Source organism: Bombina bombina, chromosome 1 (genome assembly GCF_027579735.1).
Source record: "Bombina bombina isolate aBomBom1 chromosome 1, aBomBom1.pri, whole genome shotgun sequence".
Classification (NCBI taxonomy): domain Eukaryota; kingdom Metazoa; phylum Chordata; class Amphibia; order Anura; family Bombinatoridae; genus Bombina; species Bombina bombina.
The window spans coordinates 618,777,270-619,065,627 of record NC_069499.1 but is presented as its reverse complement, the minus strand read 5'-3'; the positions used below and the strand labels follow the sequence as shown (position 1 = coordinate 619,065,627).

Here is a 288,358-nt window from a genome sequence, read left to right as displayed (position 1 = left end):
AATGGCACTACTAGACTGCAGATTCACAGTCAAAAAAGTGATGATTTACAATTTTTTCAAAACTGTTTAAACAACTATGATTGGTGGCACTAATTGGCTAGTTGGGCCCTGGCACACAGGCTGGCAGGCAGGAGGGAACTGCAATTCAATGGCACTACTAGACTGCAGGATTCACATGTCAAAAAAGTGATGATTTACAATTTTTTCAAAACTGTTTGAACAACTATGATTGGTGGCACTAATTGGCTAGTTGGGCCTGGCACACAGGCTGGCAGGCAGGAGGGAACTGCAATTCAATGGCACTACTAGACTGTAGATTCACAGTAAAAAAAGTGATGATTTACAATTTTTTCTATACTGTTATAACAACTATGATTGGTGGCACTAATTGGCTAGTTGGGCCTGGCACACAGGCTGGCAGGCAGGAGGAAAGTGCAATCCAATGGCACGAGCAAACTGATGATTCAGAATAACAATCAAACAATTTTTAATTGTAAATATTAACAATACTGTAACAACAAATATGATTGGTGTAACTAGTTGGCAAGTCAGACTGGCACACAGGCTGGCAGGCAGGAGGAAAATGCAATTCAATGGCTATAGTAGACTGCAGATTCACAGTCAAAACAGTGATGATTTACATTTTTTTCTATATTGTTAAAAGAACTATGATTGGTGGCACTAATTGGATAGTTGGGCCTGGCACACAGGCTGGCAGGAAGGAGGAAAGTGCAATTCAATGGCACGAGCAAACTGATAACTCAGAACAACAATCAAACAATTTTTAATTTTAAATATTAACAATACTGTGACAGCAAATATGATTGGTGTAACTAGTTGGCAAGTCGGCCTGGCACACAGGCTGGCAGGCAGGAGGGAACTGCATTTCAATGGACCTACTAGACTACAGATTCACAGTCAAAAAAGTGATGATTTACAATTTTTTAAATACTGTTATAACAACTATGATTGGTGGAACTAATTGGCTAGTTGGGCCTGGCACACAGGCTGGCAGGCAGGAGGAAACTGCATTTCAATGGCACTAGGAGACTGAAGATTTGCAGTCAAAAAACTTATGATTTAAAAAAATTTCTATACTGTTACAAGAAATATGATTGGTAGCACTAATTGGCTAGTTGGGCCTGGCACACAGGCTGGCAGGAAGGAGGAAAGTGCAATTCAATGGCACGAGCAAACTGATGATTCACAAGCAAACAATTTGTAATTTTAAAGATTAACAATACTGTTACAACAACTATGATTGGTGTAACTACTAGGCAAGTCGGCCTGGCACACAGGCTGGCAGGCAGGAGGGAAACTGCAATTCATTGGCACTACTAGACTGCAGATTCACAGTCAAAAAAGTGATGATTTACAATTTTTTCTATACTGTTATAACAACTAGTGCAATTCAATGGCACAAGCAAACTGATGATTCACAATCGAACAATGTTTAATTTTAAATATTAACAATACTGTTATAACAACTATGATTGGTGGCACTAATTGGCTAGTTGAGCCTGGCAGCCAGGCTGGCAGGCAGGAGGGAACTACAATTCAATGGCACTACTAGACTGCAGATTCACAGTAAAAAAGTGATGATTTACAATTTTTCAATACTGTTAAAACAACTATGATTGGTGGCACTAATTGGCTAGTTGGGCCTGGCACACAGGCTTGCAGGCAGGAGGAAAGTGCGATTCAATGGCACAAGCAAACTGATGATTCACAATCGATCAATGTTTAATTTTAAATATTAACAATACTGTTATAACAACTATGATTGGTGGCACTATTGGCTAGTTGGGCCTGGCACACAGGCTGGCAGGCAGGAGGAAACTGTATTCAATGGCACTAGGAGACTGAAGATTTGCAGTAAAAAAAACTTATGATTTAAAAAAAATTCTATACTGTTACAAGAAATATGATTGGTGGCATTAATTGGCTAGTTGTGCCTGGCACACAGGCTGGCAGGCAGGAGGAAAGTGAATTTCAATGGCACAAGCAAACTGATGATTCACAAGCGAACAATTTGTAATTTTAAAGATTAACAATACTGTTACAACAACTATGATTGGTGTAACTACTAGGCAAGTCGGCCTGGCACACAGGCTGGCAGGCAAGAGGGAACTGCAATTCAATGGCACTACTAGACTGCAGATTCACAGTCAAAAAAGTGATGATTTACAATTTTTTCTATACTGTTATAACAACTATGATTGGTGACACTAATTGGCTAGTTGGGCCTGGCACAAAGGCTGGCAGGCAGGGAACTGCAATTCAATGGCACGAGCAAACTGATGATTCACAAGCAAACAATTTGTAATTTTAAAGATTAACAATACTGTTACAACAACTATGATTGGTGTAACTAGTTGGCAAGTCGGCCTGGCACACAGGCTGGCAGGCAGGAAGGAACTGCAATTCAATGGCACTACTAGACTGCAGATTCACAGTCAAAATAGAGATGATTTACAATTTTTTCAATACTGTTAAAAGAAATATGATCGGTGGCCACTAATTGGCTAGTTGGGCCTGGCACACAGGCTGACAGGAAGGAGGAAAGTGCAATTCAATGGCACGAGCAAACTGATGATTCACAAGCGAACAATTTGTAATTTTAAAGATTAACAATACTGTTACAACAACTATGATTGGTGTAACTGCTAGGCAAGTCGGCCTGGCACACAGACTGGCAGGCAGGAGGGAACTGCAATTCAATGGCACTACTAGACTGCAGATTCACAGTCAAAAAAGTGATGATTACAATTTTTTCAAAACTGTTTAAACAACTATGATTGGTGGCACTAATTGGCTAGTTGGGCCTGGCACACAGGCTGGCAGGCAGGAGGGAACTGCAATTCAATGGCACTACTAGACTGCAGATTCACAGTCAAAAAAGTGATGATTTACAATTTTTTCTATACTGTTATAACAACTATGATTGGTGGCACTAATTAGCTAGTTGGGCCTGGCACACAGGCTGGCAGGCAGGAGGAAACTGCAATTCAATGGCACTAGGAGACTGAAGATGTGCAGTAAAAAAAACTTATGATTTTAAACGTTTTCTATACTGTTACAAGAAATATGATTGGTGGCACTAATTGGCTAGTTGGGCCTGGCACACAGGCTGGCAGGCAGGAGGAAAGTGCAATTCAATGGCACGAGCAAACTGATGATTCACAAGTGAACAATTTGTAATTTTAAATATTAACAATACTGTTACAACAACTATGATTGGTGTAACTAGTTGGCAAGTCGGCCTGGCACACAAGCTGGCAAGCAGGAGGGAACTGCAATTCAATGGCACTACTAAACTGCAGATTCACAGTCAAAAAAGTGATGATTTACAATTTTTTCTATACTGTTATAACAACTATGATTGGTGAAACTAATTGGCTAGTTGGGCCTGGCACACAGGCTGGCAGGCAGGAGGGAACTGCAATTCAATGGCACGAGCAAACTGATCATTTACAAGTGAGCAATTTGTAATTTTAAAGATTAACAATACTGTTACAACAACTATGATTGGTGTAACTAGTTGGCAAGTCGGCCTGGCACACAGGCTGGCAGGCAGGAGGGAACTGCAATTAAATGGCACTACTAGACTGCAGATTCACAGTTAGTGATGATTTACAATTTTTTCTATACTGTTATAACAACTATGATTGGTGGCACTAATTGGCTAGTTGGGCCTGGCACACAGGCTGGCAGGCAGGAGGGAACTGCAATTCAATGGCACTACTAGACTGCATATTCACAGTCAAAAAAGTGATGATTTACATTATTTTCAATACTGTTAAAACAACTATGATTGGTGGCACTAATTGGCTAGTTGGGCCTGGCACACAGGCTGGCAGGCAGGAGGAAACTGCAATTCAATGGCACTAGGAGACTGAAGATTTGCAGTCAAAAAACTTATGATTTAAATTTTTTTATATACTGTTACAAGAAATATGATTGGTGGCACTAATTGGCTAGTTGGGCCTGGCACACAGGCTGGCAGGCAGGAGGAAAGTGAAATTCAATGGCACTAGTAGACTGCAGATTCACAGTCGAAAAAAGTGATGATTTACAATGTTTTCAATACTGTTACAACAACTATGATTGGTGGCACTAATTGGCTAGTTGGGCCTGGCACACAGCCTGGCAGATATGAGTCGTGGCTTGTAGGTAGGGAAGCAATTTAACACAGTATGCTGTGTAAGTGAGAAAAACACAGGCCTGATAGAAAATTAAGTTAGATTACACTAGCAAAATAATTTAAAAGTTTATATTTTAATATTAAAATAATGTTAAGCAGTGCACATATGAGTGGTGGCACTGGCTGGCTGCTACGTAGGGCAGCAATTAACAACAGTATGCTCTGTAAGTCAGATAGACAGTTAAACACATGCCTGATAGAAATTAAAATTAGATTACACTAGCATAATGATTTAAAGATTTTTTTGGGGAATTTAAAGATAAAGGTTAAGCACATATGAGTCGTGGCTGATAACCTTGGAAGGGCAGCAATTAAAAACAGTAGGCTCTGTAAGTCTAATACACACACGCCTGATAGAAAATACAATTAGATTACACTAGAAAAATGATTTAAAGTTTTTTTTGGGGGGAAATTTAAAAAAATGTTAAACACATATGAGTCATGGCTCATAGACTAGGGAGGGCAGCAATTAAACACAGTATGCTCTGTAAGTCAGCAAAACACACAGGCCTGATAGAAAATGATATTAGTTTACACTAACAAAAAAAATTTAAAGTTTTTTTTTAATTTAAAATAAGGTGAAGCAGATATGAGTAGTGGCTGCCTGACACAGAGCAATTAATCAAAAGACTGAAAAAACTGAAGTATAAAATGAGTGAGCCTGACAGACACAGGCCTGATAGAAAATTAAATTAGATTACACTAGCAAAATGATTTAAAAGTTTTTTTTTTTAAATTTAAAATAATGTTATAAGCGGATATGACCACTGGTGGCTGGCACAGAGCAATGAACCAGAGTATATGCTGTGTGACACAGGCCTGATAGAAAATGAAAATAAATTACACTAGCAAAATAATTACAAAGTTTTGTTGGTTAAATTTAAACTAATGTTGTTAGGCAGATATCAGTGGTGGCAGTAATCACAGCATATGCTGTGAGCCTTACACACAGGCTGAAAGCCAGGCAAATGCTAATAAAAATACGAAAAAAAACATAAAAATGGCTCGAGTTATAGCCCTAGTGCTAGTTTGACTACAGAGAAAAAAATATGCAAGAAAGAAACCAAAGATAGAATAGAGCTGCCTCTTGTATACATATCAGACACTCAGTTTAGCACATATATGAAATCCCTTTTCCCAATTGGTTTAGAAAATGATAGAAGTTGTGACTTCTACCTCAGTTAACACACAGTCTCAATTTACCAGTAGAATCCAATCAAAATTTAGTGAAATGTAAGTTTATATATTTATATATAGTGATGTCGCGAACTTAAAAATTTCGGTTCGCGAACGGCGGACTCGAACTTCCGGCATTGACTTCAATAGGCAGGCGAACTTTAAAACCTACAAGGACTCTTTCTGGCCACAATAGGGATGGAAAAGATGTTTCAAGGGGACTAACACCTGGACTGTGGCATGCTGGGGGGGGGGATCCATGTCAAAACTCCCATGGAAAATTACATAGTTGATGCAGAGTCTGCTTTTAACCCATAAAGGGCCTAAATCACCTAACATTCCCAAATTGTTTGCAATAACGTGCTTTAAAACATCAGTTATGATGTCATATCTATCAGGCAGTGTAAGGGTTACGGCCGCTTCACAGTGACAGAGCAAACTCCAAGTGTAACGCATCGCAAACAGCCGCAAACAGTCCATTTGCACAACCACGAGATAGATTTGATAGATGGATACATAGATTACATAGCTCAATCGATGCAATATACATATGATCGATACAAATTACATAGATCAATAGATGCAATATACATTTGATAGATACGAATTACATCGATCAATAGATGCAATATTCATTTGATAGATACGAATGTTATCGATCCAAAGATGCAATATACATTTGATAGATACGAATTACATCAACCAAAAGATGTAATATACATTCTATAGATACGAATTACATTGATCAATAGATGCATTATACATTTGATAGATACGTTTGATAGTTAGATCGATTTGATAGATAAATAGATAGATTTGAAATATATATAATTTCCCTGACAGAGTATAACAATAAGACATGCGGTCTGTGACCCGTGGTGTGTTAAGTAGTACTATTCTTAGCAGTTTACTACAACCTAATACTCCCCCTATCGGAGGAGGTCTATATGGCCTGTATTTTTGGAACCGGGAGATGGAAGAAGATGATTGGTCTGTCCTCCTACTTCAAATTTGTCAAAAACACAAGTGGCTGTCTCAAAACAGTCCGGACACAAGATAGATAGATAGATAGGATAGATAGATATACATAGATTGATAGTTAGATAGAATCGATAGAAGATACATAGATTTGTTAGATATATAATTACCCTGACAAAGTATAATAATTAAACATGCGGTCTTGGACCCATGGTAACTAGGTTGTGTTAAGTAGTACTATTCTTAGCACTTTCAGCCCTGTAACTCCTCCTATCGGTGGAGGTCTATGTGGCCTGCAGGATTACCATTACAAAGTATAACAACAAGACACGCGGTCTGGGACCCATGGTAACTAGGTTGTGTTAAGTAAAACTTTTCTTAGCACTTTAATCCCTCTTACTCCCCCCTTTCGGTGGAGTTCTATATGGCCTGCATGATTACCCTGACAAAGTATAACAACAAAACATGCGGTGTGGGACCCATGGTAACTAGGTTGTGTTAAGTAGTACTATTCTTAGAACTGTAATCCCTGTTACTCCCCCTATCAAGGGAGGTCTATATGGCCTGCATGATTACCCTGACAAAGTATAATAACAAATCATGCAATTATGGACCCATGGTAACTAGATTGTGTTAAGTAGTACTATTCTTAGCACTTTAATCCCCTGTTACTCCCCCTATCGGGGGAGGTCTATACGGCGTGCCTGATTATCCTGGTACAATATAACAAGACAATGCGGTCTGGGAACCACTGTTAACTAGGTTGTGTTAATTTTTACTACTCTTAGCACTTTAATCCCTGTTACTCCCCCTATCAGGGGCGGTCTATATGGCCAGGCTGATTATCCTGGCAAAATCTAATAACAAGACATGCGGTCTGGGAACCACTGTTAATGTTAACTAGGTTATGTTAAGTTGTACTATTCTTTGCACTTTAATCCCTGTTACTTCCCCTATCAAGGGAGGTCTATATGGCCTGCATGATTACCCTGACAAAGTATAACAACAAAACATGCGGTGTGGGACCCATGGTGGTACTGGTATAACTAGGTTTTCTTAAGTATTACTATTCTTCGCAGTTTAATCCCTGTGATTGGTCTGTCCTCCTACTTCAAATTTGTCCAAAATACAAGTGGCTGTCTCAAAACAGTCTGGACAGAAGATAGAGAGATAGGATAGATAGATATACATAGATTGATAGTTAGATAGAATCAATAGAAGAGAAATAGATAGATTTGTTAGATATATAATGACCCTGACAAAGTATAATAATTAAACATGCGGTCGGGGACCCATGGTAACTAGGTTGTGTTAAGTAGTACTATTCTTAGCACTTTCATCCCTGTAACTCCCCCTAACGGGGGAGGTCTATATGGCCTGCATGATTACCCTGACAAAGTTTAACAACCAAACATGCGGTCTGGGACCCATGGTGGTTCTGGTATAACTAGGTTTTCTTAAGTATTACTATTCTTCCCAGTTTAATCACTGTGATTGGTCTGTCCTCCTACTTCAAATTTGTCCAAAACACAAGTTGCTGTCTCAAAACAGTCCGGACAGAAGATAGATAGATAGGATAAATAGATATACATAGATTGATAGTTAGATAGAATCGATAGAAGAGAAATAGAATGATTTGTTAAATATATAACTACCCTGACAAAGTATAATAATTAAACATGTGGGCTGGGAACCATGGTAACTAGGTTGTGTTAAGTAGTACTATTCTTAGCACTTTCATCCCTGTAACTCCCCCTAACGGGGGAGGTCTATATGGCCTGCATGATTACCCTGACAAGTTTAACAACCAAACATGTGGTCTGGGACCCATGGTGGTTCTGGTATAACTAGGTTTTCTTAAGTATTACTATTCTTCCTAGTTTAATCCCTGTGATTGGTCTGTCCTCCTACTTCAAATTTGTCCAAAACACAAGTTGCTGTCTCAAAACAGTCCGGACAGAAGATAGATAGATAGATAGATAGATAGATAGATAGATAGGATAGATAGATATACATAGATTGATAGTTAGATAGAATCAATAGAAGAGAAATAGATAGATTTGTTAGATATATAATGACCCTGACAAAGTATAATAATTAAACATGCGGTCTTGGACCCATGGTAACTAGGTTGTGTTAAGTAGTACTGTCTTAGCATTTTAATACCTGTTACTCACCCTATCGGGGGAGGTCTATATGGCCTGCATGATTACCCTTACAAAATATAATAACAAGACATGCGGTCTGGGACCCATGGTAACTAGGTTGTGTTAAGTAGTACTGTTCTTAGCATTTTAATACCTGTTACTCACCCTATCGGGGGAGCTCTATATGGCCTGCATGATTACCCTAACAAAATATAATAATAAGACATATGCTCTAGGACCCATGGTAAGTTTGTGTTAAGTAGTACTGTTCTTAGCATTTTAATACCTGTTACTCACCCTATCGGGGGAGGTCTATATGGAATTCATGATTACCCGAAATAAATATAATAACAAGACATGCGGTCTGGGATCCATGGTAACTAGGTTGCGTTAAGTAGCACTGTTCTAATTAGTTTAATACCTGTTACAACACCGAATGTTCGGAGGTCTACAGGGAGTGCAGAATTATTAGGCAAGTTGTATTTTTGAGGATTAATTTTATTATTGAACAACAACCATGTTCTCAATGAACCCAAAAAACTCATTAATATCAAAGCTGAATATTTTTGGAAGTAGTTTTTAGTTTGTTTTTAGTTTTAGCTATTTTAGGAGGATATCTGTGTGTGCAGGTGACTATTACTGTGCTTAATTATTAGGGCAACTTAACAAAAAACAAATATATACCCATTTCAATTATTTATTTTTACCAGTGAAACCAATATAACATCTCAACATTCACAAATATACATTTCTGACATTCAAAAACAAAACAAAAACAAATCAGTGACCAATATAGCACCTTTCTTTGCAAGGACACTCAAAAGCCTGCCATCCATGGATTCTGTCAGGTGTTTTGATCTGTTCACCATCAACATTGCGTGCAAGCAGCAACCACAGCCTCCCAGACACTGTTCAGAGAGGTGTACTGTTTTCCCTCCTTGTAAATCTCACATTTGATGATGGACCACAGGTTCTCAATGGGGTTCAGATCAGGTGAACAAGGAGGCCATGTCATTAGATTTTCTTCTTTTATACCCTTTCTTGCCAGCCACGCTGTGGAGTACTTGGACGCGTGTGATGGAGCATTGTCCTGCATGAAAATCATGTTTTTCTTTAAGGATGCAGACTTCTTCCTGTACCACTGCTTGAAGAAGGTGTCTTCCAGAAACTGTCAGTAGGACTGGGAGTTGAGCTTGACTCCATCCTCAACCCGAAAAGGCCCCACAAGCTCATCTTTGATGATACCAGCCCAAACCAGTACTCCACCTCCACCTTGCTGGCGTCTGAGTCGGACTGGAGCTCTCTGCCCTTTACCAATCAAGCCACGGGCCCATCCATCTGGCCCATCAAGACTCACTCTCATTTCATCAGTCCATAAAACCTTAGAAAAATCAGTCTTGAGATATTTCTTGGCCCAGTCTTGATGTTTCAGCTTGTGTGTCTTGTTCAGTGGTGGTCGTCTTTCAGCCTTTCTTACCTTGGCCATGTCTCTGAGTATTGCACACCTAGTGCTTTTGGGCACTCCAGTGATGTTGCAGCTCTGAAATATGGCCAAACTGGTGGCAAGTGGCATCTTGGCAGCTGCACGCTTGACTTTTCTCAGTTCATGGGCAGTTATTTTGCGCCTTGGTTTTTCCACACGCTTCTTGCGACCCTGTTGACTATTTTGAATGAAACGCTTGATTGTTCGATGATCACGCTTCAGAAGCTTTGCAATTTTAAGAGTGCTGCATCCCTCTGCAAGATATCTCACTATTTTTGACTTTTCTGAGCCTGTCAAGTCCTTTTTTTGACCCATTTTGCCAAAGGAAAGAAAGTTGCCTAATAATTATGCACACCCTGATATAGGGTGTTGATGTCATTAGACCACACCCCTTCTCATTACAGAGATGCACATCACCTAATATGCTTAATTGGTAGTAGGCTTTCGAGCCTATACAGCTTGGAGTAAGGACAACATGCATAAAGAGGATGATGTGGTCAAAATACTCATTTGCCTAATAATTCTGAACTCCCTGTATGTATATATATATATATATATATATATATATATATATATATATATATATATATATATATATATATATATATATATATATATATATATATATATATATAAATATATATATATACATATGCATACAGAATAGTTTTCCAATGTGAAAGGCACACTGGTCTAAAAGAGGCTGCTCCAGGTGGTAAATCGCCAGAGAACTAGCTGATGAGCTGTTGTTCGTTCCTGTTAGAGCGCTTCTCTCTTCTGTATGCAAATTAATTATGACCCTGGGGAAGTCTCCCTATGGGTGTTAGGGGCAACCAGATATGGACCCCTTGGCCAGTGCTTGCTTAGAGGAATGTGGCTGCACCTCACCGATGAGGCCCAATAAGCCGAAATGATCGTCTGGGGTTGTCATGTTCCTTGTTCAAAGGAGAATTGCCTGGTATTTCGGGGCTGGACTGACCTTAACTGGTGGGATCAGACTGATATGCTTCAGGATAGTTTTCCAATGTGAAAGGCACACTGGTCTAAAAGAGGCTGCTCCAGGTGGTAAATCGCCAGAGAACTCGCTGATGAGCTGTTGTTCGTTCCTGTTAGAGCGCTTCTCTCTTCTGTATGCAAATTAATTATGACCCTGGGGAAGTCTCCCTATGGGTGTTAGGGGCAACCAGATATGGACCCCTTGGCTAGTGCTTGCTTAGAGGAATGTGGCTGCACCTCACCGGTGAGGCCCAATAGGCCGAAACGATCGTCTGGGGTTGTCATGTTCCTTGTTCAAAGGAGAATTGCCTGGTATTTCGGGGCTGGACTGACCTTAACTGGCGGGATCAGACTTGATAAGCTTCAGGATAGTTTTCCAATGTGAAAGGCACACTGGTCTAAAAGAGGCTGCTCCAGGTGGTAAATTGCCAGAGAACTAGCTGATGAGCTGTTGTTCGTTCCTGTTAGAGCGCTTCTCTCTTCTGTATGCAAATTAATTATGACCCTGGGGAATTCTAACTATGGGTGTTAGGGGCAACCAGATATGGACCCCTTGGCCAGTGCTTGCTTAGAGGAATGTGGCTGCACCTCACCGATAAGGCCCAATAGGCCGAAACGATCGTCTGGGGTTGTCATGTTCCTTGTTCAAAGGAGAATTGCCTGGTATTTCGGGGCAGGACTGACCTTAACTGGCAGGATCAGACTGATATGCTTCAGGATAGTTTTCCAATGTGAAAGCACACTGGTCTAAAAGAGGCTGCTCCAGGTGGTAAATCGCCAGAGAACTAGCTGATGAGTTGTTGTTCGTTCCTGTTAGAGCGCTTCTCTCTTCTGTATGCAAATTAATTATGACCCTGGGGAAGTCTCCCTATGGTTGTTAGGGGCAACCAGATATGGGCCCCTTGGCCAGTGCTTGCTTAGAGGAATGTGGCTGCACCTCACCGATGAGGGCCCAATAGGCCGAAACGATCGTCTGGGGTTGTCATGTTCCTTGTTCAAAGGAGAATTGCCTGGTATTTCGGGGCTGGACTGACCTTAACTGGCAGGATCAGACTGATATGCTTCAGGATAGTTTTCCAATGTGAAAGGCACACTGGTCTAAAAGAGGCTGCTCCAGGTGGTAAATCGCCAGAGAACTAGCTGATGAGCTGTTGTTCGTTCCTGTTAAAGCGCTTCTCTCTTCTGTATGCAAATTAATTATGACCCTGGGGAAGTCTCCCTATGGGTGTTAGGGGCAACCAGATATGGACCCCTTGGCCAGTGCTTGCTTAGAGGAATGTGGCTGCACCTCACCGATGAGGCCCAATAGGCCGAAACGATCGTCTTGGGGTTGTCATGTTCCTTGTTCAAAGGAGAATTGCCTGGTATTTTGGGGCTGGACTGACCTTAACTGGCGGGATAAGACTGATATGCTTCAGGATAGTTTTCCAATGTGAAACGGCACACTGGTCTAAAAGAGGCTGCTCCAGGTGGTAAATCGCCAGAGAACTAGCTGATGAGCTGTTGTTCATTCCTGTTAGAGCGCTTCTCTCTTCTGTATGCAAATTAATTATGACCCTGGGGAAGTCTCCCTATGGGTGTTAGGGGGCAACCAGATATGGACCCCTTGGCCAGTGCCTTGCTTAGAGGAATGTGGCTGCACCTCACGATGAGGCCCAATAGGCCGAAACGATCGTCTGGGGTTGTCATGTTCCTTGTTCAAAGGAGAATTGCCTGGTATTTCGGGGCTGGACTGACCTTAACTGGCGGGATAAGACTGATATGCTTCAGGATAGTTTTCCAATGTGAAAGCACACTGGTCTAAAAGAGGCTGCTCCAGGTGGTAAATCGCCAGAGAACTAGCTGATGAGCTGTTGTTCATTCCTGTTAGAGCGCTTCTCTCTTCTGTATGCAAATTAATTATGACCCTGGGGAAGTCTCCCTATGGGTGTTAGGGGCAACCAGATATGGACCCCTTGGCCAGTGCTTGATTAGAGGAATGTGGCTGCACCTCACCGATGAGGCCCAATAGGCCAAAACGATCGTCTGGGGTTGTCATGTTCCTTGTTCAAAGGAGAATTGCCTGGTATTTTGGGGCTGGACTGACCTTAACTGGCGGGATCAGACTGATATGCTTCAGGATAGTTTTCCAATTTGAAAGGCACACTGGTCTAAAAGAGGCTGCTCCAGGTGGTAAATCGCCAGAGAACTAGCTGATGAGCTGTTGTTCGTTCCTGTTAGAGCGCTTCTCTCTTCTGTATGCAAATTAATTATGACCCTGGGGAAGTCTCCCTATGGGTGTTAGGGGCAACCAGATATGGACCCCTTGGCCAGTGCTTGATTAGAGGAATGTGGCTGCACTTCACCGATGAGGCCCAATAAGCCGAAATGATCATCTGGGGTTGTCATGTTCCTTGTTCAAAGGAGAATTGCCTGGTATTTCGGGGCTGGACTGACCTTAACTGGTGGGATCAGACTGATATGCTTCAGGATAGTTTTCCAATGTGAAAGGCACACTGGTCTAAAAGAGGCTGCTCCAGGTGGTAAATCGCTAGAGAACTCGCTGATGAGCTGTTGTTCGTTCCTGTTAGAGCGCTTCTCTCTTCTGTATGCAAATTAATTATGACCCTGGGGAAGTCTCCCTATGGGTGTTAGGGGCAACCAGATATGGACCCCTTGGCTAATGCTTGCTTAGAGGAATGTGGCTGCACCTCACCGATGAGGCCCAATAGGCCGAAACGATCGTCTGGGGTTGTCATGTTCCTTGTTCAAAGGAGAATTGCCTGATATTTCGGGGCTGGACTGACCTTAACTGGCGGGATCAGACTGATATGCTTCAGGATAGTTTTCCAATGTGAAAGGCACACTGGTCTAAAAGAAGCTGCTCCAGGTGGTAAATTGCCAGAGAACTAGCTGATGAGCTGTTGTTCGTTCCTGTTAGAGCGCTTCTCTCTTCTGTATGCAAATTAATTATGACCCTGGGGAATTCTAACTATGGGTGTTAGGGGCAACCAGATATGGACCCCTTGGCCAGTGCTTGCTTAGAGGAATGTGGCTGCACCTCACCGATAAGGCCCAATAGGCCGAAACGATCGTCTGGGGTTGTCATGTTCCTTGTTCAAAGGAGAATTGCCTGGTATTTCGGGGCTGGACTGACCTTAACTGGCAGGATCAGACTGATATGCTTCAGGATAGTTTTCCAATGTGAAAGGCACACTGGTCTAAAAGAGGCTGCTCCAGGTGGTAAATCGCCAGAGAACTAGCTGATGAGCTGTTGTTCGTTCCTGTTAGAGCGCTTCTCTCTTCTGTATGCAAATTAATTATGACCCTGGGGAAGTCTCCTATGGGTGTTAGGGGCAACCAGATATGGACCCCCTTGGCCAGTGCTTGCTTAGAGGAATGTGGCTGCACATCACCAATGAGGCCCAATAGGCCGAAACGATCGTCTGGGGTTGTCATGTTCCTTGTTCAAAGGAGAATTGCCTGGTATTTCGGGGTTGGACTGACCTTAACTGGCGGGATAAGACTGATATGCTTCAGGATAGTTTTCCAATGTGAAAGGCACACTGGTCTAAAAGAGGCTGCTCCAGGTGGTAAATCGCCAGAGAACTAGCTGATGAGCTGTTGTTCGTTCCTGTTAGAGTGCTTCTCTCTTCTGTATGCAAATTAATTATGACCCTGGGGAAGTCTCCCTATGGGTGTTAGGGGCAACCAGATATGGACCCCCTTGGCCAGTGCTTGCTTAGAGGAATGTGGCTGCACCTCACCGATGAGGCCCAATAGGCCGAAACGATCGTCTGGGGTTGTCATGTTCCTTGTTCAAAGGAGAATTGCCTGGTATTTCGGGGCTGGACTGACCTTAACTGGCGGGATAAGACTGATATGCTTCAGGATAGTTTTCCAATGTGAAAGGCACACTGGTCTAAAAGAGGCTGCTCCAGGTGGTAAATCGCCAGAGAACTAGCTGATGAGCTGTTGTTCATTCCTGTTAGGGCGCTTCTCTCTTCTGTATGCAAATTAATTATGACCCTGGGGAAGTCTCCCTATGGGTGTTAGGGGCAACCAGATATGGACCCCTTGGCCAGTGCTTGCTTAGAGGAATGTGGCTGCACCTCACCGATGAGGCCCAATAGGCCAAAACGATCGTCTGGGGTTGTCATGTTCCTTGTTCAAAGGAGAATTGCCTGGTATTTTGGGGCTGGACTGACCTTAACTGGCGGGATCAGACTGATATGCTTCAGGATAGTTTTCCAATGTGAAAGGCACACTGGTCTAAAAGAGGCTGCTCCAGGTGGTAAATTGCCAGAGAACTAGCTGATGAGCTGTTGTTCGTTCCTGTTAGAGCGCTTCTCTCTTCTGTATGCAAATTAATTATGACCCTGGGGAAGTCTCCCTATGGGTGTTAGGGGCAACCAGATATGGACCCCTTGGCCAGTGCTTGCTTAGAGGAATGTGGCTGCACCTCACCGATGAGGCCCAATAGGCCGAAACGATCGTCTGGGGTTATCATGTTCCTTGTTCAAAGGAGAATTGCCTGGTATTTCGGGGCTGGACTGACCTTAACTGGCAGGATCAGACTGATATGCTTCAGGATAGTTTTCCAATGTGAAAGGCACACTGGTCTAAAAGAGGCTGCTCCAGGTGGTAAATCGCCAGAGAACTAGCTGATGAGCTGTTGTTCGTTCCTGTTAGAGCGCTTCTCTCTTCTGTATGCAAATTAATTATGACCCTGGGGAAGTCTCCCTATGGGTGTTAGGGGCAACCAGATATGGACCCCTTGGCCAGTGCTTGCTTAGCGGAATGTGGCTGCACCTCACCGATGAGGCCCAATAGGCCGAAACGATCGTCTGGGGTTGTCATGTTCCTTGTTCAAAGGAGAATTGCCTGGTATTTCGGGGCTGGACTGACCTTAACTGGCGGGATAAGACTGATATGCTTCAGGATAGTTTTCCAATGTGAAAGGCACACTGGTCTAAAAGAGGCTGCTCCAGGTGGTAAATCGCCAGAGAACTAGCTGATGAGCTGTTGTTCATTCCTGTTAGAGCGCTTCTCTCTTCTGTATGCAAATTAATTATGACCCTGGGGAAGTCTCCCTATGGGTGTTAGGGGCAACCAGATATGGACCCCTTGGCCAGTGCTTGATTAGAGGAATGTGGCTGCACCTCACCGATGAGGCCCAATAGGCCAAAACGATCGTCTGGGGTTGTCATGTTCCTTGTTCAAAGGAGAATTGTCTGGTATTTTGGGGCTGGACTGACCTTAACTGGCGGGATCAGACTGATATGCTTCAGGATAGTTTTCCAATTTGAAAGGCACACTGGTCTAAAAGAGGCTGCTCCAGGTGGTAAATCGCCAGAGAACTAGCTGATGAGCTGTTGTTCGTTCCTGTTAGAGCGCTTCTCTCTTCTACATGCAAATTAATTATGACCCTGGGGAAGTCTCCCTATGGGTGTTAGGGGCAACCAGATATGGACCCCTTGGCCAGTGTTTGCTTAGAGGAATATGGCTGCACCTCACCGATGAGGCCCAACAGGCCGAAACGATCGTCTGGGGTTGTCATGTTCCTTGTTCAAAGGAGAATTGCCTGGTATTTCGGGGCTGGACTGACCTTAACTGGCGGGATCAGACTGATATGCTTCAGGATAGTTTTCCAATGTGAAAGGCACACTGGTCTAAAAGAGGCTGCTCCAGGTGGTAAATTGCCAGAGAACTAGCTGATGAGCTGTTGTTCGTTCCTGTTAGAGCGCTTCTCTCTTCTGTATGCAAATTAATTATGACCCTGGGGAAGTCTCCCTATAGGTGTTAGGGGCAACCAGATATGGACCCCTTGGCCAGTGCTTGCTTAGAGGAATGTGGCTGCACCTCACCGATGAGGCCCAATAGACCGAAATGATCGTCTGGGGTTGTCATGTTCCTTGTTCAAAGGAGAATTGCCTGGTATTTCGGGGCTGGACTGACCTTAACTGGTGGGATCAGACTGATATGCTTCAGGATAGTTTTCCAATGTGAAAGGCACACTGGTCTAAAAGAGGCTGCTCCAGGTGGTAAATCGCCAGAGAACTAGCTGATGAGCTGTTGTTCGTTCCTGTTAGAGCGCTTCTCTCTTCTACATGCAAATTAATTATGACCCTGGGGAAGTCTCCCTATGGGTGTTAGGGGCAACCAGATATGGACCCCTTGGCCAGTGCTTGCTTAGAGGAATGTGGCTGCACCTCACCGATGAGGCCCAATAGGCCGAAACGATCGTCTGGGGTTGTCATGTTCCTTGTTCAAAGGAGAATTGCCTGGTATTTTGGGGCTGGACTGACCTTAACTGGCGGGATCAGACTGATATGCTTCAGGATAGTTTTCCAATGTGAAAGGCACACTGGTCTAAAAGAGGCTGCTCCAGGTGGTAAATTGCCAGAGAACTAGCTGATGAGCTGTTGTTCGTTCCTGTTAGAGCGCTTCTCTCTTCTGTATGCAAATTAATTATGACCCTGGGGAAGTCTCCCTATGGGTGTTAGGGGCAACCAGATATGGACCCCTTGGCCAGTGCTTGCTTAGAGGAATGTGGCTGCACCTCACCGATGAGGCCCAATAGGCCGAAACGATCGTCTGGGGTTGTCATGTTCCTTGTTCAAAGGAGAATTGCCTGGTATTTCGGGGCTGGACTGACCTTAACTGGCGGGATAAGTCTGATATGCTTCAGGATAGTTTTCCAATGTGAAAGGCACACTGGTCTAAAAGAGGCTGCTCCAGGTGGTAAATCGCCAGAGAACTAGCTGATGAGCTGTTGTTCATTCCTGTTAGAGCGCTTCTCTCTTCTGTATGCAAATTAATTATGACCCTGGGGAAGTCTCCCTATGGGTGTTAGGGGCAACCAGATATGGACCCCTTGGCCAGTGCTTGCTTAGAGGAATGTGGCTGCACCTCACCGATGAGGCCCAATAGGCCGAAACGATCGTCTGGGGTTGTCATGTTCCTTGTTCAAAGGAGAATTGCCTGGTATTTCGGGGGTGGACTGACCTTAACTGGCAGGATCAGACTGATATGCTTCAGGATAGTTTTCCAATGTGAAAGGCACACTGGTTTAAAAGAGGCTGCTCCAGGTGGTAAATCGCCAGAGAACTAGCTGATGAGCTGTTGTTCGTTCCTGTTAGAGCGCTTCTCTCTTCTGTATGCAAATTAATTATGACCCTGGGGAAGTCTCCCTATGAGTGTTAGGGGCAACCAGATATGGACCCCTTGGCCAGTGCTTGCTTAGAGGAATGTGGCTGCACCTCACCGATGAGGCCCAATAGGCCGAAACGATCGTCTGGGGTTGTCATGTTCCTTGTTCAAAGGAGAATTGCCTGGTATTTCAGGGCTGGACTGACCTTAACTGGCGGGATAAGACTGATATGCTTCAGGATAGTTTTCCAATGTGAAAGGCACACTGGTCTAAAAGAGGCTGCTCCAGGTGGTAAATCGCCAGAAAACTAGCTGATGAGCTGTTGTTCATTCCTGTTAGAGCGCTTCTCTCTTCTGTATGCAAATTAATTATGACCCTGGGGAAGTCTCCCTATGGGTGTTAGGGGCAACCAGATATGGACCCCTTGGCCAGTGCTTGCTTAGAGGAATGTGGCTGCACCTCACCGATGAGGCCCAATAGGCCAAAACGATCGTCTGGGGTTGTCATGTTCCTTGTTCAAAGGAGAATTGCCTGGTATTTCGGGGCTGGACTGACCTTAACTGGCGGGATCAGACTGATATGCTTCAGGATAGTTTTCCAATGTGAAAGGCACACTGGTCTAAAAGAGGCTGCTCCAGGTGGTAAATCGCCAGAGAACTAGCTGATGAGCTGTTGTTCGTTCCTGTTAGAGCGCTTCTCTCTTCTGTATGCAAATTAATTATGACCCTGGGGAAGTCTCCCTATGGGTGTTAGGGGCAACCAGATATTGACCCCCTTGGCCAGTGCTTGCTTAGAAGAATATGGCTGCACCTCACCGATGAGGCCCAATAGGCCGAAACGATCGTCTGGGGTTGTCATGTTCCTTGTTCAAAGGAGAATTGCCTGGTATTTCGGGGCTGGACTGACCTTAACTGGCGGGATCAGACTGATATGCTTCAGGATAGTTTTCCAATGTGAAAGGCACACTGGTCTAAAAGAGGCTGCTCCAGGTGGTAAATTGCCAGAGAACTAGCTGATGAGCTGTTGTTCGTTCCTGTTAGAGCGCTTCTCTCTTCTGTATGCAAATTAATTATGACCCTGGGGAAGTCTCCCTATAGGTGTTAGGGGCAACCAGATATGGACCCCTTGGCCAGTGCTTGCTTAGAGGAATGTGGCTGCACCTCACCGATGAGGCCCAATAGGCCGAAATGATCGTCTGGGGTTGTCATGTTCCTTGTTCAAAGGAGAATTGCCTGGTATTTCGGGGCTGGACTGACCTTAACTGGTGGGATCAGACTGATATGCTTCAGGATAGTTTTCCAATGTGAAAGGCACACTGGTCTAAAAGAGGCTGCTCCAGGTGGTAAATCGCCAGAGAACTAGCTGATGAGCTGTTGTTCGTTCCTGTTAGAGCGCTTCTCTCTTCTGTATGCAAATTAATTATGACCCTGGGGAAGTCTCCCTATGGGTGTTAGGGGCAACCAGATATGGACCCCTTGGCCAGTGCTTGCTTAGAGGAATGTGGCTGCACCTCACCGATGAGGCCCAATAGGCCGAAACGATCGTCTGGGGTTGTCATGTTCCTTGTTCAAAGGAGAATTGCCTGGTATTTCGGGGCTGGACTGACCTTAACTGGCGGGATCAGACTGATATGCTTCAGGATAGTTTTCCAATGTGAAAGGCACACTGGTCTAAAAGAGGCTGCTCCAGGTGGTAAATCGCCAGAGAACTAGCTGATGAGCTGTTGTTCGTTCCTGTTAGAGCGCTTCTCTCTTCTACATGCAAATTAATTATGACCCTGGGGAAGTCTCCCTATGGGTGTTAGGGGCAACCAGATATGGACCCCTTGGCCAGTGCTTGCTTAGAGGAATGTGGCTGCACCTCACCGATGAGGCCCAATAGGCCGAAACGATCGTCTGGGGTTGTCATGTTCCTTGTTCAAAGGAGAATTGCCTGGTATTTTGGGGCTGGACTGACCTTAACTGGCGGGATCAGACTGATATGCTTCAGGATAGTTTTCCAATGTGAAAGGCACACTGGTCTAAAAGAGGCTGCTCCAGGTGGTAAATTGCCAGAGAACTAGCTGATGAGCTGTTGTTCGTTCCTGTTAGAGCGCTTCTCTCTTCTGTATGCAAATTAATTATGACCCTGGGGAAGTCTCCCTATGGGTGTTAGGGGCAACCAGATATGGACCCCTTGGCCAGTGCTTGCTTAGAGGAATGTGGCTGCACCTCACCGATGAGGCCCAATAGGCCGAAACGATCGTCTGGGGTTGTCATGTTCCTTGTTCAAAGGAGAATTGCCTGGTATTTCGGGGCTGGACTGACCTTAACTGGCGGGATTAGTCTGATATGCTTCAGGATAGTTTTCCAATGTGAAAGGCACACTGGTCTAAAAGAGCTGCTCCAGGTGGTAAATCGCCAGAGAACTAGCTGATGAGCTGTTGTTCATTCCTGTTAGAGCGCTTCTCTCTTCTGTATGCAAATTAATTATGACCCTGGGGAAGTCTCCCTATGGGTGTTAGGGGCAACCAGATATGGACCCCTTGGCCAGTGCTTGCTTAGAGGAATGTGGCTGCACCTCACCGATGAGGCCCAATAGGCCGAAACGATCGTCTGGGGTTGTCATGTTCCTTGTTCAAAGGAGAATTGCCTGGTATTTCGGGGCTGGACTGACCTTAACTGGCGGGATCAGACTGATATGCTTCAGGATAGTTTTCCAATGTGAAAGGCACACTGGTCTAAAAGAGGCTGCTCCAGGTGGTAAATTGCCAGAGAACTAGCTGATGAGCTGTTGTTCATTTCTGTTAGAGCGCTTCTCTCTTCTGTATGCAAATTAATTATGACCCTGGGGAAGTCTCCCTATGGTTGTTAGGGGCAACCAGATATGGACCCCTTGGCCAGTGCTTGCTTAGAGGAATGTGGCTGCACCTCACCAATGAGGCCCAATAGGCCGAAACGATCGTCTGGGGTTGTCATGTTCCTTGTTCAAAGGAGAATTGCCTGGTATTTCGGGGGTGGACTGACCTTAACTGGCAGGATCAGACTGATATGCTTCAGGATAGTTTTCCAATGTGAAAGGCACACTGGTTTAAAAGAGGCTGCTCCAGGTGGTAAATCGCCAGAGAACTAGCTGATGAGCTGTTGTTCGTTCCTGTTAGAGCGCTTCTCTCTTCTGTATGCAAATTAATTATGACCCTGGGGAAGTCTCCCTATGGGTGTTAGGGGCAACCAGATATGGACCCCTTGGCCAGTGCTTGCTTAGAGGAATGTGGCTGCACCTCACCGATGAGGCCCAATAGGCCGAAACGATCGTCTGGGGTTGTCATGTTCCTTGTTCAAAGGAGAATTGCCTGGTATTTCGGTGCTGGACTGACCTTAACTGGCGGGATCAGACTGATATGCTTCAGGATAGTTTTCCAATGTGAAAGGCACACTGGTCTAAAAGAGGCTGCTCCAGGTGGTAAATTGCCAGAGAACTAGCTGATGAGCTGTTGTTCATTCCTGTTAGAGCGCTTCTCTCTTCTGTATGCAAATTAATTATGACCCTGGGGAAGTCTCCCTATAGGTGTTAGGGGCAACCAGATATGGACCCCTTGGCCAGTGCTTGCTTAGAGGAATGTGGCTGCACCTCACCGATGAGGCCCAATAGGCCGAAATGATCGTCTGGGGTTGTCATGTTCCTTGTTCAAAGGAGAATTGCCTGGTATTTCGGGGCTGGACTGACCTTAACTGGTGGGATCAGACTGATATGCTTCAGGATAGTTTTCCAATGTGAAAGGCACACTGGTCTAAAAGAGGCTGCTCCAGGTGGTAAATCGCCAGAGAACTAGCTGATGAGCTGTTGTTCGTTCCTGTTAGAGCGCTTCTCTCTTCTACATGCAAATTAATTATGACCCTGGGGAAGTCTCCCTATGGGTGTTAGGGGCAACCAGATATGGACCCCTTGGCCAGTGCTTGCTTAGAGGAATGTGGCTGCACCTCACCGATGAGGCCCAATAGGCCGAAACGATCGTCTGGGGTTGTCATGTTCCTTGTTCAAAGGAGAATTGCCTGGTATTTTGGGGCTGGACTGACCTTAACTGGCGGGATCAGACTGATATGCTTCAGGATAGTTTTCCAATGTGAAAGGCACACTGGTCTAAAAGAGGCTGCTCCAGGTGGTAAATTGCCAGAGAACTAGCTGATGAGCTGTTGTTCGTTCCTGTTAGAGCGCTTCTCTCTTCTGTATGCAAATTAATTATGACCCTGGGGAAGTCTCCCTATGGGTGTTAGGGGCAACCAGATATGGACCCCTTGGCCAGTGCTTGCTTAGAGGAATGTGGCTGCACCTCACCGATGAGGCCCAATAGGCCGAAACGATCGTCTGGGGTTGTCATGTTCCTTGTTCAAAGGAGAATTGCCTGGTATTTCGGGGCTGGACTGACCTTAACTGGCGGGATAAGTCTGATATGCTTCAGGATAGTTTTCCAATGTGAAAGGCACACTGGTCTAAAAGAGGCTGCTCCAGGTGGTAAATCGCCAGAGAACTAGCTGATGAGCTGTTGTTCATTCCTGTTAGAGCGCTTCTCTCTTCTGTATGCAAATTAATTATGACCCTGGGGAAGTCTCCCTATGGGTGTTAGGGGCAACCAGATATGGACCCCTTGGCCAGTGCTTGCTTAGAGGAATGTGGCTGCACCTCACCGATGAGGCCCAATAGGCCGAAACGATCGTCTGGGGTTGTCATGTTCCTTGTTCAAAGGAGAATTGCCTGGTATTTCGGGGCTGGACTGACCTTAACTGGCGGGATCAGACTGATATGCTTCAGGATAGTTTTCTAATGTGAAAGGCACACTGGTCTAAAAGAGGCTGCTCCAGGTGGTAAATTGCCAGAGAACTAGCTGATGAGCTGTTGTTCATTTCTGTTAGAGCGCTTCTCTCTTCTGTATGCAAATTAATTATGACCCTGGGGAAGTCTCCCTATGGGTGTTAGGGGCAACCAGATATGGACCCCTTGGCCAGTGCTTGCTTAGAGGAATGTGGCTGCACCTCACCAATGAGGCCCAATAGGCCGAAACGATCGTCTGGGGTTGTCATGTTCCTTGTTCAAAGGAGAATTGCCTGGTATTTCGGGGGTGGACTGACCTTAACTGGCAGGATCAGACTGATATGCTTCAGGATAGTTTTCCAATGTGAAAGCCACACTGGTTTAAAAGAGGCTGCTCCAGGTGGTAAATCGCCAGAGAACTAGCTGATGAGCTGTTGTTCGTTCCTGTTAGAGCGCTTCTCTCTTCTGTATGCAAATTAATTATGACCCTGGGGAAGTCTCCCTATGAGTGTTAGGGGCAACCAGATATGGACCCCTTGGCCAGTGCTTGCTTAGAGGAATGTGGCTGCACCTCACCGATGAGGCCCAATAGGCCAAAACGATCGTCTGGGGTTGTCATGTTCCTTGTTCAAAGGAGAATTGCCTGGTATTTCGGGGCTGGACTGACCTTAACTGGCGGGATAAGACTGATATGCTTCAGGATAGTTTTCCAATGTGAAAGGCACACTGGTCTAAAAGAGGCTGCTCCAGGTGGTAAATCGCCAGAAAACTAGCTGATGAGCTGTTGTTCATTCCTGTTAGAGCGCTTCTCTCTTCTGTATGCAAATTAATTATGACCCTGGGGAAGTCTCCCTATGGGTGTTAGGGGCAACCAGATATGGACCCCTTGGCCAGTGCTTGCTTAGAGGAATGTGGCTGCACCTCACCGATGAGGCCCAATAGGCCAAAACGATCGTCTGGGGTTGTCATGTTCCTTGTTCAAAGGAGAATTGCCTGGTATTTCGGGGCTGGACTGACCTTAACTGGCGGGATCAGACTGATATGCTTCAGGATAGTTTTCCAATGTGAAAGGCACACTGGTCTAAAAGAGGCTGCTCCAGGTGGTAAATCGCCAGAGAACTAGCTGATGAGCTGTTGTTCGTTCCTGTTAGAGCGCTTCTCTCTTCTGTATGCAAATTAATTATGACCCTGGGGAAGTCTCCCTATGGGTGTTAGGGGCAACCAGATATTGACCCCTTGGCCAGTGCTTGCTTAGAAGAATATGGCTGCACCTCACCGATGAGGCCCAATAGGCCGAAACGATCGTCTGGGGTTGTCATGTTCCTTGTTCAAAGGAGAATTGCCTGGTATTTCGGGGCTGGACTGACCTTAACTGGCGGGATCAGACTGATATGCTTCAGGATAGTTTTCCAATGTGAAAGGCACACTGGTCTAAAAGAGGCTGCTCCAGGTGGTAAATTGCCAGAGAACTAGCTGATGAGCTGTTGTTCGTTCCTGTTAGAGCGCTTCTCTCTTCTGTATGCAAATTAATTATGACCCTGGGGAAGTCTCCCTATAGGTGTTAGGGGCAACCAGATATGGACCCCTTGGCCAGTGCTTGCTTAGAGGAATGTGGCTGCACCTCACCGATGAGGCCCAATAGGCCGAAATGATCGTCTGGGGTTGTCATGTTCCTTGTTCAAAGGAGAATTGCCTGGTATTTCGGGGCTGGACTGACCTTAACTGGTGGGATCAGACTGATATGCTTCAGGATAGTTTTCCAATGTGAAAGGCACACTGGTCTAAAAGAGGCTGCTCCAGGTGGTAAATCGCCAGAGAACTAGCTGATGAGCTGTTGTTCGTTCCTGTTAGAGCGCTTCTCTCTTCTGTATGCAAATTAATTATGACCCTGGGGAAGTCTCCCTATGGGTGTTAGGGGCAACCAGATATGGACCCCCTTGGCCAGTGCTTGCTTAGAGGAATGTGGCTGCACCTCACCGATGAGGCCCAATAGGCCGAAACGATCGTCTGGGGTTGTCATGTTCCTTGTTCAAAGGAGAATTGCCTGGTATTTCGGGGCTGGACTGACCTTAACTGGCGGGATCAGACTGATATGCTTCAGGATAGTTTTCCAATGTGAAAGGCACACTGGTCTAAAAGAGGCTGCTCCAGGTGGTAAATTGCCAGAGAACTAGCTGATGAGCTTTTGTTCGTTCCTGTTAGAGCGCTTCTCTCTTCTGTATGCAAATTAATTATGACCCTGGGGAAGTCTCCCTATGGGTGTTAGGGGCAACCAGATATGGACCCCTTGGCCAGTGCTTGCTTAGAGGAATGTGGCTGCACCTCACCGATGAGGCCCAATAGGCCGAAACGATCGTCAGGGGTTGTCATGTTCCTTGTTCAAAGGAGAATTGCCTGGTATTTCGGGGCTGGACTGACCTTAACTGGCGGGATAAGACTGATATGCTTCAGGATAGTTTTCCAATGTGAAAGGCACACTGGTCTAAAAGAGGCTGCTCCAGGTGGTAAATCGCCAGAGAACTAGCTGATGAGCTGTTGTTCATTCCTGTTAGAGCGCTTCTCTCTTCTGTATGCAAATTAATTATGACCCTGGGGAAGTCTCCCTATGGGTGTTAGGGGCAACCAGATATGGACCCCTTGGCCAGTGCTTGCTTAGAGGAATGTGGCTGCACCTCACCGATGAGGCCCAATAGGCTGAAACGATTGTCTGGGGTTGTCATGTTCCTTGTTCAAAGGAGAATTGCCTGGTATTTCGGGGCTGGACTGACCTTAACTGGCAGGATCAGACTGATATGCTTCAGGATAGTTTTCCAATGTGAAAGGCACACTGGTCTAAAAGAAGCTGCTCCAGGTGGTAAATCGCCAGAGAACTAGCTGATGAGCTGTTGTTTGTTCCTGTTAGAGCGCTTCTCTCTTCTGTATGCAAATTAATTATGACCCTGGCGAAGTCTCCCTATGGGTGTTAGGGGCAACCAGATATGGACCCCTTGGCCAGTGCTTGCTTAGAGGAATGTGGCTGCACCTCACCGATGAGGCCCAATAGGCCGAAACGATCGTCTGGGGTTGTCATGTTCCTTGTTCAAAGGAGAATTGCCTGGTATTTCGGGGCTGGACTGACCTTAACTGGCGGGATAAGACTGATATGCTTCAGGATAGTTTTCCAATGTGAAAGGCACACTGGTCTAAAAGAGGCTGCTCCAGGTGGTAAATCGCCAGAGAACTAGCTGATGAGCTGTTGTTCATTCCTGTTAGAGCGCTTCTCTCTTCTGTATGCAAATTAATTATGACCCTGGGGAAGTCTCCCTATGGGTGTTAGGGGCAACCAGATATGGACCCCTTGGCCAGTGCTTGCTTAGAGGAATGTGGCTGCACCTCACCGTAGGCCCAATAGGCCAAAACGATCGTCTGGGGTTGTCATGTTCCTTGTTCAAAGGAGAATTGCCTGGTATTTTGGGGCTGGACTGACCTTAACTGGCGGGATCAGACTGATATGCTTCAGGATAGTTTTCCAATGTGAAAGGCACACTGGTCTAAAAGAGGCTGCTCCAGGTGGTAAATCGCCAGAGAACTAGCTGATGAGCTGTTGTTCGTTCCTGTTAGAGCGCTTCTCTCTTCTGTATGCAAATTAATTATGACCCTGGGGAAGTATCCCTATGGGTGTTAGGGGCAACCAGATATGGACCCCTTGGCCAGTGCTTGCTTAGAGGAATGTGGCTGCACCTCACCGATGAGGCCCAATAGGCCGAAACGATCGTCTGGGGTTGTCATGTTCCTTGTTCAAAGGAGAATTGCCTGGTATTTCGGGGCTGGACTGACCTTAACTGGCGGGATCAGACTGATATGCTTCAGGATAGTTTTCCAATGTGAAAGGCACACTGGTCTAAAAGAGGCTGCTCCAGGTGGTAAATCGCCAGAGAACTAGCTGATGAGCTGTTGTTCGTTCCTGTTATAGCGCTTCTCTCTTCTGTATGCAAATTAATTATGACCCTGGGGAAGTCTCCCTATAGGTGTTAGGGGCAACCAGATATGGACCCCTTGGCCAGTGCTTGCTTAGAGGAATGTGGCTGCACCTCACTGATGAGGCCCAATAGGCCGAAATGATCGTCTGGGGTTGTCATGTTCCTTGTTCAAAGCAGAATTGCCTGGTATTTCGGGGCTGGACTGACCTTAACTGGCGGGATCAGACTGATATGCTTCAGGATAGTTTTCCAATGTGAAAGGCACACTGGTCTAAAAGAGGCTCCTCCAGGTGGTAAATCGCCAGAGAACTAGCTGATGAGCTGTTGTTCGTTCCTGTTAGAGTGCTTCTCTCTTCTGTATGCAAATTAAATATGACCCTGGGGAAGTCTCCCTATGGGTGCTAGGGGCAACCAGATATGGACCTCTTGGCCAGTGCTTGCTTAGAGGAATGTGGCTGCACCTCACCGATGAGGCCCAATAGGCCAAAACGATCGTCTGGGGTTAAACTTGTCATGTTCCTTGTTCAAAGGAGAATTGCCTGGTATTTCGGTGCTGGACTGACCTTAACTGGCAGGATCAGACTGATATGCTTCAGGGTAGTTTTCCAATGTGAAAGGCACACTGGTCTAAAAGAGGCTGCTCCAGGTGGTAAATCGCCAGAGAACTAGCTGATGAGCTGTTGTTCGTTCCTGTTAGAGCGCTTCTCTCTTCTGTATGCAAATTAATTATGACCCTGGGGAAGTCTCCCTATGGGTGTTAGGGGCAACCAGATATGGACCCCTTGGCCAGTGCTTGCTTAGAGGAATGTGGCTGCACCTCACCGATGAGGCCCAATAGGCCGAAACGATCGTCTGGGGTTGTCATGTTCCTTGTTCAAAGGAGAATTGCCTGGTATTTCGGGGCTGGACTGACCTTAACTGGCGGGATCAGACTGATATGTTTCAGGATAGTTTTCCAATGTGAAAGGCACACTGGTCTAAAAGAGGCCTGCTCCAGGTGGTAAATCGCCAGAGAACTAGCTGATGAGCTGTTGTTCGTTCCTGTTAGAGCGCTTCTCTCTTCTGTATGCAAATTAATTATGACCCTGGGGAAGTCTCCCTATAGGTGTTAGGGGCAACCAGATATGGACCCCTTGGCCAGTGCTTGCTTAGAGGAATGTGGCTGCACCTCACCGATAAGGCCCAATAGGCCGAAATGATCGTCTGGGGTTGTCATGTTCCTTGTTCAAAGCAGAATTGCCTGGTATTTCGGGGCTGGACTGACCTTAACTGGCGGGATCAGACTGATATGCTTCAGGATAGTTTTCCAATGTGAAAGGCACACTGGTCTAAAAGAGGCTGCTCCAGGTGGTAAATCGCCAGAGAACTAGCTGATGAGCTGTTGTTCGTTCCTGTTAGAGCGCTTCTCTCTTCTGTATGCAAATATATATATATATATATATATATATATATAGTTATATATACAGTATATATGTGTGTGTGCCCTGCAGATCCAACTATATCTGTTTCATTCACAAGAACCCGTAAAACATTTTTTCTTTTTTGCAGAATAAATTATGTTAAAAATATAAATCATACATTTTTTTAGCTCATTTTTTAGTAAGATCCCTTTGCTACTAATTAAAATATATGTGATAAACAAAGAAGGAAAAGCTGCTGATCTTTCTTCCTATAAACAGGTTTTTATGTCACCGTTTATCCATTATTGCTAGAAAACTTCTGAGTAATAAATATAAAGAATACTAAGTGTTATTATTTACACTGGGCTAGATTACAAGCTCATGCTAACGTTTACACACAAGTGATACTAGAAAATAATGGGTAGTAAAAACGTTAGCTGGAGTGCAATTGAATTTAATGTGCGTTGGGTTAGTGCGACTTAACACCTCGCATAGAGGGTTGGGTTAAAATAGAAGTTGCACCAAAAACAACATAAATACATTAAAATAAACTGTAAGGGGTCAATTTATCAATGCCCCGCTGCTCCATAACCTGTCCGCCTGCTCTGAGGCAGTGAACAGAAATCAACCCGATCGAATACAATCGGGTTGATTGATACCCCTGCTAGCGGCCGATTGGCCACAAATCTACAGGGGCGGCATTGCACCAGCAGTTCACAAGAACTGCTGGTGCAATGATAAGTGCCGACAGCGTATGCTGTCAGCATTTATTGATGTGCAGCGGACATGATCCACTACATTGTATCATGTCTGATCGCACAAAAATAGACATATATATATATATATATATATATATATATATATATATATATATATATATATATATATATATATATATAGCAAATGTAGAAAAGGAAAATCCAGGGTCAAATAAAATTCAAAGCTTTATTGTAATCCCATGGGGGTCTAAAACATAGCGACACTCAGCACTTGTTGCTTCCAGCTGACATGTTTCGGTGTGATACCATAATCATAGCTGATGGAATGCACAAGTGCTGCTTCATTTAAAAGCAGAGGAACATCCTGATTGGTTAATAACATCAACAAAACTGCGTGTGAGTGTGCAAGCTAATAGTTGTTAGAAGCATTAACCATTTACATACCTTGGTGAATCAAATCATATGTTACAACAAAAAAAGAAGAAAAGAGAACAATAGGACATTTGATTAGAGCAAAAAAGCTTGAACTTAGTCTAAGATTAGACCTGTAATTGCAAGACACATATTGCATATATGAGCAGGTTTCTCAAGTCCCGTAATATTGAACAAAGGACAAATGAGAACAAAGACTATTGGGATTTACGCTCAACATAATTTTAGCGAATTAGCCCTTAGTGTGAATTATTTTAAAATACAATATAATATATGTCATGTCAGTATCCTAAATTAATCTAAAGCTAATCAGGATAGTAGATATTCCGATACATATTCTACTGATCATAAACTGATTGGAACACATATAAATACAATCAACCTTCGTGGGATACAGTAAAAATTAGTGTGTAAAGCTAACAGAATATATCAATAGTATTGACATATTACATCTGAGAAATTGCTCTGCATTACTAAAATACGGCTAGCAAAAGCAGAACCACTAAAAGCAGAAAAGTGGCAAGACTAAGTATGTAGTTGTCAAGTGTATAGTGCCTTTGAATACTCTGCAAACTACTATTGCCAGTAATTGATCAGATCATATTCTGAATTAAGGTCCTTGGGGACACGGGTCTGTAGCTTAAAGATCCAGAACATCTCTCTTTTACCTAAGATCTGAGCTCTGTCATCTCCATGCAAGGGAGTGGTGACCCTTTCAATGGCCTGCCACCTGAGTGTGGCACTACTCTTGTTATGCACAAATTTAAAGTGTTTGACTAGTGGGGTACTAGCTTCTCCAATTTTAATGGTAGAAAGATGATTGCGAATTCTGGTATTTACCTCAGTGCTAGTGAGCCCCACGTATTGTAAATGACATTCTATGCATGTAAGTAAGTAAATGACATAGGAAGATGTACAGTTAAGGTATGCCTGGATTTTAAACACTTCGCTTGTGATAGTCGAATGGAACGCATCCGAAATAATGGCAGAATCACACGGTTTGCACCTGGATTTGCAAGTTTGCAAGTGAGAGTTGTCATTCATCCCTATATAGGGTGCTTTCTAATAATGCACTTAGCTAACTCTCTCTAGTCAATTGAATATATATATATATATATATATATATATATATATATATATATATATATATATATATACACACACACACACACACACACAAGAGGCTGGTTATTGCTACCACAAGCTTGCGGTAGCAATTAGCGCTTCAAAAATTAACAAGAGATTAGATTTCTGGTTAATTTTCTAAAAGTGCCCTGAATGCCCTCAAAATAGAGTGGATTATGTTTTTTATGAAAAGAAAAAAAAATTCTGCACTAGGCAGTTTCTGGGCTTTAAAGTTGATGGGGGTGGGGTGTTAGAAAAAAATGGCACTGAAAAGTGCCTTTACGTTTCGGTCTATGGGAACTGCGTGTTCCCATAGACCACAGTGTAAATATGTATTTATAATGCTTATATACACATATATATATATATATATATATATATTTTTTTTTTTTTTATTTATATATATATATATATATATATACTAGCCAAAAAGAAGTGCACTCTCAGGTCTTTCACAGCAAAGGTTACTTTATTAATGTAACGTTTTCGGAGGGCTTGCCTCCTTCATCAGCATGGTAAATTAAACATAAAACACAAAATAAATAGTGTCATACTCACATCTATCATTCAAAAACCTGCCCCTTTCCCTTGGCGCCAAACTGCTGATATTGGAACGCATACTGCGTTCCACCAGTGGTAAGTGCCGGAAGTGGTGCGCTACATCACTTCGGGAAACAAATATTGCTCAATAAATCTGTGTGGTATATATTGGAGCTTTGTGGAATCCGTCCCCAGTATAACATTAGGGTGCAATCTAGCAGTCTTTAAGGGTACACATTTCCTAAAAGTATTAGGGATGGTATTTTAAATGCAGCATTGTATAGCTTTAAATTTGCAGCATAATACGCAATTACATGCTACCAAGGTAGGCAATGCATTTTTTTCAGCTATTTTTAATACATATGCATATGATTAAGTATTGCACTTTTTAAGTTTACAGATTACCACACAGATTTATTGAGCACATTGTCTTTTTGCATACTTCTTTTCCCAGTATATGAGTGGGGCACGATTAGTGTACATAGGTTGCTATGACAACAGGCACCCGTTGTGGAATAGCACTTATTTTCTTTACATGCTCTGTTTTTCAGATTGTAGTATCTGCACTATACTAAGTTGTTTTTGTGATCACATCCATTAAGCATTTTTCTTATTTTTTGTTCGTGCTTCACGCAATTGCATTATTGAAGCTTGTAAGCAATATTTGTTTTCCGGAAGTGATGTAGCGCACCACTTCCGGCACATACCACTGGTGGATCGCAGTATGCGTTCCAATATCGGCAGTTTGGTGCCAAGGGAAAGGGGCAGGTTTTTGAATGATAGATGTGAGTATGACACTATTTATTTTGTGTTTTATGTTTAATTTACCATGCTGATGAAGGAGGCAAGCCCTCCGAAAACGTTACATTAATAAAGTAACCTTTGCTGTGAAAGACCTGAGAGTGCACTTCTTTTTGGCTAGTATTTGTTGTTCAAAGTTGCACCCAGGCAGTTCTCCACTTGTGGGCAAGATCTGGAATTTTGGATATATATATATATATATATATATATATATATATATATATATATATATATATATATATATATATATATATATGTGTTAATATGTTTTCGAAAATTAACTAGAGATCTAATCTCTGGTATATTTTCAGAGTGCTAATTGCAACCGCAAGCTCACGGTAGCAATAACCAGCCATGCTGTCTGTTTGCAGGCATGCGATAATTTAGTGCTCCACTTGTAATCTAGCTCTTATTCTATAATAATGTGTTTTACATTGTATTTACTGTAAATATATCACATTCCAGTGTTATTCACATAAAGGAAAATGTCCTTTTTATTTGAAATAGATATGTGTTATATATCTGTATATTCCTATAACTATATATTTATTTCTATATTCCTGTATATCTATTCCTATATATATTTTAATAATAAAAATGTAAAAAAATTCTACGTGAAGAACATTAGGTTTAACGCAATGTCAGGTTAGCGCACATGAAGAATAAGGCACCTTAAGGTGCAAAATGTAAATATTTAATATTAAAAAATAATTTATATTTAATAAATACATAACTCCTGTCGGGTTAGCGCACATAAAGAATTAGGAGCATATGTATCAAGCTCCGAATGGAGCTTGATGCCCTGTGTTTCTGGCGAGCCTGCAGGCTCACAAAGACCGCTGCTCCATAACCCTGTCCGCCTGCTCTGAGCAGGCGGACAGACATCGCCGGAAATCAACCCGATCGAGTACGATCGGGTTGATTGACACCCCCCTGCTGGTCGCCTATTGGCCGCGAGTCTGCAGGGGGCGGCGTTGCACCAGCAGCTCTTGTGAGCTGCTGGTGCAATGCTGAATACGGTGAGTGTATTGCTCTCCGTATTCAGCGAGGTCTGTCGGACCAGGTCCGACAGACCTTAATAACTAGATGCTTTAGCGTACTCCTGTCACACAGCGTTAGACCTATAGCATGAAACCCAAAGCAAATTATTATATTTCAATGCTCTTCAATCTTCAAAAATTAAATTTTTATTATTAAATATAGATTTCTGTCAAATATATATATCTATACTTTATCTATCTATCTATCTATCTATCTATCTATCTATCTATCTATCTAGGAATAGATCTATAGGTATTAGTATTTGTAGATATATATATATATATATATATATATATATATATATATATATATATATATATATATATATATAAATATGTATTTAAAATAAAAATACAATTTTCCTGTATGTGAAGAACATTGGAGTGGGAAATATAAATAACTCCTGTCGGGTTAGCGTGCGAGTTGTAATTGTTAGGTGTTTTTTTGTTAACAAAGTCTATGGGAGGAATAAGTTAGCACACTTGTACAATTTGTAATATACACACTAACACACGCACAAAAATTATTTCTCGCTTGAGCAAAAGTGGTAAATAGCGCACCATTTGTAATGTAGCCCACTATGGGCCCCATTTACCAGAATTTCAACATTTAGAAAATCAGTGGTTTCAATACGTCAGCTGAACCTCACTTCAGCAATTACAATAAGGCTTAATAAGCTTGCGTCACCAAAGCAGCAAGGATTAGTGGTCTGTTGATAACTTTAAACATGTATGGCCCGAATACTTCAATTAATCATTTCTCCAACACAAAAAAACTAAATATGAATTATATATTCTTCTATGTGAAGAACATTGAAATGTGAAATATTAATATTTTATGTTGGTTTAGCGCACTTGATTAAACATGATCGCGTTTGCATGCTAGTAAGGGTGATTCCCCCCACCACCACTTTTCACACTCCATTGAAGTCTATGGGGGAATACATTAATGTAGTCAAAGTTCGGCTTTTTGTGCGTGCCGAGTTATCGCTCATGCAAAAACCTTTTACTTTTAACTTGTAATACGCAGGCTTACACAAAGCACCAAAAAACTTACTTCTAGCAAAGTTAACGTGAAACAGGAGCACTAAATAGCGTGCCACTAGTAATCTATACCTCAAACACAAAGGTTACTTGTGCTAACTGTAATTTCCTAAGATGAATCTTTTTAGATCAAATATGTTTTCCTCTGTTAACACTTACTTTAGCGCAATAACCCACACTTTCTCCAAAACTGAAGAGTGATTTTAAAAAGTAATGCATAATGGGCAGATACATTTCTTTCTAATTGAAAAGATTATCAAATATTGTTTCTACAAAAATCCCAATACTCCTTAATCGGAATTCTGTAGAAAAAAATGCTAAGCTTTTCAAATGGATTATAATGTGATTGCAATATGTTTCTGTTGCTCATTCAAAAATAAAAATTTCAGAACCAATTATCCCCTCGTTTGCTGCAGCTATTTTTCAATAGACAATCTCTGCCCTTAGAACTAATAATGACTTGTAAGAGTAGCCAAGACTTGTTATTGTCATTTTGTTTGAAAAATCTGCATTATTTGTAATCCTTTATCTGATAATATTTTCTGAGCTTCGTTAGGGACATATACAGTAATAGCAGGATTAGGCATGTGAAATATGCAGTGTGCACTAGTAGACCTTAGATTTGGAAAACTAAGATATGCCATAGTTAAAAACATTTAATACTCATTTTAATAACCCATAATTAAAACGTTTAGGGCCAAATCACGAGTGGAGCGCACAATTGCGCTTTGGCAAGCACAATATTTGTGGTCCACTAGTAATACCAGAGCACACAATTGTGCGCTGGTATTTCAAGTGGCCTGCAATGTGAACACGGGCTTGCATTCACATTGCATGGAAGCTTTGCATTCAATAGAGCGCACTTCCATAGGCTCCAGTGGGAGCCTCATTCTCATGCCGTGAGATACGGCATGAGAATCTAGCAAAGCAAAGGGGGTAAGCGATGGCAGCAGATTGTTAATATTTATATATACAGTTTATATGAATATATACGTATATATTTATGTGTTAATATGTGTATATTCACATATTAACACATAAATATATATGTATATAAACATATATACTGTATTTTGGGGGCAATTGGGGCACTTTTAGAAAATTAACCAGAGATCTGATCTCTGGTTAATCTTCTGAGCACTAATTGCTCCAGCAGGCTTGTGGTAGCAATAACCAGCCACTCATAATGGCTGGTTATTTATTGAGCGCCCGTAAACAGATACATTAATGCTCCACTTGTAATCTAGTTCTTCATGGTTAAATTGATGGTGTTTAATGTCCCTTTAATTCACTGAATTTAAGTTACATTCTACTGTGATAAAAAAAGTTTGTTAAAACATTTTGCCCTAGATTACAAGTGGAGCACAATCAATAGTGCACGGTGAGTTATCTTGCTCTCTGCCGTGCACAAGGAGTAGCCCACAACCTGATATAAAACAAGCTTGCCATACATTTTTAATGAATAGTACAGAGAGTACATTTAGTGACCTCATATTACAAGTGGCAAGTTAAGTGCTGGACTTGAGCACAATCCAAAACAACAATTTAAGATGCATCGCTTTTTGAGACCTAATAAAAAAAAATGAAAAAAAGGATTAGTGGAAGAATTAAAATGATATGGTATATGACAGGGACGGGACTTTGAAGATCTCAAAGAAGTATGTGTGTGTGAATATATATATGTACTAAGCTAAAAAAATGGAAGCAGTATGGACTGCGCTCAAGCGATATTAACACACCATAACTCTAACAATGTGCTCCACTTGTAATCTAGGCCTTTATTGTTATATAAATGTTTGTAGCTAAATATGGCCTCCACTTCAATCGATCAGAATTCCCAAACAAGAAAAAAACATTTGTTGCATGAGCCAACCCCTATACCTTGTATAGGCACTATTTAACATCAGTATTCCAATCCATTAGAAAAAAAAGAAAATGTATGCTTACCTGATACATTTATTTATTTCTGGATATGGTGAGTCCACAACTTCATCAATTACTGTTGGGAATACCACTCCTGGCCAGCAGCAGGAGGCAAAGAGCACCATAGTCAAACTGTTAAGTATAGGCTGACCATATTTTCTTGAGACAAAAACGGGACGTTGAGATGTCAAAAACGGGACGGGGTTAATATTCTTTATTCATAGGAAAAAAGTACAATTTGAACAAAAGTTAACTTTTATTACATAAATATAAACTATTGAGCCAACAATTATTCTTCTGTTATTGGTCTCACTATCTCCACTATCATAAAGTATTCAAATTTATCATACAATTTTACATTTGCCAAACACAAACATGCTTTAAAAAAGTCTAAATACCAATCCCCAGTGTTTTCACAATGTCCCCATGATCTAAATTGGGAATGTGTATATTTTTTAATCACATGCCCTTTAGCTAACTCAACGCCTAGATTTAGAGTTTTGCGGCCAAAGGGGTGCGTTAGCTACGCGTGCTTTTTTCTGGCCGCACCTTTAAAATACTGCTGGTATTTAGAGTTCACAGAATGGCTGCGTTAGGCTCCAAAAAAGGAGCGTATAGCATATTTACCGCAACTTCAACCCTAGATACCAGCGGTGCTTACGGACGCGGCCAGCCTTAAAAAACGTGCTCGTGCACGATTCCCCATAGAAAACGATGGGGCTGTTTGAGCTCCTAATGCAGCCCATTGTTTTCTATGGGGAAACACTTCCTACGTCTGCACCTAATACTCTAACATGTACCCCAAGTCTAAACAGCCCTAACCTTACACTTATTAACCCCTAATCTGCCGCCCCTGCTATCGCTGACCCCTGCATATTATTTTTAACCCCTAATCTGCTGCTCCGTACACCCCCGCCACCTACATTATCCCTATGTACCACTAATCTGCTGCCCTAACATCGCCGATCCCTATATTATATTTATTAACCCCTAATCTGCCGCCCCCAACGTCGTCTCCACCTAACTACACTTATTACCCCTAATCTGCCGACCGGACCTCAGCGCTACTATAATAAATGTATTAACCCCTAATCCGCCTCACTCCCACCTCAATAACCCTATAATAAATAGTTTTAACCCCTAATCTGCCCTCCCTAACATTGCCGACACCTAACTTCAAGTATTAACCCCTAATCTGCCGACAGGAGCTCACCGCTACTCTAATAAATTTATTAACCCCTAAAGCTAAGTCTAACTTTAACCCTAACACCCCCCTAAATTAAATATAATTTAAATCTAACGAAATAAATTAACTCTTATTAAATAAATTATTCCTATTTAAAGCTAAATACTTACCTGTAAAATAAACCCTAATATAGCTACAATATAAATTATATTATATTGTAGCTATTTTAGGATTAATATTTATTTTACAGGTAACTTTGTAATTATTTTAAACAGGTACAATAGCTATTAAATAGTTAAGAACTATTTAATAGTTACCTAGTTAAAAAAATTACAAAATTACCTGTAAAATAAATCCTAACCTAAGTTACAATTAAACCTAACACTACACTATAAATAAATAAATTAAATACAATACCTACAATTATCTACAATTAAACCTAACACTACACTATCAATAAATAAATCAAATACAATTCCTACAAATAAATACAATTAAATAAACTAAACTAAAGTACAAAAAATAAAAAAGAACTAAGTTACAAAAAATAAAAAATATTTACAAACATAAGAAAAATATTACAACAATTTAAACTAATTACACCTACTCTAAGCCCCCTAATAAAATAACAAAGACCCCCAAATAAAAAATGCCCTACCCTATTTTAAATTTCAAAAGTTCAAGCTCTTTTACCTTACCAGCCCTTAAAAGGGCCCTTTGCGGGGCATGCCCCAAGAATTCAGCTCTTTTGCCTGTAAAAAAAAAACATCCAATACCCCCCCAACATTACAACCCACCACCCACATACCCCTAATCTAACCCAAACCCCCTCTTAAATAAACCTAACACTAAGCCCCTGAAGATCTTCCTACCTTGTCTTCACCATGCCAGGTATCACAGATCGTTCCAGGCTCCCAAAATCTTCATCCAAGCCCAAGCGGGGGCTGGCGATCCATAATCCGGCGCTGAAGAGGTCCAGAAGAGGCTCCGAAGTCTTCATCCTATCCGGGAAGAAGAGGCGATCCGGACCGGCAACCATCTTGATCCAAGCGGCATCTTCTATCTTCATCCGATGACGACCGGCTCCATCTTGAAGACCTCCACCGTGGACCCATCTTCTTCTTCCGACGACTTCCCGACGAATGACGGTTCCTTTAAGGGACGTCATCCAAGATGGCGTCCCTCGAATTCCGATTGGCTGATAGGATTCTATCAGCCCAATCGGAATTAAGGTAGGAAAATTCTGATTCGCTGATGGAATCAGCCAATCAGAATCAAGTTCAATCCGATTTGCTGATTCAATCAGCCAATCAGATTGAGCTCGCATTCTATTGGCTGTTTCCGATCAGCCAATAGAATGCAAGCTCAATCTGATTGGCTGATCGGATCAGCCAATCGGATTGAACTTGATTCTAATTGGCTGATTCCATCAGCCAATCAGAATTTTCCTACCTTAATTCCGATTGGCTGATAGAATCCTGTCAGCCAATCGGAATTCGAGGGACGCCCATCTTGGATGACGTCCCTTAAAGGAACCCGTCATTCGTCGGGAAGTCGTTGGAAGAAGATGGGTCCGCGGTGGAGGTCTTCAAGATGGAGCCGGTCATCATCGGATGAAGATAGAAGATGCCGCTTGGATCAAGATGGTTGCCGGTCCGGATCGCCTCTTCTTCCCAGATAGGATGAAGACTTCGGAGCCTCTTCTGGACCTCTTCAGCCGCCGGATTATGGATCGCCAGCCCCCGCTTGGGCTTGGATGAAGATTTTGGAGCCTGGAACGATCAGTGATACCTGGCATGGTGAAGACAAGGTAGGAAGATCTTCAGGGGCTTAGTGTTAGGTTTATTTAAGGGGGGTTTGGGTTAGATTAGGGGTATGTGGGTGGTGGGTTGTAATGTTGGGGGGGTATTGTATGTTTTTTTTTACAGGCAAAAGAGCTGAATTCTTTGGGGGCATGCCCCGCAAAGGGCCCTTTTAAGGGCTTGTAAGGTAAAAGAGCTTTGAACTTTTGTAATTTAGAATAGGGTAGGGCATTTTTTTTATTTTGGGGGTCTTTGTTATTATTTATTATTTTTCTTATGTTTGTAAATATTTTTTTATTTTTTTGTAACTTAGTTCTTTTTTATTTTTTGTACTTTAGTTAGTTTATTTCATTGTATTTATTTGTAGGAATTTTATTTAATTTATTTATTGATAGTGTAGTGTTAGGTTTAATTGTAGATAATTGTAGGTAGTTTATTTAATTTATTTATTGATAGTGTAGTGTTAGGTTTAATTGTAACTTAGGTTAGGATTTACTTTACAGGTAATTTTGCAATTATTTTAACTAGGTAACTATTAAATAGTTATTAACTATTTAATAGCTATTGTACCTGGTTAAAATAAATACAAAGTTGCCTGTAAAATAAATATAAATCCTAAAATAGCTATAATATAATTATAATTTATATTGTAGCTATATTAGGGTTCATTTTACAGGTAAGTATTTAGCTTTAAATAGGAATAATTTATTTAATAAGAGTTAATTTATTTCGTTAGATTTAAATTATATTTAACTTAGGGGGGTGTTAGTGTTAGGGTTAGACTTAGCTTTAGGGGTTAATCCATTTATTACAGTAGCGGCGAGATTCGGTCGGCAGATTAGGGGTTAATAATTGAAGTTAGGTGTCGGCGATGTTAGGGAGGGCAGATTAGGGGTTAATACTATTTATTATAGGGTTATTGAGGCGGGAGTGAGGCGGATTAGGGGTTAATAACTTTATTATAGTAGCGGTGCGTTCCGCTCGGCAGATTAAGGGTTAATAAATATAATATAGGGGTCGGCGGTGTTAGGGGCAGCAGTTTAGGGGTACATAAGGATAACGTAGGTGGCGGCGCTTTGCGGTCGGAAGATTAGGGGTTAATTATTGTAGGTAGCTGGCGGCGACGTTGTGGGGGGCAGGTTAGGGGTTAATAAATATAATATAGGGGTCGGCGGTGTTAGGGGCAGCAGATTAGGGGTACATAAGTATAACGTAGGTGGCGGTCGGCAGATTAGGGGTTAAAAAATGTAATTGAGTGGCGGTGATGTGGGGGGACCTCGGTTTAGGAGTGCATAGGTAGTTTATGGGTGTTAGTGTACTTTAGAGCACAGTAGTTAAGAGCTTTATAAACCGGTGTTAGCCCAGAAAGCTCTTAACTACTGACTTTTTTCTGCGGCTCACTTCAGCCACGACTCTAAATACCGGCGTTAGAAAGATCCCATTGAAAAGATAGGATACGCAAATGACGTAAGGGGATCTGCGGTATGGAAAAGTCGCAGCTGGAAAGTGAGCGTTAGACCCTTTCCTGACTGACTCCAAACACCGGCGGTAGCCCAAAACCAGCGTTAGGAGCCTCTAACGCTGGTTTTCACGGCTACTGCCCATCTCTAAATCTAGGCCTCAATGTTTCCAAATTATCCTCTATGTTGTCAAGCCAAATTTCTTCAAAATATTAACTGATTTTTGGTAAAGGCAGGTAAAAGTGTAGCCTCTGAACAGGGGTTTGGAAGATCTGGATTGATTAGTATAATAGTAGTTGAAGATTTTAGCTGAGTTGGCCAAAAATGTTACATGGAAGAACTGAGAAAAATGTGGAAATAGTTAATCGATTGATAATGTTAACTGTACAACATAATTAGCATGCTGTTGCCACTGAAGCAGGCATAATTTTATAATGTTAAATTTATTGACAGGCACACAGGTGCACATCTCTTGCAGAAGTTGATCTATTGAATTATCTCTCTGATGGTCAGAATTGATGATGGCAGAGGCTGATGATCTTTAGATCAATGAAAGATCTAGTTCGACTCCTTACTCCTAGAAGACCTATGTGTGTGTGGTGGACATGATCCACTTGCACATTGATAAATAGGCCCCCTAGACTTCTTTAGTCTAGATAGTAGTTTTAACTATCTTCCCTCTCGTGACCTCATCTCGAAGTCTCTCTCCTCAGCACAGTCTGACAGCTCTCAACTGACCTGTCACTTTTTATCACACCATAATTTTGAGTGCGGGTGGCATAAAAGTGGTGTGGATCATGTGGGCATGGCCACCCAACCCCAACCCTGCAGTGAAAAACAAACTGCCCTCCCTGCTGGCAGGGACTTTAACATTTTTTAGTAGTGGTGTATGCTAAAAAATGAGACTGGCGCTGGCCACAATCGGGTAAACTAAAAAAACGGGACAAAATGTACATTATTAAAAAAACGACGGGACGGGGGAGAAAACATAAAATAACGGTACTGTCCCTTTTAAAACGGTACGTATTAAGTATCACTTCCCTTCCCCCAACCCCCAGTCATACGACTGGAGGGAAATGGAGAAAAAAGGAGTAACACAAGGTGTAGAGGTGCCTGATATTTAGTAAAAAATATCTGTCTTGAAATAAAGGGTGGGGCCCTGGACCATATCTGGAAATAAATAAATTTATCAGGTAACCATACATTTTCTTTTCTTTCCTAAGATATGATGAGTCCCACGGCTTCATCAAGTTCTGTTGGGAACCAATACCCAAGCTAGAGGACAAAGATGAATAGGGAGGACAAGACAGGCAGACCTAAACAGAAGGCACCACCGCTTGAATAACCTTACTCCTAAAAGGTGCTTCGTCCGAGGCAAAAAGGTAAAAATTTGGAAAGAGTATGCAAAGAGAACCAAGTTGATGCCTTGCAAAACTGTTCCACAGAAGCTTCATTCTTGAAAGCCCAAGAAGAGGAGGACAGCCCTAGCGGAAAGAGCTGTTATTCTCTCAGGAGGCTGCAGTCCAGCAGTCTCATAAGCAAAATAAATTATAATTCTCAACCAGCCAGAGAGAAATAGTAGTAGCAGTAGCTTTCTGACCTTTATGTTTCCCAGAGAGACAAACAAACAGGGCAGAAGACTGGCGAAAATCCTTAGTCGCCTGCAAAAAAAATAACAAAGCACCCACATTATTTAAGTTGTGCAACAACGTTCTTTATGAGAAGGATGAGGACATAGAGAAGGATCAAGAAATTCCTGATTAATATACCTGTCCAAAACCACTATAGGAAGGAAACCTAACTTAGTACAAAGAACCGTCTTATTGACAAGAAAGATAAGACAAGGCGAATCACACTGCAAGGCTGAGAATTCTGAAACTTTCTGAGCAGAAGAGACAGCAATAAGAAACAAAATCTTCCAAGATAACAATTAAATATCTATGTATTGCAATGGCTCAAACAAAGCCTGATATAAAACTTTAAGAACAAAGTTAAGGCTACAAGAAAGCACAACATACTTAACACAGGCCTGATTCTGAACAAGGCCTGACAACAAGATTGCACATCTGGAACGTCCACGAGACGCTTATGTAGCAAAATAGAAAATGCAGAATCTGACCATTTAGTGTACTGACTAACAAACCCTTCTCCAGGACTATCCTGGAGAAAAGACAAAATCCTGGGAATCCTGACCCTAATACAAGAGTAGACCTTGGATTTATACCAATAAAGATATTTGGTGTACATTTGGAAAATCTTACTAGTAACAGGCTTGCAAGCCTGAATCATGGTCTCAATGATCGACTCAGAAAAATCACGCTTAGACAGAACTTAGTGTTCAATCCCCAAGCAGAAAGCTTCAGAGAAATGAAGAATGGACCCTGAAATAGAAGTTCCCTCCTCAGAGACAACCACCAAGGTGGAGGAAATACATCCCTGCTAGGTCTGTATCCAGATCCTGCAAGACTATGCAGGAACTGTTAAAAATACAGATAAAGGACAGGGCTGTCAGACTGAAAACTCAAGGAACTGCCAGGGATTTTAACAGAGCAGCCTGCTGATCTCTATACCCTTAAACATAATGGAAAATTTGGGCGTACTGCCATCTCCAACTACAGCACCCCCCAGTTAAGAATTTAACCTGGAGAATACCTCCCAGAGGAAGCATCCACTCCACGAAATGATCTGACTCTCAAGAAGTCCACTCCTGAAATGTGAATAGTGGATAAACAACAAATGTGAACATCCGCCCACCGAACAATCCACGCAAATCATGGCAATGGAACTCCAGCTCCCTCCCAGGTGAAATTGTTTCAACTAGCCCTGAAAAAAATGGATAAGACAACTGAGGCTAAGCCATTTGAGCATTGTAGATTGCTCTGAACTCCAAGATGGATATGGGGAGAACAGACTCCTCCTAATCCATAGTCACCAACCCAACAGGCTAGCGACCGAGGTCACTAATACTCAGGAAGGTCTCAGGCAGCATGTGCCCCAAGACAGATGCTCCTGAGAAAATAAAAAGATTCTGGAGAATGCGGGCAACAATCCTGCTACCTCTCGCAAGCTAAGCGAGCGCTCTACCACTGATTCCCCTCTCTGATCCAGAGGGAAAAATCTCATGTCAACAGATCTAGATCTATCCTCTGAGACAGAGCCACAAGATCCCTGGTCCACTATTTGAACATGCATAACAGCAGACTCTCAGATGGAATCAAGCAAAGGGATGATGTCCACTGAAGCAACTATCAGACCAATTACCTACATATATTGATCCACTAAAGGGCCAAACAGTAGAGTGCTGAAAGAGACAAAAGGAAAGAATCCTCTATTTTCTGACCTAAGCCAAAAATATTTTCAGAGATAGGGAAACTAATACGTTCCCTAAGAAACTACTCCTGTAGATGGAACAAAGGAACTCATTTTCAGATTCACTTCCAATCGTGGGATGAAAAACAACAAGATCTCTGTATGAGAGTTTGCTTGTTGAAAAGATGGCACCTGAACAATTATGACATCCAGGAAGGGCACCACAGCAATTCCCTGAAATCTGATCACTGCCAATATAGCTCCCTCTGAGAGCCATGGCAAGGCTAAAGGGAAGAGCCACAAATTGAAAGTGTTTGACAGAAGGGCAAAACTCAGGAACTTGAACATATGTGTCCTCCAGGTCTATGGTCAACATAAACTGTCTCTCCTAGACCAAAGGAAGTATGGAACCACTGGTTTCCATTTAAAGAATGGTACCCTGAGACAACTTGTGGAGACACTGTATTTCTACCATAGGACAAAAATTTCCTCTTTTTCGGGAACCACAAAGAGGAATGAATAAAATCCTAGACCCTGTTCCCTTACAGAAACTGGAACTATCACTCACAGGGAAGAGAAGTCCCAAGCGCTCTACAAAAATGCCTCACTGTTATCTGACATGCAGATAAAATTTAGAAGTGGAACCTGCCTTAGGGAGGAAGGAATGACTATGGTACTATATCTACAGCCTATCTGGGATATCTTGAATCCATGTTTGAAGACAAACAGAGAGATTAAACCCCCCACTTGGACTGATCCCGGATTGGGGGCAAACTCCCTTAGGTCTATTTATCTTGTCTTGTGGTAGAAATAACCCTTTTCCACCCATAATATCAGAACTATTCCTGTCAGATCAGGACCAAACAATGGCTTACCCTTCTATGGATGCACCAGAAAGTTGGACTCAGAGGAAAAATCCACTGTCTACCATGCCCCGCGGGCTAGCACAGCATAGCCAGATATCTTGGCTCCCGGCTGAAAAACTTGCAAGGTAGCATCAGAAACAAAAGAATTGACTAGCTTAAGAGCCTTAATCCTGTACTGGATCTCCTCCAATGGAGTCTCTATAAAATTGGAATCAGACAAGGCATCACACCAATAAGATGCCGCACTAGACACAGTGGCAATACAAACTTCCATGTAAGCCACTGGCTTAATCCATTGATCCTGAAAAGAACAGCTATCCTCCCTAGGAACCGTAGTTCTCTTAGCCAAAGTAGAAATGCCCTACTACTTAAGGCACCGTGCGTCCTGATATTCAAATGAAACAGAAACAGGAAACATATTTTTAAAGACAGGAGATGGGGAAAAATAAACCCTGACTTCTCCCATTCCAGTGTAAAATCTCCTAGCATGGTCTGGAACAGGAAAAACTTCCACAGAGGAACCATAGTATTTATAAAGTTTACTAGATTCTTAGGGTTGACAACGACATACGTATCGGAGTCGCTCCAAAGTATCCAAAACATCCCTTAACCATACACGAAGGTGTTCAAGCTTAAATCTGAAGGATACTACTTCAGCATCAGATGAAGGGATTATACTGTCCAAATCTGAGATTTCACCCTCAGAGGCTACTGACATATCCTCCTCATCAGACCTATGAGGAAGGCGGCCAGTATAGCAGTAGGAGGTACATAAACCGGAATCTCTAATATTCCACTTGCGATTTCCCTTTAGTAAAGGAAAAGCAGATAATGCCACAGAGAACACAGAAGATACCTGGGCAGCAAATTATGCAGGCAAATAACTCCTCCAGGAGATTGAGAGGAACCACAGGGCACTGCATGTGACGCCATAAAGGTTTGGGACGATTGAGGAGAAAGCTGTGGCATTGCCTAAACAGCATCATCCTGAGAGACATGAGGCTATAAAATTATATTTGCTATAATTATTAAAATACTTGAAAATGAACACTGTCACTTTAAGTATAGAGGCTTGTAAAATTGCAGAAACAGAAAAAACACTTAAAATTGAGCACTGCCACTTTATGTGCATAGATGTTTGCCTTCAAACAGAATTTGCCTAAATATATAGGATGTTTGTATCATAAGATTAACTATACATCAGTAAAAGACTTTATTGGGACAATATTGTAATAGATATATCAAGAGTTTTAGCCCTCTACTGTTGGGCTTACTTTCCTCTTACACTTATACTTTTGTGTAGATAAAAGGTATCGATCATATAGGCGAATACAGCCTCTAAACACTACGACTGTCACGTGCGTGCTACCAAAAACAGTCCCCAAAATGGCGCTGCTCCGTTCTTTACTCGGAAAGATGGAGGCGGAGCCAGGAGAAAAGAGTGCAACAATTTCTGCTAACAATATACATGGTGTGCTCAATCCAGACTGTGATTAACCCAAGGCTGCCTGTGAAAACAAATTGATCGAGTAAGCAAGCAAACCTGAGAAGAAAAACTAAGTCCCATGTAAGAGATATCAGAACTGCAATGTCGCTGCAGGATGGTTAAAAAAGCCCATTGTACAAACAAACTCTACTCCAGTAGCCCACTGAGCTTAAACTAAGGTTAAAGCACAATTAAAATACCAGCCTGACTAATGATTAACCCCTTCAACACTAATAAAGGGGTAATACAGTCTCTCTTTCACATTAAGTGCCTGCTCACTGCCATACGTAATATCACAACTATGATATATTGAGTCCCAAATTAAAGCTTTGCTTTAAAGTGCACATTCTCCCATACCCAGAAGACAAAAGTCACTCACCTGCAGTCTGGCCGTCCGGCAGGGGGACTGCTGTACAGTGTGAGAGGACGCCACTCCTCACAGAGACTTGTAGTCTTGCTTTCTGTACCATGGGCAGCAAAAAGGGTTAGGAAAACGCAGCAAGGCCAACCTCACAAATTCCTAACTGCTTTAAAGCCACCACTACTCTACTGAAGAGATTAACATGGACTACGGCTAGACCCAATCCTTAAACAAGGGAAAGACCAGAGCAAAATAATAAAATCTTGCTTGAAGTGAAGGAACTCCAATGTTTTCTTTAGATACCAAAACTTCACCTCCTCCATGCACCAAGGTAAAGAGAATGACTAGGGGTTGTGGGAAGGGAAGTGATACCTAACAGTCTGACTGTGGTGCTCTTTGCCTCCTCCAGCTGGCCAGGAGTGTTATTCCCAACAGTAATTGATGAAGCCAAGGACTCACCATATCTTGGGAAAGAAACTATACCAGCAGATTTTTTTCCACTTGTTAAATGTTTGTCATGAACTTGTTTAAAAATTAAAAAGCAAATCCCTTTTTTTTTTAATAGCATCTTTTGCCTGTTCATATAGTATTTTTCCCATGATCAGTACCCAACCAAAACATAGCTTAACTCATATCTTAAATCTTTGGCATACAAATTAATTCTGATAATGAGAATATTCACTTTTATGTTTTACTTTTGACTTGACCAAGTTTCTTTTACTTCTGTGATGGTCTTAACATTCTTATAAAAAATCCACTTTAAAAACATTTGATAATATTTAACTAGATTTTCTAAATAAATATTTGTTAAATGCAAATAGCAGCTCATAATGTACATCAGTATGGTTTAGAAAACCATGCAAAAAAATCACCAGATCTGTCATACAACATTTTCACACGGAAATTCAAATGAATTTAATTTTGCCTGTTTGATCTCTTGAAATGGGATTAAACGGGTTGTTAAGAGCCGCAACACTTTCTGGATCAGAATATCGACCGTGAACCAATCAAGAGTGACATATGCATGTAGCTGCCTATCACCATGGGAGCATGTCTGAGTTTAACTATGTGTTTATGTCCTTTGGCAGGGGTTAAACTCGTAGTTACCAACAACATTATAAAAAAAAACTATAGCATGTTATTATTACATTTAAATGTACCTTTAATATAATTTTATTTTAGTAATTAACCCATTTTATAAATCTCACAGGTTAATGACTATACATTTTCACTGTTTTCCATGATTACACTGGTAAGTAGAAAAAAGGAAGGTAAACATTATATATTAAAATAATCTCTAAATATCACAGATTGTGTTAATTGCACTTTTACAACTACCTGATTGATTCTGTTTGTATGAAAGGACAGTACAATTTTGAACAATGCTCTGAAACATCAACTGGATCTCTTTATACCTAGCCATAATAAATCAAGTATTAGAATCTCACTTCCTTGACAATAACGGATGGTGTCTAGAAATGTAGAACTGTTTCTCACAACTTTATGGTAGACAAAAGCAGTTCTTATGATTGTCCGTTCTGTTCCCACTTAAAAAGATATCACACAGAGATTTTATTAAAAACATTTTACATAGAGCATTTCAAAACTGATGACAGCACATTTTTATAGGCATTTCCTTAGCCACATGGTTTCCTCTTATTGTAAGAACCCATATGACTGATCTTAATTTACCAGAAATATAAAAGGTTAACTGTCTGTTCATTTATACATTTGGTACCGGGGGACCTGTAATACAATGCAGCCTCCCTGGCATCAAATACATTAAGCAAACCCTGCAGGGCATCTTCAGCTCACTGCAACAATGGGTTCCACACTGGAGATATCAGTCCTCCCTGAGTTAACGTTGGTGGCAGAATGAGCACTCTGTGAACTGTTACCTTGTTTAAAGTTACAGTTTTCAGTCCAGGCATGTCGGAATGTGGGTGAGACTGCTTGCAGAGCATGGTTCTGAGCTGTTGTCCTCCTTCTGCACACACAAAGCAGGGCTTTGAGTTCTGATCGGAAGCTCTCATTCAGCCAGCAGTAAATGAAAGGGTTGTAACATGTACTGCTCATAGCAAACCAGTGGAAAGCAAAGTACAAGGCATTGTTACTGCTAATGACTTTACTGGACATCAGGACCAGGTAGCAGTTTAATGGAAACCAACAAACAGCAAAAACAACGACGACCAGCATTAGCATCTTGAGGGTCATCATTTTTTTCCGCCGATGGGCATAGTATTGCTCCATGGTAATATCGCCAATAGCATTCCTCAGCCATAGTTTTTTTGCCACCATTGTGTAAGTAATAGAAATGACAATGAGAGGCAAGACATACAGAAGTACCAATGTGGCTAAGTCCAGATACTTCCAAAACAGGTCAGCTGGATGGGGGAAGCTAGGAAGACAGACCATTCGTACAGTGTTCCTAGATGAGAGAGAACAATGTTAGGGAGCAAGAAAGTCCATAAAGCTTTTTTCTTTTTTTTAAAATAATACATGAAATGAAATTGTATAATAACAAAGGGGAAATATTGATTGATAAACGTTATTAAATATTTTACTCTAATTTCCAAGGGCTTTAAACAGTAATAGAAGTTACAAGTTTAAAATAATGAATTTAAAAATGTAAAATATTAATAATCAGAAACCATTTTACTAACAAAAGCGCTAATCGCCCAAAAAAAACTTTATTATTATTCTTTATTTATTAAGCGCCGACAGATTCCACAGCGCTGCCCATGGGTACAAGGATAACAGTACAGTGGAGAAACAATATGATAAGACACAAAATTTTACAGACAAATACAGGGAGAATTAAGGGCCCTGTTCCCGTGGGAACTTACAATCTAGATATAGATTTATATCTGTAGCAATTGTTTTTTTTTCATGTGAAAATAAATGTGATATGTGGCTTGTTTGATGGACAGAAAACATTTTAAAGTAGGTCCAGATTTACTTTTCTTTAGTGTAGTTAGAACAATATGATTTACCTAAATAATGATGGATAAAATATTTTTTTCTTATAGCTAGATTATAAATTTTTTGTTCATATGGAAAGCTAGAATTCAAATATTTGACTAGTTTCATTACATTATTTCCCATCATTCTTCTTACTCCAGTAGAAGTTCTACCAATGTTTAAAAAAATAATTATATTACTTTTTGTACATTAGGTGATAGCTTCAGGTCTTGATATGTGATTTCACTGACCAATTAAGGACTTATTTCTACTGAGCTATAGATGGTTTTGAGCAAGGTTGACAAACAAAAAAAATTCTGATGGAAGCCATTGTGCTTATCAACAGTTTCTGATGGCACGTTTTACACACAGAAAGTAATAGAAGCTGAAGTACGCAAAATTACATCCGGTTTCCACTGAATGTGCAAACAGGTTAAGCACTGTCGGAAGCTGTTAATAAGGTCTCAAACATTATGACATGTTAAACTAGGTGTAAAAACTTATCTTCTGAAAGCTTAGTTCCCATTGAGATATTAAAGTTTACTGACAATGCTAGTGTTTCATTTTATTATTATTATTATTCTTTATTTATAAAGCGCCAACAGATTCCGCAGCGCTGTCCATGGGTACAAAGATAAAAGTACAGTACTGAGGGCCCAATCTAGATGGTAGGAGGGTGAGAAACAGGAGGTGGGGACTGCAAAGGTGAGAATGATGTTAGTGTGGAGTTAGATGGGGCAGCAGTTTGGCAGGTAGAATTCATTTTTTACTGATTTAGAGATAGGCTTCCATGAACAGAAAGGTCTTTAGGGAGCATTTAAAGGAGGAAAGGTTAGGGGAAAGTCTAACAGCTCCGGGAAGTGCATTCCAGATGGTTGGTGCCACACAAGAGAAGTCCTGTAGCCTGGCATGGGAGGAGGTGATGGTAGAAGATGCAAGGAGCAGGTCATTGTTGGATCTTAGGGGGCGGGCTGGAGTATATTTCTTGATGAGTGAGGACAGGTAGGAGGGGGGCTACGTTGGTAAGGGCTTTGTAGGTCAGGATGAGAATTTTGAATTTAATTCTGCTGTGGAAGGGTAGCCAGTGAAGGGACTCGCAGAGAAGTGAAGCAGATAAAGAGCGTCGGGAGAGTTGGATTAGCCTGGCAGAGGCATTTAGGATGGATTGAAGAGGGGAGAGGCGGGGTAGAGAGGGAGGCCAGTTAGTAGGTTATTACAGTAGTCAAGTCGGGAGATTACCAGGGAGTGGATTAGCTGTTTAGTAGTTTCAGCACTTAGAAATGGACGGATTTTGTAGATATTGCGTAGATGGTTGCAACAGGAGGAAGAGAGCAATTGGATGTGGGGTATGAAGGACAGATTGGAGTAAAGTGTAACTCCTAGGATGCAGACTTGGGGTGATGGGGAGATAGTGGTGTCACCAACAGTGATTGAAAAGTTAGGAACCGGGGTAGAATTAGAGGGGGGATTAGAAGGAGCTCAGTCTTGGACATATTGATTTTTAGGTGGTGAGAAGCCATCCAAGAAGAAATGCCAGATAAGCAGACACTGATGTGAGCAAGGACAGAAGGAGAGAGTGAAGGGGTGGATAGGTAGATCTGGGTATCATCATACATTTATTGTTATATGTCATATTTATTGCCAGGTATAGGACTAGTTGGAGTTATATTCCTATATAAATATCAATATATATTTACATATAAAAATATAATCAAGCACATATCTCGGTAATTCCAAACAGGCCTATGTCTAGGGCAGCAATAAATTGTATGTATAATAATGCATTTAAAAGCTGAATAAAACAAAAAAAATGTGTTTTCTTAAATAAAAGATTTTTTCATATCTTGTATCTTTGTTTTGTTATCTACATAACTCCTGTGTCTTTCTCTCTAGAGGCAATCACAGGTAAGAAGTACAGGCGTTAAACATATGTTTTATAATGTTAGGTCAGGTAACATTTTTGGGAAATCTGACGTCAGATGGAAGCGTTTACACAATGTTAACTTATGCATAAAGGAAAAGACTGACTGCACACATTGTGAAAAAAAAATATTTAAACAGAAACCTGGCACTAACATAGAGCCGTAAACTACTTTTAACTGTTGGGAACTTTGGTAGCTTAGGGCTCAATTTTTATGACTCAACAAGCCCTAAATTGGTAACCTGATATCTCCATGCTTATCTCCAAGCTTTAATCAGTATTGCCCAAATTGCAGTCATGCAGACAAGTTTACTAGGTCTGTTTTCAAGAACCAATAGGCTCACTTTCAGATCATACTAGGTCCATGGAATTGTATCCACACACTTTAGCCTTTCACAGAGGGGAAATTTTATGCAGTATAAGTCTGTCCTGTTCGAAATTAACAGGCAACTCTCCTACCTTTATAAAACATGTGTACAGCTAACTTTAGACATTTCAGCCTATATGGATGCAAAATTCCCCAAGTTAATTTGCATACAGAACTAGGAAAGAGAAGCATTCAACTGACGATGGATTATTTATTTATAAAATATTTTACCAGGAAGGATACTTAGGGGCATATGTATCAATCTCCGAATGGAGCTTGATGCCTCGTGTTTCTGGCGAGCCTGCAGGCTACAGAAACAGCAGTTATGAAGCAGCAGTAACAAAGACCGCTGCTCCATAACCCTATCTGCCTGCTCTGAACAGGCGGACAGACATCGCCGGAAATCAGCCCGATCGTGTACGATCGGGTTGATTGACACCCCCCTGCTGGCAGCCGATTGGCCACGAGTCTTCAGGGGGCGGCGTTGTACCAGCTGCTCTTGTGAGCTGCTGGTGCAATGCTGAATACAACGAGCATATTGCTCGGCGTATTCAGCGAGGTCTGGCGGACCTGATCCGCAGTGTCAGATCAGGTCCACCAGACCTTGATAAATATGGGCCATTGAGATTTCTCTCATTTTCAAGTATGTCCTGGGACCACAAAACATTGCATTGATACGATAGGGTACAATAAAATACAAAAACAATAATAATACACAATATATGCAAACATTTAAGATAGAACTGGTAGGAAATATTTATCAACCATGACAGGTGCATTCTGTTTTGAGATATGTAGAGAGGGATCTCTTAAAGGATATTAGGCTTGGGGAAGTTTTGAAAGTGTGAGGGAGGTCATTCCATAATTTTGGTGCTCTGTAGGAGAAGGAGGATCAAGCTGCTTTCTTTTTGTATTGAGGCAAGCTAAATAATGTGCTGTTATTGGATCAGAGTTTATAGGAGGTGGGAATAGAAGGGTAGAGCATTCTGCTCAGGTAGGGTGGGAGCTTCCCAGAAAGGCTCTTAAACACAGGGCAGGAAAGATCGAGGGTGCGTCTGGATTCCAGCCACAGCCAGATAAGTTCTTTTAGCATGTCACAATGGTGGGTCCTGTAGTTACATTGTAGCACAAAGTGGCAGAACGAGTTATACAATGTATTAAGTTTATTAAGGTGAGTTTGCGGTGCAGGTGCATATACTATGTCCCCGTAATCCATGATAGGCATCAGTATCTGATGTACAATCTTTTCCTTTACTTTAGGGCTGAGGCAGGATTTTTTTCTGTACAGGGCACCTAGTTTTGGATAAAGTTTAGATGCAAGCATTTCTATGTGGAGGCCAAAAGATAGATTGGGGTCTAAAAACATACCTAAGTATTTAAAAGAGTGTACTGCGGTCAGCGTACAATTGGATTTTGTTTTGATGCAAAGATTGGAATTTTGTAATTTGTGTAATTTAGGTCCCGTTCCAAAGATCATTGTGACAGTTTTGTCAGTGTTTAGGAAGAGTTTGTTTTTTGAGATAAACTTTTCTACCTCTGTGATCTGGTCTTGGAGCACTGCTTCAAGCTGCGGCAGATCGGAATTGTTTGCATAGATTACCGTGTCATCTGCGTACATGTGTACAGTTGAGGCTTTGCAGACATTAGGCAGATCATTTATAAATAATGTGAATAGTAGGGAGCCGAGAATGGAACCTTAGGGTACACCACACGTGACTGGGAGAGGGAGGGAGTTGCTGTCAGAAATGGAGACATATTGTGATGCATATGATCGAAACCAGGTTAACGAACGATCAGCAATACCAGAGTTTTTTTAGCAGTTTTTGAGCAGTAGTATGTTGTGGTCTACTGTGTCAAAGGCCTTTTCAAAATCAAGGAAAATTGCTCCAGTTAGGTCTCTTTGTTCCATGCCAGTTTGGATGTCGTTGCAAACTTTTAGGAGGGCAGTTGTAGTGGAGTGATTCGGGAAAAAACCTGATTGATCAGGGGTCAGATAGTTAGATTGTTGGTAATACTCACATAATTGCATATGGACACATTTTTCTAAGATTTTTGACAATATTGGGAGCAAAGATATAGGGCGATAATTAGAAACCAAGGTTAACTCCCCACTTTTATGGATAGGCACTACTCTTGCAGTTTGTATCCAGACACCAAGGATTTGTTAATTAGGGTTGTGACTGGTTTAGCAATTGCCAGAGCACTGAGCTTCAACAGCATTGCTGGGATTTGATCAGGTCCAGACTGTTTTTTATTTTTAGGTTATTAAGGTGTTTCTTAATGACATTGATGGGTATAGGTTTAAAATTGAACTTCTCTATATTGGGTCTTTGCTGATTTAGTGGGGCCTGATACACATTTTTAGTTTCAGGATGCGTGTCATTTATTAGTTTGTCAATCAGGGTGGTGGAGCATCTGACAAAATAACTATTAAAGGCATTTGCTACTTCTAAGGGGAGTTGCAGGGTATGGTTGTCCACATTGACAGTGGGGGTTGGGAGTGGATTGGAGGATTTTGTAAGTTATTTATGAGTTTTCAAAACTTTCTAGGGTTTGATATGTTGTTGTTCAGATTTTCACAGAAATATTGGGCTTTGGCCAATTTTGTTTGTTTAGAGCATATATTTCGCCATTGTCTATATACACAGTGATCGTTCATAGAGCCTGTATGCTTGAACTTTGACCACAATGAATCCCGAAACTGGTACATTTGAATGAGGTCAGCTGTGATCCAATTCAAGTGTGCTCCATTTACTCTAACCTTACACAGCGGGGCATGTAAATTCCAAACTTGTAGCAGTTCAGATTGAAAGAATTCAACTGCAGAGTCTAGATCAGGCATTAGGTTTAATCTGTGCCAGGGGAGGTTATGGATGTTAATTAGAAAAGATTAAAGATTACATTTTTTGAAGGATCTGGGGATTTTAACCTTGGGAGAGGATTTAGTTGCCTTTATTTTGCGCACACAGTACACTAAGCAGTGGTCACTGAAATTGTTAGGGAGAACACCTGCCTCCTGGATTCGGTCGGGAGAAGTGGAGAGAATCTAGTCAGGCAGGGTGTGATTATGGATTTTGATGTTTATGAGAGTTGGGGAGGAGATTAATTGCGTTAGCTGCAAAGATTTAAACAGCGAGCGACAACTATTATTTTTTGGATTCAGCCAATCAATATTAAAATCTCCAAATACCAAAATTTGACTTTTTGGGTTTTGAGCTATGGTTTCACTAAGGAGATGTGCAATAGAAACATAGAAACATAGATATTGACGGCAGATAAGAGCCATAGGCCCAGCAAGTCTGCCCGACCTTACCTAACAGTATAAACTTATCTAGTTCGTAGGATAGCCTTATGCTTGTCCCATGCATTTTTAAAGTCCCCCATAGTGTTTGTTGCTACTACCTCTTGAGGAAGTTTATTCCATAAATCAATCACTCTTTCTGTAAAGAAGTGCTTCCTCAAATTACTCCTCAATCTACTACCCTTTAGCTTGAGCTCATGACCCCTTGTTCTTGAATTTTCCATTTTATGTAAAATACCCACAGCCTCAGTTTTACTAAACCCTTTAATGTACTTGAAAGTTGCTATCATATCACCTCTTTCCCTTCTCTCCTCTAAGCTATACATATTTAGGTCATTGAGCCTATCCTGGTAAGTTTTATTTTTTAGACCATGTACCATTTTGGTAGCCCTCCTTTGCACAGATTCAAGTTTGTTAATATCCTTCTGAAGATATGGCCTCCAGAACTGCACACAATACTCAAGATGAGGCCTAACTAATGATCTATAAAGTGGCATAAGAACCTTACTATTTCTGCTGCAAATACCTCTACCAATACATCCAAGCATTCTGCTAGCCTTACTCGCTGCATTACTACATTGTTTACTAAGTTTTAAATCATCTGAAATAATAATTCCCAAGTCCTGTTCCTCATCTGTAACAGTCAGTAAAGTGTCATTGAGTCTGTAATTAACATTTGGATTTTTCTTCCCTAAATGCATTATTTTACACTTTGCTGTGTTAAACTTTAGATCCCAGTCGTTTGTCCAATCCTCCAATTGTTGTATATCACTTCTCATTTTGTCTAACCCCCCCCCTGGAACATCCACTCTGTTGCAAATTTTTGTATCATCAGCAAAGAGACATACTTTCCCCTGTAGCCCTTTGCTGATATCGCAGATAAATATGTTAAACAAAACAGGCCCCAGAACTGACCCCTGAGGAACACCACTAGTAACAGCCCCCTCTGCTGAATGAACTCCATTTACTAAGACACTTTGTTTTCTGTCCTTAAGCCAGCATTCCACCCAGTTCACAATTTTTTAATCTAGACCAAGGAGATATAGTTTGTGAATAAGTTTATTGTGTGGGACGGTGTCAAATGCTTTGCTGAAATGCTGCAATGTCAGAAATGGAATGCACAGGGGAGCTAGGTGGGTGGTAGATTCCTGCAACAATGATTAATTTACTGCACAGGATCTCAATTGTGCCAGAAAGGAAATCAAAGGTGGCAGGAGAGCTATATTTTTTTAAGGGGGTGTACTTTGTGGAATTGTCAACATAAATTACAATGCCGCCTCCTCTCTTTGCTCTATCATTTCTATGGCAAGAATACCCATGTATTGCAATTGCAGGATAAGGTATTTTTGCGGTTAGCCACGATTCAGAGATCACAATGATTTTGGGCTTTTAATGTGAACACCAAGCTTGCAGTGCATCGATTTTTGGTAGTAAGCTGTGGATATTACAGTGCACAAAGGAGAGGCCTTCTTTAGCTGAAAGGCTAGGAATGGAATTTGTTGCTGGACCAGGGTTGGACTCTACATCATTTGCAAGGACAAGTAACATAAGGAATAGGAATTTGGAAATCATTTTTGTTTGGACATATAGTGAATGTGATAATTTTGTGAGGTGGGGGTAGGAGGGTTATTTTTAATAACCCTCCACCAGCACTCAGCAGATAAGTTACAGCAACAGAGCAGGCCATGGTGTATGATAATGTGTTTTCCAGTTTGAGGAGTGTGTTTATGGCGGTAATGATAGGAACTAAATTGGAGTGAGAAAAGAGTTATCATGAATAACAGTATGGTAATATTTGGATTCATGTTAGTGGTATGAGGTGTATATACTATTGATTTGTGATATGTAGCTGTTTGCAGGAAGAGATGTTATGTATTATATAGGGTTAAGAAAAAGGAAGGATGTGTTGATCAGTGTTTGCAGCTGCCATTTAAGGAGAATGAAAGTAGTGTGGGACTATCTATAAATGAAGAAATGAACCTTAGTTGGGAGGGAATCTATCTTCCATAGGCTACCTGTTGTTTGCATAGCAGTGGAACAGCTGAGATGAATGTCTGTATTTTCTTTTAAAACTGGGGTAGATATACTTTAAAATCAGGCTGTTGTTTGCATAGCAGTGGAACAGTTGAGATGAATGTCTGTATTTTCTGTATGGATATAGCTTAATAGCTGAGACAACATCTAAGGATGATTGGGACAACCAGATGGGGACCATTAGCCTTAATCATCTGGTGTCACGCTCGGCCGCCGGGAAGCTCCAGGGGGTCCTCCTTGCGTGCTTGATTGACAGGTTGTTCTGAGCCATCCCCTCCTGCTGACGTCACGACTCAGATTTTTATTCCGGGCTTCTGTTCCTTCGGTGCGCGTTTGTTTGTTCCTCTTTGTGGCTCCTGTGAGTACTACACTGTGTTAACTCTCAAATTGCCTGATAACCTGTTGTGAAACTCTGCAAGTACTGACTACTCTGTGTTAACTCTCAAACTGCCTGATAACCTGTTGCCAAACTCTGCAAGTACTGACTACTCTGTGTTAACTCTCAAACTGCCTGATAACCTGTTGCCAAACTCTGCAAGTACTGACTACGCTGTGTTAACTCTCAAACTGCCTGATAACCTGTTGCCAAACTCTGCAAGTACTGACTACGCTGTGTTAACTCTCAAACTGCCTGATAACCTGTTGCCAAACTCTGCAAGTACTGCCTATGCAGTGTTAACCCTCAAACTACCTGATAACCTGTTGCCAAACTCTGCAAGTACTGACCACTCTGTGTTAACTCTCAAACTGCCTGATAAACCTGTTGCCAAACTCTGCAAGTACTGACTACGCTGTGTTAACTCTCAAACTGCCTGATAAACCTGTTGCCAAACTCTGCAAGTACTGACTACGCTGTGTTAACTCTCAAACTGCCTGATAACCTGTTGCCAAACTCTGCAAGTACTGACTACTCTGTGTTAACTCTCAAACTGCCTGATAAACCTGTTGCCAAACTCTGCAAGTACTGACTACGCTGTGTTAACTCTCAAACTGCCTGATAAACATGTTGCCAAACTCTGCAAGTACTGCCTATGCAGTGTTAACCCTCAAACTACCTGATGACCTTTTGCCAAACTCTGCAAGTACTGACTACTCTGTGTTAACTCTCAAACTGCCTGATAACCTGTTGCCAAACTCTGCAAGTACTGACTACGCTGTGTTAACTCTCAAACTGCCTGATAACCTGTTGCCAAACTCTGCAAGTACTGACTACGCTGTGTTAACTCTCAAACTGCCTGATAAACCTGTTGCCAAACTCTGCAAGTACTGCCTATGCAGTGTTAACCCTCAAACTACCTGATAACCTGTTGCCAAACTCTGCAAGTACTGACTACTCTGTGTTAACTCTCAAACTGCCTGATAAACCTGTTGCCAAACTCTGCAAGTACTGCCTATGCAGTGTTAACCCTCAAACTACCTGATAACCTGTTGCCAAACTCTGCAAGTACTGACTACTCTGTGTTAACTCTCAAACTGCCTGATAAACCTGTTGCCAAACTCTGCAAGTACTGCCTATGCAGTGTTAACCCTCAAACTACCTGATAACCTGTTGCCAAACTCTGCATTACTGACTTTGCTGTGTTTAACCCTCAGACTGCCTGATAACAAGTGGCCAGATTCTGCATTACTGACTTTGCTGTGCTTAACCCTCTAATCGCTTGATTTCAAGTTGCCAACTGAATGTTTCACTGATTCTTGTTTAACCCTCCTTCTGTCTGAGTATAAATTGTCTATCCCTGCATTCCTGGTTCTTTGGAGGACTATTCCTGAATTGCCTGAATACAGTTCCCTATTCAGAAGTTTATCCAGCTGATATCTAGAATTCCATTTCTCTTCCCAGAGGACTCAGACAAACACTGCTCCATATCGTGAGTACCTTGTTTTATAGAAGTTGTCGTGGGGTCACGTCCTGGATTAAACTCAGAGTGCAAGGGTGTTGTTTTAGTTCGCCCTAGCATTTGGGTCTTCTTCTGGACATTTCCTAACCTGACATCTGGCTTCATAGACAGTTGTGTGAGAGCAGGGGTTGGTGCTGCACAAGAATTTCCTTGTGCAATATTTAATGAAATATGAGATTATTTTAAGATTAGTGCCAAATTATTTTCCTCAAGATCCCTCACAGGCAATCTTCCCTAAGATTAACCAAAAAAGTACAAATAGATAACACCAAAGGATATAGTTTGGAGCGCTAAAAAAAGCTATAAGGATGATATGGAGACTGATATACAATTCTAATATAAAATACAATTTATTAGCTTAAAACAGATGGAGGGACGTCCCCCTACAATGATTAATTTAAATTAGATACATATATATACACACCAAAAAATGTTCTGATCAAATTCCTCCTTAATTCTGAAACATACAGCAATTAAAAGAAAAATGCACTTCTCAATATATACACACAATTTAAAAATGCTCTGATCAATATTCCACCTTATTCTAAAACTTTAGCAGATTAAAAAAGAAAATACACTTCACAGTGTTTCCAACTTTGTTATATCAATAAAATGTTCCACCTTTTATATTTTAATAAAAAGTTCCAGTTTGTGTCAAAACCTGAAGTGCATGATATTTATGCAGTCTGATACAATGTTATTAGTTGTTACCTCTGGTCTATTATTTTTAGATAAATACAGTCTTGTTGCACTTTAGTATCTTTCAATTTTGCAAGTTGTGATTTGCAGTAGTGATAAAAATGCGATTTTTTTAATGTGTTCCAATTTAGAAGAGGGCTTACCGGATCTTCTGACACTTTCAGTGTCTAGCAGTGTTTCAATCTACCTTATGGAAAGTTATTGGACCTCTTGTTAGCCTTCCAGACTTGTACGATACAAGATTCACCTGGAACTGGAACCCTAGAAAAATGTAAAGATACTAAAGTGCAACAAGACTGTGTTTATCTAAAAATAATAGACCAGAGGTAACAACTAATAACATTGTATCGGACTGCATAAATATCATGCACTTCAAGTTTTGACACAAACTGGAACATTTTATTGAAATATAAAAGGTGGAACATTTAATTGATATAACAAAGGTGGAAACACTGTGAAGTGTATTTTCTTTTTTAATCTGCTAAAGTTTTAGAATAAGGTGGAATATTGATCAGAGCATTTTTAAATTGTGTGTATATATTGAGAAGTGCATTTTTCTTTTAATTGCTGAATGTTTCAGAATTAAGGTGGAATTTTTTGGTGTGTATATATATATATATATATATATATATATCTAATTTAAATTAATCATTGTAGGGAGACGTCCCTCCATCTATTTTAAGCTAATAAATTGTATTTTATATTAGAATTGTATATCAGTCTCCATATCATCCTTATAGCTTTTTTAGCGCTCCAAACTATATCCTTTGTTGTTATCAATATTCAAGGACATTTAGGATTGACTGTACAATAGTTTTTATATGAACAGTGTCATAATGTTTATATTCATATATGCATGCATTTTGGCATGTGGTTATTATTGTATATATTTTACTAATGTTAAATATCTATGCATTTATACTTAGTATAATAATATTATTCTTGCATGAGTATAACTATTACCTCAGTTATAATAATTATGAGATTTGAATTGACATAAATACATATTTGTTTTTTGTTTCTTTCAAGGACACACACATTAAAATCCCAAGCTAATTAAAATAATAGTCTCACATGGTAATTTACATATGTTAGAGAATCAGTACATTATTATTGAGGAGTAAATTGGTTTTACATTATTATCTTCATTCTATCTCTATATCTAAATTATCTTTTTAATGCCATGTGTAAGGTCATTAATTATTATGAAATGTTGATTTTGCATTTATATATACTAATTAATCTTAATTATAGAGAAAAATGCTCCATTAAAAGGGGTGAAAGGAACAGAGGAGACAAGACTTATGGAGGTGACGTTCCCTATAAAAACCTATTCACAAGGGCACAATCTTGTTTAAGGGTGTCTTAGAAAGAAGTGTTTTGGATAGAAACTCAATTTTGTTTTCAGTTTATGCCAAAATGGAAACAGGCCTTTAAAAACAATAGAAATAAATCTTATTTAAAACAATACTTGTGAAAGTTGCAAAGCGACCATATATTACAGAAGAAAGAGAGTTCATGTCCATCCTGACAACCTTAAAGATGCATTTCAATGGTTATCACTGGTGTTGATAGAAATGTATTGCAATAGCTAACATACTTCTAGATTGCGAGTTTTGCGCTAAACAGGGTGCGAAACTAATGCCAAAAAAGTTGCGTTATTTCACCCTCCATAGCGCTGCCATTACGAGTTACTGAAAAGCCTCCTTGTGCATGCGATATGGTGGCGATAAGCTCCATACCACACAAAAGCCAAGGGCTGCTTTGACGTGCTTGTGCACGCTTTCCCCCATAGGCATCAATGGGGAGAGAGTGTTGGAAAAAATACCTGAAGTGCAGAATGAAAAATCTCTGTAATGCAACCCATATAATGTCTATGGGGAAAAAAAAGTTAAGTTTAAACCTAACACCCTAACATAAACCTCAAGTCTAAACACCCCTAATCCGCTGCCCCTGACATCGCCGACACCTAAATAAAGCTATTAATCCCTATACCACCGCCCCCGGCATCGCCGACACCTAAATAAAGTTATAAACACCTATTCCAAAGCTCCCTGACATCACAGCCACTATAATAAAGTTATTAACCCCTATTCTGCCGCTCCCCAACATTGCCAACACTATAATAAAGTTATTAATCCCAAACCTCGGGCCTCCCAAATCTCCGCAACTAAATAATCCTATTAACACCTAGACCTCCGGCCTCCCACATCTCAACAATTAAATAAACCTATTTACCCCTAAAGCGCCTGCACCGCAAAACACTAAATTAAACTATTACCCCTAAACCAAACAACCCCCTTACTTTAAATTAAAATTACAATATAACTATATTTAAATAAATAAAAACCTGTGAAATAAAAATAAACCTAACATTAAACTATAAATTAACCTAACATAACTATTCTAATAAAATAAAAAATACTACCAATTAAAAAAATCTAAATTTCAAAGTTAAAAAAACCTTATACTACGAGAACATTACAAAAATTAATAAACACTAAATTAGGAAGAATAAAAAACTCTAAGCTTACAAAAAATAAACAAAATTATCAAAAATAAAAGCAATTACACCTAATCTATAAGACCTATAAAAATAAAAAAGCCTGCCCTAAATTAAAAAACACCCCCCTAGCCTTCAATAAACTACCAATAGCCTTTCGTGTAATTGGCCATGAGCTAGTGATGTATGGGATATACAATCCTACCAGTAGGGGCAATGTTTCCCAAACCTAAAATGCCTATAAATACACCCCTCACCACACCCACAATTCATTTTTACAAACTTTGCCTCCTATGGAGGCGGTGAAGTAAGTTTGTGCTTGATTTTCTTCTGTGATATGTGCTTATCAGCATTTTGAAGCCTGATTCCTCTCAAAGTACAGTGAATGTCAGAGGGATGTGAAGGGAGCATCACCTATTGAATTCTATGGTTTTCCTTGCGGGAAATCTTTTCATAGGTTCTCTGTTATCGGTCGTAGAGATTCATCTCCTACCTCCCTTTTCAGATTGACGATATCCTATTATATAAAAGGCCAAGAGTGTTTTTCCGAAGCTGTCATGCACAGTAGAGACAGCACAAGGACAAACACACCTGGCCTTACCAGACATGCTGTTGCAGCGAAAGTGGGCATGACCGGGTGGGAGCGTGGGCGTGGCTGGACATGAATGCGGGCGTGGCCGTGCGGGAACATGGGCGTGGTCGGGGCAAGAGTGAGGAGAGAGAAATAGAAAGAGAGGGGGAGAGACAAAAAGAGATAGCAAAGAGCTAAAGAGAGGGGGAAGAGCAGAAGAGATGGGAAAGTGCAGAAGAGAGGGGGGAGAGAGAGCAAAATAGAGGAGAAAGAGCAAAAGAGAGGGGAAAGAACAAAATAGAGGGAAGAGAGAGTAAAAGAGAGGGGAAGAGAGAGCAAAAGAGAGGGGAGAGAGAGAGCAATAGAGAGAGGGAGAGAGATAAAAAGAGAGGGGTAAGAGAGAGCGCGCAAAAGAGGGGAGGAGAGAGAGAGCGCAAAATGAGAACACAAAAGAGAGGGGGGAGAGAGAGAGTGTAAAAGAGAGGAGGGAGAGAGAGCACAAAAGAGAGGGGGAGAGAAAGCAAAAGAGAGGGGGAGAGAGGGAGCAAAAGAGAGGGGGAGAGAGGGAGCAAAAGAGAAGTGGAGCGAGAGAGAGCGCAAAAGAGAGGGGGGACAGTGCAAAAGAGAGGAAGAGAGAGAGCAAAAGAGAGGGGGGAGAGAGAGCAAAAGAGAGGGGGGAGAGAGAGAGAGCAAAAGAGAGGGGAGAGAGAGCAAAAGAGAGGGGGAGAGAGCACAAAAGAGAGGGGGAGAGAGCGCAAAAGAGAGGAGGAGCGAGATCAAAAGAGAGGGGGAGAGAGAGAGAAAGGGGTGGGACCGCTGTACTGCAAAAAATGGCCTGTGTGAACCGGCTTTGGGACTAGTACTCTCATATTCCATTACCTACTGATAACTGTTTCAGTACTGGTTTAGCTATCTGATATATGTGGATGGGTGTCTTTTGGTAAGTATGGTTTGGCACTTTATGTATAAATGTAAAGTTTTAAATATATGTATTGTACTTATATTTGTCATGAGTCAAGTTTATGTATATTTCCTTTTGCAGACTATCAGTATATTTAGGAAGTTATCTTTCTTACCTGGGGTATATTCTTTTCTTCAAAATTGACTGTTCTCATTCATTTTCGTGGACAAAATTTAGGCTCGTGAGGCCGCAACATGCTGATATTTATTTTGTCATTCTTGGTGCGATAATTTTTTTGGCGCAAAGGTACATTCGATGGCGCAAATTCGTAATTTCCTGCATCTTAGTTGTCTGCCATTTCACCTTCTAATAAACGTAAAAGGTCTTTTAAACTTCTCATAAAGATGATGAATTTTCAAATGACTGAAAACATATTGAATTATCCTCCTCTTATGAGGATCTATCTGATTTAGAAAATCCTACCTCAGATATTGATACTGACAAAGCTACTTATCTCTTTAAGATGGAGTATATTCGTTCCTTGTTGAAAGAAGTGACTTTGGATACTGAGGAAACTAGTCCTCTTGATATTAAAACTAGTAAACATTGAAATTCTGTTTATAAACCTCCTGTGGTTACTCCAGAGGTTTTTCCAGTTCCTGATGCCATTTCTGATATGATTTCAAAGGAATGGAATAGGCCTGGCACTTCTTTTATTCCTTCTTCTAGGTTTAAAAAGTTGTATCCTTTGTAAGGCAGCCAGATTGGAGATTTGGGAAAAAATCCCCAAAGTTGATGGGGCTATTTCTACTCTTGCCAAACGTACTACTATCCCTATGGAAGATAGTACTTCCTTTAAGGATCCTTTATATAGGAAACTTGAATCTTATCTAAGGAAAGCTTATATATTTTCTGGCTATCTTCTCAGGCCTGCAATTTCTATAGCTGATGTTGCAGCTGCATAAACCTTCTGGTTGGAAAGCTTAGCGCAACAGGAAACAGATTCTGATTTTTCTAGTATTGTTCGCTTGCTTCAACATGCTAATCATTTTATCTGTGATGCTATTTTTGATATAATCAAAATTTATGTTAAATCTATGTCTTTAGCTATTTAAGCTAGAAGAGCTTTGTGGCTCAAATATTGGAATGCTGACATGTAATCTAAGTCTAGATTACTATCTCTTTCTTTACAAGGTAACAATTTATTTGGTTCTCAGTTGGATTCCATTATTTAAACTGTCACTGGGGGAAGGGAGTTTTTATACTTTAGCATAAAAGTTTTAAAGGTAAATCTAAAGCTTCTAATAATTTTCATTCCTTTCGACAGAATAAGGAACAGAAACCAAAACTTTGCCCCAAGGAATCTGGTTCTAATTGGAAGCTTTCTTCATGTTGGAATAAATCCAATCTTTTTAAGAAAGCAAAGCCAGCCCCCAAATCTGCATGTTGGTGTAGCTCTCATTCCAGTTCAGCTGGTTGGGGGCAGATTAAAATTTTTCAAGAACATTTGGGCAGATTCTGTCCAAAATCATTGGATTCAGAGCATTGTCTCTCGAGGGTATCGAATAGGATTCAGAATGAGACCACTTGTGAGAAGATTTTTTTTCTCACGTGTTCCAGCAAATTCAGTGAAGGCTCAGGCTTTTCTGAAGTATGTTTCAGATCTAGAGCTTTTAGGGGTAATTATAACAGTTCCGTTTCTGAGTCTGGGGTTTTATTCAAATCTATTCATTGTCCCAAAGAAAGAAAATTCACTCAGGTTAGTTCTGGATCTGAAAAATTTGAACCGTTTTGTAAGAGTGCCAACTTTCCAAATGGTGACTTTAAGGACTATTCTGCCTTTTGTTCAGCAAGGTCATTCTATGTCCACAATAGACTTACAGGATCCATATCTTCACATTCCTATTCATCCAGATCACTATCGGTTTCTGAGATTCTCTTTTCTAGACAAGCATTACAAATTTGTCGCTCTTCCATTTGGCCTAGTGACAGCTCCAATATTTTTTTCAAAGGTTCTCTGTGCCCTACTCTCTGTAATCAGAGAGCAGGGTATTGAAGTGTTTCCTTATTTGGACGATATCTTGGTACTAGCTCAGTCTTTACATTCTGCAGAATCTCACACAAATCAACTAATGTTGTTTCTTCAGAGACATGGTTGGAGGATCAATTTACCAAAAAGTTCCTTGATTCCTCAGGCAAGGGTCACCTTTTAAGGTTTCCAGATAGATTCAGTGTCCATGACTCTGTCTCTAACAGACAAGAGACGGATAAAATTGGTTTCAGCTTGTCGGAACCTTCAGGCTCAGTCATTCCCTTCAGTGGCTTTGTGCATGGAAGTTTTAGGTCTCATGACTGCAGCATCAGACATGATCCCCTTTGCTCGTTTTCATATTAGACCTCTCCAGCTTTGTATGCTGAATCAATGGTGCAGGGATTATACAAAGATATCACAATTAATATCCTTAAATCCCAATGTTCGACTCACTCTGACTTGGTGGTTAGACCACCAATGTATAGTTCAAGTGGCCTACTTTGTTTGTCCAACCTGGACAGTAATTACAACAGATGCAAGTCTTTCAGGTTGGGGAGCTGTCTGGGGATATCTGACAGCACAAGGCATTTGGAAATCTCAAGAGGGGATGTTACCAATCAATATTTTAGAACTCCATGCTATTTTCAGAGCTCTTCATGTTTGGCCTCTATTAAAGAGAGAACCATTCAACTGTTTTCAGACAGACAATGTCACAACTTTGGCATATGTCAATCATCAGGGTGGGACTCGCAGTCCCCTAGCTATGAAAGAAGTATCTCGGATACTTGCTTGGGTGGAATCCAGTTATTGTCTAATTTCTGCGGTACATATCTCAGGTGTAGACAATTGGGAAGCGAATTATCTCAGCCGTCAGATTTTACATCCGGGGGAGTGGTCACTCCATCCAGATATGTTTTTCCAGATTGTTCAGATGTGGGGTCTTCCAGAAATAGATCTAATGGCTTCCCATCTGAACAAGAAACTTCCCAGGTACCTGTCGACAGAATAAGGAACAGAAACCAAAACTTTGCCCCAAGGAATCTGGTTCTAATTGGAAGCCTTCTTCATGTTGGAATAAATCCAATCTTTTTAAAAAAGCAAAGCCAGCCCCCAAATCTGCATGTTGGTGTAGCTCTCATTCCAGTTCAGCAGGTTGGGGGCAGATTAAAATTTTTCAAGTACATTTGGGCAGATTCTGTCCAAAATCATTGGATTCAGAGCATTGTCTCTCAAGGGTATCGAATAGGATTCAGAATGAGACCACCTGTGAGAAGATTTTTTTTCTCACGAGTTCCAGCAAATTCAGTTAAGGCTCAGCCTTTTCTGAAGTATGTTTCAGATCTAGAGCTTTCAGGGGTAATTATAACAGTTCCGTTTCTGAGTCTTGGCTGTTATTCAAATCTATTCATTGTCCCAAAGAAAGAAAAATCATTCAGGCTAGTTCTGGATCTGAAAAATTTGAACCGTTTTGTAAGAGTGCCAACTTTCCAAATGGTGACTTTAAGGACTATTTTGCCTTTTGTTCAGCAAGGTCATTCTATGTCCACAATAGACTTACAGGATCCATATCTTCACATTCCTATTCATTCAGATCACTATCGGTTTCTGAGATTCTCTTTTCTAGGCAAGCATTACCAATTTGTCGCTCTTCCATTTGGCCTAGTGACAGCTCCAATATTTTTTTCAAAGGTTCTCGGTGCCCTACTCTCTGTAATCAGAGAGCAGGGTATTGCAGTGTTTCCTTATTTGGATGATATCTTGGTACTAGCTCAGTCTTTACATTCTGCAGAATCTCACACAAATCAACTAATGTTGTTTCTTCAGAGACATGGTTGGAGGATCAATTTACCAAAAAGTTCCTTGATTCCTCAGGCAAGGGTCACCTTTTAAGGTTTCCAGATAGATTCAGTGTCCATGACTCTGTCTCTAACAGACAAGAGACGGATAAAATTGGTTTCAGCTTGTCGGAACCTTCAGGCTCAGTCATTCCCTTCAGTGGCTTTGTGCATGGAAGTTTTAGGTCTTATGACTGCAGCATCAGACACGATCCCCTTTGCTCGTTTTAATATTAGACTTCTCCAGCTTTGTATGCTGAATCAATGGTGCAGGGATTATACAAAGATATCACAATTAATATCCTTAAATCCCAATGTTCCCAAGGCATTTGGAAATCTCAAGAGGGGATGTTACCAATCAATATTTTTGAACTCCATGCTATTTTCAGGGCTCTTCGTGTTTGGCCTCTATTAAAGAGAGAACCATTCAATTGTTTTCAGACAGACAATGTCACAACTTTGGCATATGTCAATCATCAGGGTGGGGCTCGCAGTCCCCTAGCTATGAAAGAAGTATCTCGGATACTTGATTGGGTGGAATCAAGTTCTTGTCTAATTTCTGCGGTACATATCTCAGGTGTAGACAATTGGGAAGCGAATTATCTCAGCCGTCAGATTTTACATCCGGGGGAGTGGTCACTCCATCCAGATGTGTTTTTCCAGATTGATCAGATGTGGGGTCTTCCAGAAATAGATCTGATGGCTTCCCATCTGAACAAGAAACTTCCCAGGTACCTGTCCAGGTCCAGGGATCTTCAGACGGAGTCGGTGGAAGTTCCTTGGTTTTACCAACCTGCTTATATCTTCCCGCCTCTATTTCTTCTTCCAAAAGTGATCTCCAAGATCATCATGGAACATTCGTTTGTGTTTCTGTGTTTCTGTTAGCACCAACATGGCCTCACAGGTTGTGGTATGCGGACCTGGTCCGGATGTCCAGTTGTCAACCATGGCCACTTCCTTTAAGACCAGATCTTCTGTCTCAAGGACCGTTTTTCCATCAGGATCTCAAATCATTAAATTTGAAGCTATGGAAATTGAATGCTTAGTGCTTTGTCATAAAGTTTTATCTGACTCAGTGATTGATACTATGTTACAGGCTCGTAAATCTGTTTCTAGGAAGATGTATTATCGAGTTTGAAAGACTTATATTTCATGGTGTTCTTTTCCTTAATTCTCCTGGCATTCTTTTAGAATTCCTAGAATTTTACAGTTTCTTCAGGATGGTTTGGACAAAGGTTTGTCTGCAAGTTCCTTGAAGGGACAAATCACAGAAAGATTGCTAAGATTCCTGATATTCACTGTTTTGTTCAGGCTTTGGTCCATATCAAGCCTGTCATTAAATTATTCTCTCCTCCTTGGAGTCTTAATTTGGTCCTGAGAGTTTTACAGGCTCCTCCTTTTAAACCCATGCATTCTTTGGATATTAAACTACTTTCTTAGAAAGTGTTGTTCCTTTTGGCTATCTCTTCTTCTAGAAGAGTTTCTGAATTATCTGCTCTTTCTTGTGAGTCACCTTTTATGATTTTTAATCAAGATAAGGCAGCTTTGCAGACTTCATTTAAATTTTTACCTAAAGTTGTGAATTCTAACAACATTAACAGGGAAATTGTAGTCCCCTCTTTGTGTCCTAATCCTAAGAAATCTTTGGAGAGATCATTACATTCTCTGGATGTTGTAACAACTTTGAAATATTATGTTGAAGCTAATTTTTCAGGAAGACTTCTAGTCTATTTGTTGTCTTTTCTGGTTCTAGGAAAGGTCAGAAAGCTTCTGCCATTTCCTTGGCATCTTGGTCAAAGCTTTTGATTCATAATGCTTATGTGGAGTCGGGTCAGGCCCCACCTCAGAGAATCACAGCTCATTCTACTAGATCAGTCTTCACTTTGTGGGCTTTTAAGAATGAAGCTTCAGTTGATCAGATTTGCAAAGCAGTGACTTGGTCTTCTTTGCATACATTTACTAAATTCTACTGTTTTGATGTATTTGCCTCTTTGGGAACAGTTTTTGGTAGAAATGTTCTTCAGGCAGCTGTTTCAGTTTGATTCCTCAGCTTATGTTTTAAGTTTTCTTCTTTTCAATTATAAGAAAAACGTATTCTTTTGGTTGTGGATTAAATTTTTCAGCGGAAAATGGCTGTTTTATTTTATCCCTCCCTCTCTAGTGACTCTTTTGTGGAGTTCCACATCTTGGGTATTACTATCCCATACATCACTAGCTCATGGACTCTTGTCAATTACATGAAAGAAAACATAATTTATGTAAGAACTTATCTGATAAATTAATTTCTTTCATATTGGCAAGAGTCCATGAGACCCACCCTTTTTATGGTGGCTATGTTTTTTTTTTGTATAAAGCACAATTATATTTCCAGTTCCTTTTTTGATGCTTTTTACTCATTTTTCTATCACCCCACTACTTGGCTATTCATTAAACTGTATTGTAGGTGTGGTGAGGGGTGTATTTATAGGCATTTTGAGGTTTGGGAAACTTTGCTTCTCCTGGTAGGATTGTATATCCCATACATCACTAGCTCATGGACTCTTGCCATTATGAAAGAAATGATTTTATCAGTTCTTACATATGCATACGAAGAGAGAAGCGCTCTACCAGGAACGAACAACAGCTCATCAGCAAGTTCTATGGCGATTTACCATCCAGGAGCAGCCTCTTTTAGACCAGTGTGCTTTTCACAGAGGAAAACTTTCCTGTAGTATATAAGTCTTATCCCACCAAGTAAGGTCAGTCCAGCCCTGAAATACCAGGCAATTCTCCTCTGAACATGGAACATAACAACCCCAGACAATGGTTTCGGCCTCCTATGGGCCTCGTCAGGGAGGTGCAGTCATATTCCTCTAAGCACACTGGGCAAGGAGTCCACGTCTGGTTTCCCCCATCACCCATAGGGAGACTTCCCTAGGGTCATTTTAATTTGCATACGAAGAGAGAAGCACTCTACCAGGAATGAACAACAGCTCATCAGCTAGTTCTATGGTGATTTACCACCCAGGAGCAGCCTCTTTTAGACCAGTGTGCTTTTCACAGAGGAAAACTTTCCTTTAGTATATCAGTCTGATCCTGCCAATTAAGGTCAGTCCAGCCCCGAAATACCAGGCAATTCTTCTCTGAACAAGGAATATGACAACCCCAGATGATTGTTTTGGCCTCCTATGCGCCTCATCAGTGAGGTGCAGTCACATTCCTCTAAGCACACTGGGCAAGGAGTCAACGCTTGGTTTCCACCATCAACCCATAGGGAGACTTCCCTAGGGTTATATTAATTTGCATACGAAGAGTGACTGATATACTTCAGGAAAGTTTTCCTTTGTGAAAAGCACACTGGTCTAAAAGAGGCTGCTTCCGGGTGGTAAATCGCCATAGAATTAGCTGATTAGCTGTTGTTTTTCATTGCTCTTAAAAGGGCATTTAGCTCTTTTTTAAAAGCCCAAATCCTAATCTGAAAAAACCACCCCAAAAAATAAAAAAACCTAACACTAACCCCAGAATATCTACTCACAGTTGCTGAAGTCCAGACATTCAGGCAGCGAAAAGTTGCCATCCAGGCAGCGACATCTTCATCCATCATGAGGGCATCTTCTATCTTCATCCAGGCGGCGTGGAGAGGCGAAGACATCCAGCACGGAGCGTCCTCTTCATACGGTCCCCACCGTACATTGAAGCTTCAATGCAATGTAGTCATTTCAAAATGGCGTACCTTGCATTCCTATTGGCTGAAAGCTACTGAAATCCTATTGGCTGATTTGACCAGCCAATAGGATTTTAGTAGGTCTCATCCTATTGGCTGTTTTGATAGCGCCGGAAATTTGGCACCTTAATTTTCTGTGCCTATGTCCTCTTTGAGACATTATAGCAGCCCAGGAATGAAAATTACCCCATCATGTCATACCATTTTCAAAAGAAGACACCCCAGGGTATTCCAAAAGGGCCATGTCACATCTTTTTGTGAAGCCCCTTAGGCATAACATCTGGCCAAATGTAGTGCTCATTTATTTTTAATGTGTTTTTTGCACTTTGGCTGTTTCTTTCATCAAGCTTTTATATTTTACTGCTATAAAACACACATATAAGTGTTTGTCAATGTCCTACAAGTACAACAGTACCCCCCATGTACAGGTTTTATGGGGTTTACAGAAGTTACAGGGCCAAATATGGGGTCTGCCCATTTACATGAAAATTTGGCACATTCATCTTCTGGGCCTATGTCCTCTTTGAGACATTATAGAAGCCCAGGAATGAAAATAACCCCATCATGGCATACAATTTACAAAAGTAGACAACCAAGAGTATTCCAAAAGGGCCATGTCACATCTTTTTATGAAGCCCCTTAGTCACAACACCTGGCCAAATGTAGTGGTCATTTTTTTGTATGCATTTTTTGCACAAACACTGCACTTTGGCTGTTTCTGTCATCAACCTTTTATGTTTTGCTGCTATAAAACACACATATTAGTGTTTGTCAAGGTCCTACGAGTAAAACGGTACCCCCCATGTACATGTTTTATGGGGTTTACAGAAGTTACAGGGCCAAATATGGGGTCTGCCCATTTCAGTCTTTATGCATGGAAATTTTGAACCTTAATTTTCTGTGCCTATGTCCTCTTTGAGACATTATAGCAGCCCAGGAATGAAAATTACCCCATCATGGCATACCATTTTCAAAATAAGACACCCTAGGGTATTCCAAAAGTGCCATGTCACATCTTTTTGTGAAGCCCCTTAGTCACAACACCTGGCCAAATGTAATAGTCATTTTTTGCACAAACGCTGCACTTTGGCTGTCTCTGTCATCAACCTTTTATGTTTTTTTTTTTTTGTTTTTTTTTAAATAATTTTTATTGAGGTAAATACATAGACATCACTACAATCATAAGGTAAAGTACACTTCGAGCAAACATTACATATTTTTCAGGGTTGTACATTCTCAATATGCATCTGACATGAAAGCAGAGTATCACAGTATCAACAACTTAGTACAACCCCCTTGGTATCACAGGCACATTATACAGTGTTTAGGTAAATCTACCAAGTGAGATACATTATACTATACCAAGTTGAAATACAACTCTCTAATGACAATATAGGGCAGGAGCCCTTGAAATGTAAGTAGCAATGCCTATTATACACACAAGATAACATATAACATAGTACCTCAGTTTTTCCTATTTCAACCGGTTTAATCTGACGTACATCCTCCATAAAGTACGAAGTCACTTATGGACTTCCCTGTAATAATATTCAGTCGGAGGAAGACTCCATAGGCCCCTATTTGACCTTCAATTAAATAAATCAATAACATATACTCTCCACAGGTAAGCCGCACTAGAGGGAGTAAAAGGTATGAGCTTCAGGGGAAAGCGCCCTTTAACAGGCTAAAAAAAGCTCTATAGGAAGTATTGCGCTCGCCCCCTGTGGAGCAATTACAGGTCCATGGTAAGAAACTACATAAGTGGGCCATTATAAACATAAGAAGAATAAGGATGGGCAGAGACTTCTCAAATCTGCCCTTAGAAATTACCTTAGTGGGGGGGGGGGGAACTAACGTTGTGTATGACCTGCTCCTTCTATATAGATATGGTCTCTGTGTGTATTATAAGAACTGTATAACTATATACATATAATTAAATACAAGGGGTATAAGCAGATGACCAGGTATAAGTCAACCCTAGGGTACAAAAATTCAAAATTCCACTATTTCTGGAACATACTGTAAGCCCATCCCAAACTGTAAAATAGGCATAGGTCCCCCCTAGCTCAATAGTAATTAGAAATATTAGTAAGAATCCCTTCATGGATCCAGGGGATAAGCCATGTGCTACCATCTGTATTTACGGGAGGGAATATAGTTCCAAAATAATACATAACATCAGAGGGTATAGGGAAGCTTGGAAAAGGTTTATGAACAGTGCACATATTGTTGCAATGTCGAGCACCTTTAGAAACCTGTATAAATCTATCAAGATATAGAGTAGTGTAACTGCATACGTATGTGCAACATTAACCCCTTAGTGACCGAGGACGTGCAGGGTACGTCTGAAAAAAAAAGGCAGTTAACGCCTGACGACGTACCCTGCACGTCCTCGGCTAAAGTGAGTGCTGGAAGCGATCAAGATCGCTTCCAGGCACTATTACAGTACTGCAGGGATGCCTCGATGTCTGGGCATCCCTGCAGTGCTGTTACGGAGTGCCGGGACCGGAGCGATCACTCCCCCTTGAGTGATCACTTACGGTTTTGCTCCACGTGGAGCCCGGCAGTGCAGCAGAGCATCGGAAGCGATCGGACACGCTTCCGATGCTCTGCTAGTGTGCTAAGTGCCTCGGTGGGTCGAGGCACTTAGTTAGTATATAAATTAAATAAAAAATGGGAAAAAAAAATAAAATATAAAATAAAAAAGCCCCACATATAGCGCCCCCCCCCTCCCCCATGAGGCTTCCAAAATGGCGATGCCCGGTGCATCATGGGGCATCTGGGGGTGTCCCTAGCCTGTCTCACCATAGGGGCAAGCTAGGGTCACCCAATCTGAGCCTTCTTAGAAAAAAAAAATAATAATAATAAAATACCCCATTTGTCTGATCATGTCAATATTTGTAAATATTGACTCTGATCAGTGTGGATCTCCCTCCCTCTCCTCACTTGCCATTTTGTTGGAGAAAGAGAGAGACCTGTATTTTAGCAGAGAGAGATTTATTTCTTTTATTTGTTAAAAAATTTAAAATCCAAAGGCTCTTTTCAGAGCCATTAACCCCTAGCTTGCCAGTGATCACTATAAATCACTGGCAGTAGCACAGCTGCACTTTTTTTTGCTGTCTGTGCATTTTTTTAGGGGTTAATTTTTGTTGTTGTATTTTTTTTTAAAAACTCAAAGGCTCCTTTCAGAGCCATTTAGCTAATTTAATTTAATTTAAAGACTATTTAACCCCTAGCTTGCAAGTGATCGCTATACATCACTGGCATTAGCATAGCTGTACTTTTTTGCTGTCTGTGCATTTTTTAGGGGTTAATTTTTGTTGTTGTAATTTTTTAAAAACCTAAATGCTCCTTTCAGAGCCATTTAGCTAATTTAATTTAATTTAAATAGTATTTAACCCCTAGCTTGCCAGTGATCACTATACATCACTGGCATTAGCATAGCTGTACTTTTTTGCTGTCTGTGCATTTTTTTAGGGGTTAATTTTTGTTGTTGTAATTTTTTAAAAACCCAAAGGCTCCTTTCAGAGCCATTTAGCTAATTTAATTTAATTTAAAGAGTATTTAACCCCTAGCTTGCCAGTGATCGCTATAAATCACTGGCATTAGCATAGCTGTACATTTTTGCTGTCTGTGCATTTTTTTAGGGGTTAATTTTTGTTGTTGTCATTTTTTAAAAACCCAAAGGCTCCTTTCAGAGCCATTTAGCTAATTTAATTTAATTTAAAGAGTATTTAACCCCTAGCTTGCCAGTGATCGCTATAAATCACTGGCATTAGCATAGCTGTACTTTTTTTTAAAAAAACCCAAAGGCCATTTAGTTAATTTAATTTAAAGAGTATTTAACCCCTAGCTTGCCAGTGATCGCTATAAATCACTTGCATTAGCATAGCTGTACTTTTTTTTTTAAAAAACCCAAAGGCCATTTAGTTAATTTAATTTAAAGAGTATTTAACCCCTAGCTTGCCAGTGATCGCTATAAATCACTGGCATTAGCATAGCTGTACTTTTTTTAAAAAAAACCCAAAGGCCATTTAGTTAATTAATTAATTTTGGTTTTCTGTGACAGATACAAAAATGTCACAGAAAAGATATAGTGTTGAGGAGGCGTATGCCATCCTTGCGTCAGAGTCAGATGCCTCTATGTCTGACTCAGACCCCAATTTTGACCCTGCCATATGCTCAGATACATCATTAGATGCAGTCTCAACTGATAGTGATGTATCTGTGGCTGCTAGCCCCCCTGCTAGCCCCCCTGCCAGCCCCCCTGCTAGAAGGAGGCGTGTTGCTGCCATTGCCGCTGAAGAGTGGGTAACGCCTCATCTCCAGAGGCCAGATATCCCACCCTTCACAGCAAATGCTGGCATAAATATAGATGTGGCAGGTTTTAGCCCCCAACAGTTTCTGGAGGTGTTTCTGGGTGATGATGTATTGGGGAACATTGTCGCCCAAACTAATTTATATGCCCATCAGTACCGTGCTGCAAAGCCTGAAACATATTTGGCAAAGCAGCAATGGGCCCCCATCAATGTGCCAGAATTTAAAAAATTCTGGGCATTGACTATGCTGATGGGCATCATAAAGAAACCCTCCGTTCGCTCCTACTGGAGCAGTAGCCCCATCTGCTCTACCCCCATTTTCTCCCAGAGTATGTCGAGGCAGAGATATGAAATGATTCTTCATTTCATGCACTTCAGTGACAACAGCCTGTGCCCCCCTAGGGAGCATCCCCAATTTGACAGGCTGTATAAAATCCGCCCCCTGATTACCCACTTTTCTGCCAGGTTTGCAGAGGCTTATACACCTGGAAGGAATATATGCGTTGATGAATCCCTGATGAAGTATAAGGGAAGGCTGGGATTCAAGCAGTATATTCCTTCCAAGCGCTCCAGGTATGGGGTAAAGGTGTATAAGCTCTGTGAGAGCGAGACTGGGTATACTCAGGCCTTCCGGGTGTATGAGGGAAAGGATAGCCACCTTGACCCTCCAGGTTGCCCAGAACATATGGGAACCACTGGCAAGATTGTCTGGGACCTGATATTACCCCTAATGAACAAAGGGTATCACTTGTACTTAGACAATTTTTATACAAGTGTCCTTTTGTTCAAGCTACTGTATTGCTTTGATACAGTAGCTTGCGGTACTATTAAAAAGAACCGCAAAGGTTTCCCAGGACAACTTGTACGCACCCGGCTACGAAGGGGGGAGACCTCTGCTCTGCGCCAAGAGGAGCTGTTGGCACTGAAGTACAGAGACAAGAAGGATGTATACCTTCTTACCACCATCCACACAGAGAGGACGGTGGCGGTCTCTGTACGTGGCAGAGCTGAGATCATAAGGAAGCCAGTGTGCATCAAGTCTTATAACAGACATATGGGTGGGGTTGATCTGGCAGATCAGCTGCTGCAGCCCTACCTAATTATGCGGAAGACAAGGGCCTGGTACAAAAAGGTTGCAATTTACCTAATGCAGATTGCAACCCACAACGCTTTTTTGTTGTTCAAAAAAGCAAACCCCGGAATGAAACTGACTTTTTTACAATTTCAGCTCCAGATCATTTCGGGGATTTTGTACCATGATGCACCTGCTCCCCGGGCGGTGATGGGAGAGAGCAGAGTTGGGGCTACTCATTTTATTTTTAAAATCCCCCCTACTGCCGCAAAGCAGAGACCACAAAAAAAATGCAGAGTCTGTACCAAGAGGGGGCAGAGAAGGGACACTGTATATCACTGTCCTGATTGCCCTGGACAGCCTGGACTCTGCATTGGGGACTGCTTCAAGTGGTACCATACAATGGTCAATTTTTAAAAAATAAATAAATTTGCTGTTATTTTTTTTTTGTTATGTTTACTGTTAAATTTTTTGTTATTTTTTTACTTTTAATGTGCCAGATTTTTACATTTCACTAATATATTTTTTTTTCTAAAATGGGGCTGTTCTTTTTTTTTTTTTTACAAAAACCCCTGTCAAACCTATGCATGGGGACATAGGTGTACTCAGGGTGCCTAGCAGAAAACAACCTGTAGTATTTTTTTTGCACTAACTTACAACAGTCTCTCCTAAATCATAGTCAAAAAGCAATGTGTGTGTAAAAATGAAAATTGAAAAAATGCCACCATACACTTTCTCCAATTTTTTTAGCTAAAACAGTTACTTCAAATGCATCAAAGCACACCATATACAATATCTTGGGGTGTCAACATTTCAAAAATATGCACATTCATGGCAATAAATAAAAGTGGGGTTTACAATAGGCCCCAAACTAAAGATAGGCCTATCAGAAGAAATACTCTCACTTAATAACTAAACTCACAAGTCATAAAATTGTAACATAACCTTCCCAAAATCCTGGCAAACCTATGCATGGGGGGCATAGGTGTACTCAGGGTGCCTAGCAGAAAACAACCTGAAGTATTTTTTTGCACTAACTTACAACAGTCTCTCCTAAATCATAGTCAAAAAGCAATGTGTGTGTAAAAATGAAAATTGAAAAAATGCCACCATACACTTTCTCCAATTTTTTTAGCTAAAACAGTTACTTCAAATGCATCAAAGCACACCATATACAATACCTTGGGGTGTCAACATTTCAAAAATATGCACATTCATGGCAATAAATAAAAGTGGGGTTTACAATAGGCCCCAAACTAAAGATAGGCCTATCAGAAGAAATACTCTCACTTAATAACTAAAATCACAAGTCATAAAATTGTAACATAACCTTCCCAAAATCCTGGCAAACCTATGCATGGGGGGCATAGGTGTACTCAGGGTGCCTAGCAGAAAACAACCTGAAGTATTTTTTTGCACTAACTTACAACAGTCTCTCCTAAATCATAGTCAAAAAGCAATGTGTGTGTAAAAATGAAAATTGAAAAAATGCCACCATACACTTTCTCCAATTTTTTTAGCTAAAACAGTTACTTCAAATGCATCAAAGCACACCATATACAATACCTTGGGGTGTCAACATTTCAAAAATATGCACATTCATGGCAATAAATAAAAGTGGGGTTTACAATAGGCCCCAAACTAAAGATAAGCCTATCAGAAGAAATACTCTCACTTAATAACTAAAATCACAAGTCATAAAATTGTAACATAACCTTCCCAAAATCCTGGCAAACCTATGCATGGGGGGAATAGGTGTACTCAGGGTGCCTAGCAGAAAACAACCTGAAGTATTTTTTTGCACTAACTTACAACAGTCTCTCCTAAATCATAGTCAAAAAGCAATGTGTGTGTAAAAATGAAAATTGAAAAAATGCCACCATACACTTTCTCCAATTTTTTTTAGCTAAAACAGTTACTTCAAATGCATCAAAGCACACCATATACAATACCTTGGGGTGTTAACATTTAAAAAATATGCACATTCATGGAAACAAATAAATTGGGGTATGTTAAAATACCCCCAAAAAGACAATAGGCAAAGAAAATATGTTAAATGTGAAAAAAAAATCACAAACGCATGTTGGACATTTGGCATTACACCCCCCGAACAAGCCAAGAAACTTATGCATAGGTGGTATCACTGTACTCAGGAGATGTTGGTGAACACATATTGGGGTCTTCTTTGGCAGTAACACATAACAGGAGCTGAGAATTCATGTCTAAAGTACAATGTGTGTGAAAAATAACACACAAAAAATGACTGCCTAATAGTTTGACAAAGAATTAGTGCATGGAAAGTGTTAAAATACCAGCATTTGAAATACCCTAGGGTGTCTACTTTTCAAAAATATATGGTTTGATGGGGGTAAATTACATTGGCCGGCTTCAGAAATGTCCTACATAGGACATGGGTGCATGGGATGTGAAAATTCCAAGTTGAAAAACTGGAATGCGCCCCCTAAAAATAAGGCCTTTTATCCCCCAGAGAACCCAACACACCTATACATGGGTGGTATCACTGTACTCAGGAGATGTTGTTGAATACATATTGAGTTTTTTTTTGGCAGTAACACATAACAGGGACTGAGAATATATGCCTAAAGTACAACGTGTGTGAAAAATAACACAAAAAAAATGACTACCCAAAAGTTTGACAAAGACTAGTGTTTGAAATAGTGCATGGAAAGTGTTAAAATACCAGCATTTGAAATACCCTAGGGTGTCTACTTTTCAAAAATATATGGTTTGATGGGGGTAATTTACATTGCCCGGCTTCAGAAATGTCCCAAATAGGACATGGGTGCATGATGACAGATATGAAAATTCCAAGTTGAAAAACTGGAATGCGCCCCCTAAAATTAAGGCCTTTTAGCCCCCAGAGAACCCGACACACCTATACATGGGGGGTATCACTGTACTCAGGAGATGTTGTTGAATACATATTGAGGTTTTTTTTGGCAGTAACACATAACAGGGACTGAGAATATATGCCTAAAGTACAATGTGTGTGAAAAATAATGCAAAAAAATGACTACCTAAAAGTTTGACAAAGACTAGTGGTTGAATTAGTGCATGGAAAGTGTTAAAATACCAGCATTTGAAATACCCTAGGGTGTCTACTTTTCAAAAATATATGGTTTGATGGGGGTAATTTACATTGGCCGGCTTCAGAAATGTCCCAAATAGGACATGGGTGCATGATGACAGATGTGAAAATTCCAAGTTGAAAAACTGGAATGCGCCCCCTAAAATTAAGGCCTTTTAGCCCCCAGAGAACCCGACACACCTATACATGGGGGGTATCACTGTACTCAGGAGATGTTGTTGAATACATATTAAGGGTTTTTTTGGCAGTAACACATAACAGGGACTGAGAATATATGCCTAAAGTACAATGTGTGTGAAAAATAATGCAAAAAAATGACTACCTAAAAGTTTGACAAAGACTAGTGGTTGAATTAGTGCATGGAAAGTGTTAAAATACAAGCATTTGAAATACCCTAGGGTGTCTACTTTTCAAAAATATATGGTTTGATGGGGGTAATTTACATTGGCCGGCTTCAGAAATGTCCCAAATAGGACATGGGTGCATGATGACAGATGTGAAAATTCCAAGTTGAAAAACTGGAATGCGCCCCCTAAAATTAAGGCCTTTTAGCCCCCAGAGAACCCGACACACCTATACATGGGGGGTATCACTGTACTCAGGAGATGTTGTTGAATACATATTGAGGGTTTTTTTGGCAGTAACACATAACAGGGACTGAGAATATATGCCTAAAGTACAATGTGTGTGAAAAATAATGCAAAAAAAATGACTACCTAAAAGTTTGACAAAGACTAGTGGTTGAATTAGTGCATGGAAAGTGTTAAAATACCAGCATTTGAAATACCCTAGGGTGTCTACTTTTCAAAAATATATGGTTTGATGGGGGTAATTTACATTGGCCGGCTTCAGAAATGTCCCAAATAGGACATGGGTGCATGATGACAGATGTGAAAATTCCAAGTTGAAAAACTGGAATGCGCCCCCTAAAATTAAGGCCTTTTAGCCCCCAGAGAACCCGACACACCTATACATGGGGGGTATCACTGTACTCAGGAGATGTTGTTGAATACATATTGAGGTTTTTTTTGGCAGTAACACATAACAGGGACTGAGAATATATGCCTAAAGTACAATGTGTGTGAAAAATAATGCAAAAAAATGACTACCTAAAAGTTTGACAAAGACTAGTGGTTGAATTAGTGCATGGAAAGTGTTAAAATACCAGCATTTGAAATACCTTAGGGTGTCTACTTTTCAAAAATATATGGTTTGATGGGGGTAATTTACATTGGCCGGCTTCAGAAATATCCCAAATAGGACATGGGTGCATGATGACAGATATGAAAATTCCAAGTTGAAAAACTGGAATGCGCCCCCTAAAATTAAGGCCTTTTAGCCCCCAGAGAACCCGACACACCTATACATGGGGGGTATCACTGTACTCAGAAGTTGTTGTTGAACACATATTGAGGTGTTTTTGGTCAGTAACATATAACAGGAACTGAGAATCCATGCCTAAAGTACAATGCGTGTGAAAAATAACACACCAAAATGACTACCTAAAAGTTTGACAAAGACTGGTGGTTGAATTAGTGCATGCAAAGTGTTAAAATATCAGCATTTGAAATACCCTAGGGTGTCTACTTTTTAAAAATATATGGTTTGATGGGGGTAATTTGCATTGTCCGGCTTCAGAAATGTCCCAAATAGGACATGGGTGCATGACGACAGATGTGAAAATTCCAAATTAAAAAACTGGAATGCGCCCCCTAAAAATAAGGCCTTTTAGCCCCCAGAGAACCCAACAGACCTATACATGGGTGGTATCACTGTACTCAAGAGATGCTGCTGAAGACATATTGGGGTGTTATTTGGCAGTAACCCTTAACGTTCTCAGTAAATGTATTCTTGAATTGCTATTTTGTCAAAAAATCACCACTTTTTTTTTTTTTTTTTCAAACTTTGGCATAGATTGGTGGTAAAATAGTTGCATGGAAAGAGTCAAAATACCCCATGTTTAATACCTTAGGTTGTGTTCTTTTAAAAAATATATATATGTGAAGGGTTAATCAGGGATTCCTGACAGATATCAGTGTTCCAATGTAACTATTGCTAATTTTTTTAAAAATTTTTTGGAAATAGCAAAGTGCTACTTGTACTTATTGCCCTATAACTTGCAAAAAAAGCAAAGAACATGTAAACATTGAGTATTTCTAAACTCAGGACAAAATTTAGAAACTATTTAGCATGGGAGTTTTTTGGTAGTTGTTGAAGTGTAGGAGATTTTGAGGGTCAAAGTTAAAAAAGTGTGTTTTTTTCAATTTTTTCCTCATATTTTATAAAAATTTTTATAGTAAATTATAAGATATGATGAAAATAATGGTATCTTTAGAAAGTCCATTTAATGGCGAGAAAAACGGTATATAATATGTGTGGGTACAGTAAATGAGTAAGAGGAAAATTACAGCTAAACACAAACACTGCAGAAATGTAAAAATAGCCTTGGTCCCAAACGGACAGAAAATGGAAAAGTGCTGCGGTCATTAAGGGGTTAATATAAATACCATAGAAGGTATAACATAGCAAAGCAATCCCCATTACTTACTATATATATATATATATATATACCCCCTTCTAAGTGCAAATCTACTTTTGGACTCCTGTAGACATAAGAACATTCTTGTAAAATATATTGGACACAGGGCTATCATACAGTTAGGCAAAAGGAGGGAGAGAAACAGAATTAAAAAAAATAACAGGAATAAAGTCTTTTTTTTTTTCCCAGATTAAACAGGCAGCCATAGATAAAAATGTCCAGCTTGAGATTCTCAACCAACACCTGACCTACGGGAACAAAGGTAATGTAAAAAGAATGTTAGCTTACAGTCCTTGCATGGCGAGAGGGGGCAGGCAGGGTGGAAGATCCGGGGAGCAACAAGGCAGCCAAGATTGACTCGTTTTTGCATAGTAGTGACCCCAACTTGTGGGGCATTGCCAGCTAATGGTGCGCACTGTAAAGCTCCTGGTACTATCATAATTACTCTAGATGGGCATGAGCCACACTCTGGGGAGCCGGCCGCACTCCCCCCAGCGCCAACCCACAGCCCAATCTGAGCATATCCATCTGTACGGACCTTCAGAGTCCCGACAACTCCACTACCACACACATTATCCTCGTGTGCTCTTGAATCTGTTACCACCACAGCTGAGCCACATTTCTTAATGACCAAGTCAGCGGAAGTACTCCGCTCGCATATCTACTCCTGAAGGCTCCCATAGCACCGCTCCACCTCACCGTCAGTTGGCTGCAAACAGGTAGATATACAGGAAGGAGATCGTACCGGGGCAGTCCCCAGATTCAAAGCAGCGCCCGTTGCTCTCCCATCAGACCGCAGATCTTCTCTTGCTTCATTTACAGATGATATCATGTCATCTAATCTTTTACAAAATACATTTTCAAACTCCTCCAAGTAGTTCTGCACCACAACAAGTAGCTCTGCCATAGCAAGTAATCTAAATCAGCTGCGTGGTAGACCACAACTCTCAGAGGGCTTCAGCACAAACCAGGCCCAGCGTGCACAATAGACCTTTACTCTCCTCCACCTAGGGAATTCCCCCTCTGATTCACCAGATAGCTTTCAGTCCGATAGAAGGTACACATAGAATGTGTAAATCTCACTTTAGTAGGCTTAAGACTCAATAAATCAAGTAAAATTAATACTGTTTCTCGGAGCTCCAGCACTATACGTCTGCTCTGTTTGAACGTTAGCTCCACCCCCAACCTTTTATGTTTTGCTGCTATAAAACACACATATTAGTGTTTGTCAAGGTCCTAGGAGTAAAACAGTACCCCCCATGTACAGGTTTTATGGGGTTTACAGAAGTTACAGGGCCAAATATGGGGTCTGCCCATTTCAGTTTTTATGCATGGAAATTTGGCACCTTATTTTTCTGCGCCTATGTCCTCTTTGAGACATTATAGCAGCCCAGGAATGAAAATTACCCCATCATGACATACCCTTTTCAAAAGAAGACACCCTAGGGTATTCCAAAAGGGCCATGTCACATCTTTTTGTGAAGCCCCTTAGGCATAACATCTGGCCAAATGTAGTGGTCATTTTTTTGTATGCGTTTTTTGCACAAACACTGCACTTTGGCTGTTTCTGTCATCAACCTTTTATGTTTTGATGCTATAAAACACACATATTAGTGTTTGTCAAGGTCCTACGAGTAAAACAGTACCCCCCATGTACAGGTTTTATGGGGTTTACAGAGGTTACAGGGCCAAATATGGGGTCTGCCCATTTCAGTCTTTATGCATGAAAATTTGGCACCTTAATTTTCTGTGCCTATGTCCTCTTTGAGACATTATAGCAGGCCAGGAATGAAAATTACCCCATCATGGCATACCATTTTCAAAAGAAGACACCCTAGGGTATTCCAAAAGTGCCATGTTACATCTTTTTGTAAAGCCCCTTAGGCATAACATCTGGCCAAATGTAGTGTTCATTTTTTTTGTATGCGTTTTTTGCACAAACACTGCACTTTTGCTGTTTCTGTCATCAACCTTTTATGTTTTACTGCTATAAAACACACATATTTGTATTTTTCAATGTCCTAAGAGTAAATCAGTACCTCCATGTACATGTTTTATGGGGTTTACAGAAGTTACAGGGCCAAATATGAGATCTCCCCATTTACATGGAAAATTGGCACATTCATTTTCTGGGCCTTTGTCCTCTTTGAGACATTATAGCAGCCCAGGAATGAAAATTACCCCATTGTGGCATACCAGTTATAAAAGTAGACAACCCAGGGTATTGAAAAAGGACTATGTTTAGTATTTGTTTGTAGCCACTTAGTCACAACATCTGGCCAAACGTAATGTTCATATTTTAGTTTTAGTTTATCACAAAAACACTGCCATTTTGCTGTTTATATCATCCTTTTATATTTTACTGCTATAATACACCCATCTTTGTGTTCAGCGGTGTCCCATGAGTACAACAATACCCCCTATGTACAGGTTTTATGTGGTTTCAGGAAGTTACAGCGCCCAATATAGGGTCTGCCAATTTGCATGGAAATTTGGCACATTGATTTTATGGACCTTTGTTGCATTTGAGACAGTATGGCCGCACAGGAATGAAAATTACCCCACCATGGCATACCATTTGCAAAAGCAGACAACCCAGGGTGTTGAAAAAGGACTGTGTTTAGTCTTTTTTTGTAGCCACTTAGTCACAAAACCTGGTCAAATTTAGTGGTCATATTTTTTTATTTGCTTTTTTTCACACAGGCACTGCCTTTTTTCTATTTAGATCATCATCCTTATATTTTTTACTGCTATAATACACCCATATCTGTGTTCAGTGATCTCCCATGAGTGCAAAAATACCCCCTATTTTTATGTGGTTTTAGGAAGTTACAGGGCCCAATATAGGGTCTGCATAGAAATTTGGCACATTGATTTTCTGGACCTATGTTGCCTTTGAGACAGTATGGCAGCCCAGGAATGAAAATTACCCCCCTCATGACATACCATTTGCAAAAGTGGATAACTCAGGAGATTCTAAAAGGAGTATTTTAGTTGTTTTGTATAACTTATAATGGCCTTAGAGTGGATGTGCTTAACATATAAAGGGACAGGACAGGGGATTTATGAAGTTATGAAGGAATACAGAATAATAAAATAAAATAAATTAGGAACACATACAGGTTGCTTTCAAATTAAAAGTTTAACTCAGTGTGATATATTCAAAAGCAATCAGTGATACAGAGGCCAGGTTGAGAGGAGCAGTCAGGGCAATGGTAACTAGAATCCCTCCTCCCTCCTTTTTTATAGCAGACTCTGCATCTTTTCTGGGGTGTTAATTTGCGGGCAGTGGGGGGGGGTCCTAATGGGAAAATGCCTGCCACAGAGTTGCTCGACATTTTCATATTGAACAGTGGGAGGATTAGGGGTCTGGTTAAACAAAATACCAGATGTTACATTTAACACAAATTCCAAAAAAGTATAAGGTTTCCCTGTGCCTGATTTTTTGTGCAGCACATATGCATTATATACTGCGATCTGCATAATATAAAAGGCTACTTTTTTGTACCAAGTTCTAGTTTTTCTTTGAATTAGATATGGCTTCAGGCACCGGTCAGCTAAATCTACCCCCCCCCCCCCATGTTTTTGTTGTACTCCACAATGCACTTTGGCTTTAGGATCTGTGCAGATCTTCCCTTAACAGACACTGGCACTGTAGCTTAATCGTGCATTGAGGAGAGCATGTACACATCTTTTTTTTATCAGTGTACCGAAGGGCCAGTAGCTCATTGTGGCGTAAAGCTGACGTTGTGCCCCTACTTTTTTTTCCATGTCAGCTTCTGGGGGAAACCTTTGCGATTGTTTCTCGTTGTGCCACAGGCCACGGTTTCAAAATAAAATACAAATTTTAATAGCTCTGTGCTGGTGTAAAATGTATTGAGCCACAAATGGTACCCTTTATTTAGCAGGGGTAGTAGGAAATCCCACACAATTTTCCTACTTGTGCCAACTGAATCTGGGCAGCTAGGTGGATCCAAGTGGCTATCGTTTCCCTGGTAGATGTGAAATGCCCAGGTATACCTAGTGCTGCATTCACAGAGCTTATAAAATGTTACCCCATAGCGGGACCTCTTAGATGGTATATATTGCTTGAAAAGCAACCTCCTCTTAAATTTCATGAGGGACTCATCAATGCAAATGTCCTGCTCAGGTATGTAAACTTCTTTACATTTTTGGGACAGGTGGCTTATCAGGGGCCTTAGTTTATATAACCTGTCATGCAGGGGGCCATTTCTGGGGGGGGGCACTTGGTATTATCATTAAAATGGAGAAACTGCAGCAATTGTTCATATCTGTCCCTCTTCATAACCCCTGGAAAAAGAGGGGTAGCCAGGATGGGGTTCTGGCTCCAGTATGAACGAATGCTGGGTTTCTTCACAATCCCCATTATTAATGTCAGGGCCCAAAACTTTTTAATCTCTGGTATGTCAGTGGGATGCCAGGTATTTTTTCTGATATACAGATATTGGGGATTTTTGGACAGATACTGACTGGCATATAAATTTGTTTGAGCAACTATATGCTCAAACATGTTATCTGTCAGAATCAGGGACATCTAGTTTATTGGCTCACATACTGGAACATCACTTGTGATGCCAGGAGTCTCAGTAAATTCTGGCATTTCTGGGGCAGTGAAATTTGGGGGTAGCCAATTTTGGTCATTTGTGCGACGCCTCCTTTTAGGTGGCGGGCAGGGAGCACCAGCATTAGATGTATCACTCAGGGGCTCTATATCTGATGCCGTAAGGGTTGCGCTGTCAGACAGAGCAGAGAGGGTTTCACTCCCTGAATCTTCGGCAAGAATGGCATAAGCCTCTTCTGCTCAATAGCGTGCCATAAGGGATTTTTTTCAATACAAATTACCACTTCACCACCACCAATTCCCACTTCACCTTCCCCAAAATCCCACTAAACCACCCCAATTACCACCTCCCAATTACCACCCACCTATTCCCACCCACCCTATTCCCTCAGATTTATATATATATTTATTTTTTTTAAACTAAAAAAAAAAAGGAACTGGGAAGGGTGGTGATTGGGAACAGCAGGGAAGGGGTTAATAATAACTAAAGATCCCCACAAATAAACTTTTGGGCCCTGATCAAAGCCCTGACAGGCTGATCACTGTGATATTAGGCTGATCACAGTAGCAGCTCAGTGATCAGCAGCAAAAAAATAAATAAATAAATATATATATATATATATATATATATATATATATATATATATATATATATATATATAGATATATATAATTGTAACCCCCACAAATAAACCCCCAACGCTTTTGATCAACACTGATCAAAGCCCTAACTGGCTAACCAAGTTATATTAGGCTGATCACAGTAGCAGCTCTGTGATCAGCAGCATATATATATATATTTTACTAGAAAAAGGAGGTATCAACGGCACTACTTAGCCTAATGTGGCTTAAATATTTCTAATTCCCTATTTAACCCCAATTTGTCCTTAATATATGTGGGGATAATTCCCCTATGAGAATGTGGACTGCTAAAGGTGCTATGTAGTTTTCAACATGTGAAACTAGGTATATAGCACTCTTGGGGGTTAATATAGGGTATAGTTCAATATGGTATGAAAGACTTTGTTCCTTTAGGCAAAATAGAGTTACTGATGGTCTAGTGAGTTTGCGTGTTCCACGTTAAAACATAACTTTTATTGTGTCAAACTTAATATAAAATGCTGGAAATAAATTTAAAAACACACTTAGATGCTAAAGACTCAATGGTTAGCCTGTTCTTTGTAAGTAGATTCTAGCCAGGTGGGTTCTAGGTTATACTGGTAACCTTCTAAAGTATAATTGCAACAAGTTGATGAACCTGATGCAGACTTATAACAAGAGGTCCTGTAAAAGTTGTATGTATATCCGTGTAATGGACCTAACAGAGTAAAATATTCTGTAGTCTTAAATAGTATTAATCTTAATAAGACATTACTTAGTTATACACAACAGTTACTGTGTATTGTGATTTGACCTGTGGTTAATACAGCTCTAATTCTATTATATCACCTCACTACTGTTTACTGGTGGATAGTATACTTTATATATTAACATAGGGTAATAAGAGTACCTTGAATCTTATTAAAGAAGTTAATGGTGCTGTAGTCAGCAACTTTTAACCCAATGTATTCATTCTAAATGTCAGATTAATGACAGATTGATAATCCACATATCAACAGCTTATAAACTTATAATTATAACGTAACCGTTATTATCAAATGAGTGAGAGAGGTGATCTTTAATATGACATAAATGTGCACTTTATATACCGTGTTTTCCAGGCAGTGTTAATTCTCATTAATAAAAATTCAGTATACATATGTCTTATACGCTATAACTACTCATGTATGGCTCATTCGTATCGTTTCAGGTATACTGTATTACAATTTAAATGACTGATGGAAACACACGTTGCATGTGAGTTTGTAACTGTAGCATAGCGGTTATTGCCAATAGGTGACAGAGCTGTTTGCTGATTATATAGAGAGTTTTAAATGCAGCTAACTCGAACACAAATGCTGTTTAATTTCAGCACACTCATGCAATGCCGGTTTTACCAGTTCAAATAGGGTTACTACTAACCACACCACTCGGTATAGAGCCGATGGAGTAGATGTAATTTTACCCGGTAATTATTAAGTTATATGCCCGTATTATGTATTAATATTTGATTCCCAGCTTGCCGGTAAAACTTTATCTGTGTCGAGTGGCTCCTACAGCTCTGCCCCACAGTTAGATATACAGATTTAGTATCGTTTGCACATCAAGTCTATTAAACGAATATCAAGCGTGTACGAACAAACATCGTTAAATTTTAACCAGAATAATAACCACCAAAAGCTAGTGTTTAAGTAAATTTAGAGCAGGTTTGGTACTATAGCATTCTAAGGTTCATCTAAAAAATACAGGAGCTCCAGGACTCCTCACCAATTCCCTAACGTCCCTAACATGTTTCGCCCTAACGGCTTTCTCAAAGGGTGAGCGCGCCGCTCACTGACTGGTTATTTAAAAGATTTTGGGTCCCGCCCTTCTGATGACATCACAATTCTACTTATAACTGGATGCTTTCTATTGGACCCCCGTATCATTACTGATGGAAGTTACATTGTGTTGTTAATACATTGCGATTCATTTCAGAACACTGTTGTATTCATATCAGAACTGTCAGTCTATTGTTAAAGACCATTTCATCTAACCGCGGTCTTTAAATTATTATAACATTCATTCCCATAACGTTGTTTACTTGAACATATGTTGTATAAAAGCAAAGATTTATTTTTTGTATCAGAGGCAATAAAATTATTGTCATCCTATTTTCCATGCTTTTGACTTACTTTGATGGAGTAACAAATGTTAACTAAATCTTATATTGTAACATTATATTATTAACTGCTAGATGTGCAGTGCTAATATCGGAAATTGTGTTTGTGACAAAATAGTGGTAAATAAAAAATGTATATAAAAAAGTGAACGATAGACAATAAGATGCAAAAATAGAAATTCTAGTGCACTGTGCTAACTGGATATTTGTGTTCATTTTATTACAGATGAATCAGTCTAGTTGTGTGACTGTGTGTGTGCAAAGATAACTTAAAAGTTTAAAAGGTTTTGTATAGATACCCTTATTATTAAGTGATGGTATCTATTGTGTAGTGTAAATCTTACGAAGAAGTATCAATTTTTATGTGAAGTTTACTTAAGTTAAGCTAGTTGAGCTTAATTGGAAGAATTTCTATTGAAGGTGATTGTGACAGTGTTGTGTTTACTAACTTTGATGACCAGGTATTGTAATGTTACATTTTGATGGTTGTAGTAACCAGTTTTTTATAGGAATATGTTATTTTTACTGTATATGGTTAGGTCTTATATTTAGTAGTCACTATTAGTATGTGATCCTGACATATATAAATAATTTGACAGATACTGACAGTAGTATTCACATTGATTTAACCAATCTAATCAATAGTTGTATGATATTTCCCAGATTGGGGTCCTATAGGGTTATGAGTATTGACCCCACATTTGGGGTCCTGTAGAATTGTGAATTCCAATCTTTACAAGAAAGATGAGAAGTTGTTATTCTCGTTAAGACCTGAGGGTTGGACTGAATTCATTAAGAAAATCCATCTACTTTCCGCTTGTAGTAGTTTGTTTTCTAAGTTTCCACCCCTAATACCCAGGTTTATTTTTTGTAGGCCAAAACATTTCAGATCACTTTGTCTACAATTGTGTTTTTTCATAAAATGTCTTGCTACTGATGTTAATTGTTTTCCTGCTTGTAGGTCTTTTGCTGCATTTTTGATGTTTCTAAGATGCTCTTGCAATCTTGTTCTTATTTTTCTGGTTGACATCCCTATGTAAAATAGGTTACATGTACATTTGATTGATATATATATATATTGTATTTATATTTTTTCCCTCTCTAGCTTTCTACAGCACCACAAACACTAAACTGTCTTCCTCTCTCTCTCTCAGATCGCACTGAGAGCAGAGAGGAAGCGGATACACTTGTAACAGCCAATGATTCCACTCATTGGCTGCTACAGTGTTACAGGGGACAATCGATACACTCCCTCCATGCTGATTGGATCCTGGGGAAGTGCCAGAGGTGCTAGGCACATCCCCCAACCGGATCCAGAACAAACAAAATATTGGAGGGGGCTCAGGAGCTGAAAACCATTATGCCGTTCTATTCCGTCATAACGGCTCTAAAGCCCAGTGTAATTATGATGGAATGGAACGGCATAACGGCGTTAAAAGGTTAATAACGCCAGTACTGTTAGTGACAACCAGTGTTTAATATAGTGTTTAACATATGTGCAAAATTCTAAAAATGAAACAAATTTTAACACATTCGTTCATTCATTTAAAATTACAAATGTTTGTACAACATTCTAATATTCGTAATATTCTAATTATGCACTATTTGAAATAGAAATATTTAAATCTCTATATTTGTATCATTATGTACCAATTTACTTACATGAACTATTGAACTTTTGAATAGTATTTGTAAAATTGAATGTTTTATTTGAAATTTTGATTGTGGATATTAGATTATGAACATTTGTAAAGAAATTAACATTTGATTACCGAATTTTAATGGATTTTCGTTCAACATTTGAATGTCCAAAACAAATGTTCACAGGACTATTCATTCTAACAAGCGAATTGCACTTTCACCACATTTACCAATCCCTAGACTGCAAATAGCTATGAAATAGTGTTACAGTGGGGTCAGAAAACATCTTATATCATCTTGGTTATTTTTTTTTTAATCAATATCAAAGAAATTCCAATCAATAACACATGGTGACATCATTTAAAAAAGAAAAATGTATTAACAGCAAAATATAGTAATATGTATTACACGGTTTTCATGTGGATTCTAACAAGGATTTTCACAGACCTTCAAGAAAGTAAAAGATACATAGCCAAAAGGAAAGCGTTACATAGTCGCTAGTTAAAGGGATAGGAAAGTCGAAACTAAACTTGATTGACTCTGATAGAGCATGTCATTTTAAGACACTTAAATTCACTTCTATTTTCAAATGCGATTCGTTCTCTTAGTATCCCATGTAGAAAAAGAATACGCACATATCCTACACCGGTGAGAGCTGCTGATAATTGGTGCCTGCACACATTCGTGGTTGGCTGACTAGATGTGTTCATCTTGATGCCATTAGTGCAATGATCTTTCTTCAGCAAAGGATAAAAAGAGAAGAAAGCAAATTTGCTAATGAAAGTAAATTGTAAAGTTGTTTGAAATTGTATGTTCTATTCAAATCATGAAAGAACATTTTGGGGTTTCCTGTCCCTTTAACTAATTATTGACATAATAATTTCATACCATTTTCAGTAATTTTATGGTACATATTAAAAATACTGATTTCTTCAGTACCACTATAAATGGCCGCTTAGATAATGGTATTGAATTTGTGTGCAAATTTCATGGTTTAAAAGTGTGATTTTTATTTCTAATTTGCTTCATTGTCTTGATATACTTTGCTGAAAAGCATAGCTAGATAGGCTCAGTAGCTGCTGATTTGAGGCTGCACATAGATGCCTCGTGTGATTGGCTCGCCCATGTCCATTGCTATTCAACAACAGATATCTAAGGAATGAAGAAAATTAGATAATAGAAGTAAATTGTATTCTCTATCTGAATCATGACATTTTTTGGGGGGTTAATGTCCCTTTAAGATAAATGAGTAAATCATTTTGAACAAATTAGGTTTGAATTTAAAAAACACACAAAAAGCCATGAAATGCACTTTGCAAGGACATTCTAATTGTTTGGATTCAACTTCAATGTGTCTAACAAGCCAGGTCTGTCAATATATTTTTAGTATAATTTATCTTAATAGAAATACTTACCCAATGTAAAACTGTTCTAGCTTCTGATAAACAGCATGTGGCAGTGAGAATCCACTGGCCATAAACCAAATGGTAATTATGCAGATAATGCCTTTTACTGTGGACATCCTAGGCTTTAAGGGGTGTATTATAACCTGCAATGATAATAAATACATTATTGTTTTATGATTTAAAGAGACATGATACACAAAACATGTTTCTATTCTGTCTAATAGATAATGTATAAAAATATGTTATGGTGCTTTTTTTGTTTGTTATTTTAATAATGCTTGGTCCTGCACTGAATATATCAACTCTTTCTATGAAAGCTGACACTGTCAGTCAGTGATCAGTAGAATACCGTTACTCAGTCTTACAAAATCATGCAATCACACAGTTCCAATTTTAATATAAACACATATATTTAATTTAATGGGTAAAAAAGGTTTAACTGTTGCTATTTCATTTACACAACGGAACATATATATGTGTAATATGTTACTTTAATGGTACAGCCTAGTCAAAATTAAACCTTCATGATTCAGATAGAGCATACAATGTTAAACAACATTCTAATTTACTCTTATCGTCAAGTTTGTTTTGTTCTCTTGGTATTCTTTGTTGAAAGCTAAACCTAGGTAGGCTTATATGCTAATGTCTAAGCCTTTGAAGGCCGCCTCTTATATCAGTTCATTTTAACCATTTTTCAAAGCTAGACAGCACTAGTGCATATGTGCCATAGAGGTAGCATTGTGCTAACTCCCATGAAGTTATTTATAAGTCAGCACTGATTGGCTAAAATGCAAGTCTGTAAAAAACTAAAATAAGGGGGCAGTCTGCAGAGGATTAAATACAAGGTAATCACAAAGGTGAAAAGTACATCAATATAACCGTGTTGATTATGCGAAAACTGGAGAATGGGCAATAAAGGGATTATCTATCTTTTTTTAAACAGTAACAATTCTGGAGTTGAATGTCCCTTTAATTATAGTAGGAAGCAAAATATTGTTTCAGGATGGTAATTCCGATTATCCTAGCTTAGTGAAGGAATAATCTAGATTTTATTAAAGACACAGAGACGAATATTTGCTTTACTTTCCTTTACTACTAGTGTGCAGCATTTTAAAGAACAATAAAACACATTACATAAATAAAGAGAAAAAAGAACTAAGGTAATTGGTTATAATAGATAACAGTGTAATAATGGACCAATCAGACGACCCATATTGTCCATAAACCGACCAATGAGCTCCCCAACTTCCTCTTTCTTGTTTAAGGCTCATGAAAAAGAACTTCCCAAAAAAACATAAAACACAAAAAAGTCCAACAATTAATAAAAAGATAAACAGGAACCAAAAAACTTGAAATAACTTCGGGAAAACTTGATACGATGAACTCTGATATTTGATAGAAGAAAGGTAATTAATCCATTTGCAGCTTCCAAATGAAGATCGAGAATTGATTGAAGGTGCGAAGCCCGTCTCAATTAGAGATATTTGGGAAGTTGGTAACTAAAATAAATGTGAAAAATTATTAATACTGTACAATAAAATGGGAGGGAAGACAGAAAAGTAGAGGAGGGAAATATTCGTCTCTGTGTCTTTAATAAAATCTAGATTATTCCTTCACTAAGCTAGGATAATCGGAATTTTATTACAAGACCAGAGACTTCATATTTGCTAGTTTAAAGCGGTTATTTAAAAAGGTTTTGAGAGGCGTGTTGAATAGGTTTAAAATAAAAATGTTTAAAAGTAGAATCAGAAGACCAATCTGCCACCTTTAAAATCTCCTGAAGAGGAGCAGATTTTAAAAAAGCTTTAGAAGCGGCAGATCCCCTTACTGAATGAGCTGAAAAAGAACAATTAATTCCAGCTTCAGACATAACCCATTTAATCCACCTCGCAATAGAAGTAGGAGTTACAGGAGCATGAGGAGGAACAAAAGATAAAAGAAGTTGATTTTTTGAAGAGTCTCTAAATAAAACAGTTCTAGATTCATAAGATTTTAGACATGACACCACACAAAGAGAAGGTTCAGAAGGAAAATAAGGATAGAAAATAGAAGAAGACAAAGTCTTAGTTCTACGAGATATTAGAAAAGTAACACCTTCAGGGGAAAAAGATTTAGAATTAAAATCAAGAGCCCAAACATCAGAGACTCTACGAAAAGAGATAAGACATAATAAAGTAGCAAGTTTAGCAGAAATTTGTTTCAGGGACAAAGAATCATTAGAAGGCCAAGATCTAAAAAGAGAAAAAATCAAATCAACATCCCAAAAGGAATTGTATTTAGGGGAAGGAGGATTTTTTAATCTAATAGATTTTAAAAGACGACAAACTAATGGATGTTTACCAATAGGAGAATTATTAAGATAATCATGTCTAGCAGAGATAGCAGAGCGAGAAAGGTTAATAGTTCTATAAGCAAGACCACTATCAAAAAGATGAGAAAGAAAATTCAAAACTTGAGTCAAAGGAGCTGAAAAGGGATCCAAGTTCCTAGACAAGCACCAGCTAGACCATCTGGACCATGCGGAAAAATAGGATTTATGGGTTCCCGGAGCCCATGATTCCCGCATGAGAGATTTAGCTGATTCCGAAAGTTTGTGGAGATCTCTGATTTCCCCGTAATTAACCAAGCTATCAGTTTGAGGGATTGATTTAGAATAAGATTGTGAGGATTGCCTACAGGATCTAGAAGAAGTTCTGGGAAAAGAGGGAGAAGAAGAGGAGGTTTGAATGACATTTCCAGAAGAGAGGGAAACCAAGCTTGAGTTGGACAGAGAGGAGTTATCAGAAGAAGGGATAAGAGATTCCTGCGAACTATTGAAATCATTCGAGCAATCAGAGAAAAGGGGGGAAAAGCGTAAGATCCGTGGAGAGGCCATGGCTGAAGAAATGCATCTATAGCTAAATCATCCGGATCCGGATGCCAACTGAAATATCGAGGAAGTTGATGATTGAGTCGAGATGCAAAAATATCTAGAGAAAAGGGACCGTGAAGGGATTGAATTGAAAGAAAAACATCTTTGTTTAACATCCAATCGCTGGAATCCCTCAGGAAACGGGAGCCCCAATCTGCAGCTAAATTTGATAGACCGGGAATATATTCTGCTTTGATGGAAATATTCCTGTCCAGACACACATGAATAAAATCTTTGGTAATATTGGATAAATTTCTTGATTTTGTACCACCTAAATGATTGAGGTATCTGACCGCAGAAATATTGTCCATACGAAGAAGAATGGAAGCTGGAGCAAAAGATTTTACAAAACTTTTTACAGCAAAAGATCAGGCCAAAAGTTCCAAACAGTTTATGTGAAGATTCTTCTCCTCTAAAGACCATTTGCCTCCTGTTATAGACGGACCACAGCGAGCTCCCCATCCTAAGAGGCTGGCATCCGATTCTATAATGATATCCGGAGATTTTCCGAAAATAGCTCTCCCGTTCCAAGCTTCCATATGAGCAAGCCACCATGAAAGTTCCTCTTTGGAATCTGAAGATAAAGGAATGAGATGAGAATAAGAGAAACCTTTCTGAAGATAAGAGATTTTTAAACTTTGAAGTTCGCGATAATGAAGGGGGGCAGGAAAAATAGCCTGAATGGAGGATGAAAGTAACCCAACAATTCTGGCTATCTGTCTGACAGAAACTAATTGTTTGGAAAGAGTTCTCGAAATCTCCTTTTTTATATTCTTGATCTTTTCTTGAGGAAGACAACGTGGAATTTGAAGTATCTATTAGAAAACCTAATTAAATTCTTGGTGGGAGATAACACTGATTTCTCTTTGTTCACCAGGAAACCTAAGTTCTCCAAGAGATTGATAGTTGTAGTTAATTGAATTTGGAGAGAAGAGGAATTTTGGTTCATTAACAAAATATCGTCTAAATAAATGATTAGACGAACACCCCTCTGTCTCAACCAAGACACTACTGGTTTGAGAAGTTTTGTGAAAATCCAAGGAGCAGATGAAAGACCAAAAGGAAGACAAGTGAAATTCCAAATTTGACTGTCCCAAGAAAAAGTTAGGTATTTCCAATGTTCTGGTGAAATCGGAACAGTTAGATAGGCATCGGACAGATCCAATCTGACTAACCAGTCGTTGTCTAAAAGACAATCTCTTAAAAGATGGATACCCTCTAATTTGAAGTGGTTGTATGAAACGAAAGCGTTTAGAGATTTGAGATTTATTACTGGTCTGAATTGACCGTTTTTCTTTTTCACAAGAAAAATATTGCTGAAGAAGGCTAAATGAGGATTTAAACTTGGAGATATAGCGTCTTTTGAATGAAGATTTTTTATTTCTTTTTGTATTTGAACTCTGTCTTTTAGAGAAAAGTGAATAGGAAAAGGGAGAACATTTTGGATTGGAGGAGAGACGAAATCTATTAGGACTCCTTGAACAGTTTGAAGAATCCAAGGGTCTGACGTAATATGAATCCAATTTTGTGAAAATAGAATTAGTCTTCCTCCAACTTTTGATGGGAAAAAACGTAGAGGAATAAGAGGTATAGAATTTACCTGCAGATGAACGAGATCTTGTTCTGAAACGGGAACCTCTTTGTTGCCAAGGTCTGGCACGTGATGGGAAAAAGTTTGAGGGATGACTATGTTCTTGATAGTTTCTGTTGAAGTTGTAATTTGGTTGTTAGAAATGAGGTCTGGAAATAAAAGAGGCACGGCCGGGAAAGCGACCTCTTCCTTTACCGGCCCTGTCAGAGAAATTCTGGGATTGTAAAATTTTTCTCATATTGTTTTTAACTTTATTTAGAGTAGTGAAAGTATTGGCATACTGATTAAGATCTTTCAAGAAAACATCTCCGAAAAGAAAGCCATCTCTATCTGAATGTAATTCATTATTTGCGAAATCACAAATTTTAGGATCAATCCTACGTAAAATGTTTTTACGTCTTTCAATTATCATGTTTGCGTTGGTATTACCAACAAAAGCTAAGATTCTTTGAACCCATTCTCTAACTGTAATAGGGTCCATGTTAGAGTCATTTAAAACAGCTTCCTCTGAAAGCTCAAACAATTTTGTTATTGGGCCAATAGTATCCAGTAATCTATCCTGGCAGTTTTTCCAAGATCTATCAAGGCCCTTTTTTAATTTGTAACCAGGCGATCCTATGAATTTAATAACCTTAGGATCGATATCCGGGGTTAAATTACTATTATGTGGAAGGAGAGGTCTAGGACATTCAGCCCTCATATTATTTCTTGCACGTTTTTTTAAAAATTTCTTTAGTTGGAAATCTATAAATTTAGCAATATCAAGGGATGGAAACCATTCTGAGGAGCGGGGATGTTGTAAGGTGTCCGCATTGAAACGCGGATTCCCCAAAGGGTCATTAAAACTTTTTTCATCCTCAGAAAATGTTTTGTTATGTTTTTAAAATTTTTTCTTTTTAGGTTCAGAATCTGAAGAATCAGATTCATAATTAGAAGAATCTTTATCAGATAAGTCATGAAAAGAATCAGAATTCACGGATGTAGAAGAATCTGAATCTATTTCTTTAACAAAATGTTCTGTCACTTTTTTGACAGCTCCCTTCTTATGTCCCCTGGGAGTTAGGGTTCTCATCGCGGATGTTTTAATTCCTTTGCCGCCAGGAATAGGGTTATCAGATAAAATCTGTTTGGATTTAGAAACCAGTTTCTTGCTAGTTTTAACAGCAGCAGACGCCGCTTTTCTTTTAATAGCTTTCTTTAGGGAGGATTGTGTCAATAAATTAGTCATATGGGACATAATTTTACCTAAAGAATTGTCTATCATTTTTTGTACTGACTGTTCAGTGAGGGGAACAGAAGATGAAGTGTCTTGAGACATAATGGTAAAAATTAATAAGATTCAATAAAATTAAATAAACTATTGTCAAACTTTTACAACAGTAAACAAAATAAATGTAAATATAATGGTTAATAATAAATTGAAATTAAATTTTTTTTCTCTGACAGAAAAGAATGTAGAACTGTAAATAAAATTTTATTATTGTAATCAATTAACTTTTCTCAAAAGTAACTGACAATGGCCACCAGAGGGCAATATTAGCCTAGAAATGAAAACAGAGAGAAAAGGTTTTAGACAAAATGAATTAAAACAATGTTGCAAACAATTATTATTATCTCCACTATAGAGGAGGAGTACCGGGAGAAGTGTCTGCAAGGAGGGAGCCTCAATGACGCACTACAAAATGGGCGGCGAAAAACGTCACAGCTGTAACGCCCACAAAATGGCGATATCAGGAAAAAAAAGACAACAGAGGAACGGAGCTGAAGGAATGAACGGTCAGAGGAGGAAATATACAAAAAACAAAGATTGAAAGGTATTAAGATAAAATAAACAACTGGGGACAAAAAACTAAAAGAAAAAAGGGGGAATAAAAACCGTAGAAAAAATATGAAAAAACGGCAGTTAACAATAATAGAGAGAGGAAAAAACGTAATAGCACAAAAAATCCTGAAATAAAGAGAATAACAAACAATAATTCAGAAAAAAGAATAGAAAGAAATATAATAAGAAAACAGAGACAGAAAAAATATATATACAAATAAATAATTAGGATAATATAATAAATAATATTATTATTTTTTAGACAAAAAATATAGCACACTTATCTTTTGAATGAGCAGCAAAAGAAAGAGGAAGTTGGGGAGCTCATTGGTCGGTTCGCACCTTCAATCAATTCTCGATCTTCATTTGGAAGTTGCAAATGGATTAATTACCTTTCTTCTATCAAATATCAGAGTTCATCGTATCAAGTTTTCCCGAAGTTATTTCAAGTTTTTTGGTTCCTGTTTATCTTTTTATTAATTGTTGGACTTTTTTGTGTTTTATGTTTTTTTGGGAAGTTCTTTTTCATGAGCCTTAAACAAGAAAGAGGAAGTTGGGGAGCTCATTGGTCGGTTTATGGACAATATGGGTCGTCTGATTGGTCCATTATTACACTGTTATCTATTATAACCAATTACCTTAGTTCTTTTTTCTCTTTATTTATGTAATGTGTTTTATTGTTCTTTAAAATGCTGCACACTAGTAGTAAAGGAAAGTAAAGCAAATATGAAGTCTCTGGTCTTGTAATAAAATTAAGTTCATGCAGGCTATAGCAGTTCCACACAATAAGGCCAGATGGTAACATTAAATATAGTTTGTCTTTGGTAAAATCTAACGAAAGCAGCACATTATAATTATTTCAAACAGATCTTGTAACTTTGACATTAATATTTTTCAACCTAATGTATGTGTGTCAAGGTACTAGCAACAGGCTACCAGTTAAATTTATTTATTTGCATTGTGGCCCACAAATTATTATTAACAATCTTGAGAGAAAATGCCGCAGCACAGATTGAAAAGTCCAGCAAAAGTGTTCAGTAAAATGATTAAAAATGATTTAGAAATACAAGTCATCTGAAGACTTACCAATGTTAACCTCTTCAACAACATAAGCAGATACATTTTTGTTTCTTATGTTACATAAAAACTAGATCTGCTCATTTTAAAGATAATACAGCTTTGTCTAACAATTCCTAGAGGCCACAAGTTGGCCTTTCTTAAATAGCATCATTTTTTAGTGTAAACAACTGATGATGTGTTTTGCAGCAGTTTTACTCATACACAATATCATCCCAGGTTGTGTGGGTTTTATAGCAGAGCATTTGACCATGTTCTCATGCATGTCAGATATGTAATATTTATTATTAACTGCAGTTTTTTTCATTACTCTCTTCTCAGGGTTCATCCAGCAAATATGTTTCTGAATCTGTGTATATATATATATATATATATATATATATATATATATATATATATATATATATATATATATATATATCTCTAACCTTGTCTTCAGATATTCTCCCTCCCATCCCCTTCACTCTGCTCATGACCTCCTCCTCTCCTCCTTTCTTGTTACCTCATCACACTCCCATTTACAGGACTTCTCCAGACTGGCTCCCATCTTGTGGAACTCTCTGCCTCGCTCCACAAGACACTCCCCTAGTTTTGAAAACTTCAAGCACTCCCTAAAGACTCTACTGTTCAGGGGTGCATACAACCTACACTAACCTTTCTTTATACCAGTTCCTCTCCTCCATTGCGATCCCCTTGAACCCCCTTAGCATGTGAGCCTAAGAGTCATGCTGTTTGTAGATCACCTTCTTTAGAGCTGATTACAACAGTCCAACTCTTGGCAGGGCCCTCTACCCTTCTGATACCTATACATTTTTCATTGTGTTCCGCCTATGTTTATATTGCTGCGGAATCTGTTGGCGCTCTACAAATAACCGATAATAATAATAAAAATAGTATATATAAAAGTGAGAGTAACTTTCTCTATATTTCTATACAATTTATATTGGTGTTGTGTAGCGAATTCCTGAGGGAACAATACAGACCCTGAGCACTTTTTTTTCATTTAACTCTTTCTTACCCGTCCTACACTATTCTTCCTCTTTATTCCATTTACAGTTCCAGCTAAGGCTTATTTCTGTCCTTGCATTATTAATATTTTCTTGGTGTGAATTTTTTTATGACAATTGTTGTAAACTGTGTACCATTATAAGTTTATATAGAAGTATATATTTTAGTTCTGAGTGGTGAGTAGAACTTTTTTAAATTCATCAATCATCCCCCCAATTGAAAACTAAGTTTGTCTTCTAGATAGCCGATGAGCCTGAAAATTCAACAGTGTCAGCTTCCCTGGATTTATAGGATAGTATTTTTTTTTTTTTTAACATTTCCAGTGCTTCTAGGTCAGAGGCAATCGAGAGGGAGGGTAATGGTCATTCCTGCTGCATTGATATTCAACTTTGCAGTCAACACTATGCAACCCAAATTGTATGGTCCAGAAACCCCCCTGTAAACCTTATTAATGACAATCAAGCTATCACATTAATAGGAATGTTATAGCTAAAGCACACATTTATTCCAATCAAAAGTAGACGGAGAGACAAAAACACAACACACATCACATTTCATTAAGACCTTGACAGCTCACTTAGCATGTTTGCTACATTTCTGTCTGCCAATGTGAGACAAACAAAGCAAAATATTACTCCAAAGATATTCATTGTTATCTTGTTAAAAACAGTTTTGCAACACTGATGCCATATACACACACATGCATGCTGCTCTTCAACAAAAGACACCAAGAGAACTGAGAAAATTTGATAAAAGAAGTAAACTGGAACATTTTTTTTATTGTATGCTTTTAGAGTAAGGCTGACTATATAATAAGTCCTGGTGGGACCAGGGGGATAAGGCAACATTTAATAGGGTCAGCACCTGGGGAGAAAATGGTTGCCTTAAACAATATAAAAGTGCTGAAGTCAGCAATGGTTGGGTTTAGTCTGTAGTGGAAAGAGAGTTTGGGGCGTAATTTTATTTTCTGACCCAGGCAGCACATTATCAGTGCAGGCCCTAAGACTCCTTGTCAATAACAAAACAAAATTGGGAATATTCTACATGAACAGACATTTACAGTATTTCAGGTATGCTACAGATTAAATTATTTTATCCACTTAGCAATAGGTTCTTGTTTGATGTGCAAGAGTTAATGTATTGAGTAATTAACACAATTATAAAGGGTATAATCAAACAATAAAAATAAATAACAACGAGGCCCCTCTTAATTCTCATGAACTTAGCCCATTAAATTTATTAACCAACTTTGAATAGTCCAAAGATTAATTACATGAGCGCATATTATGTAAATCAGTACCCATAGGCACCTGTAGAAACTTTCCAAGGGGAAGGAGACAAAAAAAATGAAATTGCCTGAACATAGTTATTTTAATGAAAAAGTGTAAAAGGAGAGAAATGCTTGTTGTGCACATGTGCTGAACATCATTTTAAAAAATGGCAGCTCATTGGCATCAAAAAGTAATTAAATAGATGTTTTTGCTAGGATATACATTTCTAAATTGGGGGAGGGGTTGTCCTCTCTTGCCAACCCCTCCAGGGGCCCCATCCGATATGCAGCGTCACCCGCAAAAGCTGTCGATGCCGGTTTTTGCGCGGGTTTGGCATCCTATATACAGCGCCACATATAAATGCTGCACGCATATTTCACCCGTCGGACGTAGTTTTTTCACCCATAGACTAACATATAAAACCCGCCAATTGGGTATCCAATATCCAGCGCAAGGCCCTACGTGGCGAAAATGGAGAAATCTTACTCCATTTTAACCTTGACATCAAATGCAGCTGTAGCAGGCCTTGCGCTGAGTATGGGTGCACCGTAACTCAATAAAATGCCTGCAAAAAAAAACCTAACACCTAACGCATGCTCAACTGCAATCTCCCACTGCAATACCTAATAAAGTATATTAACCCCTAAACCGCCGCTCCCGTATCCCACCGCCACCTACATTATATGTATTAACCCATAAACTGCCGCACCAGGACCCTGCCGCACCTACATTAAGTGTTTAACCCCTAAACCACTGCTCCCGGACCCCGCCGCAAACTACATTAAATATATTAACTTCTAATCTGACCCCCTACACCGCCACCACCTACATTAAATATATTAACCTCTAATCTGACCCCCCTAAACCGCCGCCACATACATTAAATGTATTACCCCCTAAACCTAAGTCTAACCCTAACACCCCCCTAACTTAATTATTATTTAAATAAATCTAAATAATATTAATATTATTAACTAAATTATTCCTATTTAAAACTAAATACTTACCTATAAAATAAACCCTAAGATAGCTACAATATAATTAATAATTACACTGTAGCTATTTTAGGGTTTATATTTATTTTGCAGGCAACTTTGTATTTATTTTAACTAGGTACAATAGCTATTAAATAGTTAATAACTACACCTAACACAATTTAAATAAATTAACTACAATTATCTAAAATAAAATACAATTAAATAAACTAAACTATAGTACAAAAAACAAACAAACACTAAATTACAAAAAATAAAAAAATATTACAAGAAGTTTAAACTAATTACACCTAATCTAAGCCCCCTAATAAAATAACCCCCCCCCCAAAATAATAAAATTCCCTATCCTAAACTAAATTACGAATAGATAGAAGGAGAGAGGCGCCAGACCCATAAAACAGTATCATTCTGGTAGGGGCGAATAAGTGCAGATAGAAGTCCCCCCTAAGAGTAAATACTCACAAATAAGGCGGCACTTTCAGCGTGCCTTACACCGCAAGTCGGGACCGTTAAGAGTCGCCCGACAGACACCCCCAGGCAGATGACGTCACTGTAGAAACTCCAATACGCTGTAGGCAGTATCGATCTGTAGGATATCCTTGAGATCAGCTGTAACTAGCGACATCCAATATCACCACAGGAGTGTACCAAGCGAACCTTGTTAGCGGTCAGTGAACAAGCACTCAGACAGCAGGAGCACGTAAGGTGAAAGTAAAATCTTGGTTTATTGCAAATAAAAACAAACAGCAACACATTTCTCGGCCACAGTGCAGTTTCATCAGGCTGTCGTCTTGATCCAAGCGGCATCTTCTATCCTCATCCATCCGATGAGGAACGGCTCCATCCTGAAGACCTCCGGCGCGGAACATCCTTCTAGGCAGACGAACTAACGATGAATGAATATTCCTTTAAATGACGTCATCCAAGATGGCATCCCTCGAATTCCGATTGGCTGATAGGATTCTATCAGCCAATCGGAATTAAGGTAGGAAAAATCTGATTGGCTGATTGGATCAGCCAATAGAATGCAAGGTCAATTCTATTGGCTGATCCAATCAGCCAATCGGATTGAACTTCAATCCGATTGGCTGATTAAATCAACCAATCAGATTTTTCCTACCTTAATTCCGATTGGCTGATAGAATCCTATCAGCCAAGCGGAATTCAAGGGACGCCATCTTGGATGATGTCATTTAAAGGAATATACATTCATCGTTAGTCCGTCGGCCTAGAAGGATGTTCCGTGCCAGAGGTCTTCAAGATGGAGCCGTTCCTCGTCGGATGGATGAAGATAGAAGATGCCGCTTGGATGAAGATGTCTGCCGGTCCAGATGTCCTCTTCTGCCCGGATAGGATGAAGACTTCTGCCGGTCTGGATGTCCTCTTCTGGCCCATCGGATGAAGACTTCGGCCCGGCTGGGTGAAGACGGCTCAAGGTAGAGTGATCTTCAATGGGGTAGTGTTAGGTTTTTTAAGGGGGGATCAGGTGGGTTTTAGAGTAGGGGTGTGTGGGTGGTGGGTTGTAATGTTGGGGGGGGATTGTTCATTTTTTTACAGGTAAAAGAGCTGATTACTTTGGGGCAATGCCCCGCAAAAAGCCCTTTTAAGGGCTATTTGTAATTTAGTTTAGGATAGGGAATTTTATTATTTTGGGAGGCTTTTTTATTTTATTAGGGGGCTTAGATTAGGTGTAATTAGTTTAAACTTCTTGTAATATTTTTATATTTTTTGTAATTTAGTGTTTGTTTGTTTTTGTAATATAGTTTAGTTTATTTAATTGTATTTTATTTTAGATAATTGTAGTTAATTTATTTAATTAATTTATTGATAGTGTAGTGTTAGGTGTATTTGTAACTTAGGTTAGGATTTATTTTACAGGTAATTTTGTAATTATTTTAACTAGGTAGCTATTAAATAGTTATTAACTATTTAATAGCTATTGTACCTAGTTAAAATAAATATAAAGTTGCCTGTAAAATAAAAATAAATCCTAAAATAGCTACAATGTAATTATTAATTATATTGTAGCTATCTTAGGGTTTATTTTATAGGTAAGTATTTAGTTTTAAATAGGAAAAATTAAGTTAATAATATTAATATTATTTAGATTTATTTAAATAATAATTAAGTTAGGGGGGTGTTAGGTTTAGGGGGTAATATATTTAATGTAGGTGGCGGCGGTGTAGGGGGTCATATTAGATGTTAATATATTTAATGTAGGTGGCGGCGGTGTAGGGGGGTCGGATCAGAGATTAATATATTTAATGTAGGTTGCGGCGGTGTAGGGGGGTCAGATTATGGGTTAATAAATTTAATGTAGGTGGCGGCTGGGTCCAGGAGCAGCAGTTTAGGGGTTAAACACTTTATTTAGGTGCGGCGGGGTCCGGGAGCGGCAGTTTAGGGGTTAATACATATAATGTAGGTGGCGTGGGCTCCGGACGCGGCGGTTTAGGGGTTAATACTAGGATAGGTTAATTGTGGTGTGGGCTATGGCGGTTTAGGGGTTAATAATTAGGCTTATTGCGTTGTGGGGGGTTGTCGGTGTAGGGGTTAATACATTTATTATTAGGAGTGAGAGGGGGATTGCGGATATTGGGGTGTACGTGTTGGGCTATTTTTGGGAGGCGTGTTAGACAGTTATGGGAGATTTAATATTTTAGTTAGTTTTTTTAGGCGCAGGCAGATTCTAAAGTGCCGTAAGTCACTGCGACTCCAGAAATTTGTAGTTACGCTTATTTCTGGACATCGCTAGTTTATCAGACTTACGGCACTTTAGCAACTGCTGGCGGGGTATATGTAATACCCCGATGTGCGAGGTGAAACTACGGGCGGCGCGGGTTCCCTAGCTTGCACTGAAAACTACGCCGTATATCGGATCACGCCCCAGATGCCTATGCTTGCAGCTCACCATCACTTCAAAATTCAGTGTCTTTCTTATAATACTTAAATTATTGGTTGTCAAAAGCTCAGAGTGTTCACTAGTTTATTTTTGTAGTGTCCACTATCTTTATGAACAAGCTAAACTACTAAAAGGGGAAGTAAAAAAAAAAAAAATTCCCTTAAAATAATTCATTCAAATCATATGAGTACTGTAGCAGTGTCACTGTAATGGATACTCAAATTGCAATTACCAATTGCATTTGAAACCAGTGTCTAGACACTATCCGCGAGATTACGAGTCTTGTGTTAGCCTTAAAAAGCAGCGTTGAGAGGTCCCAACGCTGCTTTTTAATGCCCGCTGGTATTACGAGTCTGGCAGGTACAGGTGTACCACACACTTTTTTTTCCACGACTCAAGCTTACCGCAAATCCCCTTATGTCAATTGCGTTAGGGACTTGCCTAATGCCAGTATTACGAGTCTTGGAAGAAGAGCGGTAGACCCTCTCCTGTCAAGACTCCTACCGCATTTAAAAGTCAGTAGTTAAGAGTTTTATGGGCTAACGCCGTAACTTAAACCTCTTAACTAAAGTGCTTAAAAGTACACTAACACCCATAAACTACCTATTAACCTCTAAACCGAGCCCCCCCCCCACATCAGAAACACTTAAATATAGTTTTTAACCCCTAATCTGCCGACCGGACACCGCCGCAACTTTAATAAATATATTAACCCCTAAACCGCCGCACTCCCGCCTTGCAAATACTAGTCAAATTTTATTAACCCCTAATCTGCCATCCCTAACATCGCCGACACCTACCTACATTTATTAACCCCTAATCTGCCGCCCCCAATGTCGCCGCTACTATATTAAATTTATTAACCCCTAAACCTAAGTCTAACCCTAAGCCTAACCCCCCCTAACTTAAATATAATTTAAATAAAATTACTATCATTAACTAAATTATTCATATTTAAAACTAAATACTTACCTATAAAATAAACCCTAAGCTTACTACAATATAACTAATAGTTACATTTGTAGCTATTTTAGGATTTAATTTTATTTTACAGGCAACTTTGTATTTATTGTAAATAGGTAGAATAGTTATTAAATAGTTATTAACTATTTAATAACTACTTAGTTAAAATAAGTACAAAGTTACCTGTAAAATAAACCCTATTCTAAGTTACAATTACACCTGACACTACACTATCATTAAATAAATTAACTAAATTACCTACAATTAATTAAAATTAAATTAAATAAACTAAAGTACGAAAAAAAAAAAAAAAAACAGTAAATTACAGAAAAAAATAAAATAATTACAAGAATTTTAAACTAATTACACCTAATCTAAACCCCCTAATAAAATAAAAAGCCCTCCAAAATAATAAAAATCCCTACCCTATACTAAATTACAAATAGCCCTTAAAAGGGCCTTTTGCGGGGCATTGCCCCAAAGTAATCACCTCTTTTACCTGTAAAAAAAATACAATACCCCCCCCCCAACATTACAACCCACCACCCACACTCCCAACTCTACTCTAAAACCCACCCAATCCCCCACCCCAGTGTTTAGACTCGGGGTTCATGTTAGGGTGTTAGGTGTAGACATAACTTTTGTTTCCCCATAGAAATCAATGGGGCTGCGTTAGTTTTTTTTTCAGCCACTTCTGCCCCATTGATTCCTATGGGGAAATCGTGCACAAGCACGTTTTGCCAGCTCACTGCTACCATAAGCAACGCTGGTATTGAGGTGAGATGTGGAGCTAAATTTTGCTCTACGCTCACCTTTTTGCGGCTAATGCCGGGTTTAAAAAAAACTGTAATACCAGCGTTGACTTAAGTGAGCGGTGAGAAAAAACGGCTCGTTAGCAACGCACCCCTGTTAACGCAAAACTCGTAATCTCGGTGTATATATGCTTACCTGGTGTCTGTCCAAAGCAATAGCTGTAAGGGTCAGAACAGACACATGAACTGAACAGTACTGGACAAATCTGCTTACATGACACATCAACTTTCCAAATACCCATGTACTGCTCACAAATCGAACCTGAAAAAAGACAAATAAGGAAATAATATTAATTATTATAGAGATTAATAATACAGCTGTAACTGGCTTTCCATATACTCCCTCCTAGCTATAAATGTGACAGGATACACAGAAGTAACTGTAAGCTAAATGTGTTGCTGAATATTAAAAAAAAATTGTTATTCTCAGTTACAGAACATTGAGAGCATTTAATCATTTAATTTACCAAATTATGCAAGTTTTGATGTATACATGTGTTCATTGCTCATCACCCTACACTATCTCTATAAATATGCATTATTTATTTAAAGTACCATACAAGAGCAGTCATGGTAAATTAACTTTTAACCTTTGACAGATATCTGCAAAATTACAACTTGTCTAAATGGAAAGAGCAAACAACCAAAATTAAATATGTTTGTTCTTGAAGACTACACTAAAAACCACTGGGCTAGATTACAAGTGGAACTCAAACATTTGTGCCAGAGCAATAAGTGGTTTTATCACGGGTGTTTGTCCTTGTCGTGCTTTCCGCTGGTATTACAATTTGAAGGTAAATCGACTGATAACCATGACTTCAGACCTCTGGTTAACTGCTTCACGAAACAAAAAGTTGCACAAAACACATTAAAAATACATTAAAAAGTATAGTTACACTCATAATAACACAATCTATTCACATTATTAAAAACAATATTGCTCACAAAAGTAATAAGGGCTCACAGATATACGGTCTCAGGTATTAGAAAAAAAAGGCAGGCAAAGGGCTTTAACATTGAGATACATACATATATATGTCTAAAGATGGCTATGAATGTACAGGTATATATAAAGTATGTCTATATATGTGTACATATGTATTTATGTATTTACAACTTTCCAATTTACTTCCATTATCAAATTTGCTTTGTTCTCTTATTATCTTTTGCTGACGGAACAACATTGCACTATTGACAGCAAGATGAGCACTGGAACTAGGAGAAAAAGAATACACTTGGAAGCACTCCCAGGTCACTAATAAATAATATTTATATAATGAAACCAATAATGAAATCCAAGAATTGAGGAGACACAAACTTAACTAGAATTAAAATATAACTTTTATTGGGGTCAAAGATAAAAATAGGAAAAACTTTAAAAACACTCTTAAGCATCGACTGTAGTCAGCTTGGCTTGGCGTGACTAAATCACTTTGTGCAGAGAAATCGCCAACAGATACTCTTGTGTGCTATTGTCTTACAATAAATGTACCTGCTTATGATAAGTGGGATAGATATATATATTCACAATGTTAATTACTATTCAATCAATGCAGGTGTAAGATACAGAGTATCTTTATTTGAAAGTCTCTAGGGTTGAGAAATTGAAAAATAATTCAAAGCTGTATATAGGGTAAATTGTATTGACTACCTTATTGGTGGGTATGATACCCTGGTGCAATTGAGGGGTCTGTCTCAAAATATCATCATGTATCACTGAGCATTAATAAATTACAGGTGTAGATCTCTGCTGCACTCTGGTGAGATTTAGATTTCAGATAATCTGGGCATGTATATTTAGATAGTTAATAATAGTTGTTACTCAAGGTCACTACTGAATTACACTACTGCTGATGCTATGACAGTCAGAAGTTAGCACATACGTTTTAAACACTTAGTTGAAGTTGTATTATAGGAGTAATTACTAATATTACCACATCTATCTCAAAGCATGGACATAAGCCCTTGTCGATATATATCTTAAAGTTGTATTGATAGAGTAATTTCTGATATTTCCACATCTATCACTAAGCAAGGATTTTATACCTTTGTGATATATTTGTGTAATAACGTGATCCCAAAAGAACTGTATATTGTATATTCAGGTTGTACATTAGATGGTCACCGTCGAGTATATAGATATTCAATGTGGTAGTTTTAGACAAGTTTTATGACGCATTTGACAGGTAAAAATTCCTTCTGTACTGAAGTTGTGTGCTGGACTATCTTCACCAATATCTAGATATACACAATATTAGCTATTGTTAAGGTTCAGAATTAACCCAGTTATAAGCTGTATCGAGTGGTGATTCCTGATGTGTTAATCTTTAATTTGCAGTAGCGCCGTGCATACTATCATATGTATGCTCACGGTTGGAAGTGCCCAATCGATACATGAGATGTTTTGCAGCAGAAAATGGGTATCAGTGTAGCAATGGTCAATTGGTAAATATATGCTCACGTTAGTGTAGTGTTACATACACATAAGTTAAACTCGAAATCGTATCTATTGTATATAAAGTTAAATTCTTAGATTCGAGTCACTTACTATAGTAAACTAGGTAAACAATGAGTCCGTGTATATCATAGACCTCCAAATTACACCTTTAGTTAAATATGACTGTATACAGCTTTATTTGATTGTGAGTAACATAGCCGTCAATAGGGTCTGGATAGGTAACGTGGTGAAACATGTCAGTGACGTTAGGGCAATGGTGAGGAGTCCTAGGAGCTCCTGTGTTTTTAGTAAGCCTTAAGCTTCCGATTCAATTACTGTAGTCTTCCACTGTACCTATCCAGACCCTATTGACGGCTATTAATGTTTAAATAACAATATACGTCTGGCTAGTTAACTGCTATTGGCAATAATATATTATTTTATCTAACTAACCTAGTGTTTGAGAATGCTTGAGAGCTCATCTCTCTTATAGGCAGTTATTGATCATAGCTGTTAGTATACCTAACTCCACGCAAAGCGGTTTGGTTTAAATTGAGGAACATAAGAGCATATTATATACAGAAAGCAGCGGATGTTGGCACACGCTAATGCACAAACTGTTTTGTCAATTACTACTACACAACAGTGCATTTGAGATAGTGTATCACTGCTAAACATTCAGACTGTCGGCACGCATGTGTGTGCGAATACAGACACCTTTAACCTCTCACACAATTGAGCAAGCAAATAAACATCACACCCAGAATCTGCTTGGCAATTGAACAAGTGAATCGACCGCATATATCTTTCTCTTTAAGTTACGAGTATAACTAATGGATATATGAATTAAAAATAGTTATACAAGAGGATAATATTATTTATTGTTTATTATTATCAAGTATTTAGCCCCTCACTGAACTTATTGAGTTAGAATGTATCCCAAGTATATTATCGATTAATAACATTAAACTGTAACACAGAATCAGTATTTATCAGTTGTCCTACTTGTTCATACTTAAGGGGTTATACCAACAAGAAACCTAAGTGTGAAGCTCGGTTACACTAATGGGCTATACTTAGCGGCTAGTATACACACATAGCCGCTTGCCCGGTATTGCAGTTAACCGTTTATTCAACAATTTAGAATCCCCACTTTATTATACTCACCACCCGATATACTCCAATAACCTTGGTGGTAATATATGGTATATCTTAATATCTGGTGTGTATTAAATACCAATGATAAGTAGGAACATTTGGTGCTTTGTCGGATATTTAATGTTATAAGCAATATTGCCTCTGTGGATACCAAACAAGGTGGTACTATCGCATTAGAATAGTTACTTATGTTACTCACAATCAAATAAAGCTGTATACAGTCATATTTAACTAAAGGTGTAATTTGGAGGTCTATGATATACACGGACTCATTGTTTACCTAGTTTACTATAGTAAGTGACTCAAATCTAAGAATTTAACTTTATATACAATAGATACGATTTCGAGTTTAACTTATGTGTATGTAACACTACACTAACGTGAGCATATATTTACCAATTGACCATTGCTACACTGATACCCATTTTCTGCAGCAAAACATCTCATGTATCGATTGGGCACTTCCAACCGTAAGCATACATATGATAGTATGCACGGCGCTACTGCAAATTAAAGATTAACACATCAGGAATCACCACTCGATACATCTTATAACAGGGTTAATTCTGAACCTTAACAATAGCTAATATTGTGTATATCTAGATATTGGTGAAGATAGTCCAGCACACAACTTCAGTACAGAAGGAATTTTTACCTGTCAAATGCGTCATAAAACTTGTCTAAAACTACCACATTGAATATCTATATACTCGACGGTGACCATCTAATGTACAACCTGCATATACAATATACAGTTCTTTTGGGATCACGTTATTACACAAATATATCACAAAGGTATAAAATCCTTGCTTAGTGATAGATGTGGAAATATCAGAAATTACTCTATCAATACAACTTTAAGATATATATCGACAAGGGTTTATGTCCATGCTTTGAGATAGATGTGGTAATATTAGTAATTACTCCTATAATACAACTTCAACTAAGTGTTTAAAACGTATGTACTAACTTTTGACTGTTATAGCATCAGCAGTAGTGTAATTCAGTAGTGACCTTGAGTAACAACTATTATTAACTATCTAAAAATACATGCCCAGATTATCTGAAATCTAAATCTCACCAGAGTGCAGCAGAGATCTACACCTGTTATTTATTAATGCTCAGTGATACATGATGATATTTTGAGACAGACCCCTCAATTGCACCAGGGTATCATACCCACCAATAAGGTAGTCAATACAATTTACCCTATATACAGCTTTGAATTATTTTTCAATTTCTCAACACTAGAGACTTTCAAATAAAGATACTCTGTATCTTACACCTGCATTGATTGAATAGTAATTAACATTGTGAATATATATATCTATCCCACTTATCATAAGCAGGTACATTTATTGTAAGACAATAGCACACAAGAGTATCTGTTGGCGATTTCTCTGCACAGCGTGATTTAGTCACGCCAAGCCAAGCTGACTACAGTCGATGCTTAAGAGTGTTTTTAAAGTTTTTCCTATTTTTATCTTTGACCCCAATAAAAGTTATATTTTAATTCTAGTTAAGTTTGTGTCACCTCAATTCTTGGATTTCATTATTGATTTCATTATTTCAATATTATTTATTAGTGACCTGGGAGTGCTTCCAAGTGTATTCTTTTTCTCCTAGTTCCAGTAATTAATGATATACACATAGCACCGAACTTAGCCACACAAGTTGGCTGACAATACACAAGGCCCTACTAGGTGGCCAGATATTAAATAAGCCAGGTCCTTTACATACCTGTAGGGCCATTGGTAATTTCTCCTAATAAAGCAAGATGAGCACATCTAGTCAGCCAATCACAAAAGACAAATATGTGCAGGCACCAATTAGCAGCAGCTCCCACTAGTGTAGGATGTGTGCATATTCGTTTTTCAATAAGGGATACCAAGAGAACAAAGCACTTTTGAAACTAGAAGTGAATATAAAAGTGTCATGCTCTATCATAATCATAAAAGTTTAATTTTGACTTCCCTATCCCTTTAAGTAGATGAAAACATGTTAAAGCATATTTATGCAATATTCATCTTTAATAAAGGTTTTAACAATGTATTTACTTTAAATATTTTATATTAAAATGCTATGCACATAGTAGAATATGTTATTGTATTTCTAAATAGATGTTATATATATTTGTATATATTGATACTTATATATAATCATGTATGTATATATGTATATCTATCTATCTATCTATCTATCTATCTATCTATCTATCTATCTATCTATCTATCTATATATATATATATATATAGGTATAGTTAGAAATTGTAGCAAAAACATCAGATATATGTAGAAATATGTATTTATGAAAAATAGAACATATTTTGCAATGTGCAGAACATTGGAATGTGAAATATTCATATTTTCATGTTGGGTTAGTGCTAATGAGAACATATGATTGGGTTTGCATGAGAGTGGGGTGTTAGGCTTTTTGCAACTTTTTATTCTCCCTTAACTTCTATGGGGGATCATGTGGGCTGACCTTACCTAATTTGAAATATTATTTGGCAGCACTACTAAAATTTGCACTAGATTGGATAGTTGAAGGGAATTATGTAACTTTTTTCCAACTAGTTAGACCTGTGTGCACCATTCTCTCTACAAGCCCTACTACACTGCCCGATAATACAGCTACCCAGGAAAATGGCAAAGATAGTAATGATTAAAAATATTATACAGTCAAGGAATTCCAGAGGAATTTTGGACTACCTGAGCACCCGTAGTGTTATCGATACACGGGTGACCACTACCTACTGACTTTAAGCGTTTGCCGGCTCCTGTTCGCTCTATACTGTGAAACATCTAAAGGCAGTGCACATCAGAGAGACTAAAGAGGGCAAACTTTGGATGCTTGAAGTGATATTTTATCTCTTTTATTGTGTGAGTGGATTTTATACAATGCACACTGTTTGTTCTTCATAAAATCTGCACTTAGATTGTGGATGCGCTGTTTTGTTCTCTATGTTGTTATATTTTCTTTTTTATACAATCCTCCAGGAGCTAAATTGAATACTAAGCTTATTAATGCTGCAATATTATGATAGATTAGGGGAAATTCAAAGGATTTGTGACATTTAAGTCAAGTGCTGAATTAGGCAATATAGTAATTAGATAGAATAGGTTAAAATTAACACTTTGTTAAAAATATATGCAAAGACAGACAAATTAATTCAACTTGGATCTCACTATAGAAACCGGTAATCACCAAATGTTCCTATATTAACCCCTTAATGACCACAATGTACCCTATATGTCACTGGTCGTTAAGGGTTTTTTCAGGACATAATAGCACAAGTCTAGCAAGAACACGCTATCAATGCCCTCCCTCCAGCAGGCTTTGTGGAATAGAGCAGTCTCATTTCTGGTGGCAAGACCGCGCCTTAGAACAATCAAGTCCCAAAAAAAAGCCAGTGACATACAGGGTATTAAGGTCATTGTGAACGATCCAACCAAAAGTTAAAAACAGAGTTAAAAAGTAAGGGCAGTGTGCCCTGGTAGATACCAGTGTATTGTATAGTGGAGTCTGTAAAAGTTGTGTAATAGGGAAATGTACCAATACAGTCAAACAGCAAGCTTACAGGCTGTGCGCTCAAAGGCGTCCTCCTACCTGCGTACTGCTGGGATTTAACCCAGTCAGCCGATTTCTTACTGGATCCCTATGTATATACTAACACAACATTCATACAGTTACTCTATGTCTATATGTAATCACACTCTTATGTTCATATGCACCACAAAATCTCTCGTTTTTATGTGATATTCCCTTGATAATGTAGGGACTATGCTAAGTAAAATTGTTACAAATACTTCTTACGCTTAGAGGAAATTCAATTAAATTCAAAGTGACTATCATCACTGAGCAAACTAATTCTCAGTATTATCGGCAGCATCAACAATTTAAATATGTCACTGTGGACCTTAGCATTATCATGTCACAAGACACAAACACTACAAAAACAGCGATTGTAGCAGTTAACGAGCATAAGTATCAGGGGCTATTCTCATACAACACAGGAGCAACCAGAGCACGCCCACCGAGGCGTTTCATCACTGTGCATGACTTCGTCAGGGCATAGGGCCGGCCCAGCCTCATGTTCCATCTTTTAACATCAACGGTTGCCATGGTGACAGTTTTTGTATTGCGGAAGTGTTCACCGCAGTGGTTAGGCGATCATGTGATGTATCTTGGTATTCCGTTTACTCAATGTATTCAGTCCACACATTAATAGAGGAATATTGTAAAAGGGTATTGGGGAAAAGTCTCCCTACTAAGTATCGTATTATTTACACTTGCTTATGTCTTATACTGACTGCTGATCCTCGTATTGTCAAAATATTGTTCACTTCCAATGAATCTGTTCATATTTATATTACAGGTCAATTCTCAGTAAGGAGCAAATCTTTTGCCCTTTTCAATAAACACTGTTTCAATCAAATTTCTGTGTTTTTCTTTAATGTGTCCTATTTGCTCAGACATTCAATTGGAGATTGTAAGCAACAGTTAGAGAATTATTTTGCATATATATACAACGGCATATTAACTCTATCTCTGCTTATTTCGCTTATAGATATGCAACTAATATATATCATATATATGGTAACTAAAATACCTGTACCAATCACATCGAAACATGTTCATAACAACAAGTATAGACATTAGCCATGCCGTTTGTCAGTACTAAAAGGGGACAATTAATGCAGTGTAGTGGTATATATTCATACGGTAAAGAGATTAATGCCAGAATGTTATAGTATACAAGCAAAATTAGAACTGTCATTTTTTAGACCGCAGCGAAATGTATCAGTAGTTTAAATAGTAGTTTGCTCAACAATGTTTGCTCTGATCAATGAATAATACTACTATAGATATCTTATCCAGATTCAGATAGAATTCATGTCAATATATTTATTGGATTGAATATAGATTCCTTTTTATCTAGTATATATCAACATTACACTCATTCCAAGAAAATATCACATATTCCCATTTCATTATTAGGGTTCAAGAAGACCAATATTAGTTGTGTTTCTATTACAAAGGAATGTGTAATGGAGTAGATAGCATATTTTAATGTTCGTATATATAGTTTTAGTTATTATTTATCTCAGATGTGATACACATATAGATATGGATCTTATAAATATTCTATCTCTAAAGAAAGCTCTTATATGAGATAGCCTCATTCAAACCCTTTGGTGATGGTGATTTTAATTTGTGTATCCATCTGCATTCTTTCTGAAGCAGAAGTTTATTGATATCACCCCTTCTGCCTTTTAGCTTAAGTTGTTCAATGGCAAAAAATTGAATCTGGTATTTATCTTGGCTATGAACTGTATTCATATGCTTAGCTATCGGTACATTCCTGTCCCATTTGATATCCCCTATATGTTCCAGAACTCTTGTTCTGAGCTCTCTTGACGTTTCTCCCACGTAAACGAGGGGACATTTGCACATAGCAACATATATTACTCTCTTGGTTCTGCAATTCATGAACTCATTGATATGGTAGTTTTTCCCTGTTTGTGGGTGAACAATTTTTTTTTTCATTGGAGACATATTCTTACAGGCTTGACAGCGACCACATTTAAAAAAACCTTTTGTTTCTTGGAGCCATGTTTTCTGTTGATTTTGTACAAAATGGCTTTTGGTCAGGGTATCTTTAAGATTAAGTGATCTCCTATTCGTTATTTTTGGTCTCTCTGAAATTACTTCAATTAGATCGGGGTCCTCTTCTAGAACATGCCAATGTTTCTGAAAGATATGTTGGATACTACTGTGTTTTTTATCAAAGGTGCCTATGATTCTGATTTGCTGTCTGGCATTGGTTATGTCAGTATCTCTTTTTTCTTGTAGTAGGGATGGTCTTTCTAGAGCTTTTGCTCGTTGGTATGCTTTTTTAAGGCATTTGTTAGGGTATCCCCTTTCCTTAAACCTTTTTCTTAGCTCTTGGGTTTCTAATTAAAAATCCTCTATTGAGCTACAGTTTCGTCTAGCCCTTAAGTATTGGCCAAATGGAATGCCCATCCTTTGACTTTTAGGATGGTAGCTTTTCCAATTTAGGAGATTATTAGTGGATGTCTCTTTCCTAAATAATTTGGTACTTAGGGATCCATCTGATTCTTTGCGAATCTCTAGGTCCAGAAAGGAAATGCTTTTTTCTTCAATTGTTGAGGTATAATGCATGCCATGAGTATTGTTATTAAGCCATAACATGAAATCATCAAAATTTTCTTTTGAACCTGTCCATAATATAAGGACATCATCAATGTAGCGAATAAATAAATCCATATATTTCATAAATGGATTCACTTCTTCGTTTAATATGTATATATGTTCTATCCAGCCTAGAAACAAATTTGCATATGTTGGGGCACAGCATGTGCCCATTGCTGTGCCCTTTTTCTGCAGATATACTTTGTTATCAAATAGAAAGTAATTGTGTTGTAACACAAAATCCAAGAGTTCAATTACAAAATCATTTGCCATGCTGCCTTTAGGATTAGTCATTTTTAAGAAGAATTGTACAGCCTGTTTGCCTAGAGAATGTGAGATATTTGAATATAGACTCTCCACATCAATACTTGCTAGTAGTGTATTCTCACTTACATAGATATTTTCCAGGCATTTAAGAACTTCTTTAGTATCTTGGACGTATGATGTCAATGTGTGTACATATTCTCTTAATTTCTTATCTACAAAAATGCTAACTTTCTCAGTCAAGCAGCCATTCCCAGACACTATTGGTCTTCCTGGGGGCGACAGAAGATCTTTGTGAACCTTTGGTAGGCTATAGAATGTAGCTACTCTGGGTTTTAAATCACACATGTATTGGTATTCAGGTTTAGTAATGATTCTTTCACCATACCCTTTATCTAATATAGATTTCAATTCCTTAGTGAATACTATTGTTGGGTCATTAGATAGAATTTGATAGTTTTCTTTATTAGTTAAGATGTCTAGACACATTTTCTTGTATTGGAGATTTGACATGATAACCAGATTACCACCCTTATCAGTATTCTTAATTGTTATATCCTTATTATTGGTAAGTTCACCCAAAGCTTCTCTTTCCTTAAAACTAAGGTTCTTTTTAGTTTTACTTTTAACATTAAGAGCTTCAAGTTTAGTGGTTACCAGTGTTACAAATTTGTCTATGGTTGGATATTTGGAGATTGTGGGCATGAAGTTGCTTTTTGGTTTACCGATGCTGCTTTGTACGGCATCGGTATCATCATTCTCATCTAATAGTGTTTTCATTAGAGTAACTATTTCTAGATCCTCTTCTTCAACTCCCATATCCATAAGACATGCTTTATTTGCCTCCTTGTAATATTTATGTAAAGCCAGCTTCCTGGCAAAAAGGTGTGTGTCTTTAACCCAATTGAAGGTATCATATTTGGGGGTAGGGATAAAGGAAAGCCCCTTAGATAATAAACTGTGATGTTCATGTCTCAGAGTAATGCCTGCAAAATTAATGATTTGTAATTCATCAGCTTTCATTTTTGTTTGCTCACTTTTGTCTTTGTTTGTTGCCTCGTTTTTATAGTTCTTTTTGGTGGGAACAAGTCCTTTTCTAAAAAAATCCTAGTAATAGAAGGTTCATTTGTTGGTAGTATGGCTGTAGCTGTGGTTACTGGTGTTGGTTCCTCATCTGACAATTCTGAGTCTGCAGATTAACTTTCTGCTGTATTGTTTTTACCTCTATTGTCTTGTGTGTATCTCACATTCCTACGTTTGTAATTAGCTTTATAAATATTGCCCTTTTGGTGGTCTGACCAGTCTCTCTGAAGTTTTCTATTTTTTGTCTCACTGAGTTCTTCTTTAAGTTTGTCAATATGAAATTTTAGTTTTTGGTCTAAAGCCTCAAAATCTTTATGTGAGGTAAATTTATTAGTTTGCACTTTTGCCTCTTCTACTAGCTTCGCGAGCTGTCCATACTGACTCCTTTCGTACTCTAATGTGAGTTTCATTAAGTCAAGTGAGCACTGTGTCAGAATTTCTTGCCACCTTAAGACAATGTTTTCATCTCTGGTTGCTCCTGTGTTGTATGAGAATAGCCCCTGATACTTATGCTCGTTAACCGCTACAATCGCTGTTTTTGTAGTGTTTGTGTCTTGTGACATGATAATGCTAAGGTCCACAGTGACATATTTAAATTGTTGATGCTGCCGATAATACAGAGAATTAGTTCGCTCAGTGATGATAGGCACTTTGAATTTAATTGAATTTCCTCTAGGCGTAAGAAGTATTTGTAACAATTTTACTTAGCATAGTTCCTACATTATCAAGGGAATATCACATAAAAACGAGAGATTTTGTGGTGCATATGAACATAAGAGTGTGATTACATATAGACATAGAGTAACTGTATGAATGTTGTGTTAGTATATACATAGGGATCCAGTAAGAAATCGGCTGACTGGGTTAAATCCCAGCAGTACGCAGGTAGGAGGACGCCTTTGAGAGCACAGCCTGTAAGCTTGCTGTTTGACTGTATTGGTACATTTCCCTATTACACAACTTTTACAGACTCCACTATACAATACACTGGTATCTACCAGGGCACACTGCCCTTACTTTTTAACTCTGTTTTTAACTTTTGGTTGGATCGTTCACAATGACCTTAATATAGGAACATTTGGTGATTACCGATTTCTATAGTGAGATCCAAGTTGAATTAATTTGTCTGTCTTTACATATATGTTTAATAAAGTGTTAATTTTAACCTATTCTATCTAATGCTGCAATATTACAAGGCCGCAACTTAATCTTAAACAACTGGAAATCGGGTCATGCGCCTACTATTGCAGAATTTTATAAAGGAATGATTAACCAGATGACTTTGGAACAATATAATGTAGGGACAGATTCAGAAAAAAATGTAAGCTGTTCTTTACTAAGTGGTTAAGTGTAATATAAACTATGGAGCCAATTTATTAATGTGCGGATGGACATGATCCGCAACACATCGATAAAAGCATACAATGTCGGCATTTATCATTGCACAAGCATTTCTCAGTAGCGGTATGAGGAAGTGAACGATTTTGTATATAAAATAGCTGCCTGTGCTCAATCAATCTCCCCACTGCCAAAATTAGCATTTCAATACCTACATAGATAACATTGGCAGGTCAGCATTACTTGTAGGCTCAGACCATTGTTATGGGCATGTCCTGTAGAACTATATTTCTCAACTCCAGTCCTCAAGTACCCCTAACAGACTATATTTTTATTATATCTTAATTAAAGCACAGGTAAAATAATCAACTAATGGCTGTGAGCAGGTTAGTAACCATGGTTACTGATCAGCCGATTATTTCACCTGTGCTCTCGTTTATATATCATTATTATCTCTGTAAAAATATAAGAAAGATAAGGAGCACCTCATAGTGTGACTTGTAAAACAAGATGATATCAAAATAGACAAGAGTTTAGACACTACTCACAAATAAAATGGCACCTATATTGAATGAGGTGCATACGAGTAGGCTGACATTCAGCAGCAGTCAGTAAGCTGTAGGTGCAGGTACCACTGGTGGAGCAGGTGTGATTTCTGGTAACGATCCCAGCAGATCAGCAACCTTTTCAATGCTGCATCAGCGTAGCTTGGCGTGGCCGTTGCTAATGCGGATGACACAGAGAGTAAGAGGGATATGCAGCAAAGGAACCACCGTGTGGCTGCAAATGAAAGTCCCAAGTATGGACGTATGGAAGATCCACAAAACCGTGGTTATAAAATCCTTTTATTAAAACATTGCAACGCGTTTCTCAGCCAAAACAAAGGCCAAAACATCAGGCATAAGAAGCAGGTATTCCATGAACACTATTTATATCTAAAAATGACACGGAAGTGGTAAGTACAAAAAATTTAAAGTTAAAAATCACTCATACTATAATAAGGATAGTACCCATCTTTTATACCAACTTAAAAATATCACCAATACAGGAGACCTTATATGGATCACCTGTGACGTGGGATCACTTTATTTTAGTATCCCCATCAAATGGGGGATAGACTCAGTTATCCAATATTTAGAAAAAGACCTCTACATGCCCCCCGATCAGAAAACCTTTATAGCAGAGGGAATAGAATTTATATTAAAACACAATTATTTTATTTTTCAAGACTCATTTTTTTTTACAAGTCAAGGGTACGGCCATTTCTGCCAGGTTCGCCCCTAGTTTTGCAAACCTTTACATGGGTGTTTTTGAAGAAAGGTATATTTACTCTTCTGAATTCGGGGCAAACCTGGTATGCTATGACCGCTACATTGACAACCTTATTTTTGTTATAAGAAGGGATAATGTACAAGCAAACTCTTTAGTACAATTTCTAAACAACAATCACATGGGCCTTATCTTTACAGCTAACATCCAGAATATATCCATAGAATTTCTTGATCTGGCTCTAAGCTGGGACAATTTAGGTAATGTTGCTACTCAGACATATTTTAAAAAAGTAAATAGTAACAGTGACATAGAATTCTCTAGTAACCACTATATTGGATGGAAGAAAAATATCCCATTTAGTCAATTTGAGAGAATCCGTATACATTGCTCAAACATAGACACTTTTGAACAACAAAGTGCTATTTTATATCAACGCTTTGTGAATAAAGGTTACCCTAAAAGTCTTTTAGATCAATGCCTCCATAGAGCTAGGGTCTTGGATAGGGAACATATTTTAATTTGTTTTTTATGAAAATAGTCACAACGGAACCAATAAAAAGAAAAAAAGCATTATGCATGACAAACCACTCTTTATTACCCAATGTAATAGAATTTCTTTAAAAATACGTAACATTTTAAACAAACATTGGAAAATTATTCAAAAAGATTAAATTCTTTAAAGCATAGTGGGTGATCAACCTAAAATTGTTTATAGAACAGCGCCCACACGTAGGAACAAATTTGCACCTAGTAAAAAAAGTGAAACACAAATTGCCATCAAAAGACACTTATTTACGTAAAGAATCTAGTTTTTTGGGATTCTTAGGGTCTTATAAATGTGGAAAAAGAGGATGAAATGCCTGCAAATATTTAGACACTAAGTAATATTTTAGATCCAATACCACTGGAGAAACTTTCAAGATTTTGAAACACTGCAGTTGTGAGTCCAGCTACGTAGTGTACCTCTTGAATAGTATTTGTGGGGTATAGTACATGGGCTGCACTATTAGAAAGATATGCACACGTTGGGGAAAATATTTTCACAATTGTAAGAATTGAAAGAAAACAAAAATTAAACATAGCGTCCCAAATCACTGTGAAATGGCACATGATGAAAAACATGACATGTTCAAATTTACTCCCATTGATTTTGTCCCCCTTCTAATGATTATGATCGTCTAGTCAGACTTAGGCAGCATGAGACCTTTTGGATACATGAATTGAAAGCTTTGTACCCCATGGGCTTAAACTCCAATGTAGATCTTGCTGCCTTTGTCTGACAGACACCGTCTGTAAATTCATATTTATATTTATTTTTATTTATAATTTTTCACATTTATATATATATATTTCATCACATTTTATTTCCCAACACTCTATATACATATATTTTGTTTCACCTATGTAATTTATCCCTTATCACACCTCCTCACACACATAACACACAGTCTGTGTTATCATTATATCACACATACACATTGAGGCCTATTTATTAAAGGACTTGCGGGCCTGATCCGACAGTGCGGATCAGGTCCGCAAGACCTTGCTGAATGCGGAGAGCAATAAGCTCTCCGTATTCAGCATTGACCCAGCAGCTCACAAGAGCTGCTGGTGCAACGGCGCACCCTGCAGACTCGCGGCCAATGGGCCGCCAGCAGGGAGTGTCAATCAACCCGATCGTACTCGATCGGGTTGAATTGTGGCGATTCCTGTCCGCCTGCTCAGAGCAGGCGGACAGGGTTATAGAGCAGTGGTCTTTAGACCGCTGCTTCATTACTGCTGTTTCTGGCGAGTCTGAAGACTCGCCAGAAACACGGGGCCCACAAGCTCCATACGGAGCTTGATAAATGGGCCTCATTATCTTTTGTATTTTTCCCAAAAGTTGCTTGACACTTCACCCCACTATTTATTCAGTTCATCACAACATTGCCTTTTTTGCACATCATAATTATTTATATATATATATATATATATATATCATTTTATATGTGAGTTTCTGTAAAAAGGCATAAACATAGATACTGTACATATCATTTCCATACTGATTTAGATTTTTTAACACAAAATTGGATGTTAAACCGATATGGAAATCTCTGTGAGAGAATATATCAACATAACATTCGTTACATTGTTCCCCTTTGTTACACCATTAACATCTTTTTCGATTTTTTGTACTTCCAGGTCATTTTTAGATATAAATAGTGTTCATGGAACACCTGTTTTTTATGCCTGATGAAATGACCTTTGTTTTGGCCGAGAAATATGTTGCATTGTTTTAATAAAAGGATTTTATAACCACAACCTAGTTTTGTGGTTCTTCCATGCGTCCATACTTGGGTATATCATTTGCAGCCGCAAGGCAGTTCTTTCCTGCATATCCCACTTACTCTCTGTGTCATCCGCATTAGCCACTCAGCGTTGCAAAGATTGCTGATCACAGACTTATTTTTAGACCGTTACCAGAAACTAGTCACAGACTCCTGCTGGGATCATTACCAGAAATCACACCTGCTCCACCGGGGTACCCACACCCACAGCATACTGACTGCTGCTGAATGTCAGCCTGCTCGATTGCACCTCATTCAATTTAGGTGCCATCTTCTTTGTGAGTAGTGTCCAAACTCTTGTCTATTTTGATATCATCTTGTTTTACAAGTCACACTATAAGGCGACCCTTGTCTTTCTTAAATTTTTACACAGCATAACCACTGCACTGGGGATTCCAAGAGGAGCTTGCCGTTCATAACATTACTTGTTCAGCATTACAAAATATCTAATTTGGACATACCTATGTTTTTATTTTATTTTGTACTCCTACATTTGTATTCATATTTACATACCTGTATATATATACGTTCTGAAGAAGGGGAGAATACATCCCCGAAACGTCAATTAAATTTACTTTTTTTTTTAAAAATTCCTGTGACTTCACTGTTAATGTCCAACAGAAATAGAGCACCAGATAGGAAAAACAGTGATTCTTTATTTCTTTAAATCACATGGAGTACAGGCTATAGCTGGTAACCTCAGAGCAACATGGTAGGTGTGGGTATTCACGTACCCTATGACTGACGCTTTTCAGCTTCTGCCATAGTCGTAGCTACTGGGTACTTGAGCTTACTTCTTTTATACATTAAAACACTCTCTCATTGGTTAAAACAAAAAACACGTGGAAAAGTACACATCTGCACCTGTATATCTAAAAAGTGTATACACCCTTCTGGGAGGCTCTAATTTATTAAGCCTATATCAGATAGCTAACACACACAACCTACCTGATTGGGATTTAACTATCCCCATCATTCGAATATCACTCCTGCCATATGGTTTTCTGAGTTTGATGGAAGTTATGTGGTGATGTTCAGCATACTGATATTTGCCTATAAACATCAAAAATAACATGCTACATGATATATATTGCATTATTAATAACCTGGTGGGAACATGGGGGAATAACATGGGAAGATAATCAATTTACTTGTACAAAATTATCACTTTTAAACCCCAATATTGTCCCCCATTTGTCTCACCTACTGAACCCATTTGTTTATTCTCCAAACGTATAAAAGTTACTATATGATTAATTATATCATATGTGAGTGAATTGGTCAAAAATGGATCTTGTTTATTACTTGTCCTATATTAAGTGTGATATTGGGTCACTTCCAGGATAGATGGGGAGAATCCCTGTTCCGGATACACAGACTAATACCAATGATTTATAAGGTCAAATTCGGAATTAAAACTTTTTGAAAGAATTTGCTCTCTATCACCTCCCCTCCTGTCTGTCTTGACCACTTCAATGATGATCTAGATGAGAGATTTTGGATTTTTTGCATGTTGTTCTCTAAAATGATTCACAAGTGGTGTAGTGAGCTCTCCCTGTTTAATATTGTTAATATATTCGCGAATCTTGGACCTTACCTCACGTGTTGTTAAACCTACATATTGAATGTCACATAGATCAAAATTTAAAAGGTATACCGCATAGGTTGACCTACAATTATAACATGCCCTATGTTCAAAGGTATCACACCTCTATATTTGTCAATAGACAAATATATATTTGTGACAGGAGGGCAACATTTAAAATATGTAATCAATATGTCCCCTTCCTGTCTTGATATAGCCTGTTCAGTAGGAATCAGAACATACACACCGGTGTATGTGATATTATCTGAAAGGCTGAATGCAAATGTGTAAAACAGCTTGACTGCTAGTGTACTTAAATAGTGACACAGATTTGAGAAGGCAAATGCACAGCAGAATATCAAGTACTGAATATAGCAGAGATATTAGGATTCAATAGGATAACCAGAATACACTTGATATAGATATAATGCAAGTCACTGGGCAGCAGTTAACATAGATCAAGCTTGTAATGTTGCTATTGTATGCGTTACAAGGAAGAACAATTTGTTAGCTTCCTACAGTTCAGAGGATACTGTGTTTCACAATCGGCAAATAACAGTAAAACATAGATGAGCATCAACAGCTTTTGCATGTCATATGACCTGGTAGTGGGTTAGAGTGTCCATAGGAATATCCCCCATCGGCTAGGGAGGCGCGCTGCAAACAGGAGAGCCGGGTGAGCGGAGACATAGGAAGCAGCTGTAGATGATGATGTCAGGAATCGCAACCTCTCTCTCTTGTGCGCCTGTGAGTGGTTATCGTAGACAGCATCAGAGGATAGCTGCTTTAGCTATGTGATGGAACAGACTGAGAACACCGGGAGTACAAGGCTGGTTCCGGTAACAGGAATGAAGTAGCTTCTAAGACTGAGTAAGTGAAGTTCCTCAATAATCCAGCAAGTGGTAATGGGAGGAGGAGCCTTTTATAGGATGATGAGTGAAGAAATTAAAGGGCCAGTAGGTTTAGTCTAGGAATGGAACAGAATCCCGACATAAACCCCCCCCCAAGGGGAACCACAGTGAGGGTCAAGGAGACGGGCTGTCAGGTTTCCGTCTATGAAAAATGGAAAGCAATCTGGGAGCATTGATGTTGGTGGCTGGCTCCCAGGAATCATCAGCATGAGGAAAACCCTTCCAATGGATTAAGTATTCCAGATTTCCATGGCATCTGCGAGAGTCAATAATGCTATGGACTTCGTATAAGTCATCAGAAGACGAAGCTACTGGTATAGGCATAGGACTGGAGACGGTATAGAGACAAGGTTTGATCAAGGAAACATGAAGGGTTGGGTGTAACTTATACATCTGTGGAAAATGTAGTATTACAGTTACAGGATTAGGTAGAGCTACTATAGGGAATGACCCTATATACAATTTGCTGAGTTTCTTGCATGGAGTCTATTTTTTGTGGACAACCAGACTTTTTGTCCAACAACATAGCTTGGTTGAGGTCAATGCCTAAGATCTTAATATGTCTTATGCGTGGATTGAGCATGTCTAATGTTGTTTTGAATAATAGAAAAATTACGTATAATGTCATTCATAAGTAGTGATGTCGCAAACTTAAAAATTTCGGTTCGCGAACGGCAGACTCGAACTTCCGCTACTGTTCGCGAACCGGCGAACCGCCATTGACTTCAATAGGCAGACGAACTTTAAAACCCACAAGGACTCTTTCTGGCCACAATAGTAATGGAAACGTTGTTTCAAGGGTACTAACACCTGAACTGTGGCATGCTGGAGGGGGATCCATGGCAAAACTCCCATGGAAAATTACATAGTTGATGCAGAGTCTGCTTTTAACCCATAAAGGGCCTAAATCACCTAACATTAATAAATTGTTTGCAATAACGTGCTTTAAAACATCAGTTATGATGTTGTCTCGATCAGGTAGTGTAAGGGTTACGCCCGCTTCACAGTGACAGACCAAACTCCAAGTGGAACGCACCGCAAACAACCGCAAACAGTCCATTTGCACAACCACGAGATAGAGAGATTTGATAGATAGATACATAGATTACATAGCTCCATAGATGCAATATACATATGATCGATACAAATTACATAGATCAATAGATGCAATATACATTTGATAGATATGAATTACATAGATCAAAAGATGCAATATCCATTTGATAGATACAAATTACATAGATCAAAAGATGCAATATACATTTGATAGATACGAATTACATAGATCAAAAGATGCAATATACATTTTATAGATACGAATTACATCGATCAATAGATGCAATATACATTTGATAGATACGATTGATAGATAGATTTGATTGATAAATAGATAGATTTGAAAGATATATAATTTCCCTGACAGAGTATAACAATAAGACATGCGGTCTGGGACCCGTGGTGTGTTAAAGGGCCATAATACCCAAATGTTTAAACACTTGAAAGTGATGCAGCATAGCTGTAAAAAGCTGATTAGAAAATATCACCTGAACATCTCTATGTAAAAAAGAAAGATATTTTACCTCAAAAGTTCCTCAGTAGCCACCCCCCATTGTAAAGGATTTCTAAGCAGCATTTTAGTGTGTTTGTCCTGGGACATCTGAAGGGACTAGCATCGTGCACTCTCATATTATTTCACCAATCAGGTAAAGGAAGCTTACTATGAAATCTCATGAGAGTTAAGTAAAATCTCATGAGATCACAGTAAGAGTTCATGACCTCAGCACTGCTGATGCTGATTGGCTGCTGTTCATTTCTTCATTTTTTAAAATTTGTTTACCTGCAGCTGGGAGCAGCTGAGTATAACTTTTTACACAGAACTTACTCTGCTGAGCTGAGGAAATTGTGAGGTAAAATATCTTCCTTTTTTACATAGAGATGCTCAGGTGATATTTTCCTGTCAGCTTTTTACAGTTATACTGCATCAGTTTCAAGTGATTTAGCATATGAGTATTATGTCCCTTTAAGTAGTACTATTCTTAGCAGTTTACTACTACCTGTTACTCCCCCTATCGGGGGAGGTCTATATGGGCTGCATTTTTGGAACAGGGAGATGGAATAAGATGATTGGTCTGTCCTCCTACTTCAAATTTGTCCTAAACACAAGTGGCTGTCTCAAAACAGTCCGGCCACGAGATAGATAGATTTGATAGATAGATATAAATAGATTGATAGTTAGATAGAATCGATAGAAGATAAATAAATAGATTTGATAGATATATAATTACCCTGAAAAAGTATAATAATAAAACATTAAGTATAGAGTAGATCAAGTCTCTATATGAGGTGCGCAAAGATATTATATAAAAAGGAAAAGGATTATCTGGTCCCTAACGAGCCTAACCAGGCTTTTTACTACCACCTTCCTAAGATACATAAGGACAACAAATGTCCACCGGGCCGACCCATAATAGCAGGTATAGGAAGTCTCACGGATAATGTATCTTCTTACATGGACTACTTTCTGCAGAGGTATGTATTGGGTCTAGAGTCATATATTTGGGACTCCACTGACCTCCTGAAAAAATTAGAACCAATACAGATCACTCCAGAAATGATATGGATAACGTGCGATGTCCAAGCACTGTATTCCAACATCCCCCATGAATTGGGGCTGGCAGCAGTATCCCACTACCTAGAACATGATATGTACCTTCCTGAGAACCAAAAAGTCTTCATATTGGACTTGATCACTTTCATCCTGGAGCACAATTATTTTGTGTTCCAGGATGAGTTCTTTCTACAGACAAGAGGTACTGCCATGGGTACCAGGTTCGCCCCGAGCTACGCTAACCTATTTATGGGTTATTTCGAACAACACTATATCTACGAATCGGGCTTTGGGGCGAACCTGGTATTCTATGGCAGATTTATAGATGACCTTATTTTCATTTGGAGGGCGAATCAGTCCTCCGCTAATCTATTCATAGACCATCTTAACTGTAACAATAGAGGCATATGCTTCACGAGTGCCATTAATGATAAATCTATTATGTACTTAGATTTAAATCTTTGTTTCACTGATGGGAGGGTAACTAGTACCACCTTTTTTAAAACGGTTGACTGCAACAGCTTTTTGGACTTTAAGAGTTGCCATTATCATCCATGGAAACAAAATGTGCCGTACAGGCAATTTAAAAGAGTCTGCCGCAATTGCAGCTCTATATCTGACTATGAGTCTCAGAGTCTCATTTTACGAGAACATTTCATTGAGAAAAATTATCCAACACATATTATTAATAATGGGTACAGTAGGGCTAAACTTGATGATAGAGAGAAATAGTTCTCTACTTCTATCACCCAAACAGAGAGGGATGAGGGTTTCAATAAATGTCCCCTATTTATAACTCAGTATAATTCCAACCATCATCTAATAAAACAGATTATTCACAAACATTGGGAGATCCTGATGAAAGACCCTATTTTAGGAAAACAATTAGGTAATAAACCCAGAATCGTCTATAGAAGGGCCCCCACCCTAAAAACACTGCTGGCTCCTAGTAAAGTGGTAAAACATAAGATACCACCTACAAGCAACCATTTATCAGCACGCCAATTACCATCAGGTTCCTTTAAATGTAGGTCAAATAGATGCAAGATGTGCACATTTGTGGACAATAAACAAAAAACTTTTAAATCTAGCATCACTAAAAAAGCATACACTATAACCGGGCATATGTCCTGTGCATCTAACTATGTTGTTTATTTGTTGACATGCATTTGTGGAATGCAGTATGTGGGGCGCACTTGTAGGCGTCTTAGCACTAGGTGGGCTGAGCACCTACGAAATATGAAAAACAACTATAGACTTCACAGTGTCTCCAGACACTGTAATAATGTTCCTAATGGCGACCTCAAATGCTTTTCTATTAATCCCATCGAACATATACCCAAGTCTCATTTATTTAATCGTTTTTTTAGACTCAGGCAGAGGGAGACCTATTGGATTCATGTACTGAAGAGCATGCATCCTGACGGCCTGAATCTATGTATCGATTTGGCCGCCTTCCAGTGATTGGCTCCTTTGGGTCTCCCTCTCAATTAATGAGTCTTGATCCATAGGATTGCAACTGACAGGTCATTTGTATTATTATGTTATCATTAATATTGGGTTAATCCTATAAGTCCCTCTGTTGGGGCTATATACCTGCATTTGGGATATATGTACGTTAGAAATGGCTTTTTTAAGTCTCCCTCTATATATGAGCCTTGATTATAGGACTGCGTTATACAGGATATACGGCCCTGCTAACTATATATATTTTATAAGGTACTATATTGTTATTTTATCTTTCTAATTAATTCTGTTCTGGTGGTGACTTATGTCACGTTTGAGATCCTCTAACTCTTTTTAATATGTATGCTTGTATGCTAGGACCTATTGGTCTGTCATATTTGTGAGACTATGATATATGTCTTGTTAGAAGGGACATTTATTGTATAGGAATGTCCGTTTACATGAACTCATGCAATTCCTTTGTTCCTGGTTGCACTGACATTTAAATATGTAGGGGGATATATTTATTAGATATAAGTATATAAAGAGCAGCGCCAGGTATTTTTTCTCAAAGCTCCCTCACAGGTAATTTTCCCTATAATTACCGTAAATTAATACACAATAACAAAAATCAATAGTAGTTTGGGAGCGCTAGAAGCTAAATGAGAAAGTCTGGAGACTGAAGGACAATTTAGCAAAAATATATTTATTAAAACAATATAAAACAAGTATATAGCTTTTAGAATAGATTGTGGGACGTCGCCCTTTGTAATTTAAGAACAAGTAAAATGTACTGCATAAAAAGAGCACTTTGGTATATTTCTCTAAAAGATTCCACCTAGGTTTTTTCTTTAAATCATTTATCTTTGATTTCCACCTTAATTCTGATTCTGAGTGGCCGCAAGAGATTTCTCAGATATTATATCGGTTTCAACTTTTATACTGTTACTTTGTATCAGAAGGAAGCAATTTACATATCATAGTCCAATATATTGTTGTTTTATACAGTTTAGGTTGTTAACTTTTTGTAGCAATATCTTTTGGTATGTGATATATATACAAAGTTGGCTGTACTCAGTAAAAATTGATATTTTTTGGTAGGGCTTACCGGCTCTTCTGACATATCTGTGTCTGATGGTATCTCGGTCTCTCTTACCGTTTTTTTTCTTTTGTGTCTCTCCTCCTTGTATGATGTAGGTATCTCCGATGTCGAGAATGAAAACCTAGACCACGCTCCTGCGTGTATGGGTTTTTTCTCTATCGGTTTGAAGCGACTTTAGCCCCTAGGTCAGGATCTCGTTTTCCCCAGGCAGCTTCTTGATATAGGTGCACGTCTCAGCGTGTAGATATAATCTTGGACTTGAAATACAAACGGCCGTTTGTTTTTTTGAACTTTCTTTTCCCTCTGTTCCTTTCAATAGACCTCTAGAGTTAAATCTTTCTTCTAGAATCTCAACCTGTTGTTCAAAGTCAATTAGTCTTGAGCAGTTTTTCCTAATTCTTGACAAAGCCTGCTGGCGAAACGCGTAGACGTTACCTGCTGTTACCTGCTTTCTAATTATTGGACAAATAACTTTACCTATCCCCTATTGAAAGGAACAGAGGGAAAAGAAAGTTCAAAAAAACAAACGGCCGTTTGTATTTCAAGTCCAAGATTATATCTACACGCTGAGACGTGCACCTATATCAAGAAGCTGCCTGGGGAAAACGAGATCCTGACCTAGGGGCTAAAGTCGCTTCAAACCGATAGAGAAAAAACCCATACACGCAGGAGCGTGGTCTAGGTTTTCATTCTCGACATCGGAGATACCTACATCATACAAGGAGGAGAGACACAAAAGAAAAAAACCGGTAAGAGAGACCGAGATACCATCAGACACAGATGTGTCAGAAGAGCCGGTAAGCCCTACCAAAAAATATCAATTTTTACTGAGTACAGCCAACTTTGTATATATATCACATACCAAAAGATATTGCTACAAAAAGTTAACAACCTAAACTGTATAAAACAACAATATATTGGACTATGATATGTAAATTGCTTCCTTCTGATACAAAGTAACAGTATAAAAGTTGAAACCGATATAATATCTGAGAAATCTCTTGCGGCCACTCAGAATCAGAATTAAGGTGGAAATCAAAGATAAATGATTTAAAGAAAAAACCTAGGTGGAATCTTTTAGAGAAATATACCAAAGTGCTCTTTTTATGCAGTACATTTTACTTGTTCTTAAATTACAAAGGGAGACGTCCCACAATCTATTCTAAAAGCTATATACTTGTTTTATATTGTTTTAATAAATATATTTTTGCTAAATTGTCCTTCAGTCTCCAGACTTTCTCATTTAGCTTCTAGCGCTCCCAAACTACTATTGATTTTTGTTATTGGGGGATATATTTATCCCAAGTTGTTGCTTCCTGGACCAATGAAATTGTCTAATATCGTGACCAATTGTGTATAAATTGTATTTCTTTTATTTGAGTTGTCATATGTATATGTTTTAGTATTATACAATTTTAAGATGAATTGTTTTCAATTTCCAATTTTAAATATATTTAAATGCCGATTTGGCCCATGTCACACACACACCTGACCTATTGGACAAATGTGAATGGCCATGAACCAATCCCTGTTCGGCTCTTTGATTGGCCCCCTATAGGGGTGTGTGAGTGAGGTCAGCATCTGATAGGTTTTCAAATACTATAAGTAGAGCAAGTTGTGAGGTAGGCAATATCAGCCTGATGAAACGACCCGTAGGTCGAGAAACGCGTTGCTGTTTGCCATTTGTTTTTAAATAACTCAATAAATACGAGTTTTTATCTATACCACTTCTTGCTCTTCATTATCCTGATTGGTCCGCTGACCTGCCTGTCCATATCCGAAGCCTGACATTGGCTACTCCTGGAACAGCTTTGACGTCTGATGCCGATTTTCTGTGGCCGCTGATTGGCTGAACGGGCCCCGTGACCTGACGTCTCCACGCACTGTAGTGTTTGTCTGTCGGGCGACCTAAAGTCCCGTCCCGCTCTACTAGGCATCCATATATGCCGCTATCCTTGTGAGTATATCACATTACGTGTCGTCTCATTGTATGACATTCCTGGTTGGTACGATACTGTCCCATGAGGCGCCTCTTTCTCTCTCTTTAATAATAAAACATGCGGTCTGGGACCCATGGTAACTAGGTTGTGTTAAGTAGTACTATTCTTAGCACTTTAATCCCTGTTACTCCCCCTATCGGGGGAGGTCTATATGGCCTGCATGATTACCCTGACAAAGTATAACAACAAAACATGCAGTCTGGGACCCATGGTAACTAGGTTGTGTTAAGTACTACTATTCTTAGCACTTTCATCCCTGTAACTCCCCCTATCGGTGGAGGTCTATATGGCCTGCATGGTTACCCTGACAAAGTATAACAACCAAACATGCAGTCTGGGACCCATGGTGGTACTGGTATAACTAGGTTTTCTTAAGTAGTACTATTCTTAGCAGTTTAATCCCTGTGATTGGTCTGTCCTCCTACTTCAAATTTGTCAAAAACACAAGTGGCTGTCTCAAAACAGTCAGGACACGAGATAGATAGATTTGATAGATAGATATACATAGATTGATAGTTAGATAGAATCGATAGAAGATAAATAGATAGATTTGCTAGATATATAATTACCCTGACAAAGTATAATAATTAAACATGCGGTCTGAGACCTATGGTAACTAGGTTGTGTTAAGTAGTACTATTCTTAGCACTTTAATCCCTGTTACTCACCCTATCTGGGGAGGTCTATTTGGCCTGCCTGATTACCCTCACCAAATATAACAACAAGACATGCAGTCTGGGACCCATGTTAACTAGGTTGTGTTAAGTTGTACTATTCTTAGCACTTTAATCCCTGTAACTCCCCCTATTGGGGGAGGTCTATACGGCCTGCCTGATTACCCTCACCAAATATAACCACAAGACATGCGGTCTGGGACCCATGGTAACTAGGTTGTGTTAAATAGTACTGTTCCTATTAGTTTAATACCTGTTACAACCCCTAATGGTGGGAGGTCTATATGGCCTGCATGATTAGCCGGACTAAATAAAACAACAAGACATGCGGTCTTGGACTGGGAACCATGGCTAACTAGGTTGTGTAAAGTAGTACTATTCTTAGCACTTTCATCCCTGTTACTCCCACCTCTCGGGGGAGGTGTATATGGCCATCATGATTAGCCTAACAAAGTACAACAATAAAACCTGCGCTCTTGGAACCATGTTAAGTAGGTTTATTTCAGTAGTACTGTTCTTATTAGTTTAATATCTGTTACAACCCCTAATGGTGGGAGGTCTATATGGCCTGCATGATTAGCCAGACTAATAAAACAACAAGACATGCGGTCTTGGACTGGGACCCATGGCTAACTAGGTTGTGTAAAGTAGTACTATTCTTAGCACTTTCATCCCTGTTACTCCCACCTCTCGGGGGAGGTCTATATGGCCATCATGATTAGCCTAACAAAGTACAACAATAAAACCTGCGCTCTTGGAACCATGTTAAGTAGGTTTATTTCAGTAGTACTGTTCTTATTAGTTTAATACCTGTTACAACCCCTAATGGTGGGAGGTCTATATGGCCTGCATGATTAGCCGTACCAAATAAAACAAAAAGACATATGGTCTGGGACTGGGACCCATGGCTAGCTAGGTTGTGTAAAGTAGTACTATTCTTAGCACTTTCATCCCTGTTACTCCCACCTCTCGGGCGAGGTCTATATGGCCATCATGATTAGCCTAACAAAGTACAACAATAAAACCTGCGCTCTTGGAACCATGTTAAGTAGGTTTATTTCAGTAGTACTGCTCTTATTAGTTTAATACCTGTTACAACCCCTAATGGTGGGAGGTCTATATGGCCTGCATGATTAGCCGTACCAAATAAAACAAAAAGACATGTGGTCTGGGACTGGGACCCATGGCTAACTAGGTTGTGTAAAGTAGTACTATTCTTAGCACTTTCATCCCTGTTACTCCCACCTCTCGGGGGAGGTCTACATGGCCATCATGATTAGCCTAACAAAGTACAACAATAAAACCTGCGCTCTTGGAACCATGTTAAGTAGGTTTATTTCAGTAGTACTGTTCTTATTAGTTTAATACCTGTTACAACCCCTAATGGTGGGAGGTCTATATGGCCTGCATGATTAGCCGTACCAAATAAAACAACAAGACATGCGGTCTTGGACTGAGACCCATGGCTAACTAGGTTGTGTAAAGTAGTACTATTCTTAGCACTTTCATCCCTGTTACTCCCACCTCTCGGGGGAGGTCTACATGGCCATCATGATTAGCCTAACAAAGTACAACAATAAAACCTGCGCTCTTGGAACCATGTTAACTAGGTTTATTTCAGTAGTACTGTTCTTATTAGTTTAATACCTGTTACAACCCCTAATGGTGGGAGGTCTATATAGCCTGCATAATTAGCCGGACCAAATAAAACAACAAGACATGCTGTCTGGGACTGGGACCCATGGTAACTAGGTTGTGTTAAGTAGTACTATTCTTAGCACTTTAATCCCTGTTACTCCCCCTATTGGGGGAGGTCTATATGGCCTGCATGATTACCCTGACAAAGTATAACAACAAAACATGCGGTCTGGGACCCATGGTAACTCGGTTGTGTTAAGTAGTACTATTCTTAGCACTTTCATCCTTGTAACTCCCCCTATCGGTGGAGGTCTATATGGCCTGCATGGTTACCCTGCCAAAGTATAACAACCAAACATGCGGTCTGGGACCCATGGTGGTACTGGTATAACTAGGTTTTCTTAAGTAGTACTATTCTTAGCAGTTTAATCCCTGTGATTGGTCTGTCCTCCTACTTCAAATTTGTCAAAAACACAAGTGGCTGTCTCAAAACAGTCAGGACACGAGATAGATAGATTTGATAGATAGATATACATAGATTGATAGTTAGATAGAATCGATAGAAGATAAATAGATAGATTTGTTAGATATATAATTACCCTGACAAAGTATAATAATTAAACATGCGGTCTGGGACCCATGGTAACTAGGTTGTGTTAAGTAGTACTATTCTTAGCACTTTAATCCCTGTTACTCACCCTATCGGGGGAGGTCTATTTGGCCTGCCTGATTACCCTCACCAAATATAACAACAAAACATGCGGTCTGGGACCCATGTTAACTAGGTTGTGTTAAGTTGTACTATTCTTAGCACTTTAATCCCTGTAACTCCCCCTATTGGGGGAGGTCTATACGGCCTGCCTGATTACCCTCACCAAATATAACCACAATACATGCGGTCTGGGACCCATGGTAACTAGGTTGTGTTAAATAGTACTGTTCCTATTAGTTTAATACCTGTTACAACCCCTAATGGTGGGAGGTCTATATGGCCTGCATGATTAGCCGGACTAAATAAAACAACAAGACATGCGGTCTTGGACTGGGACCCATGGCTAACTAGGTTGTGTAAAGTAGTACTATTCTTAGCACTTTCATCCCTGTTACTCCCACCTCTCGGGGGAGGTCTACATGGCCATCATGATTAGCCTAACAAAGTACAACAATAAAACCTGCGCTCTTGGAACCATGTTAAGTAGGTTTATTTCAGTAGTACTGTTCTTATTAGTTTAATACCTGTTACAACCCCTAATGGTGGGAGGTCTATATGGCCTGCATGATTAGCCGTACCAAATAAAACAACAAGACATGCGGTCTTGGACTGAGACCCATGGCTAACTAGGTTGTGTAAAGTAGTACTATTCTTAGCACTTTCATCCCTGTTACTCCCACCTCTCGGGGGAGGTCTACATGGCCATCATGATTAGCCTAACAAAGTACAACAATAAAACCTGCGCTCTTGGAACCATGTTAAGTAGGTTTATTTCAGTAGTACTGTTCTTATTAGTTTAATACCTGTTACAACCCCTAATGGTGGGAGGTCTATATGGCCTGCATGATTAGCCGTACCAAATAAAACAACAAGACATGCGGTCTTAGACTGAGACCCATGGCTAACTAGGTTGTGTAAAGTAGTACTATTCTTAGCACTTTCATCCCTGTTACTCCCACCTCTCGGGGGAGGTCTACATGGCCATCATGATTAGCCTAACAAAGTACAACAATAAAACCTGCGCTCTTGGAACCATGTTAAGTAGGTTTATTTCAGTAGTACTGTTCTTATTAGTTTAATACCTGTTACAACCCCTAATGGTGGGAGGTCTATATGGCCTGCATGATTAGCCGTACCAAATAAAACAACAAGACATGCGGTCTTGGACTGAGACCCATGGCTAACTAGGTTGTGTAAAGTAGTACTATTCTTAGCACTTTCATCCCTGTTACTCCCACCTCTCGGGGGAGGTCTACATGGCCATCATGATTAGCCTAACAAAGTACAACAATAAAACCTGCGCTCTTGGAACCATGTTAACTAGGTTTATTTCAGTAGTACTGTTCTTATTAGTTTAATACCTGTTACAACCCCTAATGGTGGGAGGTCTATATAGCCTGCATAATTAGCCGGACCAAATAAAACAACAAGACATGCTGTCTGGGACTGGGACCCATGGTAACTAGGTTGTGTTAAGTAGTACTATTCTTAGCACTTTAATCCCTGTTACTCCCCCTATTGGGGGAGGTCTATATGGCCTGCATGATTACCCTGACAAAGTATAACAACAAAACATGCGGTCTGGGACCCATGGTAACTCGGTTGTGTTAAGTAGTACTATTCTTAGCACTTTCATCCTTGTAACTCCCCCTATCGGTGGAGGTCTATATGGCCTGCATGGTTACCCTGCCAAAGTATAACAACCAAACATGCGGTCTGGGACCCATGGTGGTACTGGTATAACTAGGTTTTCTTAAGTAGTACTATTCTTAGCAGTTTAATCCCTGTGATTGGTCTGTCCTCCTACTTCAAATTTGTCAAAAACACAAGTGGCTGTCTCAAAACAGTCAGGACACGAGATAGATAGATTTGATAGATAGATATACATAGATTGATAGTTAGATAGAATCGATAGAAGATAAATAGATAGATTTGTTAGATATATAATTACCCTGACAAAGTATAATAATTAAACATGCGGTCTGGGACCCATGGTAACTAGGTTGTGTTAAGTAGTACTATTCTTAGCACTTTAATCCCTGTTACTCACCCTATCGGGGGAGGTCTATTTGGCCTGCCTGATTACCCTCACCAAATATAACAACAAAACATGCGGTCTGGGACCCATGTTAACTAGGTTGTGTTAAGTTGTACTATTCTTAGCACTTTAATCCCTGTAACTCCCCCTATCGGGGGAGGTCTATACGGCCTGCCTGATTACCCTCACCAAATATAAGCACAAGACATGAGGTCTGGGACCCATGGTAACTAGGTTGTTTTAAGTTGTACTATTCTTAGCACTTTAATCCCTGTAACTCCCCCTATTGGGGGAGGTCTATACGGCCTGCCTGATTACCCTCACCAAATATAACTACAAGACATGCGGTTTGGGATTCATGGTAACTAGGTTGTGTTAAATAGTACTGTTCTTATTAGTTTAATACCTGTTACAACCCTTAATGGTGGGAGGTCTATATGGCCTGCATGATTAGCCGGACCAAATAAAACAACAAGACATGCGGTCTTGGACTGGGACCCATGGCTAACTAGGTTGTGTAAAGTAGTACTATTCTTAGCACTTTCATCCCTGTTACTCCCACCTCTCCGGGGAGGTCTACATGGCCATCATGATTAGCCTAACAAAGTACAACAATAAAACCTGCACTCTTTGAACCATGTTAAGTAGGTTTATTTCAGTAGTACTGTTCTTATTAGTTTAATACCTGTTACAACCCCTAATGGTGGGAGGTCTATATGGCCTGCATGATTAGCCGGACCAAATAAAACAACAAGACATGCAGTCTTGGACTGGGACCCATGGCTAACTAGGTTGTGTAAAGTAGCACTATTCTTAGCACTTTCATCCCTGTTACTCCCCCTATCGGGGGAGGTCTATATGGCCTGCATGATTACCCTCACCAAAATATAACAACAAGACATGCGGTCAGGGACCCATGGTAACTAGGTTGTGTTTATATTAGTACTATACTTAGCACTCTAATCCCTGTAACTCCCCCTATCGGGGGAGGTCTATATACGGCCTGTCTGATTACCCTCACCACATATAACAACAAGACATGCGGTCTGGGACCCATGGTAACTAGGTTTTTGTTAAGTTGTACTATTCTTAGCACTTTAATCCCTTTTACTCCCCCTATCGGGGGAGGTCTATACGGCCTGCCTGATTACCCTCACCAAATATAACAACAAGACGTGCGGTCAGGGAATCATGGTAAGGTTACTTAGTTTTGAACAATCAAGTATACCAGTTGCAGACAGAGGTTCTGACCCTGCATTATGGCTGCACCTCTCCCTAAAAGAGGGATCTGTTACAGAGTCTGTGGGCCTGTATGCAAAGAGCTTGCCTGCCTAAAAGGAGCAGCAAGGCAGTACAGGTCGTTCTCCATCAGCCATTTTATACGATGGCCCACGACCCTCAACAGGCACAACAGCATGAAACACCACATATGCCATCCATTTGCACAATATAGTACAGGTATGGCATTGAATTGAGGAACCCGGAGATAATTTAGAGGAACCGGGAATATTGAACAAAAAATGTGCTTGGACACCCAGTACAGGTCGTTCTCCTTCAGCCTTTTTATACGATGGCCCACGACCCTCAACAGGCACAACAGCATGAAACACCACATATGTCATCCTTTTGCACAATCAAGTACAGGTATGGCATTGATTTGAGGAACCCGGAGATAATTTAGAGGAACTGGGAATATTGAACAAAAAATGTGCTTGGACACCCAGTACAGGTCGTTCTCCTTCAGCCTTTTTATACGATGGCCCACGACCCTCAACAGGCACAACAGCATGAAACACCACATATGCCATCCTTTTGCACAATAGAGTACAGATATGGCATTGATTTGAGGAACCCGGAGATAATTTAGAGGAACCGGGAATATTGAACAAAAAACGTGCTTGGACACCCAGTACAGGTCGTTCTCCTTCAGCCTTTTTATACGATGGCCCACGACCCAAAACAGGCACAACAGCATGAAACACCATATATGCCATCCTTTTGCACAATAGAGTACAGGTATGGCATTGATTTGAGGAACCCAGAGATAATTTAGAGGAACCGGGAATATTGAACAAAAAACATGCTTGGACACCCAGTACAGGTCGTTCTCCTTCAGCCTTTTTATACGATGGCCCACAACCCAAAACAGGCACAACAGCATGAAACACCACATATGCCATCCTTTTGCACAATAGAGTACAGGTATGGCATTGATTTGAGGAACCCGGAGATAATTTAGAGGAACCGGGAATATTGAACAAAAAACGTGCTTGGAAACCCAGTATAGGTTGTTCTCCTTCAGCCTTTTTATACGATGGCCCACGACCCTCAACAGGCACAACAGCATGAAACACCACATATGCCATCCTTTTGAACAATAGAGTACAGGTATGGCATCGATGGAACCCGGAGATAATTTTTCGGAACCGTGAGATGGAAAAAAGATGCTTGGTCGGTCCTCCTACTTCAAATTTGGGGCACTGCGCGTGCAATGTACTGTGCCACCAGATATGAGTGGTGTGTTAAGTAGTACTATTCTTAACAGTTTAATCACTGTTATGTGCCTTTTTTTTTTAGTTTTGTAGCCACAGTGCAGCAGCAGAGGACAGAAAAATTAGGCATGTACAAATGCCTTAAAAATTTGGGATTGTTGCAGTCGCTGCTGTAGTAGTGCGGCTTGAACACTAGTTGTTGGCGGATAAGTCACGCAAGTCATCCTGCATTCTAAGAAAAAAACAGCCAGCGTGTGTACCATTTGTAGCCCAAGGAAGCTCATCTCATCATGAGGCTTTTTTTTACTCAAATGTATCGCCCAATGTCAGTCCCTTCGAGATCCATCCCTCATTCATTTTAATAAAGGTGAGATAATCAAGACTTTTTTGACCTAGGCGACTTCTCTTCTCAGTGACAAAACCTCCTGCTGCACTGAAGGTCCTTTCTGACAGGACACTTGAAGCAGGACAGGCCAGAAGTTCTATTGCAAATTGGGATAGCTCAGGCCACAGGTCAAGCATGCACACCCAGTAGTCAAGGGGTCCATCGCTCCTCAGAGTGTCGAGATCCGCAGTTAATGCTAGGTAGTCTGCTACCTGTCGGTTGAGTCTTTCTCTGAGGCTGGATCCCGAAAGGCTCTGGCACTGCATAGGAGTTAAAAGGAAAGCATCCTGTCCTTGCCGCCGTGGTCGTGGGAGGAGGAGGATTACTTTCATCTCTTCCCCTGTTAGATTCCCGTTGTGCTGTGACATCACCCTTATTCGCTGTATAAAGCATAGTTTTTAATTTATTTTTTAAATGCTCCATCCTTTCCGACTTGCGGGAATTTGGTAACATTTCAGGCACTTTATGCTTATACCGGGGGTCTAGTAGCATGGACACCCAGTACAGGTCATTCTCCTTCAGCTTTTTTTATACGAGAGTCCCTCAACAGGCACGACAGCATGAAAGACCCCATTTGCACAAGGTTGGATGCCGAGCTAATCATGTCCCGTTCCTCCTCCTCACTGATGTCACTAAGGGTATCTTCTTCCCCCCAGCCACGTACAACACCACGGGTACCAGATAGGTGACAACAACGAGCACCCTGGGATGCCTGTTGTGCTTGGTCTTCCTCCTCCTCCTCAAAGCCACATTCCTCCTCTGACTCCTCTTCCTCACAATCCTCTTCCTGCGTTGCCGCAGGTCCAGCAAGCGATGCTGATAAGGCTGTTTCTGGTGGTGATGGACACCACAAATCTTCCTCTTCCTCTTCACGCTCATCTACGGCCTGATCCAGCACTCTTCGCAGGGCACGCTCCAGGAAGAAAACAAATGGTATGATGTCGCTGATGGTGCCTTCGCTGCGACTGACATGGTTTGTCACCTCCTCAAAAGGACGCATGAGCCTACAGGCATTGCACATGAGCGTTCAGTAATTTGGAAAAAAAATCCCCAGCTCCCCAGAGGCTGTCCTAGCACCCGGTCATACAAATACTCATTAACAGCTTTTTCTTGTTGGAGCAGGCGGTTGAACATTAGGAGTGTTGAATTCCACTGTGTCAGGCTGTCGCAAATCAAGCGCCTCACTGGCAGGTTGTTTTGACGCTGGATATCGGACATGTTCGCCATGGCCGTGTAGGAACGCCTGAAATGGCCACACACCTTCCTGGCCTTCTTCAGGACATCCTGTAAGCCTGGGTACTTATGCACAAAGCGTTGTACAATCAGATTACACACATGTGCCATGCACGGCACATGTGTCAACTTGCCCAATTTCAATGCCGCCACCAAATTACTTCCATTGTCAGAAACAACATTGCCAATCTCCAGTTGGTGAGGAGTCAGCCACTGATCCACCTGTGCGTTCAGGACGGACAGGAGTGCTGGTGCGGTGTGACTCTCCACTTTCAGGGAAGTCAACCCCAAGACGGTGTGACACTGCCGTATCCGGGATGTTGAATAGTACCTGGGGAGCTGGGGGGGTGCCGTTGATGTGGAGCAAGATGCAGAAGCAGAAGAGGATTCAGCCGAGGAAGAGGTTATGGAAGAGCATGGAGTAGGAGGAGTAGAGGAGGTAGCAGCAGGCCTGCCTGCAAGTCGTGGCGGTGTCACCAACTCCTCTGCAGAGCCACGCATTCCATGCTTGGCAGACATCAGCAGGTTTACCCAATGCACAGTGTAGGTGATATGCCTGCCCTGACCATGCTTTGCAGACCAGCTATCAGTGGTCATATGGACCCTTGCCCCAATGCTGTGTGCCAGACATGCCATTACTTCCTTTCGCACAATCGAGTACAGGTTTGGGATTGCCTTTTGTGAAAAGAAATTTCTGCCAGGTACCTTCCACTCTGGTGTCCCAATAGATACAAATTTTTTGAAAGCATCAGACTCCACCAGCTTGTATGGTAAAAGCTGGTGGGCTAAGAGTTCAGACAAGCCAGCTGTCAGACGCCGGGCACGGGGGTGACTTTGAGAAATTGGCTTCTTATGCTCAAACATGTCCTTGACAGACACCTGACTGTGGACAGATGACCAGGAACTGCTACGTAAGAGAGACTCAGTGGAGGATGGTTGAGAGGGGGCAAGGAGGACAGCAGTGGTTGACGTGGCTGAAGATGCTGGAGCAGGAGGAGGATGGCGGCTTTGAGTTTGTGTGCTGCTTCTACTCATGTGTTCTTCCCATCGGCGTTTGTGATGTTAGACCATGTGCCTTTCCAAAGCAGTTGTACCTAGATGGGTGTTGGACTTCCCACGACTCAGTTTCTATTGGCACAGGTTGCAAATGGCATCACTGTTGTCAGAGGCAGACACACAAAAAAAATGCCACACTGCTGAGCTCTGCGATGATGGCATTCTGGTGGTGGCAACAGCATGCGTTGATTGGCGTTGGCGTGCTGTCTGGGTGACCCCTGGTGACGATGCATGCTGTCTGACTGTGCCACTAGCTCCTTGCAACGATCTCCCCCTGCTTCCAACTCGTCTCCTCCTCCTCTTCTCTGTCTCCCCATCTGAACTTTCCCCCTCTTCTTCTTCTTTTCTAGCAGGCACCCATGTGACATCCACCGACACATCATCATCAACCGCTTCACTTGTATCTGACACATCAACAAAGGAAGCAGCAGCGGGTACAACATCATCATCATCATCATACCGTACCTCCATGTCTATAATGCTGCCTGACTGAGACATATCACTGTTATCTACATCCTCTGTCAATGATGGTTGTGCATCACTCATTTCTTCCAACTGATGTGTCAATAACTCCTCTGACAGATCAAGTGAAGCGGCTGTGGTGCTAGTGTTGGTGGTGGCGACAGGCGGGTGAGTTGCACTGGTCACTTGAGAGGTGCCCAAAGCACAGCTGGAGGTGGATGGTGCGTCAAGGTTAGGAGGACTAGGAGCGGAAGCTATAGAAGATTGGGTGTCCTGTGTTAGCCATTCAACTAGGTCCTCCTCAGAACTTTTCGCGTCCCCCCTGGCAGCTGGCCTCTGAACAATGTGCATATTTGTAGGATCTAAAGGAATCACAGCACCACGACCACGACGGCACCTGTGGGGTGGCCTGCCTCTGCCTGTCATTTTTTTTTAAATGTACACTTACAATACTATTAAACAAATTATGAGTGGTGGCACTGGGCAAGTGGGCACAGTATACGCTGTGAGCCTGACACCAAAAAAAAGACTGATGTTTCAAAGTCAAAAATGTTTATTTTTTAAATATTAAAAGTACTGTGACAACAAATATGATTGGTGGCACTAGTTGGCAAGTGGGCCTGGCTGGCACACACGCTGGGAGGCAGGCAACTGCGATTAGATTACACTAGCTGACTGATGCTTCACAGTCCAAAACGTTTTTTTTAAAAAAAATTTACAATACTGTTAGAACAAATATGATTGGTGGCACTAGTTGGAAACGACAAGTGGGCCTGGCACACACGCTGGCAGGCAGGCAACTGCAATTCAATGGCACTAGCAGACTGATGATTCACAGTAAAAAAAGTTTTTATTTTAAATATTTTCAAACCTGTTAGAACAAATATGATTGTTGGCACTAGTTGGCTTGGCAAGTGGGCCTGGCACACATGCTGGGAGGAAGGCAACTGCAATTAGATTACACTAGATGACTGATGTTTCACAGTCAAGAAATTTTTTATTTTAAATATTTACAATACTGTTATAACAAATATGATTTGTGGCAGTAGTTGGCAGCAAGTGGGCCTGGCACACACGCTGGCAGGCAGGCAGGCAACTGCAATTCAATGGCACTAGCAGACTGATGATTCACAGTCAAATAAGTTTTTTTTTAAAATATTTACAATACTGTTACAACAAATATGATTGGTGGCACTAGTTGGCTAGTGGGCCTGGCACACACGCTGGCATGCAGTAAATTTCATTTGCACTAGCAGACTGATGATTCACAGTCTAAGAATTTTTTATTTTAAATATTTACAATACTGTTAGAACAAATATGATTGGTGTAACTAGTTGGCAAGTGGGCCTGGCACACACGCTGGCAGTCAGGCAACTGCAATTCAATTGCACTAGCAGACTGATGATTCACAGTCAAAAAAATGTTTATTGTAAATATTTACACTACTGTTATAACAAATATGATTGGTGGCACTAGTTGGCAAGTGGGCCTGGCACACACGCTGGGAGGAAGGCAACTGCAATTAGGTTACACTAGCTGACTGATGCTTCACAGTCAAAAAAGTTTTTTTTTTAAATATGTAAAATACTGTTGTAACAAATATGATTGGTGGCACTAGTTGGCAAGTGGGCCTGGCACACACACTGGCAGGCAGGAAACTGCAATTCAATTGCACTAGCAGACTGATGATTCACAGTGAAAAAAGTTTTGATTTTAAATATTTATAATACTGTTATAACAAATTTGATTGGTGGCACTAGTTGGCTAGTGGGCCTGGCACACACGCTGGCAGGCAGGAAACTGCAATTCAATTGCACTAGCAAACTGATGATTCACAGTCAAAAAAGTTTTTTTATTTTAAATATTTACACTACTGTTAGAACAAATATGATTCATGGCACTAGTTGGAAAGTGGGCCTGGCACACACGCTGGCAGACAGGCAACTGCAATTAAATAACAATAGCAGACTGATGTAAAAGTTTGTTTTTAAAAAAGTTACACTAATGTTACAACAGATAGGAGTTATGGCACTCAGGATAGAAGTAGGCACAATATGTGCTGGCAGCCTGACACACAGGCTGGCACTAGTGGCAGGCTGGCCTGGCAACTAAAATTAAATAACACTAGAAGACTGATGTAAAAGTTTTTTTTTTTTTTTAAATTAAACTAATGTTACACCAGATAGGAGTGGTGGACTGGCCCTGAGGATGGAAGTAGGTACAGTATATGCTGGCAGCCTGACACACAGGCTGGCACTAATGGCAGTCAGGCTGGCCTGGCAACTAATATTAAATAACACTAGAAGAGGACTGATGTAAAAAAATAAATAAAAAAAATTTAGACTAATGTTACACCAGATATAAGTGGTGGAAAAAAAGAGCTATTAATCACACTATATGATGTGGGCCTGACACACAAGCCTGATGGAAAATGAAATTAGATTACACTTTCAACATGATTTTAAATTTTTTATTTTTTTTATTTACAATAATGTTTATGAGTGGTGGCTGGAGTGGTGACTGGCACAGCAATTAACCACAGTATATGCTGTGTGAGCCTGAGACACAGGCCTGATAAAAAATGAAATTAGATTACACTAGCAAAATGATTTAAAAGTTGATTTTTTTAAATTTACAATACTGTTAAGCAGATATGAGTGGTGGCTGCTGGCACAGCAATTAACCACAGTATATGCTGTGTAAGCCTAACACACAAGCCTGATAGAAAATGAAATTAGATTACACTAGCAAAATGATTTAAACGTTTTGTTGTTTAAATTTACACTAATGTTAAGCAGATATGAGTGGTGGCTGCTGGCACAGAGCAATTAACCACAGTATATGCTGTGTGAGCCAGAGACACAGGCCTAATAGAAAATGAAATTAGATTACACTAGCAAAATGATTTAAAAGTTTTTTTTTTTTAAATTTAAAATAATGTTAGGCAGATATGAGTGGTGGCTGCTGGCACAGCTATTAACCACAGTGTATGCTTTGTAAGCCTGACACACAGGCCTGATAGAAAATTAAATTAGATTACACTAGCAAAATGATTTAAAAGTTTGTTTTTTTTAATTTAAAATAATGCTAAGCAGATATGAGTGGCGGCTGCCGGCACAGCAATTAAACAATGTTGTATGCTGTGTAAGTCTGACACACAGGCCTGATAGAAAATTAAATTAGATTACACTAGCAAAATTATTTAAAAGTTTTGTTTTTTAAATGTAAAATAATGTTAAGCAGATATGAGTGGTGGCTGCTGGCACAGCAATTAACCACAGTATGCTGTGTAAGCCTGACACACAGGCCTGATAGAAAATGAAATTAAATTACACTAGCAAAATTATTTAAAAGTTTTGTTTTTTAAATTTAAAATAATGTTAAGCAGATATGAGTGGTGGCTGCTGGCACAGCAATTAAACAACGTTGTATGCTGTGTAAGCCTGACACACAGGCCTGATAGAAAATGAAATTAGATTACACTAGCAAAATGATTTAAAAGTTTTGTTTTTTAAATTTAAAATAATGTTAAGCAGATATGAGTGGTGTCTGCTGGCACAGCAATTAAACAACATTGTATGCTGTGTAAGCCTGACACACAGGCCTGATAGAAAATGAAATTAGATTACACTAGCAAAATTATTTAAAAGTTTTTAAAAAAAAAATTAAAATAATGTTAAGCAGATATGAGTGGTGGCTGCTGGCACAGCAATTAACCACAGTATGCTATGTAAGCCTGACACACAGGCCTGATAGAAAATGAAATTAGATTACACTAGCAAAATGATTTAAAAGTTTTGTTGTTTAAATTTACACTAATGTTAAGCAGATTTCAGTGGTGGCACTAATCACAGTATATGCTGTGAGCCTCACACACAGGCTGAAAGCCAGGCAAATGCAAATAAAATAAAAAACAAAAAACAAAAAAAAAACGACTGAAATTATAGCCCTAAAAAGGAGCAGAGATTAGATGAGTCCTTCAGGACTGTAGTGGACATTAAATACACTAGCCTAGCTATCTATTTCCCTATAATGTCAGCAGCAGCAACACTAAAGCTCCTCTCACTAAGAAAGCAAGATCGTAATGAATCTAAAATAGCTGGGGCCAAGGAGCTGGGAGGGTCTGTGAGGGAGTGTCTGCTGCTGATTGGCTCAAATGTGTCAGAAGGCTGTGAGATACAGGGTCAAAGTTTCCTCAATGATGACAAATAGGGGGCGGATCAAACATCGCATATGTTCGCCCGCAGCGACGAACGCGAACAAGCTATGTTCGCCGGGAACTGTTCTCCGGCGAACAGTTTGCGACATCACTACACCTAACACTACACTATCATTAAATAAATTATTCCTATTTAAAACTAAATACTTAACTGTAATATAAACCCTAAAATAGCTACAATATAATTAATAATTACATTGTAGCTATTTTAGGATTTATATTTATTTTACAGGCAACTTTGTATTTATTTTAACTAGGTACAATAGTTATTAAATAGTTATTAACTATTTAATAACTTCCTAGCTAAAAGAAATACAAAATTACCTGTATTCTACATTACAAAGTAATCAGCTCTTTTACCAGCCCTTAAAAGAGTAATTGTCAGGCTCACAAATATGCCTGCAACGAAACAGAGATTGGATTGGACCACAGCCACTGATTTAGCAAAATATTATGTAGTTGTAGCAAATTGTGTACAAAGAGCAGTTACATAGGCATTACCCCAGAGTAATGTGTAAAAGCACAACAGACACAACTTGCATTTGATTTAAGAATAATAGCTCACAGGAAGGTAAGGCTACACAAACATTAACAGGGTGATAGTGATACAGCAACCTGACTGTGAACTAAATGTCAGAGAAAAAATAGTAAAACAATATGAAGCATGATTCATGCGCAAAATAGAAAAATAAGTAATGGTCAAATATTACATAAGTATACAAGTAATGCGTATTGTAGTACCTGGTAATCTGATGTAAAAGGATTTAGGAAAAACAGTGTTTGCAGGTCAGCTCCGATGAAACAGTTTAGCTTAGAGTGGAAAGCTGTAAGGCGCTCTGCTTGGCGTGTGACGTCACAGAGGCGGCAGATCCGTATTGAGCTGTGTAAAGTTCTGACAGGCACAGTGAATTGTAACAGGCGTGATACTCTGGAGCTGGAGAGCTAATCAGAGTGCAGCTCAGTTAGTAGCAAAATGGACAATACCAAGCAAGGAGGTAACTGGGAGGCTGGTATTTATGGAGATCCTGAAGATTAGTTAAAGGGGCAGTAAGAAAGGCAAAAACCTGACAGGACTCCCCCCCCTAAGAGCAACTCCGGTGCTCAAGAAGTAGGACGGTCAGGGTTGCGTTGATGGAATCTGGAGATGAGTCTAGGAGCTGATATGTTGGATGATGGTTCCCAGGAGTTATGTTCTGAGGAATATCCCTTCCATTTAATCAGGTACTGTAGAATGCCTCTTCGTCTTCTAGAATCCAGGATGTTCTCTACTTCATACTCCAAGTTCGGGTCAATAGAGACCGGAGGTAGGGATTGTCCAGTTGGATGATCACGTAGATGTTTATAAGGTTTAAGCAAAGATACATGGAATGTAGGGTGTATCTTGAGCGTAGAGGGTAGTGTGAGACGGACAGCATTACAGTTGATGATGCGCTGGATGGGAAACGGACCTATGAACAGAGGTGAGAGTTTCCTTGAGGGTGTACATAAACGTAGATTTTTGGTGGAAAGCCACACAAGGTCACCAACAGAATAAGCAGGAGGAGGAATATGTTTTTGATCATAATACCTCTTTTGCACAACTTTAGCAGTATCAATGGTTCGTTTGATGGTGGCAAAGTTGGTGACAATGGAGGAAGTGAGATCTGAAATATGTGGGTGATCAGAAATTTTTTCGGGGAGAAATTGAAATTTGGGGTGGAACCCATAATTAATATAGAAAGGAGTCTGTTTGGTAGTGGAATGTACAGTGTTGTTGAAAACAAATTCGGCATAATGAAGGTATTGGGACCAGGTGTTTTGTGCAGTATGACAATAAGAGCGTAGAAACTGTTCCACCCACTGATTGCAGCGCTCAGTTTGCCCGTTAGTCTGTGGATGGTATGAGGAAGATAATCTTTTCTCGATGCAGAACTGTTCGCAGAAGGCAGACCATAGGGCACTGGTAAATTGCGATCCACGATCTGTGAGGATGTTAGAGGGCAAGCCATGTAGTTTAAATACGTTAGTCATTAGTAGTTGTATGGTTTCAGCAGCAGTAGGTAACTTGTGATATGGAATCAGGTGAAGCATTTTGCTGAATAAGTCCACTACAACTAGAATTGTTGTGTAATTACTAGAGTTTGGTAAATCCACTATGTAGTCAAGAGCAATGTGCTGCCATGGCTTATCAGGAGTAGGAATAGATAGTAACAAGCCGTAAGGTGGTCTTTTAATCCTCTTTGTAGTAGTACAAACATAACAGGAGTTAATGTAGCTGGTGACATCAGATGTTATAGTTGGCCACCAATAGGATCTGATAATTAGTTCCTTGGTTTTAGTTATGCCACAGTGTCCCCCCAAGGGTGAATCATGAGCAGATTTCAGTAGCTGGTTACGAAGTGATGGTGGGATGTATATCTTGCCATGGTAGCAGTAGACACCAGATGAATTCTTGAGTAATAAGTTAGTAGGTAATGTTGTGTCTTTAGTTTGTTCAGTCCGTAGGTATGTAGTAGTGTCAGCTGAGAAGAGAAGAATGTTTTCCTTGGGGATAACCAATTGAGGGGTAGGGGAGTGATGTTCAATACCTGACAAACGTGATAGAGCATCTGCCTTTCCGTTCTTATTGGCAGGCCGGTAAGTGATGAGGTAGTTGAACCTAGAGAAAAACAGATTCCAACGTACTTGACGTGCTGAAAGGGTTCTGGTGGTCTTGAGGTATTGTAAATTACGGTGATCAGTATATACTATGGTGGGTGTAGTGGAGCCTTCAAGTAAGTGTCTCCATTGTTCAAATGCTGCTTTGATTGCAAGAAGCTCTTTTTCTCCGATCGGGTATTGTCTCTCTGAGTCTGTTAGAGTCCTGGAGTAATAGGCGACAGGATGTAGAGGTTGTTGGAATGCATCTCTTTGTGACAAGACTGCACCGAGAGCGAAATCAGAAGCATCGACTTCCAATACAAAAGGTAATTCTGTGTTAGGATACCTGAGTATTGGGGCTGTAGTGAAACTTGTTTTAAGATGGTCGAAAGCATTTTGTGCGTGGGGTGTCCATGCAAATTTGATGTTCTGTTTGGTTAAATTAGTAAGAGGTTTTGCGATCATGGAATAGTTCTTAATAAACTTCCTATAAAAGTTTGCGAATCCAAGGAAGCTTTGGACCTCTTTCCTAGTGGTTGGAATTGGCCAGTTCAGAACTGCTTGGATTTTATTATTATCCATGCATATGCCTTTCTCAGATATAATGTATCCTAGGAAGGGAATGCTGTTGGTATGGAAGATACATTTTTCTGCTTTCACAAATAATGAATTACTTTGTAGGCGTGTGAGAACTTGGCGGACATGATTCTTATGTTCAGCTAGGGTTTTGGAGAAAATGAGAATATCGTCCAGATATATAACTACAAAGGAATCCAAAATATCCTTGAAAATGTCGTTGATCAGATGCTGGAAAGTGGCAGGAGCATTGCAGAGACCGAATGGCATGACGACATATTCAAACAGCCCATACCGTGTACGGAACGCCGTCAGCCATTCATCTCCTGCCCGCATTCTGATCAAATTATAAGCTCCACGGAGATCCAGCTTGGTAAAAATTTTGGATCCCTGTAGTCGCTCTATTAATTCGGATGTGAGGGGTAAGGGGTAGCGATTCTTTACAGTGACTTTGTTCAGTTGTCTGTAGTCGACTATCGGTCTGAGCGAACCATCTTTGTTTTTCACAAAGAAGATTCCAGCGGCGGATGGAGAGGTTGAGGGTCTGATGAAACCCTTTTTTAAGTTATCATCAAGATATGTTCTTAGGTGTTGTAGCTCGGGTTTAGACAGTGGAAAAATATGTCCGCAGGGTATGACTGCTCCAGGAAGCAAATCTATAGGGCAGTCATACGGTCTGTGTGGAGGGAGATTCTCAGATTCAGTTTTACTGAATACATGAGAGAATTCCTGATATTCTGGGGGAACAATAGATATGTGAGAATCTGTAGATGGCTGTAGAAGTAAGTGTGGAAAACAGGTGGATTTACAGTAAGTAGAGTTAAATTGAATTGTAAGTGAGGACCATGAGATACAAGGGTCATGTTGCCTGAGCCACTCTAAGCCTAAAATTAGAGGGAAATCAGGGGATGTGATAACATCAAACTTAACAAATTCCCTATGGTTACAGGGGGTTGACATGAGAATAGGAATGGTTTCATATAAGACAGGTCCTGAGGACAAAAGCTCACCATCTATACCCCTTAAATGAACAGGACACAATTTCTTGAGAAGGGGTATTTTATTTATGTTACAGTAATTCACATCCAAGTATGATAGGGCGGCTCCTGAGTCAATAATCCCTTGAACGTTCACTCGTGTTTGGTCCCACTGTAATACAAGAGGCATATTGCAGTAATGGCTAGATTTTAGTACAGTTTTAATAGAACAAGAGGGTGTGTTTTGCTTACCCATTTTCTGACGGGGAAGATTTGGACAGTCTTTTACCCCATGATCATCTGCGGCACAGTACATGCATAAGTTCAGAGACCTACGTCTTAGCTTCTCCTGAGTACTTAGGGGTCCCCTCAAGAAGGCTATATCCATTGGTTCCGGTAGGGATTTAGAATATGTATTGACAGTAGTTGGTGTAGGTTTGTGCCTAGGGTGTAAATCATGGTAGGATCTTTCGTGATGTCTTTCCCTAAGTCTCCTATCAATGCAAATGCTGAGGTCTATGAGCTGTTCTAGGGTTGGTGGTATTTGAGTGCGTGACAACTCATCCTTAATGGCCTCAGACAGTCCTAGCCTAAATTGGTTACGAAGGGACAAGTTGTTCCACTGGGTATCAGGGGCCCACCTCTTAAATTCTGCTATATATTCCTCTACCTCTCTTTTCCTCTGCTTTAGGGACCTCATAGCATTTTCAGCAGTTTGTTGTTTGAAGGGGTCCTCATAAATTTGTGCTAATGCAGAGAAAAAGGAGTCTAGAGAATTAAGGATATCATCATTCTGTTCAAGGAAAGTGTTTGCCCATGCTCTGGGCTCAGCTCTGAGATAGGAAATTGTGGTCATAACTTTTACCCTATCGTTGGGGTAAGTGAAAGGCTTAAGGGTAAACAATAGGTAGCATGAGTTTTTAAATTCTCTAAAGACCTTTCTGTCCCCAGAGAAGGGTTCTGGGTAGCTGATATGCGGTTCTTGTGGGGGGGGTTTCCTCTCCACAACATCTTTAATATACGTTTTTAAGTTGTCATTTTCTAACTTAAGTGTGTTAAGTCCTTCAGTAAGGAGATCAACTTTAGTAGTAAGTGTTTGTATGTGTGATGCCATTTCAGTTGGGTCCATTTTATTTTTTAGGCTTGGTATTTCTGTCAGGCTCACAAATATGCCTGCAACAAAACAGAGATTGGATTGGACCACAGCCACTGATTTAGCAAAATATTATGTAGTTGTAGCAAATTGTGTACAAAGAGCAGTTACATAGGCATTACCCCAGAGTAATGTGTAAAAGCACAACAGACACAACTTGCATTTGATTTAAGAATAATAGCTCACAGGTAGGTAAGGCTACACAAACATTAACAGGGTGATAGTGATACAGCAACCTGACTGTGAACTAAATGTCAGAGAAAAAATAGTAAAACAATATGAAGCATGATTCATGCGCAAAATAGAAAAATAAGTAATGGCCAAATATTACATAAGTATACAAGTAATGCGTATTGTAGTACCTGGTAATCTGATGTAAAAGGATTTAGGAAAAACAGTGTTTGCAGGTCAGCTCCGATGAAACAGTTTAGCTTAGAGTGGAAAGCTGTAAGGCGCTCTGCTTGGCGTGTGACGTCACAGAGGCGGCAGATCCGGATTGAGCTGTGTAAAGTTCTGACAGGCACAGTGAATTGTAACAGGCGTGATACTCTGGAGCTGGAGAGCTAATCAGAGTGCAGCTCAGTTAGTAGCAAAATGGACAATACCAAGCAAGGAGGTAACTGGGAGGCTGGTATTTATGGAGATCCTGAAGATTAGTTAAAGGGGCAGTAAGAAAGGCAAAAACCTGACAGTAATCAGCTCTTTTGCCTGTAAAAAAAAAAATGCAACCCCACCCCCCAACATTAAAACCCACCACCCAAATACCCCTACTCTAACCCACCCAAACCCCCCTTAAATAAATCTAACACTACCCCCCTGAAGTTCTCCCTACCTTGAGTCGTCTTCACCCAGCCGGGCCGAAGTCTTCATCTGATGGGGCAGAAGAGGACATCCAGACCGGCAGAAGTCTTCATCCTATCCGGGCAGAAGAGGACATCCGGACCGGCAGACATCTTCATCCAATCGGCATCTTCTATCTTTATCCATCCGACGAGGAGCGGCTCCATCTTCAAGACCTCCGGCACGGAAGATCCTTCTTCAACAACGACTACCTGACGAATGAAGGTTCCGTTAAGTGACGTCATCCAAGATGGTGTCCCTCAAATTCTGATTGGCTGATAGGATTCTATCAGCCAATCAGAATTAAGGTAGGAAAAATCTGATTTGATCATGCTATCAGCCAATCAGATTGAAGTTCAATCCGATTGGCTCATTGGATCAGCCAATCGGATTGAACTTCAATCTGATTGGCTGTTTGCATCAGCCAATCAGATTTTTCCTACCTTAATTCCGATTGGCTGATAGAATCCTATTAGCCAATCGGAATTCGAGGGACGCCATCTTGGATGACGTCACTTAAAGGAACCTTCATTCGTCGGGCAGTCATCGATGAAGAAGGATGTTCCGCGCCGGAGGTCTTGAAGATGGAGCCGCTCCTCTTCGGATGGATGAAGATAAAAGATGCCGCTTGGATGAAGATGTCTGCCGGTCCGGATGTCCTCTTCTGCCCGGATAGGATGAAGACTTCTGCTGGTCTGGATATCATCTTCTGCCCCATCGGATGAAGACTTCGGCCTGGCTGGGTGAAGAAGACTCAAGATAGGGAGATCTTCAGGGGGGTAGTGTTAGGTTTATTTAAGGGGGTTTTGGGTGGGTTAGAGTAGGGGTATGTGGGTGGTGGGTTTTAATGTTGGGGAGTTGTATTTTATTTTACAGGCAAAAGAGCTAATTACTTTGGGGCATGCCCCGCAAAAAGCCCTTTTAAGTGCTGGTAAAACAGCTGATTACTTTGTAATGTAGAATAGGGTAGGGTCTTTTATTATTATTTTTTTATTATTATTTTATTAGGGGGCTTAGATTAGGTGTAATTAGTTTAAAATTCTTGTAATATTTTTTTATTTTCTGTAATTTAGTGGGGGTTTTTTGTAATTTAGTTTAGTTTATTTAATTGTATTTATTTGAAGGTATTGGCTAGTAATTTATTTAATTTAATGATCGTGTAGTGTTAGGTTTAATTGTAACTTAGGTTAGGATTTATTTTACAGGTAATTTTGTATTTCTTTTAGCTAAGTAGTTATTAAATAGTTAATAACTATTTAATAACTATTGTACCTAGTTAAAATAAATACAAAGTTGCCTGTAAAATAAATATGAATCCTAAAATAGCTACAATGTAATTATTAATTACATTGTAGCTATCTTAGGGTTTATTTTACAGGTAAGTATTTAGTTTTAAATAGGAATAATTTATTTAATGATAGTGTAGTGTTAGGTGTAATTGTAACTTAGGTTCGTTTTTATTTTACAGGTAAATTTGTCTTTATTTTATCTAGGTAGCTATTAAATAGTTAATAACTATTGAATAGCTATTGTACCTAGTTAAAATAAATTTAAATTTGCCTGTAAAATAAAAATAAATCCTAAAATAGCTACAATGTAACTATTAGTTATATTGTAGCTATATTAGGGTTTATTTTATAGGTAAGTATTTAGTTTTAAATAGGATTAATTTAGTTAATAAGAGTAATTTTTATTTAGATTTATTAAAATTATATTTAAGTTAGGGGGGTGTTAAGGTTAGTGTTAGACTTAGGTTTAGGGGTTAATTAGTTTAATATAGATGGCGGCGGTATAGGGGGGCAGGATAGGGGTTAATACATTTATTATAGGTGGCGACGGTGTAGGGGGGTCAGATTAGTGGTTCATAAGTTTAATATAGGTGGCAGCGGGGTCCGGAAGTGGCGGTTTAGGGATTAACATATTTGTTATAGTTGCGGCTGGGTCCGGGAGTGGCGGTTTAGGGGTTAATACAGTGGGGCAAAAAAGTATTTAGTCAGCCACCAAGTGTGCAAGTTCTTCCACTTAAGAAGATGAGAGAGGCCTGTAATTTTCATCATAGGTATACCTCAACTATGAGAGACAAAATGTGGAAACAAATCCAGACAATCACATTGACTGATTTGGAAAGAATTTATTTGCAAATTATGGTGGAAAATAAGTATTTGGTCAATATCAAAAGTTCATCTCAATACTTTGTTATATATCCTTTGTTGGCAATGACAGAGGTCAAACGTTTTCTGTAAGTCTTCACAAGGTTGTCACACACTGTTGCTGGTATGTTGGCCCATTCCTTCATGCAGATCTCCTCTAGAGCAGTGATGTTTTGGTGCTGTCGCTGGGCAATATAGACTTTCAACTCCCTCCAAAGGTTTTCTATGGGGTTGAGATCTGGAGACTGGCTAGGCCACTGCAGGACCTTGAAATGTTTGGGATCATTTTCATGCTAAAAGACCCAGCCACGTTTCATCTTCAATGCCCTTGCTGATGGAAGGAGGTTTGCACCCAAATCTTACGATACATGGCCCCATTCATTCTTTCATGTACACAGATCCATCATCCTGTTCCCTTTGCAGAGAAACAGCTCCAAAGTATGATGTTGCCACCCCCATGCTTCACAGTAGGTATGGTGTTCTTTGGTTGCAACTCAGCATTCTCTCTCCTCCAAACACAACGAGTTGTGTTTCTACCAAACAGTTCTACTTTGGTTTCATCTGACCATATGACATTCTCCCAATCCACTTCTGGATCATCCAAATGCTCTCTAGCATACTTCAGACAGGCCCGGACATGTACTGGTTTAAGCCTGGGGACACGTCTGGCACTTCAGGATCTGAGTCCCTGGTGGTGTAGTGTGTTACTGATGGTAGCCTTTGTTATGTTGGTCCCAGCTCTCTGCAGGTTGTTCACTAGGTCCCCCCGTGTTGTTCTGGGATGTTTGCTCACCGTTCTTGTGATCATTTTGACCCCACAGGGTGAGATCTTGCGTGGAGCCCCAGATCGAGGGAGATTATCAGTGGTCTTGTATGTCTTCCATTTTCTAATTATTGCTCCCACAGTTGATTTCTTCACACCAAGCTGCTTGCCTATTGCAGATTCAGTCTTCCCAGCCTGGTGCAGGTCTACAATTTTGTTTCTGGTGTCCTTCGACAGCTCTTTGGTCTTCACCATAGTGGAGTTTGGAGTGTGACTGTTTGAGGTTGTGGATAGGTGTCTTTTATACTGAAAACAAGTTCAAACAGGTGTCATTAATACAGGTAATGAGTGGAGGACAGAGGAGCCTCTTAAAGAAGAAGATACAGGTCTGTGAGAGCCAGAAATCTTGCTTGTTTGTAGGTGACCAAATACTTATTTTCCACCATAATATGCAAATAAATTCTTTCCAAATCAGACATAGTTGAGGTATACCTATGATGAAAATTACAGGCCTCTCTTATCTTCTCAATTGGTGGCTGACTAAATACTTTTTTGCCCCACTGTAAGTTTATTAGAGTGGTGGTGGGCTCTGGAAGCGGCGGTTTAGGGGTTAATAAGTTTATTAGAGTGGTGGTGGGCTCCGGGAGCGGTGGTTTAGAGGTTAATAAGTTTATTAGAGTGGCGGTGGGCTCTGGGAGCGGCGGTTTAGGGGGTAATAACTTTATTTAGGTGGCGGGGGTGTAGGTGGGGACAGATTAGGGGTGTTTAGACTCGGGTTACTTGTTAGGGTGTTAGGTGCAGACATCTCCCATAGGAATCAATGGGATATCGATCAGCAGTGAACATGAACTTTCGCTATGGTCAGACTCCCATTGATTCCTATGGGATTCGTCACATCCAGGGTGGCGGATTGAAAACCAGGTACGCTGGGCTGGAAAAGTGCCGATCATACCTGCTAGTCATTTGATAACTTCCAAAAGTAGTCAGATTGTTCCGAACTTGCGTTCGGAACATCTGCAGTTACGTAAGAATCGATCTGTGTCGGACTGAGTCCGGCGGATCATAGCTTACGTCACAAAATTCTACTTTTGCCGGTGTGTAGGGCTTGATAACTTAGGCAAATCAGCCTCGCCACAAATACGCTGCGGAATTTGAGGTTGACAGCTTGATAACTAGAGACCAGTGTTTCTCATTGTCACTTCCCAGCCTTTAGTGTCCTTTCCTGGACTGATTTTACTACTCCCATGACAATTTAGTTATTCACAGACAACTCAAGTCTCAGATTGGTTAAAGAGCCCAGACGTCATCAAATTTGTGTTTCAAGGAAAGAGCTTATGCTGTTTGTGATTGCAGCAATATGTGACTGTTGTGAATTAAGGTAACCTAAGAGCTCTGTACACAGAGACCCAGAAGTATGCAAGTTAAGAACTTGAGTGCAGGGAGTGCTGCAGTCACTTATTGTGTTCTTGTGGGGGACTGTGATTTCCATCTTTTTCAACATAAATTCGATGTAGGCTTGTATGCCACATTATATAATATATATGATATATAAATTCCCAGGATTGGTATGAGACCTGGAGAGCAGCCTATGCTGCGGTCACAAATACAGTGTACTGGACTTGAACTGTTCTTATGGAACTTTGATGCGTATATTGATGTGTCTTTACTGAGCAAAATAATTGAGATAATGTATTATCTAATGATAACTATATACTTAGTGGTGAAACAACAACATAAAGTTCTCCTGCGCAAGTGAAGACAAGGACTCTGCAAAATCCCCCAGTCACAAAGGTACCAAACAGATGTCCACAGTACTGGTACAAACAAATCTTCTTTTATTGTACTACACAGACATCACATAACATAGCGACGTTTCAGTTTAAAAACCCTTATTCATGCTATATATATATATATATATATATATATATATATTTATATTATGTGATGCCTATGTAATATAATAAAAGAAGATTTGTTTGTACCAGTTCTGTGGACATCTGTTTGGTATTATCTAATGATGATGCCCATGTATTTTTCTTGAAACATTTTTTAGAGCCTGTATTTTAGTGTGGTACCACGTTTAGGTTTTGTAGGTTATATGTGATGCTGGATGAAAATTTGCTAAGCTTTTTTCAAATTGTATTGATGTTTGCTATGTCCCCTCTCTTTATAAGGGTTATTATTATGTATCCCCTAGTTCTTCCTTTTTTTTTTAAATATATATTTGCTTAATCCCTGTATAGATTTAAACTAGACTTGTGCATGATCAAAAAATTAGTTTCGGATCGATTCAGATTTTTTCGAATTTCGGTTCGGATCGATTCAAATTCGGAAAAATTTGAGTGAATTTTTTCGGATTCGTTTCGGATTCATGCGGATTCAAATAAATTCGGCTGGATTCGGTTCGATTCAGTTTGGTTTGGTTCGGAAATTCGGAATTTCGGTATGTGTTAGATGGGATATGCTGTGTATTAGACTAGTATTAGGTACTGTATATTAGGTGTAACCCATAGCAGAGTGATATAACCTTATATACTGTACAATACTAGTGTAATCCATGGCCATCCAAATCTACCGAATAAATCTGAACTAATTCGGATTTATTCGGTAGATTCTGCACTATTTCAATTTGGAAATTCGAATCAATCCGAATCTCCGAATTTAACGAATTCGGACCAATTTCCGAATCGATCAGAAACGAATCGCACATTTCTAATTTAAACTTATATTCAAGGTTACATAAACAAGAGCATTGTATTGTTACTCCTATATGGACATGACCAATATAAGTCAGTTAGGAAAGACATAAGTATGTTACATTCGCCACCTTTGTTCTATTCAGCAATAGTGCAGGTGCTCACCAAAAGCTTGACTTTAACCCCTTTGCACACACATACCTAAACACACAGATAGATACATGATAGATAGATAGATAGATAGATAGATAGATAGATAGATACATAGATAGATAGATACATAGATAGATAGATACATAGATAAATAGAATTTAGAAAGAAGTTAAGGATCCACATTTTATGGATTTACATTTTTTTTTATAAGGTTTATCACATCAGCAGTCACATCTCTCTTATTTTCTCGGCTGAAGAGAAGATGTCTTTTCCTTTATTGTGAAAGTGACCTCTCACATTTTGTAATATAAAACAGAAATGCCTGCACACTGCATTATAAGTATTTAAACAATGGTGTTGTATAAATATTTACTGTATTATTTAAAAACTAAACCATGCTCAATACACCACCCCAAAACTTATTTGTGAAAATGTTGCAAAGATATCCGTTGCTATGAAAACCATAAGATATTCATTTCAGTAGATTTTTTGTTTATTGGTAGTATATCATTTCACATATTTGACAGAAAATTATAGTTCAATTAAGCAGTAAAACAGATGGTAACATTTGCATGAAAATAGATGAAAGCAGCTTGTTAGTGTTCTGCTTTACAGCAATGAGAAGTTTAGATCTTTGAATGAGAACTAAATCTATTTCAGAGACCAAAGACACTAGGGTAATTGATGTATTTAGTCTCTAGTTTAAATGAATTGTTAGGGTTTTCTAAATTACTTTGACAGAACAATAGCTTCCTCCTATATTAGTTATGGATATTTAGATTTTCTTTTCCAGGGGGAATTTATATTAAGCTAATTATTGCTAATTTTACCAACGTTTATAATTGTACTTATAACAGATGTACTGTACATACAATCTTTAAGAGATAATCATTTTTAACATTGTCTATACAATTGATTTGATGTTATTAAACATAGCTGTAATTCAAATCAAATGAAATTATTAATCATATCCTTTTAATCATACATTTTTTCAAATCTGCCACAGAATTTGGATATCTTAGCCCAATGTACCTGGAACCACAAAATCAGAAATCTTTACAAATAATCTTGTTTTACAAAACATACTGTTTCTCTATAAAACAGGCATTCCCTAAAAACAGATCAGTATTGACCATTAGATCTCAAAGTGTAGAACAATGGATCACAAGATTGTTGTATAATTTCACATTTACCTCTCGGCCAGTAGTGATTGTATGAGCTTAAGATAAAATAAATGTACAAATGTTTTCTTAGCAAGTATATTCTACATCACTATGATGATCTCAAATGTATGGTATGGGGGGGGGGGGAGAGAGAAAGAGATGAGGAGAGGGGCAGGGGACCTGTTAGTTGAAGGGGAGGATTTGACTTTTCTCCTAATTTAGTATCTGGAGATAAGGAGTGTGAGAGAGATGGAGAGTAAAGAAGTAGCTAGGCCCTCACAGGCAGGGACATCTAGAAAAGGAAAAATGCTTTAGCTGTGGAAATACTGAAGGTAGAGAGAAAGGGCCCCAGATTCTAGAAGGAAGAACTCACTGAGGGCAGTGCATGCTTTAGACAGAAATCAGCCTATTCACAGTAGTATACATTTCTTTTATGACTAATGTCATGAGGGGATGCAAAATAGGAGCAATACCTCAAGAAAACAGGTAGTGGCCGATCTAAACCATTGATTTACTAGTGCTAGAATGGGAAATGGTGATTTTAGAGAGAGGAGATACCATTTTGTAAGTTTAAATAATACTGCTGTTCTGTTTACATCTTAATACATGATGTTAATTCAATTAAGTATTACTAATTATCTTTCAAATAAATCCTTACATTTTTATAATATATGTATACTTGTTAGTGTTAGGACCAGTCTATTTTGGGACACCTTGTAAGTGGTTACTGGCTTAGCAAAATATGGCCATATTGTGTGACTAAGATCCCAACTTAATTTAAAGGTATATAGGCATAAAGTCTTGCAGCATAAATATATGTTAATGATTTTGCGTGACAATGATCCCATTTTATTTTAACAATTTAAGAATATTTAGCTAACATAAGTAATTGTGTAGTATATAAAATGTTAGAAACATGTGGACTTAGTGTTTGGATGTGCGCCAAACCTCTTTGTTGTTTTGTATATGTACAGTATTTGGGGCATGAACCCAGTATATTACAGAGTTGCAATCTGTCAATATTAGTCATATAATATGTAAACCTATTTTTTTTTTAATAAAGCCCCTTAACAAACAGCCAGATTACAACTTTTGCGTTATGAGCGGCTCGGTAATAACTTGCAAGTTATTTCCACCGCTCACCTTTAATAGCGCTGTTATTACAGGTTTGCAAAAACCCGGCGTTAGCAGGCAATATGGTAGCCTTGAGCACCATACCGCACACAAATACCAGCGCTGCTTTAAGCTGGTTTTACATGCTTGTGCACAGTTTCCCCATAGACATAAATGGGGAGAGCCAGCTAAAAAAAAACTAACACCTGCAATAATGGAGCTTAAAGCTCCGTAACACAGCCCTATTGATTCCTATGGGGAAAGAAAAATTATGTTTAAACCTAACACCCTAACATAAACCCCAAGTCTAAACACCCCTAATATGCCGCCCCCAATGTCGCCGCCGCCACTATACTAAAGTTATTAACCCCTAAACCTCTGGCTTCCCACATCACTAAAACTAAATAAATATATTAACCACTAGCCCTAAGTCTAACCCTAACCCCCTAACTATAATTAAAATAAATTGAAATACAAATTACTATTATTACCTAAATAATTCCTATTTAAGACTAAATACTTACCCATAAAATAAACCCTAAGCTAGCTACAATATAACTAATAGTTACATTGTAGCTATCTTAGGTTTTATTTTTAATTTACAGGTAAATTTGTATTTATTTTAACTAGGTAGAATAGTTAGTAAATAGTTATTAACTATTTACTAGCTACCTAGTTAAAATAAATACAACGTTACCTGTAAAATAAAACCTAACCTGCCTTTACAGTAAAACCTAACATTACACTAAAATTAAATAAATTAAATTAACAAAATACATTTATCTAAATTACAGAAAATAATAAACACTAAATTGCACTAAACCCCTAGTCTACAATATACTACCAATGGTCCTTAAAAGGGCCTTTTGCGGGGCATTGCTCCAAAGAAATCAGCTCTTTTACCTGTAATAAAAAAATACAAACAACCCCCCAACAGTAAAACCCACCACCCACACAACCAACACCTAAAAAAAAACTACCTAAAAAACCTAAGCTCCCCATTGCCCTGAAAAGGGCATTTGGATGGGCATTGCCCTTAAAAGGGCATTTAGCTCTTTTATGTTGCCCATAGTCCCTAATATAAAGATAAAACCCACCCCAAAAAAAAACTTACACTAACCCCCAAAGATCCACTTACGGTTTTTGAAGACCGGACATCCATCCTCAACAAAGCCAGGAGAAGTCTTCATCCAAGCAGCAAGAAGTCTTCATCCAGATGGCATCTTCTATCTTCATCCTTCCAACACGTAGCGGCTCCATCTTGAAGACATCCGGCGCGGAGCATCCTCTTCTTTCGATGGTTCTTGAACAATGATGGTTCCCTTTAAATGACGTCATCCAAGATGGTGACCCTTGAATTCTGATTGGCTGATAGATTTCTATCAGCCAATCAGAATTAAAAGTTAAAAAATCCTATTGGCTGATTAGATCAGCCAATAGGATTGAGCTTTAATCCTATTGGCTGATCCAATCAGCCAATAGGATTGAGCTTGCATTCTATTGGCTGATTGTGTGTGTGATGGGTTTTACTGTTGGGGTTGTTTGTATTTTTTTATTACAGGTAAAAGAGCTGATTTCTTTGGGGCAATGCCCCGCAAAGGGCCCTTTTAAGGGCCATCTGTAGTTTATTGTAGGCTAGGGCTTTTTTTTATTTTGGGGAGGGGCTTTTTTAGTTTGATAGCGCTATTAGATTAGGTGTAAATAGTTTAAATATTTGATCATTTATTTTTTATTTTGTGCAATTTAGTTTTTTATTATTTTCTGTAATTTAGATAAATGTATTTTGTTAATTTAATTTATTTAATTTTGGTGTAATGTTAGGTTTTAGTGTAAGACAGGTTAGGTTTTATTTTACAGGTAAATTTGTATTTATTTTAACTAGGTAGCTAGTAAATAGTGATGTCGTGAACATAAAAATTTGGGTTCGCGAACGGCGAACACAAACTTCCAAAAAAGTTCGCGAACGGGTGAACCGGGCGAACCGCCATAGACTTCAATAGGCAGGCTAATTTTAAAACCCACAGGGACTCTTTCTGGCCACAATAGTGCTGAAAAAGTTGTTTCAAGGGGACTAACACCTGGACTGTGGCATGCCGGAGGGGGATCCATGGCAAAACTCCCATGGAAAATTACATAATTGATGCAGAGTCTGGTTTTAATCCATAAAGGGCATAAATCAGCTAACATTCCTAAATTGTTTGGAAAAACGTGCTTTAAAACATCAGGTATGATGTTGTATCGATCAGGTAGTGTAAGGGTTATGCCCGCTTCACAGTGCGCAGTGTAGGTGATATACCTGCCCTGACCATGCTTTGCAGACCAGGTATCAATGATCAGATGGACCCTTGCCCCAACACTGTGTGCCAGACATGCCATTATAGCAGACTTATATCGCTTTGGCGTTGCTTTTTGGTAATTGGAAGGCTGCTAAATGCCACTGCACACCACACATGTTTTATGCCCAGCAGTGAAGGGGTTAATTAGGGAGAATGTAGGGAGCTTGTAGAGTTAATTTTAGCTTAATGGGAGTGTAGTAGACAACCCAAAGTATTGATCTAGGCCCATTTTGGTATATTTAATGCCACCATTTCACCGCCAAATGCAATCAAATAAAAAAAAAAATTGTTCACTTTTCACAAACTTTAGGTTTCTCACAGAAATTATTTACAAACAACTTTTATGGCATAAATGGTTGTAAATGCTTCTCTGGGATCCCCTTTGTTCAGAAATAGCAGACTTATATGGCTTTGGCGTTGCTTTTTGGTAATTAGAAGGCTGCTAAATGCCACTTGGCACCACACATGTTTTTTGCCCAGCAGTGAAGGGGTTAATTGGGGAGCATGTAGGAAGCTTGTAGAGTTAATTTTAGCTTAAGTGTAGTGTAGTAGACAACGCAAAGTATTGATCTAGGCCCATTTTGGCATATTTCATGCCACCATTTCACCGCCAAATGCGATCAAATTTAAAAAAAACTTAAATTTTTGCGCAATTTTAGGTTTCTCACTGAAATTTTTTACAAACAGCTTGTGCAATTATGGCACAAATGGTTGTAAATGCTTCTCTGGGATCCCCTTTGTTCAGAAATAGCAGACATATATGACTTTGGCGTTAATTAGAAGGCCGCTAAATGCTGCTGCGCATCACACATGTATTATGGCTAGCAGTGAAGGGGTTAATTAGTTAGTTTGTAGGGAGCTTGCAGGGTTAATTTTAGCTTTAGTGTAGAGATCAGCCTCCCACCTGACACATCAGACCCCATGATCCCTCCTAAACAGCTCCCTTCCCTCCCCCACAATTGTCCCCGCCATCTTAAGTACTGGCAGAAAGTCTGCCAGTACTAAAATAAAAGTTTTTTAATATTTTTTTAGCATATTTACATATGCTGTGGTGTAGCATCCCCCCTTAGCCCCCAACCTCCCTGATCCCCCCCAAAACAGCTCTCTAACCCTCCCCATCTGCCTTATTGGCGGCTATCTTGGGTACTGGCAGCTGTCTGCTATTATTTCACAGTCAAAAAAGTGTTGTTTTTTTTAAATGTACACTACTGTTACACCAGATATGAGTGGTGGCACTGGGCAAGTGGGCACAGTATACGCTGTGAGTCTGACACACACGCTGGCAGGCAGGCAACTGCAATTAGATTACACAGGAATAAAAATTAACCCCTTAATGACCACAATGTACCCTGTATGTCACTGGTCATTAAGTGTTTTTTCAGGACATAATAGCAAAAGTCTAGCAAGAAGACGCTATTAATACCCTCCCTCCAGCAAGCTTTGTGGAATAGAGTAGTCTCAACGCTGGTGGCAAGACCTTCCGGACTGTAGTGGACACTGAATACACTAGCCTAGCTATCAATTTCCCTATTAAATCAGCAGCAGCTACACTGTCCCTCCTCTCACTAAGAATGCAGCTTCTGAATGAATCTAAAATGGATGCTGTCCAGGAGGTGGGAGGGTCTGGGAGGGAGGGCCTGCTGCTGATTGGCTGTAATGTGTCTTCTGACTGTGAGGTACAGTGTTAAAGTTTACTCAATGATGAGGAATAGGGGGTGGACTGAACATCGCATATGTTCGCCGTCCGCGGTGAACGCGAACATGCTATGTTTGCCGGGAAATATTCGCCGGCGAACTATTCACGACATCACTACTAGTAAATAGTTAATAACTATTTACTAATTATTCTACCTAGTTAAAATAAATAAAAATTTACCTGTAAAATAAAAATAAAACCTAAGATAGCTACAATGTAACTATTAGTTATATTGTAGCTAGCTTAGGGTTTATTTTATTGGTAATTATTTAGGCCCCAAGTTATCAAAGTCTGGCGGACCTGATCCGACACTGCGGATCAGGTCCGCCAGACTTTGCTTAATACGGCAAGCAAGACGCTCGCCGTATTCAGCATTGCACCAGCAGCTCACAAGAGCTGCTGGTGCAACGCCGACCCCTGCAGACTCGCGACCAATAGGCCCCCAGCAGGGGGTTGTCAATCAACACGATTGTACTCGATTGGGTTGATTTCCAGCTATGTGTGTCCGCCTGCTCAGAGCAGCCGGACTGGTTATGGAGCAGCGGTCTTTGTGACCGCTGCTTCATAACTTCTGTTTCTGGTGAGCCTGCAGGCTCGCCAGAAACACAGGGCATCAAGCTCCATTCGGAGCTTGATACATATGCCCCATAGTCTTAAATAGGAATTATTTAGTTATTAATAGTAGGCTTTATTTAGATTTATTTTAATTATATTAAAGTTTTGGGTGTTAGGGTTAGGGTTAGACTTAGGGTTAGGTTTAGGGTTTAATATATTTATTTAGTGTTAGTGATGTGGGAGGCCAGAGGTTTAGGGGTTAATAACTTTAGTATAGTGGCAGCGACATTGGGGGCAGCAGATTAGGGATTAATAAGTGTAGTTAGGTTGCAACGACATTGGGGCAGCAGATTAGGGTGTTTGCAATGCGGGAGGACCTTGGTTTAGGGGCAGTTTATGGGTGTTAGTGTACTTTGTAAAACTTTAGTTATGAGTTTTATGGGACAGCTTTGTAACGTAAAACTCATAACTACTGACTTTCAGTTTACGGTACAGATCTTTTTTTTGGCCTCCCAGGCAAACTCGTAATACCGGCGCTATGGAAGTCCCATTGAAAAAGGACTTTTTAAAAAGTGAGGTAGTTATGTTGCGTGACGGTCAAAAAGTTGTGTGGTACAGCTATACCTACAAGACTTGCAATAGCAGCGGTAGTGAAAAAAAGCCATAACAATGCTTTTTCACTCATAACGCAAAACTTGTAATCTAGCCGAAACATATTAACTAAATTAATAGGCATAGTGAAAAAAAATACTTTGAATATATTGAGGCCTCAATCACAATATATCGGTGATTTGCACCCAAAAACACTTTTTGCTTTCCGGCCATATTGGGAGCCGAGTTTCTTGAGTTATAATAATGCTATTTTGTATTGTTTGTTAAAACTCCACCACCACTAATGCTTTTCAGATTAAACGCTCCTGAAAAATACCTCTTTTCGAGGCCTCCCAAATCTAAAACATACAATAGCCCATTCACATCTCTTAGAGGTACAGGAAAGCTCTATTAATGTTACCCCTTTCACTTTACAGGGAAAATACTTATTTGCATCTGTGACATTCACTTATTGTCATCACGATACATCCTCAATACTCCATATGAACACCATAACTATATTGGCATGATGAACATACTTCTATAGTCACTTCATTACAACAACGTCTACAAATTGGGTTTATTATATTTCATTTTTAGTATTTGACTGTAAATCACACTCACACTGTTGTGATTGTTACAAACAGTACTGTTTTTCTGTTGCTATATGGTCACTTTGCAACTTTCACAAGGATTGTTCTAAACAAGATTGATTTCTATTGCTTGTTAAAGGCCATATTCAATTTTGACAGGAACTGGAAACAAAATGGCAACTACGAGTATTCAAAAAAAAAAAAAAAAAATTTAAATAGGATTTGAAATTCTTTTAAACTGTTATTTGTTATCCCGCTGCTTGCTGCTTTAAATCTACCCTTAAAATGAAATTTACTTTGGTCTCTTTATTGAAAAAGATACCCACGTAGGCTTAGGAGCAACATTGCTATAATGTTAGCTCCTCTTGTCATTGGTTCACCAGATGTATTCAGCAAGGTTCCAGTAGAGCACACGCATATGCCTCTTGTCATTGGTTCACCAGATGTATTCAGCAAGGTTCCATTAGAGCACACGCATATGCCTCTTGTCATTGGTTCACCAGATGTATTCAGCAAGGTTCCATTAGAGCACACGCATATGCCTCTTGTCATTGTTTCACCAGATGTATTCAGCAAGGTTCCAGTAGAGCACAGGCATATGCCTCTCGTCATTGGTTCACCAGATGTATTCAGCAAGGTTCCAGTAGAGCACACGCATATGCCTCTTGTCATTGGTTCACCAGATGTATTCAGCAAGGTTCCAGTAGAGCACACGCATATGCCTCTTGTCATTGGTTCACCAGATGTATTCAGCAAGGTTCCAGTAGAGCACACGCATATGCCTCTTGTCATTGGTTCACCAGATGTATTCAGCAAGGTTTCAGTAGAGCACACGCATATGCCTCTTGTCATTGGTTCACCAGATGTATTCAGCAAGGTTCCAGTAGAGCACACGCATATGCCTCTTGTCATTGGTTCACCAGATATATTCAGCAAGGTTCCAGTAGAGCATACGCATATGCCTCTTGTCATTGGTTTACCAGATTTATTCAGCAAGGTTCCAGTAGAGCACACGCATATGCCTCTTGTCATTGGTTCACCAGATGTATTGAGCAAGGTTCCAGTAGAGCACACGCATATGCCTCTTGTCATTGGTTCACCAGATGTATTCAGCAAGGTTCCAGTAGAGCACACGCATATGCCTCTTGTCATTGGTTCACCAGATGTATTCAGCAAGGTTCCAGTAGAGCACTACTATTCTCGAGCTTTGCAAGGGTTAACACAGTTGTGTGCAAGAAATAGTACAAGGTGAAAAATGTTCTAACACAGAGAACTTTTATCCATTTAAATATTGACAGACTGAGCCATTTTCTATTTTCTATAGATTGTATTTTTTTTAAATTTTCAGATTGATGAGGTAGGAAAAATTATATAGAATACACATAACAATCTGAACAATATGAATTAGATTTTTTTTAAAACAATAATCCTATAATATAAAAGGCCAAGTGTGTTTGTCCGAAGCTGTCATGCGCAGTAGAGACAGCACGAGGACAAACACACCTGGCCTTACCTGATCTGCTGTTTGCAGCACGGTGCAGTGAAAGTGGGCATGACCAGACGTGGGCGGGGGCATGACTGGGCATGGCGGGGCTGGGCTGGGCTGGGCCGGGTGCGGTCGGCGTGATAGAGAGGGAAGAGAGATAGAAAGAGAGGGGGAGAGACAAAAAGAGATGGGTAAGAGCTAAAGAGAGGGGAAGAGAGAGCAAAAGAGAGGGGAAAGAGCAAAAGAGAGGGGGGAGAGAGAGCAAAATAGAGGGGAAAGAGCAAAGGAGAGTGAAGAGAGAGAAAAAGATATGGGGGAGAGAGCAAAAGAGAGGGCGAGAGAGAGAGCAAAAGAGAGGGGGGGAGAGAGCAAAATAGAGGGGAAAAAGAGGGGGGGGAGATGGGGAGAGAGAGGGGGAGAGAGAGACGGGGGAGAGGGAGCACAAGAGAGGAGGGAGACAGAGAAAAAGAGAGGGGGAGAGAGAGAAAAAGAGAGGGGGAGAGAGCAATAGAGAGGGGGAGAGAGAGAGCAAAAGAGAGGGGGGATAGAGCAAAAGAGAGGGGGGAGAGAGAGAGCAAAAGAGAGGGGAGACAGAGAGCAAAAGAGAGGGGGGAGAGAGCGAGAAAAAGAGAGGGAGAGAGCGAGATAAAGAGAGGGATGGAGAGAAAGAGCAAAAGAGAGGGATGGAGAGAAAGAGCAAAAGAGAGGGATGGAGAGAGAGAGCAAAAGAGAGGGGGGATTGAGAGAGCGCAAAAGAGAGGGAGGAAATAGAGCGCAAAAGAGAGGGGAGAGAGAGATTGCAAAAGAGAGGGGGGAGAGAGAGCGCGCAAAAGAAAGGGGGGAGAGAGAGCGCAAAAGAGAGGAGGGAGAAAGAGAGAGAGTGCAAAAGAGAGGGGGAGAGAGAAAGCGCAAAAGAGAGGGGGGATTGAGAGAGCGCAAAAGAGAGGGAGGAAATAGAGCGCAAAAGAGAGGGGAGAGAGAGATTGCAAAAGAGAGGGGGAGAGAGAACACGCAAAAGAAAGGGGGGAGAGAGAGAGCGCAAAAGAGAGGAGGGAGAAAGAGAGAGAGTGCAAAAGAGAGGGGGAGAGAGAAAGCGCAAAAGAGAGGGGGGAGAGAGAGAGTGCAAAAGAGAGGGGGAGAGAGAGCGCAAAAGAGTGGGGGAGAGAGAGAGCGCAAAAGAGAGTGGAGAGAGAGCGCAAAAGAGAGAGGGGAGAGAGAGCGCAAAAGAGAGGGGGAGAGAGAGAGAGAGCAAAAGAGAGGTGGGAGAGAGGGAGCAGAAGAGAGGGGAAAGAGCAAAATAAAGGGTAGAAAGAGCAAAAGAGAGGGGGGAGAGAGAGCAAAATAGAGGGGGTAGAAAGAGCAAAAGAGATGTGGAGCGAGAGAGAGCACAAAAGAGAGGGGGAGAGAGCACAAAAGAGAAGAGAGAGAGAGAGCAAAAGAGAGGGGAAGAGAGAGCGCAAGAGGTGCAACCGCTGTACTGCAAAAAAATGGCCCGTGTAAACGGGCTTTAGGACTAGTTTATAATAAATGTAATTTCATAAATTGATCTTCATGATCTAATTACATATTTAATATTTTTTACATATGAATTGCTCATTATAGTACATGTGAAATTATGTTGTTATAATATATATTTTTTAAAAATGTCTTTGTTCTTTTGATATCTTTATTTAAAAAGCAGGAATTTAACGCTTAAGAGCCAGCCCATTTTAGGTTCAGCACCATGGATAGTGCTTGCTTAAAGGTGGCTGACATTTAGCCATCAATAAGCAAGCATAAACCAGGTTCTGTACCAGAAATGGTCTGGCTCCTAAGCTTTACAATCTTGATTTTTAAATAAAGATAGCAAGAGAATGAAGAAAAATTTATAATAGGAGTAAATTAGAAAGTTGCTTACAATTGCATGCTCTATCTGAATCATTAAAGAAAAAAACTGGGTTTAGTATGCCGTTAAGTTTAACCCCCTTAACGACCAACGACGTAAAAGGCCTTAACGACCAAGGACATACCCTGTATGTCGTTGGTGTCTTTAAGAGGTGGAAGCGATTCTTATCGCTTCCAGCTGCTTTCATGTTATTGCAGTGATGCCTTGATATTGAGGCATCCTGCAATAAAAAATTTTTAGCCATCTGATGCAGAGAGAGCCACTCTGTGGCCCTCTCTGCATCGGACATCGATGGCCACGATCGGTGGTGGGTGGGAGCCGTTGCAGGGAGGCAGGCGGGTGGACATCAAATAGAAAAGTTCATTGCAGGGGGGCAGGATCACGAGCGGGGGTGGGCATGTATGGGGGGCACATGGGGGACTCAAGGGGCACAAAAGTGCACAGGGGGGCGCGCATGTGCACAGGGGGCGGGAGCGGGTGGGAAGCTATACTATGGGACAATGTATATGTAGCTGAGGGTAAGGTGGGAGAGAGGAGGGGTGGGGGGTTATCTAAGTTATCTGGGAGGGGATGGGGGTTGGCTATTGGAGGAGGCAGCTACACTACAGAAAAAAATAAATAAAATAAAAATAAAACATTATTTTTGGCAAACAAGGTACTGGCAGACAGCTGCCAGTACCAAATATGGCACACAATAAAGTAGAGGGGGAGGGTTAAAGAGGGGGGGGGGGATCTTTAGAAAGTCCATTTAATTGCGAGAAAACCGGTATATAATATGTGTGGGTACAGTACAGTAAATGAGTAAGAGGAAAATTAAAGCTAAACACAAACACCGCAAAAATGTAAAAATAGCCCTGGTCCCAAATGGACAGAAAATGGAAAATGGATGTGGTCCTTAAGGGGTTAAAAAACAAACATATTTAGTAAAATAAATGTTTACCTTGTTTGCTAACAGTTGTAAAAGGGCATTCTGTTTTGATTTGATTGCATTTGGCGATGAAATGGTGGCATGAAATATACCAAAATGGGTCTAGATCAATACTTTGGGTTGTCTACTACACTACACTAAATCTAAAATTAACCCTACAAGCTCCCTAATTAACCCTTTCATTGCTGGGCATAATACATGTGTGGTGCGCAGCGGCATTTAGCAGCCTTCTAATTACCAAAAAGCAACGCCAAAGCCATATAAGTCTGCTATTTCTGAACAAAGGGGATCCCAGAGAAGCATTTACAACCATTTGTGCCATAATTGCACAAGCTGTTTGTAAATAATTTCAGTGAGAAACCTAAAATTGCGAAAAAATTTAACTTTTTTTTATTTGATTGCATTTCGCTATGAAATGGTGGCATGAAATATACCAAAATGGGCCTAGATCAATAGTTTGGGTTGTCTACTACACTACACTAAAGCTAAAATTAACCCTACAAGCACCCTAATTAACCCCTTTCACTGCTGGGCATAATACATGTGTGGTTTAGCGGCCTTCTAATTACTGCTATTTCTGAACAAAAGGTATCCCAGAGAAGCATTTACAACCATTTGTAACATAATTGTTTTGGAAAGTTTGGGAAAAAAATTGTCAAAAAATGAACGATTTTTTTTATTTGATCGCATTTGGCTGTGAAATGGTGGCATGAAATGTACAAAAATGGGCCTAGATCAATACTTTGGGTTATCTTCTAAAAAAGAAATATATACATGTCAAGAGATATTCAGGGATTCCAGACAGATATCAGTGTTCCAATGCAAATATCACTAATTTTGAAAAAAAAAAAGTGGTTTTGGAAATAGCAGTGCTACTTTTGTATTTATTGCCCTATAACTTGCAAAAAAAGCAAAGAACATGTAAACATTTTGTATTTCTAAACTCAGGACAAAATTTAGAAAATATTTAGCATGGTTGTTTTTTGGTGGTTGTAGATGTGTAACAGATTTTGGGGGTCAAAGTTAGAAAAAGTGTGTTTTTTCCATTTTTTTCTCATATTTTATAATTTTTTTATTAGTAAATTATAAGATATGATAAAAATAATGGTATCTTTAGAAAGTCCATTTAATTGCGAGAAAACCGGTATATAATATGTGTGGGTACAGTACAGTAAATGAGTAAGAGGAAAATTAAAGCTAAACACAAACACCGCAAAAATGTAAAAATAGCCCTGGTCCCAAACGGACAGAAAATGGAAAATGGATGTGGTCCTTAAGGGGTTAAAAAACAAACATATTTAGTAAAATAAATGTTTACCTTGTTTGCTAACAGTTGTAAAAGGGCATTCTGTCCTTTTTGTAAGGATAGCTAAAAATGTGCATACATTTGTTTCCTTGCTAGAACTTATATATCTGAGTTCTCTAATGCATTTCTGTTTGACATATACTACAGGCCTGTAAAATGTACAAAGAGTCAAGAATAATTTCAGCACTGCATCCTGCTGACTTTCTCCTACAATAATTCCTTATTCTTCTATCTACCACTTGCTGTCCTTATGTCTAACTCTAGTTTATTGTCTCTCTTATTGTGACTGTCAAGCTAAAGATATCCCTGTAGCAACAACAATAGTTCCTCTAAAAACTTTAAAGGGACAGTAAACAACTTGAGTTTTTATTATAAAATGTTTAGTAATGCATAGAGAAACAACTTCAGCTATGAAAATGGTGGATTTTCTAATTCTCAGAGCTTAAAATTCAACCTGCAGAATTTTCAAGCCTAGCCCTACTATATACTCTGGGGCATATGTATCAAGCTCTGGATGGAGCTTGATGCCCCGTGTTTCTGGCGAGCCTGCAGGCTCGCCAGAAACAGCAGTTATGAAGCAGCGGTCACAAAGACTGCTGCTCCATAACCTGTCCGCCTGCTCTGAGCAGGCGGACACACATAGCCACAATACAACCCGATCAAGTACGATCGGGTTGATTGACAACCCCATGCTGGCGGCTGATTGGCCGCGAGTCTGCAGGGAACAGCGTTGCACCAGCAGTTCACAAGAGCTGCTGGTGCAATGCTGAATACGGCGATCAGGTCCGCCAGACCTTGATACATATGCCCCTCTATCTGTCTCTAATTGGGTTCCTCTTCATACGATCGCCGCCGTACACTGAATAGGAATTCAAGGTACACGATTAAAAATGGCGTCCCTTGAATTCCTATTGGCTGATTTGAGCCTTCAAATTCAAATCAGCCAATCGGATGAGAGCTACTTTAATTCTATTGGCTGATTTGAATATTCAATAGAATAAGAGCTACTGTAATTCTATTGCCTATTCTAATCAGCCAATAGAATTACAGTAGTTCTTATTCTATTGGCTATTCAAATCAGCCAATAGAATTAAAGTAGCTCTCATCCGATTGGCTGATTTGAATTTGAAGGCTCAAATCAGCCAATAGAAATTCAAAAGACAGCATTTTTAATTGCGTACCTTGAATTCCTATTCAGTGTACGGCCGCGATCGTATGAAGAGGATCCTCCACGCTCCATGGCTCCGGTCTTCAGTTCCAGCATCGCCGATCTTCAGTTCCTGTATCGCCGGTCTTCAGTTGTAGAGAGGATGGTCTTCAGCTCCGCGGTCATAGGTCTTCAACTTCTACGCCCCGTGCCGGCTGGTTCCTGGAAGAAGAAGAGGTAGCCGCCTGGATGAAGACTTCTCCGCCTGGAACAGGACCTTCTCCGCCGGTCTTCAGGACAGGTAAGCACCACTTGGGGGTTAGACTTAGGTTTTTTTAAGGGGGGGATAGGGTGGATTTTAGAGTAGGGGTGTGTGGGTGGTGGGTTGTAATGGGGGGTTGTTCTTTTTTTTCACATGTAAAAGAGCTGATTACTTTGGGGCAAGGCCCCATAAAAGGCCCTTTTAAGGGCTGGTAATAGAGCTGATTACTTTTTGTAATTTCGTTTAGGGTAGGGACATTTTTTTATTTTGGGGGGCTTTGTTATTTTATTAGGGGGCTTAGATTAGGTGCAATTACCTTAAAATTCTTGTAATCTTTTTTTATTTTTTGTAATTTAGTTTTTTTTTTTTTTTGTAATTTAGTTTAGTGTATTTAATTATATTTTAGTTTAGATAATTGTAGTTTATTTAATTAATTTATTGATAGTGTAGGTGTATTTGTAACTTAGGTTAGGATTTATTTTACAGGTAATTTGGTAATTATTTTAACTAGGTAGCTATTAAATGGTTATTAACTATTTAATAGCTATTGTACCTAGTTAAAATAAATACCAAGTTACCTGTAAAATAAATATAAACCCTAAAATAGCTACACTGTAATTATTAATTATATTGTAGCTATCTTAGGGTTTATTTTACAGGTAAGTATTTAGATTTAAATAGGAATAATTTAGTTAATATTATTAATATTATTTAGATTTATTTTAATAATAATTACGTTAGGGGGTGTTAGGGTTAGACAGGTTTAGTGGTTAATATTTTTAATATAGGTAGCGGCGGTGTAGGGGGATTACATTAGGGGTTAATAATTTTAATAGAGGTGGTGGCGGTGTAGGGGGCTCACATTAGGGGGTTTGATATATAATATAGGTGGTGGCGGTGTAGAGGGCTCACATTAGGGGGTTAGATATATAATATAGGTGGCGGCAGTGTAGAGGGCTCACATTAGGGGGTTAGATATATAATATAGGTGGCGGCGGTATAGGGGGGTTAAAATTAGGGGGTTATCATTTTAATGTAGGTGGCGGCAGGGTCTGGGAGCGGCGGTTTAGCGGTTAAGAACTTTATTAAACATTGCGGTAAGGGATTGCGGTTGACAGGTAGATATACATTGCGCATGCGTTAGGTGTTAGGTTTTATTTTGCAGGTAGTTTAGGGAGTTACGGGGCTCCAATACTCAGCATAAGGCTTACTACGCCTGCAGTTTGTGGCGAGGTGAAAATGTAGTAAGATTTCTCAATTTTCGCCACGTAAGTCCTTTTGCTGTATATTGGATACCACACTGCGCGGGTTTGGTATACCTGTCTATGGGCCAAAAAACTACGACAGAAGGCAGAAATTAACGAGCGTAACTTCTAGGTTACGCCGTATATAGGATACCAAACCCACGCAAAAATTTGGCGTCGCTGGCTTTTGCGGGCGACGCTGCATATGAGATCGGGGCCCAGATATTGTAAGCATGCTTCTCAAGTGATCCCATTCCAAAATAGATTTAGCCACTAAAACCTCACAGCCACAAATGAGTTTTCCCTTTAAAAGTTCGAGACAATTTATTTTTGGTTGTTTAGTACTTGTTATCAGAATTGAAACTAAAATATACAATGGCCACCTCACACCTCTTAAAGGGATAGTAAAGTCAAAATTAAAGGGACAGTTCACTGTAAGATTGTTCTTCCCTGAATGTGTTCTCCATGACTTGTTATACCAGCTGCAGTGTATAAAATGTATGAGAAATTGCTTATTTATCTAAAGGAAATAGCTGGATTTGCTCGTTGAAAAATAGGCTTGGCTTGCTGACAGATCAGATCTTGTTATCTTATTACTCAAATGCTTCCCTTTTTATCTCTGTCTCTGTACAATACTTAGAAAGAACAATTGAAAATCAATATTTTAGAGCTTTATCTCTTCTACCTCCCACTGTAAGTGTAATTTCTTCTGCTGACATTCAAATTCCAGCAGTCAGTACGCTGGAGGTCTCACCCAGAGGACCTGTGGAATCCAGATAGGCGTCTAGAAAGTAGCACCCACGTTTTTTAGGGCCAATGGCCGGACCAGGTGAGCTGCAAGCTGATAGGTGTTCTCCTGCTGTACTCACGCCACCAAGACTTTTCTCCAAATCTGACAGTGTCAGTGTATGAAAGGTTCTGTGGTAAAAGTCATCTATAGAATTAATAATATGTATATTATAGAGCTGCTGTGCCAGTGGGTAACGCTGCCCTAGGAATATGATATACAAAAAGCACTCGCTCCTTTGACTTCTGTGATATCAGATTAAGCCAGACCTTGTCATTTAGACTAGGATGTGTACTGAGCTCACTTAGCAGCCAGTGTGTGCTGATCTAACACTAGAATATAAGTGGTGCGCTAACTGTTACGAGTTGAAAGTAAACGCGTTCGCTTGAGTATATATATATATATATATATATATATATATATATATATATATATATATATATATATATATATATATATATATATATATATGCAAAGATGTGCACTCACTTAATCAGACAACTGCCAGGGTGCCAGCACATAAATTAAAAAAAAACACAAACTTGCAATCTCTGGTGTTTTTCAGGTTCCGTTACTGTGAAAAATGTAACGTTTCGGGGACAAAGTATCCCCTTCCTCACACAGGAAGGATAATGCAAGGATAATGCTGATTTTACTACTTTATATTTGTTGACACAATACATTTTCGAAGGAGGGTCTTGTGGTGAGTGAATGACTCACACCAATAGCAGCTACATGTAACAATCACATGACAGGGGTTCTCCCTGTCACTTGTTGCTGCTATGCTGGGTTTTGGTGCACTCACTTCTAAGCTATGTAGGTAAGATATATATATATATGCAATGCTTTTCCGTGTTTAGCCCTGAATTGATGATACTGCTATGGCTCTGTGCTTGCTGCACTTTCCATTTGTCATTATGTGTCTGTTTACTTGGTAATGATGTGCAAACAAACAGCTCGGGCTGTGTAATTCAATGTAAGGATCAAAAGCATGAAATAATGTTGAGTAAGCAGCACAATGTATCAGTGTGTGCTAGCTAAAACAATGTATCGTTTTATCCAATTATGAAACAATTGTGGTGAACCTGTATTGAACTGTGGCAGTTGATTACAAGAACCGTTAACCCCTTACATTCGCAAGACTCATCGTTGCAAATAAGACATAAGCCAGATAGTTCTAGCAAACAAAAAAGAGTGTAACAAACTCACTTGATTCTGAGAATGATATCCGATGTCTGATGAGATCCAGGAAAACGGAACTGTTGTATCCACTCTTAGTAGTGCAATCTGTTGCAACAGTCACAGATACTGCCTAAGTTCATAGCAGCATCTCGGCTTGTTCCACAGGTGTTGGGAAGGGCTCCCCTGCTAAGCCCTCGTTTGTAGTAGTAAGTAGACAAATATTTTTCAACACCTCTAAGTGAAACAAAAATAGAGCCCAATAATCGAAGAAACAGTAAGGCTGATGAAATATGTGTTAAAACTTCACCTTTATTGAAACTCCGTGAGTAAAAAGACAAAGGCACAGCACACAGACTTGACTACAGATGAAGTGCCCAATAGGGCAGGAAATGCGTCAGCGGTAGTCAAGTCTGTGTGCTGTGCCTTTGTCTTTTTACTCACGGAGTTTCAATAAAGGTGAAGTTTTAACACATATTTCATCAGCCTTACTGTTTCTTCGATTATTGGGCTCTATTTTTGTTTCACTTAGAGGTGTTGAAAAATATTTGTCTACTTGGTAATGATGTTTGATAATTGCAACTGCATATCTATTCTACCTGCATGGGGTATGGTCCTGTCTGTGGTGATTTGTATTCTATTATCTGACAATATGAACATGAAGATTTACATAAAATGTATATATGCTACACAAGACTGTGTTTTTAATCTAGATGAAGCATATCTTTTTAAAGGATCAATTTTAGGTGTTTTATTATGCACATGTTTTGCTATATGAGCACATTGCTTATTATTGTCACTTTTATTATTGCCACATTATAAATTAATATATTTATATAAGTCACATGTTGCACAATATGCCAATGATACTTATTTGAATATACACCATCACAATGGCAACCATTTTTGGCATAATTTTGTGTTGGGGGTGGGGCTTATGAAGATATTTCTTGTTTGTTTTTTCACTTGATTTAGTTGGCCTGAAGAAGGGACATTGTTGCTCCGAAGCATCTTAAATATCACAATTGACACAAGTCCAGTGAGTGTGGATTTTTACAATATTATATTTATACATTTATAGATAGATATGTGTATTTATGTGTGTGCATATGTATTTATGTGTTTATATGTGTGTAATATATAATATTAATTAATAATATTAATATATGCTTATATACATAAATATATATGTATATAAGCATATACTTTACATATATATTTACAGGGAACACACAGTTCTCATAGACCGCATTTAACCCCAAAATACTGCCTAGTGCAGTTATTTTATTAAAAAATAAAGATCCTGTCATCTTTATATTTTTTATAATCTACACTAGACAGTATTTTTGGGCCACTTGGGGCAGATTTATAAAATTAACCAGAGATCTGATCTCTGGTTAATTTTATAAGCGCTAACTGCTATCACGAAGCTGCTGCAATAACCAGCAACTTGTAATGGCTGATTAATTTTCTAGTTTGTGAGTATGTGATAATTTAGCACTCCACTTGAAATCTAGCCCTCCCTTTGTATAAACTAATAAATATATTAATTATATAAACATATTCTCTTACCTAATTAGAGAAGTTTCTTCTTTAGATGCCAGCAAGCTGAGAGAGGAATAGACAGGCACACAGGCAGTCAGGAACAAACAGACACACATACACAGTCCAGAATTGCCTGATACACACATACACAGTCCAGAATCGCCTGATACACACATACACAGTCCAGGACGCTTATTTTATGTGTTTACATTGGTAGGTAAAACTTATGGTTGGGTGTAGACTGTCCCTTTAAGAACTTTTAAAATTCACTTCTGTTTTCAAATGTACTTTATTCTCTTGGTATCCATTGTTGAAAAATAATATGTACATATCCTACACTAGTGGGAGCTAGCTAGTGGTTGATGTCTACACACATTTGTCTCTTGTGATTGGCTGAATAGATGTGTTCAGCTAGCTCTTAGTATTTTTAGTAATGCATTTCTGCTCCTTCAGCAAAGGATACCAAGGGAATGAAGCAAATTTGATGATAGAAGTGGGAAGTAGTTTACAATTGTATGTTCTATCTGAATCCTGAAATGAAAAAAATGAGTTTCATGTCCATTAAGTTACTTTGAATTAACCCTTTGTACAGTTTGTAAGAGAAGTTATCAATTACATGTGTGAAATTCATCTTTTGTAATCTAAATCCAGATTGGTAAACAATTTGAAAGCAAATTTATATGGGCGTGATGCATACTTGCATATTTGTTTACTCAATGCTTATATTGTCCCTTTAAAAAGTTTTGGTTTGTTTTTTCATTATTTCCAATCATTTATTGAGAAAGAAGTGTTTCCTGTTTGCTGAGATTTACATCAGAAATCAAGAATACTCCTGCAGGAAATTAGTTTATATTAGAAGAAAGTGGCAGCAACTTTCTAGAACAGGAAATAGTTCTCATACAGTAAATTGTGAAACCACTAAAAGACCAGGGCCTACATTCCGAGTTTTGCGGTAGCTGAAAAAGCAGCGATAACAGGTGCTAACGCTGCTTTTGTACTACCGCTGGTATTACGAGCACATTTTTTGGCCTTACCGCAAAGCGACTTACGTAAACTTCGTAAAGTCTTTTTTCTATGGGACTTTCATAGCGCTGGTATTATGTGTCTGTTCTGGGAGGCCAAAAAGTGAGCAGTACACCCTACCCTGTCAAGATCCCTAATGCATTTGAAAGTCAGTAGGTATGTGTTTTATGGTACAATGACGTAACATAAAACTCATAACTAAAGTGCTAAAAAGTACACTAACACCCTTAAACTACCTATTAACCCCTAAACCGAGGCCCTCCCGCATTGCAAACACTAAAATAAAAAATCTTAACCCCTAATCTGCCACTCTGGACACCGCCGCCACCTACATTATATTTTGGAACCCCTAATCTGATGCCCCCAACATCACCGACACCTACATTATATTTATTAACCCCTAATCTGCCGCCCCCAATGTCGTCGACACCATAATAAACATATTAACCCTAAACCGCTGCACTCCCGCCTCACAAACACTAGTTAAATATTATTAACCCCTAATCTGCCACCCCTAAAATCGCCGCCACCTACCTACACTTATTAACCCCTAATCTGCCGCCCCCAACGTCGCCGCCACTATACTAAATTTATTAACCCCTAAACCTAAGTCTAACCCTAACCCTAACACCCCCTAACTTAAATATAATTACAAAAAAATATAAATAAATATTAATATCATTACCTAACTAATTCCTATTTAAAACTAAATACTTATTTATACCTATAAAATAAACTCTAAGCTAGCAACAATATAACTAATAGTTACATTGTAGCTAGCTTAGGGTTTATATTTATTTTACAGGCAAGTTTGTATTTATTTTAACTAGGTAGAATAGTTACTAAATCGTTATTAACTATTTACTAACTACCTAGCTAAAATAAATACAAAAGTACCTGTAAAATAAAACCTAACCTAAGTTACAATAACACCTAACACTACACTATGGGCTCCATGTACTAAGCAGTCAGCGAGCTACCCGCAACAAATTTCGCGCCCAAACTCGCAAACTGATATGTACAAAGCCGTCAATTATGTAAAAACTCGCATCTTTAAAATTGCGAGCGTACTTATCCGCCATACCTCGCTACCTCTCCATTTTTTACTGTAATTAGACACATTTGACCACCAACTCGCCAAAAACGAATGTACTAAAAAATCTATTTGTCCGCTCGCGTCAATTTCCGCTCCCACCTCGTTATTTTTGCCTCGCCACCTTTTAGGTGGCGGGCAAGGTACAAAACAATAGGAAAGTCACTCTAGACGCCAGTCTAGACATATATAAAAGGCAGTAATATCAGCATTGTACTTACATTGTTCATTTCAGCAGCTATGGAGAGAATTCTGTTTTTGTTTATTCTCCGTTTGATGCGAATCCGGGCTAGAAGACAGAATACTGGAAATGTAGCTAATCGATTGGTTAGAAGAAGGAGAGTTCGAGTCCCCCGTGTATTCCTTCCACGGGTTGGTTTGCACGGCCTTTCTGACCGAGAGATCATACAAAGATTCCGGCTTGATCGTGAATCGATATTACACCTGTATCGAGAGATTGAAGATCATTTGGAGCCGATGACTGCTCGTTCACAAGCTATTCCGGGACTTCTCAAACTATTAGCGGCATTGCATTTTTTTGCAACAGGCTCCTTTCAGGCAGTTTCTAGCGTCATTATTGGAATGAGTCAATCTGCTTTTTCACGCCACTTATCCAAAGTAATAGGGGCTATGATGGTTATTTTTCATCGATATGTTTGTTTGCCATCTACCCCTGAAGAATGGCAATCTATCAAGTCAAATTTCTATAGGATGGCTGGGATGCCCAATGTCCTAGGTGCCATAGACTGTACCCATGTTGCTGTAAGACCACTTCAAGCTCGTGAGGAGATCTATAGGAATCGAAAGCATTTCCATTCCTTGAATGTCCAGATGGTCTGTGACCCCCACATGAGGATTATCAGTGTCCGTTCTAACTTTCCTGGATCCTGTCATGATTCTTACATTTTAAGGCAGACTGGGTTATACCGGAAGTTCGAGGAGGGAAATATGCCTGACGGATGGCTTCTAGGTAAGCATAACTGGCGTCTAATATGTCTCTCATTTCAATGTACCAAAATTGCGCCCAATTTGTCGACTGTAATCTGTATAGTTTAATTGTATTGTATAGTTCTGAATCTTTATAATTATTCTTATATTAATATTTATATTTATTATATCTTCTATTAGGAGATGGAGGGTACTCATGTACAGAATGGCTGTTGACTCCCTATAACAACCCACAGACCAGAAGTCAAGTACGTTTCAATGAAGCTCACCGATCTACCAGGGGGATTATTGAGAGGACTTTCGGTCTTTTGAAAATGCGGTTTCGATGTCTTGATCGTTCTGGTGGTGCTATGCAGTATGCACCAGAGAAAGTTGCCAAAATTATATTGGTTTGCTGCATACTGCACAATATTGCAATTAAAAGAGGCTGTCCATTAGAAGATGAAGATCCAATAGATACTGATGATTTACCAGAAGAAATATGTGTCGAACAAGCTAATAGGCGTGGAAATGCAACAAGGGACATGGTTTCAGAACAATATTTTGTGTTTGAGGATTAAAGTTTCAGTTGATCAATAAAAAACTTTCTTTATTAACTTGTCTCCATTTTTTTTTAAGAGTTAAGGTTATTAAAAATCACTCATGATAAACAGTTAAATACATAACAGTTGTTGATCTTCAATTATCAAAGGTTTCAAATAAATAAAGTTTATGATCAAAGTTATTACAGACAATATATTATAGGTAATACATTGTCTTTGTGACATCACACTAGTGTCTACAGCTGCTCTCACTCTTTTACATATGTGATTATTGTAATGTAATCCCTCCATAGCTGATGTTAATTCATTGTATTGTGTCATTGAATTGTAGCTGTAACAAGCGACAGTATATTCAACAGTGCTTTATGTTATCAGATTGGATTTTTGAGTTAAAAAAGACTTGCTAATTTTATTTGTTTTATTCTAACCTCTATTTTTAACAGCTACTAGGTTTTCCCATATTCAAATAAATACCTCTTAGCACTTATTTTCTTAACCTTTATAATATATTTTTGCATTCAAGATTTGTTAAAAGAATAGTGGCATATAGAAAATAATGGCAAAATAAATTATTTTATTACAAAATTATAATCTTTAAACATTATATATTAACAATTGTAAACCAAAGTAACTTGTTATACATATAAACACATCTGAAAAAAAAGGAAATGTTTAGAAACCAAATAACAATTGTAAACCAAAATAAATTCTAATACATATAAACACATATGAAACAAAGAAAATGTTTAGAAACAAAATAACAATTGTAAACCAAACAACATTTTAATACATATAAACACATCTTAAAAAAATTAAATGTTTAGAAACAAAATAAAAATTGTAAACCAAATTAAATTTTAATACATAAAAACACATCTGAAACAAATAAAAAAATGTTTAGAAACAATAACTATTGTAAACCAAAGTATAAATGTTAATACATACACATCTGAAACAAAGAAAATGTTTAGAAACAAAATAACAATTGTAAAACAAAGTAAATTTTAATACATATCAACACATCTGAAACAAAGAAAATGTATATGAAACAAATATCATTTGTAATAACTATAAACATCGATATTTACAAACCTTCATAAAATACATTAATCTACATATACATTATATTTTTCTCTATTTTTCGGGGATACATATCTGGATCAATGCGCTAATGATTGACATAACGATTAATCACGTCATCGTCAAACATGTCGCGTCCTGAACCTTTTGGTGCTGGAGAATTGGTGATATTAGTTTATGCCATGGATAAATATTTCCCTAAACGGATTGGTGGTGTGAGGGGAGTGAGACAGGAATGCCGAGACAAAATTATATACGAGATGCTGAGAAGAATGCATCGTATTTCAAAAATTAAAAGAACAAGACGACAGTGTCTTAGAAAATATAGTGATTTGAAGAGAAGAGAACCGAAGTACTATAAATCGATTCGAAGATTGATAAGGACATGTAAGTTTCAAAATTATATATGAAATAATTTTTAATAATATAAAAAAAGGGTTTATTTTTGAACTGCGTCATCATTGACGAATCCAGGAAAATAATATTTCCTGACTGTTACTTTGACTATATTAGTATATACAATTGCAAAAAGTTACAAAAGTTAGCATGCAGAACTGAGTTAGTAGATTAAAATTTAACTATATAACTATATACACTTAAAAGGTTAGAAAACTTAGCATACAAAAATGAGTTAGTAGAGTAAAATATAACTATATTAGTATATAACATTGAAACATGCAGAACTGAGTTAGTAGAATAAAATATAAATATATTACTATATAACATTGAAACATGTTAGAAAAGTAAGCATGCAGCATAATTATTTCAATTTTTTTTATTAAATTTTTTTCTTATATATATGTTTATAGATATGAGAAGTAGGAGAATGAAGTGTGCACACCCACCACGCTACTTAAGGTCAATGTTGGTGCAAACACCCAGAAGTGAAGCTCTTTCTCCACCTTTGCCAATAACACTATTGGATATTGAATTATCTCCAAATCCATATGCAATTTGTCATAAAGAGACACAGACAGGTAATGACTTATTATTTAAATTTTAAATCATATATTTTAGGTTTTGGCTTAAAAAGTTTTAGCATGCAATATTAATCAAGTTGCTAATTTACTTCTATTATCATTTTTTTCCTCATTTACTTTCTATTTTTATTTGAAAAAGAGGGCATCTAAGCTAAGGAGCCAGCCAATTTTTGGTTGAGCACCATGGACAGCACTCTTTGATTGGTTCTGTCCAATTATCAAGTACAACACAGTTGGTTCACCAAAAATGGGCTGGCATCTAAACTTAGATTCTTGCTTTTCAAATAAAGATACAAAAAGAATGAAGTAAAATATAAAGTTTATTTAAATTGCATGCACTATCTGAATCATGAAACTTAGAAATAGGTTTCTATGTCACTTGTAATGATTATTATTATTATTGTTTTAAATAATATATACAAGGTTTTTGATTTAATAGTTTTCTATCTTTGTAATTTCGTTCATAGATATTACCATGGAAGAAATGGAAACTAGTATGGAAATGGAAGAATTTCAAAATCCAGATAGTGTGACAATATTTGAAGCATTAACTTCAGATGATACTCAACCAAGGATAGAAGTTTTACCAACAATGATGGTAGATAAAGGTATGTTTCATACTCAGTAATCTTAAATCTAAGAAAATACAAGTTTTAACTAATACATATATTGTATATTTCAAATAGGAGTTGGCTCAGATGAAAGCTTTAAAGGAGTGGACATAAGTGTAGAAGCTAATATAGTAGATAACGTAGATAACAGCACATCAGGAGGTAATATTTGTGATGAAAAACCCTATCATACATTGAATATGTATATGACAATTGAATTAAATTTTGCTTTTCATTTATTTTTCTACAGATTTATCTTCAACATCAACTATTGAGACTGCAGACAAAAGTACTCAGAGTTGTCTAGAAGATCATGTCAAACAAAAAATTTCTAAAATTAGGGCAACTTTGGCAATGTTAATGGAGCAAGTAGATTTTTTATACCGTAAATATGTAATTTGATTTCATTTTTTGTTTTGTCATGATTAATAACTGAGAAAAAGTTTTGTGTTGAAGAATCAAAAGTGAGTTTGAATTTATGTAAATAAACTTTTTTTTTGGCCATAAAAAAATTTGTCTTTATTAAATAATAACATTTTAAACTTAAAGGGACACTGTATCCAAATTTTATCTTTTGTGATTCAGATAGAGCATGCAATTTTAAGCAACTTTCAAATGTACTCCTATGATCAAATTTGCATGCTCTATCTGAATCACAAAAGAAAAAATTTGAGTACAGTGTCCCTTAAAAATACACAAACAATAACTTTGTACACAATATACAGAGTAAAAAAATTAACAGTGACTAACATTTTAAACTTAAAGGGACACTGTATCCAAATTTTATCTTTTGTGATTCAGATCGAGCATGCAATTTTAAGCAACTTTCAAATGTACTCCTATGATCAAATTTGCATGCTCTATCTGAATCACAAAAGAAAAAATTTGAGTACAGTGTCCCTTAAAAATACACAAACAATAACTTTGTACACAATATACAGAGTAAAAAAATTAACAGTGACTAACATTTTAAACTTAAAGGGACACTGTATCCAAATTTTATCTTTTGTGATTCAGATAGAGCATGCAATTTTAAGCAACTTTCAAATGTACTCCTATGATCAAATTTGCATGCTCTATCTGAATCACAAAAGAAAAAATTTGAGTACAGTGTCCCTTAAAAATACACAAACAATAACTTTGTACACAATATACAGAGTAAAAAAATTAACAGTGACTAGATAATAAAAAATGTTCACTCCAGACGTTGCCTCTTTGGGTCTGTTGTCGCCTCCCTTTCACTGACAATAGCCAACAGAGATTGTAATGTCCTTTCGCTGATGCTCAAAGCTCTGTTAATTTGATGGTTTTTCTCTTCATCCATCTGCCTCTGCCACTGGAACATCTCTCTTTGCAGCTGTAATTTCTGCATCTCTATCTCATTCCTTTGCCTTTCGATTTCCACATTTTTTTCTGACAGAGCAGCCCAGCGTTCAATATTAGTGTTAATAATATTCAGCATTTCTCTGTGGTCCTCTCTGTATTGCCTTGCCAGTGTCAACATTTCCCTCAATGCAACATCGCCAAATTGTCCTTCTGCCGGTGTATTGTCAATATTTACACCACCTGTTTGCAGTTCAATTGGTGGTGCCTGTGTTTCAACAGGTTCCTCAATGTTTTCTGGTGTGTGAATTTCATCCGGTTGCGCATCTCCCAAATCTTCAAGAATATCCGGAGTCTCACTTCCATCATGCCCTCCTGGTGGTTCATCTTGAATGGGATTTTCCACTATCGGCATGAGATTGATAGTGATCTCCCTTGATGAGTTTTCTTCTTCTAGATCAAGACATAACAAATTGTTAGTAAATAAAAATAAAATGTTATAAAAACACTTGCAGAAATAGAATAGAAGGAGAGAGCAGATACAACCGTCATACACCAATTTAAGTTATATTATATATATATATACATATGTGATACATACCATCAAATAATGGAGATGAATGTCCAGTCAATCTCTGGAAAAGACGTCCCAAATCACCTATAAAAAAATAAATAACATAAAAATAAATAAATAAAATGCTTTTTTGTCAATGTAACGGTATATTCGAAATTATTAATGGAAATGTATTTTGCAATTAACTGGACACTGAAGCAAAAATAATCTTTTTGAGAATAAGATATATTGCATGGAATTTCTATCAGCTTTCTTATGTAATACTATGATCAATTCTCAAAAAGAAAATAATGATAAATTTAAAAAAAATTTGAAAGTTGATTAAAATAGCATGCATGCTCTACAAGAATCCTCATTTAAAAAAATATGTACAAGATCTCGAAATAGAATATGTCAATAATGACATTTGACATTTAAAAAAAAAAATTACAAAAAAAAAATTGAGAGATAAAAGAGATAAAACACACAACATTGAAATTATTCATTTGTAAAGTACTTACCAGTTGCTCTACCAACACCAGTTTGTGGAGTGCTGGTCCTTAGATCCGGAAGTGTGTCCGCCGAGGAAGTTGTGTGTGTAACATTAGATGATGAGCGTATAAATTGTCCATGTGTAAAACTGTCCGAAGGTCTTGAAACAGCTGCACCGGGTGGTCTCGAAACCGCAGAAGAAGAAGTAGAACAAGTGGGCACCTCGTTACTCCTCACAGGCTCTGCTGTTGTTGGCATTGCTTAAAAAAAAAAAAATTAAAAAAAAAATTAGGTTTATTTTTATTTATATTTGAAACTGAAAGTTAAAACTGTTAATAATAATAATTACAGCAGTGAATGCAGGCTCAATCATTAAAGGGACATGCCAACCACCTTTTTTATGATTTGGAAAGAGAATGCAGTTATAAACATCTTTATAATTTACTTATATTATCTAATTTGTTTTATTCTATAGATATTCTTTGTTGAAAAGCATTTGATTGATGCACAAAGAAGCCTCGTGTGATTGGCTCAACATGTGTATTTATTTTTCTTCAACTAAGAATATCTAGAAAATTGAAGTAATATGTTGTTTAAATTTCAATTCTCTATCCGAATCATTAATAAAAGATTTTGGGTTTAGTGGCCCTTTAAAGGGACATGAAAAAAAATAATTACCTTTACAAATTGCATAAGAAAATGCATTTTTAAAAATATTTAAATGTATTATGTTTTTGCATTCATTGGATTTTTATACTTTGAGGAAAAGCAAATCTATACAGGCACAGTAAATGATCATTGGTTGATGCACATAGATGGTTCATGTGACTGCGTCAACTATGTGCATAGCTATATCTGAAAAATGTATGTTTATAAAGCGGAGAACAATTTTGAAAGATGCTAACAATAATATTCTATAGTGAAATAACGCAACATGGAAGTCAATAGATCAGAAATTTAAGAAGGCATGTGATCTGGGGTTAGTCTCATGATTAATGTCGGACATACAATATTATTTTAATAGTTTCAAATTACATTATTTCTATTGTCATTATCTCTTTAAGGTTTCTATGCAATACTGGTTTGAAAATAAACACATGGGTGTTATCTTTAGGGATCACTATAGTAATAATCAACAAATCTTTAGTTCCGTTAGACCATTAAAAAAAAGGCAGTATAACAATACTATTATTGTACAATCCCTTATACATATATGAGACATAAATGATTACAGTATTTGGGGCCTAAATGGCTTGTACAATCCCTTATACATATATGCGAGATAAATTATTACAGTATTTCGGGCCTAAATGGCTTGTACAATCCCTTATACATATATGCGACATAAATGATTACAGTATTTGGGGCCTAGATGGCATATAGGATACTGAAGCGTAAGAAGTCAGATAATGTTATTTTAAAGAAATATATATTGGAGACAATAACCTATCATAACTTTAAAAAGAACATTTACGTCAACTATGTTGTACATTTACCTCTTAAATCACTGTCACAATCATCCGTTATGCCAGTGATGATCTCCGGTCCCAGACGCTGAACAAGCTTCTGCTCATAGTCATTGAGGTCTGCCACATATGCTGGTCCACCTCCGGTAGCACGTGCCGAATTTTTCTCTCTGGCCAATTTAGCTTTGGCGAAGCGTTTAATGTCGTTGTAACGCTTCTTCAGCTGATCGACATCCTTTTTTCCTGGACCCTGGGCACTAACAGCGTCGCTGATCCTTTGCCAGATCTGCTTCCTTCTAGAAAAATTTGTCTGTTTGACACGACATCCAAACAAATAATCATAAGAGTCAATAATCATATCAATCAAAACGACGTTTTGCTGATGAGAAAAGTGAGGATTCTTGGATTTTGAAGCGGTTTCAGATCCAGATGAAGCCATATCGAAATAGTAAATAAAGATCTCAAAAACGAGCGCTCTGTAATTACTCTCCAAAAATTTTGGAACAATAATAAAGTTGTTTAGAAAACTTGTCCATTTATAGGAGCAAAATTCTATTCCCGCTTCTACTATGACGTTCATGACACCTTACATGTCACGTGTTAACAATTGGCCAGACAATTGAACTGAAAGTTAAGTACATCAGCTTATTCGCGGCGAGCGAGGCGTCAAATTTATCAATATTCCGCCACTGCTCGCGGCGGGCTAGAGGTGTCTATTTGTTGTGGGATTATTAGTACATAGCTACAGCGGACACCATTTCGCCCGCGGCGAGTAACGGCGAGTTTAGCCGCGACTAAAATGACGGATGAATTGACGGCTTAGTACATGGAGCCCTATAACTAAATAAATTAACTAAATTAAATACAATTACCTAAATTAAAGTAAAAAAACAAACAAACACTAAATTACAGAAATTACAGAAATTACAGATATTTAAACTAATTACACCTAATCTAATAGCCCTATCAAAATAAGAAAAGCCCCACAAAAAAAAAAATAGCCTAAACTAAACTACCAATAGCCCTTAAAAGGGCATTTTGTGAGGCATTGCCCCAAAGTAATCAGCTCTTTTACCTGTAAAAAAAAATACAAACAACCCCCCAACAGTAAAACCCACTACCCACACAACCAACCCTCCCAAATAAAATACTAACTAAAAAAAACAAAGTTCCCCATTGCTCTGAAAAGGGCATTTGGATAGGCATTACCCTTAAAAGGGCAGTTAGCTATTTTGCAGGCCCAAACCCTAACCTAAAAATAAAACCCACCCAGTTCACCCTTAAAAAACCCTAACACTATCCCCCTGAAGATCAACTGTTCTGAAGACCGGACATCCATCCTCAAGGAAGCGGCAGAAATCTTCATCTAACCGGGCCGAAGTCCTCAACAAAGCCGGGAGAAGTCTTCATCCAAGCTGGGCGAAGTGGTCCTCCAGACGGGCAGAAGTCTTCATCCAGACAGCATCTTCTATCTTCATCCATCCGACGCGGAGCAGCTCCACCTTCAAGACATCTGACGCGGAGCATCCTCTTCATCCGGAGACTTCTTACTGAATGAAGGTACCTTTAAGTGACGTCATCCAAGGTAGAAAAAATCCTATTGGCTGATTGCAAAAAAAATCTTATAGGATTGAACTTCAATCCTATTGGCTGATTGCATCAGCCAATAGCATTTTTTCTACCTTAATTCCATTTGGCTGATATAATTCTATCAGCCAATTGGAATCTAAGGGATGCCATCTTGGATGATGTCACTTAAAGGTACATTCATTCAGTAAGAAGACTCCGGATGAAGAGGATGCTCCGCGTCGGATGTCTTGAGGATGGAGCCGCTCCGCGTCGGATGGATGAAGATAGAAGATGCCGTCTGGATGAAGACTTCTGCCCGTCTGGAGGACCACTTCGCCCAGCTTGGATGAAGACTTCTCCCGGCTTCGTTGAGGACTTTGGCCCGGTTAGATGAAGATTTCTGCCGCTTCCTTGAGGATGGATGTCTGGTCTTCAGGACAGTCGATCTTCAGGGGGAAAGTGTTAGGTTTTTTTAAGGTCTGAAATCATTTGCAGGTATTTATTTGGTTTAAAATGTTTAGACTTGGCTATTATCTTATTCTATAGCAAGACAACAGAAATGTCTTGTAATAACAAGGTATTTACTATCCCTTTAAAGGAGATATTGAGGCCTAGTTATCAAGCCGTCAACGTCAAATACGCTGGAATTCCGCAGCGTATTTGTGGCGAGGCTGATTCGCCTTAGTTATCAAAGGCTAGAGACTGGCAAAAGTAGAATTTAGTGACGTAAGCTTCGATCTGCCAGACTCAGTCCGACACAGATCGATTCTTACGTCACTCCAGATGTTCCGCACACAAGTGCGGCACAATCTGACTACTTTTGCTAGTTATCAAAAAACTAGCAGGTACGCTCGGCACTTTTCTGGCCCAGCGTACCTGGTTTTCAATCCGCCGCCCTCGAGGTGGCGGATCCCATAGGAATCAATGGGAGTCTGACCATAGCGAAAGTTCATGTTCCCTGCTGCCAGACATCCCATTGATTCCTATGGGAGCTGTCTACACCTAACACCCTAACATGTACCCTGAGTCTAAACACCCCTAATCTGTACCCCCCTACACAGCCGCAATAAATAAATGTATTACCCCCTAAACCGCCGCTCCCGGAGCTCACCGCCACTCTAATAAAATGATTAACCCCTAAACCGCCGCTCCCAGAGCCCACTACAAGCTATAATAAATATGTTAACCCCTAAACCGCCGCTCCCTGACCCCGCCGCAATTATAATATATGTATTAACCCCTAAACTGCCGCTCCCTGACCCCTCCGCAACTATAACATAGTAACATAGTAACATAGTAGATAAGGTTGAAAAAAGACTGAAGTCCATCGAGTTCAACCTATACAAATCTAAAATACTTACAAAAAGCTCCAGTTAAGCTTAAATAACCTTATTAAAATGTGACCCATTTAATACTAGCAATCATATCCATGAATTTTGTTTATATACAGAAATTTATCCAGACTATTTTTAAATGTATCTATGGTATTGGCATTCACTACCTCCTTTGGTAACGAGTTCCACAATTTTATTGCTCTTACAGTGAAAAAACGTTTCCGTTGCAGGAGATTAAATCTCCTTTCCTCCAACCTTAAATTATGACCTCTTGTCAGAAACAATTTTCTTGGAATAAACAGAGCTTCTGCCATCTCTGTATATGGGCCTTGAATATATTTATATAAAGTAATCATGTCACTTCTCAAGCGCCTTTTTTCTAAAGAAAACAGACTCAGTTTGGCTAGCCTCTCCTCATAGGTTAATTTCTCCAATCCCCTTATTAGCTTTGTGGCCCTTCTCTGAACTTTTTCTAGTTCTGCAATATCTTTTTTAGCAATTGGTCCCCAGAACTGCACTCCAAACTCAAGGTGAGGTCTTACCAGGGCTTTATATAATGACAGAATTATGCTTTCCTCCCTTGAATCAATGCCTCTTTTAATACATGCTAGTATCTTATTAGCCTTTGAAGCCGCTGCCCTGCATTGTGCACCCATCTTTAGCTTGTTATCTATTACTACTCCCAAATCCCTTTCCTCCTGTGTTTGGCTTAGTCTTGTCCCATTTAAAAAATGCGTAGCCTGCTTATTTTTACTTCCAAAATGTAGAACCTTGCATTTTTCCGTATTAAATCTCATTTTCCATTCACTTGCCCATAGTTCTAATTTTAACAAATCCATTTGTAAAGAGAGTTCGTCCTGCTCTGACCTTATGACCTTACTTAACTTAGTATCAACTGCAAAAATACAGATGTCGCTATTTAATCCTTGCTCCAAGTCATTTATAAAAATATTAAAAAGAACAGGGCCCAGTACTGATCCCTGGGGGACGCGTCTGATTACCTTTGTCCAATCTGAGTATGATCCATTTACTACTACTCGTTGCTCCCTATCTTTTATCCAGTTATTTATCCATGACCTAACATTTTCAGCTATTCCCAGTCCCTTAATTTTGTGCATTAATCTCTCATGTGGCACTGTATCAAATGCCTTTGCAAAATCTAAGTATATCACATCAACTGATTCCCCTTTATCTATATTTTTACTTACTTCCTCGTAGAATCTAATTAGATTAGTTTGACATGATCTATTTCTCCTAAAGCCATGCTGATTAGAACTCATAATCTTGTTTACACGAATATGCTCATCAATATAATCCCTTATAATCCCTTCAAATATCTTCCCCACTATTGATGTCAGACTAACTGGTCTATAGCTTCCTGGATCATCCCTGCTTCCCTTTTTGAAGAGTGGCACCACATCAGCTTTATGCCAATCCTGGGGTACCATGCCTGAGGATAATGAGTCTTGAAAAATTAAGAGTAAAGGTTTGTCTATAACAGTGCTAAGTTCCCTTAACACCCTTGGGTGTATTCCATCTGGGCCTGGAGTTTTATTTACCTTAATATTTTCCATTTTTTTCCTGATATCCTCTAAACAAAACCCAGTTAGTGGTATGGACTGGCATGTTCTATTCTGTTCCAAAGTATCATTCAATGGTTCCTCTCTTGTGTATACTGAAGAAAAAAACTGGTTTAGTACCTCAGCCTTCTCCCTGTCATTATTTAGCATGCTACCCCCCATGCATTTTAATGTACCTATATTATCCTTCTTAGATTTTTTGCTATTTATGTACTTAAAGAACCTTTTAGGGTTAGACTTAGAATCCTTGGCAATTCATTTTTCATTTTCAATTTTGGCTAATTTGATTGCTTTTTTGCATGCTTTGTTACATTCCTTATAAATATTGTATGCTGAGTCTGTACTATTTTCTTTAAATGCCCTACGTTTTTTCCTAATTTCTCTTAACACATTTTTATTTAGCCATAACGGCTTTGTTATTTTATTTTTATTTTTATAACCATATGGTATGTGTTGATATGTATATTTATTTAAAACATTTTTAAATATTATCCATTTATTCTCTGTATTTTTATTAGAAAATACATTGTCCCAATTTATATTATTTAATGATTTCCTTAAATCGTTGAATTTTGCTTTCTTGAAATTAAAAGTCTTAGGCCTAGATTTAGAGTTCGGCGGTAGCCGTCAAAACCAGCGTTAGAGGCTCCTAACGCTGGTTTTGGCCGCCCGCTGGTATTTGGAGTCAGTGATTAAAGGGTCTAACGCTCACTTTGCAGCCGCGACTTTTCCATACCGCAGATCCCCCTACGCCATTTGCGTATCCTATCTTTTCAATGGGATCTTTCTAACGCCGGTATTTAGAGTCGTTTCTGCAGTGAGCGTTAGAGCTCTAACGACAAGATTCCAGCCGCCTGAAAAAAGCAGGAGTTAAGAGCTTTCTGGGCTAACGCCGGTTTATAAAGCTCTTAACTACTGTACCCTAAAGTACACTAACACCCATAAACTACCTATGTACCCCTAAACCGAGCTCCCCCCACATCGCCGCCACTCGATTAAAAATTTTAACCCCTAATCTTCCGACCGCCACCTACGTTATACTTATGTACCCCTAATCTGCTGCCCCTAACCCCGCCGACCACTATATTACATTTATTAACCCCTAATCTGCCCCCCACAACATCGCCGCCAGCTACTTACAATAATTAACCCCTAATCTTCCGACCGCAAAGCGCCGCCACCTACGTTATCCCTATGTACCCCTAATCTGCTGCCCCTAACACCGCCGACCCCTATATTATATTTATTAACCCCTAATCTGCCCCCCTCAACGTCGCCGACACCTACCTACACTTATTAACCCCTAATCTGCCGAGCGGACCTGAGCGCTACTATAATAAAGTTATTAACCCCGAATCCGCCTCACTAACCCTATCATAAATAGTATTAACCCCTAATCTGCCCTCCCTAACATCGCCGACACCTACCTTCAATTATTAACCCCTAATCTGACGACCGGAGCTCACCGCTATTCTAATAAATGTATTAACCCCTAAAGCTAAGTCTAACCCTAACACTAACACCCCCCTAACTTAAATATAATTTTAATCTAACGAAATAAATTAACTCTTATTAAATAAATTAATCCTATTTAAAGCTAAATACTTACCTGTAAAATAAACCCTAATATAGCTACAATATAAATTATAATTATATTATAGCTATTTTAGGATTAATATTTATTTTACAGGTAACTTTGTATTTATTTTAACTAGGTACAATAGCTATTAAATAGTTAAGAACTATTTAATAGTTACCTAGTTAAAATAATAACAAATTTACCTGTAAAATAAATCCTAACCTAGGATATAATTAAACCTAACACTACCCTATCAATAAAATAATTAAATAAACTACCTACAATTACCTACAATTAACCTAACACTACACTATCAATAAATTAAATAAACACAATTGCTACAAATAAATACAATTAAATAAACTAGCTAAAGTACAAAAAATAAAAAAGAACTAAGTTACAGAAAATAAAAAAATATTTACAAACATAAGAAAAATATTACAACAATTTTAAACTAATTATACCTACTCTAAGCCCCCTAATAAAATAACAAAGCCCCCCAAAATAATAAATTCCCTACCCTATTCTAAATTAAAAAAGTTACAAGCTCTTTTACCTTACCAGCCCTGAACAGGGCCCTTTGCGGGGCATGCCCCAAGAAGTTCAGCTCTTTTGCCTGTAAAAAAAAACATACAATACCCCCCCCCCAACATTACAACCCACCACCCACATACCCCTAATCTAACCCAAACCCCCCTTAAATAAACCTAACACTAATCCCCTGAAGATCTTCCTACCTTGTCTTCACCATCCAGGTATCACCGATCCGTCCTGGTTCCAAGATCTTCATCCAACCCAAGCGGGGGTTGGCGATCCATAATCCGGTGCTGAAGAGGTCCAGAAGAGGCTCCAAAGTCTTCATCCTATCCGGGAAGAAGAGGCGATCCGGACCGGCAACCATCTTGATCCAAGCGGCATCTTCTATCTTCATCCGATGACGACCGGCTCCATCCTGAAGACCTCCACCGCGGACCCATCTTCTTCCGGCGACGTCCAACTGCAGAATGACGGTTCCTTTAAGGGACGTCATCCAAGATGGCGTCCCTCGAATTCCGATTGGCTGATAGGATTCTATCAGCCAATCGGAATTAAGGTAGGAATATTCTGATTGGCTGATGGAATCAGCCAATCAGAATCAAGTTCAATCCGATTGGCTGATCCAATCAGCCAATCAGATTGAGCTCGCATTCTATTGGCTGTTCCGATCAGCCAATAGAATGCGAGCTCAATCTGATTGGCTGATTGGATCAGCCAATCGGATTGAACTTGATTCTGATTGGCTGATTCCATCAGCCAATCAGAATATTCCTACCTTAATTCCGATTGGCTGATAGAATCCTATCAGCCAATCGGAATTCGAGGGACGCCATCTTGGATGACGTCCCTTAAAGGAACCGTCATTCTGCAGTTGGACGTCGCCGGAAGAAGATGGGTCCGCGGTGGAGGTCTTCAGGATGGAGCCGGTCGTCATCGGATGAAGATAGAAGATGCCGCTTGGATCAAGATGGTTGCCGGTCCGGATCGCCTCTTCTTCCCGGATAGGATGAAGACTTTGGAGCCTCTTCTGGACCTCTTCAGCACCGGATTATGGATCGCCAACCCCCGCTTGGGTTGGATGAAGATCTTGGAACCAGGACGGATCGGTGATACCTGGATGGTGAAGACAAGGTAGGAAGATCTTCAGGGGATTAGTGTTAGGTTTATTTAAGGGGGGTTTGGGTTAGATTAGGGGTATGTGGGTGGTGGGTTGTAATGTTGGGGGGGGGGTATTGTATGTTTTTTTTTACAGGCAAAAGAGCTGAACTTCTTGGGGCATGCCCCGCAAAGGGCCCTGTTCAGGGCTGGTAAGGTAAAAGAGCTTGTAACTTTTTTAATTTAGAATAGGGTAGGGAATTTATTATTTTGGGGGGCTTTGTTATTTTATTAGGGGGCTTAGAGTAGGTGTAATTAGTTTAAAATTGTTGTAATATTTTTCTTATGTTTGTAAATATTTTTTTATTTTCTGTAACTTAGTTCTCTTTTATTTTTTGTACTTTAGCTAGTTTATTTAATTGTATTTATTTGTAGCAATTGTGTTTATTTAATTTATTGATAGTGTAGTGTTAGGTTAATTGTAGGTAATTGTAGGTAGTTTATTTAATTATTTTATTGATAGGGTAGTGTTAGGTTTAATTATATCCTAGGTTAGGATTTATTTTACAGGTAAATTTGTTATTATTTTAACTAGGTAACTATTAAATAGTTCTTAACTATTTAATAGCTATTGTACCTAGTTAAAATAAATACAAAGTTACCTGTAAAATAAATATTAATCCTAAAATAGCTATAATATAATTATAATTTATATTGTAGCTATATTAGGGTTTATTTTACAGGTAAGTATTTAGCTTTAAATAGGATTAATTTATTTAATAAGAGTTAATTTATTTCGTTAGATTAAAATTATATTTAAGTTAGGGGGGTGTTAGTGTTAGGGTTAGACTTAGCTTTAGGGGTTAATACATTTATTAGAATAGCGGTGAGCTCCGGTCGTCAGATTAGGGGTTAATAATTGAAGGTAGGTGTCGGCGATGTTAGGGAGGGCAGATTAGGGGTTAATACTATTTATGATAGGGTTAGTGAGGCGGATTCGGGGTTAATAACTTTATTATAGTAGCGCTCAGGTCCGCTCGGCAGATTAGGGGTTAATAAGTGTAGGTAGGTGTCGGCGACGTTGTGGGGGGCAGATTAGGGGTTAATAAATATAACATAGGGGTCGGCGATGTTAGGGCAGCAGATTAGGGGTACATAGGGATAACGTAGGTTGCGGCGGTTTACGGAGCGGAAGATTAGGGGTTAATAATAATATGCAGGGGTCAGCGATAGCGGGAGTGGCAGATTAGGGGTTAATAAGTGTAAGGTTAGGGGTGCTTAGACTCGGGGTACATGTTAGAGTGTTAGGTGCAGACGTAGGAAGTGTTTCCCCATAGGAAACAATGGGGCTGCGTTAGGAGCTGAACGCTGCTTTTTTGCAGGTGTTAGGTTTTTTTTCAGCTCAAACAGTCCCATTGTTTCCTATGGGGGAATCGTGCACGAGCACGTTTTTGATGCCGGCCGCGTCCGTAAGCAACTCTGGTATCGAGAGTTGCATTTGCGGTAAAAATGCCCTACGCTCCTTTTTTGGAGCCTAACGCAGCATTTGTTTTAACTCTCGATACCAGAGTTAAATTTATGGTGCGGCCAGAAAAAAGCCCGCGGAGCGTTAACAGCCCTTTTACCGCCGAACTCTAAATCTAGGCCTTAGTTAAGCCTTTAAAACACTGCATTTGAAAATAGATTTCAAATGTGACCATGTTATGATCACTGTTACCCAAATGTTCTTTAACTTCTATGTTTGATATTATATCTGTGTTGTTTGATAGCACTAAATCCAATATAGCTTTACTCCTAGTTGGCTCCTCTATTAATTGTGACAAGAAGTTATCCCTGAGAACATTTAAAAATCTATCCCCCTTAGCTGAATTACTAGTTTCATTGGAACAGTTTATATCAGGGTAGTTAAAATCTCCCATAATTACAGCTATATAATATATGTATTAACCCCTAAACCACCGCTCCCTGACCCCGCCGCAACTATAATATATGTATTAACCCCTAAACCTAAGTCTAACCCTAACCCTAACACCCCACAACTTAAATATTAATTAAATACATCTAAATAATATTTTCTATTATTAACTAAATTAATCCTATTTAAAACTAAATACTTACATATAAAATAAACCCTAATATAGCTACAATATAAATAATAATTATATTGTAGCTATCTTAGGATTTATTATTATTTTACAGGCAAATTTCAATTTATTTTAACTAGGTACAATAGTTATTAAATAGTTAATAACTATTTAATAGCTTACCTAGCTAAAATAAAGAGAAATTTACCTGTAAAATAAATCCTAACCTAAGTTACAATTACACCTAACACTACACTATACTTTAATAAATTATTTCTATTTAACACTAAATACTTACTTGTAAAATAAACCCTAAGATAGCTACAATGTAATTAATAATTACATTGTAGCTATTTTAGGAATTATATTTATTTTACAGGTAACTTTGTATTTATTTTAGCTAGTTAGAATAGTTATTAAATAGTTATTAACTATTTAATAACTACCTAGCTAAAAGAAATACAAAATTACCTGTAAAATAAATCCTAACCTAAGTTACAATTAAACCTAACACTACACTATCATTACATTAATTAAATAAATTAAATACAAATAACTACAATTAAATACAATTACATAAACTAACTAAAGTACAAAAAATAAAAAAAGCTAAGTTACAAAAAATAAAAAAAATAAGTTACAAACATTTAAAAAATATTACAACAATTTTAAGCTAATTACACCTAATCTAAGCCCCCTAATAAAATAACAAAGCCCCCCAAAATAAAAAATTCCCTACCCTATTCTAAATTAAAAAAGTTTAAAGCTCCTTTACCTTACCAGCCCTTAAAATGGCCTTTTGTGGGGGCATGCCCCAAAGAATTCAGCTCTTTTGCCTGTAAAAGAAAAATACAACCCCCCCAACATTAAAACCCACCACCCACATACCCCAAATCTAACCCAAACCCCCCTTAAAAAAACCTAACACTACCCCCCTGAAGATCATCCTACCTTGAGTTGTCTTCAGCCAGCCGACCCACCGATGGAACCGAAGAGGAGATCCGGAGCGGCAGAAGTGATCCTCCAAGGGGCGCTGAAGAAGTCTTCCATCTGATGAAGTCATCATCCAGGTGGCGCTGAAGAAGTCTTCCATCTGGGCGATGTCATCTTCCAAGCAGCACTGAAGAAGTCTTCCATACCAAACGGGGTCTTCAATCTTCTTTCTTCAGGATCCATCTTCATCCCGCCGACGCGGAACATCCTTCTTCCCCGACGGACTACCGAAGAATAAAGGCTCCTTTAAGGGATGTCATCCAAGATGTCGTCCCTTCAATTCCGATTGGCTGATAGGATTCTATCAGCCAATCGGAATTAAGGTAGGAAAAATCCGATTGGCTGATATAATCCTATCAGCCAATCAGAATTGAAGGGACGCAATCTTGGATGACGCCCCTTAAAGGAGCCTTCATTCGTCGGTAGTCCATCAGGGAAGAAGGATGTTCCGCGTCAGTGGGATGAAGATGGATCCTGAAGAAAGAAGATTGAAGACCCTGCTTGGAAGATGACATCGCCCGGATGGAAGACTTCTTCAGCGCCCCTTGGAGGATCACTTCTGCCTCTCCGGATCTCTTCTTTGGTTCCATCGGTGGGTTGGCTGGCTGAAGACAACTCAAGGTAGGATGATCTTCAGGGGGGTAGTGTTAGGTTTTTTAAGTGGGGTTTGGGTTAGATTAGGGGTATGTGGGTGGTGGGTTTTAATGTTAGGGGGTTGTATTTTTCTTTTACAGACAACAGAGCTGAATTCTTTGGGGCATGTCCCGCAAAAGGCCCTTTTAAGGGCTGGTAAGGTAAAAGAGCTTTGAACTTTTTTAATTTAGAATAGAGTAGGGAATTTTTTATTTTGGGGGGCTTTGTTATTTTATTAGGGGGCTTAGATTAGGTGTAATTAGCTTAAAATTGTTGTAATATTTTTTAAATGTTTGTAACTTATTTTTTTTATTTTTTGTAACTTAGCTTTTTTTATTTTTATACTTTAGTTAGTTTATGTAATTGTATTTAAATGTAGTTATTTGTATTTAATTTATTTAATTAATGTAATGATAGTGTAGTGTTAGGTTTAATTGTAACTTAGGTTAGGATTTATTTTACAGGTAATTTTGTATTTCTTTTAGCTAGATAGTTATTAAATAGTTCATAACTATTTAATAACTATTCTAACTAGCTAAAATAAATACAAAGTTACCTGTAAAATAAATATAAATCCTAAAATAGCTACAATGTAATTATTAATTACATTGTAGCTATCTTACGGCTAGATTTAGAGTTTTGTCGCTAACGACCCGCGTAGCTAACGCTGGCTTTTTTCTGGCCGCACCTTTAAAATAACTCTGGTATTGAGAGTCCACAGAATTGCTGCGTTAGGCTCCAAAAAGGGAGCGTACAGGCATATTTAACGCCACTGCAACTCTCGATACCAGAGTTGCTTACGGAAGCGGCCAGCTTAAAAAATGTGCTTGTGCACGATTCCCCCATAGAAAACAATGGGGCTGTTTGAGCTGATAAAAAACCTAACACCTGCAAAAAAGCCGCGTTCAGCTCCTAACGCAGCCCCATTGTTTGCTATGGGGAAACACTTCCTACGTCTGCACCTAACACCCTAACATGTACCCCGAGTCTAAACACCCCTAACCTTACACTTATTAACCCCTAATCTGCCGCCCCCGCTATCGCTGACCCCTGCATATTATTATTAACCCCTAATCTGCCGCTCCATAAACCGCTGCTACTTACATTATCCCTATGTACCCCTAATCTGCTGCCCTAACATCGCCGACCCCTATGTTATATTTTTTAACTCCTAATCTGCCCCCCACAACGTCGCCTCCACCTGCCTACACTTATTAACCCCTAATCTGCTGAGCGGACCGCACCGCTATTATAATAAAGTTATTAACCCCTAATCCACCTCACTAACCCTATAATAAATAGTACTAACCCCTAATCTGCCCTCCCTAACATCGCAGACACCTAACTTCAAACATTAACCCCTAATCTGCCGATTGGAGCTCACCGCTATTCTATTTATTTTAACCAGGTACAATAGCTATTAAATAGTTAAGAACTATTTAATAGCTAAAATAGTTAAAATAATTACAAAATTACCTGTAAAATAAATCCTAACCTAAGTTACAATTAAACCTAACACTACACTATCAATCAATCAATCCTATTCTAAATTACTAAAGTTCAAAGCTCTTTTACCTTACCAGCCCTGAACAGGGCCCTTTGCGGGGCATGCCCCAAAGAATTCAGCTTTTTTGCCTGTAAAAAAAAACATACAATACCCCCCCCCAACATTACAACCCACCACCCACATACCCCTAATCTAACCCAAACCCCCCTTAAATAAAAATAACACTAAGCCCCTGAAGATCTTCCTACCTTGTCTTCACCATGCCAGGTATCGCCGATCGTTCCAGGCTCCAAAATCTTCATCTACACCCAAGCGGTGGCTAGACATCCATCATCCGATGGCTGAAGAAGTCCAGAAGAGGCTCCAAAGTCTTCATCCTATCCGGGAAGAAGAGTAGATCTGGACCGGCAACCATCTTCTTCCAAGCGGCATCTTCTATCTTCATCCAATGAGGACCGGCTCCATCTTGAAGACCTCCACCGCGGACCCATCTTCTTCCGATGACGACTTCCCGAAGAATGACGGTTCCTTTAAGGGACGTCATCCATGATGGCGTCCCTCGAATTCCATCAGCCAATCGGAATTAAGGTAGGAAAATTCTGATTGGCTGATGGAATCAGCCAATCAGAATCAAGTTCAATCCGATTGGCTGATTCAATCAGCCAATCAGAGTGAGCTCGCATTCTATTGACTGTTCCGATCAGATGGATGTCTAGCCCCCGCTTGGGCTTAGATGAAGATTTTGGAGCCTGGGACGATCGGTGATACCTGGCATGGTGAAGACAAGGTAGGAAGATCTTCAGGGGCTTAGTGTTAGGTTTATTTAAGGGGGGTTTGGGTTAGATTAGGGGTAGTTGGGTGGTGGGTTGTAATGTTGGGGGGGGGTATTGTATGTTTTTTTTTACAGGCAAAAGAGCTGAATTCTTTGGGGCATGCCCCGCAAAGGGCCCTGTTCAGGGCTGGTAAGGTATAAGAGCTTTGAACTTTAGTAATTTAGAATAGGGTAGGGCATTTTTTTATTTTGGGGGTCTTTGTTATTTTATTAGGGGGCTTAGAGTAGGTGTAATTAGTTTAAAATTGTTGTAATATTTTTCTGATGTTTGTAAATATTTTTTTATTTTTTGTAACTTAGTTATTTTTTATTTTTTGTACTTTAGTTAGTTTATTTCATTGTATTTATTTGTAGATAGTGTATTTAATTAATTTATTGATAGTGTAGTGTTAGGTTTAATTGTAACTTAGGTTAGGATTTATTTTACATGTAATTTTGTAATTATTTTAACTATTTTAGCTATTAAATAGTTCTTAACTATTTATTAGCTATTGTACCTGGTTAAAATAAATACAAAGTTACCTGTAAAATAAATATAAATCATAAAATAGCTATAATATAATTATAATTTATATTGTAGCTATATTAGGGTTTATTTTACAGGTAAGTATTTAGTTTTAAATAGGAATAATTTATTTAATAAGAGTTAATTTATTTTGTTAGATTTAAATTATATTTAACTTAGGGGGGTGTTATTGTTAGGGTTAGACTTAGCTTTAGGGGTTAATACATTTATTAGAATAGCGGCGAGATTTGGTTGGCAGATTAGGGGTTAATAATTGAAGTTAGGTGTCGGCGATGTTAGGGAGGGCAGATTAGGGGTTAATACTATTTATTATAGGGTTATTGAGGCGGGAGTGAGGCGGATTAGGGGTTAATAACTTTATTATAGTAGCGGTGAGATCCGCTTGGCAGATTAGGGGTTAATAAGTGTAGGCAGGTGGAGGCGACGTTGAGGGGGGCAGGTTAGGGGTTAATAAATATAATATAGGGGTCGGCGGTGTTAGGGGCAGCAGATTAGGGGTACATAGCTATAATGTAGGTGGCGGCTCTTTGCGGTCGGCAGATTAGGGGTTAATTATTGTAGGTAGCTGGCGGCGACGTTGTGGGGGGCAGGTTAGGGGTTAATAAATATAATATAGGGGTCGGCAGTGTTAGGGGCAGCAGATTAGGGGTACATAAGTATAACGTAGGTGGCGGTCGGCAGATTAGGGGTTAAAAAAATTTAATCGAGTGGCGGCGATGTGGGGGGACCTTGGTTTAGGGGTACATAGGTAGTTTATGGGTGTTAGTGTACTTTAGAGCACAGTAGTTAAGAGCTTTATAAACCGGCGTTAGCCCAGAAAGCTCTTAACTACTGACTTTTTTCTGGGGCTGGAGTTTTGTCTTTAGAATTCTAACGCTCACTTCAGACACGACTCTAAATACCGGAGTTGGGAAGATCCCATTGAAAAGATAGGATACGCAATTGACGTAAGGGGATCTGCGGTATGGAAAAGTCGCGGCTGAAAAGTGAGCGTTAGACCCTTTCCTGACTGACTCCAAATACCGGCGGTAGCCTAAAACCAGCGTTAGGAGCCTCTAACGCTGGTTTTCACGGCTACCGCCAAACTCTAAATCTAGGCCTTAGGGTTTATTTTATAGGTAAGTATTTAGTTTTAAATAGAAATAATTTATTAAAGTATAGTGTAGTGTTAGGTGTAATTGTAACTTAGGTTAGGATTTATTTTACAGGTAAATTTCTCTTTATTTTAGCTAGGTAGCTATTAAATAGTTAATAACTATTTAATAGCTATTGTACCTAGTTAAAATAAATTGAAAGTTACCTGTAAAATAAAAATAAATCCTAAAATAGCTACAATATAATTATTATTTATATTGTAGCTATATTAGGGTTTATTTGATAGGTAAGTATTTAGTTTTAAATAGGATTAATTTAGTTAATAATAGAAATATTATTTAGATTTATTTAATTAATATTTAAGTTAGGGGGGTGTTGGGGTTAGTGTTAGACTTAGGTTTAGGGGTTAATAGTTTTATTACAGTGGCGGCGGTGTAGGGGGGGCAGGATAGGGGTTAATACATTTATTATAAGTGGCGACGGTGTAAGGGGGGCAGATTAGGGGTTAATAAGTTTAATATAGGTTGCGGCGGGGTCCGGGAGCGGCGGTTTAGGGGTTAAACTATTTATTTCGTTGCGGCAAGGCCCGGGATCAGCATGATAGGGGGTTAATAACTTTATTATAGGTGGCGACGGTATAGGGGGGCAGGATAGGGGTTACTAGGTATAATGTAGGTGGTGGCGGTGTCCGGGGGCAGCGGTTTAGGGGTTAATACATTTATAAGAGTTGCGGCGGGTCTAGGAGAGGCGGTTTAGGGGTTAATAACTTTATTTAGTTGCGTGGGGCTCCGGGGGCGCCGGTATAGGGGGTAGAACAGTGTAGTTAGTGTGGGTGCTTAGTGACAGGCTAGCAATAAAGCTGTCAAAAAGCCGAAGAGCAGCGAGATCGGATGAGTGATAACTCTCACAATCCCCTGCTCATCGCACCGTACTTGGTGCGCGGCTTTTTGACAGATTTTTTGATAACTTATGCGAAATTTTGCAGGTCCGCGGCGGCGATGGTAGGCGAGCTTAGGCAGGCGTATTGGGCAGGCGAAGGCAGGTAAGTTGACACGTTGATAACTAGGCCTCATTGTACTTAAGAAAATATCAATCATACATATCAAAAAGGAGCACAAATTTTGTTAGAGCATTTGATTTTTTTAACACATTCTTTTTTTATTGCTATAAGCCTCACGATCTAAAGTTCTTTGCTCTGGCAAGATTATATAAGAAGTCTTGTCAGTATGGCAAGGTCCCCCAAATATTCTTAGAAATTAATTATTATTCAATTATGCTGGTTCTGGGTGAGAAGGAGAGGCACTAACATTACAATATAATGATTTCTCTCCATGCCAGCAAGATTCTGATCATCATTCTCCTTACGTGTTTAACTCAAATGGAAGTTGCACAGTTGGAACACCCTAATTTCACTCCAGATAAGTATAATAGTCAGTGTTATATGCATATATGTCTGTTTCTCATTTGTTTTCTGCATACTCATCTACAGTGACACAGAAGCCAAATTTTGACAAAGTATTTAACCATTTTCTAACGGTCTCTGTGAAAAACCACACAAGAAAAGGGCGCCTCTTGGTGTAATACTGATACACCACAGTGATTTGTGCACTAATAGACTTGTACTCACAAACGTAGCAGCACCCAATTGTGCTTAGTATGGCAGGCTGGGATCTCTCAGTGTCCCAGCTCACTGATCCTCCGTGCTGGTACACTCCTCTCAGCCACTTCTGGTATAAAGCAAGCTCAGGCTCTCAGTAAGGTATAAAAATGTGAATTTATTCAAATATAAAATAAAAACACAGGGTATAACATCAACCCAATGTGTTTAAAAACCGTTGCAACATGTATCTCAGCTCTCCTTGCTGTTTACTCAGGCATCTGTTTGTTAACTAAGATCTCAGGATTTTAAATGTGTGATATCCAATCATAATTACTCTATGGGGGATATTTATCAAAGCGTCAATCTCGGTGCATTTGCCGGCATCAATAAGCTCTCCAGACATCGCCAGACATTGCTGTTCCACATACGATGCCCTTATTTTAAAAGAAACCTTTCAAAAACATGCACATTAAGTAAGGCTGGATGAGCTAACAGTCATCGATGTCGCGGCTATTCGAGTTTTTCCCAACTTTATTTATACCATTTTATTACTGTCCATGAACAAGCACATTTATCTAAAGCTAATCTTTTATTTTTCATCTGTTAATGTCCAAGAAATAGCTACATTTATACCTCAACAAACAATATCTCATAGAAAGTTATTTTTATATTTATTTGTTGTACAAAACATATTTGTTATATGATACTTTCACATAAATTAATATGTATTTGTATTTCTAGAAGTCATGATATGCTTTTATCTCATGGGGTTTTTTTTATAAATGATTATTAATGCTAGAATTTGTACATATATCTTTGCACATACTTGTGTATATATATTTTGCAAACATATTTACATGTCCCTAAATTCCTTTTTTTGTTCTAAACAATGTTGTCTGTGATCTCTGTGTTAATAAATTTACACTATATACATATAGTGGTATAAATAATTATTCTGAGCAGGAATTATTGTGAATATAATATGTAATCAGGGTATCATATGTATTTATTTATATCATATGAATATCAATGGATATTTTAAGAGCTGGGACAGTTTTCTCTCTGTACCTGTGTAACCCCTCTTCTCCTGATTGCAGTCTAGTTTTAAAAGCCACCCCTACACAGGTGTTATAAAATGGGCTGGTATATAAGATGACATTTCTTACGGAAAAAGAAATTGAAGAGAAGAAAAACAAACACTAAAAATATCATGACAGTAAAGAGGTTATTTTAAATTCTGCTGCATCTGAATCATGATAGTTTAATGTTATGTGGACAATCCCTTTGATCTATCATTTTAAGATGATATTGAATCAAACATCATCAAATTTTAAAATCATTGTCTAAAATATTACACTCTGTCAGCATCTATGTTTATCTTTAATACTAATTTCACATATACATACTTTCAAAGTATAATACACAATGTAACAAATGACACTTACACGTTCTGCTGAGTAATCAATGACACAAGTATAGAGCAATTGGATTCGTTAGTGAAAGTTTAAAATGTATATTTGAATCAGATTGGCTGATGTCATAAATCATGTGATTATGCAAATTACAATTAAAAGTGGTTGAAAAATTCACTAATGTGTGGGTTGTTTAGTAGTTTGCGTCATAATTGGTGCGAAAAGTGTTGCGTATGTATGTATGTATGTGTGTTTTTATATATATATATATATATATATATATATATATATATATATATATATATATAAACATGAAAATGGAATTTGTTATATTAAAATAGTCACCAGCAAAGATGGACCTTTGAGTTTTGTCCTTAATCAATGTAGAATGGATTACATTTATATACAGCCAAAAATACCAGTAGATAGATAGATATAACACTGGTGTAGCAGCATCATATCTATTTGTTCATTATCAGTGGCCTCACTAGGGCCTAGATTTAGAGTTTGGCGTTAGCCGTGAAAACCAGCGTTAGAGGCTCCTAACGCTGGTTTTAGGCTACCTCCGGTATTTGGAGTCACTCAAAATAGGGTCTAACGCTCACTTTTCAGCCGCGACTTTTCCATACCGCAGATCCCCTTACGTCAATTGCGTATCCTATCTTTTCAATGGGATCTTCCTAACGCCGGTATTTAGAGTCGTTTCTGAAGTGAGCGTTAGAGCTCTAACGACAAAACTCCAGCCGCAGGAAAAAAGCAGGAGTTAAGAGCTTTCTGGGCTAACGCCGGTTCATAAAGCTCTTAACTACTGTACCCTAAAGTACACTAACACCCATAAACTACCTATGTACCCCTAAACCGAGGTCCCCCCACATCTCCGCAACTCGATTAAATTTTTTTAACCCCTAATCTGCCGACCACCACCGACGTTATACTTATGTACCCCTAATCTGCTGCCCCTAACCCCGCCGACCCCTGTATTATATTTATTAACCCCTAACCTGCCCCCCACAACGTCGCCGCCAGCTACCTACAATAATTAACCCCTAATCTGCCGACCGCAAAGCGCCGCCACCTACGTTATCCTTATGTACCCCTAATCTGCTGCCCCTTACACCGCCGACCCCTATATTATATTTATTAACCCCTAATCTGCCCCCCTCAACGTCGCCGACACCTGCCTACACTTATTAACCCCTAATCTGCCGAGCGGACCTGAGCGCTACTATAATAAAGTTATTAACCCCTAATCCGCCTCACTAACCCTATCATAAATAGTATTAACCCCTAATCTGCCCTCCCTAACATCGCCGACACCTAACTTCAAACATTAACCCCTAATCTGACGACCGAATCTCGCCGCTATTCTAATAAATGTATTAACCCCTAAAGCTAAGTCTAACCCTAATACTAACACCCCCCTAAGTTAAATATAATTTAAATCTAACGAAATTAATTAACTCTTAATTAAATAAATTATTCCTAACCCAATCAGCCAATCAGATTGAGCTCGCATTCTATTGGCTGTTCCGATCAGCCAATAGAATGCGAGCTCAATCTGATTGGCTGATTGGATCAGGCAATCGGATTGAACTTGATTCTGATTGGCTGATTCCATCAGCCAATCAGAATATTCCTACCTTAATTCCGATTGGCTGATAGAATCCTATCAGCCAATCGGAATTCGAGGGACGCCATCTTGGATGACGTCCCTTAAAGGAACCGTCATTCGTCGGGAGACGCCGGAAGAAGAGGATGGATCCGCGTCGGATGCTTCAACATGGACCCGCTCCGCACCGGATGGAAGAAGATCGAAGATGCAGCTTGGATGAAGATGTTTGCCGGTCCGGATGTCCTCTTCTTGCCGGATAGGAGGAAGACTTTGGAGCCTCTTCTGGACCTCTTCAGCACCGGATGCCAGGACGGATTGGTGAACCTGGTATGGTGAAGACAAGGTAGGAAGGTATTTTTTGTACTTTAGTTAGTTTATGTAATTGTAGTTATTTGTAGGAATTGTATTTAATTTATTTATTGATAGTGTAGTGTTAGGTTTTATTGTAGGTAATTGTAGGTATTTTATTTAATTAATTTATTGATAGGGTAGTGTTAGGTTTAATTATAACTTAGGTTAGGACTTATTTTACAGGTAATTTTGTTATTATTTTAACTAGGTAACTATTAAATAGTTCTTAACTATTTAATAGCTATTGTACCTGGTTAAAATAATTACAAAGTTGCCTGTAAAATAAATATTAATCCTAAAATAGCTACAATGTAATTATAATTTATATTGTAGCTATATTAGGATTTATTTTATATGTAAGTATTTAGCTTTAAATAGGAATAATTTATTTAATAAGAGTTAATTAATTTCGTTAGATTAAAATTATATTTAATTTAGGGGGGTGTTAGTGTTAGGGTTAGACTTAGCTTTAGGGGTTAATCCATTTATTATAGTAGCGATGAGCTCCGGTCGTCAGATTAGGGGTTAATAATTGAAGTTAGGTGTCGGCGATGTTAGGGAGGGCAGATTAGGGGTTAATACTATTTATGATAGGGTTAGTGAGGCGGATTAGGGGTTAATAACTTTATTATAGTAGCGCTCAGGTCCGCTCGGCAGATTAGGGGTTAATAAGTGTAGGCAGGTGTCGGCGACGTTGAGGGGGGCAGATTAGGGGTTAATAAATATAATATAGGGGTCGGCGGTGTCAGGGGCAGCAGATTAGGGGTACATAAGGATAACGTAGGTGGCAGCGCTTTGCGGTCGGCAGATTAGGGGTTAATTATTGTAAGTAGCTGGCGGCGACGTTGTGGGGGGCAGGTTAGGGGTTAATAAATATAATATAGGGGTCGGCGGTGTTAGGGGCAGCAGATTAGGGGTACATAGGGATAATGTAAGTTGCGGCGGCTTACGGAGCGGAAGATTAGGGGTTAATAATATAATGCAGGGGTCAGCAATAGCGGGGGCGGCAGATTAGGGGTTAATAAGTGTAAGGTTAGGGGTGTTTAGACTCGGGGTACATGTTAGAGTGTTAGGAGCAGACGTAGGAAGTGTTTCCCCATAGGAAACAATGGGGCTGCGTTAGGAGCTGAACGCTGCTTTTTTGCAGGTGTTAGGTTTTTTTTCAGCTCAAACAGCCCCATTGTTTCCTATGGGAGAATCGTGCACGAGCACGTTTTTGAGGCTGGCCGCGTCCGTAAGCAACTCTGGTATCGAGAGTTGCATTTGCGGTAAAAATGCTCTATGCTCCTTTTTTGGAGCCTAACGCAGCATTTTTTGGAACTCTCTATACCAGAGTTAATTTTATGGTGCGGCCAGAAAAAAGCCTGCGTAGCGTTAACAGCCCATCTACCGCCAAACTCCAAATCTAGGCCTAGGGTTGGTGTCACCCGGTGTGGTAAGTTATGGTGTCACCCTCCAGAAAGCAGACATACACAAAAACACAAGCAAACACACATACAAACACTCAGAAACACTTAAAAACACACTCAGATGCACTGCATTAATTATAAAGCTCATGCCTAGAGCTGCTCCATGGCTCAGCAGAGCATCAAATGAAAGATAAACAGAGCACTCTAAAATAATTTACTGAAGAAAAGGTTTAGGCACGGAAACTATGAAAATTCTGCTCTCTGACTCTGTTCCAAGTCTGTCAGTGCATGGCCAATCCCCTCTGCACTCTGCTCACCCCCAGACCCCCGCCCACCTTCCCCTCCTACCTCTTCAGTGTGCACTTAGTGTACTGTAACCTTACTGGTCTGGTGGGCATCATACGTGGCTCCTTCACTTTAGAGACCGTGTCAGACAGTCATGCGGTCAAGTGCCAGGCATCCCCCTCACGATTTCCCGGTTCCCATTTAGAGAGACAGCACAGCAGTGAGTGACTCCACTGCTCCACATGTCACTGAGCAGTGAGCATAAATAGGCAGGCAGGTTTAGGCTAGCAGCGCAACTTCGCAAGCAAAAGCAGCCGGGAAAATTATTTGTTGAAATTGCAGTACTGGCTCAAGGGGCAGAAAAATTAAGTGTCTACAACTTCCCCAGTCCTACTATTGTTGACAAATGCCGGCCCCTCTAATAAAAAAAATCTATGCATCTCTACATTGTATTTCATTGGATTTCAATAAAATTAAAAAAAAAAAAAAAAAAAAATGTTTTTTGTGGTGTCAACCCCTGGAGGGTGTCACCCAGATGCGGCCCGCACCCCCCACACCCCCCTAGTGACGCCACTGTTCATTATCACAAGAATTTTTCTGATCCTGCTTCCATCTTAACATTATTTATGCACTAGAATGAAGAAATAAAGAGTAGTGAAGATTATATTGTAAGACATTAGCAAATAAGCTTTTGTTGTAAATTTAACAGATACCACAGAAAAGCTGTTACATAAAATATTAAATTATTAGGTTCAATTATTTTTATTGTTTTACTATGTGATTAAATTTAAATGAAACCTAATGAAATCTCATAAGGATTCCAACATCAGCAATAAATAAGTGTTCTGTTTCTTAACTTCAGATGTAACTGAATAAAACCCCTAATTAAATCACACAAGACGTCCAACAATAGTTATGTGTTATTTTGCTCAACTCTAGTTCTCAAGTTCCACCATTAGAAAAGGTTTAACCCACTGAATTCAGAGGACAACACGCTGGCTCTGTATTCCTTCCTTGTGAATATGACTGTGCGGTATCCCCCTGCAAAGAAGACAACACACTGGTTTTGCATTCCTTCCCTTGTGCAGATGACCATGAGGTATCCCCCAGCACAGAGGTCAACACACTGGTTCTGCATTCCTTCCCTTGTGCAGATGACCATGAGGTATTGGCACAGAGGTCAACACACTGGCTCTGCATTCCTTCCCCTGTGCAGATAACAGTGAGGTATTCCCCTGCACAGATGTCAAAACAATGCCTCTGTATTCCTTCCCTTGTACATATGACCGTGAGGAATCCCCCTGCACAGAAGACAACCCACTAGCTCTGCATTCCTTCCCTTGTGCAGATGACCATGAGGTATCCCCCTGCACAGAGGTCAACACACTGGCTCTGCATTCCTTCTCCTGTGGAGATGACCATTAGGTATTGCCCTGCACAAACACTGGTTCTGCATTCCTTCCCTTGTGCAGATGACCATGAGGTATCGCCCTGCACAGAGGACAATACACTGGCTCTGCATTCCTTCCCCTGTGAAGATGACCCTGAGGTATCCCCCTGCACAGAAGACAACACACTGGCTCTGCATTCCTTACCCTGTGGAGATGACCGTGAGGTATCGCCCTGCACAGAGGACAACACACTGGTTCTGCATTGCTTCTCTTTTGCTGATGACCCTGAGGTATCCCCCTGCACAGAATACAACACACTGGCTCTGCATTCCTTCCCTTGTGCAGATGACCCTGATGTATGCCCTTGCACAGAATACAACACACTGGCTCTGCATTCCTTCCCTTGTGCAGATGACCATGAGGTATCCCACTTCACAAAGGACAACACACTGGCTCTGTATTGCTTCCCTTGACCTATTTCTAATTTTCAGAGCTTGAAATGCACCCTGTTGACTTCTCAAGGCTGACAATGCTACATATATGTTCCTAACTGGATTTAACAGATAACAACTGCAAAACAATTTATTTTTTACTAACTATATGGCCACTGCCAAGCCTTATTGTCTGTGGACTATAGCCCAGATTGACTCCTCCAAATGTGGAAACGAGTGTATGGAGTTCTCTATTGACAAATAATTGCAGGAAAAAATGGATTTTAATGTGTTTTTTAAAAAGTGAAGACTTGATTATTATGTTATTTTATACCAAAATAACAAAATGTCTTGTAATTACAAGATGCTTACTTTCCCTTTAAATAAGTGACTCTAAAGAGGCCCTTCTCACTCCCTCACCATAGACATATAGCACAAGACCCCTCAATTGAAAGAGAGAGGTCTCATCCTTCATGTCCTTACAGTTGCCAAGTAATAGAAATGACAATCACCTGACAGCAGCCATTTGATTTATCATGTTGTGTTGTTGGTTCCAGTGTCCATAGATCATTTGTTTTTTAGCTAATAGTAAAAATGTAATACATCCAAAAATGAGTGAACAGTGTGAACATAAAAATGCTGACATTTTGTGATGAGTGTTTTCTGTTTGATCATTTTTCCTATAATTTTCATATGCTTAGTGAATTAGGATATTGGCATGGCTAGAAACATGCATATATTGGACTATATTTATGTTCCACTCATAATAGCAGCGCACGCAAATGTGCACAGGTATTATAAGTTTAGCACAATGCGAACACAACCTAACATATGAATTGCATGGAAGCTTTGCGCTCACAAGAGAGCGCTTCCGTAAGCTCAAATGAGCCTCATTCTGATGCCAATGTAAGTCGCACAGCATTGGGCAGCATATTTAAAATATTTATGTATATAAATATATACATATATATGTATGGGTTTATATGTGTATATACACATATTAACACATAAATATGTATATAAGCATCTACATATACATTTACAGGGACCACACAGTCTCTATAGTCTGCAATGTAAAGGCACTTTTCAGTGCTGTTTTTTTGAGAGGGTTCTAGCCCCCAACACTTTAACACATTTTAACTGCTTTGTGTAATTATTTTAATTTAAAATAAAAAAGATGGTCATATTTTTTTGTTTTAATGAAGTAAATCTACACTTTTTTGGGGGCAATTGGAGGACATTTTTTTATTTACCCAGTGGTCTGATATTTGGTTCATTTTCCTAGCGCAAAGTGCTACAGCGATCTTGCGGTAACTTTAACCAGCCACTTGTAATGGCTGGTTATTTAATATGCACCTGTAAACGGGCAAATTTACCCTTTTACTGGTGCATGTTAAATTTAGTGGTCCACTTGTAACCTAGCACATTGTAGGTAAAGTTATCAGTCTATCAAAAAGATAGAGAGAGAAAGAGGTATTGTGCGGCACGCTTAGAATAAAAGCCTAAAAACACTATATTAATATAGGTAAGGAGGGACTAATTTGACTTAAAATATAACCTTTATTATAATTTATATAAAATCAAAAGAACAAAAAATAGACAATAACATTTATTCGCACAAGACAAATGTTGGAGGTATGAGTTAGCAAATTTAAGCAATGTCGGTGTATTGATGTATATATATATATATATATATATATATATATATATAGATATATATAGATATATATATTTATATTTATATATATATATAAACTGTTAGCCATGGTGAATGAAAAATATATGGAGAACATTATATTATGGCTGAGGTACATTGATGATGTCTTTATACTATGGAAGGGGGATGAAAATACATTCAAAACCTTCATAAAAGAACTGAACCTCAATGACATGAACCTAAACCTAACATATGAAATTAATCATAACAAAGTAACCTTTCTGAAACTGAGAATATCTAGAGATACGTTCAGGAAGATTGAAACTAACATTTACAGAAAAGAAACATCCACTAATTCTATCCTAAGATTTGAAAGTGCACACCATGAACCCACCAAAAAGGCAATCCCCTATGGCGAATTTCTACGTCTGAGACGCAATTGCTCGGAACTAGAGAACTTCAAAACACAAGCAAAAGATCTTATTTTAAGATTAATAGAAAGGGGCTACTCCAATTTTATCCTCAAAAAAGCCTATCACAGCTCGTTACATCTAGTAAGATCAGATCTCCTAGTACCAAAGAAAAAGGAGAATAAGGATCATTAAATAAGGTTCATTGATACTTACAATGAAGCTCATAAGGAAATTACTGAAATCTTGAATCAATACATTCACATATGATGATGACCTTATTAAACAGATGGGCAAAAAAGTTTATTGTTGGTGCTCTTCTCATGGAGAAGAGCACCAACAATAAAGGATAAAATTGTTAAAAGCCATTTTGTCAAATGCATTAATAGAAGGAAAGACAATTTAAAGGGTGCCCCCCTGGGACATGCACATTTTGCATACATATTAGTAATGTTAAACAGATGGAAGTTTTCCCAAAAGGAATCAGGTACATGAATGATTTCTACAACTTTTGTACCAACAATATTATATACTGCATTGAATGCTTTTGTGGGAATGTCTACTAGAGAACTGAGGACCAGACTAGGGGAACATTTGGGAAATATCCAAAATGTCAAAAGTGACCTGGAAAAGAGTAAGAAAATTACAACGGTGGCCAGACATTTTTTGGACAAACATGGAGGCAAAGCAGATTTTAAATGCTGGATTCTCCAAAAGGTGAGACCAGGAATAAGAGGAGGAAATATATAAACTATGCTCCTCAAGGAAGAAACAAAATGGATCTTTTGGTTACAAACCATAGTCAAAAGAATTCCAGCAGCACACCAAAGGTAAATAATTTTCCAACTTTTATTGTACCAGGAGGAAAAAATACATGACATTTCCACAGTGATTCTCTCTTTTTTAAGATCAATTCCCTGTCACCACCTCTCCATAGGACAGGGACAGGATTTATAATTTGAAATTTTAGTTGTGCAATTGAATGACCCTGGGTCAAAAAATTATTGGAGACTGGAGCATTTAGATCCTTACATCTTATATTGGACTTATGTTGTATAATTCTGTCCCTCACCCTAGTAGCTAGTACGGAATCTATCTTCTCTAATATATCTATATATCTAGATAAAATCCTGAGAGGTTTTGTTGAACAGTCAACATCTTATGTCAAAGACACTGGAGATTTTTTGAATAAGATCAGGAATCTTGTGACACCGGATAGATGTATTTTGTATAGTCTTGATGTGGTCAGTCTATACACCTCCATAGAAGGTAATTTTACATGCTGACCACTAGGTGGTGTTTAAATTCAAATAATAGGTTTTGATAAAGTTATGTTAAGATATAATTAGTTGCACCTGTGGTGACAGGTATTTAAGTAGGGTGAATATTAAAAATAAGGTGCAGTGACGTCAGAGGCTGGTGAGGCAGTGGCTAGGATATGCCTTCATTCTTTAAATATCCTTTGTTGAAGAAATAGCAATGCACATGGGTGAGCCAATCGCATGAGGTATCTATGTGCAGCCACCAATCAGCAGCTACTGAACATATTTATATATGATTTTCAACAAAGGATATCAAAAGAATGACGACAATTAGATATTAGATGTAAATTGGAAAGTTATTTAAAATTGCATGATCTTTCTAAATCATGAAAGAAAACATATGGGTTACATGTCCCTTTAAATGGTGTCTTGGAAAACTTGTCAACTTAGTAAACATCTGATTTTAGTCTAAAGGATTGTAACAGAAACACTTGCCAGATAACAAAATGCTTGCTCTGATTATGAGATCTAGAAATCCATGCCCATTAAAATATGTTTAAAGCATACTTTTTACTTTAATGCTGCAAATTATGATTATAGATTCTTTCATTATTCAGTAAATATAAAAATGTCTTGATCCAGTGGCGGCTTGTGAAATTTAAAGATGGTGGGGCGCTTGACCCCACCCCTTTAAATAAAGCCACACCATCAGATGGCACTACCAATTCATTAATTAAATAAAAAAAGGTAGACAGAAACACATACACAGAGGGTTAGAGAGAGAGATAAAGAGATAGGGACACAATCACACACAGAGGGTTAGAGAGAGAGAGAGAGAGAGAGAGAGAGAAAGGGAGAGAGACACACTCACACACAGAGGGTTAGTGAGAGAGAGAAAGAGAGAGAGAGACACAATCACACACAGAGGGTTAGAGAGAGAGAGAGAGAGAGAGAGAGAGAGAGAGAGAGAGAAAGGGAGAGAGACACACTCACACACAGAGGGTTAGTGAGAGAGAGAAAGAGAGAGAGAGACACAATCACACACAGAGGGTTAGAGAGAGAGAGAGAGAGAGAGAGAGAGAGACAATCATACACAGAGGGTTAGAGAGAGAGAGAGAGAGAGAGAGAGAGAGAGAAAGAGAGAGAGAGAGACAATCACACACAGAGGGAGAGAGAGAGAGAGAATCATACACAGAGGGTTAGAGAGTAAGAGAAAGAGAGAGAGACACAATCACACACAGAGGGTTAGAGAGAGAGACACAATCATACACAGAGGGTTAGAGAGAGAAAGAGAGAGACGCAATCTTACACAGAGGGTTAGAGAGAGAGAAAGAGTGAGAGACAATCACACACAGAGGGTTAGAGAGAGAGAAAGAGAGAGAGACACACACAATCACACACAGAGGGTTAGAGAAAGAGAGAGACACAATCAAACACAGAGGGTTAGAGAGAGAGAAAGAGAGAGACACACACACACACAATCACACACAGAGGGTGAGAGAGAGAGAGAGAGAGAGAGACACAGTCACACACAGAGGGTGTGAGAGAGAGAGGGTGAGAGAGGGTGTGTGTGTGAGAGAGAGAGAGAGAGAGAGAGAGAGAGAGAGAGAGAGAGAGAGAGAGAGAGAATCACACACAGAGGGTGAGGGATAGAGAGGGTGAGAGAGAGAGAGACCACTGCATTTTAAGTAATTAAACAGCAGAGCTACAGAGAGTTCAGAAAGTAAAGGCAAGCTGTTAAGTTAGTGGGTGTAAAGGTTGAGAAAAAAAAAATACAAAAACAATCCTTCAACTGCTGTTAAAGAGTAAAAAACAAAAAACACTAAACCACATTCATTAAATTATAATTTTCACTAACAGAATCCCTTTCAGTGAAATCTAAGGTTGTAGAACTTACTTCAAAGATGTGTCTTAAACACTGCTCATTGACTGCATCTCTTCCTGCTCTGCCTCTGTCTGTATTAAGGTAGTGACAGTGGCACATTCCACTGCACTTAGAGGGGAAGTACAGAACTTTCTTTTTCACTTTAGCAAAAGCTGGCAGCTTCACAGCACAGCAACAAAATAAATGAAAGTATTTTTTTTTCCGTTTTTGTTTTGTTTTATATGATTTAACATCCAGCCCCAACCCTAAGTTCCACTGACTAATGCCTCTCACTAGATTGGGTAAGCCCAAATAGGACTGCCTCAAATAAGCAATTATGGGACATGCAATGAGCTGAACCACTTTCATCCAGTAGGTGGCGCAGCATGTTGTGTAATGGTGGGCAGACCTGCTTGTGCCTCTTCATTGCACAACATGTAGCTGTGAAAAAAAAAAATGCTGGGGAAAAAAAAATTGCAATTTTTTTATTTTATTTTTTTAAAGCTAATAAAAAATATTTGTTTTGCCCATATGAAAGGTGAAGCACTGCCTCACCTGCCTCTAGTGACTGCACATCACTGGATTAAGGGCATTTGAGCCTGAAACGTCATGTATTTTTTCCTCCTGGTACAATAAAAGTTGGAAAATGATTTACCTTTGGTGTGCTGCTGGAATTCTTTTGACTGTGGATTGTGTTGGAGCCTTCAAGCAGTGGCTCTTTCAGCTTGCACACGAATTACCACTGGTGCTGGAGTATACCTGACTTTGCAGAGTTTGGTTACAAACCATAGCCCCAAAAGGTTTGAACGGGCAACTCAGCTTTGGCCCATATCTACAATAAATAGGATGACTACAACATCCCCCTTCCCCCTCTTTTTCTCCACCGTTTTTCCCTCTATTCTTTTATGAATAACCGAATAAGAGATAGTGAGTACATCTAAAATAAAATAATTAACTATGAATGAGTCCCTATATATTCCATACACAGATTACAACACTTGTTTAGATCTAGGAACATCCATTGTGACTAATAAGTCTGACCATCAAACTCCCTAAAAAGAATCCTTAGTGGGTAGTACCTTAAAGTTTTGAAATAAACAATTTATGTACTATTAACATAACAAATATCTATAAACCATACATACATAATAAATACAATTATAACAAGAATGTATATCCATTCAATTTGGCCTAAATTAGAATAATCTTTCCTCACCCAAAAAAGTAAATAATCAGACGAATGCCAGTAGAAACCAATTTCTGATTATGTCCCACAAACAAAGACACTGCTCTAACTTGAAATTAAAGAAAAATGAAAGTGAGGAGAGAGAGAAAAGAGAGCTGGCGAAGAGAGAAAAGAGAAAGAGGAGAGAGAAAGAGAGAGTGGAGGGAGGGAATGGAGAGTAGCAGAAAGAAAAAGAACAAAGTGAGTGGAAGGAAAGAGAGAGAGTGAAGAAGAGATACAGAGAATATTCAGTGGCTAGAGAAGGGAGAAATAGAAAATAGGGTAAATAAAGATAGGAGTTAGAAGGAGAGTAGAAGAGACAAAGGTTATCAGTGGAAGAGAGTGGAGAGCAAAGATATGAAGGGTAGTGAGGACAGCAAGAGAAGACAATTTAGTTGAGAGGAGATAATGAAGAGAGCAAGGAGAAAAAAGAGAGGAGAGGAGACAGTGAAGATAAAGAAAAGGAGAAAGGAGGGATAGACAGTTGAGAGAGAGAAGAAGAAATGAGTGTTGAAAGGAGGGGGGAAAAGAAGAGGCAAGAGAAAAGAGGGAGGAAGAAAAATGAGAAGGGGAGAGATGGAAAATTAAGAAGAAAGTAAAGAGAATGGAAAAGATAGACAGAGAAAGCAGCAGAGAGACAAGATGATAGAGAAGACAGAAGAGGAGAGAGAAGAGGGACAAGGAAAGAAAAGGGGAGGTTGAGAGTAAAGAAAAGAGAGTGTTAAGAGAGTGAGAGAGCAAGTAATGAAAGAAGAGAAACAGTATAAGAAATGTGAATAGCAGCTTATCACATCTAGTTGGAAAGGGATAAAAAATAACCAGAAAAAGGGTAGCCCCCTATCCCCCCATATATTTTTAATAATTCATGTGTCCTCCTGCTTTCTGATTACACTAAGGTTGACAGCATTGCTTTAGTTCTGGTAGACGGTGGAGGGAAGGGAGGAACCCGCACTTGACAGCCAGAGAACCTGTGTTTGTGTCTGTGATGGTTAGCCTATCTGGCTAATACTAGCTGGTGGGAGCAGGGTCACTATACTACCAAAACAAAATTTCCCCAGGACAAAACAAAAAAATACTATTTTTTTCCTATGTCCCTGGCTGAGGCCCCATCATTAGTGAGGCCTTAGGAAGTCCCATATTTTGCCTAACACTAGAGCTGCCTATAAGTGCAAACAATGAACTATTGCTTTAGCAAAGGGGTGTGCAATGGCTTGACAGTGAAGGGGTTAACGACAAAAACAATTTATCATGTCTCATTTTTATTTTTTTTATTTTAAACATTTTAAATTCAGCCTGCCTCATGCCAATACTATGCTATTTAATACATAAATACATGATTAGCAACTTGTTCTGTTTTGCAGAGACAAATCCTCCAGTTCCTCCTTGCCCCTTGAATATCATTTTATTCTATGGGCTTACTTTTTAATAGAAAGTCCTAGTCAGTCTCATTCAAAGTGCTTCTTTCTAGACTTTAGAAAATGAAATGTCAGGAGTGCGTTTTATTAGCAGTATATATTTATGTACAAGTAAATGTTAAAGGACCACCTTAAAGGGATATGAAACCCAAAATGTTTCTTTCAAACAAATTTCATAATAGAGGTAAATTGGAAACTTTTTAAAAATGTTATACACTGTCTGAATCACAAAATAACATTTTTTGGTTTAATATCCCTTAAAGATTTGCATATGAAACATTGAGTTATGTGTATGAAAACTTTGCAATATACGTTTTTTATTTATTTTGATTCTTTTCATCTAATTTATCTCAGAAAATTTAGATTTTTTTTTTTTATTCTACTTATTCTCAAGCCTAATCCTGCTACATATCTGTCCCTAACTGGCTTTAGCAAATAACAACTTTAAAACAATACATTTTATAATAACATCCTGAGCGTGGCTAGCCTTTGTTATCTGCAAACTCAAGCAATGATTAGTTCCTACAAATTATGCAAATATTGGTTAGAGTTTACTGAAAAACAAGATGTTGGTTTATTTTAAACATGTTAAGACTAGGCTGACATGACAATAGAAATGTTTTGTAATTACAAGGTGTTTACTCTCCCTTTAACAGAGCAAATATTAATGAAGGGGGCAAAGATGTCTCTCTTCCTCTACTTGCAAATTTGGGAGGTATTCATGTTGGAAATGTGTTTACAAATATCAAGAAAGATACAGTCACCAATCAGTATATAAAATATAATTTTTATATTCTGCTGCAATGTATTACTTTTTAGTAAACTATTGGAAATTGCTAGTAGGCAGTCGAATTTAAATAGACAAGCACACAGAAATAAAACACTCAGTAGTGTGTGTTTACTGTATATCTAAATATAAAATCTCATAAAAACTACAAATAGCCATGGCCGTTTCTAGAGAACCAGGCTCCCAAGGCAAAATTCCAAAATGTGTTTACCCCCTAAATTCTAATCTGTACACTCACAAATATACATAACTACACATGATATGGGCATAGTGAGACACAGGACATGTACAGAAACACATAAAAACATAACGTGGATAAATACACATACTGTACACATGCAGATAAACACAGGCACATGACTAAAGACAAAGAGGCCTATTTAACAAAGGTCTGTCGGACCTGATCCGACAGTGCAGATCAGGTCCGAAAGACCACGCTGAATGCGGAGGGCAATGCGCTCTCCATATTCAGCATTGCACCAGCAGCTGGTGCAACGCCGTCCCCTGCAGATTTGCGGCCAATCGGCTGCCAGCAGGGGGGTGTCAATCAACCCGATCGTATTGGATTGGGTTGAATTGTGGTGACCCCTGTCCACCTGCTCAGAGCAGGAGGACAGGTTATGGAGCAGCGGTCTTTAGACCGCTGCTTCATAACTGGTGTTTCTGGCGAGCCTTCAAGCTCAGTACGGAGCTTGATAGATATGCCCCATAAACACATGGATGATGACTGTAGAAAAACAGGCAGAAATAAGATTTAGCAAATAAGTTTTACCAAAAAATAAAAAATAAATTCTTATATAGAGACACAGGGGTAGATTTATCATTCCCCGGGTGGACATGATTCGCTATAGCGAATCATGTCCATCCTGCATCGCTAAATGCCGACATACGCTGTTGGCATTTAACATTGCACAAGAGGTTCTGGTGAACTGCTTGTACAATGCCACCCCCTGCAGCTTTGCAGGCAATCGGCCTCTAGCAGGGGGCGTCAATCAACCCAATCATATTCGATCGGGCAGATTGATGTCTGCAGCCTCAGAGGCAGCGGACGAGTTAAGTAGCAGCTTCTTAATTCCTGTTTCTGGCGAGCCTGAAGGCTCGCACGGAAACAGTTACATTGGGGCAGTTACGGGAGTTAGTAAATCGGCCCCACAGATTAAAATCAGACTACTTGGCATCACCAGTGCTACACCGCCAATGTGTGGTAGATAAATGTTGGTAATTGTGTCCTGCAGGCCTTTTCGATAATAGTAAACAAAAATGGCTTTAAAATGGATCACCTGCATTAATGACTTTCTTTTATATTTTAAAATAGCAAATATGACAGTTTATCATCACTTCAAGGTTAGGCCTAAACTTTATTGTGAACAGTGACATGTTTTGTGTAATTTACATGGCATTTATGCTGGATCACATATCTATACAACTAATACCATATCCTTAAAGTAGTGCAGTGGCGTCACTAGGGTTGGTGTCACCCAGTGCGGTAAGTTATGGTGTCACCCCCCCAGAAAGCAGACACACACAAAAACACAGGCACACACACACAAACACTCAGACACACTTAAAAACACACTCAGATGCACACACAAACACTCAGAAACACACTCAGACACACACACAAAAACACACACACACACACAAAAACTCAGACACGCACACATACAAAATATGTAAACTGCACTGCATTAATTATAAAGCTTATGCCTAGAGCTGCTCCATTGCTCAGCAGAGCATCAAATGAAAGATAAACAGAGCACTCTAAAATAATTTACTGAAGAAAAGTTTTAGGCACGGAAACTATGAAAATTCTGCTCTCTGACTCTCTTCCAAGTCTGTCAGTGCATGGCCAATCACCTCTGCACTCTGCTCACCCCCAGACCCCCGCCCACCCTCCCCTCCTACCTCTTCAGTGTGCACTTAGTGTACCGTAACCATACCAGTCTGGTGGGCATCATACGTGGCTCCTTCACTTTAGAGACAGTGTCAAACAGTCATGCGGTAAGGTGCCAGGCATCCCTCTCACGATTTCCCAGTTCCCGTTTAGAGAGACAGCACAGCAGTGAGTGACTCCACTGCTCCACATGTCACTGAGCAGTGAGCACAGATAGGCAGGCAGGTTTAGGCTAGCAGCGCAACTTCGCAAGCAAAAGCAGCAGGGAAAATTATTTGTTGAAATTGCAGTGCTGGCTCAAGGGGCAGAAAAATTAACGGCTAGATTTAGAGTTGGGCGGTAGCCGTCAAAACCAGCTTTAGAGGCTCCTAACGCTGGTTTTTACCGCCCTCTGGTATTTGGAGTCAGTCAGGAAAGGGCTAACGCTCACTTTGCAGCTGCGACTTTTCCATACCGCAGATCCCCCTACGCCATTTGCGTAGCCTATCTTTTCAATGGGATCTTTCTAACGCCGGTATTTAGAGTCTTGGCTGAAGTGAGAGTTAGAAATCTAACGACAAAACTCCAGCCGCAGAAAAAAGTCAGGAGTTAAGAGCTTTATGGGCTAACGCCAGTTTATAAAGCTCTTAACTACTGTCCTCTATAGTACACTAACACCCATAAACAACCTATGTACCCCTAAACCGAGGTCCCCCCACACCGCTGCCACTCTAATTAAATTTTTTAACCCCTAATCTGCCGACCGCACACCGCTGCCACCTACGTTATCCCTATGAACCCCTGATCTGCTGCCCCTAACACCGCCGACCCCTATATTATATTTATTAACCCCTAATCTGCCGCCCCCAACGTCGCCGCCACCTACCTACAATTATTAACCCCTAATCTGCCGACCGGAGCTCACCGCTACTATAATAAATGTATTAACCCCTAATCAGCCTCACTCCCGCCTCAATAACCCTATAATAAATAGTATTAACCCCTAATCTGCCCTCCCTAACATCGCCGATACCTAACTTCAAACATTAACCCCTAATCTGCCGACCGGAGCTCACCGCTATTCTAATAAATTTTTTAACCCCTAAAGCTAAGTCTAACCCTAACACTAACACCCCCCTAAGTTAAATATAATTTTTATCTAACGAAATAAATTAACTCTTATTAAATAAATTAATCCTATTTAAAACTAAATACTTACCTGTAAAATAAACCCTAATATAGCTACAATATAAATTATAATCATATTGTAGCTATTTTGGGATTAATATTTATTTTACAGGCAACTTTGTATTTATTTTAACCAGGTACAATAGCTATTAAATAGTTAATAACTATTTCATAGTTATCTAGTTAAAATAATTAAAAAATTACCTGTAAAATAAATCCTAACCTAAGTTACAATTAAACCTAACACTACACTATCAATAAATTAATTAAATAAAATACCTACAATTATACCTAACACTACACTATCAATAAATTAATTAAATAAAATACCTACAAATAACTACAATTAAATAAACTAACTAAAGTACAAAAAAATAAAAAAATATTTACAAACATTAGAAAAATATTACAACAATTTTAAACTAATTACACCTACTCTAAGCCCCCTAATAAAATAACAAAGAACCCCAAAATAAAAAAATGCCCTACCCTATTCTAAATTAAAAAAGTTCAAAGCTCTTTTACCTTACCAGCCCTGAAAAGGGCCATTTGCGGGGCATGCCCCAAATAATTCAGCTCTTTTGCCTGTAAAAAAAAAACATACAATACCCCCCCCAACATTACAACCCACCACCCACATACCCCGAATCTAACCCAAACCCCCCTTAAATAAACCTAACACTAAGCCCCTGAAGATCTTCCTACCTTATCTTCACCATGCCAGGTTCACCGATCCGTCCTCGGAAGTCTTGATCCAAGCCTCCGAAGTGTTGATCCAAGCCCAAGCGGGGGGCTGAAGAGTGACATCCATCCTCCGGCTGAAGTCTTGATCCAAGCGGGCAGAAGAGGACATCCGGACCAGCAAACATCTTCTTCCAAGCCGCATCTTCTGTGTTCTTCAATCCGATGACGACCGGCTGATCTTCAAGACCTCCAGCACGGATCCATCTTCACCGACGACTTCCCGACGAATGACGGTTCCTTTAAGGGACGTCATCCAAGATGGTGTCCCTTGAATTCCGATTGGCTGATAGGATTCTATCAGCCAATCGGAATTAAGGTAGGAAAATTCTGATTGGCTGATGGAATCAGCCAATCAGATTCAAGTTCAATCCGATTGGCTTATCCAATCAGCCAATCAGATTGAGCTCGCATTCTATTGGCTGTTCCGATCAGGTTAGGTTTTAGTGTAAGGCAGATTAGGTTTTATTTTACAGAAAAGTTTGTATTTATTTTAACTAGGTAGTTAGTAAATAGTTAATAACTATTTACTAACTAGTCTACCTAGTTAAAATAAATACAAACTTACTTGTGAAATAAAACCTAAGCTAGCTACAATATAACTATTAGTTATATTGCAACAAGCTTAGGTTTTATTTCACAGGTATATATTTTGTTTTAAATAGGTATTATTTAGTTAATAATTGTAGCTTTAATTTAGCTGTATTTTAATTATGTTAAAGTTAGGGGGTGTTAGGGTTACGGTTAGGGTTATGTTATAGTTAGGTTTAGGGGTTAACAGTTTAATTTAGGTTGTTGCAATGTGGAGGGCTGGCGGTTTAGGGTTTAATAGGTTTATTTAGTGGTAGTGATGTGGGAGGCCAGAGGTTTAGGGGTTAATCGCTTTATTTAGTGGCGGCGATGTTGGTGAGCAGCGGAATAGGGGTTAAAAGATTTATTGTAGCGTGGGCGATGTTGTGGTGCGAGGGAATAGTGGTTAATAACTTTAGTATAGTGGCAGTGAAATCGGGAGCGGCAGATTAGGGGTTAATAACATTATGAAGGTGTCTTGATCTTGGAGGCAGCAGATTAGGGGTGTTTAGACTTATGGTTTATATAACATCAATGGGGCTGCGTTACAGAGCTTTTCATTCCGCGATCTTAGGTGTTAGGTTTTTTTCTGACTAGTTCTCCCCATTGATGTCTATGGGGAAAGCGTGCACGAGCATGTCAAAACAACGTTTGTATTTTGTGCGGTACGGTGCTCAGCGCAACCATATGGCGCGCACAAGCCGGCTGTTTCAAAACTTGTAATGGCTGCGCTATAGAGGGTGAAATAACACAACTTTTGTTGCATTCATCAAAAACCCTATAGCGCGAATAACTCATAATCTACCTGGAAGTTTGTTACTGAGTCAGACTCCTATATACAAGACACTGGGGATTTTCTTAATAAATTAGACAATATAGCTGTTCTTATAAATACAAGTATTTTATTCAGTCTAGATGTTTCTATCGTATATACTTCAATTCACTCTAGTGGATTAGGATCTGTCCAGAATTGTTTTTATACAATCTAACATGTATAACAATAGAAAGATTTTGTTTATCATACAGTTGCTTGATATAGTTTTGAGATGTGATAATTTTTTTTTCAGGATTGATACTATTTAAAATTAGGGTACAGCAATGGGGTCCAATGTCATGCCTACATACGCTGATCTCTTTCTGAGTATTTTTGAAAAAACTTTTGTTTAGCAAAGTGATTTTTTAAGCTATGGCACCACTTGGTGGCTCTATATTGACAATATTTTTAGCGTGTGGTTTGGCGGCATTGGATCCATTTATACCTTTGTTGACATGTTGAATGGGGCAATGAGGCATATTACTTTTTACAATACAGTAAAGAACATATCGACTTTTTGGACGTATATGGGGATATGGCTATAAAAAGAATGAAAGAAATTGGACAATACTTTATTTAGAGAGGGTATTGCCCCCGTGATGATTCAGAAAGATATCTCAACAGTTATGGCTGTTACTAGGCAACAATTAATAAACAATTATTTATTGTTAAGAAAATATGGACTGCTTCCATTGCCTTAATTGCTCTAACTGTAACAGTTACAGTATGATTAAAGGGTCATTCTTTACACAGCCTAGAACAGGACAGAAGTTTCACAATATTTTACCTGTAATACCACTTATGCTATATATTTACTTAAATGTCCATGTGCCCACATAAATCAAATATAAGAACTAAAAAATATGAAATATCCTGTGGCCGAACATTTCATACAAGCTAGCCATAATATTTCACAATTGAGATTCCAAATTATTGATCATATTCAGACTCCCAGAAGAGGGGGCAATAGAATAAAAATGTTGAAGCAACATAAATTATATTGGATTCGTAAATTGGAAGCATTTAGGTCCAGTAGGAATGAATAAGGATTTTGATTTGTCCATTTTTCTATGATGAACATGAGTTACAAAAAAGTTTTTTCATATTGTATATCTAAAATATAGTGTATGGTGTATTGAAGGTATAACTGAGGACCCTTTATAATACAGATTGCAGTCAAAAATATATATGTTTTTATGAAAGTACAAAAAAATACATGTATTCATTGCCTGTGATTAACATGCTTGCAACTATGTACTACTGTGTAAATTGAGACCTAAAGATGGAATTGACCACTAGACGGCATAATAACACAAAATAATTTATATGTGTCTACTTTTATATTCACAGGTGTTTTTTAATTAATGTGGGACGGACTTATGGTATTTAATGTGTGTGTTTAGTGTATTGTTTATACAACATGATTAAGGGTTAACACTTAAAACGTTGTTGCTTTTTTGTCTTATGGAGTTGTTCTAATACATTTTGAAATTGGAACTTATTGACGTGCTGCTATTATCATCTTTTGTGAATATACCCCTGATTATATTGGTGTGGGGTCCTAAATGGCATTTTCACCCCTTATATTCACAGGTGCTGGATAACAAAGTTTTTGCTTTTTTATTATTAAGGGTGATATATGGGCACACAGTGACCAGATTTTATGCAGGTGGGCACATGGGGGCCTGATTTTATGCTCAATTGATTGACAGATGACGAATCTGCAATCTGCTAATCATTGTTTCCAACCCCCCAGGACGTGACGTTTGTGCAAAGGGGCTGAATGCCCCAGGGGGGAAACAAACGATTAGTGAATTGCAGATTCATCATCTGTCACTCAATTGAGCAATATGGTGGACGGAGGAATGGCGCTTATCGTTGGAGCATTAAAAAGGTAAAAATCTGAGAATATCAATAAATAGTACAAATTTGATGAATGAAAGTCTGCCTAATTTTTTAAATTCTATCCTATGACATCAGCGAATACGCTCAACTTTACATTTACTTTAAGGGATGTATTTGTGCAGAAATAGGTTGACTCATAAATAGAAACAGATCTGTGAGTAATTATTACCTGTCTTGTGTTCAAAACAAGAAGCCTTCAAAATGATCATTTAAATTCACCCATGAGAGAATTACTTTTTTATTTAGTACAGAAACTAATACATTTTCCAGAAATATGAAGGAATATATGACAAGCAATTTGTAATGCTTTATTAAATATGACAGTCCAGCTTCTGATTACTAGAGCACTGCAGATGACACAGTGCCCGGTAAAACAAATTACCAATAGCAATAAACCGTTCTGCCCACTTCTAAGCATAAACTTTTAGTAGATGTCAGGGGCGGAGCTTGGCCACGCAGGCAGATGGCCGTGTTTGAGTAGAGTTCCATATCCCTAGAGCAGTAAAACACTATCAAATGGCATAAATTATACCCCAAATCTACCCTTAAGTTATTATAATAAACCGGGGAGCTAGCCCTGCACTGGGAGGTGCTATAAAGACTAATTGTAAGTGCTTAGTGAGGACCAAACAGCGGGAGCAGCCGCTCGTCACAAGGGCCTGAACTGCACCGCAGTTACAAACAGACCAGACACCAGCAGAGAGATCATCACCGCCAAGATCTAGCAAGCAGCGGTAAAAGTGGAGCGGCGAAGTCAGAAGGAGGAATGCCGAGTGACCAAAGTGAGAGCCGCACAGTGCGTACATAGGGTACCGGTGGGCTGGCTGGGTGGCTGAACAGACAGCAATTGATTGCGGCACCATAAATAAAGCCCTACCGGGCAGCATTGCAGGGGAAACGTACACAACTATACCTCCGCTCCAGGGAGCTAATCTCTTGTCCCCAGCACATATGGGAAAATAGAATACAACGCACGGCGTGAGGCGATAGTTCAGACTCCATATCCCCTATCCTACATCTACACAATACCAGTGACACAGCACTATAAACAGGCAGTGGGGAGCATATTATGAGAGACACAATTGTGTAAAAACCACAGCACTGTAAGGGGGATAAAGCTCTAGAGCAACAGCAAATCTCACCTTTTATTAAAAAAGACAGTCTAGACACAGTTTATAGACACAGTTTAAAATACACTATTGTATTGAGGCACTGTTGTAAACTGTTCCAGCGATTGCCCTGAACAATAAGGTAGAGCAGAATAAGCTCTGACCACTCAGAGATCTCAGGTAATGCCTGGTAAAAAGCCCAATAAAGCAGACAAGGGCACAACACCTAGACCACTAACTAAGTACCTCAGGCAAATAGATACCGCTGTGATCTCAACACCAGAGGACATGTCTAACCGCCAGCAGACAAATACACAAACACAGCAATCTGATCTGCAAGATCAGCCTCTTACAAAAGCGGACATGCAGATCCTCTCCTCAAAAGAGGACATACAAAATGTATTGCAGGAGGTGCGTGGCCTCTTTGCAGAGCTGAGGAAAGACATAAATTGTTTAGTATCAAGAGTGTCACAAGTAGAGACTACACAGGCTACCACTAACACCACCTTGCAACAGAACTGTATGGATGTGCAGCGCCAGCATGATTCTATACTAGCTATCACAGAAAAAATGGAGGACCTGGACAATAGTTGTCGCAGGAACAACATTAGAATCAGGGGTGTTTCGGAAACAATACATCCACCAGCCATAGAGGACTACCTTCAAAGCCTCTTCTGCACCATTAAGGGGTCACCCACATCATCAGAAATCATAATGGAACGCACACATAGGGCGCTGAGACTAACCCCCCCCCCCCTAAGGGGCCCCCTAGAGACATTATTGTCAAATTTTTAAACTATAAAGATAAAGAAGAGATACTTAAGTGTGCGAGAGCTAAACATCCCATAACCCCCGCTGGAGAAGAAATTCAGCTGTTCTCGGATCTATCACCGGTCATGCTCCAGAAACGTAGGGACCTTGGGCACATAACCACGACCTTAAGGGCAAACAAAATCCCATACCGTTGGGGATTCCCAGGGTCATTAATTGCCACGAATAATAACAAAACTGTGCCCGCTTAGGAACTTTCCATTGAGAATATCAACAGAGCAACAGCGCATCCCTGAACCCACGAAGTGCGTGGAAATATTGCCAACTGAACACACCTGAGCACCAAACTGAAACACTCCCTTTTCCTGGAACTTTGAGGTAGTGCATAGGGGGTATTATGATTCTACGCAATAAAGTCATGATCAGACGGAGTATCCTTTTTGACCTCACTGGCCAAAGTTGATAGGCTAGGAGGTAATACATTTTGACAACCTAAAAGTGAAGAACCCTCGCTCTATAAGATGCAGCCAAATGGGGAAGGGTGAACTTTATACCTGCTTTTATATAAAGGTTAATAGAGAGACATTGGCTACTTTGAATGTATGTGCATACTTTTTCAGATCTCCCGCACAGGTACACCCTCCCCCCACTAGACTCTCTCTCCCCAGTTAAGGGCCTTTAATGAAGCGCAACTCAAGAGATATATGAAATAAACCTCAAGTTGTACAGAGTCAGCTTGTCATGCATAAGGTAGATAAAAAACCAACTATATGTCTTAAGGGCTGGCAGTATTGGAATGAGGCTCAGCTGAGACAGATGAGATACTAATCTCCCATGAGATCCTAGTCACTCCCCAACACCAGTACCTCTCATTATACCCCCTCCCCCCCATATTAACAAATGCCATTTCTAAATGCCATTATCCCTGACTGCTAATTAGCTTTCAGGAAAATGTTTAAGTTCGTTAAAAACGTTTTACTAGCCCAAGGGTTACTACCCCAGTTGATATTTATTTAGGGTTATATTGCTCTTCCGACATATGTGAATACTTTACTTGCATACTGAAGTAGAGCACTTTGTAATTATCTGTTGTGTTTGTTCACAGAACAGTGTGTCGAGCATCTCCTATAACAGTATTGAACCAGCATTACTCTTGCATTTTTCTTCTTTCTTAATCTGTAACTTACAGATTCCCTTAACTCTTTACTCTAACTCTTTGTCCTCTCCACCTCTCCCTCCTTTTTATCCCCTTTTTTTTTGTTTTTTTTTGTTTTGTTGTTTGATAATCTCTCCCCTTAGGATGGAAAATAGGAGGAGTAGATTCCAGACGCATCTTCTCACACTCACGACTATAAATGCCAAGGGACTGAATGACCCAGGTAAGCGATCTATAGCATTCAGAGACCTTAAAAATGTACACAGTCACATAATCTTCATACAGGAAACTCACTTCCGAAAAGGAAGAGAGCCTAGATGGACTAATGTCACATATCCAGGGGCCTACTTCTCCTCAGGAGCTACAAAAAAAAACGGAGTGGGTATACTAATACATCACTCAGTCCCGCTCAAAATCACACACATAGAAAAGGACCCAGATGGGCGCTACATAGTGTTGGTGGGAACACTTCACAAACACCCTGTCACCCTCGCAACTGCATACGCGCCCAACATATCACAACAACTGTTTATGAAGCGCTTTTCTAAAGTGCTTCTTGATCACTTAAAGGGAATAGTATTAGTAGCAGGAGACCTTAACTTGCCACTCGACCCACCACTGGACACATCGACCGGTACATCTAGTGTGCCTAATAAGACAGTCAAAACAGTAAAATCAACTCTCTCTGACTTGCTGCTACATGACATATGGAGGGCTCTACGCCCGACTGATAGAGACTACACTTTTTTTTCACCCCCCCATAATAAATATTCACGTATAGACTATTTTTTTACAGACGCAGCGGGGATGGACTTGATTAGTGCATGTGATATAGGCTTGATTACATGGTCAGATCACGCCCCGGTCACCTGCACAATGGACTGGACAGATATCCCCCCTACTTCATATATTTGGAGACTAGAAGATACACTCCTGACCGCCCCTCCTATTAAAGATGACTTGCAAAAAACCCTCACAGAGTACTTTCTGCACAATAATACTTCACAAACGTCACTTTCCACCGTCTGGGAAGCACACAAATGTGTCTTGAGAGGCGAGTGTCTTAAGCACAAAGCCAGGCTAGTAAAGCAGCAAAGGGTGATACACGCGCGTTTATTAGACACAATCTCCGATATGGAGACCAAACATAAACTGAACCCCAATGACGATGACACAAAAAAGGCGCTTCAGAAAGCGAGACAAGAACTGAAGCAGCACCTACTACTAGCACTCCAGCGTAGGGCATTCAAAACTAAGCAGCAATACTACGAAGGAGGCAATAAGCCTGGCAAGTTGCTGGCTAGATCTATCCATAGGAAGCAGATCAAGGCGTACATTCACCACATTGACACAAAGGAAGGCGTTAAACTTACAAGTAGCAAAGTATAGCAGCAGCTTTCCATTCCTATTACAATAAACTATACAATATATTGCTAGGCGAGAGAACAAACACACTAACAAAAGAAAATACTACGAAAGTCCAGAACACTGACAAGTACCTGATAGCACTGGGACTGCCCAAGCTAACTGACCCAGAAGCAGAAAACCTAGACGCGCCCATATCACTGGAAGAATTGATACACGCAATTAGGGACTTACCCGGCGGGAAGAGCCCTGGCCCAGATGGGCTCACACCAAAATATTATAAAACATTCCTCAATACATTGGCCCCCCCACATGCTACAAATATTTAATGACCTGCGAGAAAACCCACACTTAGTCAGCACAATGCTCGAAGCGCATATCACCATTATACCTAAACCAGGAAAGAAACCTACATCACCAGAGAATTTATATCATTATTGAACACAGATATAAAGATACTAGCCAAAATATTAGCAACCCGCCTAAATAGATACCTCCCAAACCTCATCTCAACAGACCAGGTTGGATTTGTTCCTGGCAGAGAGTCACGGGACAACACCTCCAAGGTCTTACAATTAGTTAACTACGCCAAGGTCGAGGGGAGGCCGCTGGCCCTCTACTCGACTGATGCAGAAAAGGCCTTCGACCGGGTTGATTGGTTTTTTTCTACGCCGGGTCATGGAAATAATGAACTTCGGCAACTCATTCTTGAATATGACATTTGCCTTATATTCCTCTCCCAACATGTGTATTAGAGTCAACGGGGCCCTATCAGAAGCGTTTAAAATAACAAATAGCACTAGGCAGGGATGCCCCCTATCTCCACTGTTATTTGCGCTATCAATCGAAGCACTCGCGCAAAAAATCAGAAAGAACAACAACATTACAGGGATAAAGATAGGAGAGACGGAATATAAGCAAGCTTTATACGCGGACGACATTCTATATACCCTCACAAACATAGATACCTCTGTGCCCGAGCTACTCAAAGAGCTCAACACTTATGGAGTAATATCTAATTTTCACTTAAACCTTGCAAAATCCAGCTATTAAATATAAGTGCCCCCCTTGAACAAGTACAACACCTCCAAACAACCCACAAGATCTCAGTGGCACCTAGGCAATTACGCTACTTAGGTGTATATATATCCAATAACCCACGAGACTTATACCGTGATAATTACTTAAAGCTAAAAAGAGAAATAACACGAGATTTATCATCCTGGAAAAATAAGCCCCTTTCCTGGCTAGGCAAAATCGGGGTAGTTAAGATGAATATCCTGCCGCGGATATTATATGTCTTTCAGACTATACCAATATCCCTGCCGAAAGAATATATACCCCAACTACAGGCAATACTAGAACAATTTGTTTGGGCAACTACAAAACCCAGAGTTCCAAAGAGAACAATGTATCTCCCATGGGACAAAGGGGGTCTTGGATTCCCGGACCTGAGTGCTTATAGGCACGCCATTATGCTACAACGCATAGTGGAGTGGTCGCATAATACCTCACATAAAGCTTGGATTCGTTTAGATGGGCAAATTTTTACAACCAATAACATGGGAACCCTGGCGTGGCTCTCACCAGCACTCCGCCCCAAAAGCATAAGCAAATACCATATCACATCTGAAATCCTGCGTGAATGGGACAGAATAACAGCAACCAGCACACATATTTCGACTAAGCACTCAACATTAGCACCAATCATTGAAAACCCTGAACTCCCATACCACAGACTGAGCACACGCCTGAGCGTCCCTTACCCACTCAAAACGGGTTGTTAACATTTCATAACAGACACAGGGTAATTCAAAACACAACAGCAAATGGCAGACATATGTAGTGAGATCTTCTCGTCGTGGTTAAGGTACAATCAGCTGATGCATTATGTGTCACACCATGCACACAAACAGGACTTAGGAAGGGAACTCACCCCATTTGAGGGCCTATGCATAGCAGGCAACCCACAACGGAGGTTAATCTCTAAGATTTACAAATTGTTGCAGATACCCCCGGAGGTACAACTTCCCACATATACTAAAGCATGGGGCAGAGACTTACACACTGACATAACTCAAGAGGACTGGCTACAGTCGTTTTCCCTTGTAAAACGTTCTTCAATCTCAGCCCTGTACAAGAAATTCAATTAAAACTGATGTGCAGGTGGTATCTCACCCCAACGAGACTCCACAAATTCTACCCATCTGCCAGCCGTCTGTGTTGGAGGGGCTGCGGCGAGGAGGGCACCATTCTGCACATATGGTGGTCCTGCCCTAAGCTGTCAGGCTTTTGGCGTGACATAATTGGATTCATCTCAGAGAGATGATCAGTGATCATACCTTGCACACCAGAAACAATTCTCTTCCTACACATACCGAAAATAAAAGAGAGACACACCCAGGCCCTCCTCTTACTCATGCTCACCGGAGCAAAGAGGCTTATCCCCAAAAAATGGAAGTCAGCATACCCACACTGAACGACTAGCAGGCTACAGTAGATGACCTTTTAGCAATGGAGAGACTGCACTACCATAAGACTAATCAAATAGTCACACATGAGATGATGCTGGCCCAGTGGAAGGGTACTCCATAGTAAGCGGCGTTATAGTCTCATTGAAGTCAAATAGACAATCAGGTTTTTTGTTTTTTTTTCCCTCTTACCCTTACCACCCTCTTATTCTACCCCCTGAGCTTCTATTACTATCTACGGGTCGCTCTTTAGATGCTCGCGACCCGGCTCGACACATGTCTGTGATTTGATGTAACATCAGTATTGCTTAACTAAAATTTGTCAAAAATAATAAGCTTGAAACCATTGAAAATATGTTGAAACACATTGGACTATAATAATATTGACGCTTTTGAGCAGCTTGGATGTTTTATTCCTATATAGACAGTTTGATGTATTCACCTGCGACTAGCACATGTAATGCATAGGGCAACCAGCCTTTACCAATGTGTTATTGTCACTAATTGTTTGTCATCTTGTTATTATGTATACTTGTTTTCCTTATCTGACAATAAAGCTTATTTTGAAAAAAAAAACAAAAAAACTTTTAGTAGATGTCAAATTAGAATAATCCCAGAAATAACTGAATTTCTTTACTACCACTTTTGATAAGATTAGTTAAGATATTATCTATATCTACAACTATTCTTGTATAACTGTATATTAATAGAACAAACTCTGCTAACATTAAAATGAAATACATTTTCCATAGTTTTCTTATCTGAGAAAAGACTTCTGTATGGAACATATTTAATAAAAACCTCATGCCCATATATTTGTAAAGCACTCTTGAGGGCATTGCTTTTTTATTACATGAACCATTATGAAAGTACATTCTTATAGCACTGGAACATGTCTTTAGCAAAAGCAAAGCAATTACTAATCCTATAATATAAAAGGCCAAGTGTGTTTGTCCGAAGCTGTCATGCGCAGTAGAGACAGCACGAGGACAAACACACCTGTCCTTTGAGTCCTACTCCCTAGCTGATCTGCGGCAGAAGTGGGCTTGGCCGGGTGTGAGCGGGGGGCATGGCTGGCGGCTGATCTGCGGCAGAAGTGGGCTTGGCCGGGTGTGAGCGGGGGGCATGGCTGGCGTGAAGGGGGCCTGACTGGATGTGAATGACCTGATGGGGCGTGGCCGGTGTGAAGGGGGCATTGTCAGGCGTGGGCACGAGATAGAGAGGGGAGAGAGATAGAGAGGGGGGAGAGATAGAGAGGATGGGGGGAGAGAGAGAGAGAGAGAGAGAGAGAGGAGAGGGGGAGAAAGAGAGGTGAGGGGGGGGGAGAGAGAGAGGAGAGGGGGGGAGAGAAAGAGGAGGGGGGGAGAGAGAGAGGCGGGAGAGAGAAGAGAGGCAGGAGAGAGAGAGGAGAGGGGGGAGAGAGAGAGAGGAGAGGGGGGAGAGAGAGAGAAGAGAGGGGGGAGAGAGAGAGAGGAGAGGGGGGGAGAGAGAGGAGAGGGGGAGAGAGAGAGCTCAAAAGAGAGGGGGAGAGAGAGTGCAAAACTGATGGGGAGAGAGAGCTCAAAAGAGAGGGGGAGAGAGAGCGCAAAAAGAGATGGGGGAGAGAGAGCAAAAGAGAGGGAGAGAGAGCGCAAAAGAGAGGGGGAGAGAGAGAGAGCGCAAAAGAGAGGGGGGAGAGAGAGCGCAAAAGAGAGGGGGGAGAGAGAGCACAAAAGAGAGGGGGGAGAGAGAGCACAAAAGAGAGGGGGGAGAGAGAGCACAAAAGAGAGGGGAGAGAGAGCACAAAAGAGAGGGGAGAGAGAGCACAAAAGAGAAGGGAGAGAGAGAGCGCAAAAGAGAGGGGAAGAGAAAGAGTGCAAAAGAGAGGGGGGAGAGAGCACAAAAGAGGGGGAGAGAGAGAGAGAGAAACCTCATGCCCATATATTTGTAAAGCACTCTTGAGAGCATTGCTTTTTTATTACATGAACCTTTATGAAAGTACATTCTTATAACACTGGAACACGTCTTTAGTAAAGCAAAGCAATTACAATTGGAGAGAGAGGAGGGGGGGAGAGAGAGAGAGAGAGGAGAGGGAGAGGGGGGAGAGAGAGCTCAACAGAGAGGGGGAGAGAGAGCGTAAAAGAGATGGGGAGAGAGAGAGCGCAAAAGAGATGGGAGAGAGAGAGAGAGAGCGCAAAAGAGAGGGGGGAAGAGTGCACAAAGAGAGGGAGGGAGAGAGCGCAAAAGAGAGGAGGAGAGAGAGAGCGCAAAAGAGAGGAGGAGAAAGAGAGCGCAAAAGAGAGGAGGAGAAAGAGAGCGCAAAAGAGGGGGGAGAGAGAGGAGGGAGAGAGCGCAAAAGAGATGGGGGAGAGAGAGAGCGTAAAGGAGATGGGGGAGAGAGAGAGAGCACAAAAAAGAGGGGGAGAGAGAGCGCAAAAGAAAGGGGGAGATAGCGCAAAAGAGAGGGGGAGAGAGAGAGCGCAACAGAGATGGGGGAGAGAGAGCAAAAGAGAGGGGGAGGGAGAGAGCAAAAAATGGCCCGTGTGAACGGGCTTTAGGACTAGTATTGTATAAATAACACAGATTTTACGTACTCCTGATACTAGGTTTGAGTTTAACTCTCTTGGTTATAAAAAAACCCATAAGAAATATTCCTATACTTGTTTTAGTTAATTCAGCTATTAGAATTGTAATAGCCCCCACTAATATAGTGGAATATAAAAATGTAATAACATTGAATATTTTGATTGATTTTACATAACTAATAATTTTAAATGGTTGTACAATTTTAATTATACTCAAGTTATTTGATAATTTGCAAATTAGCACTAGATACTAGTTGCATATTTCAATGTTATTATTAAATGTATATACTTATTAACTAAAACTTTATATATAAAACACTCCCCTGCATACTTAAGAATTTCTGTTAAATAGATCTTCATAGATCTAGACACACACAATAAATAATAATAATTGCCATTTCTTTGACTGTATTCCTGTTTACAGAACAAGCAAAAGAGAATGCAACCCAGATATTGATATGCCAGAGTAGAAAGACCTAGGTAATTCAGTCTACACAAATTATACATTGGATAAAAGAAGAGAACATTCAGAATTAACAATCCTGCAATCAATACCATTCAGATTGCAGTAGTCAAATTGCTTTCTTTTTACATAGCTTACAATACCTCTATAGCACAGACATGTGGCTGCATTTTAATGATCTATTTTGCTACTTTACGCTACATTCACAACTTGGAAATAAAGGAGAGTTGCTGCAGCTTTTTATGAGAAGAACAGCACAATTCTTAGTCTTAGGATTGTTAACTGTTGCAGAACATCCACAGCCACATTATAACGTGCAAAACAAATTACTGGCAATTTACCACTGCATCGCTTCAGCTACTGTGAGCTGCAATTATTAATTCATGCATCTGGGTAAACATATTTTTCAGAACGCTACTATACATTAATTCTCATTTTTGCAAGACTGTAAAAGTAACTTTGATTAATTACTACAGTTTCTAACTATGAAATATGACAAGAATACCAGAAAACAAAAAACAAATGGTCAACAAAAGTCAGCAACAAAATCTCTTACCAGAGTGAATGGAGTGTTTAGTAGGGTGATCATAATATCTGCTACTGCCAGGTTAACAATGAAGAGGCTGGTAGCAGACTGGATCCTTTTGTTCTTTATGACAACATGGCATACCAGGATATTTCCGAAGAGAGATATAGCAAAGATGAAAGAGTAGGCTACAATCAGCAGAGATTTGACAGTGGAGCTCTGAGATTCGGCTTCATACTTGGTGTTGTTCTCAAAGTCTCCAATGTCTTCTATGTTGATGTCACCGTTGAAGAGAGAGGAGGACACATTGGTTCTCCGAAAGGGCTTAGAAGCATAGGGTAAGGAGAACCACATGTGTCTGGTCATTTTGTCAACATTGGAACTAATTAAAACTGAGCTGGAACAAAGTGTCAGCTGTATACTCTGACACAGTATATACAATTTTTTCACAGGAAAACAACCTCAGAGTCTTTGAAAAAAGGATTGAAACTCTCTGTGTGACTTTTGCACTGAAAGATCCATGCCTTATTGAGTACAATATAAAATACACAGGTCCACGGTTCATCAGGATCTATTGATCTGTTCCTTATTTCCCACACTAGCTGTTCATCTAGAGGAAATACATTGCTGATTATAGAACTGTGTGAAATCCCAAGGACATCAGTAAACTCCTAGTGACTGGAAACTGAACAGGGACGGGCGAACCAGGGAGCTGCCCAGGGAGCCAGTATAGCCTGACATAAAACTGTATAGAGATGAAAGCAGAGCTGTTGTAGATGAAGAGAACACAGTGCATAGAAACAATTTACACTGTTCCAGGAGAGTCTTGTCATATGTAGTGTTTGCAGTATGACGTAGACCAACTGCACATTGATATATTCCCTGTGCTTCTGCTGATAGAAGGGGACAAGTTTAAACACCACTCCCTCTAAGCAGCGTGGATTTTAAAGTAGCTCACACAGTTAACAAGTGGTGTGCCAGGGATCCATGAGAGCAACTGCTGTGAGCAGTTATTTATCTCTTACTGCTGCAATATTTGCTGCTGCTGCTGCTGTTAAACAAGGTACAATCACATCAGTTTATTTTTTTTAACAAAAAAAAATAAATTCTGTGACTTTCATGCACTTGTCTGTGTCTCCTTCTCTGTGTACTGTCTATAATCTGAAACACTGTGCAGCATCTGCCCTCTGTATGTGCCCTCCCCTGTGTCTCTGCTGGGTGTCTCACTGAGAGTACAGGCTGACTAGAGACAAAAAGGCACTGCTTCTAGCTGTTTAGCATGTGAGATAGGCATTCCATGTGCCCCCCCTACATAATATATAGCCCTTATGTGTCATCCAGCATAACATCTATCCCTCACCCCCCCCTGCATAACATCTTGCCCCTCAGTGTCACCCTGCATAATATCTGGTCCCCATGTGCCCCTCCTGCATAATATCTGGCCCCCATGTGCCCCTCCTGCATAATATCTTGCCCCTTAGTGTTACCCTGCATAATATCTGGCCCCCATGTGTCACCCAGCATAATATCCAATCCCCATGTGCCCCTCCTGCATAATCTCTGGCCCCCATGTGCCCCCCTGCATGCTATCTAGTCCCCATGTGCCCCCCCTGCACAATGTCTGGCCCACATTGGCCCCCATGCCTAATATATGGTCCCTATATGCCCCCTATACAATGTCTGCCCCCTATGTTCCCTCTGCACCATTTATGGTCCCCATGTGCCCCCTGCATAATATCTGATACCCTCATGTCCCCCTGCATAATATCTGGTACCAATGTTCCCATCTGTATAATATATGGACCACTTGTGCCCCTACATAATATCTGACCTCCATGTGCCCCCCTCCAACTGTCTCACAGGTCTTATACCCACAAAAGTGTCCAGACATTACTTCTTTTTAGGAGAGACATGTGGGGCTGACTACTGACCTTCTCCCTTTTAGACATTTGCCACAAATCAAAATAATTTACTCCCCTCTTCTGCGCCTATATTGTAAGGGCAGAAATCACCACTCATTTTCCTCCTAGTAGTCAGCTCCAAGAAAAACATACTATTAACCCACTGATTACCAAAGAGAATTGCAGTCCATAGCTGTGTTCCTGGTAGCTAATGGGTTGATTGTATTCATGTGACTTTGTGTAGCAGGAGCTGCTTGGTTCTCAGCACTGAGGCTGGGATTTACTATTATTCAGTGCCTACACTGATATTCCATACAGGTTTAAAAGTGATTCTGCAATAATATATTTCATCTACAATACTCTAGTAACTTCAGTTGTGTCCTTCTATCTCCAGCACTCAGTATAAGCTATGGAACTTATCATTTGTATCTGTTCTTTTTATATTAAAGGGACATTCAAGTCAAAATTAAACTTTCAAGATTCAGATAGGGTGTGCAATTTTAAAGAACTTTACAATTTACTTTTATCATCAAATTTGCTTTGTTCGTTTGGTATGCTTTGTTGAAAGCTAAACCTAGATAGACTAATATGCTAATTTCTAAGCCCTTGAAGGCCGCCTCTTATCTCAGTGCATTTTGACAGTTTTTCTCAATTAGACAGTGCTAGTTTGTGTGTGCGATATAGATAACAGTGTGCTCACTCCTGTGGAGTTATTTATGAGTCGGCACTGATTGGTGAAAAGGTATGTCTGTCAAAAGGACTGAAATAATGGGGCAGTCTGCAGAAGCTTAGATACAAGGTAATCACAAAAGGTAGAGAGGCTGGGCAGATAGCTCAGCATGCTAAGGCACTGTGGCAGAGCTCTGTAGCAACCCAAGGGTTGCAGCTTCGATCCCCGGCAAGGTTCACTCAGCCATTCATCCTTCCGAGGTCGATAAAATGAGCAGTGCCTTGAGACCCTTAGGGTTATTAGCCATGCTTTATAAGTACCAAATACATACAAAGAATATGTTAATATAATAGTGTTGGTAATACAAAACTGGGGAATGGGTAATAAATGGATTTTCCATTGTTTTCAATAAAAAATTTTGAGTAGACTGTCCCTTTAAGTCTGTGGCTTTGCAATTCCTGTAATGTAGTCTGGTGATTTGCTTGTGCTCCTTCTGTTCAGTACAATGTGCATATTTTATATCTCCTTGAAGAATGTTTTGGCCATCATAATGGCTAATATATTACATTCGGCTCCTACTGTGATATTCACAATCACTTTTAATGGTGAATACAAATATAAATGACAAAAATAAAGGTTTTGTTGCTCTTTTCTTATAATAAGCAAGAAGAAATCACTTATTCAACTTGTTATATAAGGTGAGGCTTTAGTTTAGTAATTGATTTAATATATATGAAACTATATCTTGCAATAACACATAAGGAAATGTGGAATAGGCACTGATATAAGAATGATATAACGAGGAAAACCTCAGAGAATATGTGAGTAATAAATGGGTTAAATTACTCATATGGCAGTTCAGTAATATCCAAGGCAAAGTTGTTGCTTTATGTATAAGCAAGGTTTTCACGGACTCACACAAGCAATCAATAAAATATATACAGTCCAGACACACTCTCATTTATCCCAAATACGATTCATAAGTACTTTTCCAGATGACAGGTTTATATACACAAAAGCAAACGTATGCAGGATAGTTGCAAAAATATTGGCAGGCAGTTTGAGCTCCGGTGACCGCTCAGTGTGAGCGCGACTTCGGCGTCGGAAGTAAGAAGTTCAGGTAAGCGTAGTAATCCGGGAGGCTGGTTCCGGTAGAGAGTAAAGGCAGCAACAGAATATGCAGCGCATATAGTAAGAAATGAGCTTAAGGACCTGAAAGACCTAGTAAATTCTAAGAGCAAAGTTATTTCACAGGAGTCAAAGTGAACTGTGAAGAAACAACTTCAATTTTCAGGCCCAGAATGAGGCTAGAGTGCTTCCTTAAATAGGAAGGAAGTGCTTGTGATGTGCAGATTTAAAGGTAGATCACACCTACTCTTCACAGTCTGCACTGATATGTATACTACTCTTTCCACTTTGAAAGTGCATGTCTATACAGGGGTATCTTGTATTTGAAATGCACAGTAGTGTATATTAATACCTCTAAAAAAAATTTGCATTTGACACAATCAATCACTGCATATGGTTACGGTATTAGTTGCATAGATATGTGTCCCAGCATAAATACCATGTAAAGTACACAAAACATGTCTGTAATGTGTATCAGACTGTACTCAATGATACAGTGGCAGATCCAGGGGGGCATTGGAGAAATCCCCCCCAAATGCCAGCACCAGAAGGAACTGTTGTTATTGTGAATCACTTCACAAGGAACTTTTTTAAAATGGATCTCGTGCTGCAGTCAGTCAGTGCAGCACCAGATCCATTTTACAACAGTCCATGATGAAACGATTCACAAAAATAACAGTGCAGTTAGGATTTCTGGAATGTGCTAACTGGTAAAGACGTGCAATATGAGTGCGGATGGATACCAGTAACCAGACCCAGACTATGTACCCTTACAAGAAGGAGCAGGACAAAAATATCAACCTTCAGGTGGGCAGCATCTGAACAGTCAAATAGGGCACCATAGTGGCTGGCCATAGGATGTGCGGAGGGAAACAAAGCCAGACCCAAGCTTATCAGATGGCTCAACATCTACAACGAGAGCTCCAGTGAGAGAGGGGACTTCCCGAACACTTACATTGAGTACATCGGTAGAAAGAGGATAAGCCCTCTAAACCCCCCTCCCCCCAACCAAGGCTCCCTAGGCCAATGCTGGTGGCCACAAGTGCAAGTCAGGGAGAGACTGTGAAGAAGTGCAGGGTGAAATCCTCCTTTATTGGCTGACATGGTTTTGCAGGGAGTGTATTCTCTGGTATTGAAGAGTTGAAGATCATGAAACTGTAATTTGGTCTGTCTTTGCTCACTGACAGAGGTAGCTTCAGCTAGTTCCTATTCAGTGCACTTTAGCCTTCTGGCAAAATATAATTTTTGTGCTACCTAATAGTTCACTTCTTTGCCTCCTTTAACTTTTTTTCTGGTATTTTTTAGTTAAATATTTTAATACATTCTAGCTAAGAAGTCTCTGGAAATTTGACAGTTTTGCAGTAAAATGTAACTTTTGCAAAGTGTTTAATGTTGCTTTAAATTAAAGGTAAACTTTGATGAATGAAAGCCCGTTTTAAAAAAATACTATTAAAAACAGGGGGACTTTCATTCATCGAAAGGCAATGACTCCCCTGGGGGAAAGCCGTGATTGGAGGAAGCCGGATTAGTCATTGATGACGCGTGAAGAGAGGATCTCCGTATGGGGGAAGCTGCTTTGGCTGTGAAAAGAACAAAGGTAAGTTTTTAATCAAAACGGCTGCTTTCTAAACATTGATGAATAAAAGTGCCCCGGTTTTTAATAGTGTTTTTAAAAAATGGGCTTTCATTCATCAAAGTTTACCTTCACTTTAAATCTATTACTTCAACATGTCTTGCACATACACAATTGTAATTTTTTTTCTGCTATTATCCCTCTTTGCACTGAATTTAGGTGCTGCAAAATACAAAGGGAATGGCTTCTGGGTAGGGATGTGTTAAGTGCATGCACTACAGTTTGCTTTGACTGTATTGATGGAGGTAATCACTTTGGCCTCTATTTATCAAGCTATCAACCGCAATTATGCTGGAATTGGCTGATGGAATTCTATCAGCCAATCGGAATTAAGGTAGGAAAAATCCTATTGGCTGATGCAATCAGCCTAATAGGATTGAAGTCCAATCCTATTAGCTGATCCAATCAGCCAAAAGGATTGAGCTCGCATTCTATTGGCTATTCCAATCAATCAATAGAATGCAAACTCAATCCTATTGGCTGATTGCATCAGCCAATAGGATGTTTCCTACCCTAATTCCGATTGGCTGATAGAATTCTATCAGCCAATCGGAAATTCAAGGGACGCCATCTTGGATGACATCATTTAAAGGAACCGTCATTTAGTCGTCGGATGTTGTTGGAAGAGGATGCTCCGCGTCGGATGTCTTGAAGGAAGATGGACCCGCTCCACGCCGGATGGATGAATATAGAAGATGCTGTCTGGATGAAGACTTCTGCCCGTCTAGAGGACCTCTTCTGCCCGGCTTGGATGAAGACTTCTGCCCGTCTGGAGGACCACTTCTGCCCGGCTTTGTGGAGGACTTCGGCCTGGCTAGGTGAAGACTTCTCAAGGTAGGGTGATCTTCAAGGGGTTAGTGTTTTTTAAGGGGGGATTGGGTGGGTTTTAGAGTATGGTTGGGTGTGTGGGTGGTGGGTTTTAATGTTGGGGGTATTGTACTTTTTTTTACTGGTAAAAGAGCTGATTACTTTGGGGCAATGCCCCACAAAAGGCCCATTTAAGGGCTATTTGCAATTTAGTATAGGGTAGGGCTTTTTATTATTTTGGAGGGCTTTTTTATTTTATTAGGGGGATTAGATTAGGTGTAATTAGTTTTAGAGTTGTGGTGGGCTCCGGGAGTGGCGGTTTAGGGGTTAATACATTTATTAGCGTTGCGGTGGGCTCCAGGAGCGGCAGTTTAGGGGTTAATAACTTAATTTAGTTGCGGCGGGGTCCGGGAGTGGTGGTATAGGGGTAAAACAGTGTAGTATAGTGTGGGTGTTTAATGACAGTATACCAAGAAAGCTGTAAAAAAGCCGAAGAGCAGCGAGATCGATGACTGTTAGTTAACAACAGTCCGCAGTTCATCGCCCCGTACTTGGTGCATGGCTTTTTGACAGCTTTTTTGATAATTTTGGAGAATGTATTCAGGTCCGTGGCAGCGATGTTAGGCGATCTTAGGTGAGGGTATTGGTGCCATTGAATGCAGGTAAGTTGACGGGTTGATAAATAGAGGCCTTTGCATTAAGTGCATATTGGGGTTAGGGTGTGGACCAGCTTTTTCCTTTGAAAATTATCTCCACTCTCCCCATTATATGATGCTTTATTGCTGCTGTAGTCCGTCCCATATAGATGCTCGTAAAAAAGCTGTTTTTTGCTTATTAATTAGTATTTTGTTTTTTGTTTTTGCTCAAAATGTATACAAAAAAATACAACAGTGCCTGAAAAGTATACATTTAAATCTCTGTGATCTCACAGCAATCAAATTTGAATTATATATCCTGTAATTTACTAAAGAACATGTTACCAAATGTATAGTTGCTATTTAAAGGGATATGAAACCCAACATTCTTCTTTCATGAAAGGAGCATGACATTTTCTAATTTACTTCTATTATCAAATTGTCTTTGTTTTCTTGGTATCATTTGTGGCAAATAAGGGACTTTTGCTTAGGAGCCAGCCTATTTGTGGAGCACTAGGTGGCAAAAGTTTTGCAAGAATGTTATCCATTTGCTAAAGCACTAGATGGCAGCATTATTTTATAATAGAAGTAAATCGGAAACTTTTTTTAAATTGTATGCTCGGTCTGAATCACAAAATAACATTTTTGGATTTCATATCCCTTTAAAAGGAGTGCACACCTCTTTCCAAGGTAATGTACACAGCCTTTAAAAGTGTGCACAGATAAAGAAGCAGCAATGTTCTTTTTATTTATTTTGTAATGCAGATTATTTAATGGCACTATTCAGTTTGACAAGTCCTAACCAGAAATTGGCCACATTGAGGTTTCAAACACAAACAAACAGATGTTGTCATGGAGTCTAGGTCTTGTGGAGTCTCTGAAAATTCCCATAAAGCACTGATCTACTTCACTGTTGCCAATTGAGTGTTTTACACTCAGCATGTATGAGTGTCTATCTATTTACCATCTATCTACCAATCTATCTATCTATCTATCTATCTATCTATCTATCTATCTATCTATCTATCTATCAATCTATCTTAAGGGATTGAAGGCCCTATTCGTTTTGGGACTAACTTAACCATATAAGAAAACACAGACACACAGAGAGCTGGGTTAAAGGCCGCAAGGTCCATTTATTAATAAAAAAAAAAAAACCCTAGTACTATATAAATCCTCTCTATGCAGGTCTGCGCTCAGGCTGTTCAGATGGCAGAGTTTGGCTACCAAGCCTCATAAGAACAATGCTGTACACTCAAGGTATTCGACCAGGCACTCTAGGAGGAGCACCCCCAGGCCCGGTCCTAGGGATGTTGCTCCTCCTCGTGGTCGTCACTCTCATATCAACAGCTGAAGGGCAGACCGTCCGCTTTGCTAGGATGCAATCAATCCAACTCCAAACCAGTAGGCCTCTCGAAGGTTGTGAACCATATAATAAAACACAGACACACAGAGAGCTGGGTTAAAGACTGCAAGGTCCATTTATTAATACAAAAACAGCAAATAATAACTTAGCTTTAAAGGCAAAGGAAACCTAGCGACAAGCGGCGCACTAGTACTATATAAACCCATGCTATGCAGGTCTGGGCTCAGGTAGTTTGGACGGCGGAGCTCAGCAACTCCACCACCTCATAAGAACAATGCTTTTCACTCAAGGTATTTTACCAGGCACTCTAGGTGGAGCACCCGCAGGCCCGGTCCTAGGGAAATCGCTCCTACTCGTAGTCATCATTCTCATATCAACAGCCCGAGACCAGACCGCCCACCAAGAGGCCTTTGCACAATATATAAATCAGGGCTCTTGCCGCCACCAAATTAGGGGCCGCCTCTACAGGGCATTAGTTTATTTGTTTCATATAGATAACATTGAGCTGACGCACGTGCAGTTACCTAGGAGTGAGCACTGATTGGCTAAAATGCAAGTCTGTCAAAAGAACTGAAATAAGGGGCAGTTTGCAGAGGCATTGATACAAGGTATTTACAGTGGTACAGTAAAATGTTTATTATTATAACTGTGTTGGTTTTGCAAAACTGGGCAATGGGTAATAAAGGGATTATCTATCTTTTTAAAAATTCTGGTGTTGACAGTCCCGTTAAAGGGACAGTATACACTCATTTTTATATAACTGCATGTAATAGACACTATTATAAAGAATAAGATGCACAGATACCGATAAAAAAATCCAGTATAAAACTGTTTAAATACTTACTTAGAAGCTCTCAGTTTAGCTTTGTTGAAAAGGTAGCTGGAAAGCCCACTGCAAGTGGGAAATAAGACACTTTCCCCCCCCTCCCCCTTCTTTTGCATATGAAGAGACCCTTTACACAAACAGGAGCAAGCTGGAGAAGGTAGCTGACGGTATTCAGATAAAACTTTGGGGCTTGGTTAGGAGTCTGAAAATCAGAGCAATGTTATTTAATAATAAGCAAAACTAAACATTTTTTTTTTTTTTAAAAAAAAACGTCATGTTCTATATAAATAGATCATCTACAAAACATTTATGCAAGAAAAAATGAGTGTATAATGTCCCTTTAATGTTAGCAAAAAACAGGTCCAACCCGGCGTCAGATAAATGCATGCCATCGGGATGGTAAAAACTGCGATTCCAGTCCACTATGTTGCTGTGTTGAACTGAAAACCCCCTTAAGGACCTTACAGCCTTACCCAACTCCCTATTAACCTTCTTTCTGACACCAAAGGTGGCCTTGTGACAGACTACCATGTGCCTCCAGCGCAATTTTTGAATGATGTCAGACCATCCTAGGACCTTTGCAGGCAACCACACACACATCCACTTCAAGTCTGCCACCAGGATCCTTATCAGATCTAAAGCTGAGACCAACCCCAAGTCGTTGCCCCCCAGATGTAATACAATAACATTTGGTTTGCCCCAACACCAGTAAGTGTCTTTAAGTGCACAAGTACTATATAAACCCATGCTATGCAGGTCTGGGTTCAGGCTGTTCAGATGGGGGAGCTAGGCTACCACGCCTCATAAGAACAATGCTTTTCACTTGAGGTATTCAACCAGGCACGCTAGAAGGAGCACCCCCAGGCCCGGTCCTAGGGACAGCGCTCCTCCTCATGGTCGTCACTCTCATATCAACGTTCCGAGACCAGAGCGCCCACCAAGAGGCCATTGCACAATATATAAATAAGGGCTCTTGCCACCACCAAATTATCTCCTGCAATGCCAGCTTAATGTTAGCAAGAAACAGGTCCAACCCACCGTCAGATAAATGCACGCCATTGGGACAGTAAAAACTGCAGTTCCCGCCCAGTATGTTGCTGTGTCGAACTGAAAACCCCTCTAAGGACCTTACAGCCTTACTCAACTCCCATTAGCCTTATGTCTGACAGACCATGTGCCTCCAGTGCAATCTGTGAATAATGTTGGAACATCCTAGGATCACTCCAGGCAACCAGACCCACACCTACTTCAAGTCTGCCACCATGATTCTGATCAGGTCTAAAGCTGAGACCAACCCCAAGTCATTGGCCCAAAAAGATGTAATACAATAACATTTGGTTTGCCACAATGCATGTAAGCGTCTTGAAGCAACGAGGTGAGGTCAGTCCAGCAAAGCTCTCCACAACCCAGCCAGCACACAGATGCTTTAGTGGAATGGAATCCCAGTTGTCCCCCGTATGCGGTCGACAGAGCCCTTAGCGATGCCCAGTATATGTAGGAATGACCTACAATCCATATATGCATGGGCCCCCGACTTGTACCTATAAAGACAGAAAGTCTTTAGCCAACTAACTAAACTTGTCATCAACTGAAAAACTTTGCGCTCCCTACCATGCACACATAACTCAGCTGCCAATAGGCAGACGTACAGCTTGTATCTCTGCTATTGTCATCTGCCAAGCCTTTTAATTCTCTCGGCTGACCAACCCAGCTCTGCAGCGCAGGCCACTGCATCCACCTTTGTTAACCAGTATAGCACTGGTGATGCCAAGTAGTCTGATTTTACTCTGTGTCTCATTATGGAAATTTTTTTTTTTACTAAAACGTATTCATGCTTGTTTCTTTACAGTTATCACCCACATGCTTTTGTCTTTAGTCATGTGCCTGTGTGTATCTGCATATGTAATGTATGTCTGTTTATGCACGTTATGCACTTATGTGTCTTGTGTCTATCTATGCCCATATCATGTATGCATGTGTGTATGTAGGCGGGTATATGTATGTACATGTATACATGTGTGTGCATATACTGTATATCTACATTTTTTATTTTTGCGTGTATATATATATATATATATATATATGTGTGTGTGTGTGTGTGTGTGTGTGTGTGTGTGTATATATATATATATATATATATATATATATATATATATATATATATATATATATATATATATATATATATATATATATATATATAGAAAAACATTATATCATCCCGCAGCTCCAGAAAAAAGAGAAATATTGTAAAGAGTCTTTTTTTCTTAAAAGCAAAAATAAGTTTTATTTCCAAAAATGTTAAAAAGAAGCATGTAAAAACATGTAAACCATATAGGCTAGTCGCAGGCCTGCAACAAGGTGTTCAGAACCCAACGCCAAACATGTTTCGGGACTAGCTTCAGCCCTTGTTCACTGGCATGATTTGGGTTCACACCTGCTAGTGCTATTTAAGGATAAGGTACTTAAAATGATTGCAGGCACCTGTGCAATGTTAACTCTTTATGTGATCTTAAATATATGACAATAAATAATGCTAGTGCAAGTTACCTTATACCTATACCTTTTAAATTTAGAGAATAATTTCAAACAATATTACAACTAGATTTAGAATATTATATTTTAAATATATTATATAAAGTATACTCTCTGATGAATTTTGTAGAATCAGTAAAATAAATCTACATCCATAATTGAATTTAGACCAGAGGGGTGTTTTGTCTGTAAATTAAAGATCCAAAACACTTCTCTCTGGTCCAAACGTCTTTCCCTGTCTCCTCCTCTCCTATGCCTTGGTATGTGATCTATGCCTTGTACTGTTAATAGGGATTCATTTGAATTGTGTTCCTGTCTAAAGTGTTTTGCTATTGGAGTTGTACTATCAGAGTTTGCTATATCCCTCAAATGTTGCAACACTCTATCACGTAGGGCACGTTTCGTGCGCCCTACGTATTGCTTTTTGCATCCCTGACATGTCAGAAGATAAATAACATGTGTGGTGTTGCATGTAATTCTGTAACGTATGTCAAATTCCTTGCCTGTAGTACTAGATTTAAATTTTGTTCCTTGTTCTATGTGTAGGCAGGTTTTACATATTTTACCATTACATTTGTTACAACCTAGTCTTTGAGTTAACCATGTCTGTTTACTGTTGCTAGGCAACATTGATGGAGCGAGAATGTTGCCTAACGTTTTCGCTCTGCGAGCTGAAAAGAAGCAACCTTCATTGACAATTTTCTTTAGTTTAGTGTCACTTTCTAGGATGGGTAAGCAACCACGTACAATATCACAAATTTTGTTAAAATCTCTGCTGTAATTTGTGATAAAAGTGGGTTTGTTGTGTTGTCTTAGTTTTTTTGGGGTGTCTTTGTATATCAATTCATCTCTGTTAATAAGATCTACTTTACTTTTTGTTTTAGTAAGAAGGTCTGTTTTATAGCCCCTGGCCTCCAATCTTTGATTGGTCTGTTCGGCATGCATTTGAAATTTTGTTTCTGTTGTGCAATTACGTTTTGTCCTAATTAGTTGTCCATATGGAATAGATTCAATGGTATGTTTGGGGTGACATGAGGAAGAGTGTAAAATAGTGTTACCTGCTGTGCTTTTTCTAAAGAGTTCTATATCAATAGAATGTGTATCATTGTTAGATGTTAAAGTAACATCCAAAAAATTAATTGTGTTGGCATTTTCAGTCATAGTGAAGGATAAATTAAGTTTGTTGTCGTTGACATATTCAAGAAACCCAGCAACTGATTGCTGGTCTCCGTCCCACACCAACACCAAATCGTCAATGTACCTCCCAAAAAAAACAATGTGATCTCGAAAGGGATTAGTATCTCCAAAGACGTGGCACCGTTCCCAGAACCCCATATAGAGGTTAGCATAGGAAGGGGCAAATTTAGCCCCCATAGCGGTGCCACGTCTCTGGAGATAGTAATGATCCTCGAACATAAAAAAATTGTGTGTAAGAAGATATTCAACAGCTGTGTGAATAAATTGATTGGTGAAAAAATCATATGAGGTATGGTGAGTAATAAAAAAATGTAATGCCTCCAAACCTAAAGTATGAGGAATGGTGGTATACAGTGAAGTAACATCTACAGTGACAAATCTATAAGAGTCACACCATGTAACATGTTTGATTTTTTCAATGAATGATGTTGTGTCTTTCAAGTAACCATATAAATCTACAACTATGGGTTGTAAGTAAGAATCAACCAAATCAGATAATCTTTCATTTAAAGAACCTATGCCTGCCACTATTGGGCGGCCTGGAGGGTGTATAGGATCTTTATGTAGTTTTGGAAGCTGATGGAATATGGGTACGCAGGGATTTTTAGGCAGTAAATACTCCATGACCTTATCAGAAAATACTCCATCTAGTCTAGCTTTATGTATTATTTCTGACAAAATTTCCTTGTATAGCTTAGTAGGGTCAGATGAAAGGGGTTGGTATACATCTTTATTTGTAAGCTGTCTGTTAGCTTCAATTAAGTAATCTTTCCTGTTTAAAATTACTGTGTTACCACCTTTGTCTGATTCCCTAATGACTATACTCTGATCTTCTTTAAGTGTCTGGATAGCTTTTCTCTCTCCTGATGTTAGATTGCTGTCTTTGTATGTGTTTTTCTTTTTATTCTTGTTGTTTAATGCAATTAATTGTGTTTCAAGAGTTTGTTGGAATACTTGTAAGTGTTGACCCCTACTGTGAATGGGGTAAAATACACTTTTTTCTTTGAATCTTTTCAAATTAATGTCTTTCTCTGAAGGACCTGATCTGTCTGTTTGCGTAAAATGGTTTTCCTCAATGAGTTCTTGCATGTCTACCATTGCGGTATAATCATTGAAATTAAAATTAGGAGTTTGTTGAACGCAAACAGACTGATCAATTGCTTCTTCATTTGCACTTTCTTCATCATTTGCAAAATGTTTCTTTAATGTTAGAGTTCTGACGAATCTATTTACATCTAACACTGTGGAGAAGAGGTTAAAATTGCAACTAGGTGCAAAGTTAAGACCCCTTTGTAATAAAGAAATTTCTTGTTCAGTGAGGCATCTAGAGGACAAATTGACTACATTATTTATTGACGATTTGTCCTGTAAGACACCTTCTTTCTTTGAGGATAGCGATTGTTCCCTATTTCTTCTGCCTCTACCCCTGTGCCCTCTACGTACTTTCTTTTTGCTTTTAATTTTGTATTGGGTTTGGAAAGGCCCACCCCGTTTTTTGACTGTGTGATACTGGAGGTGGAAGGGATGTCTAACACAGAAATAGATTCCTTAACTGGTAAAGAATTGCTAACTTGTTGTAAAGGTGTTTCCTGATCTGAAGTGTCATATTCATATTCTGTCTCACTGAATGTGACTTTTTTGTCTTGTTTTAGGCTAGATCTCCTATGTGTGTTAGTATGTTGTGTTTTATTTTTGAAATATGTTTTATAGTCACTGGTGTGACTCCATCTATAAACCTTATTCAATTCATAGTCTAATTTATCTCTGTGCATTTTTTGTTGTTTGAAAAGCCATAGGTCTTTTTTAAAAGACCTCATGTTATCTTGAAATTGTCTATCATACTCTTTGAACTCCTGGTGACGTTGATGTTTTTTGAGTTCTATCTGTAGTTCTTGCATGTGTTGAATTAATTGTAACCTCTGTTTCTTTTTATATTCTATTAACAGATTTATGAGAGATCTAGAGCAAGTAGTTAAAACCTCATTCCACTTATTTATAAAATCTTGACAAGTGATGGAAATTTGGATATTCTTAAACCCCTTGGTATTCTGGAGTTTGTTTGGTATATTTGAAAGGTTTTAATGTCCAACTCCAACCTTATATCCCTTTTTCTAAGATTGTCCATCTGTTGGAATAAATCATCTAATACGGTTTCTATATCCTCTAGGATGTCCTCCATATCAGAGGAATCTTGATCTAATGTAATGTCTTTTAAAACATATATTTCATCCATGTTTGGGTTAAGAGGTTTGTTTAAAGCAACAAAGAAAAATAGACAATAAATATTATTTTTTGTTAAGAGTGGAAAAAATAAATAGGGTTATAGATCAATTTCCCATTGACATGAAGTGAAAAAAAGTTCAATTTTAATCTCTGTCTTGATGTAATATGAAGTCCCAATAAAGTGCTTTTGTAGAGAAAAGTTTTCCAATATTCATAAGAAACTCGCTTCTTTGTCAGAAAGTAAATGAAGCATTTAAACACTATTGTGAAGTCATATCCCGTAGAGCACACAATTAAAGAATTGTCTCCCAATGCAAATATATATATAAATAGTTGAACAGTCTTTTGTGCACAAAGGCAAAAAGGCGAGAGAAAGGAAAAAACTTTTTTTGTGTAAAGCCTTACTTTGTGTATCAGGAAAGGCGTCTTCCCCTCGGAGTGTAAATCCAGTCCGTCTGTGGACCTCTATACCGACAGCTATGTGTCTAGGTGAGCGTCTTCTGCCCGGAGTGTGAATCCGATTCACCCGCCTCAGCGTGTAGTTCTCTGCTCCAGCAACCGTCCCTTCACTGTGACGTAATCAGAAGCCGACTGCGCCGTGCGCAGCGTCACTGGACCTGTTGCCTCCGGGACACCTCCGTAATAATGATCAAAGCCAAGGGGAAAAGAATTGCAAGGTAAAAAAAACAGGTATTAGGTAACAACCAGATGATCCATATATATTACGATTTTATCATGGAGATTCGGGACCGCACTAAATAGGCATACACACACAGAGAGAAGCACACTCACAGGAACGAACAACTGGCTCAATACTATTGTTAACCTGTTCTATAGCGACTTACTACCTGGGTGCAGCTTCTTTTAGCCCAGAAATGCTTTTCACAGAGAAGAACTTTCCTGTAGTATATCAGTCTGATCCCGCCTATTACGGTCAGTCCATATCCGAAATACCAGGCAATTCCTCTCTGAACAAGAAACACAGCAACCCCAGATGATCGTTTCGGCCTTCATTGGGCCTCGTCAGTGAGGTGTAGCCATATTCCTCTAAGCACACTGAGCAAGGAGTCCACGTCTGGTTTCCCCTTTTTCCCATAGGGAGACTAAATATACACAGAGAAAAGCACACTCACAAGAACAAACAACTGGCTCAATACTATTGTTAGCCTGTTCTATGGCAATTTACCGCCTGGGTGCAGCTTCTTTTAGCCCAGTAATGCTTTTCACAGAGAAGAACTTTCCTGTAGTATATCAGTCTGATCCCGCCTATTACGGTCAGTCCAGCGCCGAAATAACAGGCAATTCCTCTCTGAACAAGGAACACAGCAACCCCAGACAATCGTTTCCGCCTCCATTGGGCCTCGTCAGTGAGATGTAGCCATATTCCTCTAAGCACACTGAGCAAGGAGTCCACGTCTGGTTTCCCCTTTTTCCCATAGGGAGACTAAATATACACAGAGAGAAGCACACTCACAGGAACGAACAACTGGCTCAATACTATTGTTAGCCTGTTCTATGGTGATTTACCACCTAGGTGCAGCTTCTTTTAACCCAGTAATGCTTTTCACAGAGAAGAACTTTCTTGAAGTATATCAGTCTGATTCCGCCTATTACGGTCAGTCCAGCGCCGAAATACCAGGCAATTCCTCTCTGAACAAGGAACACAACAACCCCAGACGATCGTTTCCGCCTCCATTGGACCTCGTCAGTGAGGTGTAGCCATATTCCTTTAAGCACACTGAGCAAGGAGTCCACGTCTGGTTGCCCCTTTTTCCCATAGGGAGACTAAATATACACAGAGAGAAGCACACTCACAGGAACAAACAACTGGCTCAATACTATTGTTAGCTTGTTCTATGGCGATTTACCACCTGGGTGCAGCTTCTTTTAGCCCAGTAATGCTTTACACAGAGAAGAACTTTCCTGTAGTATATCAGTCTGATCCCGCCTATTACGGTCAGTCCAGCGCCAAAATACCAGGCAATTCCTCTCTGAACAAGGAACACAGCAACCCCAGACGATCATTTCGGCCTTCATTGGGCCTCATCAGTGAGGTGTAGCCATATTCCTCTAAGCACACTGAGCAAGGAGTCCACGTCAGGTTTCCCCTTTTTCCCATAGGGAGACTAAATACACACAGAGAGAGGCACACTCACAGGAACGAGCAACTGGCTCAATACTATTTTTAGCCTGTTCTATGGTGATTTACCACCTGGGTGCAGCTTCTTTTAGCCCAATAATGCTTTTCACAGAGAAGAACTTTCCTGTAGTATATCAGTCTGATCCCGCCTATTACGGTCAGTCCAGCGCCAAAATACCAGGCAATTCCTCTCTGAACAAGGAGCACAGCAATCCCAGACAATCTTTTCGTCCTTAATTGGGCCTCGCCAGTGAGGTGTAGCCATATTCCTCTAAGCACACTGAGCAAGGAGTCCACGTCTGGTTCCCCTTTTTCCCATATGGAGACTAAAAAGATCGTCTGGGGTTACTATGTTCCATGTTCAGAGAGGAATTGCCTGGTATTTCAGCGCTGGACTGACCGATATACTACAGGAAAGTTCTTCTCTGTGAAAAGCATTACTCTGACCGATATACTACAGGAAAGTTCTTCTCTGTGAAAATGGAGGCGGAAACGATCGTCTGGGGTTGCTGTGTTCCTTGTTCAGAGAGGAATTGCCAGGTATTTCGGCGCTGGACTGACCGTAATAGGCGGAATCAGACTGATATACTACAAGAAAGTTCTTCTCTGTGAAAAGCATTACTGGGCTAAAAGAAGCTGCACCCAGGTGATAAATCGCCGTAGAACAGGCTAACAATAGTATTGAGCTGGTTGTTCGTTCCTGTGAGTGTGCTTCTCTGTGTGTGTGTGTATACATATATATATATATATATATATATATATATATATATATATATATATATATATATATATATATATATATGAAACAATACTGGATATAACCACTGAGTATGACCAAATGATCCTATTATGGGTCCGTTTCATCGATGATGTCCTCCTATTATGGGAGGGCACATCAGATTATTTGGTCAGATTCATGGAAGAGCTGAACATTAATGATTGGAACCTCAAATTCACGTATGAATGGAGTTTGGAGTCCTTATCCTTCTTGGACTTAAAAATTACCAAAAGTGATAACAGTCTAATAACAGAAACATACAGGAAAAGCACCTCAGCAAATACACTCCTTGAAGCCTCTTCTCATCACCCTCAACATCAAATAAACTCTATCCCTATTGGCCAGTATTTGAGGCAAAAAGAAATTGCTCTACTGAGGAATCTTTCAAAAAATATGCAGATTATCTTAAATTGAGATTCAAAGCTAGGGGATATCAGAATAAAATTATTAAAAAAGGTTATCATAGAGCAAGAGACACTACACGTGACAAAATACTGTATGACAATGTGGAGAAACAAACTAATACCGCAGTAAGATTTATTAGTACATTTAATTCAGAATGGAGTGAACTTAGAAAAATTCTGAATAAACACTGGGATATTTTGATTGTTGATCCAGATATTCGTAAAATTGTTGGGGATTTTCCCCTGATGACAGCTAGACGAGCACCCTGAATTCAAGATAAACTTGTCCATAGCCATTTCAAGGGTAAAAATAATTGGCTATATAGACAACAGAAAAAGGATGGGTGTTACAAATGCGGTAAATGTAAAATGTACAAACATATTAATAAGGGCCAGATTTTATTTGACAGTAGGGGTTACCCACATAAAATCAAGGGCCATATTACTTGCCGCAGTGAAGGAGTCGTCTATGCTGCCTTTTGCTCTTGCCCGAGATTTTACGTGGGCAAAACCTATCGTGGATTTAGAGAACTTATGAAGGAGCACAGGAGGGACATATTGAATGAAAAATCAAAGATAGTGGTGTTGCAAGACACTTCTCTGACATCCACCAAAGCAGTGTTCATGACCTGAAATTCATGGGCCTCGAACTAATAGACATTAGTGAGAGGGGTGGTGATTGGGACAACGTGCTGTTGAAATCTGAATGTAAATGGATATACAACCTACACTCTATGCAACCAAATGGCCTTAATGAAGAATTAAATTTTGCTCCATTTCTTAGCAATTAATATTGCAAGTAACAATAGTTATATATCCTTCTTATTAAATAGATTATCCTACCATAGAGAGAAACTCTCTGAATATTCTGGATTAACAGAAATGGGGTGTATATACCTTTAAGTAATTGATATTATATATTTTATATAATCTCTCTCTATAACTCAGATATTGGTTTGGAAAATATGGATTTATCTGTATATATTCTTCATAGTTGTCCTAGTTATCCTAACCGCCTAAGGTTATTCTTGCCATCCATGATGCTAATATTGATGATATATATACCTTTAAGATATTATTATTTTACCTCTTTTAGGCATTTAAAATTCAATTTTTGATTTTGATTTAGTAATTAAATGCTATGGATCTGTTTATTGTGTAAATAGTGTATTCATCTATAGTTTTATAGCTGAATTATTATGTTTTGTTTTTTTGCTTAGAGAGTTAATACTATTATATATATATACTTGTAATTGTAGTTGATTATTCTAAATGTTTTTTGCAACATATATTGTTTTACTTATATTGCTATTATACTTTATGCCACATCACGGTTGTCAAATTGAATTTAGTGGTTATATGGTTTATTATGTTAGACCAATGCAGCAACACCTTATGTGCTAAAATTATGTGCAAATTATACTTGTTTTATTTCACCTGTGGGTCTATGTTAAATAGCAGATGCAATCCTATACCGGACATTCACTCAGCTTGAGAAAGCCCTTGTTAATGTAGGGTGAAACACGTGTAGCACAACAGTGTACTCGGCTTGCTGCCGACTTCCATGCTGTTTGGAATTACAGCATATGTTTTGTGAATAAGAAGTTAACGCTGACCGGACCTTATCTGTACTGGAGGAAGAGATCCATGGATGCTGTGGTGAGCGGTGGTTGTAAGTAAGCTGTATGATGTGGCTCAGCGCTTTATGGTTCGGCGCATACCTGTGAGGAACCAACGCTCTCTAATCCCTGTAGAGTGATACAGTCGGCCCCTCTGGCAATAGTACAGCTCGCTCTTGATTCTGAGTGAGTGGTGGGGACTTTTTACTCAGGGACTTTGTATATATTCAATAGCCCCGGTAGTGTTATATGACGCCACTTGAATTGCTCTATACCCCCTACATTGCACCGTATGACCAGTAAAGCACAGACTTACAAGAGGAGATTTATTGTTACATCAGTGCATGGCATACTAATATAGCTTAAGCGTAACTAACTCTACAGCTTTGATATTGCTTCAGTGGAATTATTTATCAATATCTGACTATTGTGCTTTTGTCAGTGGACGCACTGCTGCTAGCTTTATTAATAAGAGCTCTTGTTTCTGTATGAGGGGTAACGAATGCATAGCATGCTTATTATTAGCTGATGAATTGTATCAAGCATTTTGTTATATTGCACATATTTTATTGTTTATGACTCATATTTTTCTTTAATAAATTAGTTGCATCTTGACAACCGTGTGTGAGTCTAGCTTTTAGCGATTCACAGATTCATTGTTTCAATTTTATTTTTGAGACTTAATGTGTAGTGCTGGAAAAGGTTTACTAATTGTCTTTTTCTAATCATATATATATATATATATATATATATATATATATATATATATATATATATATATATATATACAGTATATATATATAGTATATATATATATATATATATATATATATATATATATATATATATATATATATATATATATATATATATAATTTAAAAATGTACTGTCTTCTAGGTTTCTTCATGGTTAAATTGTTTTATTGGCATTTGGATATTTGTAATAATAGCACACTATAAAGAGTGATTAAAAAAAGATGTATGCTGACATCACTGCCACTAATAAAAGTTATTAACCCCTATTCCGCCGCTCCCCGACATCGCCACCCCTATAATAAAGCTATTAACCCCTATTCCACCGCTCCCCGACATCCCCGCCACTAAATAAAGTTATTAACCCCTAAACCTCTGGCCTCACACATCTCCACCACTAAATAAACCTATTAACCCCTAAACCACCAGCCCCCCACATCGCAATAAACTAAATTAAACTATTAACCCCTAAACCTAACAACCCGCTAACTTTAAATTAAAATTACAATATCCCTATCTTAAAATAAATAAAAACCTACCTGTGAAATTAAAAAAACCTAGGTTTAAACCAACAATTAACCTAACATAACTATTATACTAAAATTAAAATAACTACCAATTAAATAAACTATACTACACATTAAAAAAAAAAAACTAACACTACTAAAAAAAATTAAGTCTAAAATTACACAAAAAATAAAAAATACTAAATTACAAATAATAACAAACATTATATTACGAAAAACAACAAACGGAATTATCTAAAATAAAAACAATTACACCTAATCTAATAGCCCTATAAAAATAAAAAAGACCCCCAAAATTTAAAAAAATCCTAGCCTACAATAAACTACCAATAGCCCCTAAAAGGGCCTTTTGTAGGATATTGCCCTAAATAAATCAGCTCCTTTACCTGTAAAAAAATACAAAGACCCCCCCAACAGTAAAACCCACCACCCAACCACCCTCCAAAATAAAAAAAACCTAACTCTAGCAAAAACCTAAGCTACCCATTGCCCTGAAAAGGGAATTTGTATGGACATTGCCCTAAAAAGAGCATTCAGCTCTTTTACGTTTACATTGCCTTTAAAAGGGCTTTCAGCTCTTTTAAAAAAGCCCAAACCCTAATCTAAAAAAGAAACCCACCAAAAAAAACCTAACACTAACCCCGTTGATCCACTTACAGTTTCTGAAGTCCGGAAATTCTACCTAGGTTTAGATTTTAACTAAGAATACAAAGGGAACAAAGCAAATTTGTTTTTAAAAGTACAATTAAAAGTTGTTTAAAATTACATGCTCTGAATCATGAAAGTTTAATTTTAACTAGACTGTCTCTTTAATATTGTAAATAATATATTAATTTGTTCTCTCTCTATTTACATCCATTTTATGGCTAATTAAAGTTTAACTTGACTAATAACCAAATACAATGATAAAATTGTCATTTGAAAGTGTGTAATGGATAGTACAAGCTGTATAAGTTTGATGTTCAGTATCAGTTAGTTTACTGTTTTGTAAAATACTGTACTTTTATTCTTGTTTTTAATAAAGCATTTTGAAGCTGGTTATTTTTAAAGTAATCAGCTTTCAATTTCACCTTAATTTTCTAATGTGTTATTTATGTTAATTATGCTCATTATTATGCTATATTTGGTTATTAAAACCATAATTAAAATAAATCTCTTTTAAAATTGTATACTTAGTCCATGTTACATGTAAAACATAGCCTAGGATACTAAACAAACATTAAAATCATATGGCCAGATTACAAGTTTTGCGTTATGAGCGGCTTGGTAATAACTTGCAAGTTATTTCCACCGCTCAACTTTACTAGCACTGCTATTACAGGTTTTCCAAAAACCTGCATTAGCGGGCAATATGGCAGCGTTGAGCTCCATACCGCACACAAATACCAGTGCTGCTTTGAACTGGTTGTACGTGCTCGTTCACGATTTCCCCATAGACATCAATGGGGAGAGTTGGCTAAAAAAAAAGCCTAACACCTGCAATAAAGGAGCGTAAAGCTCCGTAACGCAGCTTCATTGATTTCTATGGGGAAAGAAAATTTATGTTTAAACCTAACACCCTAACATAAACCCTGAGTTTAAACATCCCTAATCTGCTGTCTCTGACATAACCGATACCTACATTACACTTATTAACCCCTAATCTGTCGCACCGACATCGCCGCTACCTATTTTACACTTATTAACCCCTAATCTGCTGCCCCAATGTCATCGCCGCCTACATCAATTTATTAACTCCTAATCTGCCACCCTCAATCGCTCCGCCGCTACTATACTAAAGTTATTAACCCCTAAACCTCTGGCCTCCCACATCACTAACACTAAATAAATAAATTAACCCCTAAACCTAACCCTAAGTCTAACCCTAACACCCCTAACTTTAATATAATTAAAATAAATTGAAATAAAACTTACTATTATTACCTAAATAATTCCTATTTAAAAGTAAATACTTACCTATAAAATAAACCATAAGCTAGCTAATAGTTACATTGTAGCTATCGTAGGTTTTATTTTTATTTCACAGCAAAGTTTGTATTTATTTTAACTAGAGAATAAATAGTTAATAACTATTTAGTAACTAGTCTACACTAAAATTAAATAAATTAAATACAATTAACTAAATTACAAAAAAAACCCCACTAAATTACACAAAATAAAAAAGAAATGATCAAATATTTAAACTAATTACACCTAATCTAATAGCCCTATCAAAATAAAAAAGTCCCCCCAAAATAGAAAACCCTAGCCTACACTAAACTGCCAATGGCCCTTAAAACGGCCTTTTGTGGGGCATTGCCCCAAATAAATCAGCTCTTTTACCTGTAAAAAAAAATACAAACTACCCCCAACAGTAAAACCCACCACCCATACAACCAACCCCCCCCCCCAAAAAAAAAACTACCTAAAAAACCTAAGCTCCCCATTGCCCTGAAAAGGGCATTTGGATGGGCATTGCCCTTAAACGGGCATTAAGCTCTTTTTCTGTGCCCAAAACCCTAATCTAAAAATAAACCCACCCAATAAACCCTTACTAAAACCTAACACTAACCCCCGAAGATCCATTTACAGTTTTTGAAGACCGGACATCCATCCTCATCCAGCCGGGAGAAATCTTCATCCAAGCAGGCAGAAGTCCTCAACGAAGCCGGGAGAAGTCTTCATCCAAGCGGCAAGAAGTATTCCTCAAGGCGGGCAGAGTCTTCATCCGGACGGCATCTTCTATCTTCATCCTTCCGACGCAGAGCTGCTCCATCTTCAAGACATCCGGCGTGGAGCATCCTCTTCTTTCGTTGGCTATTCAAGAATGAAGTTTCCTTTAAATGACGTCATCCAAGATGGCATCCCTTGAATTCCGATTAGCTGATATAATTCTATCAGCCAATCAGAATTAAAGGGTAAAAAATCCTATTGGCTGATGCAATCAGTCAATAGGATTGAGCTTCAATCCTATTGGCTGATCCAATCAGCCAATAGGATTGAGCTTGCATTCTATTGGCTGATTGGAACAGCCAATAGAATGCAAGTTCAATCCTATTGGCTGATTGCATCAGGTTAGGTTTTATTTTACAGGTAAATTTGTATTTATTTTAACTAGATAGTAAATAGTTAATAACTATTTACTAACTAGTCTACCTAGTTAAAATAAATACAAACTTATCTGTGAAATAAAAATAAAACCGAAGATAGATACAATGTATCTATTAGTTATATTGTAGCTAGCTTAGGGTTTAGTTTTAAATAGGAATTAATTATGTAATGATAGTAAGTTTTATCTTCAATTTATTTTAATTATATTAAAGTTAGGGGTGTTAGGGTTAGGATTAGGGTTAGGGGTTAATATATTTATTTAGTGTTAGTGATGTGGGAGACCAGAGGTTTAGGGGTTAATAACTTTAGTATAGTGGAGGTGGCAACGTTGGGGGTGGCAGATTAGGGATTAATAAATTTATGTAGGTGGTGACAACATTGGGGGCAGCAGATTGGGGTTAATAATATTTAACTAGTGTTTGCGATGCGAGAGTGCGGCAGTTTAGGGGTTAATATGTTTATTATAGTGGTGGCGATGTCCGGAGCGGCAGATTAGGGGTTAATAATGTTATTTTAGTGTTTACGATGCGGGAGGGCCTCGGTTTAGGGGTTAATAGGTAGTTTATGGGTGTTAGTGTACTTTGTAACACTTTAGTTATGAGATTTATGCTACAGCTTTGTAACGTAAAACCCATAACTACTGACTTTAGATGGCGGTACGAATCTTGATGGTATAGGCTGTACTGCTCACTTTTTGGCCTCCCAGGAAAAACTAGTAACGCTATGGAAGTCCCATTGAAAAAGGACTTTTTGAAAGGTGCGGTAGTTACGTTGCATTACTGCCAGAAAGGTGTGCGGTACAACTGTACCTACAAGACTTGTAATAGCAGCGGTAGTGAAAAAGCAGCATTATGAGCCATAACGCAAAACTTGTAATCTAGCCGATAGTTTGTTGTATCTAAAAGTAAGCATTTTAAATATATTACAGGTATTTTTAAGGGGCATGTTACCCAAAATGTTGAAAGAGATGCAGGCCTGCAGCATGTATGAAAACACTGAGTAGAACAAATAACTGGAAATCTCTATTTACAATAGAAAGAAAGATATATTTTACTCATTACCCACATCCCATTGCAAAGAAAATGATAGCATCCAATCCAGAATCTTGTCCCAGGACTTGCAGAGGAACTTGCATTTGGCATGTCCAGGGACAGTGACTTTTTCCACTCAGTTTATGAGCAAATAGAAAAAGATCACCCATAAAGCAAAGTGTCATACTGATTTGACGTTTTCTTTCACCAACCATATGAAATTAAAAGCAGTAGCTGAATAGTAACTACTCAACGAGCAGCTACTTTGATGAGTTAAACTTAGTTTTAAATACTGCTACTACTACTACTATTACTGCTTCTACTACTACAACTAATAATAAAAACAGTTATACCTCAATAAACAATATTCTTATGTTGAGCAACATTTCTATTTAACTTAGCTGAAATGGAAGGGATAGCATCACAGCTTAATTATAAAATCAAACAGACCCCAATGAATATCACCCCCTAGAACAGCCCACATCATACTTGTAATGGCAGTGCCACTACAAGGACATTCAGTATCTGCTTACGGCATGGTACTATTTTACTTGTGAAGGAATGCTCCTTTTCCAGGTCCATTTGGGCCTTGTACCTTTCTGTTTTAGACTGCATTACCACAGTATACTGGTTCACTGGAATAGCAGTGGTTATCACAGGTAGCTTCTGAGTCCGGAGACTAGGTTATTCTTTTTTTATTGTCTTTAGTAACGCAATTAGTGTTAGAACTATTGTTGTGGTTCCTGTTCGATTATACTGTCATTATTTTAATCTGATGTCGTTATCCCTTTGGTTCAGTGTTAATTGACTAAGGACCCGGGAGTCTAAACTTCGCCAGATCAGACATGGTTTTTCAGGATGACCCTCACAGGGGCTGCCCTTGTGGAATTATCTTAAAAAGGGCAGTCCCTGTGAGTGGCGAGATGTCTCCTATTGAAAGTAATGGAGATTGCTGGAAAGGGACACCGCTCTGTAGAGTGAACTAAGCAGTGAGCAGGGGGTGCACTTTAAAATGAAATCCTGCAGCAAATATAAATCACTTTATCACTTTGTAGCATCTTACAATCACCTACATTTTGGTATGCATGTGTTTTTCTATTAGGGTTATAAGTATTTTGAGTGTTTTGAGAAAAGCTCGCCACTTTTTAGTTGGCAAGAAAAAATTATGAGATCTGTAGTGCGAAAATCATTGCAGAATTATGCTGGGATTAGAGAGACAATTTAATTTACACCCATGGAATACCCATGTTCAGCCCATTTTATGAAAAAACTATTAAAGGAATAGTCTATTTAAAATTAAACTTTCATGAATCAGATAGAGCACTGGTTTTCAAACCTGTCCTCAGGCCTCCCCAATGATCCAGGTTTTCTGGGTTACCTTGGTTGAGAGCAGGTAAAATAACCAGGTTTACTAAACAGCTGATTATTTCACCTATGCTCCAATCCAGATAACCTCAAAATGTGGCCTGTTAGAGAGGTCTGAGGACAGGTTTGAAAACCAGTGAGATAGAGCATGCAATTTTAAGCAACTTTCTAATTTACTTCTATTATCAACTTTTCTTTGTTCTCTATGTATCTTTATTTGAAAAAGCAAGAATGTAAGCTTAGGAGGTGCTACCCAGGTACTGAACCAAAATGGGCCAGCTCCTAAGCTTCCATTCTTGCTTTTTAATATAAAGATAAAAAAGATAACGAAGAACAATTGATAATAGGAATAAATTAGAAAGTTGCTTAAAATGTCCTGCTCTATCTGAATCATGAAAGTTTAATTTTGACTAGACTATCCCTTTAAGCTTTGTATTTTGTACTTATAAGTATGAATTTTTATATTTTTTGTGCCTCCGGTATATTTATATAACGCTGTGCATATTTAAAGGGACAGTTTACACAAACATTTTCTCCCCTTTAATTTGTTCCCAATTATCCACTTTGAATGCCTCTGTGTGTTTCATTGTTTACAATTATTTCCATTACCCTTATATTGGCATTTGAAATATTTTATTTAGCCTGTGGTATCCCCACCCATCCTGAAAGTTTTTGGCCTCAAGGCCAAGCTGTGTTAACACAGCCAGTAGAAGAAATTGCACTCCCAGTGGGTTATAGAAGTGATAAGGTAATAAAATGTTAATTTTCCATTGTTCTCTCCAAGTATTGGTGATTAGTTTATGGACAGATATAAGATAAAGAAACATGTATATGTACACAATGTGATAAAGTAATGAGATCTGATTATACCTACAAGTTCAACCCATTTTATTAGGTTGTGGCTTCAAAACACAAAATTCATACGCACAAGTAAGCCTTAAAAAGCAAATCGCATAATTTTTTTACTCTGCAACTGGTACAAAAATTAATTGGAAACACATTAAGGGAAAAACAATTTTCTAGTATACTGTCCTTCTAATAGGATGTATTTGTGTGTAATTTACATACAAATTTGAGGTTTTTGATAAAATATGATTTTTGATGTAACATTTTGCTTATAATATTGATGCACCTTAACAAAAAAAATATCCTGCATATTTTTGTGTGAATGGTTCAGTTAATTTTGTATGATTTTAAAAATATTAATTCTATTTTGTACTTTTGAAAATGCAATATACACGCCAAAGAGAAACACCCTGTTTTCAGGGTAAAAAGTGGCTTTAGATCATTCCACCAGGGCAATAGAAGGACTGGTGAGCATTCTTTAATAATCTCTCCAGCCTAGAGACCTTAAGATTATAAGGCCCTATGTCAGGATGTTAACAGGATGTGATTAAGCCCCGAGTTACTCCCTCCCCCTTATGAAAACAGTGTAATGTACTTAGGTCCTGTGTATTCTCAATAAAGGTGTATTTGTCCATTCCACATTTTATCCAGTGTGTGGCTGATATTTGTAGAGGAAAATTTGAGGCATTTAACCTTCCTTTCTATGGTTCTCTGGGGGATACGTGGCACTACCAGTTGGGTGGTGCTGAAAAGGAAGGAATGCTGTTGGAAATTACCTGCCGGAGAAGGGACATATGCTAAGGAGGAAGCAGTCTGGATCCCAATTCTGGGGATCCCAATTCCGGGGATCATTCCTCTGGCGTCTACATTTGGTGGCAAGCGCTGGGATACTGCTTCTTAGGAGAAAGTAACTGTGTTACCTTCAGGACATTGAGAATGGCTTTGCTGTGTATGGAGTTTGCATGTCATCAGCCAAAAGATCAATGGTGAAGGACATTCTAGAATCCAGAGGAAAGGTTGCCAGTAAAAGAAGCAAGGTCACCCTCATTGCTGAACTCATGGATAGAGACTAGGAGAGTAGCATCCTTGCTACTTCTCAAGAAAGTGACTTTACCCTGGAAGTAAAAGAATGCCTTGCCAGCTTTGGACCTAACATCAGTTTTAAATTAATTTGTGAGGTGTCTGCAGTGGTCACTAAAATGTTTAAGGAGGGGGAGCATAAGGAGAGTCAGTTTCGGTTGGCAGAAAAACAACTTGTCAGGGGACAATTGGTGTCAGAGAAAGAAACTACCTAGCAATTCCTTCATAAATTTTTCAGGCTATAAAATAAATCCAGATAGATCAATACATCTTTGGATAACCTCTCCCAACTGTAAAACCAAAGTTTATGTCCATTTAAGATAGTTGAACAAATTAAATATTTAGGTATTAACATCAATGCAAATCCTTGTTTATGGTATACATACCAATGTGGCAAAGCATTTGTATAGATGTAATAAGAATCTTAGAATTTGGTTATCCCTTCTAATTTCTCTTTTGGCATGAATAATGCTAATAAAATCAATTATTTTTCCTTGTATTTTATAAGTATTATGCAACTTACCTTTTAATTATGAAGCAAAAATATATTAATAACTTCAACAAAATGTATCTATATTGTGCTTGACAAGGGAAAAGAACACGATGTTCAGCAGATGTACTGTTTCCATATTAGTAAAAGGAAGTACACTGAGCGCCTGCCTAAGGGAGGACCTTTGGCTCTGGAAGATTGACTCCTAGTAGTCAAACCGAATAGTAAGAAATTATATAATTGAGTTAATACCAGAGCGCCAAAAGAGGCTGGGTTTGAATGATTTAGAACTACCAAATATAAAAATTACAATTAAAATTTATTAATACATACAGTTTAACAACATGGATCCATGTGAATTACAAACATACAAAACGGTTGAAAATACAGTATGTTTCCAATACAAAGGATTTAAAACAATGCAGATAAAAACCAGTGGATGTCTCTATAGCAGATGACCGGTTCAATGGGTTGTCCTAGGCGTTGGATGGAATAACTGCAACTAAGTGTGAGGTTGCAACTATGGCCTCGCTTCCATTGAGTCGTAATTCAGTTTGCGTGCACTCGCAAACCGTTAAATATGCTGTCGAAAGCAATAGCGTTTAACGACTGTTTCCAATGGCGCGTTATACCTCAATATCGGCTTCCGGACTTCGGCTGCCGAAAAGATTTTCACGTCCCATAGAAAGTAATAGAAGCCGTTAATCGATAAATTATACCAGGTTTCCATTGAAAGCGCTAACCGTTAATACACTGTCGGAGGCTGTCGATACATTGAGAAATATTACCCCCAGCTCAACTAGGTGTAAAGGAGGAAAAAAGAGCTTTTTGAGGCCTGTTTCTCATTGAAATTGCAAATAAAAAAAAAATTATGAGTGTTTCAATGTACAAATAACATTATATATGCTACATTTATTGGTCCTATGTATAGGAATATTTGCACCCATGTTGTCATAGAAATTTCAATATGTATGTGCATATAAAAATATATGCAAGCACCACAATTATGGAACGACCTCCCGCACACTTTTAAACCTTCCCCATGCCTAATATCCTTTAAGAGATCCCTCTCTACATATCTCAAAACAGAATGCACCTGTCATTGTTGATTATATATTTCCTACCAGTTCTATGTTAAATTTTTGTGCATATATCGTGAATTATTATTGTTTTTTTATTTTATTGTACCTATTGTGTCAATGCAATGTTTTGTGTACCCAGGACGTACTTGAAAACGAGAGAAATCTCAATGTATCCTTCCTGGTAAAATATTTTATAAATAAATAAAATATCTACCAATTCAAAATGAAACCTTTGCCCAGGGATGCTATATATAATCTCAATACATATAGAAATATAATTTTATCTAATAATAATCTTCTCCTACATGTATATATGTATGATAATTGTATATATATATTTTACCTATATAAATCATATAATTTTAATAATTACTTTTAACTGTTATGATAAAGGCTGATATATTTAAATTGAAAAATATAATAATTACATTCAGTGTCTTTGAATTTCTGATATGTAACTACATATATGTTGAAATTATAGTTCATATCAAAAATAAAAGTCATGAGTAAGTATATACTTTCAAACTGTTCATTAAATTAAGGATTAGATGAGATGAAGATAAGCCCTCCCCCCCCATGTTATTCATTGCAATCACCAGTTTCACATATGTTAACAAGCAACACACAGCTATAAAAAAAACACCACACCTAGCCTAACCTCAGAACAGATATTTCAAAATGCAGGGTGAGAGAGAAGCTGACAATGCTGAAGTTAGACAGTGTAGGCCTGACATCCCCAGAGTGAGGCTGGATATAGAAACCCTGAATGAGCAGCAGGTGTTTGAAAGTTTCAGGCTCAACAGGGAGAAAATATATCAGTTATATGCCCTGTTGCAAGATAGGCTGGAAAGCCAGGGCTATTCAAGCAGGGCTGTCCCTGGAATGACCAAACTACTAGGGGCACTTCATTTTTTGGCTTCTGGATCCTTTCAGGTGACAGGGGGCATTGTAACTGGGGTGCATAAGTCCACTCTTTCTAAGCATCTTTCAAAAGTTATTGATGGACTTTATGATAATTGCAGAAAATTTATTTTTTTCCCCACATCACCCAGAGGTTGGCGTGATGTTAAGAGGGACTTTTTTCTTTTAGGTGGCATACCCAATGTCCTTGGGGCCATTGACTGCACTCATATTGCCCTAAGACCCCCTGTGCGCAGGGAGATAATATTTAGAAATAGGAAACACTTCCACTCCTTAAATGTGCAGATTATATGTGATGCAAACATGCGCATATTAAATGTCGTGGCAGGGTTCCCAGGAAGTAGCCATGATGCCTACATCCTCAGGAATTCTGGTGTGTGGAGATTGTTTGAGACAAATCAAATGCCTGAAGGACATCTCCTCGGTAAGTGTTTATGTATATATTATGATGCCTTCATGTGTTCAATATTTTGACATTTTATTTTTTCATTGCTTTATAATCCTTTATGTATGTGTCTAAGGGGGTGAAATTGATTAAATAAATAAATTGTTAATCATTTAAAAGATATATATTAACTATGTCATAGTAAGACATATGCATAACATTATTTTATGTCATACATTGCTTTATGGAAAGATGTGTGTTTATCTATCTATCTATATCTATATATATATATACTGTATATCTATGCATTCATATTTTAGCAGATTCTGCATATCCTCTTAAAAAATGGATTTGGACACCATTGAAAGAGAACCAGGTTGTTGGGCCTGCTGAATTAAGGTAAAATATATATTTATTTTCTGCTCTTGTGTGTCAGAAATATTGATTGTGCCTTGCAAAATGCTCACTATAATCTGTAGAAAAGTAGGACCAGTACACACTTCATAGGAATGTCCCTTTAAATCACTCTTGGGTGAATGTAGGTGCAAACCTGGAGGACCTCCTTTTCCAAAGTCCCAGTAAATGTAATGAAATAGAACACACAGGTAGCACTCTATGTGGAGCAACAGCACCTTTATTGAGCAACGTTTCGGGGCTCCTGCCCCTTTATTAAGCTATATATCTGTGTTTGTGCACATACATTTGTTGCTTGATTATCTCGTGTGTGTATATATCACTATCACAGACATAACAATGTTGTACTGAGTGCCTTTAAAGGGACAGTCAAAATACAAATCATCTGTTATCAGTGAAGCATTTATAAATCTCTCTGCTTGAATATAAATATATTTATATAAAAAGGTTTAAAGATTTATAAGATCAAACCAGGAATGTAGTTAGCTCATTAGTATTTGATTTGTCTTCACATTATATATTATAATCATATTTCTTGTTCTTTTAATACAGATATAATGAAGCACATATCCGAACACGTGCTATAATAGAACGACTGTTTGGTGTTCTAAAAATGCGCTTTCGCTGCCTGGACAGATCAGGGGGGGATCTCCAATTCAGTCCGGAAAAAGCTATTAAAATCATAGTGGCATGTTGCTGTCTACACAACATGGCACAGGAGCATGGGATGTTGAACGACTTACTTTCAACACCACAGCCCCCAGGTGAAATCTTTGAGCCTGATGTAATTAATCATCCCCAACCCCTCAATGCCCATTTGGAGAGATCTGCAACTATTCAAGATTTCTTTTCAGGTATTTTTATAGTATTGTAATGAGACCTTTTAGTTATTTATGATTATGTTTTTTAATAATACACATTTGTTTCTTTTAATGTTTTACAGATTGAAGATTCTCAGAAATGGAATACCACTCCCCTCCCTCTCTCCTCATCCCTATATTTACCAAATTTTCCCTAAATAAATGTATACTTTACTCAAATATAGTCATGGTGAATGTTTCTTTATTTCCAGCTATGTACTAATCAATGCATTCATCTTATGATTTATGTATAACATAATTATCTAAAATATCATTTTAATTATATTCCAAATATTACTTTGTTCTCTTGGTATAATTATTTAAAGAGCAGCTATGCACTCCTGGTTAATAAAAATGAGTACATGGGTGAACCAATGACAGACAGGATATATACTGTATGTTGGCAACAATAAACAGCTCCAACATAGGTTCTATGCTGCTCCTGATCTTACCTAAATAAAACTATAATCAAAGGATACTAAGAATATTAAGAAATATAAAGAATATAAATATATTAGATTTGCTTTTAAATATATATGTTTTAGCAAAATAATTGAATTTATGTCACTTTAAAAAAAAAAAAGGAAGAGTGTGTTCACAATAAAACATTAATGAACCAGATAAATCATTCAATTCCAATCAACTTACATATGTACTCATAATCAATTTAATTATTTATGTTTCTTATTTCAATCATGTATTTAAGTTTAGGAGCCATTCCATTTAATGTTCATCACCTGTGGTGCACTTGCTGATTGTTGCCTACATTTAGACAACAATCATCAAGCGCTCCCCATGTGCAGATTCAAAATGGGTAGATTCCTAAGCTAACATTCCTGTTTTAGTAAATTACAGATGATAATGAAGTTAAATAGATTATAGGATTACATATTGAAGTATATAAATACTGCATGCTCTAATTCATGAGTTTTATTTTGAATAGGCTATCCCTTTAAGAAATATATCAGATGCTCATTTCAAAGAGACAAATCCAGATATAATATAATCCTTAAAATAAAGATACATTATCAATACATACAATCCCCTGAGATTGCACACTTGAATGGCATGGTTACCTCATAGAAAATAATATAGAAAAATAAGTCAAAGGAAATAATTTTTTTATCATGAAGATGAGTTTTATTATTACAGATTTACCCTCATTCAAATGTAATTTTCAATGTGAAAATCATATTTATTCAATACAAAACGATGACACATTAAAGTTATAATGTGTCATAGTACTAATATTTATAAAATATATGTAATGTCATGTCTGCTAAAGCAGATAATACATTTGCAATATTTAGACTATTAACCAAAATACATAAGTGCTTAATATTACATACTTCAAGAGATATGAAGTATTGTCTTTAACATGGAGTTATTGAAACAATTTAAAAGTGCATTGTGCATTGGTCCCAGGGAGAGTCTGTGTCTGTTCATATGATGTCAATTAAAATGTATTAATCACCTCTATATCATGGCAATCACATATATGTTGTGTATACACCAGTGCTTAAATATCATAAAGATACATTTATCTAATTATTCTAAATATTGAATAATAATCTTGACAAAAAGGAGTGCATTAGTCATGATAGGTATTAGTCATGATAGGTATATATTTCAGATATTACATTCCACATAGGACTATAAGAATGAATGCAAGGTATTTGGCAATATCAACAGGAAGGAGTATTTACTTTTCAACTCTTCTATAACTGTATATCCCTTATTAGCTTCATCTGAAGGAGCAAACAACATATGCTTGTGGAATATAAATCATAACATTTACACATGTCACGTTGACTAATGTTAGATAGCATATACTGTATAAATTTCAGACACGTATCCCCAAGTATTCTTAAACGGCATAATATGATATCCTCAATAAAAGGACACATACATTTATCAACAATGTACACCTGCATATTAATTGACATCATGTGAAATAAAAATGAATAAAGCTGTTCATTTTTAGCAGATAAACAGCTATTAGAATAATATTAAGATATATGTTCAAGTTTGGATTAGAAAAATGGATGCATATTTATGAGATGAAAATCGCACTTAAAAAAGTGCTTTAGTGCAAAAATTAGATATGATATATCTTGGGTGGAAAAAAAAGAATATTAATTAATTCTTGCGGCGGGATTTTGACTTTGGAGGAGAGGTACTTAGGGGGGCAGTGTGGCGTCTTGTGCGACGCCCACCAGCTGAATGTGAGGCTAATAACCGGGATTCAGGGTCCTGCAGGGAGATGACAGAGGATGCAAGGGAGGATGGAGTTTGGGGCCTATCCGCGAGCCTCTCCACTGCCTCTGCCAGGCGGACGAGTGAGGCATTATGGATGTCCATTTGGCTCTGTATCCTTCTCAAATCCTGCTGCTGCTGGAGCCTGGACAGCCTAAGCTCTCTATGTATGAGCCTCAGTAGATCATCCTGCTGGGACTGTGCCGGACCCTGTTGTACATTTGGTGTCTCAGGAACTAATAATTGGCTGGTTCCAGGGCTGTCTCTCCGTATTGGTGACTGTGAGGTTGTCTGTGATGGCACTGTTGGCAATACATTGGTGGGTGCAGTGGGTGGTGGTGTGGATTCCTGTTGAGCCATAGGAGTGGGAGGCATATAGTACAGATGATGCAGATCTGTATGCTGCTGTGGTGGGTGCATCATCTGCTGCTGAGGATAATGATGTCGTGGTGGGTGCATCATCTGTTGCTGAGGAGGATGTTGTGGTGGGTGCATCATCTGCTGCTGAGGAGGATGTTGTGGGGGGTGCATCATCTGCTGCTGAGGAGGATGTTGTGGGGGGTGCATCATCTGCTGCGGTGGGTGCAGCTGTGGGGGCTGTGCCATTTGTTGCTGCGAAGTATGCATGAACTGCCATTGTTGAGGAGGATGAGTCTGCTGGGGTTCAGAACCCAAAACATGAAATGTTGTCTCCGAAGTAGATGGAGAAGGGCATGATACATCCTCCACCTCATATGCCCTAGGCTGCTGCATATCATCTTCTAAGAGGCTGATATAGGAGGTAGTGTCACCATAGATATCCTCATCCTCCTCAGTGAATGTAGGAACATCCTGCTGTGGTGTTGGTGCAGCTTCATACTCCTCCTGTTCGGAACCTAAAAATAAATATACGGTATGTTTACATTATCTATCTAATAGAATATATTACTTTGTAGCATAACAATACAGACTATTATATTCCATATTTATGTGTATATATGTACACACACACATACACACACACACACACACATACACACACACACACACACACACATACACACACACACACACATATAGTGTGTTTGGAATAAAATCCAAGCATATATGACCATAACTGAGGAATCTTTATAGACTGTGTCTTAAAGGAACATTGTTAAAGGGACACTGTACCCAAATATTTTCTTTTGTGCTTCAGATAGAGCATGCAATTTTAATCAACTTTCGGATTTACTCCTATTTTAAAATGTTCTTTATTCTCTTGGAATCTTTATTTGAAATGCAAGAATGTAAGTTTAGATGGTGGCCCATTTTTGGTGAACAACCTAGGTTGTCCTTGCTGATTGGTGGATAAATGCATCCACCAATCAAAAACTGCTGTCCAGAGTTCTGAACTTAGAAAAAAGCTTAGATGCCTTCTTTTTCATATAAAGATAGCAAGAGAACGAAGAGAAATTGATTATAGTAGTAAATTAGAAAGTTGATTAAAATTGCATGCTGCATCTGATTCACAAAATAATAAATTTGGGTACAGTGTCCCTTTAAGGACAATGACACATGATTTATATGAAATGCTTAATATTCTTGGATATTATATTATCAATATTCTTGCTTGTCGGAGCAGATATACAATACAGAGTGCTTGCTGAACATATTAAATACAACTATGTAAATTTAGATTCATAGCTAAACACAGATGGGTATTTATGATATACAACATATATACATCACATATATGGTTATATTTAATATTGAATATTCACCTTCATACACCTCTTCAGGTGGCACAGAGGTGTCCATTGTCCCCTTACATCCGTGAACAGATTCATCCGAGATGACATTGGACAGCATCTCCTCCCATGACCTTAGGTGTATTCTCTTGCTAGGACCACCACCTGTCCCACGTGCATATTTGGCCTGCTGTGCCAGCTTAGCTTTGGTTTCCCTCCTGCAGTCATGATAGCGGTGTTTAATGCTGGCAGTAGAGCGATTACGTCCTAAGCAGCTGACTGCCACTCGAATCTCCTCCCACAGCTTATTCCGGACAGCCGGCCTCAGGTTAGGGTTCTCCAGCTGAGCTGCCCTCTCCAAGTAGGCCTCAACAAGAGCCTCCTTCTCCTCCTCAGAGTACCTCTCCTCTCTTAGCCTGCCCTTCACACCTGAAGGGCCAGCAGACACAGACTCTCCCTCCTGTGACTGGGGACCAGCCCTCTCTACCTCCTCTGTCCCTGCAGGCTGTGACAGGCTACCACCAGCCCCACCCCCAGTTGCCACAGTCTGCCCCACTTTCCCTTTTCTTTTTGTGCCTAGCTGAGGCTGACTCCTCCTCACTCCTCCCACCTCCATTCCTCTTCCACCCTCTCTCCTTCCCTCCTCTGCCAGGGTTTGAGGAAGGACAAATCCTCCACCCAAACCTCGGCCCCTATTCCTGCCCATACTACTCCCTACTTCCCCCCTCCCCCTCCCTCTATCCACCCTCTCCACTGCCCTCCCCCTAGCCACCCCCTTCCCAACTCCACTAGGCCTATCCATCCCTTTCTCCTTCCTCCCTAACTCTAACCTAACACTAAAGTCCCTAGCTTACCTAACTACACTAATTCACCTAACTAAACCCTAAATTAAATAGCCCCAAAACTAACTACCTAACCTATCTAGACCCTAACTATCTCTATTCTATATCCCTCAAAAAAAAAAAATGTGGGGGTGAAAATAAACAAAGGGATGTAAATGAAAAAGGAAAAACTAAGGAGGATTAGAACAAAATTATAGAAAAATAATAAGGGATGCAAATGAAGAAAGGGGTGAGCTATATAGTCAAATGAAACAAAAAATATGGGATGTAAAAAAAAAAATAGGATGGGAAAAATGTATATATATAAAAAAAAAGTTATATAGTGAGGAAGGGAAGGGTAGTCAAAGGGGGGATGGGAAGTGGAATAAGGGGATTAATGAAAGGAGTAATAAAGGAAGATGGGTATATGGGGGTTAATGAAATAAAAAAAAATGTGAATGTGTTTGTATCAAATAAAAGTGTGTATGTGTGTGTGTGTGTATTTGTGTGTATAAACTAATGTGTGTTAATTAACTAATGTATGGATGTGTGTGTGTGTTCCTAATATTATATGAGGCCTACAATAAGAATATATGAAAATAAAATATCAAACTCTCCACTAACTCTCAAACAACTCTCAAAAACCCAAAACTCCTACCAACGCAACTAGCTCCCGTGTCTTTCTCTCTAGAGGCAATCACAGGTAAAGAGCGCAGGCACAAACCGTTATTCTTATAGACAGAGGTCGGGTTACCATAGCAATGCACTTGTTATGGAGCGCTTTTCGACAAATCCGACATCGGTTGGCAACGCAAACTTACGTACGGCCGAAAAGAGCGACTGCGCGCAACACGCTAATCTTTTCAATGGAAACCTGGTACTAAAATGGAGCCTTAAATTACTTTTAGCTGTCGTCCGCTTCGGTAGCTTACGGCTCCATTTTTAACGACTCAATGGAAGCGAGGCCTATGTGTTTAATAAAGAAATAGTAGCTTGTCCAGTCAATTTACAATAAATGTCTGGTGTACTATAATCTTTCAAAAATAATAAATGAAGTGATGACAACATGTGAGGTATACAAACTATTAATAAATACAAATAAGAAAATTGAAAATTAAAAAATCCAATACAGGTGACAATTCATGTGAGTGGCGATGTGTGTGGTAATGACAATGATAATTCAAAATGAAATAAAAAATTGGTGATCCAAATAGAAAAGTTCAAATAAAAGTGATAAACTAGACAATATATTAAATATAATGAATAAATCCGTGAACACTGTTTTAAATTGGTCAGTTGAAAGTCAAAATAACAGTGGACGCTGAATCCTAAGGTGTGAAAATGTTCTTAGCCAGAGGAAAATGGTGTCAGCATCCAAACCAAGGGAGTGGTGTGCTTTTCTCAAATAACAGACATTCCCAGGGTGTTCCTATCGTACAAAGAGCATACAATAGTGCAGAAATTTTTAAAAAATAAATAATTATAGGAATTAGGCTTACCAGTCGACGCGCTTCAGTCTTTTCTAGACCTTTATCAAGACTGGTTTGAATAGTGTATAATGGCCTTTTAGTTCCGGGTTACGATTTCACGATTGGTAGGAAGATTTATAGAATGCAAATATAATATATATATATATATAAGACATATATAAGACATATAGGTTACATATATGGAATATGCTTCATTCACATATATGGAATAAACACCATATGAGTTGAAAGTATCAAATAAAGAGATAGCTATGTTTCCATACCAAGATTGGTGGCTTAGCTTTACCCAACCTAAAATTGTATCACCTTGCATCTTTATTGAAATTTGCAATTGATTGGATTGTAGAAAAAAACTATTGGCTAGATTACGAGTCTTGCATTATCAGTAAAAAAGCAGCGTTAAGCCTTGTAACTCTTGTTTTTTACTACCGCTGCTATTACGAGTCTTGCAGATTTAGGGGCACCGCACACTTTTTTGGCCTTACCGCATATCAATTTACGCAAATTGCATATAGTCTTATTTCTATGGGACTTCCATAGCACCGGTATTACGAGGATGTCCTGGGAGGCCAAAAAGTGAGCAGTACAGCCTATCCTGCAAGATTCGTAACACATTTTAAAGTCAGTAGTTATGAGTTTTACGCTATAGAGCTGTAGCATAAAACTCATAACAAAAGTGTTAAAAAGTACAATAACGTCCATAAACTACCTATTAACCCCTAAGCCGAGGCCCTCCCACATCGCAAACACTAAAATAAAATTATTAACCCCTAATCTGCCGCTACGGACATCGCCAGTGGCCACCACTAGAATAAACATATTAACCTCTAAACCCCTAAACCACCATACCCCTGACTAGCAAACACTAGTTAAATATTAATAACCCCTAATCTGCCACCCCTAACATCCCTGTCACCTATCTACATTTATTAACCCCTAATCTGCCGCCCCCAACGTCGCCGCCACTATACTACATTTATTAACCCCTAAATATAAGTCTAACCCTAACCCTAACACCCCCTAACTTAAATATAATTAAAATAAATCTAAAGAAAGCCTACTCTTAATAACTAAATCATTTCTATTTAAAACTAAATACTTACCTGTAAAATAAACCCTAAGGTAGCTACAATATAACTAATAGTTACATTGTATCTAGCTTAGGTTTTATTTTTATTTTACAGGCAAGTTTGTATTTATTTTAACTAGGTAGAATAGTTACTAAATAGTTATTAACTATTTACTAACTACCTAGCTAAAATAAATACAAATGTACCTGTTAAATAAAACCTATCCTAAGTTATACTAACACTTAACACTACACTACAATTAAATAAATTTAATACAATTACCGAAATTACAAAAAAAACCCCACTAAATTACAAAAAAAACTAAAAACACTAAATTACAGAAAATAAAAAACAAATTACAAGATATTTAAACTAATTACACCTAACCTAATAGCCCTATCAAAATAAAAAAGCCCCCCGGCTTGGATGAAGACTTCTCCCGGCTTCGTTGAGGACTTCTCCCAGCTTCGTTGAGGACTTATCCCGGCTTCGTTGAGGATGGATGTCGGATCTTCAAAACTGTAAGTGGATCTTCAGGGGTTAGTGTTAGGATTTTTTAAGGGTGTATTGGGTGGGTTTTATTTTTAGGTTAGGGCTTTGGGCCGCAATAGAGCTAAATGCCCTTTTAAGGGCAATGCCCATCCAAATGCCCTTTTCAGGGTAATGGGGAGCTTAGGTTTTTTTAGTTAGAGTTTTATTTGGGGGGTTGGTTGTGTGGGTGGTGGGTTTTACTGTTGGGGGGGGTTGTTTGTATTTTTTTTTTTTTTTCAGGTAAAAGAGCTGATTTCTTTTGGGCAATAGCCTGCAAAAGGCCCTTTTAAGGTCTATTGGTAGTTTAGGCTAGGTTTTTATTTTTTATTTTAGGGGGGCTTTTTTATTTTGATAGTGCTATCAGATTAGGTGTAATTAGTTTAAATATCTTGTAATTTGTTTTTATTTTCTGTAATTTAGTGTTCCTTTTGTAATTTAGGTAATTGTGTTAAATGTATTTAATTGTATTTAATTTAGGGAATTTATTTAATTGTAGAGTAGTGTTAGGTGTTAGTGTAACTTAGGTTACAGGTAAATTTGTATTTATTTTAGCTAGGTAGTTAGTAAATAGTTAATAACTATTTAGTAACTATTCTACCTAGTTAAAATAAATAAAAAACTTGCCTGTAAATTAAAAATAAACCCTAAGCTAGATAGAATGTAACTATTAGTTATATTTTAGCTAGCTTAGGGTTTATTTTACAGGTAAGTATTTAGTTTTAAATAGGAATTATTTAGGTAATGATAGTAGGTTTTCTTTAGATTTATTTTAATTATATTTAAGTTAGGGGGTGTTAGGGTTAGACTTAGATTTTAGGGGTTAATAAATTTAGTTCAGTGGTGGCAACGTTGGGGCGGCAGATTAGGGGTTAATAAATGTAGGTAGGTGGTGGCGATGTTAGGGGCAGCAGATTAGGGTTTAATAATATTTAACTAGTGTTTGCAATGCGGGAGTGTGGCGGTTTAGGGGTTAATATGTTTATTATAGTGGCGGCGATGTCGGGGATGGCAGATTAGGGGTTAATAAGTATAATGTAGGTGTCGTCAATGTCGGGGGTGGCAGATTAGGGGTTAATAAGTATAATGTAGGTGTCGCCGATATTGTGGGTGGCAGATTAGGGGTTAATAAGTATAAGATTAGGGGTGTTTAGACTCGGGGTTCATGTTAGGGTGTTAGGTGTAAACAAAAATTTAGTTTCCCCATAGGAATCAATGGGGCGGCGTTACTGAGCTTTACGCTGCTTTTTTGCAGGTGTTAGGCTTTTTTTCAGCCGGCTCTCCCCATTGATGTCTATGGGGAAATCATACACGAGCACGTATAACCAGCTCAACGCTGACTTAAGCAGCGCTTGTATTGGAGTGCAGTATGGAGCACAATTTTGCTCTACGCTCACTTCTTGCCTTTTAACGCCGGGTTAGTAAAAACCTGTAATACGAGTGCTGTAGGTAACATGCAAGTTAGCACCGCACCCCTTATAACGCAAAACTCGTAATCTAGCCGTAAATTACTTCCTATCATATAGAAACTGTTCTATGTGAGCCCTTCTCCTTAAAAGCTCTCTTACATTGTCTGATAGCTAGCTTACCTATTAAGTTAGTGAAACTATTGGTCTTTAAAAATATTGTAATAGCGTGGCAATTATATTGTAAATAAATTAGGAACATTCTTTTTATATCCCAATATATGCCAGTATGAAATATCCAGAAAGTATTTAAAGATTGCTGGAATAAAGGCCTTATTAACATAATACAATTGCAAGATGATACACTAGATGCTATTAAAACCTTTGAAACAATCACAACTGAGTTTCAAATAGCTAAGAAAAACTTTTATGCCTACCTTCAAATTAGATTTTTTTGAAGACTTGAAAGTTGGGTATGGTTTAAATTGGCAGTTAAGGGACACTGAACCAAAACATTTTCTTTCGTGTTTCAGATAGAACATGCAATTTTAAGCAACTTTCTAATTTACTCCTATTATCATTTTTCTTCGTTCTCTTGCTATATTTATTTGAAAAAGAAGGCATCTAAGCTTTTATTTTCTGGTTCAGGCCTCTGGACAGCACTTTTTTATTGGTGGATGAATTTATCCACCAATCAGCAAGAACAACCCAGGTTGTTCACCAAAAATGGACCGGCATCTAAACTTACATTCTTGCATTTTAAATAAAGATACCAAGAGAATGAAGAAAATGTAATAATAGAAAGTTAGAAAGTTGCTTAAAATTGCATGCTCTATCTGAATCATGAAAGAAAAAAATTTGGTTCAGTGTCCCTTTAGGTGAATTAGAGGAGGTCATTAAAGGGACATTAAACCCCAAAAAAATATTTCATTATTCAGATAGAACATACAATTTTACACAACTTTCCAATTTACTTCTATTATCTAGTTTGCTTCATTGTTTAGATATCCTATGTTGAAGAAATAGCAATGCACATGGGTGAGCCAATCACACGAGGCATCTATTTGCAGCCACCAATCAGCAGCTACTGAGCCTATTTAGATATGCTTTCCAACAAAGGATACTAAGGGAATGAAGCAAATTTGACAATAGAAGAATATTGGAAAGTTGCTTAAAATTGCATGCTCTTTCTAAATCATGTTGGAAAATCTGTGGGTTTCATGTCCCTTTAAGCTATACTATAAAGGAAAACATTCTATCTCAAATTTTTATAATATCATCATGTCTAACAAAACCCAGCAACATCTTCTTACACTATATAAGAAACTGAACAAATATTTTCCTAGACTTTTAATGGAGGAGATAACGTCTTGCTCTAATCATGCAAAAATAGCAACGCATCAAATAGCATGGACGGAATACCACTTTAAATTAGTGAACCAAATATATATAACACCCTCAAAGCTCTCTAAATGGTACAAGACTGATAATATATCATGCTCCAGATGTAGTGCCCCAAAGGCAGACATTATACATTGCCTCTGGTCATACCCTAAAATTCTGCAGTTCTGGAAAACAGTTAATCATTGACTAGTTAAGATGTTAGAATATAATTATAAGATTAGTCCACAGCATATTTTCTTTCTATGTAGACGTTCAGAGAACAATTGAATTTAAATCTTATAAATACAGCAATTTTACATAGTAACATAGTAGATAAGGTTGAAAAAAAGACTGAAGTCCATCGAGTTCAACCTATACAAATCTAAAATACTTACAAAAAGCTCCAGTTAAGCTTAAATAACCCCATTAAAATGTGACCCATTTAATACTAGCAATCATATCCATGAATTTTGTTAGTATACAGAAACTTATCCAGACTATTTTTAAATGTATCTATGGTATTGGCATTCACTACCTCCTTTGGTAATGAGTTCCACAATTTTATTGCTCTCACAGTGAAAAAACGTTTCCGTTGCAGGAGATTAAATCTCCTTTCCTCCAACCTTAAATTATGACCTCTTGTCAGAAACAATTTTCTTGGAATAAACAGAGCTTCTGCCATCTCTGTATATGGGCCTTGAATATATTTATATAAAGTAATCATGTCACCTCTCAAGCGCCTTTTTTCTAAAGAAAACAGACCCAGTTTGGCTAGCCTCTCCTCATAGGTTAATTTCTCCAATCCCCTTATTAGCTTTGTGGCCCTTCTCTGAACTTTTTCTAGTTCTGCAATATCTTTTTTAGCAATTGGTCCCCAGAACTGCACTCCAAACTCAATTTTACAGGGACAAAATCTGCTATTGCTTAAAGGGACATTATACACTAGATTTTTCTTTGCAGAAATGTTTTGTAGATTATCCATTTATATAGCCCATACAGTTTTTTTTTAAAAATGGATAGTTTTCCTTATTTTTTAATAACATTGCTCTGATTTTCAGACTCCTAACCAAGCCCCAAAGTTTTAGGAGAATATCGACGTATACCAACTCCAGCTTGCTTCTGCTTGTGTAAAGGGTATTTTCATTTGCAAAGGAAGGGGGAGGGGGGAGTGTCTGCTATTTCCCACTTGCAGTGGGTGTTCCAGTAACCTTTTACACAGAGCTAAACTGGAAGCTTCGAAGTATGTTTTTAAACGGTTTTATACTGGAATTTTATATCACTGAATCTGTGCATAGTATTCTTTATAGTAGTGTCTATTACATGCAGTTATATGAAAATTGGTGTATACTGTCCCTTTAAATGGAAAACTTTTAATGCACCAAATATAGCAGAATTTTGTAAAGGGACGATGAAGCAGGTATCATTTTAACACTATAATATTGCAGCTTATTCAAGGAAAAGAGTAAAGGCCTTTTTCCATAAGTGGCTAAAGGTAATCTAACCCTTCCCGTTGAACACACAGCTCCAAATTATATACCCTTAAAGGAAATCAGAGTTAATGTGTTGGATTATTTCAAACAAACTCTCTGCTGCCTGGAAAAAATAAATTATGGACTATCCCCCCTCTTCTCCTTTTCTTTTTTTCTTCTTCTTCCCCTGAGGAATCCTTAAATTCTTGAATTCTGTGAATTTTTCTCATTTTTATCCCTCTTCCTTTCTTTCTCTTTTTGTTAAGGGAACCTACCAATCGATAGATAGGTTAGCTCTCCTCTCAAAGACAATGTATAAAAGCAGTAATGTAGATAATATATAGGGGTAGATTTATCATACAGGGAGTGCAGAATTATTAGGCAAATTAGTATTTTGACCACATCATCCTCTTTATGCATGTTGTCTTACTCCAAGCTGTATAGGCTCGAAAGCCTACTACCAATTAAGCATATTAGGTGATGTGCATCTCTGTAATGAGAAGGGGTGTGGTCTAATGACATCAACACCCTATATCAGGTGTGCATAATTATTAGGCAACTTCCTTTCCTTTGGCAAAATGGGTCAAAAGAAGGACTTGACAGGCTCAGAAAAGTCAAAAATAGTGAGATATCTTGCAGAGGGATGCAGCACTCTTAAAATTGCAAAGCTTCTGAAGCGTGATCATTGAACAATCAAGTGTTTCATTCAAAATAGTCAACAGGGTCGCAAGAAGCGTGTGGAAAAACCAAGGCGCAAAATAACTGCCCATGAACTGAGAAAAGTCAAGTGTGCAGCTGCCAAGATGCCACTTGCCACCAGTTTGGCCATATTTCAGAACTGCAACATCACTGGAGTGCCCAAAAGCACAAGGTGTGCAATACTCAGAGACATGGCCAAGGTAAGAAAGGCTGAAAGACGACCACCACTGAACAAGACACACAAGCTAAAACGTCAAGACTGGGCCAAGAAATATCTCAAGACTGATTTTTCTAAGGTTTTATGGACTGATGAAATGAGAGTGAGTCTTGATGGGCCAGATGGATGGGCCCGTGGCTGGATTGGTAAAGGGCAGAGAGCTCCAGTCTGACTCAGACGCCAGCAAGGTGGAGGTGGAGTACTGGTTTGGGCTGGTATCATCAAAGATGAGCTTGTGGGGCCTTTTCGGGTTGAGGATGGAGTCAAGCTCAACTCCCAGTCCTACTGCCAGTTTCTGGAAGACACCTTCTTCAAGCAGTGGTACAGGAAGAAGTCTGCATCCTTCAAGAAAAACATGATTTTCATGCAGGACAATGCTCCATCACACGTGTCCAAGTACTCCACAGCGTGGCTGGCAAGAAAGGGTATAAAAGAAGAAAATCTAATGACATGGCCTCCTTGTTCACCTGATCTGAACCCCATTGAGAACCTGTGGTCCATCATCAAATGTGAGATTTACAAGGAGGGAAAACAGTACACCTCTCTGAACAGTGTCTGGGAGGCTGTGGTTGCTGCTGCACGCAATGTTGATGGTGAACAGATCAAAACACTGACAGAATCCATGGATGGCAGGCTTTTGAGTGTCCTTGCAAATAAAGATGGCTATATTGGTCACTGATTTGTTTTTGTTTTGTTTTTGAATGTCAGAAATGTATATTTGTGAATGTTGAGATGTTATATTGGTTTCACTGGTAAAAATAAATAATTGAAATGGGTATATATTTGTTTTTGTTAAGTTGCCTAATAATTATGCACAGTAATAGTCACCTGCACACACAGATATCCCCCTAAATAGCTAAAAACAAACTAAAAACTACTTACAAAACTATTCAGCTTTGATATTAATGAGTTTTTTGGGTTCATTGAGAACATGGTTGTTGTTCAATAATAAAATTAATCCTCAAAAATACAACTTGCCTAATAATTCTGCACTCCCTGTATATCGAGTGGACATGAAATGCTGGTGAAATGTTTGTGCAATGCCTCCCCCTGCTCACTGGCAGCCAATCAGCCATTAGCAGGGGCTGTCAATCATCTAAAAAGTAGCAGAGACATTAAGGAACAGCGGTCTAATGATAGCTCCTTCTTAATCTCAGTTTCTGGTGAGCCTGAAACGATGTGCCTTTGAAGCAGCATAGGCTGCTTCATAAATGGAGTCCCTTGTGATAAGGGATTCCTTAATTTTCTTTTCTTGTACCAATTTCCTGTTGTTTTGTGCTTTTTTATGTTAAACTGTTAAATAATGGTCTTGGGATATGCTGAGACCTTATGGAACAGCAGGAAAATACTATTATATACTATCAGGAGAGAATGTAATTGTTGTAATGGAATTATAATATAAATGGTCTTTCTTCGCTGGTAAGTACATTGTGCAAAGCTTTCTTTTTCTACATATTCCAAATTGGACTAAACTTTATAATTTTGTCTTTTTTTTTTTTTTGGCTGAATGTGGATGTATTACTTTGTTTCCCACAAAGAAAAGTAATAAATTATACGACAAAATCTTTTTTGAGATGGAAGCCGACATTGATGGTTACCTACAAGATTTTGGGAGACAATGCACTCTGCAAGGGGTGGAGAAAGAGAACTGGGTTACTATCTTGGCCAGTAAGTTGACTGGCAGAGCAGCAAAAGCATAGATTCGGTTTATGTTAAAGATAAACTATTGACAATGTATTTAGAGACCCCAGAATCCTACAGAATAAGTTTCGCGAGTTGAAGAGAAAGTAACAAGATTCCTACTCTGAATGGGAATACTGATTAAACTGGGCAGCATCCATTTGGTGGCAGGGGAGCCATGGAGGAACCCCTAAACCTAGCTGTATTTGATCAGTTCTACTTACATTTTGCACCAGAAGTAGGTATTGGGTCTGGAACAGAAACCCCTTTACTGGTGAAGAGGCTGCCCACTTGGCAGAAGTATATATGGATAATAGAAGGCCCCTATGATCAGGGTCACAAGTTTCTCAACTTTCTCTTCATCTAGTTGGTTTAGTACCTACTCCTACAAGAAATGGTCATTGTTCTATATACTCTGTTCCTGCTAAGGTACCACCATCCATTGTTATTTCTGTAATGAATTAGGGCATACAAAAAGTAATTGCCTAAAGCATAAAAACAGCACATCTTGGCAAAAGATCTCCTCCCACAATGCCAAAAGAACGTGCCCATTGCAGCAA

The 288,358-nt window shown here is 39.0% G+C and overlaps 2 protein-coding genes across 2 annotated transcripts; one reads left to right on the top strand and one right to left on the bottom strand.

Moving 5' to 3' along the window:
• Positions 1-47,495: 47,495 nt before the first annotated feature.
• LOC128645782 (G-protein coupled receptor 83-like) lies at positions 47,496-241,212 on the bottom strand. The gene is made up of 4 exons (XM_053699019.1): positions 240,395-241,212; positions 107,998-108,123; positions 92,522-92,655; positions 47,496-48,785 (listed from the first exon to the last, which is right to left on the bottom strand). The coding sequence occupies exons 1-4, from the start codon at positions 240,728-240,730 to the stop codon at positions 48,164-48,166; spliced, it is 1,218 nt and encodes a 405-aa protein (XP_053554994.1). The 5' UTR covers positions 240,731-241,212; the 3' UTR covers positions 47,496-48,163.
• A 30,127-nt stretch (positions 241,213-271,339) lies between these two features.
• LOC128639090 (putative nuclease HARBI1) lies at positions 271,340-273,214 on the top strand. The gene is made up of 4 exons (XM_053691243.1): positions 271,340-271,835; positions 272,117-272,195; positions 272,763-273,064; positions 273,154-273,214. The coding sequence occupies exons 1-4, from the start codon at positions 271,373-271,375 to the stop codon at positions 273,156-273,158; spliced, it is 849 nt and encodes a 282-aa protein (XP_053547218.1). The 5' UTR covers positions 271,340-271,372; the 3' UTR covers positions 273,159-273,214.
• Positions 273,215-288,358: the final 15,144 nt, after the last annotated feature.

What these genes read in the sequence shown, in the direction of transcription:
- LOC128639090 (XM_053691243.1), top strand. Translation starts at nt 271,373, where the DNA reads ATGACCAAACTACTAGGGGCACTTCATTTTTTGGCTTCTGGATCCTTT. An exon ending in GCCTGAAGGACATCTCCTCG is followed by an intron (nt 271,836 to 272,116) that starts GTAAGTGTTTAT and finishes TTCATATTTTAG; the next exon opens with CAGATTCTGCATATCCTCTT. An exon ending in GTTGGGCCTGCTGAATTAAG is followed by an intron (nt 272,196 to 272,762) that starts GTAAAATATATA and finishes CTTTTAATACAG; the next exon opens with ATATAATGAAGCACATATCC.
- LOC128645782 (XM_053699019.1), bottom strand. Translation starts at nt 240,730, where the DNA reads ATGACCAGACACATGTGGTTCTCCTTACCCTATGCTTCTAAGCCCTTT. An exon ending in TTGCTTTGGACAGACACCAG is followed by an intron (nt 92,656 to 107,997) that starts GTAAGCATATAT and finishes TTATCATTGCAG; the next exon opens with GTTATAATACACCCCTTAAA. An exon ending in CTAGAACAGTTTTACATTGG is followed by an intron (nt 48,786 to 92,521) that starts GTAAGTATTTCT and finishes TCTCTCATCTAG; the next exon opens with GAACACTGTACGAATGGTCT.